At 43.6% G+C, this 288358-nt stretch overlaps 2 protein-coding genes across 2 annotated transcripts; both read right to left on the reverse strand.

Moving 5' to 3' along the window:
- Window positions 1–1672: 1672 nt before the first annotated feature.
- On the reverse strand, window positions 1673–231825 carry ARHGEF4 (Rho guanine nucleotide exchange factor 4). Its single transcript, XM_075861300.1, has 14 exons — window positions 231733–231825; window positions 107321–110659; window positions 104540–104842; window positions 92190–92325; window positions 50947–51077; window positions 19967–20146; window positions 16973–17164; window positions 16075–16254; window positions 15019–15251; window positions 14102–14231; window positions 13141–13272; window positions 10657–10900; window positions 4611–4688; window positions 1673–1927 (listed from the first exon to the last, which is right to left on the reverse strand). Exons 1-14 carry the CDS (start codon window positions 231769–231771, stop codon window positions 1770–1772), a joined length of 5475 nt encoding a protein of 1824 aa, XP_075717415.1. The 5' UTR covers window positions 231772–231825; the 3' UTR covers window positions 1673–1769.
- A 34902-nt stretch (window positions 231826–266727) lies between these two features.
- On the reverse strand, window positions 266728–268105 carry LOC142760769 (putative G-protein coupled receptor 148). Its single transcript, XM_075863950.1, has one exon. The coding sequence runs from the start codon at window positions 267803–267805 to the stop codon at window positions 266750–266752; it is 1056 nt and encodes a 351-aa protein (XP_075720065.1). The 5' UTR covers window positions 267806–268105; the 3' UTR covers window positions 266728–266749.
- Window positions 268106–288358: the final 20253 nt, after the last annotated feature.

Below are 288358 nucleotides of genomic sequence, written 5' to 3' on the forward strand. Positions count from 1 at the left end.
CTATTGGGGACTAGGGGTGAGGATCGGGCAGACATGAAATAGATGGACTACGCAGCCACATCGCGGCCCGTGGCACTAAGGACGGAGCTGATTATGTAGCCATATATGTAAGATCGGATGAAGCTACATAGTCCCTGACACCTCTCCGTCTCCTGCTTCACCCGTCGTCTCATTTATTTGTTATTGGTTTAAAACCCTGTTGAAAGCTTCTTTGGCTGGATTCACAAATGTGTTTTTATGCGTTTTTTGTGGAATTTTTAATGCCATTTTTTGCAGAGTTTTTTCATGAAGTTTTAAGTGTGGCCAGATGTTACATTGAAGTCTATAGTAAAATATCAAATGCACTACACACAACTGCATTTTGGTTTGTAGCGTTTTTGAGGCAATTTTCTGGTCAGTGGAGTTTTTCTCCATATGCGGCATGTTCTGGGTATGGCGTTTGTTTTTTTCAGGCATCTTCCCATAGGCTTCTCTATAGGACTTCAAAAACGCCAGAAAAAAGGCATGAACAAAATAACACCAAATTAAAAACTCCACTAAAAACACCTTGAAAAACGCTTGTTACATTTGAAAACTGCTAGCGTTTTTTTGATGCCGTTTAAAACCCAGAAAAAAATCAGTTTTTGAAGGAGGCCTTAAAGATATTTTACCACCATAGAAAGTAATAGCATATCACTAGGATATTCGGTGGAGGTTGGACTGTAAGGATCCACACCAATCCTCAGAATGAAGGGGCCCTTTACGGTTTCACCCCTGCAAAGCAGCAATGTCCACATTTGGATCCTAAGTTCTCAGGATAGACGAGTGCCAGACGCTGGACCCCAGCCACTCATAATGTTATGGCATATCCTAGCGATTGTAAGATGGTACTACCCCTTATAAGCCACTTAAAGGTGTTCTCTGGATTACTGTACATGCTCATGCTTTGGAGACTGCAGCTTCTTGGACAGCAATGTTTGTCAGTTTTTATTGTTTTTCTAAATAAAGTTTTTTGAAACAATCGTTAAATTCATATTCATAATGCGTCATGAAGTTTTGTTTCTTTACTATTAGGGTGCTTGCCATGAAATAATATTTGCAACAAGGGGAGTCATTTTCGTGGTTCCGCATATTCCCCATAAATTGATTGTTGTTCGACTGTAGAAACATTTTGAAGCATATCCCATAAATTTACCTACCAAAAGAACAGGATCACTGCCTCCATGGCCTAACGCGGTACCATCCAACTGTAACCGCAACAGTGACTCTGGTCCTCCTGACTGGATCTGTAGTTTACCTGGTCATGTCCAGCTATAGTCTATCAACATATAGAGAACATATAGGCCTCATCTACAGTAGTTCTCTTCAATATAGAATTATTTTCATCTTCAAACAAGGTTTAATATCCTGTTCGGTTCTATACATCTTAACTCACTGTCAACTACAGCGACTCCATTCTGAGTATTCAATATATAGATTCAGTGTAAGTTCATAAAATATTCATCTGGTAAACATTGTAAAAACAACAGCACAGTTCATTACATTATAGAACAAAAAAAAACAAAAAAACCGGAGTAAAACGACAACACTTCCCGGATGGTCAGAGGCAGCAACAAAGAACATGTAAAATATGTCCAATGCTTTCTAAAAAATAAATATGGAGTTATGTACCAGCTAGCGCCATGCCCTGTAGAAGGATAAAGTAGGAGTCCCAGGCACGGGCACTTTGTCAACTGTGGGTAAAGTGCTTTCTTTGTACAGGATGCAAGAGCAGATCACAAAAAGGTCCTTTATTTTCGGAAGGGAGTCAGACGGCTGATGTTCTGCCAGAAATTGGAGGGTTTGCGCTTGGGTTCAGCAAGCATGAAGACTTGTTGCTGTGGGAGGTTGGCAGGCAATGTGGGATGCTTCTGTCTCATCCAGAAATCATAGTATGTCCTATTAACGGCTGGAAAGTGAAATGAAAAAGGTTCTATGAGAAATGTCTAACAGTGTCTTATCGCATATTAATCAGCTCCACCGACTCACACCATCAATGCGGCCATCTTAAGCCATGAATAAGGACGGAGACACCGTCCGAAACGCGTAGGCTTCCTACCTTCTTCATCCATTCTATCCTTGCAGGATTATATCGAACATATGCCAAAGAAAACCCTTTTTTAACTAAGAATAATTAAAACTTGGAAAAAGTTTCCTTTTAACTATTTCTAGCGCTGGACCCAACCACACCTCTTTTTCAAAATAGTAATGCGGTAATCTATTGCATAATTCAATGTCTTGAGGAATGTCTGAATTTTACCAGGTATTTTTTTATATCCAACATTCTGTGCTGATTCATTTCTTATATCTTTATAAGGTGATCTATTTTTCTGATACAGAGCTCCAAACAACATGCATAGATAAACAGATAAATAATAAAATTCTATTAGCCACCACTAGGGGGATCTAAAAAGCTTACAGAATACTTTACTGCATTTACATGTAACTCAATAATAAAACAGTACGCAGTAAATTCTTTTAGGCTATGGAAACCTTTGCAATGAATTTATTTGTGTTTTTTTTTTTTTTATTCTTCATTTGCTTTCTAAATGCAAAGTTAAGCAACTTTCTAAATAGCCTTCATTAAAAATTTCCTACCATTTTGCTGCTGTAAAGTCTGTTAACTCCTTCACCTAGCTGGTTACCTGCAAATTTTGACATAAATCTGACAGAACACTGCTCCTGTTGGAGGACATCTGCTCTCTCCGATCTGTACTGTCACGGCCGTGGTCGCGGACTGTTGCCGTTCCTTACCTGGCGACGCCCACGACCATTGGCTTTCTGCCGGCGTCTCCCTCTTAGAAGACGCCAGCACTCCCGGTCCCGCTCTCACTGTTAAGGTGCGCTTGGCCCCGGCCTTATTGTGTCAGTGCACGCACATGTTTAAAGTTCCCTAATCAACCCCTGTCCATCCTGGACTATAAGAAGGGCTCCACCCTTCCACTCCCTGCCTGAGCGTTGTTGTAGTTTTCCCATGTCTGTATTGCAAATGGTCCGTTAATGTTTTCCTGCTCCCAGTGTTCCCTTGTCCTGCCTCCTATATCCTGTATCCCGTGTGGTGCCTTGTTCCTAAGCCTGTATAGTACCTGAGCCGTGCCTTGCCCCGCCTGATGGAATACTCCACGTCTGCTGTCGCCTGTCATCCAGGATACCATCCGCCACGTCTGGCACAACCCACCACCTCCAGCCCCATCTGTGCCAGAGCCCTTGCCGCCATCCGGACTATCCCAGGTACCCTTGTGCTACACTCCTACCATAGACTTTGTGCATAGACTGTGAGTTGTTCAGCTGCCTCTCCGTTACGGCGGAGCGGCCTAGTGGGTCCACATACCCCTAGATCATGACATGTACATGGCAGATCAGAGTGTGGAAAATCATCCGAGTTTTCAGGGAGGGCAGATCACTCAAGCTGAACTGTATCAGGGGGTATATAGGAAGGAAAACAGAGGGGGAATTACACTGTCAAACAGTCATTCTTCCATGTAGAGAATGTAGAGAGAAAGAAGGACAGGAATGAAGCTGTGCTGATACACGAAAGCTAGTGAAGGCAGCAGCATCCTGGACTCACAGATCTCACATCCACATCTCACATCCAGCATGTTCAGTATTACTGGGAGAGACACGCACACATGGGAAAAGTCTAAAACTAGGAGCAGGTTGGAAACTGGATATCAATGGCTCTGAAAATAAATGAAAGTATGAAGACTGCAGCCTAATACTTAGAGTTAGAGGTTTTTTTTTTAAACTCCAGATAACTACTAACATGTAACAATATTTTTTTCCATGTCAAAGGTGTCCATAACCTTCAAGCTTCCTCTAGTAATGGCTGCAAGCAGTCAGAATTGTACGATAATTTTGTGTTTTTGGGGAATGTCTGACCACAAACAGGAACAATAGGTTGAATTTTAACCTGTTCAATCCTTTGTTTGCCCCATAGATAAGTGGTGTCTGGTTGCTGGTTATCTCCCTGCTATACGAAAATAACATGCATTATATAGCCAGCTTAGCATATTTCTGGTTAGAATTAGGTTGAGACACTGGATTGTTACAGTGTGATTGTGCAGTGAAAGAAGCTGGGCTAGAATAATGAGAGGTGTATGACGCTGATTGGTCGCTGATTGGTCAGCGTCATACACTCCTCTGTACAACGCCCAGTTGGTAAAAAGTAAAAAACACGCCCAGTTGTCTATTAAGAAACTAATTAGCATAAATCTAAAATTGCTCATAACTTGCTAAAAAATTATCGTTTTTCAAAATAAAAACCACTGCTGTTATCTACATTACAGCGCCGATCAGATTATGTAGGAGATAGGGCACTTATAATCTCGTGACAGAGCCTATTTAATGACTAACAATGCAGTTCCTCTAGCCACCCAGTACTGGCCACCCAGCAGTAAAGGGGATTGGACCAACCAGGGTTGGACCCCTTTTTCCAAGCAGCCGCATACTCTGCCTCTATGGTATATACTCCCTTGATTTTACAATAACTGTTTGAGCTACATCTAAGCTACAGTAGATTTTGATCTTAGTATTTTTCCTTGTATGAGATCTTCAATATTTTATGATCTAACCATCTCTATGAAAGCACTTACCTTTTGGCTTTCCTGTGGGACGCGGTTTATTAGCATTCATCATTGCTTGTTTTCGTTGTATTTCACTGATACTGAAACCTAGAAACAGATGCAAGTTAACTTTGATAGTAGTATGGATCCGTGAGTCATATATAAAACTATAATTTAGTTATATGGGCTTAAGGCTAGACAGAAAAGAATATGTTGATTTTACCAATAACATTAACTATCCAACAAATACAACCTGTAACAGACAAAATCAAGACCTGAAATGTATACAATATGCAGTTATGGAAAGATTTCCACTAAAAGGTCAACAAAAAAAACACCAGTAAAGATATGTAACCCATTTCCTACATATCTTGGCACGTTTGCTTTTCAGAGGCACACCACACATAGTTATAACATTTTATAGCCATAGAATATTGCCTGCAGCTACTACTAGGGGGTGCTGAGTTCAATACAAGCTTTAAAAATCCGTATGCAGTTAGCTCCCTCTAGTGGTGGCTGCAGGCAGACAGAATTTTATCATGGAACTATATGTGAAAGGAAGTGGAGAATTTAGAACTCTGTCTCAAAAATACAGCTCTAACTCCTATAGAGGTAGGGCCCATTCTGAGTTTGGTTATGTGGCTCTATGATTTCTGTGTATGGCCCTGCTTTTAAACATGCTGGAAAAGATGAATGAGAAACCTTATGGGAGCTCAAATGGCAGATATTTCTTTGTCACTTTCGGAAAAAAATATAAAGGAAGAAGTCATATTGACTGGTCATTTTTTTTTTTTTTAAAGATAGAAATTCCCTACACAGAACAATATTTTGCTATACAGTATATTAAGGGATATTAAGCCCCCTAACTGAAGGTACTTTTGCCAGACATGGAGAGCTCCCTAACAAACTACAAGCTCTGTACAGTTTAGGAGAGACCTGTAGGTATTGATTCTTAACTCTACAGAGCTTTTAGTTTGTATCTTGATATTGGTCAGAGATTTGTTTTTCTAATACCAAGCTCAAAATCTCTTGTATAGACGGAATTAAAACATAACATTATGTCTGTCTGCAGCCACCACTAGGGGGAGCTAAGGAGCTTATAACAGGGGTCTCAAGCACGCGGCCCGCGGGCCACATGTGGCCCCTGGGGCTGTCATCTGTAGCCCGCGGGACACAAAGCCGCTAGTACAGACTCTTCTCCGGGACTCTGGAATTCCATGACATCGCTGTCCATATATGGACAGTGTGTCAGGGTCTTCCCCAGAGCGGAGCCCCAAGCAGAGCGCTAGTATAGGCTCTGCTCTGGGACTCTGGGGAAGCTTCTGACATCGCTCATCGACAGTGATGTCAGGGGCTTCCCCAGAGCAGGAGTCCCAGTGATGTCAGGAGCACAGCTGGAGTCCCAGGAAGAGCCTACTAGCTCTCTGCCCGGGACTCCAGCTCTGGGGTTGCCCCTGACATCCATGTCCATATATGGACAGTGATGTCAGGAACAGAGCTGGTATCCCAGGCAGAGTGCTAGAAGTGGCTCTGCTCCTGGGCTACCGCTCTGGGCAAGCTCCTGACATCACTATCCATATATGGACACTGATGTTAATGGCTTCCCCAGAGTTCCGGCACAGAGCCTATACTAGTGCTCTGCTATTCCGGGACTCCGGCTCTGGGGTTGCCCCTGATATCACATTCCGGTTCAGGAGGATCCCCTGATGTCACTGTGTATGGACAGTGACGTCAGGGGCACCAACAGTAAAGGAATCCCCAGCCAAAGCGTCGGCAACTCTCTGGCTGGGGATTCCACTCCTAGAGGGAGCCCCAATGGAGCTATCTACTTGGGGTGTGTGTGGCATTATCTGCAGAGGGCACTGTGGCAGCATCTGTGGAGGGCACTGTGGCAGCATCTGCAGAGGGCACTGTGGCAGCATCTACAGAGGGCAATGTGGCATCATCTACAGAGGGCACTGTGGCATTGTCTACAGAGGGCACTGTGACATTATCTTCAGAGGGCACTGTGGCACTCTCTAAAAAGGGGCTGCCCAATCTTGACATGTGTGTCAGCCAAACCCTGCTAACTGAGCCGGACTGCATTTAGCGACACTTAAACTGAAAAACTGGATTGTTGAAATAAGCACGTGGAGAAATATCTAAAATTTTAAACCTAGCGGTATTATTATAGTAATGTAGTATTATTATTATAGTAATATAGTGTTATAGTAGATCAAATAACGAATTGATTAACAATAATTTTGTATTGTATCAAATTTGAAAGTAATGCGGCCTGTCAACTTCCCATTTTTTCTATATGTGGCCCACTTACCCGGCCGAGTTTGAGACCCCTGCTGTATAACATTCTATTCAATAATAAGCCAGTATGCAGTAAATTCCCTCTAGTGGCAGCTGCGGGCAGCCAGAATGTTATGTTTTCAATCTACAGTGTGTCTATGCAGGGGATTTGAAGTTCTTTATAAGAAAAAAAGGAGCATTGCCCGCCATAAATATTAATACATTTTTCAGCACTGAATTTCGAACCTTAAAGTGAAAAAATGCTAAACGGTGGAAATTCACTTTACGTTCCAGTAGTGTTTCAGGTTTTTTAAAAATAAATGTTTTGGGGGAAACGGGGTATTCACAGCAAAGTTATCACTGATCTAGACCTATATCCCCAACTGTTAACACACACACACACACACACACACACACACACACACACACACACACACACACACACACACACACACAGGGCCTGTCCTAAGGGTGTGAGACCTGTGTGGCTGCATTGGGCACATCAGCCTTCCCGGCGCCTCTACACATTATCTCCCCATAAGAAGTAACTGTTTTTGTAAAGGATCTGCCAGGCACAGCTTCTGTGTCAACGCCCATAGGTAATCAGTCTGCACCTGCTTCTATGTCTGTGAGACTGACTCCATCTTCCACCACTCAGGATGGCAGGCTTAGGAGTGGGAGAGCCTATCACAGCCTGGCCAGACGGAGCTAGCTCCCGCCCTCTGTCTATTTATACCTGCCTTTCCTGTTCCTCCTTGCTTGTGATTCTTCTCATTTGGTTTCCTGGCCCTGCTGCAGCTTCTTGAACTATTTGTCCCTGCTTCATACTGACCCTGGCTTACTGACTACTCTCCTGCTCTGCGTTTGGTACCTCGTACACTCCTGGTTTGAATCGGCTTGTTCACTACTCTCCTGCTCTGCGTTTGGTACCTCGTACACTCCTGGTTTGACTCGGCTCGTTCACTACTCTTGTTGCTCACAGTGTTGCCGTGGGCAACTGCCCCATTTCCCTTAGCTTCTGTGTACCCTTGTCTGTTTGTCTGTCATGCACTTATTGAGCGTAGGGACCATCGCCCAGTTGTACCCCGTCGCCTAGGGCGGGTCGTTGCAAGTAGGCAGGGACTGAGTGGCGGGTAGATTAGGGCTCACTTGTCTGTTTCCCCACCCCCATCATTACAGTTTTAGTCAGATCAGCACAATATCCTCTCTACAGGAGCTATCGACAGCTCTTGTCAAGGGCTCACACAGCTACTGTCCTATGTAACATGTGAGAGGAAACCTGTCTCCTCTCTCTGGTTACACAGCACAGGAGCAGTGAGAGTCATTAGCACGGACAGCTCCAATTGCAAGTAGTACAGTATCATGCCTAGCTGACTAAGGCCCCATGCACACGACCGCAATTACGGACCCATTCACTTCTATTGTCCACGGACACTTTCCCGTATATTTACAGGAAGGTCTCCGTGCTGTAGAAAGCCGCCGTAAAATTTAGGACATGTCTTATCTTTTGCTTTTTACGGACCGTGCTCCCATACTTTTTATGGGAGCACGGGCCAAAAATGCGGATGGCTGTCCGCGGCCGTCCATGTCACAATCACGGGCAGTGATTACGGGCACGGCCTTGTGCATGAGGCCTAAGACAGTTACTTCCTATGGAGGGTGATACTGGAGAGGGGATGATACTGGGGGAAAATAACTGAAGAGGAAGGGAAATTATAATGGGCCGGTCAGAGAGATGATACTGGGGAAAGAGATAATACCGGAGGAGGCATAATACTAGGTGGATGTTAACTGGAGGAAAAGAAGAAATGATAGGGGCCTGGAATTATATCTGGGGGTAGAGGAAGGAGACATGATACCTTGGGGGAAAGATATACCTGCGGGAGGGGGAGAAGTGATACAAGGGGAATGGGAGAGGAAGGAGAGATGATACTTGCGGGAGGGGAACATTTTTATACCTGAGGTGGGGAGTGAGATGGTTAAAGGGGGGGGGGTGATGTTTTCATAGCTGCCAACATTTGAATTATTTTTCCAGGGGCACTTAGGGTGTGGCTTATCTGGTGGGTTTGGTTTATTTTGTGGGTGTGTCTAATGGGGCGTGGCTTTCTTCCCAGAATTTCTGCATACATATCAATAAAAATTTCAGCACTAGTTTGGCTGACAACTATGGTGGCCAGTATATCTCTCTGGTTATCTGGTTGTATACAGGCAGGTAGGGCTAGGCGATATGTGCTGACCAATACTGGTAGCAAAAAAAACAACTCTGTAGATAGTGCCCCATACTGCCACCAGTAGAAAGTGCCACACACTGCTCCCTGTAGATATTGCCACACAATGCTTCCTTTAGATAGTGCCACCCCCTCCTCTAGATACACACACACACACACACACACACACACACACACACACACACACACACACACACACACACCCTGTAGATAGTGCCACACACATCCTTGTAGATAGTGGCAAACACCCCCTTGTAGATAGTGCCAAACACCCCCATGTAGTGCCGCACTCTCCCCCTTTATATATAGTGCCACACACATTCCCATTTATAGATAGTGCCACACTCCCCCTTTTGTAGATAGTGCCACACACTTCCCCCTTTATAAATAGTTCCACATAATTCCCTCCTTTGTAGATAGTGCCACACTCTCCCCTTTATAGATAGTGCCACACTCCCCCCTTTATACATAGTGACACACACCTCGCTATGTAGATAGTGCCACACCGTCCCCCTATAGACAGTGCCCGGGTGCCCCCCAAACAAAACAAAAAAAAAACTTATACTCACCTAGCCCCATTCCCATGAAGAATGGAGCTCCATAGTCTCCTCAGTCCTGCAGTTTATGAGGCACCGAGACAGGATCCTTGCGTAGGCCTGCGCTATACAGTAAGGTCATTTCGCCGGAATGTACAGGGATCCTATCCCAGCGCATTATAGGCTGCATGCCTAACGTGGCCTGTAGCCTAGTGAATAGCAGAGCAGTGAGCAGGCTCCCTTCTCTGCCATAGTATTCAATTGTGTCTGCCTCCTGGGTACGCAGATACAATTGAAAACACCATTCGCCGGTTCAAGTTGTCAGGACACGGTCCAGGACAGTAATTTGCCGGGATTGTCTCTCTAAATACGGGAGAGTCCTGGCAAATTCAGGACTGTTGGCAACTATGTACCTGGGTGGAGAAGACCTGGGGAGGGCGTGTATATAATAGCTTAGATGGAGTGGGGTGAGGTGATGTTTTGGAAAGGGAGAATAATACTTCTGGGGTCGGAGATGATGGGGGGGTGACCCTGGGCAAAGGAGAGAAGAAGAGACAATTTGGAGGGGGAGATTATTATTAGATTATCCTCAAGAGGGAAAGAAACTATCTTTAGCGGATCCTGAGGGGGGAGAAAGGTTAGCGAGAAGTAGGGGACAGAGAGAAGAGATTATGAGTGCAGGATCAGACTACACAGTGTTTGCTTGTAGTCTATCATCATGGAGACACAAAGTTCTGTATAGTACATAAAAAATGTAGAAAATAGGAAGATTTTTTGCAAAGTTGCCTTATTTTTTCATTTTAGAAGCATTGAAACATTTTTTAAAAATTGGCTGTGAGTGTGAACATAGCCTTTACATTATTTTCCTTAAATGGTGGTTGTGCTGAATGTAGAGAGCGACAAAATGATCCTGCCCTGGGTGCCATCTAGGCAAAGGCCGGCCCTGCACTCACAAATACTATAAACACTTGCATGTAGTTATGTAAGGGCACATGGGGTATGTAAGCCCCTATTGCAGTCTTATATTATTACCTGTTTGTTCATCTTGCAGCACATGTTTTCTTTCTTCCTCAAATGCCTGCAACCAGCGCTGTTTCTGCTCCGGCTTCTTGGCCAGAAAAAGATGAACCTCCTCAGAATCTTTACTCTGCAGCTTGAAGGCATTCTTCACTGTAATGTTAAAGTCCTTGTCTTTGCCATCCTCTAAGTTAATAACTTCCATCTCATCCATGTTGATCTTGCCTTTGTAATATAACATGTCCCGTCGAAGAATATCCTGCGAATTGCAAAGGATTATGTTTCCGGAGCCCATAGTCATAACAGAATTCACATTTCTATATTATTATCTGGGCTTTAGTGACTACTGTGGTTTTCAGGGCCATGTGCTTTATTGAAACTTTAGAAACTTGCCTGTTTTGTGCCATAAATCCTTTTTTTTTACTTAAATGGGGAAGAGCAGTAACAGCAAAAACGAAACGTGTGGTTTTTAATGGGGAACAGTGGAAGTTAGTGAATTCTATTAGATACTACACATACTGTTTGTATAGGAACATAGTACAGGTTTCAGGTTTACTTTAATTTGGTAATTCTAATGTCTAATAATATAGTCAAATATTATAGTGGTAAACACAATACAGTAGTTAAAACCATAACAATAAAAAAATCATTCAGTTTTGCTGCTAACTTGCCTAACTTTTTATAAAGAGTGAGAATGGTGCGTTTCAGATTGTCATCATAGCTTGTGGCTTCCAAGGAGTCCACTTCTCCCCTGAGCTTTGGGGGCAGCATAAGAGGGCGATATAATGGGGACTACATATGAGAGCAGAATACTGAGTATGGGGAGGGGTTAATGGATAGCGTCTATTGTCAGGGATTTCAGGGGATCATGAGGATTAGGGTATATTCACAGGGCTATTTCAAACGTCCCGAAAAACGGCTGAAAAATCGGAAGCAGCACGCCTACAAACATCTGCCCATTGATTTCAATGCGAAATACGGCATTTTGTTCCTCGTTTTCCAAAAACGGCACGTAAAAAGACGCCTGCAAAAAAGAAGTGCAAAACAGCTCCAAAAACGGCCGTAAGAAACACCGCAAAAATCACCTGTTGCTAAAAAAAGTCTGAAAATCTCAGATGTTTTTTGCTAAGCGTGTGAACATACCCTAACTCTGTCTATCTTACCTCATGTGATGTTATTTATTAGCCCGTACACCACTCACTCAGGTTTCCGAGGAAAGCCGATCAGAAACGAAACAGCACAGCGGTCACCCGAGTGCTTCTGCTGCTTCATTTTAGCAATCGGTGGGGGTCTCAGTGCTCAGTCCCCCATAGATCAAATCTTCTGACATGTCACTATAACGTTTTTAAAGTGTAGCTAAACGTTTGATAAACTTCTGACATGTCATAGCGACATGTCAGAAGTTTTGATTGGTGGGGGTCCGAGCACTGAGATCCCCACCAATCTCTAGAATGAAGCAGCTGAAGTGATCGTGTGAGCGCTCAGCCGCTTCGTGTCTGTTCAGCTTTTTCCAGAAAGCCGATGTATCGGAGTACGGGCTCATGGGTTTCTATTGAGTCCGTACTCCGATACATTTATTTCCGGAAATAGCCGAACAGACACGAAGCGGCTGAGAGCTCACACAAGCACTTCAGCTGCTTTGTTGTAGAGATTGGTGGGGGTCTCAGTGCTCGGACCCCCACCAATCCAAACTTCTGACATGTCAGAAATTTGTCAAATGTTTAGCTACACTTTAAAGTTTAGTTACTCTTCAACTCTGTTTTGCGGTCTGCAGCATTTTAGACAAATCTATATTTTAATATGTGCATGGCTCGGGGAGAAGTGTCCACTGGGCGGCTCTATTTAGGCTTCTCCCCGCCTGGCTCAGCTTGATTGACAAGTCCCTCCTTGTGCACATAGAGGGACAGACCAGTCATTCAAGCAGAACCCGGTGGAGAAAAGCCAAATGGACGCTTCCCCGCGAGTCCAGCACTTAACAATGGACACAAGCCTGTGATGAAGATATGATTTTTCTAAAACTCTGCAGCACTTTAGAGTAACACATAATTATGTCGCTATTTAATGCTGTCCCCGGTTAGGCAGCATGAACGTTCTGACGGGCTCCCTTTAAGGCTTTCTTGGATGAAGTTTCAGTGTGTCAGTCCTCATCTATGGAATCTAATGATCCTAGAGGACGTCTTCTGGAGTATTGATGTTCCCTCATTTTATCATATATGTTCCCAAATTTGCATCACTTTGGGGCATGTTCATATAAAGTGATAAGAGGAGCCTTCATATATGTAGCATTAATGGCAGACTGCTATATGGATAATCTAAGAAAGAAACAATTTAATCCCATATAGACTTGCTTACATTTTATTATAGTTGTATAAAACAGCCAGTGGATATATACATAGCAACATTTTTACTGATCTTGGTTCAATCGTTGACTCTATAGCCGCCCTTATACTAATATAAAAGACAAAATATGGAGAGCAAAGAGGATAATGACTGAAATACCTTTTTACAATACACAATTTGATGATCGAAGAGAAACACGATCCTCTGTTGACCCTTTGACTGAAGCTGTGAGAATTTTGTTAATTCACCTGAATAGATAAGTTCTGAGCTTCGCATCAGGATATCTTCACCCTGTTAACAAATGTGTGAGAAAACCTATCAAATAATTTCAAATAAGATTCATAATAATATAATGAAATTCATTTAATCCAGCAATTGATAATCCAGAAAATCTGGCAGCCCACCACTTGTTTCCCGCGCAGAACTGTAATATAATGTGGTATTTCACAGAACAGAAGCAGAAGACTGGGCAGAGAGAACTAGATAATATATTATGTATTCCTGAAGGCTCTCCACCCTGACAAGGGAGATTTACCTACATAAACACATGGCAATTGATAATCCAGAATATTTGACAATCTGGCAGCTACAGAGTAGTAGACAGGTCTGTAATAGAAGTCACATTGAAATACTCCACAACTTGCAGGAATTGAAATACAGCCATAGCTATAGTTGGCCTTCCCCTACACCAATATATAGAGCAACGGCTACTTAAGCGATTGTCTCGGCCCTCTGTTCTGGAACGTGGAGCTCCATTTTAGGTCTGTGAAACGGTTGTGATAAGGGTTAGGGTATGTGCACACACACTAATTACGTCCGTAATTGACGGACGTATTTCGGCCGCAAGTACCGGACCGAACACAGTGCAGGGAGCCGGGCTCCTAGCATCATACTTATGTACGATGCTAGGAGTCCCTGCCTCTCCGTGGAACTACTGTCCCGTACTGAAAACATGATTACAGTACGGGACTGTTGTCCTGCAGCGAGGCAGGGACTCCTAGCATCGTACATAAGTATGATGCTAGGAGCCCGGCTCCCTGCACTGTGTTCGGTCCGGTACTTGCGGCCGAAATACGTAATTAGTAATTAGTGTGTGTGCACATACCCTTAGGGATCTTACCTCCCAGTCCTCTATGGCGCTCTGCCAGTGGGCTATCTTGTCAATGTTTTCCAGTCTTCTCTTTCGCTCGTTGATCAGTTTAGCGACATTTTTCATGGCGTTTAATGCCGCTTCAACATCTGCAAAATCCCTGCATGGCGAGAGGATGAGACTTGTTTAGATATATTTAGCTATATTACTGGGGACTGAACAGTTGTGCACATACATCAATGTTTTTTGAAAAACCAAATCTGCCTTCGTTTTTACGCAAAACATTGCAGTTCACATTCACAACTTCATTTGTACATTACAGTAAAGAGCAGCACTGTTTTTAGGAACTATTATTTTTCTACCTGTATCAAGCTCTAACTCTATCATTACTGTTGCATTTCCCCCTTTGACTTCAATGGGTAAATATGATGGGTAAATAATATAGTTATGGAATTTTTCATGGGGAATCTGAACCAATTCCACAACACAGTACAATGTAAGTGAAAGGGGGTTTAACAACCCAATTCATTCACATTATAAAAACCCTGCTGCAGATTCTAGACATGCTCTGAATTTTTATAATTCGCAGCATAGCCAAATTTTTGATCCACAAATGTAGTGGATTTTCACCATGGATTTCATTCACTGCAATGCAATAAGTAACAATCAACAACGAAATCTGCACCAAATTTCATTGCAGATTTTGGGACACATTTTTCGCAGCTTAATTTTTATGCGATGTGTGAACCCCGCCAAAGGTGCGTGCCTCATAAAGTGCCTCAGAGCTGTCTCTTGTAACAAGCAGGGCACATGGCATGGGTCAGTTGCAAATGATCAGGATGGGGTTTTAGAATGGGAATTTCCATTCATTGATCAAATAGAGAACAGAGCAATTTGAGGGAACCAGATTTGGGTCTATAAATGGCAACTAAGAACCTTGGTCCTACCTGTGCTGGGGGTTGGTATATTTCAGCAGCTCAGCAAGTTGCAGAGGATATTTGCAGATTTTCTGCACCGGTGTCAGTAAGAAACCATCTAGAGAGATGTCAATCATCTTCTGTACCAGGCGGCAAGTCTCAAAGAAGTAGCCGTACTTTTTGACCTTGCACAGTTTGGAGAGTTCTGTGCAGGCATTTGGGTGGTTGTTGCAATATTCTGAATAGATCTGAAAGTCATTTTGCTATTAAAGAGAAGGAGAAGAATAATCATAAGAGATGATCAATAAATAGTCTTTAAAATGTTGGGTATGGCAGTGTTATAGATGTATGTGACAGTTGGCGAAGAGGAAATGATAGCAATTTCATGCAGCCGTTCCCTGATAAAAGTCATGTTGTTCACAGCATTAGGCCCCATGCATATTTTTCATCCATCTGTAAATAATTTCCGTAAATACGGATCCGTAGTAATTTATAGTCATCCGTAAATAATCCGCATATACGAAAGGGTGTCCATAAATACAGTCTGTATTGCATCCGTATTTACGGATCCACTAAAAACAGGGAGGAATCTAGGGTAATCCCATTGCGTCGTATAGCAACGCTTTGGTAATTACGGATAGCTACGGATGCACATTCGTAGCCGTCCGTAATTACGGAAGCGCACATAGACTTCTATGGAGAGTCTGTGCCGTAATTATGGATAAAAAAAGGACATGTTCTATCATTTCTATGGCACGGACACCCATCCGTAAAAATACAGAAAGGTGTCCGTAGCCCCTAGAAATTAATGGCTCTGTAATTACCGTCCATAATTACGGATGAAAAATACGGTTGTGTGCATGGGGCCTTAGGCATTAGGTCTCATGTACATGGTCATATTATTGCCCCATACAAGTTCCATATTGTACGGACCCATAATATGGCAACTATAGAAGTCTGTGGACTTTACTGCACCTTTGTATGTCTTCATAATATGGTGGAAAATCTAGTGCCGTATGGAGGCCTCCTATGTGTATGACACTAAACCCAACAATAATAACAATATATGGGGACATTGATACTTACATATTGAAGGAAGCAGGAGCCGATCTCGCTCAGATGAGGAGCATCTTTGATGATTCTTTTTTCTAATGTTTTTAGGAATTTCTTCTGGAATTTGTAGATGTCCTCAATGTTTCCAAAAATCGTCCAAAGCTGTTCTTCCGTGAACATGTCTGCCCTTTTACGACACTGCTTGATGTAACCCTTAAGAGATATAAGAAATAAGTAAACAATAGTTTAGTAAGTGCAATAATTCCAGGAATTAGAGCAATCATCAAATTGTGGTTGATGACAGTTTTTATTATTAAAGTGTAATGAATAGACCTCTGAAAAGTAGGTAACATTTGTTATGCCCCTTTTAATATTGTGTATGCAGTTTGTGTTGTCTTACAGCCATTGCCATCTTTAAATGGGCATCTTAAGGTAATAGAGGTGGGTCCCCTGATTGGCAAGAGTGGAGTTCTGCTGGAAAGGGCTGCTCTTGCTCTGAAGGACCTTGTGCTTGTATTCAATATGATGCAGTTTAATGGAATCTTTTCACCTGCTAAATTGTATCTGAAATATATGACTAGAACTTCAGATTATATAGTTGTGAGAAAACAACTTTTCCGCCATACCAGGAAGATGCTTCAGTTCAAAATTAGCATAAGAGGAGCATTTTGGGTGAATTAATGTTCAGATTAGAGCTGGGGGGGGGGGGGGGGGCGCCATAATATTGGTGTCTATGGAAAATCCTTTCAACATTCTGTGGTGGAATATGGTATTGCAAGTGACAGTTCTGTAACCTGACCAAGGAATTATACTGATCATTCTTCAAATAATGGGAAAGTTTTTGTTTTCCCCACAAGTGCGTCCTTGTAGTATATTTTTACATCCAAAGTAGATTTCTCTAAAGATAATTAAATGAAATGTTCTCTGTTACCTCGCATATATCCTTCAAATGCTTGATGTAATCCTTCTCGGTGTTTAAGATTTCATTTATGACGTTGGTCCTCATTTGATCTTTGTTAGTTTGGCCAAAACCATGACGCCGCAAGAGATTCATGGCATCCTGGTCTTTGTCTCCTGGCCTACTGGTGTAGTCTTCTAAAGGCTCATCCTGGTTCACACGGAGCTGCACGGATACAAAAGTATGGTAGTAAATGCATTTCCAGCAAAAACGTGGGCAGCTTGTCATGAGTATTACTAAATTTACTATTAATATTATTATTATTATTAATAATAATAATATAATTATTATTAATATTATAATTAATAATAATATAATTATTATGATGCATTGCAATGTAGGGATGCAGACTGTGTTATCTAATATGTATTCCACTCAAGAATACAATGAACATCTAGTCACTAGATGGTGTCTTACACCAGAATTTGTTTCATTGCTTTAACATTGGATGCAGGGAGGAACGTCAGACTCATATCACTGCTAAAGTATGACAACCAATAAAGAACTGAAAAATATGACTGTGAAGTAGAGCATGGCTAATGCTAACCTTATCAACATCATGCTGACTATACATGACATTCATTTTTATTTTAGAGACGCTTTAAAATGAGTGATCCATAAACATAATGGTTAAAAATCTGGATCATGATCAGCGTTGGACTGGCCCGCCAGAGGACCATTGGTAGACACATATTCTGACATGATAAGTGGGTCCAGCCACAACAGAGTCCACAAGGCACTCTGCCCCATCTGAAGAAGACAATGAACCGGACGACTTGCTGCGCCAGTTTATTTATTTGCATCTTGATCATATAACTTTTGTGTACAATGATAACAGCAGAGTTTACAATAGAATTTAATGTGGACTTGCATTTGTTCTGTATAGCTGTAGAGTGGGCGTTCAGAATATTTTTTTTGGGTGGGATTAGGGTACCTCAGAAAGAGATTGACCATAATAATGCATGGGAGAACAATATGCGTGCCTCTTAATGCCCTTTTTTACTGGCCAATGATTGGGCATATGTACGTTCGTTTCTGATCATTGCCCTGTGTAAACAGGACAACGATCGCCAGATGTACATGCAAGCACTCATTCATCGGCTGATCGTATCGTTAATGAAGCAGAAAATATTATCGTTATCAGCAGCACATCTCCTCGTGTAAACAGGGAAATGTGCTGCCAACATGATGGAAATGTATGAGGACGAACGATCATAGTATTGATCGCAGATCTCCATACAGAATCAATCATTGCATCCTTGTGAAAGGAGCAAACAAGGGCCGATCAACGAGCAGTCTCGTTAATGGGCGCTGGTTTTCACAGCCCATATTGGCCCGTGTAAAAGGACCTTTACTCTCCCTTAGCCCATCAAAGAACAGCCTGCCCTTATGACTTTCTAATAATGCACCAATAAGTGTGAGCCATTGTCATTAGCTCAGTCCCGTACATGCAATTTAATAGACAGTACAAAGCTGCTTTTAAGGTGGCAGTGGAACCCCTACCTACTGGGCCCCTGTGCAGCTGCACTGGTTGCACTAATTGAATATCCGTCCCTGAGTTTTACCCAGTGTATACTAAGAAATTAATTGTAGGACTACTTTTACATAGAGATATAGGTATTAATTAAAGGACGGGTGTCCCGAAAAAATTTTTTTATATCAATTTGCTTTTAGTGTTTTATTAAAATACATTTTATTTATTTGTGTGTTTGTGTTTAACTTTTTTTTTCTAACTTTTACTTCCCTATGGGGGCTGCCATTTTTTTTCCATCTCTGTATGTGTCGATTACCAACACATACAGAGATGGAATACGGCACATACATCCCCATAGTGAATGCGAACGGGAGCCGTTCCATTCACTATAGTGTACGCTGTCTGTGTGGGAACGGCGCATTCGCCGCTCCCACACAGTCCAAATGGAAGTTCTTCGGCTGTGCGACATCCGGCGCCATTTTCTTGTGGACCGGAAGCCGCGGCCGGACAGTAAGAGACTACATCCGGTCGCGGCTTCCGGACATGTGTTCAGAAGCAAGGACTGGGAGCGGACGGACCGGAGGGAGCGGCGGCAGCGGCGGCGGCAGGAGCAGGTAAGTTATTTCTGTGTATGTACGTGTTTTAGTGTGTGATTACCACTGTATGTAAGCCTACTACACTGTGTATTCGCTCAAAAAATGGCGGCACACAGTATAGGAGGTTTGAACATGCAATCCCCTCCTTTCTCCTGGCACTAGCCAGGATAAAGCAGGGGGGATTGTTTGAGGCCGCTAGAGCCAGTGTGTCTTCTCAAATTTTGTAGCAGAAAGCAATGTGGTTGCTTTACCACATGCCAATGCTGCAATTTTGGGAATTGCTCCCTCTAGTGACCAGCACAGGGAAATGTTATAAATTAGAATCTAATTTATAATATTTCCTGACCTGTTGAAAAAATTTAAAAAATTAGAACAATGTCTAATCATGTATTTACTAACTGTTTAACTAAAAACAAATAAAAAATTTTTCTAGCGACACATTCCCTTTAAAAAGGTCATCTGGACCACCACTTTTCCCAGTATGTAGTAGTTCAGATAACTAGTAATAGCCTGAAAGAGTCAATCATGGATGAAATAATTGGAAACAACAAACTTCACCAAGCTCCATTTTCCTACTAGTCTGATGTTCAGATACTCAACCAGCTCATCCATTATTTTGTGTATGTATCCTTAGTTTTGAAGAAGTAGGCCGGTTGTACCCTACTTTTCTAAATATACTGGCCACAGTACTGAAAGACACTGGTATTACAGAACAAAACGTTCCCGAGTAGGGTAAGACAGGATGACTTGACTTTTGGTGTGTTGGTCACCACCTTCTGGATGTATTATACTGGGCTCTGGTGAATGTGATACATTGGTGGTGCAGAACAAAAAACTCAGGACACAGAACTTTATACAATTATGTGGTCATTCTTATAACTTCGACTTGATACTCACTCTTACAAAACTTGCTGGAAACCATCCTTCACTGTCCAAGATGCGTCCCCACCACCACTCTTTGTTGCTAGCATCCATTACTTCAATGACACTGCCAGCCTTGAAGCCCAGTTCTTGATCATCCATAGTGACATGGTCCCACAGAGCTTCAGCATACACCACACTGCCATCACTTATCAGCTGTGAAGAAATATATTCACCCATTTTTTTCATGTATAATGGACAAAGATTAGATATTACATAAAATTGATCAAAAAGTTATTTCAAAATGCACACATCTGGAAATGCAATCCCTAAACTGCAAAGATTCATTGCCAAATACGTGAAGGCCTCGTTCTGACGGGTGGTGTAGATGATGTGATACATGTAGAGTTACAGTATACTGTGTGAGCACATTACCCGAAATGTTGTTCAGCTATTAGGACCAATATTCCCTATATCTGAAAACATAATATGAGTCAGATATGTTATGCGAATAATAGGAATTTCTCCAATGCATGCATCTGTTTTTATTCCATGGATAACGGCATCAAATATGATTGTTCTACAATAAGGTAAAGATAGTCCAAGAGAAATCAGAACAAACACTGTGTACACCGATAAAATACTTGATAAATGACACCTATGAAGGTGACAGATTTTTTTTCCCATGAGCCATGAGCTGCTACAATGTAGAAACCATACTGAAATCAAATACAGGGAGCACAAAGCTTTTACATGGTAGAGATCATTTTTGACTTGAGTATGGTTTCCCTTGCCCACAGAAATGTGCTGTAAATAGCAAATTATGTCAAATATTGGTATATTTTTAACTGTGTCATATCATGTATTGTGGATGAATCTTATGTATTTTAATATATTAATTGCAGTGAACCATGTAAATCCTCTTCTTATAAAGAGCAGGTGTGTTATGTTACTCAGTCAATGGACCTGATGACTGATGTACCATCATGTACTTCCATGCTGCATGCCCGCTATTGTATTATGATGGATGGCATCTCAGCAAAGTTTATAATAGACGGTCACATGTGCAACCAGTTTTCATTTAAATGCTTTATTCACTAAACTTCCAAATACAAATCATAAAAAGTTACCATTAATGCATACCTCCAATTATTACTAACTTTTAGTATGTAATGGCGCTTACCAACAGAAGCCTGTTTACAATATATACCATTAGAGGTCCATGCCTTCATTCATTAATAATCTGCGCCACCGATGCTCAGCTCCAAACTGGTAAGAGATGTGCCCCATCTCCAACACTTCAATACCCACCAGAAACCCGTCTCTGAATGTGCAAAATAAACCTCCAAGTGAGCATGGGTAACTAGGAGATAAACCTGCCCACTCAGCCTTGCAGCCTTGTTCTAGGTGGTGCAGTAGGGGTATCTAGGGTGGATTATCGGGCCCTGTTCACACTGAGTTTTTTCCTGCTGATTTTGAAGCAGAAATCGCATCAGAATCAGTGCCAAAAAACGCCACAAATCTCCTCCCATTGATTTCAATAAGAGTTAGAGGTTAGAGTTAGAGGTGTTTTTTGTCTGCTCGCGGTAAAAAAAAAAAGCGAGCATGACATGACCTTTCTTGAGGCGTTTTTCGCCTCAAAAACCCAATTGAAATCAATGGGAGACGGAAAAAAACGCCGCTCGCGTTTTTTTCCTTTGCCTGTTGATGAAAGGTGTAAAGAAACGGCAAAAAAGAACATAAAAAAAACACGTGTGGTACAAAACTACTTAAAAAAAGCCAAAGCTGATTTTTACAGACAGAATTTTCTGCCTGCAAAAAAACGTAGTGTGAACTGACCCTTTACTGAATGGAGGCTAGTAAAGGCGCACATACTTTGCTGTTCCATGCTGATAGTTGGAGGAGAGCCCTTAAAGGGGTTTTCTCACCTTCACAAGTAATGGCATATCAATAGGAAATGCCATCACTTATTGATCAGTGGGGATATGTGACTGCTGGGACCCTCAGAATGAAGATTCAGAAGCGCTAGTTAACTCCTGCGACTCCTTTAAAGTTTTTATCTCCGGGCGCATGGATCCTCCTCTTCAACTTCAGGATCAGCAGGGATCCCAGAGGTCAGACCTCCACCAATCATAACGTTATGGCATATCTTAGACATATGCTATAACATTTTATGATGGGAATGCCCCTTTAATTAAAATTTTTGTTGGTGGATCCAGACAATTTTGATTGATAATCTCCGACAATCTAATATCTATGCAGCCTGACAGTCCCTTGTCTGGGCTACTGTTGAGAAAAACAAGGATGGATTTTTTTTATGCCCAATCCTTGCGTTTCCACCTGGAGTTAGTGGAACAAGAAGTACCTGGCAGCCTCTTGTCTTCTCCTTAAGGGTATGTTCACACGGCAGCGTCCATTACGGCTGAAATCACGGAGCTGTTTTCAGGAGAAAACAGCTCCTGAATTTCAGACGTAATGGCATGTTGCCTGCGTTTTTCGCTGCGTCCATTAGCAACGTAATTGGAGCTTTTTTTCTATGGTGCCAATGGAAAACGGCTCCAATTACGTCCCAAGAAGTGACAGGCACTTCTTTGATGCGGGCGTCTTTTTTACGCGCCATCTTTTGACAGCGGGGCGTAAAAAAAATGACCGTTGGCACAGAACATTGTAAAGCCCATTCAAATGAATGGGCAGATGTTTTCCGGCGCATTGGAGCCGTATTTTCGGACGTAATTCGAGGTTAAAACGCCCGAATTACGTTCGTAAATAGGGTGTGTGAACCCAGCCTAACCAACAACATTCTTATTCAGATGAGCAGAACGTGGATGGTAATTTGGAAATAGGACTGTATGTCTTTGGCAAATTTTACTTATATACTCACAGGATTAACATGGGGCCTGCCAACTGTTCCCAACCCTGTATGTCCCTATACAGTTGTATTGCATGAATCAGGGTTTTGACTCCAGTTCGGACTGGGGACTGTGCAAATTTGTAAATTTCCTCATTTTAATACAGGTCCACAAACAATAAAACATTTTCAGGCCCTGGTTCTAGACATTTTGGGCTTAAAGAAACACTCCAGCAATTTATTTATTTTTTTGCCTATACAGTGCAGCATAGGCTATTATTAAAGGATAATGTAGAGGCTCTTGTGTATGCCTTGGGTATATCTGTTTTAGTTGGTGTGCCATTTATGGCTTGTCTGTTATCTTGGTTCCATCTTCCCCTCTGATATTGTTCTCCTAATGCAGCCTACATTTCCCATCATGCCTCTGACATTGCAGAGGCAGAGGGGATGGAGTCTCATCACACTGCTTTGCTCTGAGTCGTATCTAAGTGCAGCAAGTGATAGAGTTGTTACATATAACTTCTGTACTCACACTGCAGAATCTCAGTGTATCCAATGTGATGCAGCTTCAGCCTATCTCCATGTCAGCTCTTGGAAGCAGTAGGCAGGGAGGGCATTGAGAAGCTTCATTTCATTGGATACTGAGGAGACTCTGCACATAGCACTCACAGACAGTATAGACAGTGAATGGGAGTGAGGGGAGTTTTATAACTTTGCAGCTAATTATTGTATGGACTCACCTATTATATCTCTGCACTCCTGCTCCCTTAGATAGGGCAGAAATGATCACTTTAGCAGCACTATATGCATGGGGTAAATACAGAGGATCGCGGAGGGTGGAGCTGGATGGGGAGGTGTAGTTCACAGAAAGTCAGCCACAAAGAATAAATGACCTCCTGCCTACACATGAGAGCATGGTCTTTTTTGGTGGTCAGACTGAGATCACATGACACAGCTGTCTATAATAAAATGGTTTAAAATGTATGGATGCAACTGAGCTGGGAAGAAACAAATGACACTGATAGAATATTGCTAGTGAGTCAGCATTATATGTGCTTCTTTAATGAATGCCTTGAGTCATATATTAAAACCTACTACCAGTTTTTAAAGAGACTCTGTCACCACATTATAAGTGCCCTATCTTGTACATAATGTGATTGGTGCTGTAATGTAGATTACAGCAATGTTTTTTATTTAGAAAAACGATCATTTTTGAGTTATGACCTATATTAGCTTTATGCTAATGAGTTTCTTAATGGACAACTGGGCGTGTTTTACTTTTTGAACAAGTGGGCGTTGTGGAGAGAAGTGTATGACGCTGACCAATCAGTGACCAATCAGCATCATACACATCTCTCCATTCAGCTCAGCATCGGTAACGTTCGTGTGTGATTTACAGCAAAGCAAGCGTAATCTCGTTTTAAATGACAGTTTACAATGTAATCTCGCGAAATTACGCTTGCCATGCTGTAAATCTCACACAAACGTTACTGAAGTGTCAGGATTCTGAATAGACATCCCGTCCTGGCTGGTAGTGATCTCTATTCATTGTCAGGACACTTGAGTAACGTTAATCTGTGTGTATGTGGCTGCACATAGTGTTCTAGTAAGATTACTATGTGCTGTGTAAATGAATGGGGAGAAGTGTATGACGCTGATTGGTCACGGATTGGTCAGCGTCATACACTTCTCTCCACTTCTCTCCACAACGCCCACTTGATTAAAAGTAAAACACGGCCAGTTGTCCATTAGGAAACTCATTAGCATAAAGCTAATATAGGTCATAACTCCGTAAAAATAAAAAACACTGCTGTAATCCACATTACTGCGCCGATCACATCATGTACAATATAGGGCACTTATAATGTGGTGACAGAGCCTGTTTAAATTAATACTGTGGGTTAAATATACAACCTGCTCATATTCTACTTGTTTAGTATGAAATATGCCTGAAAATTTACTAATATATAGGGACACAACTAATATATGGGGGCACGAAAGAGAACTACTATTCTTTAGGGGCAAAAATGGGACATTACTACTGTGTGGGAGCACATAGGGAGGTATTACTGTAGGGAGTAGAAAGATGGCACTAAAACTGAACCATAACTATTTTTTTAAAGGTCGCCTTTTTTTGGGGGTTGGTGCCCTGTATGGGACAGTATAGGTGGTATTGGTAGGGGCAGTTTATCAACATCACGTTTACCTCCAATTCCTCCAGGTACTGAAATACCCAAGCCTACAGATACCAGGTCTTCTGGAAATCACAACCTCCTCGTAATAGGTACATCAAGATTCACACATCGCAGAAACGACACTATCTGGATTAATTGGCCCATGACTTACATGTGAATGGTAAGTGATCCATGGCTACATCCTTCTGGCATTATGTTTCTGCCTTTATACTGCCACCGCTCGAGTTGCACCGCATAGGGGCCCACTAAGGTTCTGTCGCCCAAGGACCCACATAAAGCTGGAGCCGGCCCTGATAATGCTCCCCGTAGCTGCCCCCATACAGTATAATGCTCCCATAGCTGCCCCCCACACAGTATAATGCCCCCATACAGTATAATGCCACCCATACAATATAATGACCCCCATAGCTGCCCCACAGTTTAATGCCCCAATAGCTGCCCCACACAGTATAATGCCCACATAGCAGATCCCATACAGTATAATGCCCCCCATAGCTGCCCAACACAGTATAATGCCCCCATAAATGCCCCCATACAGTATAATGCCCCATAGCAGCCCAATACAGTATAATGCCCCCATAGCAGACCCTAGACAATATAATACCCCTCCTTAGCTGCCCCACACAGTATAATGCCCCTATAGCTGTCTCCCCACAGTGTAAGGCCCCCATAGCTGACACCATATCAGCCCCCAATACAGTATAATGCCCTCATACCTGTTGCCTCACAGTATAATGCCCCCATAGCTGCCCCACACAGTATAATGCCCCCATGGGAGACCCCATACAGTATAATGCACCTCATAGCTGCCCCACACAGTATAATGCCCCCATAAATGCCAAAATGCAGTATAATGCCCCCATAGCTGCCCCACACAGTATAATGCCCCCATAGCTGCCCCATACAGTATAATGCCACTCATAGCTGCCCCCACACAGTATAATGCCCACTATAGCTTTCCCACACAGTATAATGCCCCATAGCTGTCTCCCCACACTGTAATGCCCCCATAGCTGCCACCATATCAGCCCCCATACAGTATAATGCCCCCATACCTGTCGCCCCACAGTGTAATGCCCCCAAAGCTGCCCCACACAGAATAATGCCCCAATAGCAGACTCCATACAGTATAATGCTCCCCATAGCTGCCCAACACAGTATAATGCCCCCATAAATGCCCAAATACAGTATAATTCTCCCATAGCTGCCCCACACAGTATAATGCCCCCATAGCAGCCCCATACAGTATATTACTCCCATAGCTGCCGCCCACACAGTATAATGCCCCCATACAGTATAATGCCACCCATACAATATAATGACCCCCATAGCTGCCCCACAGTTTAATGCCCCAATAGCTGCCCCACACAGTATAATGCCCACATAGCAGATCCCATACAGTATAATGCCCCCCATAGCTGCCCAACACAGTATAATGCCCCCATAAATGCCCCCATACAGTATAATGCCCCATAGCAGCCCAAGACAGTATAATGCCCCCATAGCAGACCCTAGACAATATAATACCCCTCCTTAGCTGCCCCACACAGTATAATGCCCCTATAGCTGTCTCCCCACAGTGTAAGGCCCCCATAGCTGACACCATATCAGCCCCCAATACAGTATAATGCCCTCATACCTGTTGCCTCACAGTGTAATGCCCCCATAGCTGCCCCACACAGTATAATGCCCCCATGGGAGACCCCATACAGTATAATGCACCTCATAGCTGCCCCACACAGTATAATGCCCCCATAAATGCCAAAATGCAGTATAATGCCCCCATAGCTGCCCCACACAGTATAATGCCCCATAGCTGCCCCATACAGTATAATGCCACTCATAGCTGCCCCCCACACAGTATAATGCCCACTATAGCTTTCCCACACAGTATAATGCCCCATAGCTGTCTCCCCACACTGTAATGCCCCCATAGCTGCCACCATATCAGCCCCCATACAGTATAATGCCCCCATACCTGTCGCCCCACAGTGTAATGCCCCCAAAGCTGCCCCACACAGAATAATGCCCCAATAGCAGACTCCATACAGTATAATGCTCCCCATAGCTGCCCAACACAGTATAATGCCCCCATAAATGCCCAAATACAGTATAATTCTCCCATAGCTGCCCCACACAGTATAATGCCCCCATAGCAGCCCCATACAGTATAATACTCCCATAGCTGCCCCACACAGTATAATGCCCCATAGGAGCCCCATACAGTATAATGCCCCACATAGCTGTCCAACACAGTATAATGCACCTCATAGTTGCCATAATATCAGCCCCCCCTATATACAGTATAATGCCCCCATATGTGCATAATAGAAAAATAATACAATTACTTATCGATCCCCGTTAATCGCACCTGTCTGCGCCGAGCCGCTAATGGCTCACGGCACAGTGAATGCTGGAGGAAGGAGCCGTCAGCTCCTTGCTCCAGCATTAAAGGGAAGGTGTCATGATTTTTTTTTTATTATATTGCTTTTAATATAATGTAAACAAAAATTGTATTTAATTGTGTTGTCACTTTCTACTTTTTAATGTATTCATACTTTTACTTCTCTATGGCGGCTGCCGTTTTTTTTTTCATCACTGTATGTGTCAGCTACGTGAGCCGTTCATTGCTTCTGCTATCTGGCTCTGTACTAAGCAGACGCAGGTCAGAGTCACACAGCAGTGCAGCTGGTTTGTAGGGAGATAGCAGGCGCCATTATGAAGACCAGCTGCACTGCAGGTAAGGTGTGTATCTCTGTCTGTCCCTCTCTCTCTCTCACAGCCCCCCGCTCTCGTGACCCCTGACGGGCCCCCCACCCGAAGGGTCCCCCCCACCCAACGGGCCGCCCCCCCTGTCACTAGATGTATTCCTAGTGTGGATGGTGTGCTGAGCTAAGCTTGTCAGATGTAGTAGAGCTGAGTGTGTGTGTCTGTGTAGTACAGCTGAGTGTGTGTATGTATGTAGCAGTGCTGAGTGTGAGATGTATTGTCAGTGTGGACGGTGTGCGGACTGTGATCGGGTGAGGTATCCGTCAGCAGGAGGTCGGGGAGGACAATCAGCAGCAGATGGTTATTCCTATCACAGAGTGGTGTGACAGTCTCCTCTACTGCGGAGGAGACTGTCAGCAGGATTGTATGGTGATGCTGGAGGCGACTGTCAGCAGGACTGTATGGTGATGCTGGGGGAGACTGTCAGCAGTATTGTGCGGTGATGCTAGAGGAGACTGTCAGCAGGATTGTATGGTGACGCTGGAGGAGACTGTCAGCAGGATTGGGTGGTGATCATGGAGGAGACTGTCAGCAGAATTGTATGGTGATGCTGGAGGAAACGGTCAGCAGTATTGGGTGGTGATCCTGGAGGAGACTGTCAGCAGGATGGAGGGATAAAGACATTTAGCAGGAGAGGCATGTAAAATGCGCAAAAAAAAAAGTGTCAAATACACGCCGTGTGAACCTATCAACTGAAAGGTCACTTTCATCATTCTAAGGGTATGTATAAACGCAGTGTTTTCAGCAGTTTTTCGTGCCGTAAACGTCCCGAAAAAGGGCTGAAAAATCGGAAGAAGAACGCCTCAAAACATCTGCCCATTGGTTCCAATGGGAAATACGGCGTTCTGTTCTGACGGGGCGTTTTTTTACACGGCCATTTCCCAAAAATGGCACGTAAAAAGACGCCCGCCAAAAAGAAGTGCATATCACTTCTTGGGACGTTTTTGGAGCCGTTTTTCATTGACTCTATAGAAAAACAGCTCCAAAAACGGCCGTAAAAAATGGCGCCAAAAACGCGAGTTTGATTAAAAAATGGGGGGTGAGATTTCTTCCCACATTTACGGCAGCTGTGAGTCAGGTTGCTTTGCCTTATTCACCTTGCTGTAATTCTGGGAAGTGCTCCCTCTAGTGGCCAACATAGGAAAACATGTCAAATTATTATTTAATTTTTAATACTTTCCACCATGTGGAAGAAAAAAAAATACAGCAAAAAATGTAAAAAATATAATAGAAATAAGTAACTTACTTAAAAAAAAAAAAGGTTTAATTTGCGACACATTCCCTTTAAATTAAACTGATTCTGCATCCTGAGGACGCAAATACAGTTGGAACCGGGACCTCGGTGAGTGGTTCGCGACCCCCCGGAGGTCTTTACACAACCCCCCAGGGGGTCTCGACCCACAGTTTGTAATGTATTGTACGCCACTGACTATATATGTACCAGGAGATAAGTAATATTTCCCTCCTGCTCACACACCTCAGACCTGGCCTGTGTCTGTAAGGCAACTGACTGCAGCAAGATCCCACCCCCACTGCTCTGCCTGCAATGGGACACCAGAAACAATAAGCCCCATCCCCTTAGTGAAGCCCCGCCCCAGATTACTGCAAACTGAAATGAAAGAGATCTAAAGGAAATCAACACCCGTTTTCGCTGTAACATTTGTTCAAGACACGTTTGTGGGCATGTCTTTATGTTTATTTTTTTCTAAGCTTACTGGTCTTTGAAGACCTAAGGCTACGTTCACACGAGTGCATCAGATTCACGTGTGTGAAAAACGCGTGTGAAGCGAGTCTGTGTGTGTTGCGTTGGCATGTGTTATTCACGCACTCGCAAAGCACATTTTTTTTGTTGTTTATTATTTTCAATTGAGTTGATGCGCAAATCGCGCACCGCACACGGATGTGCATCCGCGTGCGGTGCCTGGTTTTCACGCACCCATTGACTTCAATGGGCGCGTAGGTGCGTGAATACGCACCAATATAGGACATGCAGTGAGTTTCACACTACGGACTCTCACTGCGTGAAAACTCCTGCGTGTGTGAACGGCCCCATTGAAATCAATGGGTCCGTGTGCTGCGCGTGATTTCCATATGCAGCACACGGACGTTATTCACATTCGACTGAATGAGCCCTTAGTGTTCAAATAAACTCTTGAGACAGAACAGATGTCACCCTGTAAGGATTTCCCTCAAGGATTTTCCAATATGATGCCACGGAAGTTCCTAAAAGTAAAATTTGTGCATTATTCAACTATTTCAGTTCCTGGGCTAGCCACAATTAGTGGAACCACTTACTTCATGCGTCTTATGTTACATTTTTTTCTTTCAGATGGACTGTGTATCCTCATTTATAGGAAGAGTAAAAAATATACAATGTTTGGAACCTAAAAGCCATAACCAATATGTGACCAGTAAAGATCAAAGGAAAACCATAACAGTGTAAGGAGGAGCGTAAATACAGTCAAATTCCTTGATCAGGGGACTGTAGAGTGCGTACACTCCTACCGGGGGGGGAAGTGGCTTCACCTACTCACCTTCCCCATTAATGGCCATACCTTTTCCCAAACCCCCTGTCCCTCTAATAAGACTCAGACACTTGGGTTGGATAAATTTGGCCACAGCAGCCATTTTATTTACAAACAAACATCAAGAACAACAATTTACAAATAATAATAACAATGGAAGGGGAGTCCTTGGAGCTACAAAAGTCTGTCACGAAACAGCCCACCTGCATAGTATTTTACTCCCAGCCGTCACCCTACTGGCTCAGGGGCACCGTTATACCTGCAGTTGGCTGACCTCAACCGCAACCACTCCCCGGGACACCACCCAGCGGGAGCCCAAATTGACCACTCCCCGGGACACCACCCAGCGGGAGCCCTAATTGACCACTCCTCGGGACACCACCCAGCAGGAGCCCAAATTGAGCAGACTACCAACCATAATAAATTGGGGAGGGACCATACCCCCTATGAATCCCCCCCCCCACAGTAATTTACCACCAACTCCAAGGACCCCCAATCCGCCATACAACTGCTGCGACATTGCAAAACTGTTCCACAGCATCCTCTGGTACCTGCGGAAAAACAAAAACAACGAGCAACAAAGCGAAATACCAAAATAGTCACACAGATGAACACATCATTTTGGGAGGGAGGGTGGGACAAGCTTCCCTGTGCTGTTACTAAAGATGGCGACGCCTTTCCCTCTCCTACCCTTAAGTAAACTGACCTCGCCCCCCTCACATCCGCCCCCTCCTAACCACACCCCTAACTCCTTAACTCCTTCCCTTCCTAACATCCCTGATCATGGTGGCCTCCCCCTATGGCATTCTGCCGGGTCCAGCCTGTACTTGATCAGGGGACTGTAGAGTGCGTACACTCCTACCGGGGGGGGAAGTGGCTTCACTTACTCACCTTCCCCATTAATGGCCATACCTTTTCCCAAACCCCCTGTCCCTCTAATAAGACTCAGACACTTGGGTTGGATAAATTTGGCCACAGCAGCCATTTTATTTACAAACAAACATCAAGAACAACAATTTACAAATAATAATAACAATGGAAGGGGAGTCCTTGGAGCTACAAAAGTCTGTCACGAAACAGCCCACCTGCATAGTATTTTACTCCCAGCCGTCACCCTACTGGCTCAGGGGCACCGTTATACCTGCAGTTGGCTGACCTCAACCGCAACCACTCCCCGGGACACCACCCAGCGGGAGCCCAAATTGACCACTCCCCGGGACACCACCCAGCGGGAGCCCTAATTGACCACTCCTCGGGACACCACCCAGCAGGAGCCCAAATTGAGCAGACTACCAACCATAATAAATTGGGGAGGGACCATACCCCCTATGAATCCCCCCCCCCACAGTAATTTACCACCAACTCCAAGGACCCCCAATCCGCCACACGAACATACTTAGACACCTTTAAGTATGCGAGCCCCCACCCAACGAGAGGGCCCTTTCGATACCTTCCTGCAGGCGCAGAGTCCACAGGTCGATCCCCACGGCCGTCAGGTGCACACCATCACCTAGCCAATAATTACCCTGGCCATCCTCGAAGTCATAATGACGCACGAAGACCCCCCCATTTCTCACCACGAAACCCGAAACTGCCCGATTAACCTTAACCCTGGCTTTATTCAACCGCTGCACCGATCTAGCATGCCGCCAAACCTTCCGCGGGACAATCTCTGACCACACCACCTTAATAGCCGGGAAAACGGACCATAACCTGAGTAGATCGTATTTTATATCCCTGATCAATTCCCGAAAAGGACGACTACCCAAATCGTTACCCCCGACATGTAACACCAAGACATCCGGGGCCCTGTCCATCAGCGCAAACCGATGCACGTCCGGCAACACCCGACTCCACAGCATCCCCCTACTCCCCAGCCACCGCACGACTACATCCTCCCGCCGAAAACCCAACTGCCGCCCGTCTGGACGAACATCCGCCCGCTCCGCCCCCCAATGAACGTAGGAATGCCCGACGATCCACACCAATCGGCCCGCGGGTCCTGAAAAATAAAACCACTGATTAACAAAACGAGTAAGGATGCAAGCGAAACATGGAGGAGGAGAGAAAAACGATGAGGGGAGCCGGAGGGAGTGTAGAGAAGGAGGGATTACGACTGGACTATCATATAAACTGAGGGCGCACATACAGCTGGAAGCGGCGGGAATCCCATCGACCTATCTGCTTTACCACTTCCTCACCCAACCCCCATGCCACCGCCTCCGTCGCTGCCCCAATCCGAAAAGAATGGGGGGAAAACAACGCCTCCTCCAGTCCCAACTTCCGCAGACACCTACGAAAAACCCACGTAAACTGATACCGGGACATAAAGGACCCATCCTCATGACACAACAACTGTCCCCTACGCACCGTTGAGACCTCTCTGAACCCCGCAAAGCAGGCGACCGGGCACATCCTGACCCCCTTGGCCACCCCCAACACCACTCTCTTACCCCGACCCCCTTGATCCGTCTTAGACCGCCGGATCCAGAATTCCACACTCCGATCCGTTACCAACACATCTTCCATTCTCAACCCCCCAGGTCTCCTTGTGCTGGGAGCCACCAGCTCCCCGACCCTCAGGGCCCCAAAAAATGCCCACGAGAATGCCAACCTATACAGGGTCACCTCGTAGCTGGAAAAACAAATGTCACACAACACCCCCCACAACTGTTCCAACAACATAAACGACACAGGGCGCCGCCGATCCGGCAACATCCTCCCTCTCCTGTACCCCCTCAGGGCCTGGCCAACCAAAAAACTTTTTGTAACATCCGTGTACCCCCGGACCTTAAAACCAAAAGCCAGGGCTGCCACAAAACGATTCACCTTGGACACTGACCAGCCCGCGATAGAGACTTGCCCCAGAAAAACTAACAACGCCACCACCCGATCCTCATCCGTCACTACACCCTCCAGAACTGCCAACCAACTCTCCCACTCCCGCCACGCCGAATCATAAGCAGCCCAAGTACCCTGCGCAAGCGAAGCCTGAATCAAACCTCCTGCGGCTCGTAACCCAGCCCCCACAACCATTCCGGGCAAGCGATCCCGTCCTCCTCCGCGTCCGGAGCCACCATCCTGAACCGCTCCCACTGCAAGCGAGAAAGAGAATCTGCGATGTCATTTTTGATCCCTGGCACATGAACCGCCACAACCCAAGCGTTCAAAGACAAGCAACGTAAAACAAGGTGCCTCAAAAGCCGGACGACCGGGGGGGATGACGCTGACACGTTGTTAATGGCCCCCACTACGCCCAAGTTGTCACAATGGAACCGTACCTTGCTGTCCCGAAACCTCTCACTCCAAATTTCCACCGCCACTACTATGGGAAACAGCTCTAGGAATGCCAGGTTCTTCACCAAACCCAACTCCGCCCATTCCTCAGGCCACCGCGCCGCGCACCACTGACCCTTGCAGTAAGCCCCAAATCCCACGCCCCCCGCAGCATCTGTAAACAGCTCCCAATCCACACTGTCAACCACCGGGGCCATGATCAAGGACCTCCCATTATAACGATGCAAAAACTCAAACCAAACTGCCAAATCTGCCCTCAGCGTCTGTGTCAGACGAATGAAATGATGAGGGGCTGTCACCCCAGCCGTCGCTCCCGACAGCCGCCTGCTGAAAATCCGGCCCATGGGCATAATCCTGCAAGCAAAGTTAAGCTTACCCAATAATGACTGTAAAGCACGTAACGTGATCTTACGCAAATGTCTAGCCCGGTCCACCTCCGCCCGTAACGCTACCAATTTATCTTCCGGGAGCCGACACTCCATCCTCAAAGAATCAATGGTGATTCCTAAAAAGACCAGACAGGAGCTAGGTCCCTCCGTTTTGTCCTGGGCCAAAGGCACACCGAACCTCTTTGCCACCCACTCTATCGTGTTCAACAACGTAGCACAAACCGAAGACCCGCCTGGACCAACACACAGGAAATCATCCAAGTAATGTATGACCGATGAGACCCCCGCAACCTCACAAACCACCCACTCCAGGAAAGAACTAAAAGCTTCAAAATAGGCACAGGAAATAGAACACCCCATAGGGAGGCAGCGATCCACAAAATAAGCCCCGTCCCAATAACATCCTAACAGCCGTATGCTGTCAGGATGCACAGGGAGGAGGCGAAAGGCCGACTCAATATCCGTTTTTGCCATTAATGCACCCACACCATAGCGGCGCACCCACGCAACTGCCGCATCAAACGACGTGTAAGCCACCGAGCAAAGTTCCGGAGAAATCCCATCATTAACCGATCGCCCCCTCGGGTAAGATAAATGATGTATGAGCCTAAACTTATTCGGCTCCTTCTTAGGCACCACCCCCAGTGGTGACACCACCAGCTCTGGTAAAGGGCAACTCTCAAACGGACCTGCCATGCGCCCCAACTCCACCTCCTTCCGCAACTTATCCCCTACTACCCCTGGATACTGCAACGCTGAACGCAAACTACGCAAGGTAAACGGCACCTTGTGAGCAGGGGCAGGGATCCGGAAACCAACCCGAAAACCATCCAACAACAAACTTGCCCTGGACCTATCAGGGTACCTATTTAGAAAGGGCTCCATGTCTTCCCACCTCACCGGTGTCCGGCCCTTGACTAGCGCCCCCGGCCCCTCGTCCTTTTCCCTTCCGAAAACATTTAACCGCTCCGTGAGAGATCCCCCCACAGGAGGAGCAGCTATGTTTGAACTTACAACCCGATCCGAACTTACACTGGCCCTCATTAAACTGCCAGCAGAACCCGGATTTTCCTCCTGCCCCCCCTGCTCCCCCCCCCGGAGGCAATGAGGGGCCGGCCACCCCGGCCCCACCCCCTTGAAAGGACTGGCCAAAACGCACTGGAGCCATGACCCGCAACCATAACCCTATGTCTTTGTTATCCCACCTAATGTCAGGTCTCACTGCCTTCCGCTGCCGGAACTGCTCATCATAGCGCAGCCACGTCTGCCCGCCGTAAACTCGATGAGCCTCTCCGATAGCATCCATATAACAGAAGAGGCCCGAACAATGTTCCGGCGTCTTCTGTCCAATGACGCTTGCCAAAATAGCAAAAGCCTGCAACCAATTAACAAAAGTTTGGGGAATCAATCGATACCGACGTTTTTCCTCCTTCTCCTTCTTGCTTTCCAACCACTTCCCTTTATCTAAATTGAACTTCTCCAACGGCAACAATGAAAAAATTTCCACATATTCATCCCTCCATATCTTTTCCCTTACTTCCGGTTTCAGATGCGCCCCCAATGGGCCCTCAAAACAAACATAGACCTCGCCCTTCGCCTTATCGTCCAACCGCACCTCATCCACTGCCACATCTATTTCTGTCTGCACCGACACTGCCACGCCCGATTCCCTAGACACTACCCCAGCTCCCCATAGCGTGCTATCCACCACTGCAGGCCCCGACGGCCCCACCCAAGCTGCAACCGGGGATGGAGAACCTATCGCCCCCCCTCCGCATCGCGCCAAAAGGTCACGCACACAACACAACAATTCCTGAATCTCACCCCCACCACCCGTACTTCCTGTAATCCCCCCGCTACACCCCGGCAATCCCGTAGGCAAAAGTGAACCCCCACCCCCTACCCCTGGGGACCGAAATACAGCAGGCAATGAAAAAGTAGGAGACAGCGACTCACCGGGCTGCGCAGGTGCTGTGTCCCCACCAGCCGGGGCGAAGGATCCATCCAGACGTCCCTCTTGGTCACCGAACTCACGGTCGTCCACTTCATCCTGCCCAGACGGGCCAGGACAAGCGCCGCATGCATGACATCCCCGACCTTCTGATGGAGCGCTCCGTAACTGCGCCGATGAACTGGGCCTCTCCGCCCGTCTGTTGGGGGGCTCGACCACCCTGCGGCCCGCAGGTAGCCGCCCTCCTGCCCGCCGTGTCACCACCGACCGTGGCACACGCCTGGAATTGGTTGCATCATCCTGGGTACAGGTGGGCCGCCCGACTGGAGCATCGCCAGCACGGCCCACCGCAAGTCCTGGGTCCCGTCGTCTGGAGGCAGAGGGAGGTCCCGGATGCATGGGCGCCTGCCCTACCACCTCCGCTGAGCCAGGCCGGCTTCCAGGATTCCTCTCAGACCAGGCCGTCCTGCTCACGGCAGCCGAGCGAGGGGCCCGGCCTGGAGGGTCCCTCGTGGGGCTCCTTACCCTGCGCCTGGCTCGTGGCATCACTTCCGGGCTCAACCTCTCCGGAGGCCTCGTGCGACGTGACCGCCGCCGGGGAGGAGAGGACGGCACCGCCTGCGCCCCAGATCCAAACACGGCCGCGTCCTCCGTACTCGCCCCTGAACCAGGGGGCTCCCCATCTTCCTCTCCTCGTCCGCTCACCGCCGAGCTCGGAGCCCCAGGCAGCGGGCCGGAAAGCCCCAGCCCCTCCGCTAGCCAGGCCATGCCTCGTTCTGCTACTGCTGCCCGGAGCTGGGTAAGTAGTGCATCCATTGTCAAATCCTGGACAAGCTTCCCTGTGCTGCTACAAGCTTCCCTGTGCTGTTACTAAAGATGGCGACGCCTTTCCCTCTCCTACCCTTAAGTAAACTGACCTCGCCCCCCTCACATCCGCCCCCTCCTAACCACACCCCTAACTCCTTAACTCCTTCCCTTCCTAACATCCCTGATCATGGTGGCCTCCCCCTATGGCATTCTGCCGGGTCCAGCCTGTACTTTACTTTGGCATCTTACATGCCAGACATTTTAATAGTCAGACACTTGTTCCTCAGAACCGCAGTTTCATCTGGAATCCCAAGAGATATCGAGATAAACAGAGAAAGTGATAGCAGCTTATTTTATGTTGACGTCCTAGACGTTTTATGATCTTACAAGTCAGTTTTATATACTTTTGTATACTTGTCTGCTATTTCAGAACATTTGATAGCCCGTTGCAGATCTATAGGCTCACGTACAGGTGGGTAAAAAGTGGAAAAATCTTTTATTATTTATTATTTTATTATTATTTATTATTTTATGTTGCAATTAAAATTTGTGTTGATGTCCTAAAGGTTCCATATCCTTACAAGTCAGTTTTATATACTTTTGTATACCTGTCTGTTAATCCAGAACGTCCGATAATCTGGTGAAAATCGAAATGCTTAGATGCAGGTGGATAAAAAGTGGAAAAGTCTTCCGCAGTGGGCACAAAAATGTTTGATTCAAGATTTCACCTGCATGGTAATACATCACTCTTAGGGTATGTTCACACGATAGCAGGCATTTACGGCTGAAATGACAGACTGTTTTCAGAAGAAAACAGCTGCGTCGTTTCAGCCGTAAATGCTCCTCCTCGTAATATACGAGGTGTCTGTGACGCTCGTATATCTTGAGCTGCTCTTCATTGAATTCAATGAAGAACGCCTCAAATTACGTTGCAAAGAAGTGCCCTGCACTTCTTTGCCGAGGCAGTAAATTTATGCGTCGTCGTTTGACAGCTGTCAAACGACGACGCGTAAATGACAGGTCGTCTGCACAGTACGTCGGCAAACCAATTCAAATGAATGGGCAGATGTTTGCCGACGTATTGTAACCCTATTTTCAGACGTAAAACGAGGCATAATACGCCTCGTTTACGTCTGAAAATAGGTCGTGTGAACCCAGCCTGAGGGTGCCCGTACACGTAGCGGCAGTTTGCCAATAGTGTGCCACTCGGCCAAGAACTGCGTGGCAAAACTGCATACGATTTTACAACGAATTGCAGCGGATTTGCAATGTATTTTTTGGCCACGCATCACACTACTGGCACAAAGCCAAATATTGAATGGTAAAACCATATTAATTTGTGGTAAACCGGTTTGGCCACGCAGCGCACTTCGGGTACAATTACGGGCACCCTGCTTGATAACTCCATGTTACTGAATTACCCTAAATATATTGCAGGTGTAAAACGGTCAGACATGCAGCATTTCTTTGACACCCTGTCATTATGTTATATACTAAATAGAGACCCTTATGTGGCCAATCCCTATGGATGCCGTTTCTTTATGTAGTTGAGCTGCGTGCTATTACAACTGTACCTCATCCACTGTACTGTATATAATATATGTGTCTGCAAATTATAGGATTATTTTTCTTTTGTATAATTAAAATTGACTTGGGAATTGAGTAACTGTTTTAGGTTGGTGGTATCATTTCCTGGATTCAAATGCTGCTTAGGCTTTATTCAGACGAACGGGAATTACGTCCGTGCAACGCGCGTGATTTTCACACGCGTCGCACGAACCTATATTAGTCTATGGGGCCGTGCGGACATGTGCGTGATTTTTACTCAGCGTGAGTCCGCTGAAAAAAAGTCACGACATGTCCGTTCTTTGGACGCTTTGCGCGAATCACGCACCCATTGAAGTCAATGGGTGCGTGAAAACCACACATGTCGCATGTCCGTTGTAACTGCGTGATTCGCGCAACAGCTGTCAAAAGGGTGAATGAAAACAGAAAAGCACCACGTGCTTTTCTGTTTACAAACATCCAAACGGAGTGTCATTATGATGACGGCTGCGCGAAAATCACGCAGCCGCGCATCATATGCTGATCATATGCGTCCGCAAAAACGCCACGCTCGTGTGAATCCAGCCTTAGACCTATTGCCGCAATGGGGGACGTGATCAGATCCTCTTTGTAGACAGTAAATGGTTATTATCAGCATTCACACTATATTGTAAATCCTAAAATATGAGCAGTTTATACCTTCTCACCATAGATATGAAGTAATGTTACGTTTCTGTTGTTTCTTCAGATCTGCTGATCCAAACTCCACCACAGTCTAATCCTCTCACCAGCACAATTATGTTCATTTACAGAGTGGGGGATGGGCGACTTCTTTCTCATTCCCTTCATTCTCTTACTAATCACTTTCTGAATAAACCATCTCCAGCTGTGCAGGAATCTATCTATCTATCTATCTATCTATCTATCTATCTATCTATCTATCTATCTATCTATCTATCTATCTATCTATCTATCTATCTATCTATCTATCTATCTATCTATCTATCTATCTATCTATCTATCTATCTATCTCATATCTATCTATCTCATATCTATCTCATATCTATCTATCTCATATCTATCTATCTCATATCTATCTATCTATCTATCTATCTATCTATCTATCTATCTATCTATCTATCTATCTATCTATCTCATATCTATCTATCTATCTATCTATCTATCTATCTATCTATCTATCTATCTATCTATCTATCTATCTATCTATCTATCTATCTATCTATCTATCTATCTATCTATCTCATATCTATCTATCTATCTATCTCATATCTATCTATCTATCTATCTATCTATCTATCTATCTATCTATCTATCTATCTATCTATCTATCTATCTATCTATCTATCTATCTATCTATCTATCTATCTATCTATCTATCTATCATCTATCGTATATTTTCCACTATACTATGTAACTATGGTATATTCAGCAACACAGCATCAGAGATAGTTAAAAATGCAATTTTTTCCGTTATTTTTCAGTGACAACATTTCATCAATATTTCGTCCAGTACATCCTTCACCAAGCTCATATTCAGCCCTTTCATTGCATATCATTTTGTTTTATAACTCTTTTATACCTCTGGAGTTTATGGATCAATAACATCATTGGGTCTGCAAGTTATTTAAATACCACATTCTGTCGTCTGATATCCATAAATTAGCAGCATCACCTGCGAGTAAAGAGTCATGTCTTTACCATGACTACCTACACCCACTTTTTCAAGGGAATCTGTGGTTATGTGATGGACATACAGGTGCACAGCTTGTTACAGTTACAGTATGTGTATCAGAGCTGTATCTTCATGGAAAGAATGATATCCTCTGGATGTGAACAATGAATATTCCTACTTAATAATAACAAGCATGGGTCTTAAAGAAAATGTGAGGAATTAATATAGAAAGTATATTCAAAATTGTAGCTATACAAAAATGTATTTGCTCAAACCGGACAACCCGTTTCAATTGCCCTTTATGTGCCAAAAAGACAGAAAAATTAAGCCCCGCCTCCCCAGCACAGATCACTTCCTCTTCATAAGGAGTTCATGCTGCAAGCATGTGTGTACTCTCAGCTCTGCTGATTGGCTAAAATTGCTCACAGAGGGGAGGGGCTTATATGACTGGCTATTTTCTAGGCCTGTGATCAGAACTTTATCAATATACATACAATTATTTTCCCTAATATAAGGGCCCCACAATGACATGTAACCCTCCGTGTATAACTGGCACTGAACCTTCCAACTTACATTACCATTTTACCTTACCAACCTTTAATTTCTCCTATATACTGTATAATATTAATTTAAAAAAAAATCTGTTTTAAAAAAGATATTTATTTTTGAAAGTGCATACCGAGATTTTTAGATACTTAAAACGCAGAAAATGAAAAGCAACAGAAAACAAGACAATTTGGCACAGGAATAACATACACATACTAGGCTAAACACTGGACTCCCACATGTTCTACACTCTTCTAATATCACAGAAATGTCTTCAGTGCTCCCCGGGGCCTCCATGTGATACACACAGCCCCAAATTTTGAAGGCAATTTTGGTATTAAAATGATGCTAGAAAAAAACATTTTAATACAAGATAATTTGAGGCATCATATGGTATGTATCAAATTTGGCTTGCTTTGTCTTTACCTCTGAGGGTTTTCAGGGTGAATTAATACTGACATTTCCATATCCAAATAACCAAAAATATGAGCTGCATGAATTCATACATCCATATATCTATATAATGAAATGTATGATAAAATGCCTCCTCTAGCATCAGTCTAAAAACAAATCTACCGGTATAAGCCTTGCTACAAAGAGCCCCAAATACTTGATTTATATCCTCTGAGAGCCTGACCTCTATGTGTTACCTGCCTAACACTGCAAGCATCATGTTCCCAGCCATATAAAACGCAGATATACGGCTTCTTGGCTATAATCCCATACTAGATTACGCTTAATATTACTCACAAGGTTTTCCTGACTGCATCATCACTTTCTTACCGAGTATATATATATATATATATATATATATATACATGGATGTACGTGATACAAAGTGCACAGAGTAGAAATACATATACAGGTATTTTTCTTTGATTTGCTACCCAGGGCGTTCCTTGGAATCCAGAGAAGGCGATTACAGAAGGAATGTGTTTCCCATAGTCATGTGTCACCATGCATTACTGAAACAGAACATAGCGGTGTATCACAGTCACAATACAAGAACAAGGAGAGGGTGACTGATAATAAGGGCTCTCATTGGGTTCCTGTCCTCCATATGCATGTAATACCTGAAGAGAATCTATGGCTGACGCTCCGTAACCCACCAGAACAATGTCCAAAGAAGCATTTTGTAATTAATCCAAGGCAAACATCTGGAAAAATTGGTTGCAAGTAGCAGATTATTTTCAAAACCCTCATAATAAGGTATATTAGCATGTCATTGTAAAAAAGGGATACCCAGCAGTTATGTAATGATGGTATTGGGACCATCTTGTGAATGGTAAGTCTTCAAGGCACAAGTGTTGGCTGTAATTATTTGGGACCAGAAACATCGTCAATGTGACCACGACAGGTTTCTAGGAGTCAGATAATGCCAAGCTGACCTCATGTTCCAGGAGAGATAATCCCAGGTCGCTGGTGATCTCACGAGAAGGCCAGCAGAAACATTAACACGACATTAATAAAGATGAGAAAGAGCAAGATCACAAAGACTACGACGCGCTGGGTTTCAGGGTTCATGTTGCAGCGAAGGATGCCGTGAAGTGTGTTCCATTTCTGCCTGGCTCGATCGGATCCTTTTGCCATGTCTTGGCCTGAGCTGAGCAAACGGTGCAGCTCTCAATGGTTGGCAGTCACAAACAAAAGGTCCGTGTTGCAGCTGTCAGCAGCAGGGCTCTATCTGCTGTGCATAGCGTTCAGAGAGGCTCGGTGCATGCCGCACAATGATTACCTTCCTGCAGGATTCAGCACGTAATCCCCGAGCTTTCCATCCATTAAAATCTATGATGCGGAAACGACAATGTGTTTTAATGGAAGCAGCATAGACGTTCCCGGTCTTAGCAGGCTGATGGAGGTATTTAATTCCCTATACCACGAAAGCCTTACATTCTGTAACAGCAGTCGTTGCTGAGTTATTGGCTTTTTCGTCAACCAATCGTCTCTTTGCAGACCACGGTCGCTAGGAAACGTAAAGTCGGGGGAAGGCAAGGAAGGTAGACATAGACATATTTAAAGCACCTCACAAATAGCTGTGATAGATTTTGGGAAGCATCTGTTTCAATTGAGAGTACAAGAAGGCATTACTACTAGAAGAGCGGGCACTGGGTATAGCAGCTTCAATGAGGCATTCACAATACAAAGGGATTAATATAATGGTCTCTGAACTTCTGAGGAAAATGTACAAAGCAGCTCAAGAAGTACCGAGCACAACAAGCCATAGTTCACACAAAGCAGCTTTAGATGCGTGTGTGTTTTTTCTCCAAAACCAGGAGCAGATACTAAGAAGAAGAAAAGTATAAAGCAATGGTGGTTGGGTAGCCTCATATGTGGCCCTCAACTCAATTAGTGGACTGTACATTACATTCAATGTCCTGCTTCCTCCAGTCTGCACTGGAAATATGGCTGCACTTGACTTAGTCACTCTCTATAGTCTATGGAAGAAATGGAAAAAGCTAAATGAGTGTGCTCAGGGGTCCCATTATATTATGGTCGGATTCCTAATAATCGAAGATTTATGGCAGAACCTATTTATATGCCATTAATATATACAGTAAAAAAAAACCTTTAGGAGTGTAGATTATGTCCTCAACAAAAAACATGTCAGCACTGGGTCATTACAAAATATACCTAATGGGGTCTGTGACACTGAATGATTCACAAGAGCGTTAAGGGAATGTGTTCACATGGGAGAATGGGGCACATAGTTTTTTTAAAGGTCAAAAAGTCTAAGGGCCTGTTCACATCAGCATTGACCATATATGGACAGTGATGTCGGGAGGAGAGAAGGAGTTCCAGGCAGTGCGCTAGAAATGGCTCTGCTCCGGTACTCCCACTCTGGGGAAGCCCCTAACATCACTGTCCATATACGGTTAGTGATGTCAGGGGGAACCCCAGAGCCAAAGTCCCGGGCAGAGCGCTACTAGCACTCTGCCTGGGACATAGCTCTGCTCCTGACAACACTGTCCATATATGGACAGTGATGTCAGGGGCTTCCCCAGAGATGGAGTTCCGAAGCAGAGGCGCTAGCGCTCTGCCTGGGACTCCTTCTCTCCTCCTGACATCACTGTCCATATATGGATATTGATGTCAGGGGTTTCCCCAGAGACGGATTCCCAGAGCCGCTAGCGCTCCGCCTGAGACTCCTTCTCTCCTCCCGACATCACTGTCCATATATAGACAGTGATGCCGTGAGGACGGCAGCGACAGCACCCGGTGGCCGAGTGGGCCCCCCCAAGGGTAGTGGACCCCGGCACTTGCCCGCGTTCGCCAGGTGCTGATGCCAGCCCAGGCCGCATTCTGCTACCCATTGATTTTAATGGGAGGTCAGAGGCGGAAACCGCTGCATGAAAGGATATGCCGCCCGGGAAACAAAATGCGTCTGCCTCCCTTTGAAATCAATGGGGGTGATTTTGGCAGTTTTTTGGCGCTGATTCTGCGTTCTGGTTTCGGCTTTAAAATTAGCACCAAAGAACTCTATGTGAACAGGGCCTAATAGAAATTAATAAGAGTTACAGAAACAGTGGAGCACAGTGAGCTTGGCTTTTTCCGTATTCCCGGCCACCTTTCCACTGATCCTATGCCAGGATGAGGTGGCCAGAAGCTGACTGACCATGCGGAGCAGGGTTGGAGGACACAGCTGGCACCCTCTGCGGATGGCTCAGGAACATCTCACATACATCTTTATACTCATTTACTGTCCCGCAGAGACAGTAATAATATGGGGGTTATTTGTGTAATGCTCTACAGGACAGTAATTTATGGGGGTTATGAATGAGTTGCTCCGCAGGACAGTAAAAAAATAGGGCATGTACGTAAGGTACTCTGCAGGACAAGAAAATACTACATGGCTGTTGGCTGTTGGGGGGGGGGGGGGGGAGAATGAATGAAATCCTAGGCAACATACTGTTTTATTCAGCAGCTATCATTGTGTCGGTGTCTCTGTGTGACTAATGTGGATCATTCTCTCAAGATGGTCGTTCCACAGGTGCGCGCTGTCTCTGCTCTACACTGCTTTCTCTCTCTCCTGGTTGCTGCTGCTGTCATCGCACACATTGTCCTAGCGCTGGCCAGCGTCAGGGCCTACATTGTGTGCTGGATCTAAAGCCGGCCATGCACATACTGTAAGGCGTCAATAGGATCATCTTTATGAACAATCACATCAGCAACAGTAGAGACTAAACTGGCCGATCAGGGTGTTAGTTTTTTTTATTTTTTTAAAATCGACTCCCTGGGGTTGGCGCAAAGTGGCAAGTGTTCGTCCAAATTCGGACATTTTTTTTAACCTGGCCATTCATATTTTCGGCAGACATATGCAGCTGTCAGCCGTTGCAAAAAAAATTTCAATGATGATCGTCTGAAATTGGCCAAAATCGGGCATTTCAGCCTTTTTTTTAAACTCGTGTATGGCCAGCTTAAGTGCAGTTGCACACGACCGACTGCCACTCAGGCTATTTTTTTTACGGCATCCGAATGGCACCCGATAGTTTTCACGTACCCATTCACCTTTCCACGGATCACTGCCGGGACCCAGCCAGCACACAACGGTCATGTGCATTAGGCGTAAGAGTGTGCCCCCCTGAGAGCCCAGGCTAGCGTCAGGACTTACATTGTGTTGAATGCCGGGCCAGGCAGTCTTACTGACAGCCCAGGCCCAGTAGCAGCTGCTACGGTAGTAGTTCCGCCAGTGGGCATTATAATTTACTGCATATTATAAAGGTTTTTGAAAAGTCTACATAACTTTAGTCTTTGAACTGTACAACATCAGAGGTTATGAAAAATCTTCAGAACTGTCTACAACAGGGCGTCTCAAACTACTGGGGCCTCACCAGTCAGACCACAGTGATACCTGATTATAAACAGATGTCTCACAGGGACAGGTAGCTGGTTGGGTACAAACCACATTGGTATGCAGTACCCCCACAGTGTCATGAAATAGCAAACTCACTGATAGCATAGCATATATATGAGAAAGAAAAGAGTCATGAGCTATATATAAAGTACAAAATACAATTTTATTAGATATAATTGACATAAATGATTTTAATAAAAAACATGGCGAGGTTTCTAAAAATAGATATGCCTGTGGGTCACATTTGGAGAGTATATACGACCATGGGTATATTTGTATAATAAACAATGAATGACACGAGAGCATGCAGGTATATATTGCTCAAATGCACCGTTAACAATTTAACCAGCACTGCTGATATTAAAGGGAAAAAGGACAACATAAAGTCTATGTCAAAGGTAAGTGTGCCATATGAGGAAATCCCTATTACTGGAACAAAGTGCCATTCAATCTAAAAAGTCCAAGGACTTGAGACCCCCTGAGGAAGCTGATACAGCGAAACGCGCGTTGGGGTGGCCTTTCACTGTCTGTGGATCACGATCTTACTTTCTTTCAACTATGGGTGAGTGTATACTTCCTAGCTCTATTCGGTGATTCCGGAGTAGTAGCCATGCATATGGTGTATACTTTGCACATTGAGTGCAGCTATTACTATAAGTCCTTGGACTTTTTAGATTGAATGGCACTTTGTTCCAGTAATAGGGATTTCCTCATATGGCACACTTACCTTTGACATAGACTTTATGTTGTCCTTTTTCCCTTTAATATCAGCAGTGCTGGTTAAATTGTTAACGGTGCATTTGAGCAATATATACCTGCATGCTCTCGTGTCATTCATTGTTTATTATACAAATATACCCATGGTCGTATATACTCTCCAAATGTGACCCACAGGCATATCTATTTTTAGAAACCTCGCCATGTTTTTTATTAAAATCATTTATGTCAATTATATCTAATAAAATTGTATTTTGTACTTTATATATAGCTCATGACTCTTTTCTTTCTCATATATATGCCACAGTGATACCTGAGTCTGAACATCTGTAGTCGAAGTCCATGCCAATACTAAAAATATAGCTTAATTTACCTTTCATTTATCTCCTGATCCCAGTATAACATTAAAATAAGCACAAAGGATTAAATTATGTTGCTAAACTAAAAATGCTGCAGCAAGAGAAAGGACTGGGCGGCTTATAATCAATTATGTGAAAACTGTCTTCTTAAAGCGGTTATGTGGGGGCCAAAAATTATTAGCAGTGTACTCACTGCAGTATGTGAGTACACTCTCTAATATACATTCCGGTACCCCATCGTGCTCATTATAAGATTTTAATAGATTTTTATAGCGCTGGCGGGGGACCAGAAGCCTTGTTGTACAGTCTTTCTTGATGATGACACGACTCTTCGTCATGTGACTGTCCCCGCTGTACTACTGCTACTGCTTGTACATTAAGTACAGTGGGGCAGGTCACATGACGAAGAGTTGTGTCATCATCAAGGAAGACTAGACTTCCGGTCCCCCGGAAGCGCTTTAAAAATCGATTAAAATTTCATAATCAATGCGATGGGGGACCGGAATGTATATTAGCGAGTATACTCACATACTGCAGTGAGTACACTACTAATATTTTTCGGTCCCCACATAACCCCTTTAACTGCACCACACCAACAACAAGGGGGGCCCAACTGAAAAATTGAGAAGCACTGGTCTACGCATTGGTGGAGTAATGACATGGTGAATGATATTACAACAGTACACAATTCTGACTTATATATTTGGAAATCACAGCTTTTTGTTTTTACAAAAATGGTTGTCACCAGATGACTGAAGAAGACACTTATGGCCTAATAGCAATTTTAGTGACAAAAGATTTGTATATATGTAACAAATTTCTGTTTCTGTCACTTGTGGTCTCAGTTTTTTTAAAATAATTTTCAAGATCTCTGCTTACATATAGCGACTAGTAACATTATTATTTAGAGCCAAAGGCTGACAACCTGTCCATATCTAGTACATCTCACAGCTAGGAGTTTGCTTCAATTGTATCCAGTATTCGGTCAGCTAAAAATATTAACAGTACAAATTTATATCTCCTGCCCTGATGGTTTGCTCAGAGGCAGCTATAGACAGTAGAGGGCCGCTGTGTAAGAAAAGTATGTGGGCCCCTTGCTCTTCTTGGCTCTCTAGCAAATCATTCATGGGCATGCCTATTTCTCAGTTGGATGGCAATCCACTGATATGTTTCAAGTGGCTTCAAGTTGGGGCTTCACTTTAAAGTAGACCTGGGTACCTATAGTGATTCATTATGTATTTTATCAGCCTGCTGAAAATAAATTAAAGGGGTATTCCGGTTACAACAACTTACCCCCTATCCATAGTGTAAGGGGTAACTTGCTGATCGGTGGGTGTCTGACAGCTCGGACCCCCACCGTTTACGAGAACAGGGAGCCCGAAGTTGCCCAAACGCCAAGTTTGAACCGAGCGGCAGGTCGCTCATGCGCACTGCCGCTACATTCATTCTCTATGAGAGCGCCGGAGATAGCCGAGTGTAATGTTTGGGTTTTTCCGGCGCTGCCATAGAGAATGAACGGAGCAGCAGTGCGTATGAGGGACCTGCCGCTCGGATCAAACTTTGGGTTCTCAAAAACGGTGGGGGTCCCACCGATCAGCAAGTTACCCCTTACCCTACGGATAAGGGTTAACTTGTTGTAACCGGAATACCCCTTTAATGTACTGCCTATATTATGAGGCCTGTCTATAGAGATCCCTGTATGTATTCTGTCTATTCAATTGCTTTATGGAAAAGACATAGGCAAGCAAACATTGATCTGATTCTAGGCCTGGTCCCTCAGATCTCAGTGCTCTGCCAAAAGCTATAAAGAAACCTTAATTGACAAATGATGAACATACAGTAAGATCCTTAAAGAGTCTGCCATAGCATCCATTCTCAATAACATCTCTTATACGTACGTGGAGTTCTTTCTATAAGCTATTGTATTTCTCATGTAAACTTAATTCTAGCTCTTTGATACTGCTCATAAATGTTCCATCTCCTAGCCATTCAATGATGGCTTGTCTCTAGAGACATAGAGACTCCAAATGTAACTTAATACATAGTATAAATGTGGAGAACTACACTGAATATTAAACTGCAGCGTAACATTGCCCCAAACCTTAATTTTCAGTCTTAATCTGTCCAACGATTATAAGTTAATAAGGGTTCATGCACATTGTAATATTGCGGACCTGTAATATGGTACCCATGGAATCTATAAAAGAAAAATTGTGGCATGCTGTATTACAAAGGTATAGGGAAGAGTACGCTGGCATACATTGGCACCATTTTCCGTCGCACTGACTGCCTATAGGTCTATAATGGGTACATCGATTCTGTGCTCAAGACTTCACCGTGTCAATGAAGCCTATCAGTCTAACTGGACTGACAAACTATGCCTCATGGTATTCTCTCCCCAAGGTTTCTGCATGGACCTTGAGAGTCTGTGACATTTTAGTGGGATACCACAATAGGCTGATTCCATTAGTGTTTTAAACCATAAATTGTGAACCTCTGTGCAGATCATTACATAAGTCGTGTTATGTCATTATCTCTGTATAAAATTGCATACGTCTGAACAATGTCATCAGCTTCTAATGAGGATATAGTATAGGTTTGCAGCTTTGAAACATGCAAATGTCTGAGTGGCCCTGTTTCATGTGTACATTGAAAGCATGCTATAAACTCATTGTCTAACTAAGAATAACAAAGCCTTAAATAGCGTATTCCCCCCTATAAATCACAAGTGTATGCAAAGATAATAAACTTCGTAATATATCTTGTTAAAGAATAATGGCTCTTTTCTCACATATCAAAAGGCTATACCTCCTATACCTGGCTATTGTACTTGTTCAGAAACTCTGCACTCACTGAAAAGTAGGTGAAGGAGTCAAAGGAGTCTCAAGCAGCCAGCAGAACTCACAGTTGCGTAAATTTCCTTTAGTTGCAATACGATTTTATTGAGCTTGGAGAAAATAAGTAGCCCAATCTACTACTAAAACGTACCCTAAACTCCCATGGTATGAAATTCCCTTAAAGAGGCTCTGTCACCACATTATAAGTGGCCTATCTTGTACATGATGTTATCGGCGCTGTAATGTAGATTACAGCAGTGTTTTTTATTTAGAAAAATGATCATTTTTGACGGAGTTATGACCTATATTAACTTTATGCTAATGACTTTCTCAATGGACAACTGGGCGTGTTTTTACTGTATGACCAAGTGGGCGTTGTGGAGAGAAGTGTATGACGCTGACCAATCAGTGACCAATCAGCGTCATACACTTCTCTCATTCATTTACACTGCACTAGCGATATAGCTATATCGCTATGTGCAGCCACATACACAAACACTAACATTACTGCAGTGTCCTGATAATGAATGAATAAAAAGTAGAGAAATACCACAGCACAGAACCGCCCAAGCGGTGCACGCCTCTTCAGAACCCGGTCCAAAGTCCACAATATCGGACAGAAAAACGGACAAGGATGCAGCACTTCCAAAACTAAGAAAACAGTTAATCACCCATGCAACGTTTCAATCCCTCAGGACCTTTCTCAAGCATGAGTGAATAGACATTACCTCCATCCAGGACGTCTTGTGTATTCAGAATCCTGACCACTTCTGCAGCGTCTGTGTGATTTACAGCATAGCAGGCGTAGTCTTGCGAGATTACGCTGTAAACTGTCATTCACAGCGAGATCTCGCTGTGCTGTAAAGCACAGAGACGCTACAGAAGTGGTCAGGATTCTGAATACACATCACGTCCTGGCTGGAGGTAATGTATATTCATTATCAGGACACTGCAATAATGTTAGTGTTTGTGTATGTGGCTGCACATAACAATATAGCTATATCACTATGTGCAGATTAAATGAATGGAGAGAAGTGTATGACGCTGATTGGTCACTGATTGGTCAGCGTCATACACTCCTCTGTACAACGCCCAGTTGATCAAAGAGTAAAACACGCCCAGTTGTCCATTGAGAATAGCATAAAGCTAATATAGGTCATAACTCCGTCAAAAATGATAGTTTTTCTAAATAAAAAACACTGCTGCAATCTATATTACAGCGCCGATTACATCATGTACAATATAGGCCACTTATACTGTGGTGACAGAGCCTCTTTAACAACTCAACTGCTTTTTGTAGTAATTTAGTTGAAGAGCTCAAAAAATACAGCCCATCTTGAGAGTTACAGACACTGATTGAACCATGAAACAAACACAGCTACGTCCTCAACCAAGATACCCAAGTAGGGCCGACGTGAGCACCAGGCAAACCTGAGCAGATGTCAGGGCCCACTGGTCTGGTGGAAACCATGGCAATCTGGGTGAAGATGCTCTATATTTGTTAAGCCAAGGGTGAAGTCAACTGGATTTAGAAGTCTTACTAGAGGATACTTTTAGTAATTCAGGCGCCCAGTCTAATAGACCAAGGTCATTATATGTGCATCTTCCCTTTAATGTAAGAGGGGATCAGAAAATTATATTTAATTCTTTAATAATTTCAGCAATATAGTAATAGATATGCGATACCTCATTTATCGCTAGCTGTTCTCCTCCTCCACCATAACGATGACTGGAAACATGCAAGTCATCATACAAGTCTTCATCACTCCCCATGTCATCCGTGAAAGATGGTCTGTCAAGTGAGCCATCTGTAATTACTGCAAAATACAGAAAAAAGAGAGATAATACCTAATTAGCTGACTGGATAATAACATGAGGACGGGTTACAATGAATATCCAGATTTAGAGATACTGTAAACAGATTATTGGGCAATCAGCAATTCTATAACATAATCCTATTACCAGAAACTCTCCCCTTTGCTTGAAAAGGGTTCTGATAATAAAATATCCAGTAGAATACAGAAAGTAAATGAACTGCCATAAAAGAGGCCGCTGATGGGCACATAACATAGAAAATAGCCACTAGAACATTAACAAATCAATGTATAAATAATGTGCAGTAACATTGTCCATACAGCAAAACCTGAATATGCTCATTGGCTTCAGGGACATCATTATGTGGACCACAAGGCATCTTTGACATACACAGTTTTTTAGAAACATTTTTGGTGGCATTTTTTTTATTTTGTCATATATGTAACATGTGTTTTTTCCTGCTCTATAGAGATGTATGTAGGAAAAATGCAAGGAAAAAAACACCCATAGCATGCCGTGTTTTGAAAAAAACACCATGGGTTAAGTTCTTATTGCACTATGGACTTTAATGTAACATCTGGCCTGCACAAAAAGAAAACGGAAAAAAACCAAACATGCCATAAAAAATGCCGGAAAAACCAGCCAAACCATGAAAATCAGCCAGAGGGTATGTTCCCACATGCAGGATACTGTGCGTAATTTCCACAATGGAATTTTGAGCGAAAAATTGTGTATTTACAGTAGCAGCAAAGTGGATGACATTTCTGCAAATTTCAGCCACACACTGAGAAAAAAAAAACGCAGAAAATTTGTGCGGCAATTGTTCTGCAGTGTGGCTTTCAAATGAGCAGAGATGCTGCGTGTTTGGGCCATAGACTTAAATGGGGAGCATAATTGGAGTTTTGCTGCAGTTTGTAAAGCGTTTACGCAACGGAAACGCTGTAAGAAACGCTGGAAATCCGCAGGAGCACAACAAAGTTTGCTACAATCACTGCTTCACACTAAATCAGCTGGTAAATCCGCTGTGGAAAATCTGCAAAGATTTTTGCCGCCACATTGCATTTGCGCAGAAATATGTGCAGCAAAAGAGCACTATTTGCCGAGGAATTCTGTGACTGATTTACCAGCGTTTTGTGAGATTCTGCTGCATAATTTCCATTACGAAAACTGTGTAGTAGTGTATCCTGCCTGAGAGAAGATACGCTAAGGCTAGCAGAAAAACAAAGCACTATCAAACACTGGATCACAAAGGAACCAACACTGTGTATAACCCGAATTGCACCTCAAAATGGAATACAATACGGTCGGATCCAGAAGTATTTGGGGAGTGACACAATGGATTTGTAACAAGCAAAGACGATGTGATGGAAGTGGAGACTCTCGGCTTAAATTCAAGGCGTTTAATACAAATATTACATTAACCGTTTGGGACAGTCATTTTTTACATAGTCTCTCCATTTTCACAGGCTAAACACTGAAACCACACTGCTACCAAAGCCTTCACTATGGTAAAGTTTGGTCTCTAGTTAGATAATTATAAGGTTTTCTCAATCAATCCTAAAATACTATGTTAGGGTCCCGTAACATAGCCCGATGTGGGCCGCGTAAACGAGCGCCGATCAACGAGACAGCTTGTTGATCGGCACTCGTTTGCTCCTTTCACAAGGAGCTATGTATGGAGACCAGCGCTCATTACTACAATCGCTCGTCCCCGTACATTTCTATCATGTCGGCAGCGCATCTCCCTGTTTACACGAGCAGATGTGCTGCCGACAACGATAATATTTCAGGCTGCATAAACGATACAATCAGTCGGTGATTAAGCGTTTGCTCGTTCATCGGCTGATCGTTGCCTTGTTTACACAGGACAATGATCAGGAACGAGCGTTCTGTGAACGCTCATTTGCCCGATAATTGGCCCGTGTAAAAGAGCCTTTATTAGCAAATACACCATTATACACTTCTTGGTGACTGTACATTATGTTTTAGCTTATTCAAGAAAGATGTTCAGTCATATGCGCCGATGGCGAAGTAAAAATACGGTCTTTTATCCCAATAGAATTTAATGAGAGCAATAAATAAGTACAAGAGCAAAAAACAAAAACAAGTAGCATTTATGAAATGTGACAGACAAGATTCAGCCTAGCGTACAATAGCAGATTATACACGATTGTCTTAACAGCGTTGTATCTGGGGAGATTGTCACCATGGTGACCGTCAATTGGTTTAATCCTCCAGCATCATATGTGTAAGGCAAATGCCCGTTATGTTTAGAACTGGCCAGATACATGTTTGTCTGGACGGATTTAACGCTGTTTCCCTTCCTTACGTCTCCATCTCTCCCTCGCCCCTTGCAGAAACAATACACAGGGATTATGTGTAAGTGGTTAGCAGGGGCGTGATACATGAATTGTCCTGAGCTTTAGGTTCCTTGAATCATTACACTTACAAAATGGTAATTAAAGCGCAGGAACAAAGCGCGGCTAAGCTGGAAGCTTCCTCTGAGGAGAATTGATTCTGAGAGAGTCCAATTTGTTCCAAATAAAGGCCTCCCCTGTGGTCAAATATCCTCTTCCCTGAACTAATTTCCTAAACTGTAGGTAGTAGACTGTAGAATGTGAATGACTGAGTATTGCATCCCACACACTAAAAGCAACAACTCCTGCAAACATAATGCAAGTTTCCTCTTAGTGGTTTCCTCAAAGGACAGGTAGATGTATATATGCTTTTTCCCTTCGCCAACTTGTTCCGCAGCGCTGTATAGAAATTGTGATTAGTTCATGTCAGTCCATGTGGTCAGTGATTCATGTCTCGGGATAACCCCTAGAAGAAGCCAGAATGCTGGCGAAACGCGCGTCGGGTGCTCTATCATTTTAATAATTTCCTTGGTGCAATACATGGCCTTAGCTGCCACATTCAGGCCAACTGATTGTGAATCTATCACTGTTTCTAATGCTTGGCTGAGAGCAGCCGGCTGTCAGCTTACAGCATGACCGTGCTGTTAGCGTAGTGCACTCTGCTGTCAAACACGAGCGGCTGGGTGTGGTATTCTATCCAGCCGCTACGGTTCAATGTGACTGCCGGTGTACTTGCCGTGCGGCTCCTCCAATACTGCCTACCCCGTTCACTTACGGGTCAGGGCTAGACGCTGAGTCCAAGTCCACTCACAGTGGAGTTGTACTCTTGCACGTTGTTTGTGCCACGTCTCTCTTGACAGCTGGGCGCGGGCACAGCAGGGTATAACGGCTGTTCTCCACGCTGCTGCTCTGCCACACAGAGGCGGCGGCGTGAGAGTGCAGCTGTCTGCTGACTGTTCAGACTATCCACGGCAGTCATGCACGGATGTGCGGCAGTACAATTGCCCTGATCCACTGCACGGTCACACTCTGCAGGTGTATCACTACTGGTTCTAATCATTCCAAGTCGTGCACAGATTCATGCATCTGTTACCTTACATTGTAAATAAAATTTATTTGAACACCATACAGCCCTTTGATACAACTTTATCACTACCTACGGTCTTCAGCAAATCACAGCAGTATAGTCTTGGCTGTGGTTAGGTGCTGTTGCTCTGGTGCACAGGGGATCCAGCGTAAGGGCGCAGTGTGCAGGCTCATGTTCAGACTTTGCCGCAGTGCAGCCGCTTGGTAGTGCCACAAGCTACCATTGCTCTTATTTCTGCACCTACGCAATTTGAGATCATATGTTTGCCACTTTGCAAGCATATTACCATATGTGGTCTTTGTTTGAACACTTTTGATACCATTCACAATTTATAACATCAATATTTACATGGCCTTAGGTATGTGAGTTTGGGGGTCACTCACACATACCTTTTGCACCAATGGACTTTTTAGTTTAATTCTCTTAATGTATATCAATAAAAGTTAAATATTAATTCAGATCACATACTTTTTCCCTCTTCCCTTCCCTCATACTTATAGCTATACTGGGTGGTGTACACCAATGTGATCTGTGACAATATTGTGTGATAGGTGGTTTCCACACATTGCCTCATGTCTCGGGATAATAATCTAACACACACTAGGGATCCAACATTGAATTGACCGAGAATCCATTGCAGAAATCCGAGGCTGACCCTCGGATTTCTGTTGTAGTTTTGCAGTGCAACCAGCTGCATTTCTGCATGCAGATTAGCCCCATTGAATGGCAATAATCTGCATGTGGCTCCCCCACAATGTTTTCGCAATAGAATATGCAGCAGAAGCGGCGTCGGGTAGTGACATGTCACTTCTTTTTTTTTAAACAAGGCAAATTGCAATTCCACCCCCTGAAAATTCTGCCCCGTGTGAAGAACGGGGTGGTTTCCTATTGAAGACAATAAAAAGCTTTTTACTATCTTTTTTACGCTGATTCCAACGCGGAAAACATGTTGAAAACAACGTGAAAACTTCACCCTGTAAACAGGGCCACCTTGCTCGTAATCCACAGCAATCGGCAATATAGCAGGTTGATCAGCGCTTGTTTAACTCCATTTACATAAAGCAATCATATGGTACTGTATGTGACCAGAACAATTGTTAGTGCAATTATTCCTGTACATAGAGTTTCATTATTGTCGTCAGCAAATCCCTGTTTACATGTAGGCGATGCACTGGCGACAACTGACGATTTTTATGTCCGCATAAAAGATGTGAATAGTCGATAAATGAGCGTTTGCTTGTTTGTCATGGATTTCTGGGCATGTTTACATGGAGAGATGATCGGGAACGAGCGTTCGAATGTGTCCTTGTACGCCCAATCATCAGCCCGTGTAAATAGGCCTTTGGGCCGATTTCAAACGAATGGTCAAAATAAAAGGGAAGGGAAAGAATGTAGGAGAAGCAATGTGGTGATATAAACTTAAACTTTACAGGGGTAAATGCATGATATTTAATGGGGGGTTTCCAAGTTCGTTGGTGCCTACAACGGACACAACATTATACAGACTTTGCTACATAAATTGTGTCATAAACTTTTACATGGGGTGGTTTTAGGGTTGTGATAGTATTCCTGTCATACTCCTGGTGATCTACAGTGGTTTAGTGGTTAGTATCCAATATCTTTGTTGGTCTAAGGGCTTATTCAGACGAACGTATAATACGTCCGTGCATACGTCTCGCACGGACCTATGTTAGTCAATGGGGCCGTTCAGACTGTCAGTGATTTTCACGCAGCGTATGTCCGCTGCGTAAAACTCACGACATAACCTATATTTGTGCGTTTTTCGCGCATCACAATCACGCGCAGCACACTGAAGCACTTCCGTGTGACGCGCGTGATTCGCACAACAGCAGTAAAAACTAGGAATGAAAACAGAAAAGCACGTGGTGCTTTTCTGTTTACAAACATACAAACAGAGTGTCATAATGATGGCGGCTGCGTGAAAATCATGCAGCCACGCATCATACGTTGCTGACACACGCCGCGTTTTTTGCACGTGCAAAATGCACACGCTTGTGTGAATCCGGCCTTAGATGAAGAAAAGCTATTGATCAGAGTTACCAACCTCATAATTTTAGATAACCTATAAAATTTCCTAGATAACCTATAAAAAAAAATCACAGACAGCTTATATATGGGCCCCATTAGCAATTTTTGTTTTTGTTCGACCTGCTCTTTCCTCCCGCTCCTGAGTGGAGTGGTTACCCTTACAAATCTATGGCTCTATGGCATAGGCTCGGTGTTAGTGGGCTTTTGGTCTTCCCACTCCCCTTGTACTCTTTATCTTCTTCTCTCCTCTTCTTATCTCTATCCTATGTTCTCGACTGCAGTCCTATGCGGTCACCTGTAAGGCCACTTGTTCATAAGTAGCCACGGTTTTCCAGGATTTGCTGTCCTGCTTTCTGCCTTGCCAAAAGATGAAGGGGGTGTAGCTTTGCCGAATGCCTGGATAAACTACATGGCAGCTCAGAGCCAACATTTTAAGGGATGGGAGGACAAAGAGAACTGGGGATCTAGTGTACGCTTATTGTCGTATGTGGGGGCAGGGCTTAATCCGCTGGAGGGGCTGGAAGCGCATACATACAAGAGAATAGCAAGTACTAAACCGACATTGCTCCTGATACATAAAGTATGGTGGCAGTGTAAACAGATTGTAAAGGATCTGCCAGACACAGCTTCTGTGTCGACGCCCGTGGTTAATCAGTCTGCACCTGCTCCTAAGTCTGATAGAGTGACTCAATTTGCTACCACTCAGGCTGGGAGGCTGAGGAGTGGGAGAGCCTATCACAGCCTGGCCAGACAGAGCTAGCTCCCACCCTCTGTCTATTTATACCTTCATTTCCTGTTCCTCTTTTGCCTGTGATTCTGCCTGTTTCCTGGCTCTGCTGCTACTGCTTGTACTATTGTCCTCTGCTTCATATTGACCCTGGCTTTACTGACTACTCTCTTGCTCTGCGTTTGGTACCTCGTACACTCCTGGTTTGACTCGGCTCGTTCACTACTCTTGTTGCTCACGGTGTTGCCGTGGGCAACTGCCCCATTTCCCTTAGCGTCTGTGTACCCTTGTCTGTTTGTCTGTCGTGCACATATTGAGCGTAGGGACCGTCGCCCAGTTGTACGCCGTCGCCTAGGACAGGCCGTGCAAGTAGGCAGGGACTGAGTGGCGGGTAGATTAGGGCTCACCTGTCTCTCTCCCTACCCCATCATTACACAGATCTTGAGCATAGGAATGTGTACTAAATATATTCCCATATGGCATAATCCGGTTCTGTGGGAATTGTATCAATTGGAGGGCATGCAAAAATGGGAAATGGCAGGGGTTGTGCGACTGAGTCACTTGTATGATGATACCGTACTACAGTCCTTCCAGCAGTTGGAAGACCAATTCCAACTGGAACACGGTATGTTCTACCAATATCTGCAGATACCCTGCAGGCACAGGCGGCTGTGGTGGACCTGACGGTTTGTGCGATGGGGGTCTTAGAATATGTGGTTAAGGCGAACACATCTAAAGCTCTGATCTTGATGGCTTATAAGAGCTTGTTATCCAAACACTTGGGAGATCCTATGGAGCTGGTGAGAGTGAAATGGGAGCGGGATATAGGCTCTTTGCCCAAAAGAGGAGTGGGAGGAGATCTTAGCGTCATCTTATCATCTTTCTCTCAGTATGGTGCAGAGGAGGTCGCAACTTTTCTTGATACATCGAGTTTACCGAACCCCTTGGGTGCTAAAACAGATGGGGCTCAGATCGGATTCTAAATGTCCTAGGTGTCCGGAGGGGAAGGTGGGCATTTATCATATGTTCTGGACATGTGGGGCCTTGCAGACCTTATGGGGGGAGATATTGGAGTTGATACAAAAAAGTTATAAGGTGTTGTTGTTGGGGTTTGTGGGAGAATTGTGGGGTGACAGGTTGGAATGCTTGGCAATTGCAAAAATTTTATATCAGACTAGAAAGTGCATCGCTAAACACTGGTTGGATGTGGAGCCTCCCGTGCAGAGGGAAATTGTGGGAATGCTAAATCATAATATTCTGATGGAGTATAAAATATTCTCGAAAAGGGGTAATGTGAAGAAATTTGATAAGAAGTGGGGAAGATGGTTGGCTTGCCCAGAGGTGTTGTCATCTGAACTGAGCAGAATACGGACGCAAGACTGGGGAGAAAACATTGGGTCCTGCTACTGGAACTTATAACAAGTGTAACTGTTAGGCTGGGTTCACACGACCAATTTTCAGACGTAAACGAGGCGTATTATGCCTCGTTTTACGCCTGAAAATACGGCTACAATACGTCGACAAACATCTGCCCATTCATTTGAATGGGTTTGCCGACGTACTGTGCCGACGACCTGTCATTTACGCGTCGTCGTTTGACAGCTGTCAAACGACGACGCGTAAATTGACTGCCTCGGCAAAGAAGTGCAGGACACTTCTTTGCAACGTAATTTAAGCCGTTCTTCATTGAAGTCAATGAAGAGCAGCTCAAGATTACGGGCGTCACAGACGCCTCGCATAATGCGAGGAGGAGCTTTTACGTGAAAACAGTCTGTCTTTTCAGACATAAAAGCCAGTTCTCGTGTGCACATACCCTTAGAGATGCTGATAGGGGGCTGTGCAGGGGTTGAGGGGGGGAGGCAATGTTGGGATTTTTCTGTAATGCAGGAAATGTTGTATTTGATTCTGATACAGTTGTTATCTGACTGTCAATGTCTTATTGTTCTTGTTAATAAACATTGGATTGATTTAAAAAAAAGAATGATTTGTAGGGTCTAGGAATTTTCTTTAATAATGTTATCACTACCTATAAAGAAATAAAAAAAAATCACAGACAGCTAATATGTTTTACGGACAAATCAGAAAAAATAATAAGTCATAAAGATGATAAGTGATATATGTCCATAGCCCAGAATACTGATATGAACACACTAGCTGCATGTACTGTAAAATGCTGATAATTGCAATTACAAAAATCTGTACAAACTGATGCAGCTTTAAAGCAAATCACGGACGCATCCGTTTTTTCATGGACACTGGAAAAAAGTCCTGTTTTTACAGACTGTCCAGGAATTTACGGATGGTTGGCAACCCTGGTATTGGTATACATTATACATGGTGGTTATGCGTTAATATTTAATATCCTTGGCAGTCTATAATTTTGGAGTGATAAACACTTAACCACTTATGGTAATTATATTATTATATAATATTATATTGTTTAGGATCGTGCTGTGGTAAGTGCTGGTCTCGGCCAGGAAAGTGCACCTATAATTTTTAGTAAGTAGTAAAATACAATAATGGCATAATATTGTTCTATACACTGTCTTAGTTTATACTCAGTAGAACATCTGTTTACATTTCTTACAAGTGCACAGCGTTATGCTTCATTCACATCTGCATCGGGACTCCGTTTATGGGTTCCGTCAGAGCTTTCCTTAAGGGGAACCTATGAACAGAATCCAAACTGAAACAAACGGAAACCATAGGTTTCCGTTTGCATCACCATTGATTCCAATGGTGGCGGATCCGATGCAAATGGTTTCAGTTTGTCACCGTTGTGTAAGGGTTCCGTCGTTTTGAAGGAATGAGTAGCGCAGTCGACTACGGTATTGATTCCGTCAAAACGAAGGAGCCCTTGCAACGGTGACAAACGGAAACCATTTGCACCGGTTCCATCACCTTTGAAATCATTGGTGAAGCAAACGAAAACCTATGTTTTCCATTTGTTTCAGTTTGGGTTCCATTCATGGGTTCCCCTGACGGAAAGCTCAGATGGAACCTATGAATAGAGTCCCGACGCAGATGTGAACGAAGCCTAATGTAGTCATATACTCAGACTGGTATAGGTGTGAGATTAGGTAAGTATAAATGTAGACAGTTCTTGAAAAGATTATCTCCTGGTATAGCCCTTTATATCGTAAATTTACAAGGGTATATTGCATTTTTTTTAACTGTGTGTTATAACGGTTTCTACCGCTCCCTTACTCTGATGATGCTATCTCTGCATTCGCTACAAATTTGCACCTCTGTCCCAGGAGGAAACCGGGTAATGTGGCGGAACCTGCATCGACATGGTTTTATCCTTGTATTTATCAGTCAGCAAACAGCCCAACCCCGAGCCAGCAACATCTGAGATAATAATGTCACCACTCATCTAGCCTCTCATAACGATAGGGAGCTTAGCAAAGGAGGTCACTCTCCCCACAGTTCCCGTTGCAGCATTTGTGAAGACAGACCATGCACAACATATGCCAGAGACACAGACGGAGTAGCCACACTTTGGCCGTGCACTCGTGGCAAATTTGACGCCAATTTCATAGGAAGCCAATTAACATATCAGTATGTTTTTAGGGTGTGGGAGTAAATGTAAAGACCTAGAGGAAATCTACATAAACATGGGGCGAACATACAAACTCCACGTGAATCCATTAATATAGTTATAATTTTAACCCCGAGGGTGATAACGTTTTGACCATGGGTATAGTAGTAAAATGGTGAAACATAAAGGCTCACCTGATGGGGTTGTGCTGGCTGGTCGGCACAACTCAACTTTTTCACATAACGGGTCTCAGGGGACCTCTGTACACTGTGGCATGTTGGCCTCTGGAGCTGACTCTGGGTGTCTGTTCCCTGGAGATCAGGATCCTCCCAGCGTCCAATGAATGAAAAAATGGAGTGAAGAAAGAAAAAAGCTCCTGTGTGGGGTGCACCCGTTGGTGGTGTGTGCTCAATTTACGATAATGGAGAGTAAGTTTCTTTTTTCTTATTTATTTCAAATTAACTTTAAAACATACTGTAACATCTATGGCCGCGGACCGTCGTTCTGACTTACCCTCTGTCGGCCGCGGCCATGGACGTGTGAGTTCTCTGTGGTATCTCTCTCCTGAGAGACGCCGTCACTCACTTCCTGGTTCAGAGAATGTATCCCGCAGGGCGCCCGTGCCCGGCCTTAAAGGACCAGTGTGCGTCCATTTGCAGAGAATCTGCAATTAGCCCAGAATGCTGCTGGACTATAAAAAGGGCTCTGCCCTCTTGAACATTGCCTGAGCGTTGTTGCGTTACCTAAAGTTTGTCTTGCAAATTGTCTCCTAGTGTTTTCCAGTTCCCAGTGTTACCCGTTCCTGCTGGTTGTACCCTGTATCCCATGCTACCGTGCCTCTGTGCCATCTAGAGTCGAAGTCGTGTTGTGTCTTCCGCTGCATCTACTGTGTCACACCCGCCGGGTGTCTGTCTGCTGCCGGAGCCTCATCTTAAGCCTGAATTATCGCTACTGTCTACATTGCCTCAGGTACCCTTTCTGGACTATAGACATTGTATTGTACCTGTTTGGCCAGCTGCCTTCCCGCTACGCCAGTGGGTCCACACCCCGCGCCGTTACACAAACACTAGTAAAAAGAAATGCTACGCGTTTCAACCGAGGACCTAGGTCTTCATCAGGCTGGAAAAAATAAGAAAAAAGAAACGTACTTTCCATTATCGTAAATTGAGCACACATCACCAACGGGAGCGCCCCACACAGGAGCTTTTTTTCTTTCCTCACTCCATTTTTTCATAGTTAGAATTTTACAATACCTGTGCAATACTGGGATTATGGACCACTGTACAGAACCGCACACTAGCACCAAATGTACAAAATGAGAGCATGTATTTATGAGAATTTGGTATAATAAGTTCTACATAATGTACAGCAGCACTTACTGACACCTGAAATATCATACAAATTAAGCCACAGCCGCGATTAAAAACTGTTGGACATGAAACATTTTTTAAACAAATGGCGGCTAGATGCTTTAAAAATACAGAGCACTTACACCACTTTCAACTCTTTATCTAAGCCAAAAATCTGTCTGTGACAGTTTTTATAATTGAAATGCACAAGAGAGTTTGATCAGCACATTCCAGCTAAATGGAAAAAAATGTGTATACAGGTGCAAGAACGTCTGTGACTGTAAAACAATACAGTGCACAAGAAAATGGCGACAGCAATCTGCGAGCACCAATGCCACCTTAACGCTATATATAAATAAATATGCATTGCTGCTGAATCTACTTAGCAATGCATATTTTTTTTATATATAGTGTTTAGGTGGCATTGGTGTTCGCAGATTGCTGTCGCCATTTTCTTGTGAATAGTTTTTATAATTGCGCCCAATAAAGTAGAACCTGAAAGGATACATCAGTTCCTTGATATGATACTTATGGTTTTGTTAGTTAAATTATAAGCTCCAGGTTTAACCAGAATCCAATAATGTTTAATAAAATAAGCGGTTGGGAGGATTCCTATAGACATATCCCCCTCTATCATGGAGACTTGAGAGCAGAACAATTCTGCAAGTACGAGTTTTGTGGCAGTTTGTCCATTTGCATAGTTTACAAATTGCAAATAATTAAAACACAGCATCCATGGTATTCCAGCTTGCTTTTCACCTCTATCGCCAATTAGAATGACAGTCTGGGACACAGAGCGACAAAGGAACAGAGGCAGCAACAGTGTTAGGGAAGGAGAGAATTTTGTGTATATACCAGGGAAGGAAATATGGGAAGAGAAATAGGTGCTTACAAGATGTACATACTGAAAATATGATCCTATAGAAGTCAATGTAGCTATTCAATTCTAATATCACTGTACTGACTTCCCAATTGAGGTCACTGGAGTCTGGAAAAGAGTTGCTGCAAATAATTTTAGTATCTATTATTTAACATTTGCTCAATATTACCTCCCTAGAGCAAGATGGAACTAATATGGGCACTAAATTTACTGTGAAATACATTATTTTAAATAGTGGTTCACCTCTTTGCAAAGCTGGCAGATTTGGCGGATATGACAAAGCATAATTTGAGTTACACTGCCCACTTGCTCTCAGGCAGTGCATCCCTAAACTGGCCATAGACATTAGACACCTGTCACCCGAATAACTATTCTGCCATCTGCTCTCCACCTGACTCCATAAATAACGTACCCTTATAGAGGGGATTGATTTGAATAGAGTGTGTGGAGATAAGTGACTGCCAAACAACCTGGGCGCCACTTGTCTGCAGCAGAAACAATTGAGTGGAGAGATATAGTCCAACCTGTGTGATACAGGTTTCCCCTAACTGCAGATGTTCCTGTGTTTTTACTGGATACAGTAATGTGTATCTCATCCTGCATACTGTACATAGCAAGTCCAGCCTTTCTCAGATCAATTATGTCATTCATTTCTTATTCAATTATCACCTTCAATGCCATTTGTCCTTAAATAAGCATCTAGCCCTTCTTTGAATGATGTCATGGTATCTGCCATTACTGCCTCTTGGGGTAGGGTATTCCTTAGTTTAACTACTATAACTGTATAGAACCCTTTCCTAAATTGATATCTTTATTATCTGTCCTCCACACCCCTAAGGTATCTTTTTTCCAAACTGAACAAATCTAATTTTTCCAGTTTCTTATTGTAAGAAGGACCACCCATCCCATTTAATAATCTAGTTGCATGCTTTTGAACCCTCTCCAGCTTTCCTATATCATTTTTAAAATGTTGAACCCAAAACTGAATGTCATAATCGAGATGTGGTCTTACAAGGGATTTATAGAGAGGCAATATTATATTTGGATCACGGACGCTTATGTCTTTTTTCTAAAATATAAATTTCTTGTACAGCTGCTGCTTGACATTGAGTGCTGCCGCACAGCAGCATAATAATGTTACTGATAATAATCATAAAGAGTACAGCTTGCAATTATTAGTTATTTTAAAGGTCCAACGTACGTGACATGAAACAATAAGAAAAAATACAATAAACATGAACTGTCTGAATGATAGACTGGTACAGCAGGAGAGAGGACCTTGCCCACGAGGGTTTACAATATACAAGAGAAGGGTGGAAGGAGACAGTATGTGAGGATAGAAGCTGTAGCGCGTAGTGGCAGTAGGGTTATTGCTTTTCTGGTTTTCAGGTTGCATTTGAAGGTTTGGGTGGTAGGAGAGAGTCTGTTGGGGTAAAGAGTATGGGGGAAGCACAGGAGAAATATTTGGGAGGATGATGTGAGGAGCAGATAAGAGGAGAGCAAAGCAGAAGGTCTTGAGAGGACTGGAGATTATATGTGGGGAGGTATCAGGAGATTAGGGCAGAGATGAATGGAGGGGACAGGTTCTGGACAGCCTTGTATGTCACTGTTAATATTTTCCACTAAATTCGCTGGGCAATGGGTAACCAGCAAAGGGACTGACGGAGGTGAAACGAGGGGAGAGGAAAATTGAGGGGAGAAGTACAGTATTATAACAGGGCAGCAGACTTGAGGGTATAAACATAAAAGTATAGACCAAGCAAGATGCATAATCCATAATAATGTCATTGTCACACCTCATCACATTATGGGAAGGAAGACTGCTCTGGGATATCTGGTCTAGTTAAATATGCTCATTATTCGTTTGGAACAGAAAGCAGCGCTGATGTCTTCCGGCTGTAGAAAATTTATCTTGCTGTAATGACGATATGAGAATTTGGCTCAAGTGTATGTGAATGAGTTCATACAAAGGCCACTAAATAAGACATATAGCATTTAGTGAGGAGAAATCACAATGCCCATTATGGTGCCTGTGAGAAAGAACAATACACAAGTGTCCTTCTTACCACCCTGGGAATGTGGGAGCCCCCTTTAGCTTTCATCATAAATTAACACTGGAGATTGTGTACTCCGGGACTCAGATTTCATCACAATATACAGCACGAAGGCCACATATTTTCTATCATTAAGTATTTCTGCCTCGCACAGACATCTACCCAGTGTACAAACTCTGATTAGGAGCCTTCAATCCTCACTGGCATCTACCGCCGTTGACCCAATAATGTCAAAACATGACGCGCAACAAGAAATCTTACATTAATACCTGGCAAACGCACTGGCATCATGAATAATACTCCAGGCTACAGCTTTCTGCTAGGAATCGAGATTAGAAACTCTTTTCTTTCTGTGTGAAGATAGAGTTTTTCTATTTCCATGCTATGATTAAGATGTCATGACAGCGGTTTCAACACAAAAGTGTGTACAAGGCCAAATGTAGCCAAACTAGACAAGTAGACACCTGGATGTGATTTACCTGTTGTATACAATCTCGAACCTTTAATATATAAAAAATGTCTCTGACTGCTGATCTAGGGGACACCGGCTATAGCGTGGGGGTTTATTTGTGCACCCAAGTCTGGTCTATGGATGTGGCGTACATGGAAAGATTCATATAGATGTAACCAGATATAAGACATAATCAACCAAACAATTAGATTAGGTCTTTAATAGTTTTAGGCCTCATGGCAAAGCTGATCCAAGGAGTCCATGCAGTTCTGTATTTGCCATACTTCTGCTTGGTGTCTCCGGACAGCCCCATATAAAGGAACAATTCGTCCATAATACAGCGTCTGATGGAACAAGCCATAAAAAAAAAAACATTGTGTGGCTCTGTATGAAATCAGAGGCACATGGAGGTACAATATGAGTCTATAAATTTCTAGTGCATTTTCACACATACAACACAGATCCCTAGTATGGCCATGAAGCCTCAGTAAGAACGATGTGGCAGTAACAAGTTCTCATTCATTTTCATTTAAAATGGAATGAAAATAGGAGAGGAATTATACATGTTGAGTGGATTTACTGAGATACAGGTTCATATAGATAATGCAGATGAATCAACCCTTCATTTTTCTTCAATTGCGTTAAGTTATACAATTTGTCATGAAAGCAATTTAATACAATCTCACACCATGCAGTAAAAAAAAAAGTATAAGTTAGGCTTCGTTCACATCTGCTTTGGGGTCCCGTTCTGACGTTCCGTCGGAGATTTCCGTCAGAACGGAACCCTGAGCAGACACAAACTGACACCGACGGAAACCAGAGGTTTCCGTTTCCATCACCATTGATTTCAATGGTGACGGATCCGGTGCGCATGGTTCCCGTTTGGGTCTGTTGTGCACTGGACCCGTCGTTTTGCCGGAAGCAATAGCATAGTCAACTACGCTATTGCTTCTCTATTGCTTCTGGCAAAACTACGAGTCTATGGGCGACAGATGGCCTACGGCATCCGTCAGAGACATCCATCACAGCCATCCAATAAATAAACGTATTTGTTAAACGGATGACCAACTGATGGCCATACATCGGCTATCTATCGCCCATAGACTCCCATGTTAAAAAATGTTTACGTTTAACAAACACTGTTTTTACTGGATGTGTACTTTTTTAACATGGGAGTCTATGGGCGATGGATCGCTGATGGATGGCATCCGTCAGAGTTATAAGTTTATTTTTTATGCTTGTTTAACATCTCGCGCTATACAACTTGGATTATGTCGAGAGAGAAAGTAAGGGAGGACACAGCTGTAGATCTGAGAATGAAATGTGCAGAAACAAATATTCTTGTCAGTCTGATAGTGAATGTGCCAGGAATGCTGGAGGATGAAACATGACAACATTGTAATATTCATTGTCAGGGCCTGAAACAACATTGTAATACTTTCCAAACAATTTCAGCTTTATGAAAGAATAAATGAAAGTTTTACTACCACATATGATCTCTGTCCATTAAAAAGTAAATCTTCTTATATTAAAGGGTCAGGAATAAATAAAATTCGGCACGCTCTGTATGATGTGCCAAGATGAGGGAATGGACAACTACATGGAACACGTTTTTAACTCCGATAACTAGTTGTCACTCTTCAAACCCATTGGTCTGAAAATATCACAGCAAAGAAGCCGCAACAAAGGCTGCTTTTGCATAACCCTGGTGTTTATTTTCGGTGATTTTTGTGCAAATTGCAGTAAAAAATTTGATTACGTCCTCTATATGTAGGACAGGGACTGGAGGTCGCTAGGTTCCTTTTTCTGTCTGTGTGTATATGGCATTTTATGGTTAAAAGGCTACTTATAAAATAGTCAGGGACCAAGAGGACAAGACCCTGAGGACCTTCACACTGAATCATTGGTATTATTTCTATCAAAAATCCCCACCCACCATTATATGTGGATTATAGTTTATGAAAGGACATTATATGTGCATTATAGTTTAGGTAAGATCCTTGGGGAAGGATCAATGTGTAATACGTACCCTGCCCTTTCCATAAAAATCTTGGACAGCAGAGCGCCATGGTAAAATAGGACTAGTTATTTCTCGCCGTCTTCTTCATCGGTTTGTTTGCTCAGCTAAATCCATTTTTGGAAACCTCTCCATTCACAAATGAAACCGTCCTGCTTACACACAGAAAATAAACTTCTTGCTTTGTCAGCTGGTTTTATGTCTTGGAGGACAGGCCTGTCACATATGTTCTCCACACAGCAGATCAAGGCACAACAATGGCGCTGTTCAGTTGTGACTGCCAGGAAGGACACAAAAGCTGCTTTTGTATTCTTCATACTCACACTTTTGCCTACAATTTGCATCAGGTTTATGGGAGCCAAAAGAGAAAGATGCTGTGTGTGAAATGTTGTGGGAGTGAGAGATCTGCATAAGTGTCATGCCCCTGCACAGTTTCGCTTATGGCGGACATATATACAGATACATACGCATATATTCTGCAAGAACTGACTCATTGACATCAGTGTTTGCCCCTCTGGTGCTTGAACTGTATGTCTCCATAACTCATAGAAAAAATTAGCTCTACCTAAAACACATACTTTTCCTGTCCCTTTATTATAATACCTATAATTAGAATATCTCAAATCTACAAGTAATTCAAGGGAACCTGTTACCCCTCCTGACATGTCTGTTTTAGTAAATACTTGTATTCACCATAAAATATCAATTCTGAAGCATCTTTTCTTGGAAATCTGCATTGAGCCGTTCCTCTCTTATTCCTCCTGAGAATGGTCATTATTCCTCTTGTCATTAGTGTAGGTCCCCACACAGTCTGTGAGCAATAATTGGTGGTTTGGCAAAAGCCCCATTGACAAGGGGAATGGTAACACCCAGTTTTCAGGAGGAATAACAGAAGAAAAGCACAACACAGAGTTTTAAGGAAAGATAATCCACAATTGTTGTTTCACTTGAAATTCAAGTACTTACTAAAACAGACGTTAGGAGAGCTGACCTGTCCCCTTTTATTTTTATCTTTGCCAATGTCAATGGGAGAAATATTTTTTTTTGTACAGCTCCTTTTTTTTATTAGGTTTAATTTATGAATGGAAAATCTTCACAATTTCTTGTATCATGGCTAAATGTAATCTTTTTATGAAAATATTGTCCCATTCCCACTAGCATAGGTCAATAGTAAGTTGTATAACTACAGTGTGTATATTTAGAGGATAACTCTGCTGTTAGTGATAAAGTAAATAGGGTCAGATGGGTAAACTGAGGCCTTGGCCCTACAGGTCCCTCCTCTCCAAATAGCAGGTAACAAAGACCAACCGTAACAGCGTATTAGGATCTGAAGCGGACAGTGGAGCGTGAAGTTGAGTTCCCACAGTGCAGATTTGCTCCAGATTTTGCATGCGTTTTTTTTAGCCAAAGCCAGAATTGGATCCAGGAGAGGAGACCGATAAGTCTTTTCTTTATATATGTATATATGTCTTCTGTTTAGGTTCCGTTCCTGGTTTTGGCTAAGAAAAAAATTGCATGCAAAATTTGCCGCAAATCTCCACTGTGGGAACAAAGCCTAAGGGCAAAGCCACACGTGGCGGAATTGCTCTTTAATTCCGTTGCGGACACTCCGCAGCGTTAATCCGCAGAGGAGCCGTTTCTCCATTGCCTTCCACTTCTTTTTAGTAGGCTTCGTTTAGACGAGGCTGAAAATTCCGCTGCGGAGCATAGGCTGCGGTGCGGAATTTGGTGTCCGCAACATACAATGGATGTTGCGGACCAGTGGCGGACTGGTTGCGGACTCATGGCGGAAGTTCTCCACTGACATCAATGGAGATTCTAAATTCCGCAATGAAGTCCGCAGCTGTCATGCACATGTTATGTGTGCTGCGGATGCGTCTTGCTTTTTTGACATGACATTTCTTCATTCTGGCTGGACCTATGTATTTCTAGGTCTACAGCCAGACTGAGGAAGTCAATGGGGCTCCCGTAATTACGGGAGCGTTGCTAGGCGACGTCAGTAAATAGTCACTGTCCAGGGTGCTGAAAGAGTTAAGCGATCGGCAGTAACTGTTTCTGCACCCTGGACAGTGACTACCGATCCCAATATACAGCAACCTGTAAAAAAAATAGAAGTTCATACTTACCGAGAACTCCCTGCTTCTGTCTCCAGTCCGGCTTCCCAGGATGACGTTTCAGTCTAAGTGACGGCTGCAGCCAATCACAGGCTGCAGCGGTCACATGGACTGCCGCGTCATCCAGGGAGGTCGGGCTGGATGCCGAAAGAGGGATGCGTCACCAAGACAACGGCTGGTAAGTATGAAATTCTTTTACTTTCACTAGGGAAAGTGCTGTCCCTTCTCTCTATCCTGCACTGATAGAGAGAAGGGAAGCACTTTTACCGCAGTCCGCAGCAGCTAGTCCGGATCAATTTACTGCACATTTTGGGCAGATCCGCCGCAGAATCTGCAACGCAGATTCTGTGCGGCATTGATGCGGACAGTTGCGGAGGAAATCCGCCACGTGTGGGCATGCCCTAACACTTTCTACTCGCAGTGATTCTGCTGAACAGTCGTCCTTGTCTGATCAATTAGATAAAAACTGAAAATGTTATCACTGCAAGGATATTGTATTGCTCTGTTCACATCTGCAATATGGCTCTCATTTATGACAGAAGCCATAGCGATGTGCCGATTCCCTCCTACATTGGGTCAGAACAGAGCCCAGTGAACCCCCTCTAAGGGGTTTTCCCACGAGGGACATTTATGACATATCCACAGGATATGTCATAAATGTCAGGAAGATGCGGGTCCCACTTCTGGGACCCGCACCTATCTCCAGAATGGGGTCCCTAAACCCTGTTCTACCACTTTTTGTTCTGGCTGATTTCCGACAATGAAGAAGAGAACAGTGTAGCTCGCTGACCTACGTTGTTTCTATAAGCCCCATAGAACTGAATGGTAATTACAGAAACAACGTAACTCACATGCTACGCTGTTTCCGTAACTGCCATTCACTACTATGGGAGTTACTGAAACAGCGTAGCTCAGCGAGCTACACTGTTCTCTTCTTCATGGTCGGAAATCAGCTGGAACACAAAGAGGTAGAACAGGGATTAGGGTACCCCATTATAGAGATACACTACCGTTCAAAAGTTTAGGATCACTTAGAAATTTCCTTATTTTTGCAAGAAAAGCACAGTTTTATTCAATGAAGATAACATTAAATTAATCAGAAATACACTCTATACATTGTTAATGTGGTAAATGACTATTATAGCTGCAAACGTCTGGGTTTTAATGCAATATCTACATAGGTGTATAGAGGCCCATTTCCAGCAACCATCACTCCAGTGTTCTAATGATACATTGTGTTTGCTAACTATGTTACAAGGCTAATGGATGATTAGAAAACACTTGAAAACCCTTGTGCAATTATGTTAGCACCGCTGTAAACAGTTTTTCTGTTTAGAGGAGCTATAAAACTTCCTTTGAGCTAGTTGAGAATCTGGAGCATTACATTTGTGGGTTCGATTAAACTCTCAAAATGGCTAGAAAAAGAGAGCTTTCATGTGAAACTCGACAGTCTATTCTTGTTCTTAGAAATGAAGGCTATTCCATGCGAGAAATTGCCAAGAAACTGAAGATTTCCTACAACGGTGTGTACTACTCCCTTCATAGGACAGCACAAACAGGCTCTAACCAGAGTAGAAAGACAAGTGGGAGGCCCCGCTGCACAACTGAGCAACAAGACAAGTACATTAGAGTCTCTAGTTTGAGAAATAGACGCCTCACAGGTCCTCAACTGGCAGCTTCATTAAATAGTACCCGCAAAACGCCAGTGTCGACGTCTATAGTGAAGAGGCGACTCCGGGATGCTGGCCTTCAGGGCAGAGTGGTAAAGAAAAAGTCATATCTGAGACTGGCTAATAAAAGGAAAAGATTAATATGGGCAAAAGCACACAGACATTGGACAGAGGAAGATTGGAAAAAAGTGTTATGGACAGACGAATCGAAGTTTGAGGTGTTTGGATCACACAGAAGAACATTTGTGAGATGCAGAACAACTGAAAAGATGCTGGAAGAGTGCCTGACGCCATCTGTCAAGCATGGTGGAGGTAATGTGATGGTCTGGGGTTGCTTTGGTGCTGGTAAAGTGGGAGATTTGTACAAGGTAAAAGGGATTTTGAATAAGGAAGGCTATCACTCCATTTTGCAACGCCATGCCATACCCTGTTGACAGCGCTTGATTGGAGCCAATTTCATCCTACAACAGGACAATGACCCAAAGCACACCTCCAAATTATGCAAGAACTATTTAGGGAAGAAGCAGGCAGCTGGTATTCTATCTGTAATGGAGTGGCCAGCGCAGTCACCAGATCTCAACCCCATAGAGCTGTTGTGGGAGCAGCTTGACCGTATGGTACGCAAGAAGTGCCCATCAAGCAAATCCAACTTGTGGGAGGGGCTTCTGGAAGCATGGGGTGAAATGTCTCCCGATTACCTCAGCAAATGAACAGCTAGAATGCCAAAGGTCTGCAATGCTGTAATTGCTGCAAATGGAGCATTCTTTGACAAAAGCAAAGTTTGAAGGAGAAAATTATTATTTCAAATAAAAATCATTATTTCTAACCTTGTCGATGTCTTGACTATATTTTCTAGTCATTTTGCAACTCATTTGATAAATATAAGTGTGAATTTTCCTGGAAAACACAAAATTGTCTGGATGACCCCAAACTTTTGAACAGTAGTGTAGGTGCGGGTCCTAGAGGTGGGACCCAGATCTATCTGACATTTATGACATATCCTGTGGATATCCTCAGAAAAAGCATGGTTGAATAGCAGCACAGGTCTCCCAAATGTCAATCAATATATTATGTCATTAGTCTTACATCCAGTTAAAAACGTTTCGACCCGTGACAAGTGGAGGGTCTTTCTTAAGCCTGAGGATCTGTCTAAAGGCATGGTCACACGTGGCGTATTTCAGCAGACGCTGTCCGCATCAATGCCGCACATAATCTGCGTTGCAGATTCCTTTGCGCCTGCGGATTCAGGTGAAGAGTACTTCCTGCTCTCTTTTAAAACATTCCATCTCAGTCTGGCTATAGAGCTCGGAACACATAGGTCCAGCCAGAATGATGAAATATCCTGTTCAGTAAAAGCAATCCGCAACGCAACACACATAATATCTGCGGATTTCATTGCGGAATTTTGCAACTCCGTTGAAGCCAATGGAGAAATTCCGCCACAAGTACGCATCAAGTCCGCAACAGCCAGTGTATGCTGCGGACACCAAATTCCACACCGCAGCCTATGGTCCGCAGCTGAGTTTTCTGCAACGTCTCCACGAAGATAACTAAAAAGGTGTGGAAACCAATGGACAAACTGTCTGCTGCGGATTTCCAGTGCGGACTGTCCGTAGCGGAATTCCACAGCAATTCTGCCACGTGTGAACATGCCCTTACAGTGTGAGTTTAAATAGGTAAGTATACAGCATCACATGGTGCAGGTAATCCAATCAAGACATCAGTACGTCATAGGGAAACTCAGACAGGTGTATAATTACATGCATAGCATTGTTGTCATATAAAAGTATGCATAGTGTATCACATTAAACATTTCACTAAATGACAATCAGTTAGGCTTTATTTACATGAGCGTGTTTCACGTCCGTGATACGCACGGACCTATGTAAGTCAATGGGGCCATTCAAACATTCCGTGTTTTTCATGCAGCGTCTGTCCGCTGCGTGAAACTCACTGCATGTCCTATACTTTAGCGTTTTTTGCGCATCACGCACCCATTGAAGTCAATGGGTGAGTGAAAATCACGCGCAGCACACGGACACACTTCCGTGTGCTGCGCGTGATTCGCGCAACAGTAGATAAAGAAATTAAGGGAAAAATAAAACCACCTCCTTCATTTCATTTTCTAAACCTCATAACCGCGTTTCATAAGGATGCCATATGCGCGAAAATCACGCAGCCACGCACCAAACACTGATGACACACGGAACTGCAACACGCAAAAAACGCAGCTTTTTTGCCCGCGCAATACGCACACGTTCGTGTAAATAAGGCCTAATACATATCACTAGAGAAAAAAGGAGAAAACAAAAAGGAGCAAAAAAGGCATAAAGCAAAAACACAAAGAGTGGATGAGCTCCCCACACTGCAGCAGTTCTCAGCGTTCAGCTGTCTGATTTTACAGCTAGACACCGCTCCTGATATCGGTATTTGTGCTGCTTCAAACACTTTATTTTTTGGATTATATCCTGTGGATATGTCATAAATGTCCCTCATGGGAAGACCCCTTTAACATATAATGGGGTCTGTCGCTGTTCCTTTGAGGAGTTTGTAATTATGATGATTTGAATAGCTCTATATGCTGCAAAAAGTGAAGGAAACCTCGATGGAACCATTAACCACATTCACACGTGGCGGAATTGCTGTGGAATTACGTTGCGGACAGTCCGCAGTGGAATTCTGCAGCAGTCGTTTTTTACATTTGTTTCTATACATTTTTAGGAAACTTAGTTCAGACGTTGCAGAAAATAACTGTGCGGAAATTAGGCTGCGGTGCAGAATTTCCCTCCGCAGAATGCACATTCCATTGCGGAGAAGAAGAGGAATTTCACTGCGTATTTCAGCCTTTGCAATGAAAAAACTGAACTCTGTGGCAAGTCCGCTGTGATATCTGCAACGTCTGAATTACCTGTCAAATATGCAAATGTTGGTACATTCGTTGCGTAATTGTCCCGAATCTGCACCAACATATGCAGCGGAAAAATTCCGCCACGTCTGAACATGGCCTTAGGGTATGTTCACACGGGCTATTTTTAGACGTTTTTCGGGCCGAAAACATCCCGAAAAACGGCAGAAAAATCGGAAAGCAGAACGCCTACAAACATCTGCCTATTGATTTCAATGAGAAATACAGCGTTCTGTTCCGACGGGGCATTTTTTTACGCCTCATTTTCAAAAAACGCCCCGTAAAAAGAAGTGCATATCACTTCTTGAGCCGTTTTTGGGGCCGTTTTTCATTGACTCAATAGAAAAACAGCTCCAAAAACGGCCGTAAAAAATGCAGTGAAAAACGCTAGTTTGATTAAAAAACGGCTGTAAATCAGGAGCTATTTTTCATTGAAAACAGCTCCGTATTTTCAAATGTTTTTTGTTAACCTTGTGAACATACCCTTAATCGTAAGAGTCAGATACAGGTGTGAACAGAGTTTAACAATCACTTGAGCCCAATGTTGGGATTAGTCAGTAGACACCATAGATTAGTGCTAAAGTTTACCACAGTGGATTACATTATCTTCAAACATTTTCCTACTGGACCACCATGCATAATAACCCCTGCTGCACCAGTAGACACAGGAATTACTGTATAACAGTTTACCCGGACCTTGAGAACAGATCCCCAGTGATCTTTTTTTTATGGGCTGTGAAACCCAACCTTGTGGCAATCCCAATGACAATTGACTATTCAACATGCTGATCAACCTGCAAAATTTATCCTTTAGCCTTTATATATTGTGTTCTAAATAAAAAATAACCAACTTTGCAAATAGTCTTAATTAAAACTCTCCTGCCATTTTATGTCAACAGCTCTTATGCAGATTTATGTGTCTAGATGGTTATAGACTTGAAACAAACCCTGTGAATTCTGATCTTGCAGTCATAATCCCTTTAGCCCTAATCTTCCCCCATACTTCTTGAAAACCTACTGGTTGTATGTTAGTCAGAAGAAGGGCACATAAGGAAGGGCGTATGACTGCAAGATCAGACTACACAGGGTTTTTTTTGTAGTCTGTTACCATGGAGAAACATAGCTGTGTATAGAAGCTGTAGACAGAAAACGTAAGGAGATTTGTGATCAATACTATTTGCACAGTTGCTTATTTTTTTTTACATTTTAGATGCTTTGCTGCATTAACTAAAAATAGGTTGCAAAGGTGGACCTTCCCTTTAATATATTTTTTACAGTATTTGTCTATTTACAGGTATTTATTTGAAGAAAAATAAAGTAGTTTTGTGAATTTGTTTTATCTGCTACAATTTTCCCAAGCAAATCAAAAAGTATTTATTATTCTCATCCAGTGGCATAGTATAGTATAGGAGATGAAACGACCTAAATACAAGGAGTGTATTATTTTAAAGTGCGCGAGGAAAGGAACGATAACGGATTCTGACATTGTAACGTAAGTCTGTAATGTTAAATCTATGTTGTGAGCTTGTTTTACTGAACATAGTGGAAATAAGGATATATAGTCATGAATTTTTTTCAATAGATAAAATATTTTTGCCTTTCCCATTTGTCTTATCCATGGAACAAGTGACATTACTGGGCCAAAAAAAAAATGTGTTCTCCAAAAATTCATTGTAAAGTGGCAAATACTATGGGGACAGTCCTCCAACCTTTCTCATTGGGATACAGAAGGAGCAGGCATGTTTCATTTAAACCTGTCCGATCCTTTATCCCCCCCCCAGATAAACAACGTCATAGGTGTCTAGCGGTTGCTTATTCCCTGTCACTACTTTAAGGGCATGTGCAGAATTCTGCAGATACTGTCCGCATCAATGCCGCACATAATCTGCGTTGCAGATTTAGTTGCGCCTTTGCCTAAAATGTGAAGTAAATTGCTGCGGATTAATCGTTGCGGATTCCGGTGCAGATCACACCCTGCGCTCTTTTAAAACATTCCATCTCAGTCTGGCTATAGATCTCGAAACACATAGGTCCAGCCAGAATGATGAAATATCCTGTTTGCGAAAGCAATCCGCAAGCAACACACATAACATCTGCGGATTTCATTGCGGAATTTTGCAACTCCATTGAAGTCAATGGAGAAATTAGGCCACAAGTACGCATCAAGTCCGCAACAGACAGTGTATGCTGCGGACACCAAATTCCGCACCGCACCCTATGGCCTGCAGCGGAGTTGTCCGCAACATCTGCACGAAGATAACTATAAAGGTGTGGAAACCAATGGACAGACTGTCTGCTGCGGATTTCCAGTGCGGACCGTCTGCAGTGGAATTCCACAGCAATTCCGCCACGTCTGAACGTGCCCTAATAATCCTATTCGCTCACCCAATCCACACATTCATGTTTATGGGACAGTTAGGAAACATAGATGTCAGCTGAGAGCTACTGAATGTGTATGGGCAGCTTTAGGGTACGTCACATGTTGCGGATGTCTGTGGAACAATTTTGCTATACATTGTAAACCCCCATGGATACAAACATGTGGATTCAATTGCAGATTCAATTAATTAGGGACTTCTGCAAAATGTAAGTGAAAAATTCTCTGTCACATGTATTGTGGTATCATTGGTGTGACAATGTGAACCAAATCCACAATATCTGCACCTGGGCTAAAGCTGACACACACATTAGAAAAATGGCAGCCAAACGTGCTGACTTTGGTGGGATCAGATGTTGATCTAATGTCAGGTCGATTGTCCAGCCATTGCAGAGAAAAGAAGAGTGGGGCATGTTTGATTTCGGGAGGTGTCTGGCAATGGCTTTTCTGCCTCTCTCCAATAAAAATAAAATATGCACGCTTCGCCAATTCAAATGTGCATGTTTACGGGGCAGATAGCTGTTGGCTAAGTGAGATAGCTATCTCATGAATATGACCGGCTTTAGAGTGATTTGCATTAACTAGAATCTGCCACTATCTTAATGTTTCTCAGCTCCTACGCCAGATTTTCTATTTCAATGTTATCAGGCTGCATTCCGACACCTCTTAACTGCCTGGTACTTGTGATGTCATCCAAAAAATATGTCCTGCTTCCAACTGCAACTTGTTTACCTGAACAAATTCCCTAGAAAAAACATCTTCATATTTTTCGCATTTTTTTTTGAAGGAAAATGTTGAGACAATTTTGCCACACATAAACAGGAATTATTGATATATGATTCACTGGAATCAAGGATGCCAAAGCAGCACTAAAATTTTATTCTAGTGTCAGAATCATATAATTGGCCACAAAAAACAGAACTATATTACTGGCATTGCACTTCTGGCTTACAATATTTAAGAGGCACCGGCACAATATTAGTTGCCAAATTAATGTATCTAACCTAATGCCCCAAGCAGACGGCAGGGTCGAGTGCACGGAGCCTACACGGAGGCTCCGTACTTTCAAGCCGTAGATATGCCATGTGCTGCCATATGTCGCTCTGTTATATAGTGCTACACTGTATTACAAACATACTCTCCCCTAGAGGCAATGCTCCTAAGGAACACCTCTGTAATTCATCATCAGATTAAAAATTGTACCATTTTTTTCTGTCCGATTTATATGGAATCAAACAGAAAAAAGCTCTGTATGCCTTCCTATGAAATGTGAGGTGTACGGAAGTAAAGCAGGCCCCCATAGTTTTTTATAGGTGCAGTAATACAGCTTCATACAGTACAACTCGGAGGTTGTACATAGCCGTAATATGGTAGGCCTAACATATTCCTTCTAAAAAAGTTTGACAGGGGACTTAGCAATCACCAAAGAGCTCAATAGCTCAAAAAGCTGAGAGCTGGTTGCTATGGGAAGCCCCACTAGAGACTGGTATAAGAGCCAATGCTGATTGGTGGGAGTATAAAGTACAACACAGAAATAAATTACTATACAAAAAAATAAAATATTATACAAAAAAATCTGTTTTACTTGATATAAAAGACAATTCTGGAATTTTATAAGTGATCAGAATAAGAAAAATAAAAACGACTTTATTTTGTGTCTTTGTACCTTTAACTTGATGCATGATCAAATACTAACAGCAAAATGAGGTGTCAAAACATTTCCATGACAACGTGTTATTTTCCAGATATAGCCATGTATTTTATTATATAGAACAACCTAAGACCCGTCTTCCCAGAAGAGCACCCACTTCTATGAGTCATTTCCATTATCTCTTCAGTCATTCTAATTTCAATCACATTAAACATACGGAAGAAAATATTCTGCTGAATTCAATTAAAACTGATGTCATCCACTAGCCACAAGAAAAGTTCTGGGGAGATCTATTTGTAGTCAGCATCCAGTATAAGTAGGCTAGGGGGAGTCACTAAATTATCGTTCTGAAATTCAGGTGTAAAACTAGAATATTTGGTCACGGTGGGTCTTCCACAAAGGCTACGAGTGCTCTATTACAACTGCCTTGTATGGGGTAACACCTAATTTACAGGACTCCCCTGCTGCTTTACCTATCTACCCCACACGTTATTCCGTGTCATGAGGACTAGTAAGAGAAAAACCGACCGATATCCCCATCCCTTATTTACTAATGCACCATCTGTGAAGAGGTGGAGGCTGGCACAGGTTCTATGATGAAACGTGGATTGGGCCAACGTGACCTGGGGCCAACACACTTGAGGAGCTCAGCAGTTGCAGCATATATACCCCTAAATCACAGGATGTTAAACTCTGGGGAAAGGGCAAAGGTGCTTGTAACATTCTCCCTGCCTCCACTCGCTAGGTCAGGCCACATGAAGAAGATGGTCTTCACAAGGAGCTGCCAAGACTAGTAAGGGAATCAGGGTAAGGGGAGCGACAGTACTTCAGAAAAAACTTTTGCCCGGAATATTTCATTAAGATAGCTGTGGGCAATCCTAAGGGTCCTTTTACACTAGCCAAGTTGGGCGTAAAAACGAACGCCAATCAACGAGACACTTGTTGATCGGTGGTTGTTTGCTTCTTTCACAAGGAGCAATGATCAGTACTACGATCGCTCGACCTTATACATTTCCATCATGTCGGCAGTGCATCTCCCTGTTTACATGGGGAGATGTGCTGCCAACATTGATAATATTTTGTGTTGCATAAACTATATGATCAGCTGATGATTGAGCGTTTGCTCGTTTATCAACTGATCGTTGCCTTGTTTACACAGGGCAATGATCGGGAACGAGAGTTCACATGAACGCTTGTTTGCCTGATCACAGGCCCGTGTAAAAGGGCCTTAAGGGTCCAATATGGGCAGTGTAAAGGAGCACCGATCAACGAGACAGCTCGTTGATCGGCGCGTGTTTGCTCTTTTCACAAGGAGCTATGTATGGGGACAAGCGCTCGTTACTCCGATTGGTCTTCCCCTATATATTTCTATCGTGTCGGCAGCACATATCCCTATTTGCACAGGGAGATGTGTTGCCAACAACGATAATATTTGATGGAGCAAGAATGATACAATTAGCAAGTGAACGAGTGTTTGCTCGTTCATCGGCTGATCGCTGCCCCGTTTTCTGTGAACGCTCGTTTGCCCGATAATTGGCCCGTGTAAAAGTCTATATCACAGAAATACAGAATGTTGACAACAGATCAAGACCAGACATTTTTTGGACAATCCTTATATACATGCATTATGTGGGCTATCTACTATATTACAGTAAATGTGTAAGTAAATGATGTGTTCAAACATTATTCCTGATCTTTTCATCTGCTTTGATCTCCAATTTTCTAGTTTAGTTTATTTGACTTAATGTGAATGTGCAAGTTTTCTCACCATGTCATCCTCAGGTCCAAAATTCTGTACTATATATTTATAACAGGCCATAGCTTCACTTTTTTTATACATATCTCCATATTCCCTGCTTTTATATACTGTATACAGATCTAAATGATAATACGCTGACTTCCTGCAGCCACCACTAGGGGGAGCTTATTTTGATTATAATGTATAACAGTATGCAGCTAGCTATTACGCTCCCTCTAGTGGTGACTGTAGGTAGCCAGAATGTTATGTTTTTAATTTATGTCTATGCAGGAAATTTTAGAGCTCTGTATCAGAAAAGTAGAGCTCTGACCGCTATAAAGATATATTAAAATATGAATGAACATAGAATTTTAAACTTGTTAAGATTGAAGAAACTAAATGTTGTTCAACATTGGGCATTCACTTTAAACCTAATTTTTGAAGCTCCATCTTTGTAGTGCAAACTAAAAGAAGAATCCTCAGCTCATGATCTACCTTTCTTCAACAAGATGTCCTCTCATTTTCTGCTAAAATATTTTCTTGCATAAGGGTATGTTCACACGATGAGAGGCATTTACGTGTGAAAAGACAGACTGTTAACAGCTGCCTCGTTTCACACATAAATGCTCCTCCTCGTAATTTACGAGGCGTCTGAGACGCTCTGAGACGCTCGTAAATCTTGAGCTGTGCTTCATTGAGTTCAATGAAGAACAGCTCAAATTACGTGGCAAAGAAGTGCCCTGCACTTCTTTGCCGAGGCAGTCCATTTACGCGTCATCGTTTGACAGCTGTCAAACGACGACACGTAAATTACAGGTTGTCTGCACAGTACGTCGGCAAACCCATTCAAATGAATGGGCAGATGTTTGCCGACGTATTGTAGCCCTATTTTCAGACGTAAAACGAGGCATAATATGCCTCGTTTACGTCTGAAAATAGGTCGTGTGAACCCAGCCTTACCATTAATCGCCTTACCATTAATCAGAATATTTCTCCTTTCCCTACAGTGTAATGACCTTTCCCATCCACACACTTCTCCTTTCATTCCTCTCCAGGTTCCAGGCTGTGCCCACACATCAATCCTTGATGTATTTATAATTCAAGATGACAAGATTTCCATATATTACTTTCTGTTGGCATTGCTATTCTTTAGCATGCATACATTTCAAGGAGAATTCTTCAACCGAAACAGCCTGGTGCCTGGTTGGTGGTTTCAAAACTGCCCTGTTTATGGCACCTCAGAGGGCAACTATGTTATCTAACAGTTTCAATCCTCAGAAAATGTCCTCTTAGGATCTGTATTACCAAACAAAATCTTGGTAGGCGAATCAGAGACAGACAAATCTTGGGAAAGGTGACAATGATTATTGGTAGTGCGTAGAACAATCTGCTGTATCTTCTTCAAGTGATATTTTGCAAAATTTTGAATGATTTCCCTATGTAAAAATGTATGTAACCATAGCAAATATTATCTTAATTCAATATTTTCATTACCCTAAATGAGAAATTTTCCGTTGTTTTTAGATCAGGTTTACACTGCAATTTGATGCAGTTTTAGATATGTCTTTTTTTTTCCAAAAAACTACAAAATAGACCATCTTCAAAATGCATATGTCACATAGAGAAGAATACAAGTGCAACCTCCTTTCTGCTCTTCTCCCCCTCTCCTGCCAGCTCACTAAGGGCACATTCAGACGTGGCGGAATTGCTGTGGAATTTCGCTGCAGACAGTCCGCAGTGGAATTCTCCAGCGGCCGTTTTTTACATTTGTTTCAATACATTTTTAGGCAAGTTAGTTCAGACGTTGCGGGAAAACTCCGCTGCGGACCATAGGCTGCGGTGCAGAATTTTCAGTCCGCAGCATGCACTGTCCGTGGCGGAGAAGAAGCGGAATTTCACTGTGGATTTCAGCCTTTGCAATGCAAAAACTGAAATCTGTGGCAAGTTCGCTGTCTTTTCTGCAACGTCTGAATTACCTGTCAAATATGCAAATGTTGGTGCAGATTCGTTGCGTAATTGCCCCAAATCTGCACCAACATTTGCAGCGGAAAAACTCAGCCACGTCTGAACGTGCCCTTATAGATCATGGGAGCCCCGTTCTTGCCCCCATTCTTGTGATTGGTGGGGTCTGACTGCTGGATATTTAATAAACATTTCTAATGGGAAAACTCCATTCACAACTGCAACGTTAGGAGCCCCCGTCGCAGATCCGGTCATAAATACCGGACAACACAGCATGCTGCACTATTTGTCCCGTAAAGCGACGGACACCATGACGGGATCCCATCGGAACCCATTAAAGCCAATGGGTTCCATCGGGCGCTGATGGCGTCCTTTATACAACACATCCACCGCTGACGATATTTTCGTTCTTCTGCTTCTGTGACGGAGCAGAGCAAGGAAACACCAAACTCAGATGTACATGAAACCTAATTTGTGCACTAAACGTGTTTCAAGTTTATAATATATATTATATTCAAATTTTATTACAACCTCAGTCCAGAAATTTCTTTCCATCTCTGCTATAGATGCTCTGAATATTTGTCCTACCACTTGTTATTAGTCAGATTATCTGATATATATGGGTGCGTCCATAGCCAGACCTGTTAAGCATAGGGTCTTGGATATCCTTCCTCTATAGTAGGGCAACCAACGTGTTCATTCTAGAACAGCCTCCCAGCACCCCTAGAACTAAAATGATACAAAATCTAAATTTCTCTGTGATGTGTAAATTCCTACTTCTAGCTCATGGGACAAATGGTTTTCCCAGTATCCCCCATGTCAGTTTTCATTTCCTAATTACATTTTCCTAAAGTGCACACCAGGCACTTGTTTGCGACGTAAGCCTCATGGCGGCGCTTGCCATTTTTAGCTAGCCCGTCTTCTCTGCTGCCCACCCTTATTTAAAGGAAATGTCTCCATGTTTAGTGAGAAGCTTCTCCTTTATGAAAGAACTTTTTTTTTTACACCTTAGATGCGGTTAGTAAAACTTAGGGTATGTTCACACGACAGCGTACGTAACGGCTGAAATTAAGGGGATGTTTTCAGGAGGAAACATCCCCGTAATTTCAGCCGTAACGGCATGTGCAGGCGCTTGAACGCCACATCCATTACGGACGTAATTGGCGCTGCTTTTCATTGGAGTCAATGAATAACAGCTCCAATTACGCCCCAAAAGTGACAGGTCACTTCTTTGACGCGGGCGTCCATTTACGCGCAGTCATTTGACAGCTGCGCGTAAATATACGCCTCGTGTGAACAGACAAATGTCAGCCCATTGCTTTCAATGGGCAGATGTTTGTCAACGCTATTGAGGCGCATTTTTCGGACGTAATTCGGGGCAAAAACGCCCGAATTACGTCCGTAATTAATGTGTGTGAACATACCCTTACTCAATGCTCATGTTATCAGAAATGTACATATAGCCAATATCTCTAACGTATGTAACATATAATTACCATTAAAGTCCGTTTATTTCTTATTATAGTATCATTCAACTGATTAAAAGTGGTTTATTAGAATTTCCTAAAAAAAACAATTCCTTCATATATTATTATTAGGGCATGCCCCCACGTGGCGGATTTCCTCCGCAACTGTCCGCATCAATGCCGCACAGAATCTGCGTTGCAGATTCTGCTGCGGATCTGCCCAAAATGTGCAGTAAATTGATGCGGACTAGCTGCTGCGGACTGCGGTAAAAGTGCTTCCCTTCTCCCTATCAGTGCAGGATAGAGAGAAGGGACAGCACTTTCCCTTGTGAAAGTCAAAGAAATTCATACTTACCGGCCGTTGTCTTGGTGACGCGTCCCTCCTTCGGCATCCAGCCCGACCTCCCTGGATGACGCGGCAGTCCATGTGACCGCTGCAGCCTGTTATTGGCCTGTGATTGGCTGCAGCCGTCACTTAGACTGAAACGTCATCCTGGGAGGCCGGACTGGAGACAGAAGCAGGGAGTTCTCGGTAAGTATGAACTTCAATTTTTTTTTACAGGTAGCTGTATATTGGGATCGGTAGTCACTGTCCCGGGTGCAGAAACAGTTACTGCCGATCGCTTAACTCTTTCAGCACCCTGGACAGTGACTATTTACTGACGTCTCCTAGCAACGCTCCCGTCATTACGGGAGCCCCATTGACTTCCTCAGTCTGGCTGTAGACCTAGAAATACATAGGTCCAGCCAGAATGAAGAAATGTCATGTTAAAAAAGCAAGACGGATCCGCAGCACACATAACATGTGCATGACAGCTGCGGACTTCATTGCGGAAATTAGAATCTCCATTGAAGTCAATGGAGAAATTCCGCCATGAGTCCGCAACCAGTCCGCCACTGCTCCGCAACAGACAGAGCATGCTGCGGACACCAAATTCCGCTCCGCAGCCTATGCTCCGCAGCGGAATTTTACGCATCGTCTAAACGAACACTGCTAAATTAAAGTGGAAGTCAATGGAGAAACGGCTCCGCTGCGGATTAACGCTGCGGAGTGTCCGCAGCGGAATTTAAGTGAAATTCCGCCACGTGTGAACCCAGCCTTAGAATTGTTTCGTTACATCACCAAAGAATTCCAAAAAGTCCCTGCAGGGTTGCTAGAAACTTCAAGTATCCTACGTTTGTAATGTGAACCGGGGAACAGACATAATGCTGCGTTTTTCTGCAGACTACAAACTGCTTAAGAATATCTCAGGACTATGGTGTGTAGTTGGAAATCCCCCGCGGCTCTGCTAATCTATAATTAGAATTGCCCTGCCATTTGGGTAATAACACAACATTGTGCGGTTGCTATGTAAGCGATTCTCTGTCTGCACTCGTTTTACATGTGAGACTGTTATAATGCACACACAAGGTAATGCAAGTAAAAATAAAGGTTTACAATGTATACTTACCTTGGGAACCTAAAGGGATAAATTGGGAAATTGCTTTAATAGCAATTCCTTGATATAATAATATTATCAGAATCACTCCCTTTAGTCATGGCCTGCCGTCTGGAGTCCACTAGATTGATGAAAGATGCACAGGGCAACCAGTGGGACACTGGAAATACTTTCTACCCTGCGCGTATTGTCGCATTGCACTTACTTCTCAGCTGAGATTCTTCTGAAAATAACTATACACTATATTATGGAATTGTTATTTTGTGCACAGAAACAATTGCGTAATCCAAATCACCTCAATACGGTGAGATCTGATTGGTGAAAAAAACGGAAAACTTGTAAATAAATGAATAAAGGGATGACATTTCTACTAGTTCTACATCTATTATTACGGTCCTTTTGCTAAAGGGAGCCGTTGTGATGATAATAAGTTAGGTAATTGTTATTTAAGCAACCACATAAGTGATGCCCTTTGCACGTGAGACGATATATGCACACAAAAGGTGATTTACATGGAAAAAAAAGGTGTTCTGTGAATACTCGCGTTTTAAATCTACACAAATACATTACAGAATTACTTAAATAGCAATTCCCTAATAGGCTGAGTTGACACGTCGCAGATTTGAGGCAGATTTTCAGCGCAGATTTTACACTTTGCAATGCAAAAGGGGGAGATCTGCGTCAAAACTGAAACAAAATCTGAGACAAATCCGCAACGTGTGAACTCAGCCATATAGTGCAATTCTTACAACCACTCCATTTAATTCTGGTCGATACCTGGAACTAATTGTAGCAAGTAGAACGCAATTGTTTTTCCAGAAAGATTGCCTTACATTTAGCAAGACAGTAGCCTGAGCTCCACGAATGATCTGCAAGTAGTAAACTCTTCTAAGGATGGGCACATCCATTCCCCGGCATCCCGTCGGTTCTGAGTGCTACATTCTACATCGTTCCATACCACCCTACCATAGCAAACATCACTATGCATTCACTTTCATACCAGTCACTTTCCTGCCACCTGTTCATATTATTTCCTACATACAGAAAAGAAGCCCTCATCCTGATCTAACCATTGTTACCGGTTTGATATGTACTATCCTGAAGACCACCATGTTGTCCATTCAGTACCCCAAGCTTTTATATTCCAGTCTATTCACTGCCCAACACAAGGGAAGCCCAGTCTAGATATAGAAGCAATTCTCCTTACCAGAAGCAGACTGCAGGCTTTCCAGGCTCCAGTATCTAGACAGCACCCCTCTCATGCCAGCACCACCACCCCAACCAATGCAGCTACTGCTGTCGGAATCCGAGCCAGAGGAAAGCCCAGAGCTCCCACAACTAGTGTGCGGGTTCATTGGATCACTTGTGCATGGCTGCTGAGTCCTCATCCGGATGGAGCCTCTTGTTGCTTCTTGCCGGCTCTTGTACCTGGCAGTGCTGGCTCAATGCTGAGCAGCCTGGCTATCCTTGTAGAATGCAACCTGACATCATAGGGGGCCTCTAGGGGGGCTCCAGAAATCACAAGCTCCATCCAACTCCCTCCTTATCCATGGCTCAGTGCCATAAGGGTCTCTAAGCAACTGCTACTAATATCAAGGACTTACAAGGTTTCTACGTTGAGAAATCCATGTGAATCGTCCTATTGTTTTAAGGGAATCCTCCCCGAGAAACCCTGCTAAGCCCAATACCGTTCCTGTGCTGCATCCCATTGATGTAACCAGAGGGATGTCATTGGATTTATCTTCCCATGTGATTCATTTATTAAATTTATACTCCGACCCAACTTACAAATCAATTACAGTCTAATTACTTTATGTTTATCGACTTCTATTCTACACATGAAGGCCTTGTTCACACTTTGCATTTTCATGCAGTTTTTGTATGCAGTTTTTTTGTCCAAAGCTGGAATAAAAGACAAAAAAACTAGCAATGTACAGTCCTTGTGTTGTATAGAACTGTAATAGGGCACCAATATATACCTATGGGGCCATACTGTACCTCCGTATGCCTCCAATTTCATATGGACTCACAGGTTTTGTCTGTTGGACTTTGAATACTTAAAAATTGTGGCATGCTCTATCAGTTGCTCTGTGAACCATATGGTGGTACACAGAGTCCCTGTGGCTCCGTAGCATGGCCCTGGTGTGTGCATGAGGCCTGAAGCTTTCAATTGTACTTACATCTCCCTTAGGGTATGTTCACACGCAGTGAGCAAAAACTTCTGAAAATACGGAGCTGTTTTCATGTGAAAACAGCTTCTGATTTTCAGACGTTTTTTTTAACAACTCACGTTTTTTACGGAGTCAATGAAAAACGCCTCCAAAAACTTCCCGAGAAGTGTCCTGCACTTCTTTTGACGAGCCGTATTTTGACAGCGACACGTAAAATAAAGGCTCGTGGGAACAGAACATCGTAACTCCCATTGAAAGCAATGGGCAGATGTTTGTAGGCGTATTAGGGGTGTTTTTTTCAGGCGTAATTCGAGGTGTAAAATGGCCGAATTACGTCTGAAAACAGTGCGTGTGAACATACCCTCAAGGCTCCTTTCCTGACTTGGGCTAAAAATCTGCATATAATTACAAAGAGTGAATACATCCCAATGGCCTCATTCTATGGCTATAGCACCAAAACAGTACACCAAAAAGTGCATTAAAAGAAAACAGTTTTAAGAAATATCCGCAGTACCCTGTTCACATATAGAAATTTTGGAGCAGGATCCAAATATAGTAGAAGTATGGCTCTATTCACACTAGCGTTATTCCCTTTCTGTCAGGGGTTCTGGTATTTTCGACAACAAGAACAGTGTAGTCTGCAGCTATATTCTTGCCTTCAAATATTCCACAACCCTGATGGGCCCAAATATAAGTCAATGGGATCAGTCAGGATTTTTTGGGATGCGTTCAACAACGGATCTGTCATGGCTATAATGGCTCTGTTATGAATGGAAGACAAAATAGTGTAAACAGAGAATATTTCGTTCCCCCCTTTTATTGTTCCATTGTTTAGGATTCCCTCTTAATTTTGGTTAAAAATAACAAAAAACAACTGAAATCAATAGAAAAAGGGGCAAAAAACAACAACATACTGTGATCCCTACATTCCCATTCACTAGCATTAAACATCTGGCCATAATAATAAAATTTAGCTGAGAAAAACTGTGGTGCCATTGCACATCTATCTATCTATCTATCTATCTATCTATCTATCTATCTATCTATCTATCTATCTATCTATCTATCTATCTATCTATCTATCTATCTATCTATCTATCAAAACAGTATGTATATATATATTTACACATATATATAGATATATATATACATACACATATATATATATATATATATATATTATATATTATTTTTTGTTATAACATGCTAAAATGAGAATTACAAGTGCTTGTCCTCCCTTGGTGTAGTGCGAATAGTGTCCTTGATGAGATCTCCTCCTACTTTGCAGTTTATCTTCTACATGTCAAAAGGCCTTGACGGAGATGAATGTCAGGGATGTGGTATGTAAAGTGCTTCTCCTTTAAAACAGCATTCTATTCTATTCTATTCTCACTTGCAAGCATTAAACAGAAGCAAGGCACTAATCTCCCCCACCCCCAATTACCATGTTATGCTCTGTGTTAGGGCTTGTCCACATGTAACGGAACAGCTGCAGAAAATTTCTGCAGCAATTCCGTTGAAAATAGCAGAATTTCCGCTGCAGTAAAAACGCACCATTTCATGCGTTTTTGACTGCAGAAAATGGTGCATATTTTGCGGCGTTTTTCTCAATGTTGAGAGATGGTGACATCTCCTTCGAAAAACGCAGCAATTCAGTCCACTTTCCAAAGCAGGAATTGATATGCTGGGGAATGAAAATTACGCACCGCAGGTCAATTTCTGCACGGAATATTTACGCAGCGTGTGGATGAGATTTGTTAAATCTCACCCACTTTGCTGCTACTGTATTCCGCTGCGTATTTTCCATCCGCAATTCCGGATGGAAAATACGCAGCAATTCCGCTACGTGTGGACGAGTCCTTACGCTATGAATTGGCTACATGTATTTGCAATCCTCTTAGAAGCAGCCTAGGCTGAATTTAAAATGTTAATATATGTAGTATTGGGAACTTAAAGGGGTTGCCCACCTTCTAACAACTGATGACCTATCCGCCGGATAGGTCATAAGTATGTTATCGGTGCGGGTCCGACATCCGGACATCGCACCGATAAGCCACTCCGTTGCCCTGCGGGCACCGGATGTTGTGGCACATACTGCGATGTATGAAGCCCGGAAGCAGTTGGCTCTGTACATAGTATAGCGGCCGTGCTGCAGAACTTCTCCTATTCACTTTGTGACCGGATGCTTCCGGCATGGACGTCCGGTGCACGGAGGCACCGGAACAGCTAATCTATATTTGAACTGCACTGTGTATTTCCCATTGAATTCAACAGGAGCTTTTTCTAGGTGTATTCTAAGTGTTTTTAGAGGCGTATTTTATGACGTATCACAAGGTGTATTACGCGCCGAAATATGTCTGCAATTTATCCATGTGAACATAGCCTTACACATGTAAATGTTTACAGATTCTTAGACCTGTAGATATGTGGGATAAAGCAGCAATTATGGGAGCAGACATTTTTCTGGACTTCTTGGTAGTAATCCCATTAAAGAATATTATAGTCAGCCTCTCCTCTGCCTGAAATAGTTTCTACCAGGGAATAGTAGATTTAATTCAGCAACACAGCAATGAGGATAAGGGCATGTTCACACGGAGCGTTTTCAGCTGTTTTTTGGGCAGTAAACGTCCCGAAAAACAGCAGAAAAATCGGAACCAGAACGCCTCCAAACATCTGCCCATTGATTTCAATGGGAAAAATGGCGTTCTGTTCCGACGGGCAATTTTTTTTGCGAGCGTTTTTCAAAACGGCCGCGTAAAAAAACGGCAGAGAAAAAGAAATGCAGGTCACTTGTTCAGCCGTTTTTGGAGCCGTTTTTCATAGATATATACACACACACACACACACACGCAGACACACACACACACACACACACACACACACACACACACACACACACACACACATATACACATATACAGTGAAGGAAATAAGTATTTGATCCCTTGCTGATTTTGTAAGTTTGCCCACTGTCAAAGACATGAACAGTCTAGAATTTTTAGGCTAGGTTAATTTTACCAGTGAGAGATAGATTATATAAAAAAAATAAAATAAATCACATAGTCAAAATTATATATATTTATTTGCATTGTGCACAGAGAAATAAGTATTTGATCCCCTACCAACCATTAAGAGTTCAGCCTCCTCCAGACCAGTTACACGCTCCAAATCAACTTGGTGCCTGCATTAAAGACAACTGTCTTACATGGTCACCTGTATAAAAGACTCCTGTCCACAGACTCAATCAGTCTGACTCTAACCTCTACAACATGGGCAAGACCAAAGAGCTTTCTAAGGATGTCAGGGACAAGATCATAGACCTGCACAAGGCTGGAATGGGCTACAAAACCATAAGTAAGACGCTGGGTGAGAAGGAGACAACAGTTGGTGCAATAGTAAGAAAATGGAAGACATACAAAATGAATGTCAATCGATCTGGGGCTCCATGCAAAATCTCACCTCGTGGGGTATCCTTGATCCTGAGGAAGGTGAGAGCTCAGCCGAAAACTACACGGGGGGAACTTGTTAATGATCTCAAGGCAGCTGGGACCACAGTCACCAAGAAAACCATTGGTAACACATTACGCCGTAATGGATTAAAATCCTGCAGTGCCCGCAAGATCCCCCTGCTCAAGAAGGCACATGTACAGGCCCATCTGAAGTTTGCAAATGAACATCTGGATGATTCTGAGAGTGATTGGGAGAAGGTGATGTGGTCAGATGAGACTAAAATTGAGCTCTTTGGCATTAACTCTACTCACCGTGTTTGGAGGAAGAGAAATGCTGCCTATGACCCAAAGAACACCGTCCCCACTGTCAAGCATGGAGGTGGAAACATTATGTTTTGGGGGTGTTTCTCTGCTAAGAGGGCACAGGACTACTTCACTGCATCAATGGGAGAATGGATGGAGCCATGTACCGTCAAATCCTGAGTGACAACCTCCTTCCCTCCACCAGGACATTAAAAATGGCTCGTGGCTGGGTCTTCCAGCACGACAAGGAACCGAAACATACAGCCAAGGCAACAAAGGAGTGGCTCAAAAAGAAGCACATTAAGGTCATGGAGTGGCCTAGCCAGTCTCCAGACCTTAATCCCATCGAAAACTTATGGAGGGAGCTGAAGATCCGAGTTGCCAATCGACAGCCTCGAAATCGTAATGATTTACAGATGATCTGCAAAGAGGAGTGGGCCAAAATTCCATCTAACATGTGTGCAAACCTCATCATCAACTACAAAAAACGTCTGACTGCTGTGCTTGCCAACAAGGGTTTTGCCACCAAGTATTAACTCTTGTTTGCCAAAGGGATCAAATACTTATTTCGCAGTGCACAATGCAAATAAATATATATAATTTTGACAATGTGATTTTCTTTTTTTTTTATATATATAATATATTTCTCACTGGTAAAATTAACCTAGCCTAAAAATTCTAGACTGTTCATGTCTTTGACAGTGGGCAAACTTACAAAATCAGCAAGGGATCAAATACTTATTTCCTTCACTGTATTTCAATGGGGCCGTTCACACGACTGTTGTTTCAATGGAGCGTGTGAAGGGCCTGCGAAAAAATAGGTCATATTCTATTTTTTTGCACTTCACGCATCCCTCCATAGACTCTAGTCTATGGGGGATGCGTGATAACGCGTCCTGCACGGGTGTACCTCGGACATGAAAAACTACAGTTTTTCATATCCGAGGTTGGCTACGTTCCTCTGAAGGTAGCCTTAGGATGCGGCATGCTTTTTCTATGTACAGTAAGCCACTCCCCAAGTACAGGGCACACCCACATAACGACAGCAAAAGTTCCCCTTTAACATCACCATGAGAGGGACTCCAGTATCTAGTGCCAACAGTCCTCAATAAACAATAGTTGTAGTACCTCAGATGAACCATGCCAACAGCTTAATAAAATCACCCCATAATATTGCACCCCTGTTTAAATAAGACTCTGATATACAGATACGGTTTTCTTTATCAGGATTCGGTACATACAATCCTTACAATACATACTGTACAACCTGACAAGACTTCCGTAGAATATGAGAGGTTCAGCGATGTCACGAATTTATAATGAACCTAATCCCTAATTAATAAATTATTGTACATACCTGGGAAGGTGACGCGCCTCACACAGCCCACGAGATCAAGCCTGGTTGGAGTGCTCTGGGAGAATGAGTGTATCTTCAATGGTCGAATGCGAAATATGCCATAAGGTGCAGCGGATCCACTCCTACTTATTCTTTCCTAAATAAAGTTAGAAGATGAAGTCATTGTTGTCAATGTTGATTGTTATGTCCATCAGGGTTGGATTTCTCCAGGACATTTAATGCTAATGTTGATAATAAAAAAAAAAATAGTGTGTAAGAAGTTAGTGAATTAGTCACAACAACCGTAAGATAAAGACATGGACAAAAAGTATTGAACTGGTTATTATATGGTTTATTGTTACAAAGGAAGGTGCCAAGTCCATGAAAACATATTATTAGTGTAGGTGACCTGCAGTAAGTTTGAAGAAATGTTGTGTATCAAGTACCATGACAAGAGGGCATCTTCTACATCTAGAGGAAATAAGGTTTCACCATCATCACAGGCGGGGATTCTTTACTGTAAGAGAAGTGACACTATGGAACTCTCCGCCACAGTATGTTGTGATGGTTGATTCATTGAGGAGTTTAAGGAGGGCCTGGATGCCTTTCTTGAGAAATATAATATTACAGGTTATTACTAGATTCTGGAGATGGGATGTTGATCCAGGGAATTATTCTGATTGCCATATTTGGAGTCAGGGAGGAATTTTTCCCCTAATTAGACAACTGGCATCAATTTTATGGGGGGTTTTCCCTTCCTCTGGATTAACACGGTAGGATTATAGGTTGGACTTGATTGACCTGTGTCTTTTTTTCAACCTTATTATCTACGTAACTAGAGCATAAGGGATGAGGAGGCCATAGATAATTGTCTGAATTTGACCAATAACAAGCAGAGTAATAATAGTCAATTTCCCACTAGGACAATTCAAATATAAAACAAGGACGATTTTTCACTATGATAGAAAAATGTTTCCATACAATTTTTCCTATCAAGGATATAGCTTTACATGCATATGATTTTTGAGATGGAAACACAGAATCAGGCATGTTGTAATCCAACAGTGGCGTAACTACCGCCGTAGCGGCTGCTACGGGGCCTGCGGCTTGAGGGGGCCCGTGTCGCCCGGCGGCACGGGCCCCCACCATGGCCGGAGGCTCTGCTAGCAGCCGCTATGGCTGCTACAGCGCGACGCCACTTAACACTACGGCAGAGCAGGGAGGTATCTCCACGCTCTGCTATTAAACAAAAGACATGTATCCCCTATCCACAGGACAGGGGATACATGTGTGATCGCTGGCATTGATAGGGAGAACGGGGGACTGAAAGTCCCCTGAAGTTCTCCATCACAAACCTCTGACTTCCGGGGTTTGTGTCGGCAGCTACGTAGAAATGAATGGAGTGCCGGTCGCGCTTGTGCGCATGCGTGACCAGCGCTCCTTTCATTTTTATTGAGCTGCGCACACGCCGGAAGTCAGAGGTTAGTCATGGAGAACCGTTCTACCTATCGCTGCCAGCGATCACACATGTATCCCCTATCCTGTGGATAGGGGATACATGTCTTTTGTAGGACACACTGTAGGTCACATTTTTTGGGGGGTTGGGGACGCTGTATGGCGTTCCCTACAGGGGGCTGTATGGCGTTCCCTACAGGGGGGGGCTGTATGATGTTCCCTACAGGGGGGGGCTGTATGGCGTTCCCTACAGGCGGGGGGCTGTATGGCGTTCCCTACAGGGGGGGCTGTATGACGTTCCCTCCAGGGGGGGCTGTATGGCATTCCCTAAAGGGGGAGCTGTATGGTGTTCCCTACAGGGAGGCTGTATGGCGTTCCCTACAGGGGGAGCTGTATGGTGTTCCCTACAGGGGGAGCTGTATGGCGTTCCCTACAGGGGGGGCTGTATGGCGTTCCCTACAGGGGGGAGCTGTATGGCATTCCCTACAAGGGGGGGCTGTATGACGTTCCCTACAGGGGGGAGCTGTATGGCGTTCCCTACAGGGGGGGCTGTATGGCGTTCCCTACAGGGGGGCTGTATGGCGTTCCCTACAGGTGGGAGCTGTATGGCGTTCCCTACAGGGGGGGGCTGTATGGCGTTCCCTACGGGGGGGCTGTATGGCGTTCCCTACAGGGGGGAGCTGTATGGCATTCCCTACAGGGGGGGGGCTGTATGGCGTTCCCTACAGGGGGGGCTGTATGACGTTCCCTACAGGGGGGAGCTGTATGGCGTTCCCTACAGGGGGCGGGGCTGTATGGCGTTCCCTACAGGGGGGGCTGTATGGCGTTCCCTACAGGGGAGGCTGTATGGCGTTCCCTACAGGGGGGGCTGTATGGCGTTCCCTACAGGGGGGGCTGTATGGCGTTCCCTACAGGGGGGGCTGTATGGCTTTCCCTACAGGGGGGGCTGTATGGCGTTCCCTACAGGGGGGCTGTATGGCGTTCCCTACAGGGGGTGGGGGCTGTATGGCATTCCCTACAGGGGGGGGCTGTATGGCGTTCCCTACAGGGGGGGGCTGTATGGCGTTCCCTACAGGAGGGCTGTATGGCGTTCCCTACAGGGGGGGCTGTATGGCGTTCCCTACAGGGGGGCTGTATGGCGTTCTCTACAGGGGGGTCTTTATGGCGTTGTCTACAGTGGGGGCTGTATGGCGTTCTCTACAGGGGGGTCTGTATGGCGTTCTCTACAGTGGGGGCTCTATGGCGTTCTCTACAGGGGGGTCTGTATGGCGTTGTCTACAGTGGGGGCTGTATGGCGTTCTCTACAGGGGGGTCTGTATGGCGTTCTCTACAGTGGGGGCTCTATGGCGTTCTCTACAGTGGGGGCTGTATGGCGTTCTCTACAGTGGGGGCTGTATGGCGTTCTCTACTGTGGGGGCTATATGGCGTTCTCTACAGTGGGGGCTGTATGGCGTTATCTACAGGGGGGCTGTATCGCATCATCTACAGGGGGGGCTGTATGGCGTTATCTACAGGGGGCTGTATGGCGTTATCTACAGGGGGCTGTTTGGTGTTATCTACAGGGGGCTGTATGGCGTTATCTACAGGGGGGCTGTATGGCGTTATCTACAGGGGGGGCTGTATGGCGTTATCTACGGGTGGGGGCTGTAAAAAAGGCACTATCTACAAGGGTGGGGTTGTGTTACACCCAGGGGAGGGGGGGCCCCAGTCAAAAGATTGCTATGGGGCCCAGTCTTTCCTAGTTACGCCCCTGCAATCCAACATGCCTTTGTAATGGCAGGAAGGAGGTGAAGGGAAAGTGAGCCCTAATCTACCCACCGCCCTGTCCCTGCCTACTTGCAACGACCCGCCCTAGGCGACGAGGTACAACTGGGCGGCGGTCCCTACGCTGTCTAAGTGCACGGGAGAACAAACAGGGAACACGCAAGGGAAGGGGCAGTAGCCACGGAACGCCACGAGGAAACGGGGCGGCGAACGAACAGTCAGGACCAGGACGAAGTGAGTACACCCGAGCGGGCACGGAGACAGAAGCAAGCCAGGGGCAAGCAAAGCAGGTCAAGCAGAACTGCAGCAAGGCAGAAGCAGGCTGGAGCAAGCAGCAGTGGGGCCAGGAATCCAAAAGAATTACAAGCACTGAGGGAGAGCACAGGGCAGGTAATAAAGGGCAGGGGTCGGAGCTAACTACGACAGACCAGGCCGCGATAGGCTCTCCCACTCCTGAGCCTGCCACCCTGGTTGGTGGGAGATGGTGTCAGTCGAACAGGTCTGGCCTCAGGTGTGGATTGATTAATCCCAGGAGTATAGCTAGATGAAGTACCTGGCAGATCCCTAACAGTACTCCCCCTTTTATGAGGGGCCACCGGACCCTTACTAAGGGGACCCGGTTTAGTGGGGAAGAGGAGGTGGAACCTCCTGATCAATACCCCAGCGTGAACATCACGGGCAGGTACCCAAGTCCTCTCCTCCGGCCCGTATCCTCTCCAATGGACCAGGTACTGGAGGGAGCCCTGGACCATCCTACTGTCCATAATCTTGGCCACCTCGAATTCCACCCCCTCAGGGGTGAGAACGGGAACAGGAGGTATCCTCGAGGGGGACCAGGACGGGGAGCAGCGTTTAAGGAGGGAGGCATGGAAGACGTCATGTATGCGAAAGGATGGGGGGAGCTCCAGACGGAAGGATACAGGGTTGAGGACTTCAATGATCTTATAAGGTCCAATAAATCGGGGAGCAAACTTCCTGGACGGGACCTTAAGGCGCAAGTTCCTGGACGACAACCAGACCAAATCCCCGACGACAAACCGGGGGTTAGCAGAACGTCTACTATCCGCCTGAATCTTTTGTGCACTCTGGGACGCCTCTAGGTTCTTCTGAACCTGGGCCCAGACAGTGCACAGTTCCCGATGAACCTCCTCTACCTCAGGATTATTGGAACAACCAGGGGAGACGGAGGAGAACCTTGGGTTAAACCCGAAATTACAGAAAAACGGGGAGACCCCTGACGAGTTACTGACCCGGTTATTCAGGGAAAATTCAGCAAGGGGAAGGAATGAGACCCAATCGAATTGACAGTCAGAGATGAAACACCTTAAATATTGTTCCAGGGATTGGTTGGTCCTTTCCGTTTGGCCATTAGTTTCGGGATGGAAGGCGGAGGAGAAGGACAGATCAATCTCCAACTTTTTACAAAAAGCTCTCCAAAATAAGGAAACAAATTGTACCCCTCTGTCAGAAACGATATTGACTGGGGCCCCATGGAGACGCAGGATGTGTTTCACAAACAAAGAAGCTAACGTCTTGGCGTTAGGTAGCTTCTTAAGGGGCACAAAGTGGCACATCTTGCTGAAGCGGTCGACTACCACCCACACCACCGACTTGCCCTGAGATGGAGGCAAATCGGTGATAAAATCCATGGAGATATGGGTCCAAGGTCTCTGGGGAATGGGCAAGGAACGTAGTAGGCCCGCAGGTCGGGACCTAGGGGTTTTGGACCTAGCGCAAACCTCACAAGCGGCGACGTAAGCCCTAACATCTTTAGGCAACCCAGGCCACCAATAGTTTCTGGTAATGAGGTGTTTGGTGCCCAAGATGCCAGGATGACCAGATAGAGCGGAGTCATGGTTTTCCCTGAGTACCCTCAGCCGGTATTGCAGGGGAACAAACAGTTTGTCCCCAGGGACGTTCCCGGGAGCTGCACCCTGATCAGCCGCGATATCAGAAGCTAAATCAGAATCCGTGGCAGAGACGATTATACCAGGGGGTAAAATACAAGCAGGATCCTTCTCGGAAGGAGGATTGGCCATGAAACTACGTGACAGAGCGTCAGCCTTAATATTCTTGGACCCAGCCCTATAGGTAACCAAGAAATTAAATCTGGTAAAGAATAGTGCCCACCGAGCTTGTCTAGGATTAAGCCTCCGGGCCGATTCTAGGAAAACCAGATTCTTGTGATCCGTAAGGACCGTTACCTGGTGTCTGGCCCCCTCCAGGAAGTGCCGCCACTCCTCAAAAGCCCATTTAATGGCTAGAAGTTCGCGGTTGCCAATATCATAGTTACTCTCCGTGGGCGAAAACTTCCTAGAGAAGTAAGCACAGGGGCGGAGATGGGTGAGGGAGCTGGTACCCTGGGACAAGACAGCCCCCACTCCCACCTCGGAAGCGTCAACCTCCACAATAAATGGCTCCTCTTGGTTGGGCTGAATCAGCACGGGGGCCGAGATAAAGCACTTCTTGAGAGTCTCAAAGGCCTGGACGGCCTCAGGGGGCCAATGGAGGACATCGGCACCCTTGCGGGTAAGGTCCGTAAGAGGCTTAGCGACGACCGAGAAGTTGGCAATAAATCTCCTGTAATAGTTGGCGAACCCTAAAAAACACTGTAACGCCTTAAGGGAGGCAGGTTGGACCCATTCCGCCACAGCTTGAACCTTGGCAGGGTCCATGCGGAATTCATGAGGAGTGAGGATTTGCCCTAAAAATGGTATCTCCTGTACCCCAAAGACACATTTTTCAGTCTTAGCAAACAGATTATTCTCCCGAAGGACCTGGAGCACCTTCCTGACATGCTCCACGTGGGAGGACCAGTCCTTGGAAAACACCAGTATGTCATCAAGGTACACAACAAGAAAATTACCCAGGTACTCTCTCAGGATTTCATTAATAAAATTCTGGAAGACAGCAGGGGCATTACACAACCCAAAGGGCATGACCAGGTATTCGAAATGACCCTCGGGTGTGTTGAACGCAGTTTTCCACTCATCCCCCTCTTTGATGCGGATAAGGTTATATGCCCCCCGTAGATCGAACTTAGAAAACCATTGGGCTCCCTGAACCTGATTAAAAAGATCCGGAATCAAAGGAAGTGGGTACTGGTTCCTTACGGTGACCTTATTCAGGTTACGATAATCAATGCACGGCCTAAGACCACCATCCTTCTTCCCCACGAAGAAGAAGCCAGCACCTACAGGAGAAGTCGAGGGGCGAATGAAACCCTTGGCCAGGCATTCTTGGATATACACCCTCATCGCTTCACGTTCAGGACATGAAAGATTAAATATCCTACCCTTAGGAAGCTTGGCACCAGGCACCAAATCGATAGCGCAATCGTAATCTCTATGGGGGGGCAACACCTCGGAGGCCTCCTTAGAAAACACATCGGCGAAGTCCTGAACAAACTCAGGAAGCATGTTTACCTCCTCCCGGGGAGAAATAGAGTTAACAGAAAGACATGACATAAGACATTCATTACCCCATTTGGTGAGATCCCCAGTATTCCAATCAAACGTGGGATTATGCAACTGCAACCAGGGAAGGCCTAAAACCAGATCAGACGATAATCCCTGCATCACCAGTACAGAGCACTGCTCCAAATGCATGGAGCCAACCAGGAGTTCAAAAACAGGAGTATGCTGAGTAAAATAACCATTAGCAAGGGGGGTTGAGTCGATTCCTACTACAGGGATAGGATAAGGTAAATCAATACAAGGCATCTTTAGAGACATAGCAAATTCCACAGACATGATATTAGCAGATGAGCCAGAATCCACGAAAGCACTGCCCGTGGCAGACCGGCCAGCAAACGAGACCTGAAAGGGAAGCAAAATTTTATTGCGTTTCACATTAACGGGAAATACCTGTGCGCCCAAGTGACCTCCCCGATGATCACTTAGGCGCGGAAGTTTTCCGGCTTCTTATTCTTGCGCCTGGGACAGGTGTTCAGTAGATGCTTGTCGTCCCCACAGTAGAAGCAGAGACCATTCATTCTGCGAAACTCCCTACGTTGTCGAGGGGACATGGAGGCCCCGAGTTGCATAGGTACCTCCGAGTCCTCCGTGGAGGGGCGAGGAGACGGGACCTCGGGGGGAATCGCAGAAAAGTCAGAGGGGAGCACACTGAAGCGTTCTAGCTGACGTTCCCTGAGACGTCGGTCAAGTCGTACTGCTAGGGCCATAACCTGGTCAAGGGAGTCAGGCGAGGGGTAGCTAACCAGCAGATCCTTCAGGGCGTCAGATAATCCTAACCTAAACTGGCACCTTAGGGCCGGATCGTTCCACTGAGAAGCTACGCACCACTTCCTAAAATCAGAACAGTATTCCTCAACCGGTCTCCTACCCTGACGTAAGGTCACCAGCTGACTCTCGGCTAAAGCAGTCCTGTCAGTCTCGTCGTAAATGAGTCCGAGGGCAGAGAAAAAACGATCAACAGAGGAAAGTTCAGGGGCGTCAGGCGCCAAGGAGAAGGCCCACTCTTGAGGCCCTTCCTGGAGTCGGGATATGATGATACCCACCCGCTGGTTCTCGGAACCTGAGGAGTGGGGCTTTAGGCGGAAATACAGTCTGCAACTCTCCCGGAAGGAGAGAAACGTCTTACGGTCCCCTGAAAACCGGTCAGGTAACCTGAGGTCGGGTTCTAGAGGTGAGGTGAGGGGTACTACTAAAGCAGCGTCACCCTGATTGACCCTTTGGGCCAGGGCCTGGACCTGTAGGGAGAGGCCCTGCATCTGCTGGGTCAGGGTCTCAAGGGGGTCCATGATAGCGTCAGCGTAGGAGAAATGGTAGACTAGGTAAGGGCTTGTAATTATGTAATGGCAGGAAGGAGGTGAAGGGAAAGTGAGCCCTAATCTACCCACCGCCCTGTCCCTGCCTACTTGCAACGACCCGCCCTAGGCGACGAGGTACAACTGGGCGGCGGTCCCTACGCTGTCTAAGTGCACGGGAGAACAAACAGGGAACACGCAAGGGAAGGGGCAGTAGCCACGGAACGCCACGAGGAAACGGGGCGGCGAACGAACAGTCAGGACCAGGACGAAGTGAGTACACCCGAGCGGGCACGGAGACAGAAGCAAGCCAGGGGCAAGCAAAGCAGGTCAAGCAGAACTGCAGCAAGGCAGAAGCAGGCTGGAGCAAGCAGCAGTGGGGCCAGGAATCCAAAAGAATTACAAGCACTGAGGGAGAGCACAGGGCAGGTAATAAAGGGCAGGGGTCGGAGCTAACTACGACAGACCAGGCCGCGATAGGCTCTCCCACTCCTGAGCCTGCCACCCTGGTTGGTGGGAGATGGTGTCAGTCGAACAGGTCTGGCCTCAGGTGTGGATTGATTAATCCCAGGAGTATAGCTAGATGAAGTACCTGGCAGATCCCTAACAGCCTTATCCTTTTTTTCTATGTCATCTGCCATCTGGGTAGAGTTGGATAGCCCCTATACACATTACACCGTCAGCTGATCCAGCTGAAATCAACGGGTTCGGCCAAGTTTGGTCTAATGTATTTGGGCACCTTTAGTTGAGATGTTTGGCTCCTTGAGCAGTTAAATAATCTAATCTTGTTGCCATGTTGGGAAATGACCAAAAAGGTAGTCCAACAGGGAATATTTTAGGGCTTACACCAATTTATTCAATCATGAGACATATGGTACATGCTGGGTTATCATATTGACTGTGATGACCAGCATAATGGTGGTATATGTCAATGCACCTCTCAACAATGGAAAACCAACCACACAAGCTGAGGTATCTGTACCAATGTTAGGCTCTTATTATTATTGTGCTATGACTGTTCATCAAAGGATCCAGATCACTTTGAGACAAGCTGGGTGAATATGGCCTAAAGATGACCACAGATCAACTGTACAGGCCCCTTCTTTCATCTCACGACTGCACCAACAGACCCCAGTGATTACTCGGCCCAAAGAGGAAGCTGTCAAATCTGATGTCATTTGGCTACGTATGTGTAGTCACACATGGTTCTGCATACAGCAGACTATTCCATTTATTTTTCAAAATCCACTGATGCTTTTATGTTCTGTCATTTATATAAGGACTTCTCACTGAAGAACTTCAATATTTCCTGATTAAAAAATAACGATGGATATGTTTGGAATATTTTTCTGCTACCATTGCAATGCATTGACCATGCTTATATGCATGTCTCCTATAAGACTGTTGCTGTAAAGTTCATCAAAGACATGAGATTTAAACCAGCCATTAAATATATGACCAATGGTTAGAATGAAGGGGATGTGGTGAACTAGTAAGCTCCGTGCGCTTTGTTTACCACTGTGACATTTCTCTACCTATGAGCCGAGCGACAACACTGCCAATAACATCGAATTGTAATGCTCCATCAAAGGGGTATAGAGCAATCCCCAACAACTAATAATATTTTCTGTATATATGTTTTATTGACATGTCAGAAGATGAAAATGAAGCTAAATGACCAAGCAATTTTTTACGTTTTTCCATCGTCGCATTCAAAGAGCTATAACTTTTATATTTTCCTGGTGAAATAGCTGTATAAGAACTTTTTTTTTTGCGGGACAATTTGTATTTTTTAATAGCACCATATTGGGGTACATATAATGTATTAACTTTTTTTGGGGGGGAATAGAAAATAAACTATTTTGCCATACTTTTTTGTGTCTTAAATTTACACTATTTACCATGTGGTATAAATAACATAATAACTTTATTCTGCGGGTCATTACGAATGCGGCCTTACCAAATTTATATATATTTTTTTGTTTTAATACTTTTTTTTCAAAATTATTTGTTTTTGTGTCGCCATAACAATTTATATTTCCACCGATGCAGCTGTATTAGGGCTTTTTTTTGTGCGGGATGACTTGTAGTTTTTATTGGTACCATTTTGGAGTACATACAACTTTATGATCACTTTTTTTTAATCACTTTTTTTCACTTTTTTTGAAGGCAGGATGAACAGAAAGCAATTCTGGCATTGTTTTTATTTCATTTTTTTTTTACATTCGCCATGGAGGTTAAATAAAGTAATAGTTTCTTAGTTGGGGGTAGTTACGGACGCGGCGATACCAAATATGTGTAACTTTTTTTTTTATTGTTTTTTCCATAATAAACCATTTTGTAAGGTGGAAAAGTGTGTTTTTCATTTTTTTTTTACTTGGGATTTTTATTTATTTATTATAAACTTTGTTAAACTTTTTCTTTAGTCTCACTAGGGGACTTTACTATGCGATCATTTGATCGCTTTTATAATAAACTGCAATAATTCTGTATTGCAGTGTGTTATTGCCTGTCAGTGTAAACTAACAGGCATTCACTAAAGGCAGACCTGGGGGCCTTTGTTAGGCATCCAAATAAAGACTGTTAGTGACCGCCGTGTAAATACCTATGGGCGGTCACTAACAGGTTGAGTGAAACATTAAAAGTAAGTTATTGCTGCTTATTACATAGGCACATATAACACATCGTTTTGTTAGTTTTAGTATGCTGGACTGATGGACTGTTGACAGCCTAACATTGACAGTCCGCTTATTTTATTTTCTCGGTAGTTTGTGAGGTCATAATGGATTACATTGGAAAGTTTCAGAACTCCATGTTATAAAACTCTTCAGCACTGTCCTAGAAGTTGCAGTTCTTCCTTGAGATTAGTTTGATTTCCTTAATATTATAACTATAGAAGAGTAAAATCCATCCTTGAGTTTGGCAAAGAGGCAAGCATGTTTAGAGAACGCGAGTATGATTGCCATGTTTCCCATGGGAATAGCCTACAAGCTGCATCTTTATGACTATCATAAAGCTGTATTCCACCACCACCTCCTTCACAAGCATGCATTCAAAGTTCATCTCTAAAATATGATGGAACTTGATGCACTGCTGCTAAAATGCAAAAAAAAGCTTAATTCAATACCCAAGAAAGATAAAAATTAAACAGTGAAATGCCATAAATGGCTTTTCACTGAAATACAAGACCGCAAAAATGAAAAGCTTAAAGCGGGTTCAGGAGTATTACACAGAGGTAAATGGCATGGACAGTTCTTAACCTTTGTGATGCATTTACCATGTCAGATTGGTCCCTGAGCTGACCTCCCAGGAATTATACTGCATTCATTTTAGAAAATATTGGAGAGCAGTTTGATGTGGGCGCTCTCTGGATGGCACTGCTTATTGGGGCACTCTGGCAATGTCTATCGGGGAACACTGACCCTGTTAATGGGTGAATGAGAACAGAATGTAAGGATGGAGCTTATGGGAAAATGTCTCCCTAACAGCTATTCTCTAACTTTGCCAACTTAGTGTCAACTAATATTCTCACCGCCATAGAGTAAAACTCTCCATACCAAGAGTAATTGCTCTGTGTACTGTGCCATATTCATTCAAGTGCAGTAAGAACATTAGAAAAATCTGTTTTTACAGTAATAGTAATTGTTATTATGATCCCTACTGGTAGTAATTACCAATATTAATCAATGATCATTACCATTTGCAGTAAATTACATTTGGGGAGCTGAACTCATGGTCGTATCAGCTGCTATGGAGCCCATAGGGGCGCACTTTCGTACAAGAATTATTATTTTTTGTGGTGAAGAATAAGTTTGTAGCTCTCTGCTATCCAGCACTACTATGTGGGTTCTCTGATATATGGCGCTCTTATCCATACCCACAATTATTGCTACTAATACTGCTGTTTCATTTTTTTGTCACTAGCTGGTAAGGGTCATCTAGTTTTGCCATGGGGCCCTATGTATTCTAGTGACACCCCTGTATCCAACCAAAGCAGCTAATCTGTGCCTACCTAAAATACCACTAACCAAGCCAGATTTACCAGTTGCCAAGCTGCTATCATTGAAGAGAAGCACAAATATTGTTTCTTTCTGGAAACGACACTTCAAACCAAAGCAAATTGTTTAATTGGGGAATGGGATTGTTATGTTTGGTGCTAATTAATTGTTATTCAGGTGTTTTTTCCTAATGAGAACTTATGGAGATTCATTTTTATTTTTGTTATGTTTGGTCCGGGACACGTGACTTATTCTATGTTATCTCCCACATCCTTAGCAAAGAACCATGTGAAATATTAGAATGGAAGCAAAGAGTGCGCATAAGACAGCAAGAGGAGAGCGCGAGAGAGAGAGAGAGAGAGCGAGAGGATGGATGTCATTCTTACTTGTGACTGACTGTTCATATGACTCTCTCCTTGAATTCTGCTTTCTCTCCTGTCTACTTGCATCTCCTGCTTTCTCTGATTTACCCATAGGTCATCACAGCTGAGGCTCCTGAAAAGCGATTTAGAATTTCTTTTCTCTGAGTCTTTGGCGTTTTCCAGTGAAGTCAGCACGGGCAGTGCGGAGGTTTTACTTGTGTCCGTGTCGGGAAATGTGAACACCAGAAACTCAGAGGTCTTCTTCTTCTGAAGGACTTTCTCCCTCTGCATCTTTATGGTTGTTGTTTGGTTTTGTAGTCTAGTATCCTGTTTTTATCAGTTTTAAGTAAAAGGTATTTAGGACAATACAGACCTGAAACTCCACGTATCCAAATAATTCAGTACTATATACCAATATGACATCGTTAATGTTTTTGTGGGAGCTTAAGAAAAATCTATAGTTGCACATAAAACAAGCAGACATTACTTATGACAACACATGGAGCAGAGGGAACCTCTTAAAGGGAACATGTCACCAGCATTTCACCTATTAACTCCTTAAGAACACGGCCAATTTTGGCCTTGAGGACAGAACAATTTTTTTATATTTCCCTCTTTGCATCCCGACGCTCATAACTTTTTTTTATTTTTTGTACGACGTGGTTGTATGAGACTTCGTTTTTTGCAGGACGAGTTGTACTTTATGTAGGTACCATTTTTTGGTATAAATACATTATCGTTTAATTTATATACATTTTTATTTTGGCGAAAATGCAGAAAAAAAGCAGTTCCGCTGCAGTTTTATTATTTTATTTTTTTACACCATACACCGATCATCATAAATAATGTTATACATTTGTCTTACAGGTTGTTACGGTTGTGGCGATACCAAATATGTCTATATTATTTCAAATTTTGGGACTTTCTGTGTATTTTTGTAACTATTTTTTTTATTTAACATAATTTTTTTTTTTAAATTAATTCAACTTTTTTTTTAATCTCATAGAGGGATTTTTCATTTTTATTTGTAATTTTTAACTAATGTACTGGCATATATCTATATACCAGTACATTAGCCTGTGCACTGATTGTACACAGGCAGTTGTTAGGGCAGACCTCAGTATGCCCTAACAACAAGAAATATGGTCAGAGAGCCCTGGGGTCCTGCAATGGACTCTGGGCTGTCTGGCCATGCAAGTTATGGGCTTTGATCGCGTAACAGGGATTTTCTGTGACGTGATCAAAGGGCAGTCCCCCCTTCTCTTATTTACTTTGAATGCCACAATCAGCTTTGATCGCTGCATTCAAGGGGTTAACGGCTGAGAAAAGAGGTTTCTCTTCTCTCCGTCGTTAGAGCGGGGCTGCGGCTGTGTATTACAGCCATTAACCCGCTCCTGACCGCGCGCGGACATGGCTGTCACACAGGACGAGAATACTCCTCCTAATGCGCAAAGTACCCGCTGCTCAGGACGAGTATTTCTCATTACTGCTTGTCATTCATGTATGTGAATTAAAATGGCAGCATAATGTTAGATAAAAGGGTTTTTTTTTTTTTACTGTGACTGGTATTGCAGCTCACTTGAATGGAGCTAAGCCGCCATACCGCACACAGCCTATGTTGAAAAGTGGTGCTGTTTCCGGGGGAAAAAATGTAGACCTTTTATTTTCTAATCTTGTATAACCCCCTTCATCTTCAGTTTTCACCTATTAATCAAAAAGAAATAAGCCTCAATGACATAAAAAAAGCATAAAAAGTACACTAAATGTAAGTATGCACCATCATGAATGTGACGCTTCAGGCTAGGGCCGGTGAGAGCTGAAAGGACAATGAACATGAAGACATTTTTTATCAGAATATTTTGCATTTTAACAACCACAGAAATAAATTCTGAGTCATCTGTACTCACAGATTGTACCCGAAATAATACAATATGTCATATAATAGGATGTGGATTCACAAGTGATTAACCAGCAGTGTGAATGCAATACCGCAAAGGCCTCAGATGTCTGCAGATTCTTAGAAACTCCTGCAACACTCTCCTTGGTGTCTTGCAATTGAAACTCTTGGCTTCTTATGCCATCTGCTGGCAGTTAAAGCACTGACCCTGCTAATGTAAGTGGCTTTAAAGGCTATGTCAATCTTTACACACTTTTTTTTTCATATAAAACAAGGTGTTTTAAAAATCTTTTATTGTTTATTTAATACAATTCCTTTTTACTTTTTGAGATACAGCTTCTATGTATCCTGGATATATAGAAGCTGTAGCTTGTGCTCAAACCTGAATTCATCAGATCAGCGGGACTGACGGCTTCATGGTATTTTAAAAAACTTTTTGATTGTTTTTTTATTATTTTTTCTGGATACATAGAAGCTGTATTTCAAATACTAAAACTTTTTTTTTTTTAAATAAAAAACAATTAAAAAGCTATTTAAAATACCATGATATATTGTTTTATTAAAAAAATAAAAATAGTGTGCAATGGTTTAGATGGCCTTTAAGAATAGTTCTCTACAAAGGGATCAACCGTTTCTAATATTAGAAATTCAACTCCGAAGCATGGATGATAAAATTACCTAGTGTTTTTAAATGGTTAGGACGGGACACATATTATTCGATCAATCCAAAATACACACTACCTAGCTCCTGAAATGTCGAATGTTATCAAGTGCTTGTATCATTTATTCAAGCTTATTCTTTCTGTTCATTCAGACATGTTTATCTAAAATAACTAAATGCATGGGCAGTATAATAATGTGTAATGATTGATTCCATACTGAATACATAAAATAAGGCATGTACTTACATCTTCCTTAAGTATGTCACTAGTTGAAGAAGCTGTGTATATGCTGGCTTGGGACTGGCTGCTGATCCCACTGTCCTCCTTGAGGACCTCGTTCTCTGAGGAATTTATTGTCCATGGTTTAAATATCATGGATGCCTCTGTTGAGTCCAAATACCCATCCAGTGGAGAAGAGTTTCCTAGAGACGTCATGGAGGTGGCACTGGCCCTGGAATTCTGAAGACTTTTACGTTGGTAGTTAGGCCATTGACTTTGTGGCTTAGGACTCATGGGTCGACAAGGCATTGAGTTAAGGTCAGAATTGGAGAATATGTTTGCATAGGAGGTGCTTGATGATTGTCTCATCATTGAAGGCTGCTCACTTGGATTACATAATGTGCAGATCATTGATTGATCAAATGAATTCCTTGCATTGGCAGTGGCGCAACACTTAAGAGAATTTCTTATTTCGACATCCTCAGCTGCAGGTTCTGGTGAAGTGGGCACCACATGGTTGTCATTAGTTTCCATGTAGCTACCATCTTTTATTTCTGCTGAAGAACTACTGAGTAAGTCTGGAACCGCTGACGAATAATTTTCGCTATTAATATCTATCTTTTCTTTCGATTCCTTCCTTGGTTTGTTTGGACTGATAACGTGTGTGGATAATGTTAATACACTTAGTCTTTTAAATGATTCTCTTTCCTTGTTCTTTCGTAATGCTCTCCATGACATTTGATGAGGTCTGATCTTTTTCCTTTCCTCTTTGGTGACAGTCTCCAAGTTTTGAGCTGTATTTTCTTTTTCTAAACTCTTAAAATCAAAAAGGCTTGAGAATGACTTATGGGCCCAAGATAACCTTTCTTTTAACCGTTTGCTTTCTGTGCTTTTATTACTGTTTTTCATATCATTACTGTCTAATTGAGGCTTGGGTAAATCTTGGTTGTTGGATGATTCAGTCAGCTCAGGCATCCTATCATTCGACACATTATTTCTTAATCTGCTAAAATTGTCTAGGTCAATCCTCCCTGGTCCTGAAGCTTTTCTCATACTCCTGTTGTAGAGGAAACTACTTTCAAAAAGGTCATCATCAGAGAGATCTGAAGAGTGCTCATCTTTACATAAATTGGCTATCTGTCTGCTGCTTATAACTGGTGGTTTAAGAGAGAGTGGATTCATGTTTTCTATATTATTTACTGTGTCTTCAGCTTTATCTTCTACATCTGTGTTACATTCAGACTGGGCTTGTTTAGTGCTTTCTGAAGGAATCTGTAATATCGGTGGTAATTCTGAGGATCTGTCACTTGAATCCAAATTTGTGCTTTCTTCCATCTCTGGGTTATGACTATTGACATCTTTACATTGTTCGCAGTCTTTATTTTTAGTGCAATTATTGCTGCTACAGTAGGCACTTTCATCATCCACATCCATTACACCCATCTCCATGCTTTTTGTCTTTCCTTCAGGGGCGGATTCTTGTATAACACCTAAGATGTCCTTCTTATCTTCTAGATTTTGGAAACTGTCATATTCTATGTCATCATCATCGGAGAAACTGAATGCTAGATGCTCTGAGCTATCTGAAGTTTCTTCACTCTCTTCATCATCCAGCATTTTGACAGAATTCGTCAAATCAATTCGTTCCACAGGAGATTCTTCGTCTAAATCACATACACTATCAGTCTCCATGTTTTTCATCTCTGAAACCAAACTATTCTTTTCTTCTTGAAATGTCCCTTTGGGATCAGGATCATCTAGTTCATTGCCCTGCATTTGAGGACTTTGTTTGCTTTGATTTTTTTCTTTAGCCATATAGTCAGTATTCATTTCATATGAGGCTTTCATATCTAGGTTAGCTTCAGTAGAGTTGTTCTCTTTGGTCCCATCACTACTATTTACGTTGACTACATCTTTATTGTTCAATGGATCTTCATCTAAATTGTCACCTAATAATTCCTGAATGAATACTTGACTGTTTTCAGGTGAATCGTGTGCTTGGATAAAACAAGGTTCTTCAAATTGTTCTTCTATAAAATGGACATCATTGGGCCTGTTCCTTGTTGCCTGTGCATCTGTTCGTTCTATGGATATTATAATAAGATTCGTTTTGTTAGAAGAATCATTGGCGGTATCTGACTCCTGATCTGAAGCCTCTTTGATGGTCATATGGTTCAGTGTGGTGTCATTGCCAACTACAGTGAAGTTGTCTGCCTCATCTAGGTTGTATTCTGGCACATTTGGCTTTATATATGGTTTTGCTGAATATTTGCTCTTATTTGCTTCTGTAGAGTTTAATATCACCAGAAATCTATTTTCTCTGTCTCTACATATGTCAGATTCTGAAGATCCACATCCTACCTTTGTTCTATCATCATCAATAGAAATATTGTGCTGGTTTGGGACTGGTTCATAGCCATTAAGCACTTGTATTGGTCCCCTGTGTTGATGAGAACCGTGGTCCCAATCTTCTTGATGAAGACTAGACTCATAAATTTCAGTTGGTTTATTTGATGGAGTCCTCATTAAATCTCCATTGGACTGATCTACACAGGCGGAAGATGTGTCCAGATTATGACTTTCTTTAGAGAACGGCTTTCTTGCTGTACTTACCTCTCCCTTATTTCCACCATACTGTTCTGCAGTTTTATTACTTTTAGAGATTTTTAAATGAATATTAGGCAAACTTTGGTGAGAGGCAACAAGAGTTGTGTCTGACCTTGTACAAGTCAGGCAACCTTCTGACTTGGAAATGACTTTGACTCTCCTTTTTGTACTTGTTTTTATTTCTGTGGAAACCACCAAACCTTTAGGCCTTTCTTCAATTACTGTCACATTATGTGTCAACCCATTGAAAGTTACATTATTATTCTCTGTATCGTCTCTTAAATTTACGTTAGGAGTAAAAATATCCTTCTTGTTTTTATCCACAGTATGTATTTTACTTAGCTCAGATGCAAGGTTTTTCTGAGGAGACTGGAGTCGTGTTTGTAAACAGGAAGAGGCCTCGGTCAGATCTTCTTGGCTGCATACGATTTCTTTTGAGAAGTGTGTGTTGTCTGTATAATTGGCGCCTTGGAGTTTAGTAAAATTTGAATACACAGATTCCTCCTTTTCTAACAAAATACAATCTGTCCTTCTGTTCAGTTCATCTGTTGCATCACTAGAAACAGAGTCAATGTCGGAGATGCTTTCAAAGACTTCACTTTTTAATTCAGTGGGACTTTCGCTGAAGTATGATCTAGTTTCAAAGTAATCTTCATCTTGGTCCTGACTGAAAGACCCAAACTCAAGCGTACACTGGTCAGCACTGATGTCTTCATTAAATTCTACTTTATTTTCAGTGTCTTCATTTAGTTCTGGGGTCTGTAACAATAAATAAATGTAAGATGTTAAGGAACAAAATATAATGTTTAATCTTATACGAAACAAGAAACATTTTATGTTATATTTAAAGTTTCCCCTCTCTTTCAAACTTTTAAATATGAGCAAAACGTAACATTTGCCATAAGTCTCAAATATCTTGCTCGACTTTTTCAATATAGTGCACCAATGGTCTGAATGGTCTGGCCAGTTATGAATTCATTTATCTATTTCAAACTGTACTCACTCTGTATACAACTTCTATATAACTCATTGGGGTCACATATATAGTAAATCCAGACTGCACTTACCACTTCCTCCATTTAGCGCCCTTTCTGCCACTGGGAAGGGGTGATGCGCTATCTGAATTCACTTTAAACCGATGTGTAGAGGTTCAGATAGCACCAGTTTAGGTAGGTGAACTAATAGTGGCCCAACCCAATCGTGAAACAGTAAGAAAGTACTCGGGCACTGGGGACTGTACTGAGGACTGTACTGGGGACTGTTGTGTGGTTCCATCGGCGCTATATATTAATGGTGGCTGACAGCTACTTGTGGCGCTGTACACAAGTAGCGGTCAGCCGCCATTAATATGTAGCGCAGACGGAACCACACAACAGTCCCCAGTATGACCCAGTGCCTGATGAAGGTCAGGTTGACCGAAAGGTCGCACTTAGCCATTGGCATGAATAAAGACAAAGAATATATCATCTCCAACTTTGGTGCCGAGTACTTCTTACTGAATTCACTTTAAAGACAGCTCCTGTTTAGCTCATTGTGTCATTATTGAGTGAATCTGGAATGCACCCAGTATCGGATTGGGGTTCCTTGGGCCAACCCTCTACCCATACAGGACATGTTCACATTCACTTCTCACTGCATTTTATACTTTGTTGTTATCAATTCATACACAGGACATGTCATCAATAAGGTCTAATAGGATATTTGTGAATCAACACACAAGGAATAGACCCTAGTGGAAAGCGATTTGCTCAAAAGTCTCCTCCAAATAGGGTTGTCTTCTGCTGGAAAATTTGGGGCCCATTATTGTGTCAGAACCTGGGCCCACCCGAGGATCCTCTGTTACTCTGGTGAGCCACTCTGACACTGATTGCAACCATTTAGAAGGTGACGGTGGTATTTCCGAATGTTATTCTGCAGCCGGGTTAGACCTCCAATGCTCCATATAGAAGAAACAAAGCATAGATGCATCATGTTCATCTCTTCTTGGTTTAATTTTAGAATCTGTATTGCCACCCACCACTACATACAGTCGACTAGCAATTCTGACAAATAGAACTTAGATTACTGTAGGGTGTTGTGGCATTAATATGAAATCTAAAATGCGTCCATGTCATTTGAAATTGGTGTAAGAGAAGATGAACAAGCTGATTTTTTTTTTGTTCATCAAGTCACATTGCTAGATTCTATGACTACTGTATTCCTAAACTTACAGAAGGCCAGCACAAGTTATCCAAAGGACATTATAAATTGTTGCCTATGCATCTCATGACTTAGCAGACAGTTTGATCTTGCGCACCTGCACTTTTACTTATGTGACGGCAATTATATATTTATATATATATTTTTTTATAGATATGATTGTTTCCAATAAGGTAATGTGTATAATAGAGGCAGACCATGCGGCTGCTATGGGCTCCTTGGAAAGAAGGGTCCCTGGTTGGACCCATCCCCATTGTTATAGAGTAGCAAAACCCTGTGCAGGACTCTCCTCTCCAGAGGAGCTGCATTGTTAGCAAACAAGGGGACTGGGAATTGGCCCAAGGGTCATAGAATAGGCATAAAGAGGGAAACAAACACTAGGGCTTTTGGTCCTGAGTGCCAAACTCAAGACTACTTTGATCTTTACTACGAGGCATCTTCTCTTCTATGAATGCCAACTTCTTTCTAACAAGATATAAACTGACAAGATGATAGGGATCATCCTCATGGAGCGTTCACTGATCAGTCCAATTATAATGTTATAATATTGTCACTGTTGAGACCTCAAACAGATAACAAATCATCTGGATTCAATTGCTGTCTAAAGAATGTGGCCACCATTGATCATGAGAGTGATTTTTTGTCATGACAGTGTTTATTTTTCAGGTTCTGCACAAATTAAACACAGAGAAAAAAAATGAATAGGCCAGTCATATATCAAATACCTAATGGATTCTAGGGTTGTATAACCACTTTTGGTTAAGTAATGGTCCTAATAGTACTTGAGAGTTTACAATCTAAACACATTCAGTAATCTGATGTAAGGATTAAGGGCTTCTCCACACGTAACAGAATTGCTGCAGAAAATTTCTGCAGCAATTCTGTTGAAAGTAGCAGACCATTCCGCTGCGGAAAAAACACACCATTTCCTGCATTTTTTTACTGTAGAAAATGGTGCGTATTTTGCAGCGTTTTTCTCAATGTTAGGAGATGGTGACATCACCTCAGAAAAACACAGCAATTCAGTCCACTTTCCGCAGCAGGAATAGACATGTTACGGTGTGAAAAATACGCACCGCAGGTTAATTTCGGATAGGAATTTTTACTCAGTGTGAGGATGAGATTTGTTAAATCTGTGTTCTGCTGCGTATTTTCCATTCACAATTTCGGATGGAAAATTCCGCTACATGTGGATAAGCCCTAATTGTTTTTTCCTCTTCTTACTAGTGTTCAGTCCATAACATCACAGAACTTAGAAGGTAAATTGTCTGAAGTGCGTAAATAGTTCAGCACTGCTCAGATATTTATGGTACAGTAGTGTTTTCTTAGTAAAAGAGTTATGATATTTACTCCCTAATATAAGACAAATCACCTGTACATAGAAGTCCGGTTGAGGTGTCCAGTTCTGTCAAGTTTTGTTTGTTATTTCTTTGTTTCTTTCTTCTTTTATACTACTGACGAGTGTAACCTAGGTGACATATTGGTTGTCACTCAGCGTTTGAAGATATAACTGAGGACTCAACCACCAAAATGTAATGTTAAAGGTTAACTAAATGTTCAACAAACTTCAGACATGTTATAGTGACATGTCAGAAATTTTGATTGGTGGGGGTCCGAGCACTGACACCCTCAGCAATCGCTAAAACGAAGCAACAGAAGCGCTCGTGTGGGCACTAAACTTCTTGGTTTCTGTTCGTCTTTTACCGGAAATCAATGTAGCGGTGTATGGACTCAATACAAAGTCTATGGGCGCGTACACCGCTACTTCGCCTTTCCGGAAAAAAACTAACAGAAACGAAGCGGCTGAGCAGTTCTGACGCTTCATTTTAGCGATTCGTGGGGGTCTCAGTGCTCGGACCCGCACCAATCAAAACTTCTGATATGTCCCTATGACACGTCAGAAGTTTGTTGAACGTTTATCTACACTTTAAAAAATTTTCTTTAGGGGGAGATGCTATTACGTTATATAAGTAGGCTTCATTATAGTCTAGGGTCAACTGATGATCAAGAATTTTTAAGGGCCTAAAAGAAATGAAAGTGCAAGCATGCAAACCTGCCTTAGAATGCTGTTAGTGGAAACATCTTTATTGAGGGTACCTGCTAACTCTATCTAGATGCTGCCCAGTCTTAAAGGGGTTTTCCCATCAGGGACATTTATGGCATATCCAGAGGATATGTAGGTCCCACCTCTGCGACCCGCACCAATCTCTAGAACGTGGTCCCTAAACCCCGTTCTACCTCTCAGTGTTCCGGATGACGTGTGTGATTCCGGACCATGAAGAAGAAAACAGTGTAGCATGCTGAGCTACGCTGTTCCGTAAGTCTCATAGTATTAAACAGCAGCTACGAAAAGAGCATGTTCTATGGGACTTACGGAAACAGCTATGCTGTTTTCTTCTTCATGGTCAGGAATCACATGCATCAGTCTCAGAGGTGGGACACGCATCTATCTGACATTTATGACATATCCTGTGGATATGTCATAAATTACCCTGATAGTAAAACCCCACCAAGTCACAGTGCCACTCTTTTTGAATAATACCAGTTGACATTTAGAGTTTTGTCAGGTAAGCTAAATAATTTAGCATTTCTAGTGTCATCTGTTTACACTGCTGTACAATGATGGTATGAATCAATAATTTTGCTGTTGTGTGAATACTCATGGTCTCTGTCAGGGATCACGATCCCTGACTTACCACGGCGCACCATCTGCCCAGCGGGACACTTGTCGGCTAGTTAAGGGACCGTGGCTTCACATTGCCTAGGCAACATCACAAATGCCTTCTCTGCACTATGCACGCTCAGTCACGGGATCGAGACCTGGCCATGGTGGATTACGTCACTGGTTGGAAATCTTAAAGAGGATCTGCTCCTGGAGTTCCTTGCTTGATTCTCAGCCTTGATGGTGAGTTTCCTGTTTTTTTTTTCACTGCTGTTCTCTGTGATTCCGTGTTTGACCTGGTTTTTATCTTGACTCCATTTGATCCAATAATCGATGTACGACCACTGGCCTGACTATGACCTTGCCTCCTGATACTGATTTCTGAACCTAATGTTGTCGCCTCTTACCAACCCGGATCTGTTTGACGATGAAACTGATTATACCCGCCATCTGCAACCCGACCGTCTTTTGGGGACTATCTTGGGAACGCAACCAAAGAATCTTACCAGCAAAGTCCATATCTCCTTGTGAGGGTTAAGGGAGAAGAACAGGGGATTCCTTAGACTCAGAACCCTGGCCAATTCAATAAAGGTCCCAGTCCTTCATTGTTCCTGTCTGCTGCCAACCTTCTTCTGTGCTGGAGTGCAACTCCTTGTCTGACAAATGTGCATAGTGTCCATGAAGTCTGTCCCCACTATGCTGTGCTGCTCTGCTTTACTGCTCCTAAAACGTCACCCAAGTTCTGACTATGCTAGCTATGGACTGGCATCCAGGTTGGCTATAGTTAAACACTATTTCTTACCTTACAGAACTATGACCTGGCCACAGCTCCACAGAGAATAATTGCAATAAATGAAATTAGTCACTTAATTATTCTAAGCCAAGCAGCGTTAAATTTTAATTTTATCACATCATCTCCAGTTTGTTGTGGTTAACTGAACATTTAGACTTATCCTAGGAGATTCTTCCGTGAGGAATCCTGGAGTCTTTGTCTGAACTTGTACCAGGAACATGCCAGTCAACATCTCATAAAATAACATCTTTCTTGTTAGGCTGCAGTTCTATATGCACTGTATACACGAATATAGGGTAACCTTACATCGAAAAAACATAGACAATGCGACAATCAATCTCTGATTTGTTCATTGACCTGAATGGAAACAGTGAATGTTGATGAAGTCACAACAGTTGCCGAACGCCCACGGGTTATGTTCTGTAGAGGCAGATAATGGCCTACATTAGCCTTTTTAGCCATCTAAAAATACTATATAAGGCACAATGAACAGGGATGTAGCTATATGGGGGGCAGAGTTAGCAGTAATACCATGGCCGTGAGGGGGTCCAAAGAGGTGACACGTGGTAGGTTGGGTGCCCTGTAACGTAGCAGATTTTGCATTGGGGTCCAGGAGCTTCAAGTTACGCCTCTCTCAATGAATATACTGTTTTGAGTCTAGCTGTTTAAATAGTTACAATTAATTACTTTCTTATCTTGAAATAATACTGTGGTAGTAATATTCTTTATTAATTGTACTTATTCTAAAAATGAAATATTTCTAATTTTTTACAACATCAGGAAACGTGGGGAAACATGGGGAAACATTTTCTGTTCATTGTTACTGCCTTCATATTATACAAAGGTCACATAGTATTGGAGTTAACACATGAATTCATATATGTATATAAGTGGAACACTTAGCATGAAACACAGTCCACAGCCCATTGTGACTCATAAAACCATTTATCACCTTGGTGTTACTAAACAAAGACAAACAGAATTATGATTTATTAACCCTACATTATGAAGATCAAATTACCTTAATTCTCTATTTTCTTTTATATTATTGCCATGATCCCAAATGTGCACTAACTCCTGGCAACCATTACAACCAAGGCTAAGGCCAATAATTGATTTGTTTGTAAATCTTACTAGTCATTTGTATATATTAAAAGGGTCCAATATGTTAGTGTAAATACAACTCCTATAACAGAGCATGTGTAATGAGATAACTTTATAGTATTGTGCTGCTATAATTCCTTCCATGAACAGTGGTTTTAGCTGCAGAGGGTGAGGGTCACTGTCAAACTGGGGTTGTCAGATTGGGGCCACTAGAGGAGATGATCCTGCAGGACACCCTCCATCTACACAGAACATGTACACATCCACATATATTTGCATTGTAATCTTTGTTGTTATCATTGCACACAGAGGACATATCATCAATAAAGTCTAATAGGTTATTTGTGACTCAACCAATTAGAAATATACACTAGTGGCAAGTGATGGGCTCCACAGTCACCTCTAAATCGGGTTGTCTTCTGCTGGATCACTGGGACCCATTATTGTGTCAGAGCAGGGGCCCACCAAGGGATCGCATGGTACCCGGGTGGGCCAGTCCAACTCTGTAATTTCTTTTTACCTGCCTCTTGTCTATGTTTCTTATTGTTATGTCAGGCTCCTACGGAAGCATATATGTAAACACAGAGCACCCCCCCCCCCATATTCGAACACCATGCAGCTGCTGCTCCTAAAATCAGCACTTAAGGACTAGTCTAGAACAGACTAAGTCAAGGGCTAAACAATGATGGTGGCCACAGGTCTTAGCACAGCTGAAGCCACATTGCATTGTTGTGGTACATGAAAGTGAATTGTCACTCATTCATTCAGTGCAACTTAATGCAGAGGGATGAAGAGTCACAGTGAACTTAATGATTATCTTAATAACATGACTGGAACAACCTAAATGAAGAAGCACCATTTTACACGCCAAGGTATAGACCGCTGTGTGGCCCCAGCTTTACTTGTGCCATTACGTAAACTTTATCTACATAGACATTTCGAGACTCTTTTTCGATACCTGATCAAATATAAGCAATTGAAAAGCCACAATATAATCACACTACAAAAACTATTACACATATCAGTTCTCAGACATCATGATAGAAAAGGATGCAGTGGTATTTACATTGCCTGGTGTGTGGCAAGCATCCAGGTTATCAAACAGGGGAAAATAATTACAGTCGTTCAAAGGTTAAGAAATAATTACACAAACTGAGAAGAAATATTGAATGTTGTACCTGAAAGTTCTGCGTTCCTTGGAGCAGCCAGAAGAGTCTTACTGTCTAAATGTACGGAGAAACCGGAGACAACTATTGTGCACGGCGCTGTACTCTGTCATTATGGAGACGTCTACAGTACCGGTTTGACAAGTTTTAAGCACAGTTATAACAGGCTGTTTAAATATTGCTAAAAAAAAAACCACTTGGCTCTTGTAACACCCTCGTTTTGGTATAAACGCATTCTAACTTATTATAAATAGTAAAATCACACTGTTGTGTCTCTGCATTGAGACATATACAAACTGTCCACAATTTACATCACATTTCCTACACCCTATAGACAAACAACTCCTGAGTATCACGTCGGTTTATTCATATTTATTGTGGGGTTTTCATTAGTTATTCCTCTGTATGTAAACACTAACATTCCTGCTGCATGGAATGACAATAACAGTGAAAGAACGGATACAAGTTCCAAAAATGCTGCATAAAGGAAACGTCTCGTAATATGTTCAGGAGTGTACACAAAGGACAAGCTGCTCCATAACAAAAAAGAAAATAGCATTGAACCATTCCGATTTAGAAAGGCCCAATTTGTGGCCTCCTATTAACACTACATAATAGGGTGGGTGGGGGGGGGGGGGGTTGAGGTCAACTCCTTTCTGCACCTCGACGTACAGATATGTTGCAGAGATAGCGCGGACAATCAGGCTGTTCCCGCGCCATTAGCAGCAAGTCGACATCCCGCTGCAATGGCCGATAATAGCTAACCAGTCCAGGTTGTTTAACCCGTTAGATGACAATAGCAACCGGGGCATGCACAGAGTTTAACAGAAGGAATGGGGGGGGGCTCCCTCTGTTTCCTCATTGGCAGACCCTCAACGTGATCGCCCCCAGGCCTGACATGTCTTTATGCCTATTAGGGTGTGCCAAACGCATGGCCTAATAGATTGCTAAGTATACCAAAGCTGTAATGACGGGGGTGGGGAGAGAGACAAGTGAGCCCTAATCTACCCGCCACTCAGTCCCTGCCTACTTGCAACGACCCGCCCTAGGCGACGGGGTACAACTGGGCGACGGTCCCTACGCTCAATAAGTGCACGACAGACAAACAGACAAGGGTACACAGAGCTAGGGGGAGAATGGGGCAGTTGCCCACTGCAACACCGTGAGCAACAAGAGAAGTGAACAAGCCGAGTCAAACCAGGAGAGTACGAGGTGCCAAACGCAGAGCAGAAGAGTAGTAAACAAGCCGAGTCAAACCAGGAGTGTACGAGGTACCAAACGCAGAGCAGGAGAGTAGTCAGCAAGCCGGGGTCAATAAGAAGCATGGACAATAGTACAAGAAGCTGCAGCAGGGCCAGGAAACCAAACGAGAAGAATCACAAGCAAAGGAGGAACAGGAAAGGCAGGTATAAATAGACAGAGGGCGGGAGCTAGCTCCGTCTGGCCAGGCTGTGATAGGTTCTCCCACTCCTAAGCCTGCCACCCTGAGTGGTGGAAGATGGAGTCAGTCTCACAGACATAGAAGCAGGTGCAGACTGATTATCTATGGGCGTTAACCCCGAAGCTGTGCCTGGCAGATCCTTTACAAAAGCATTAAAGAAGCGATCAAAAGATTGAATAAAATACAGTTTAACCCCTTAATACCAAAGGTATTTGAAACCTTAATGACCAAGCAGATTGTGGGTTAAATAATGTAATTATTTTATAGTTGGGGTCATTATGGATATACCAAATATGTGTAACTTTATTACTTTTTTTTTCATAATAAAGTATTTTGTAAGGTAAAAACGTGGGTTTATATTTTGTTTTTTTTACTTGGGATTTTTATTTATTTATTGTAAACTTTATTAAGATTTTTTAAACTTTTTTTTTCTGTCCCACTTGGGGACTTTACTTTATGATCATTTGATCAGTTTTATAATACACTGCAATACTTCTGTATTGCAGTGTATAATTGCCTGTTAGTGTAAAACTGACAGGCATTTGTTAGGCCTAGCAGGCATTCACAAAAGGCAGGATAAACCTGCAACCAAAAGGTCAATACTAGCACAAAAGATCATAATTTTTCATTAAAAAATCACTTTATTGGGGGATAGATACAAAACATTAAAAGATGAGTCACACAATGTAAAAAACATGGCGTCAGCCTATTCAGGACAAGATGTAATATAGTCATGCATGTCCATGCATAAATAGAAGTATACAGACATGTGGATATAGGAATGAGTAGGAGGCCGCTGACCATGCCTAGCACATAATATGTGGAAATTTACTGCTGTCGATGACAATGTATAATACTAATGATAATGACATGGAGGCAGAAAAGTGCACATGTGTGTAACAAGGGACAGGGCATTAGCAACAACCATCTGTTCCTGGGGCTGTGGGAGAGAGACTTGTTGGCAAGTGATCAGGGTGATTTGATGGATCGAGTCCTTTTGTGGGCTCGGTACATCGATTACATCCTGATCATTTGTAAGGGCACACCATCAAATTTGGATTTGTTCATGACCAATTTGAACACAAACAATCTCAATCTTAAGTTCACTTACAAATATGACAAGCAATGTATTGATTTTTTAGATGTTAACCTGACGAAGGATACACATGGCTTCTTACAAAGTGATGTGTATCGAATAAAGACATCTGTGTACTTATTACTGCACTCCTTCTCCTCTCATCCCTCACAGACCATTCAGGCTGATACAATTGGACAATTTTTGAGGATTAGGAGAATCTTTTCCTCTGATACACTCTTCAAGGAGCAGGCAAAGGACCTAAAGAACCGTTTCCGCAACCGTGGATACAGCATGAGGTCTATTAAGAAAGCATATCACAGGGCCAAACATACAGCTAGAGAAGATCTCCTATATCCGAAAAAAAGAACAGACACACAAACACAGGTGAGATTCATAACAAATTATCACTCTAGGTGGTCGCAAATTAGAGAAATTTTCAAACGTTACTGGCCGATACTCTTAACAGATCCCACACTAGAAAAATACATCACTAGATATCCCGGTATCACAGCCAGACATTCCAAAAATCGAAAGGATCACCTGGTGAGGAGCCACTATGACCCAATAAAGGCAAAATATCCTTTTGGTACAAAGGGCCCTAAATGGGGATGTAGCCCCTGTGGACACTGAATAGCATGTCCCAATTTAGAAAAAGCAACTACTTTCCTCAATGCAACATGTACGAAAACATTTACCATCACACATTCAATCACATGCACTACGAAAGTGGTTGTATACTATGCAACATGCCCGTGTCCCAAAATTTATGTTGGTCTTACATCTAGGGAACTGAAGGTATATGTAAGGGAACACGTATGTGATATCATGCGAGCGGTAGAGGAGGATGTCTTAGACGCCCTGAAACCAGTGGCTCGACACTTTAAGGTGCATCATTCTTGTGATCCATCAAAACTTAAGGTGAGAGGGATTGACCGTATTATGGTTGATATGAGGGGAGGGGCTATCACACAAAAATTGGCACAATGTGAAGCCCGATGGATATGGACTTTTGGGACAATGCATCCACTTGGCCTCAATGAGACTCTGAGTTTTGCTCCGTTTCTATAACCATTGACTCCTTGCGGGTCTATGTTTTTATTATCTTTTAACTTACTCATTTCTTCATATCGTTAACTACCCTCCCTTCTTCTTCAAATTGTGTTGATATAGGCATTTCCAGTAGACGTTTGATGGCTGGATGTATGAGAAGTGCGTGGGAATGTATATACTGAACAGAATGGACCAAGAATTACGCAACTTTTTAGTAATCTACAGATCCATGATTTGCGTGTACGATGTGTATTTAGATGCACATTTTATTATTAGTATTTTCGGAATTCTCTTTTTTATTATCTAACATAGGTTTGTGGGTTATTTCTCTTTCCCATGGATACTTTTCATTGATTGTGAAACTTATTATTATTATTTTCCAGTCACCATTATTTTTCTCTGTATTTTGTGTCACATTTCACTGTTCACATGAGTCTTTACTATTTACATCCTGGCTTACTAAACTTTTTGTGTTTATGTGTTCATGCATGCATGCATGCGCATGTATGGGCACATGTACACACATAATATGTTATCCTTCATCCTCCATATTTATATATGGCTTATATATATGTTTTCACATAATGTAATTAGTTTTCTTTTTTGCACAACACATCGGTCCTTTTTTCTTTGACCAACTTCCCCCTCCGCCCCTTCTCTTTTGTTTCACATCATTGTTCACTTATTCATTTTTAACAGTCTCCTTCTGAGTTTTGTCCTCAGTGGTATTATGTCTGTCCCTACACATAGATATACAAACGGTGGCGTAACTACCGCCGTAGCAGCCGTAGCAGCTTCTACGGGGCCCGCGGCATGAGGGGGCCCGTGTCGCCCGCCGGCACGGGCCCCTACCATGGCCGGAGGCTCCGCTAGCAGCCGCTATGGCTGCTACAGCGCGACGCCACTGAACACTACGGCAGAGCAGGGAGTTATCTCCCCGCTCTGCCATTAAACAAAAGACATGTATCCCCTATCCACAGGATAGGGGATACATGTGTGATCGCTGGCATTGATAGGGAGAACGGGGGACTGAAAGTCCCCTGAAGTTCTCCATCACAAACCTCGGACTTCCGGGGTCTGTGTCGGCAGCTCCGTAGAAATGAATGGAGCGCAGGTCGCGCTTGTGCGCATGCGTGACCAGCGCTCCTTTCATTTTTATTTAGCTGCGCAGACGCCGGAAGTCAGAGGTTAGTCATGGAGAACTTCAAGTGACTTTAAGTCCCCCGTTCTCCCTATCGCTGCCAGCGATCACACATGTATCCCCTATCCTGTGGATAGGGGATACATGTCTTTTGTAGGACACACTGCAGGTCGCATTTTTTTGGGGGGTTGGGGACGCTGTATGGCGTTCCCTACAGGGGGGCGGTATGACGTTCCCTGCAGGGGGGGCTGTATGGCGTTCCCTACAGGGGGGCTGTATGGTGTTCCCTACAGGGGGGGTTGTATGGCGTTCCCTACAGGGGGGCTGTATGGTGTTCCCTACAGGAGGGGGTTGTATGGAGTGCCGGTCGCGCCGGAAGTCAGAGGTTAGTCATGGAGAACCGTTCTCCCTATCGCTGCCAGCGATCACACATGTATCCCCTATCCTGTGGATAGGGGATACATGTCTTTTGTAGGACACACTGTAGGTCGCATTTTTTTGGGGGGTTGGGGACGCTGTATGGCGTTCCCTACAGGGGGGCGGTATGACGTTCCCTGCAGGGGGGGCTGTATGGCGTTCCCTACAGGGGGGCTGTATGGTGTTCCCTACAGGGGGGGGTTGTATGGCGTTCCCTACAGGGGGGGCTGTATGGCGTTCCCTACAGGGGGGGGCTGTATGGCGTTCCCTACAGTGGGGGCTGTATGGCGTTCTCTACAGTTGGGGCTGTATGGCGTTCTCTACAGTGGGGGCTGTATGGCGTTCTCTACAGTGGGGGCTGTATGGCGCCATACAGCCCCCTCTGTAGAGAACGCCATACAGTCCCCCCTGTAGATAACGCCATACAGTCCCCCCTGTAGATAACGCCATACAGCCCCCTCTGTAGATAGCACCATACAGTCCCCCCTGTAGATAACGCCATACAGCCCCCTCTGTAGATAGCGCCATACAGCCCCCCTGTAGATAACGCCATACAGCCCCCTCTGTAGATAGCGCCATACAGCCCCCCTGTAGATAGTGACCATACAGCCCCCTCTGTAGATAACGCCATACAGTCCCCCCTGTAGATAACACCATACAGCCCCCTCTGTAGATAGTGCCATACAGTCCCCCCTGTAGATAACGCCATACAGCCCCCTCTGTAGATAGCGCCATACAGCCCCCCTGTAGATAGCGCCATACAGCCCCCTCTGTAGATAACACCATACAGTCCCCCCTGTAGATAACGCCATACAGTCCCCCCTGTAGATAACGCCATACAGTCCCCCCTGTAGATAGCGCCATACAGCCCCCCTGTAGATAACGCCATACAGTCCACCTGTAGATAGCGCCATACAGCCCCCTCTGTAGATAGCGCCATACAGCCCCCTCTGTAGATAGTGCCATACAGCCCCCTCTGTAGATAACGCCATACAGCCCCCTCCGTAGATAGCGCCATACAGCCCCCTCTGTAGATAGCGCCATACAGCCCCCTCTGTAGATAGCACTAACTGAAAATCTATCCACTAACTACATCCCCAATTTTTAAGGGCATCTTGGGTATTCAAAACATTTTAAAACAAATAGCATTTTCCAATATACAACCTGTTTCGTTTTTATACTCCTGATCGCCTAACTGCTGCAGCAATATATATACATATATATATCTATATACACACATATATATATATGATCCAAACATGAGAATATAATAAGGTATAGTGCTGGTTCACTGCCCGATTGCTCAAGAACTAAAGAAGCAGTTCCGTGGTTAAGTTCTAGAATTACTGGGACTGCTCCTTTAGTTCTGAAACGATCGGGCAGCGTTTTCACGCTATACTGTATACTTTTCTCATGTTAGGATCACATTGGATGTCAGAACCCAGACACTTAAAAGCCGGCAATATGGAATAGGGAAAGGAGCTGCATACCCTTCTAACTACATACACGCGATCCATAGAGTTGGGCCATTCGATTGCACAACTCCACCAGATAAATTAAACCCTTGACACCCACTATCTATATTCTTCATTCCTACGGCTTTACCCTATGGTACGCTTCACTCCTTTTATCTTCTAGCAATACAGGGTGATTAAAAAAGGATGGTCCAAAATTATAGCCTCGGTATTCATAACCAAGAGAACATAACACAAATTTAAAAGACACACTATCTATCCAAGTTTTATCTATACGCTACAAATATTCAAAGGGATTTCCATTGGTGACACTGCAAATGTCTAGACGGTAGTCCAGACGCATGTCAGCATATCGTCGGATATGGACTCCACTGTTTCAGTAGTGCATTGTCTCAGGTCATTCAGATCCTGTGGCTGGGGGGGGACAGATACACTGAGTCCTTGATGTAGCCCCACAGAAAGAAGTCACAGGTTGTTAGCTCTAGCGATCGTGGAGGCCAGCAAATCGTTGTTTCCAGCACAGCAGATCCAACGTTCCGGTAGAGTTTTATTCAGGTATCGGAGAAAATCCAAATGGAAATGTGGAGGCGCACTATCCTGCTGATAGACTACGTTTGGTAGATGTTCCTCTATCTGTGGCATAAGCCATTCCTTTAACATGTCCAGGTAGGAGTGGCCAGTGACACTATACTCAGCAAAAAAGAAGGGACCGTAGACTTTGCCCCTGCTCATTGCACGGAACACATTTACTTTGGGTGAGTCTCTCATGTGCTCAATAAGGACACATGGTTTTTCTGAGCCCCAAATTCTAACGTTGTGGCGATTGACCATCCCACTGAGGTGTAAGGTAGCTGCATCTCTGTACACAAACCTGTCAGCGAATTCGCCCTCTTCCAATCAGCCCTGCAAGTAAATTCAAAATTCAGGGTGTTTCGGTTTGTCATCTGGTTTCAGCTCCTGAAGAAGATGTAATCTGTATTCCTTACAACGCAGACGTTTTCGTAAGATACGCCATACCGTGGTTTGTAGAACTTGTAGTTCCATACTAGTCAGTCTGGTCGACTTTCTAGGACTATGTTCGTACACGGCTCAAATCCTGTTCACTGTCTCTTCCGAAGTCTTTGGGTGGCCCAGACTTTTCCCATGACATAAACACCAATTGGTTTCGATTTGCTTTACCCAACGCGAAATGCAGTTTCTATGCTGAGCACATTTACCAAATTTATTCTAAAAGTTTCGCTGTACGTCACATCAGGCGCCATTCTTGCAAATTCCAACACGCAAAAAGCTTTTTTTTGCTTCGATGTCGCCATCTTATGTCACACTATGTAAGCACATTTTTAATTAAAAGCTGTGATTGGCTGCTATGGGCAACTTAGCCAGTTTTGCTTTGATTATTAGTCTCTGGACATTTACCACTGATGTTACTTTAACTACAGGCCTTTACTTTTGCACCATCCTTTTTGAATCACCTTGTATAAATATAACTGGACTGCCTGTCATTTGATCTGCACTCTTATAAATATGATCTTGATAGACAGGAAGTCAATGTAGAGAGGTCTTTTGATACTACCATGTCAATGCCAGGGCAAGCACAGTAATTGCATTATCGCATCACTGAGTTCATTGGAAAAAAACAGAACACTGAATAAAGCTGTGTATTAGCAAAAATCATTCATTTAGATTCTATTAATATACACTACCGTTCAAAAGTTTGGGGTCACCCAGACAATTTTGTGTTTTCCATGAAAACTCACACTTATATTTATCAAATGAGTTGCAAAATGACTAGAAAATATAGTCAAGACATTGACAAGGTTAGAAATAATGATTTTTATTTGAAATAATAATTTTCTCCTTCAAACTTTGCTTTCGTCAAAGAATGCTCCATTTGCAGCAATTACAGCATTGCAGACCTTTGGCATTCTAGCTGTTAATTTGCTGAGGTAATCGGGAGAAATTTCACCCCATGCTTCCAGAAGCCCCTCCCACAAGTTGGATTGGCTTGATGGGCACTTCTTGAGTACCATACGGTCAAGCTGCTCCCACAACAGCTCTATGGGGTTGAGATCTGGTGACTGCGCTGGCCACTCCATTACAGATAGAATACCAGCTGCCTGCTTCTTCCCTAAATAGTTCTTGCATAATTTGGAGGTGTGCTTTGGGTCATTGTCCTGTTGTAGGATGAAATTGGCTCCAATCAAGCGCTGTCCACAGGGTATGGCATGGCGTTGCAAAATGGAGTGATAGCCTTCCTTATTCAAAATCCCTTTTACCTTGTACAAATCACCCACTTTACCAGCACCAAAGCAACCCCAGACCATCACATTACCTGCACCATGCTTGACAGATGGCGTCAGGCACTCTTCCAGCATCTTTTCAGTTGTTCTGCGTCTCACAAATGTTCTTCTGTGTGATCCAAACACCTCAAACTTCGATTCGTCTGTCCATAACACATTTTTCCTATCTTCCTCTGTCCAATGTCTGTGTGCTTTTGCCCATATTAATCTTTTCCTTTTATTAGCCAGTCTCAGATATGGCTTTTTCTTTGCCACTCTGCCCTGAAAGCCAGCATCCCGGAGACGCCTCTTCACTGTAGACGTTGAAACTGGCATTTTGCGGGTACTATTTAATGAAGCTGCCAGTTGAGGCCTGTGAGGCGTCCATTTCTCAAACTAGAGACTCTAATGTACTTGTCTTGTTGCTCAGTTGTGCAGCGGGGCCTCCCAGTTCTCTTTCTACTCTGGTTAGAGCCTGTTTGTGCTGTCCTCTCAAGGGAGTAGTACACACCGTTGTAGGAAATATTCAGTTTCTTGGCAATTTCTCGCATGGAATAGCCTTCATTTCTAAGAACAAGAATAGACTGTCGAGTTTCACATGAAAGCTCTCTTTTTCTAGCCATTTTGAGAGTTTATTCGAACCCACAAATGTAATGCTCCAGATTCTCAACTAGCTCAAAGGAAGGTCAGTTTTATAGCTCCTCTAAACAGCAAAACTGTTTACAGCGGTACTAACATAATTGCACAAGGGTTTTCAAGTGTTTTATAATCAACCATTAGCCTTCTAACACAGTTAGCAAACACAATGTACCATTAGAAAACTGGAGCGATGGTTGCTGGAAATGGGCCTCTATACACCTATGTAGATATTGCATTAAAAACCAGACGTTTGCAGCTAGAATAGTCATTTAGCACATTAACAATGTATAGAGTGTATTTCTGATTAATTTAATGTTATCTTCATTGAAAAAAAACTGTGCTTTTATTTAAAAAATAAGGAAATTTCTAAGTGACCCTAAACTTTTGAACGGTAGTGTACATTTTCCTTAAAAAATCTGTCTGGTGACTGTCACCTTTTCTTAGTAATTATGACTGAAATTGCTCTTTAACCCCTTAACGACATGTCACGTGCTGGTAGGCGGCAGCCGTTAAGGGGAAGTATGGAGCGGGCTCATGGGCTGAGCTCGCTCCATACACTGCAGGTGACGGCTGTGTTACACAGCTGACAACTCACTGCAACGGGCAGAATCAAAGATCACTTTGATTACGCCCGTTTAACACCTTAAATGCAGCGGTAAATCGCGACCTCAGCATTTAAATTGTTCGAATCAGGGGGTGCCCCCTCAGACACGCCATCGTGCCCCCCCCACGGCACGATTGGCTGTTTACAGTGGTTGTTATGGCAGCCTTGGGACCTAAAAAAGGCCCCCAGGTCTGCCATCTTTGTACTCCTTTGAAGTCCTGCTTCCGGCAGGGCTTCAAAGGAGACCGTCAGAAACCTTAGCTCTCCAGAAAAAAGGAATAAAAAGTTATCAGAAAGTTGCATGTACCTCAACATGGTATCGGTGAAAACTACAGCTCGCCCCGCAAAATTTAAGCCCTCACACCTCTAAATTGATGGAAAAATAAAAGCGTTATGGCACTCAGAACATGGCGACACAAAACATTTTTTTTTTTTTAGCAAATAGTTTTATTTTTTTTAAAACTGGTAAAATCTAAAACAAAACATATAAATTTGGTATTTCCGTAATCGTATCAATCTGTAGATTAAGGTGAATATGTAGTTTTTACCGCCAGATGGATGCCGCAAAAACAAAACCCCCAAAAAAATTGTGTAATCGCTGTTTTTTGCCCATTTAACCCAACAAATATTTTTTTTTTTTAGATTCCCAGTAGATTATGCAGTACAAAAAAAGGGTGCCATGAAAAACTACAACTTGTCCCGCAAGAAACAAGACCTCATATGGCTATGTCAACAGAGAAATAGAAAAGTTATGGCTTTTGGAAGGCGGGGAAGAAAAAACTAAAATGAAAAACTGAAATTAGCCTGGTCTTTAAGGGGTTAAAAATTTCTGTGCTGTGAAAAATAAGATACATGAGTGCGCTAGACACAGGCATATTGTATAAAAATGCAGAAAATTGGAAATAATCTCTTAGCTAGAAGCACAGTGTTGGCAGTCATAGCTCAGGTTGCAAATAGTTACTGCAGATGGAAAGGACCAACTGCTTCAAATGTTTCAGACACCAGGCATGTATGGATGTATTGTATTTCTAAATGCCTTTACTTTTATGTTTTGCTCTCTATCTTTACTACTGTAACTGTAAAGAATATTTAAAGATAAGGCTGGGTTCATACGAGCATGTTACGTCCGTAATGGACGGAACGTATTTCGGCCGCAAGTCCCGAACCGAACACACTGCAGGGAGCCGGGCTCCTGGCATCATGTTTATGTACGACGCTAGGAGTCCCTGCCTCTCCGTGGAACTACTGTCCCGTACTGAAAACATGATTACAGTACGGGACAGTTGTCCTGCAGCGAGGCAGGGACTCCTAGCGTCGTACATAAGTATGATGCTAGGAGCCCGGCTCCCTGCAGTGTGTTCGGTCCGGGACTTGCGGCAGAAATATGTTTCGTCCATTACGGACGTAACATGCTCGTGTGAACCCAGCCTTAAAGTTTAATTGGTTGATAGGTTTAAAAATCACAGTGATAATTATAAAGATAATGGGAGGACTTTATAAAGACTGTCGTTTCAAACACCAGTCTTCATATAAAGATAGCTGAAATAAAATGAGACCAATTTATTAATAAATTAAGCGTATTTCCGGCTGTCCGTGTGCCAGAAAAGAAAATGTACCCCAGCTACGAACTTGCATAGATTTCTGCTATAATTACGCCAGTTTCTGGTTTATAGTGAATTATAAGGCTGCTGATGGCTTTGCTCACAAGTAGCAGAGGCGGCATAAAACAACAATATATATATAAGCTTTACATGCTTGCAAATAAACCGTTTGCTGGTCCCTGTTGCCAAGTATTCACAATATAAAAGTAATGGTAGTATCTCAGAGGTCACAGACACTTGTGATGTGACTCAGACATGGGGTTTCATGATTACAAACATAACAATGGCATTTTATTTACATAGTTGACCTATATATGGGAGGTCCTCTGATCCATTAGTCACAGTCATAATTGTAGGAAAGATTAATTTAAATATATGTAAAGTGGGCTATCATTAAAGAACATATTCTGTCCAACTAAAAAAACATTACTTGTAATTATACGTCCTTGAGTTGTCCTCTTCTGTCAAATAATTAAAGGCTTTGGACAGGATTAGAAAAACACGGCTACTTTTTCCCCGAAAACAATACCACACCTGTCCGTTGGCTGTGTGTAGTATTGCAGCTAATTTCCATTGATGTAAATTCAGTTAATCCGCACTAACAATAAAGCCGGATTCACACGAGCGTGTTTGGTCCGTGATATATGGGCCGTATGTCGGCTGCATTTCCCGGACCGAACACACTGTAGTGAGCCGGGCTCCGAGCATCATAGTTAGTCCCTGCCTCCCCGTGGAACTACTGTCCCGTACTGAAAACATGATTACAGTACGGGACAGTTTTCCCACAGCGAGGCAGTGATACCCAGAGACATAGATAACTCTGATGCTAGGAGCCTGGCTCCCTGCAACGTGTTCGGTCTGGGAAATGCAGCCGACATACGGACTGTATATCATGGACCAAACACGCTCGTGTGAATCCGGCCTAAGGCTGTGATCACATCTTCGCTAGCCATTCCTTTGTTCTGCTCCGTTTAGAGGAAGCGCCGGTTCCATTGCACCACGGACTCCACTGGGGGCCGACGGAGCCCATTGACTTTAATGGGTTCCGTCGGTTTCTGGTGGGGTGTCCGTGGTTTTACCGGAAATAATAGCGGAGCATGCTTGTTCCCGGTATAATCTGTGACAGAGGTCCCTAACGGAGCATCCAACGCAGATGTAATTTAGGCCTAATAGAGATCTAGATGGTCTCTCTATTGAGTCATGGATACAATGTCTTAGAGACATTCCAAAACTGTCACCTAGTTTGGCCTATCTGCAGTCACAACTGCTTATTGTACATGATCTCTATCTGACTCCTAAATTTCTAGTTAAAATGAACTGCAGAACAGCCAGTAGGTGTCCCAAATGCAGGATAGAGGAAGCAGACTGGATCCACCACCTATGGAAATGTCCAAAATTGTATAGCTTTTAGGTAGAAGTCATTGAGACTATTAATACAACTTTTGAATGTACCATAATCTATTTCCTGAAAGTACATTATGTATCCTGGGTGTTTCTGACTTTATAATATTATCACAAAAAGATTCAACTTTTATAAAAAAAAAATTAAGAGATGTTCTTGGGAAATTGGTAAGGTAAGGAGTGATTGTCTCCCTGCCAACAAGAAAATTCTATTTTAGCATAACAAAAATCTTTTTTTTTTTTTTGTATATCCTACACTGTGGCAAGAAGGGGGTGTAGTGGGTGGAAGACAATATTGGTCTATATATTTGTATGAGACATTCTGTATAAATTATTTGCATAAGATTGCCATATATTATTGTTATGTATTTTATTTGAGAATATAAGAAGTTGTTTATGAAAAAATAAAATAGCTGCAATACCACACACAACCTGAACAGGTGTGGCATTGTTTTTGATAGAAAGCAACCATGTTTTTTTAATCCTGGACAACTCTATTAAATAAGGACTCTATTCTGCCATTTCTTCTCAATAACTTTCTGGAAAAGCTGAATTACAATCAATATGACCACTATTACAGCTCCCATAGTGGTTGTCCTGAAGACAAATTAGCCTAGTAATGTAGCAATATTATAAATGGTGATGTATCCCTAGATACACTATATGGACAAAAGTATTAGGACGCTTACACATCAGACCTACAGGAGCTTTTATGACATCTCAATCTAAATTCATGGGCATTAACATAGGGTTGGTCCCCCATTTGCAGCTAAAACAACTTCCACTCTTCTGGGAAGGCTTTCTACAAGATTTTGGAGTGTGTCTTTGGAGTGTGTCTTGGAGTGTGGGAATTTTTGCCCATTCATCCAGAAGAGCATTTGTGAGGTCACCCACTCATGTGGGATGAGAGGTACTGGCTCGCAATCTCTGTTTTAGTTCATCCCAAAAGTGTTGGATGGGGTTGAGGTCAGGGCTTTGTGCGGGCTAGTCAAATTCTTCCACTCACCCAACCATGTCTTTATGAACCTTATGCACTGGGGCTCAGTCATGCTGGAACAAAAAAGGGCCTTCCCCACACTATTTCCACAAAGTTTGAAGCTACAATTGTCCAAGGTGTCTTGGTATGCTGAATCATTAAGATTTCCCTTCACTGGATCTGAGGGGCCTAGTCCAACCCCTGAAAAATAACCCCATAGCATTATCCCTCCTCCACCAAATTTTACAGTTGGCACAATGCAGTCAGGCAGGTAACGTTCTCCTGGCATTCACTGAACCCAGATTCGTCCATCAGACTGCCAGATGTTTCATCACTCCACAGAACACATTTCCACTGCTCCAAAGTCCAGTAGTGGCGTGCTTCACAACACTCCATCTGACCCTCGGCATTGTGCTTGGTGATGAAAGGCTTGCATGCATCTGCTCAGTTTATGAACCTACTTATAGGCCTCAATAAAGGAACACTAGAAATAATAGATGGTGAAATTGAGGCACTTCATGTCGTACTGAAAGATACAACTACACCAGATAATCTCGCACTGTTTAGCCAAGATCTGGACAAACAGTTCGAGACCTGGGAAAAGGAGATTCAGAGTATCAAAACCAAAAAACTTCTAAGAGATCAAAATGATGCATCTCAACACAGAGTGTACCGTTGGAGACGAAAAGAACGTCAGGGAAATTTAAGCAGATCATCATCCATATCCTCGACTTCACTTCAGAGTGAGAATGAAGCACAACAGTCCCTCACACTTAGCCAAAGACCAATTAGATCCAAACGTAAATTTGATTACAAAGATAGTGGCTATAATAAGAGAAGAGCCAATAGACCTGGCGAGCTTTTGGATCGGAACCCTAAGGTAATCAATTTGTCGGAACATATACTTTCTGTAACTGATATAAATGTGTTAAGCAGAGGTTTGACCTTCTCACCAACTGCACCATTTGATGCATTTACAGCAATAAAAGATCTGAACCTGTTTGCCAGAACATTAATGTTTAAGAGATGGCATTACAAGGAAGAGGATCAGATCTTTGAAACTATTGAGGAGAGGACTACATTAAGAGACTTAGAAATACTCATGGGTGAACAAGATGACATACAGGTAAGAGCCATTCCTGACTGTATAAAAAGAAAATCGGTCAAATTTCCACCCCTTTTCTTATGTCCAGCAATTGACACATTTGTAAAAACAGTGTCCAAAGAATTTGATAAGATACCGACAACGGTGGTTGACGATAATCTATCTAAAAACGAAAGAGAAAGTCTTCGTAAATTAAAAAATCTGAGAGATGTTATTTACAAACCCGCCGACAAGGGGGGAAATATTGTTGTGTGGCCGAGGTTAATGTACGAAAACGAAGCGAACCGCCAGTTAAGGGATAAAAAATGCTATAAAAAATTAACATTTAATCCTATTTCTTCATACAGTGAACAACTGGCTAAAATTCTGAAACAAGCGATGGACGACGGAGTCATGACTAAAAACTTATATGATGCACTGCTTGTCCCAATACCTGTAATAGCGACACTGTACCTATTACCAAAAGTCCATAAAAATATAAAGATCCCACCAGGAAGACCGATCATCTCTGGCCAAGGTAACTTTACAGAGAATATCTGTAAATTTATAGATTATCACCTTAAGCCATTAGTGGAATGTCTACCCTCCTATATTAGGGACTCATCAGATCTCCTACAAAAATTGGAATGCACCCATCTAGATGTCGATATGTGGTTAGTCACCTGCGACGTCGAATCGCTGTATACCAGCATTAGACACCACGATGGGATTAAAGCTACCAACTTTTTTCTGAGCATGAGTAATTTAGAGGAAGGGCTCATTGGACTGCTGTGTACATTGTTAGATTTCGTCTTAACACATAATGTGTTTACGTTTAATGAGTCATTCTACCTACAGCTCCAGGGAACGGCAATGGGGGCATCTTGTGCGCCCTCATATGCCAATCTTTTCCTGGGGCTGTGGGAGAGAAACTTATTCCTGTCAGATCACGGTACGTCAATGAACCGGGTCATTTTCTGGGCCCGCTTCATTGACGATATCTTCTTGATCTGGCAGGGAACTTTTGAGCAATTACAACAATTTATGGCAGAATTGAACCTGAACGATCAGAATATCAAACTCACATACAAATGTGATAAAAAACAAGTAGATTTTCTGGACATCAAAATCCAATGTGATGAAAATGGTGATGTCCAAACCGATCTATTCAGGAAAGAGACATCTGTGAATTCTCTTCTGCACGCTACCTCTGCACACCCGAAACAAACTATTGCCGCTATTCCTACAGGCCAATTTCTTAGACTAAAACGTACGTGCTCCAGGGAAGAAGATTTTAGAAAACAGGCCAAGGACTTAGAATACAGGTTTATGGATCGGGGCTATAGCAATCGATGCATTAGGAAAGGGAAAAAAAGAGCTCAAGAAACAGAGAGAAACAAACTCCTACAACCAGCGACTCGAGAAAATAAAATTAATGAGGTGAGATTTATTACCTCATATCATTCCCGGTGGGAAGAGATGAGGGAACATTTAAAGAGATATTGGCCAATTCTGAAAGCCGACCCTATACTCAATAAAATATTGCCCACTTTTCCGTCTGTAACTTACCGCCGTGCTAAAAATCTGAAAGACCATTTGGTCCGAAGTTTTTACACTCCAGTTCCACAGGGAAGGAAATTCTTTGGAACTAAAGGCCCCAAATGGGGGTGTTCCCCTTGCGGAGGGTGCATTTCATGCCCCAATATCGAACGCGCAGAAGAGTTCACTGACTCCGAAAAAAGTAAAACATTCAAAATTGTATGGCACATTACATGTGCTACACGCGGGGTAGTATACTATGCAGTGTGTCCATGTAACAAAGTGTACATAGGACTGACCACACGCGAATTTCGAATTAGAGTCCGTGAACACGTGCGTGATATTGAATCCGCAAAGGAGGTCCATGATTCTGACAAAATAGAAAAATTAAAAACGATTCCACGTCATTTTAAACAACATCACAACTGTAATTCCAGGTTGTTGAAAGTACGAGGAATAGATCATGTGGAACTAAACATAAGAGGTGGAGATTTGATGAAGAAATTATTAAGATTGGAAAGTAAATGGATCTGGACTTTGAAGACCATGCAGCCGAGAGGCCTAAACGAATCGCATGGGTATGCTTCGTTTCTCTGATCACTGTGTATGTGTTTGTGTGGCATTTTTTAATTAATTTTTGTAATGTAATAATATTTTTGTGATTTTAACATATATGTCCTTTTCCTTCCTAGTTTATCAGATATATACATGTATGAAATACCATCGATATTCAGTGACGTATCATTCCTACAGTGAAAGACAACAAATCATGCTCAAGCGATGTGCCATATTGATGTATATATTAATAGCCTATACACGATAGTATAAACAAAGAAATGAAATGCGCAATTTTTAACAAATATTTGTTATATCTTATGAATTCTTGCACTACTGCACTGTAGTCACTTATATATATATATTTTATCATATTTTATGTATTTATAATATTAGCACTAATTGCTTTATATATTTTATATATATATATATATATTTTTCTTCACTTGTTTATATGTTTATATGCTTTATGCACGTATAATTGTTTATCACCATATAATATATGTTTATTTCTACATTCACTCTGAATATAATATGTCATCATGTATTTCTTGTGCACGGATGTATGTACATGAAATATATGCATATATCTATTTAAGAATGATTTACAGTTTATTAAATAAATTTATTATATTCCATACACTTTATCTATTTATTGTAACACCTCACTATGTCACATTCAACACTAAATATGTGTATGTTTATATTTATTTATATATGCACTTCTTAACACAGTATACTTTGTATGAATATGGTTTTCACGTTTACTGATTACTGAATATCCCTTATATGTTATAATATAAAGTGATATTCTTTTAAATCCATTGCGCATTCCGTTGTAAATCATGTGGTGTATATCAAAACGACTTTTTTAGTGTTATAAAAATTATATACAAATTTATAAATTTAATATTTCTATAGATCGCTATGGGTATTGACATATTTACAAATATTGAACACTCATTTTTCACTGCATGGAGTGCAATCTTTCTCTACACGTAATTATATCGTACCTGGTGGAATTATCATTAACGTACCTCAATCTAGTGCGCATGCGCTGGCGTCCTTGGCAACTCACTATGAGTCGGCATCTGAATGTGCGCGGGATGAAGGGCGCCGTTGTGACATCATCACGCGGCGCACCCATCCCGCATCACATGATGCCCACACCATGTGATGTCTGTCTATTGACAAACGCGGTCATGACGCCACAGCTGATTGAGGCAAATGTATGGGAGAATACTTTCACCTGGCCAATCGATTTCTGATTGGTCGTTATCTTAGATTAATAGGAGGGTTATACTTGTAGATGCCACCCCCGGACGAAGGCGGAAGCCGAAACGCGTTGGGGCCGGCCGCCATTCTTGGAGTCTCAGCTACATGGGTTAGTACTCTGCTAGCACTTCGTTTTTTACCAATTGCTACTGGTTGTTGTCTGGGCTTCAATACGCACATGGGTATCATTCCAGCATTCAGACATGTATTAGTCGTTGTGGACACTACATGATGTGGTGTAATAGTCCTGTTTCAATTGCACTGTGCATAATTGTGAGTTACATCCCTTTCACCCACTCTGCAAGCAGTATTAACATATTACCTGTAGCTTGTATACCTCACCTCATGTCACTTGACATCTCTGTTTTGAGGTATATACTTATTCACATGATTATATTTTGACCTATATTTGACTCATGTGGTGGCCATGCTTTTATTTGTGATTCATTTTTAGAAATTCTTATTGTATTTATAGTGTAATATTGTTGAATAAAAAGATTGCATATATATATTTTTTGACTTAAAGACTCCTTGGTCCTTTCTTTGCTCGGTTTAATATATTTTGGGAGTACAGTCGCAAGTTATAAGGGAGTATACATATATATTGTGCCAGATGATGCAGCATGCATGCCCTGTATATAGGATTTATTGTATTTTTGTCTGTATTTATTACAGAATTGGGCATCGTAATCCCGATGGACTATAAAGCCAGAGAACGTGCCTGGCAGTCCAAAATTGAATCAGGATTTATTGTGTGTAGTATTGCAGCTAATTTCCATTGATGTAAATTCAGTTAATCCGCACTAACAATAAAGCCGGATTCACACGAGCGTGTTTGGTCCGTGATATATGGGCCGTATGTCGGCTGCATTTCCCGGACCGAACACACTGTAGTGAGCCGGGCTCCGAGCATCATAGTTAGTCCCTGCCTCCCCGTGGAACTACTGTCCCGTACTGAAAACATGATTACAGTACGGGACAGTTTTCCCACAGCGAGGCAGTGATACCCAGAGACATAGATAACTCTGATGCTAGGAGCCTGGCTCCCTGCAACGTGTTCGGTCTGGGAAATGCAGCCGACATACGGACTGTATATCACGGACCAAACACGCTCGTGTGAATCCGGCCTAAGGCTGTGATCACATCTTCGCTAGCCATTCCTTTGTTCTGCTCCGTTTAGAGGAAGCGCCGGTTCCATTGCACCACGGACTCCACTGGGGGCCGACGGAGCCCATTGACTTTAATGGGTTCCGTCGGTTTCTGGTGGGGTGTCCGTGGTTTTACCGGAAATAATAGCGGAGCATGCTTGTTCCCGGTATAATCTGTGACAGAGGTCCCTAACGGAGCATCCAACGCAGATGTAATTTAGGCCTAATAGAGATCTAGATGGTCTCTCTATTGAGTCATGGATACAATGTCTTAGAGACATTCCAAAACTGTCACCTAGTTTGGCCTATCTGCAGTCACAACTGCTTATTGTACATGATCTCTATCTGACTCCTAAATTTCTAGTTAAAATGAACTGCAGAACAGCCAGTAGGTGTCCCAAATGCAGGATAGAGGAAGCAGACTGGATCCACCACCTATGGAAATGTCCAAAATTGTATAGCTTTTAGGTAGAAGTCATTGAGACTATTAATACAACTTTTGAATGTACCATAATCTATTTCCTGAAAGTACATTATGTATCCTGGGTGTTTCTGACTTTATAATATTATCACAAAAAGATTCAACTTTTATAAAAAAAAAATTAAGAGATGTTCTTGGGAAATTGGTAAGGTAAGGAGTGATTGTCTCCCTGCCAACAAGAAAATTCTATTTTAGCATAACAAAAATCTTTTTTTTTTTTTGTATATCCTACACTGTGGCAAGAAGGGGATGTAGTGGGTGGAAGACAATATTGGTCTATATATTTGTATGAGACATTCTGTATAAATTATTTGCATAAGATTGCCATATATTATTGTTATGTATTTTATTTGAGAATATAAGAAGTTGTTTATGAAAAAATAAAATAGCTGCAATACCACACACAACCTGAACAGGTGTGGCATTGTTTTTGATAGAAAGCAACCATGTTTTTTTAATCCTGGACAACTCTATTAAATAAGGACTCTATTCTGCCATTTCTTCTCAATAACTTTCTGGAAAAGCTGAATTACAATCAATATGACCACTATTACAGCTCCCATAGTGGTTGTCCTGAAGACAAATTAGCCTAGTAATGTAGCAATATTATAAATGGTGATGTATCCCTAGATACACTATATGGACAAAAGTATTAGGACGCTTACACATCAGACCTACAGGAGCTTTTATGACATCTCAATCTAAATTCATGGGCATTAACATAGGGTTGGTCCCCCATTTGCAGCTAAAACAACTTCCACTCTTCTGGGAAGGCTTTCTACAAGATTTTGGAGTGTGTCTTTGGAGTGTGTCTTGGAGTGTGGGAATTTTTGCCCATTCATCCAGAAGAGCATTTGTGAGGTCACCCACTCATGTGGGATGAGAGGTACTGGCTCGCAATCTCTGTTTTAGTTCATCCCAAAAGTGTTGGATGGGGTTGAGGTCAGGGCTTTGTGCGGGCTAGTCAAATTCTTCCACTCACCCAACCATGTCTTTATGAACCTTATGCACTGGGGCTCAGTCATGCTGGAACAAAAAAGGGCCTTCCCCACACTATTTCCACAAAGTTTGAAGCTACAATTGTCCAAGGTGTCTTGGTATGCTGAATCATTAAGATTTCCCTTCACTGGATCTGAGGGGCCTAGTCCAACCCCTGAAAAATAACCCCATAGCATTATCCCTCCTCCACCAAATTTTACAGTTGGCACAATGCAGTCAGGCAGGTAACGTTCTCCTGGCATTCACTGAACCCAGATTCGTCCATCAGACTGCCAGATGTTTCATCACTCCACAGAACACATTTCCACTGCTCCAAAGTCCAGTAGTGGCGTGCTTCACAACACTCCATCTGACCCTCGGCATTGTGCTTGGTGATGAAAGGCTTGCATGCAGCTGCTCAGCCAATGGAAACCCATGCCATGATGCTCCCAGGGGACAGTTTTTGTGCTGATGTTAATGCCAAAAGAGGTTTGGAACTCTGCAGTTATTGAGTCAGCAGAGCGTTGGCGACTTTTATGCCCTATGTGCCTTAGCACTTGGTAACCCCACTCTGTTATTTTACGTGGTCTGACACTGAGTTGCTGTGGTTCCTAAAGGCTTCTACTTTGCAGTAATACCTCTCACAGTTGATTATGGAATATCTGGGAGGGAAGAAATTTCATGAACTGATTTGTTACAACGGTGACATCCTATTACATTACCATGTGGGAATTCTGTGAGCTCTTTAGAATGACCCATTTGTAAAGGCAGACTGCATGGTTAGGTGCTGGATTTTATACACTTGTGGCAATGGGACAGGTAGATTGAGGTTTGTTGATCTATAGCTTAAGTTAGATAGGGTTCTTAGATGTCAAGCAGACAAATGGTGGGCGGTGGGGAGGTTTACCTCTGGGATCTCCATGATCAATTGCTATATGTTGTGGATTCATTTTGTAAATGTTCATTTTCCCTGCAGGAAAATTAAGGGGGTTTTCCTATGAATAAAGATATTTCTCCGGTAGATCATGCACAAAAATTATTTTTTTTCAATGTGTTTTTTTTTTTTTTTTAAAAAGTTTCCTCTGTTTCTACAATTGCTGTTACATATTTGATTTGGCGCCCTATGGTGTTCTTTAGATTCCCTCTCAAAATGTCCACTTAATGAGTCTAGTGCCAGTGGTCACACATGCCAGAAGCTCAGTCCTGCTATTGCGTAGGCCGGTCAATAAGAATGAGTGCACCAGAAGAGGCTTATTCTCACCACAATTGGACACATTAGATGGGTGTTCTAAGAGGGAATCGAAAGAACATCAGGGGGCGAAATGACAAGTTTGAAACAGCAATATCTAGCTAGACACAGGAGCATTTTTTTAAATTATTGAGATTTAAAAATGTTTATGTATTGCATAATCCAACAGAGAAATGTAATATTTAATCATGAGACAAATCCTTTAAGTATTACAGGACACCCATACAAACCAATATGTGTCTATACTTGAGTCAATAGCTAATCTGAATGATCATTTATATGTTAAGAATGTTTTAAAATATCAGAAAACCTCTTTAATGGATAATTTCATGTATCTCTTCAATAAATCTTTAGAAACAGGTATTATTAGGAACTGACATTATAAGATGTGTCACATTGTGCCCTTGAGGGTTTTGATTTAACTCTGAGCTGACATATGAATTGCGCATTCTTCTATCCAAGCACCTGTAAGGTACAAATGTCACCGAGTGGAAAGTACAGAACAACTTCATATTACCAGAACCTTCAGAGCACCTGTAAAAGAGTGTCAGCAAGAGACCCGTGCTAATCTTGTAATGCCTCGGAGAAATGCAGGAACACCATAAGCCACATTTATAGAAATTGACACAGACAGTTGTCTAAAATAGATAATGGCGGATATATTGATGTGGCCACAATTTGTTTTTGATGTGTTCTGCTTGAGGTGACAGCTATCTGCTTGGGGAGCAGTTAAATTTGCTGCAAGCATAAACAGCAATGATAAAACTTTTGTGCAGGTTCAGACTGGCCCACAAGAGTACCAAAGTATTCTCCGATGGGCACTGGCTTTAACACAAAAATATCCCCTGAAGGTCTAGCAGAAGACAACCTTTTTTTAACCTGATTTAAATTACAGCTCTCGAGCTTACCTTGACTCCTGAATGTCCAACTCATCTACTTATGCAGGGATATGAGAAGAGAGGAATACAACATTGTATAATAGGCAGATTTACCTGACAATGACAATGGACCGGAATGGAGGCCATATTTGTTCTCCCAGTTTCCCCAGAATACTCATAAACCACCACCCAAAAACTGATGGTTACAAGGATTTTTTGTAATACTTTGAGAAGGAATTCACTATACTAAAAGATGTGTTATGGCCATAGCTGGTCTTAGGCCCCATGCACACAACCTTATTTTTCATCCGTAATTATGGACCCATTCATTTCTATGGGCTACGGACACCTTTCCGTATTTTTACAAATGGGTGTCCGTTCCGTAGAAATGATCCGTAAACTATAGAACATGTCCTATTCTTGTCCGGAATTACGGCACGGACTCCCCATAGAAGTCTATGGGAGCTTCGAGAATTAAGGACAGCTACGGATGTGCACCCGTAGCCGTCCATAATTACGGAAGCATTGCTAGGTGACGCTGGGTTTGCAGATGTTGCACAACATTTGTGGCTTTCTTCTTCTCTTTTCGAATCTGTATATACGGATGCACTACGTACCGTATTTGCGGTTACTGTATATTCGCAAATACGGTCAGTAGTTTATATGTATGTAGATTTCCGTATATATGCGGATAACTATGGATCCGTATTTATGGAAATTATTTATGGATGGATGAAGATACGGTAGTGGGCATGGGACCTAAGGCCTCATGCACACGGCCGTGCACGTAATCACGGTCTGCGATTAGGGCATGGCCGGCCGCTGATGGCCACGGACAGTCACCCGTATTTTCGGCCTGTGCACTCATATAAAGTATGGAATCACGGTCCGTAAAAAGCAAAAGAGAGGACATATTCTCTCTTTTGCGGAGGCTTTCTACGCCCGGACACCTTCCTGCAAATATACAGGAAGATGTCCGTGGTCAATAGAAACGAATGGGCCCGTAATTGCGAACAAAATCTAAGGTCGTGTGCATTGAGCCTAATTGTGTAGATTTCTATGTATAGTAGGTAAAACAGGAACCGGTAAACCCAAATCCTGTAATCTGAGAAGTGAAATGTAAGACTCTAGAGACAGAAAACACTTCTGATATGAACATCATCCTAACAATGCAGCAGTGCAGACACTTCAATGCTTTTACATGGCTGGTGGCTACATCATCCTGCAGTATATTTATTGTATGTGACAATAGTGCTGACAGATATTTCCTAATCTGTGTCCTCACCTGCTGCTTGAAAACACATCACAGGAGCAGAGAAACTAATGTTGATGAGACACTCAAGAGCTGAAGATGTACATCCGAAGCTTCATAGTGGATGGCGTCACTACATATTGAAGAGTCACAAATAAATATTGTAAAGGTCTATTGATTTGTTTTCTAGAATTAATAAAAAGGTGACCCCTATACAATAAAGCTGGTTATCAACTATGGCAATATGCAAAAGGTAATCACAAATGACAAACCGGCTAGCCAGAAAACTCGACATGGTTAAAAGTATGTGGAGAACCAAACACAAAGGGGCAGATTTACTAATGCGATCTAGCACAATGAAGTAATATGTAAAATTGCACCTATGACATATCATAGGTGCAAATTGTGCAGCTGCACAGGGGTCCAAGTAGATAAGAAGGCCCACTGCCACCTTAAAAGCAGTTTACTGTCTATTTGATTGCATGTAAGGGAGTGAGCTAAAAAATTTCATGGCTCACAATCAGGGCCGCCACCAGGGCAGTACCGCTGGTACTCTCGTCAGGGGCCTGGCCATAGAAAGAAAGAACAGGGGCCTGGTGCCGACACTGTCCGCCGCGTCTGCTGCCAAAAGTTAATTTGAAGAAAGGAACGGGCCTCATTATATTGCAGGGCCCGTTTCCTTTGCCTAACTAACGCTGGGCTCTTCTTCACAAGACTGACGCTGGGTAGCATCATGAAGTTATGTGCAACGTCATGACATTATATGCGCCCATAACACATATAACATCGTGACGCTACCCAGCATCAGTCTTGTGAAAAAGAGCCCAGCATTAGCTAGGAGGACGGTACGGGCCCTGCAATATAATGGGGCCTGTTCCTTTCTCCAAATTAACGTTGGGTGGTGGCGGAGGACAGTGCCGGCGGGCGGGCCCCTGTACTTTCTTTTTTTTGCCGGGCTTGTGAAGCAGAGCCCCGGCGACCTGGAAGAGGCGCCCAGGAAGAAGATGAGCTTCAAAGAGAAGAGAAGGCACCCAGAGATGTGGAAGTGGAGGAAAAACGACAATGGGAATGGTAAGTACATAGAGATTTTAATTGTTGGGGGGTTTTGTCTGGGGTGTAAATTAATTTAGTGGTCTAAATTGGGCTGTAATTTAAATTAGGTGTCTGGGGTCTTCAGGGTCATGTTTGAATTCTGAATTAATATAGACGTCCGGTCTGGGGTCTGAATTAATGTAGGGGTCTGATTGGGGGTGTAAATTAAGAAAGGGGTCTCATCAGGGATCTGAATTAATTTAGGGGTCTGGTAGGGGGTCTGAATTAATTTAGGGATCCGGTCGGGTGTCTAAATTAATTAAGGGGTTTCGTCGTGAGACTGAATTAATATGGAGACCTGATTGGGGGTGTGAATTAATTTAGGGGTCTAGTCAGGGGTATAAATTCATTTTGTATCTAGTGTCTATGCAGGTGACATGTGTGCAACGTGTGAGGAGAAGGTGAAGACTTTGTTCAGGTGTGCCGTGGCGGTGGAAGATCGAAGAGTCTGCAGGAGCCAGAAGCAGCAGCCCGCACTACAACTTGGTGAGTGACTCTGCTGTGTACAAGTAGCAGCTTTAGAGCAATGATTTTATTTATGTTGCCCCCCTGTCTTCCCCCTGCCCCTCCACAGAACTAGAGCCCCTGTCAGTACGCATATCCCCCCCTGGCCCAACTTCCGCCCCTGTCACTTTTTGCTCTCTTAGCCAACTGCCCCCGCCCCGCCCATAGAGCCCCTGCCCCTTGTTCCCTGACAGAGCCCCTGGCAACCTACTGTGTCCACCCTGCCTCTCCACAGAGCCACTGCCAGTTTGCGTTTCACCCAAGTCCCCCTCCCACCAATTCCGGGTTGCCATCTGACGCTTTAATTGTATGGGGTCCAGAAATTTAAATTACTGGTGGATTGGTAAAGCGATATAAGGGGTTGCTGTATGCTGGGCTATTAGAGAGCAAGTGCCCATATACTGTTCTTGCACAAGGGCTCTTGTCGGCCCCTGGCTACAATGTCTGCTTTGTCTTCAGTGGTGGTGGCCAAACAGAATCACGTCATATACTGCAGAGCAGCTTTGAATGTCCTGTAGAGTATGTCTGCTCCAGAACTTGCATTCCACAGAACAGGTTCTGGAGGAGGAATGGGGAACACCCTTGGTGAATAAGTGAAATGAAGCCTATGGAACTTGCAATTAAAATTATATGAATGACGAGCCAGTGCTTAGTCCGGACAAAATAATCAGAATCAGAACCTACACTGTGTGCACAATTATTAGCAAGTGAGTGTTTTGACCATATCATAATTTTTATGCATATTTTCTAACTCCCAGCTGTATCAACTTGACTACTTATAGGATAAAACATATCAGGTGATGTGTATTTGTGTAATGAGGGAGGGTGTGGCCTAAGGAGATCAAGACCCTATATCAAGGTGTGCAGAATTATTAGGCAGCCAGTTTTCCTCTGGCAAAATGGGCCAACAAAGAGATTTAACTGACTCAAAAGTCAAGAATTGTTAAAAGTCTTTTAGAAGGATGCAGCACTCTTGAAATAGCTAAGATATTGGGGCGTGATCGCAGAACCATCAAACGTTTTGTTGCAAATAGTCAACAGGGTCGCAAGAAACGTGTTGAAAAGAAACGCAAATTAACTGCCAAAGATTTGAGAAGAATCAAATGTGAAGCGACCAGGAACCCATTATCCTCCAGTGCTGTCATATTCCAAAACTACAACCTCCCTGGAGTGCCGAGAAGTACAAGATGTTCAGTGCTCAGAGACATGACCCAGGTAAGGAAGCCTGAAACCCGACCACCACTGAACAAGACACATAGATAAATGCAGATCAGCAGCACAGGATCCAAAAACTCAAGATGGGTGCAAGCCTCCTGTGTCACAGTCCAAAAATGACCCCTCAATTTGGACAAAAGAAAGTGAAGCAGCAAGACACATAAGTTGAAGCATCAAGACTGGGCCAAGAAATATCTGAAGACAGATTTTCCAAACGTTTAATGGACTGATGAGATGAGTGTAAGTCTTGGTGGACCAGATGAATGGGCCCATGGCTGGATCAGTAACGGGCACAGAGCTCCACTTCGACTCAGACGCCAGCAAGGTGGATGTGGGGTACTGCTATGGGCTGGTATTAAAGATGAGCTAGTTGTGTTGAAAATGGACTAAAAATCAACTCCCAAACCTACTGCCAGTTTTTAGAAGACACTTTCATCAAGCAGTGGTAAACGAAAATGTCTGCATCTTTCAAGGAAACCATGATTTTTATGCAGGACAATGCTCTATCATATACATTGAAGTACTGCACTGCATGGCTAGCCAGTAAAGGCCTTAAAGATGAAAGAATAATGACATGGCCCCTTCCTCACTTGACCTAAACCCTATTGAGAACTTGTGGGCCCTTCTTAAACGGCAGATTTATAGTGAAGGAAAACAGTACACCTCTCTGAACAGTGTCTGGGAGGCTGTGGTTGGTGCTGCACAAAAAGGTGACCGTCAACAGATTAAGAAACTGGCAGACTCCCTGGATGTTGGGCTTATGACTGTTATTGAAAAGAAGGGGGGGCTATATTGGTCATTGATGATTTTTTTTTTAAATGTTTATTTGTAAATTTTGAATTGTTTATTATTCTCACTGTAACCCCTTACCGCACCAGGACGCACTGGTACGTCCTATATTGCAGTGCTTTAAGGCATCGGGAAGTACCGGTGCGTCCTGGATAAAAACTGTCACTCTGTCAAAGGACAAGGTGACAGAACTGTGCCGTCAACTGTTTATGCCGCTGCAACGGCTAGGATCGGAGCTAGGCTCTTATCCGGCCGATTAACTCCTTAGATGCATCGATCAACGCGATCGCTGCATCGAAGTGTCTTCTAGCCTGTCGGCAACCAGCTAGGCTCCGATCCGGCCGATTAACCCCTTAGATGCAGCTATCGCTGCATCTAAGTTATTAGATTGCACCCTATGGTTGCTAATGACAACCATCAGCAAAAGTGGGTGTTCCGATGGTTGCTATGGCAACCGTAGACTGACAATCGCTTCCTAATACGAAAGCCTATTAGGCCCCGCCGGGAGGCGAAGCCTAATAGGCTTGCTATCAGTGAATAGCTGACAGCTCTAATACACTGCACTATGTAGGTAGTGCAGTGTATTAGAATAGCGATCAGGGCTTCATGCCTTCAAGTTCCCTAGTGGGACAAAAAAAAGTTAAAACAAGTTAATAAAAATGTTGTAACAAAGTAAAAAAAATAAGTTTCATGTTAAAAAACACTATAACAGCCTTTTTTGCTATAATAAGTCTTTTATTATAGGAAAAATAAAAAAACATTAAAAAAAGTACACATATGTGGTATCCCCGCGTACGTAACGACTCGAACAATAAAAATATCACACCATTTTACCCGCACGGTGAACATGTAAATTTTTTTTTATAAAAAAACTATTACAGAATCGCTGTTTCTTAGTCACTACCCCTCACAAAACAGAATAACAAAAGGGATATGAAAGTTGCATGTACCCCAAAATTATATCATTAAAAACTGCAGCCTGTCCCGCAAAAAACAAGCCCTCCCACAGCTTTTTTAACGGAAAAAGAAAAAAGTTATGGCTCTCAGAATATGGTGACACAAAAAATAAATTATTTGAAACAAAAGTGATTTTATCATGAAGACGCTGCAAAACATAAGAAAAACTATATACATATGGTATCGCAGTAATCATACCGACCCGCAGAATAAATAAAATTGTCATTCATAGCGCATGGCGAACGCCGTAAAGAAATAAAAATAAGAATTGCTGGTTTTTGGTCACCCTGCTTGCCAAAAAAATGAAATACAAAGTGATCAAAACACTGCATGTACCCCAAAATGGTACAATGAAATCTACAGATTATCCCGCAACAAATAAGCCCTCACACAGCTCCGGTGAAGAAAAAATAAAGAAGTTCTGGCTCTCAGAATATGGCGACGCAAAATGTGCAGAGTATCCAAAAGCGGATGACTGTGCGCATACCACCATCATGTACAGGCAAGAGTGGGTTTACCTTGACCACCTTAACCCCTTAAGGACGCAGCCTAGTTTTGGCCTTAAGGCTCAGAGCCCATTTTTCAAATCTGACATATTTCACTTTATGTGGTAATAACGTCGGAATGCTTAAACCTACCCAAGCGATTCTGAGATTGTTTTCTCGTGACACATTGGGCTTCATGTTCGTGGTAAAATTTGGTCGATATATTCAGTGTTTATTGGTGAAAAATTGCTAAATTTTGAGAAAATTTTGAAAAAATAGCATTTTTCAGAATTGAAATGCATCTGCTTGTAAAACAGACGGTTATACCACCCAAAATAGTTACTAGTTCACATTTCCCATAAGTCTACTTTAGATTGGCATTGTTTTGTGAACATTATTTTATTTTTCTTGGACGTTACAAGGCTTAGGAGGTTCACTGAAGTGACAACTGAGTAAAATATACCTTTTAATAGTAACTCGTTTTAAAAACAGGGGTAACACACCACTGTGAAGTAAGCCCCACCGTGAAAATTTAAAAACGTATTAAACAAGAAAACCTGAGTCATTATGATAAATATATCTCAGTGTTTGTAACAATATTTCACTGGAACCAGCATTTATCCTGGGCACAACAGTAGTACAATCCCCAAAAAGCACCAGTGTCCGTAAACAAACACCGGATCTCCTAGCGCTGGGTGTAACACAATGCTACTGTCCCCTATGCAGACATTCCATGTACAATGAACGACCCTACGCGTTTCAGATACTCATCCTCAGGGGTCCGTATCTTGGTCACTCTGGCCTCATCACCAGCGATAATAATATTCAACAGCAGATATTCTGCTGTGCGTCACGGGAAGATGCTCGTATCGATGTCAACGGCATACTTCATTGCAGGCGCTGGGTTACTATAAGCACCAAGACTCCACCCCTCGTATTTGGCGGCGCTACATGAACTGACCAATCACAGCACCCTCTCGATTCGTGACACCTGCCCATGTGACCCCCCACCGTCAGCTGACAGCCAGGGGTCATCATCGACCGCATCAAACCGAACGCGCAGGCGCAGTAGAAGCCAAGGACGTATCGCCCGGACTGCCAAGAAAGAGGAAGGTAAGAGCAAAACGATAATTTGTTTGTAAGTATGTCTTGCGGGACAGTTACCCACCGCAAGTGGACTACCTCAAAAAGCACCTCTCTAGTTTATAAACACATATTAGGTGGACAAAATTACGGAATCCCTCCCATTTAGAGTTTCTGACAAAAGATCTCTTTATATGTTGGCTGGCCAATATGGCCATATCAAACATAGTACACTATGCAGAATAAAACCACCCACCCAAAAGGCAACCCAGGGTGAATATTGGCCGCCTAAAGAGGAATGGTATTGCATATTAGATAAAACACGTATAATTAGTCTGCTCGTTTAAACCCGCTGGTTGTATGCATGCCAGTCTATGGATCCATTGGGCTTCTTTGCGTAGAATTAAATTGTCCCAGTCACCTCCTCTTTTTGGGGGTCTAATGAGTTCAATTGCTTGAAACTTTAAACATGCTGCATGGCCTTGGTGTTTAGCATGCACATGCTTAGATATTGGGGTGTCCCTAGCATGGATAATGTCTCCGACATGCTCCCTTATCCGGCGCCGAAATTGTCGTGCCGTTTTACCCACATAATTTAGGGGGCATGGGCATGTAATAAGGTAAACCACCCCCGCTGTTTTGCAATTGTTTTGTGAACATTATTTTATTTTTCTTGGACGTTACAAGGCTTAGAACATAAACAGCAATTTCTCATATTTTTAAGAAAATTTCAAAAGCCTTTTTTTTAAGGTACCTGTTCAGTTCTGAAGTGGCTTTGTGGGGCCTATGTATTAGAAACCCCAATAAAACACCCCATTTTAAAAACTAGACCCCTCAAAGTATTCAAAACAGCATTTAGAAAGTTTTTTAACCCTTCAGGCATTTCACAGGAATTAAAGCAAAGTGGAGGTGAAATTTGCAAATTTAATTTTTCTTGCTGAATTTCAATTTTATTCATTTTTTTTTCTGTAACACAGAAGGTTTTACCAGAGAAATACTACTAAATATGTATTGTCCAGATTCTGCAGTTTTTAGAAATGTCCCACATGTGGCCCTACTGCGCTCGTGGACTAAAACACAAGCCCTAGACGCAAAGAAGCACCTAGTGCATTTTGAGGCCTCTTTTTTATTAGAATATATTTTAGGCAGCATGCCAGGTTTGAAGAGGTGTTGAGGTGCCAAAACAGTAGTAATCCCCCAATAGTGACCCCATTTTGGAAACTACACCCCTCAAGGAATTCATTTATGGTTGTTGTTACCATTTTGACCGCACAGTTTTTTCACAGCACGTATTTGAATTGGGCTGTGAAATGAAAAAAATGGCATTTTTTCCAATAAAATTTAATTTGTGATCAAAATTTCTTATTTTCACAGAGAAAAAAATACCCCATTTTGTTGCCCAATTTGTCCTTAGTGTGGCAATACCCCATTTGTGGTGGTGAACTGCCGTTTGGGCCCATGGGAGGGCTCAGAAGGAAAGGAGCGCTATATGTTTGTTGGAGTCCAGATTTTGCTGGACTGGTTTTCAGGTGCCATGTCACATTTGCAGAGCCTCAGAGGTATCAAAGCAATGGAAACCCACCAAAAGTGACCCTATTTTGGAAACTACACCCCTCAAGGAATTCATTTATGGTTGTTGTTAGCATTTTGACCACACAGTTTTTTCACAGCACCTATTTCAATTGGGCTGTGACATTAAAAAAATGACATTTTTTCCAAAAAGATGTAATTTTTTATCAAAATTTCTTATTTTCACAGGGAACAAAATACTCAATTTTGTTGCCCAATTTCTCCTGAGTGCAGCGATACCCCATTTGTGGCAATAAACTGCCGTTTGGGCCCATGGGAGGGCTCAGAAGGAAAGGAGCGCTGTGTGTTCTTTGGAGTCCAGATTTTGCTGGATTGGTTTTCGGGTGCCATGTCGCATTTGCAGAGCCCCAGAGGTATCAAAGCAATAGAAACCAACCACAAATGACCCCATTTTGGAAACTACATCCCTCAAGGAATTAATTTAAGGGTGTTGTGACCATTTTGACCCCATAGTTTTTTCACAGAACTTATTTGAATTGGGCTGGGAATGAAAACAAAATTATTTTTTTCAAATAATATGTAGTTTTGGCTGAAAATTTCTTATTTTCACAAGAAACAAAATACCCCATTCTGTTGCGCAATTTGTTCTGAGTGCCGCAATACCCCATTTGTTGTGATAAACTGCCGTTTTGGGCCCATGGGAGGGCTCAGAAGGAAAGGACCACCATTTGGCCTACTGGGGATTTTCTAGTGCGAAGTCATGTATGCAGAAGCCCCTGATGTACCAGTACAGTTGAAACCCGCAAGAAGTGACCCCGTTTTAATAACTACACCCTTAAGGCATTCATCTAGAGGTGTAGTGAGCATTTTGACCAGAGACCTACACCCCATAAATTGTAATGTGGGTTCTCCCGGATATGGCAATACCCCACATGTGGCTGTAATCAGCTGCCTGGACACACAGCAGGGCTCAGAGGGGAAAGACGAGGGGGGATAAGCTGTGTGGAGTGCATCAGGGTAAGTAAAATTGGAGTAAATTATAAACCAAGGGATGTATGATAAATTTTAAAACTGACTTTCATACAGAGCTCTGGTTATTCGGGACACGTGTCACATTGATATATTGTGTCATCCCTTATAGCAGACTTTGCACCTCTTTTGACTTTTTCCCTTCTTGCCAGTTTGGGGAACTTCTCCTGGAAAGTGTTGCCGCCTTGGTACGATGCGTGTGGCCCCGCTTCCAGAAGTACTGGGTGCCCCCCCTTCTTGGTCCCTAAAGATTAGGTTCTTGATAATCACCTCTTGAAATTCCAGGAAAGTTCCCGTCTGGCCTGCAAATCGACGTAGCACGTACGCATTGTACAATGCCATCTGTATGATGTGCCCGGCCAGCTTCTTATACCACACCGCATGGCGCTGTAGGGCTTCAGGATTTGATCTTACAAGTCCATCCCTCCCATGTACCTATTGTAGTCCAGGAGCCTAAACCTGTAGGTATACCCGGATGCACTCTCGCAGCTTATACATCTTCACGCCATACCTTGCCCTCTTACTCGGCAGGTACTGGCGGAATTGAACCCGCCCTTTAAAATGTACCAGGGAATCATCAATAGAAATACACTTCTCGGGGGTGAATGCTTGGGAAAACCGGGCACTGGAACGGTCTAATAGGGGTCTCCGTTTATACAAACGGTCAAAACTGGGGTCATCTCGGTGTGGGCACGGCTCATTATCAGTATAATGTAAGAAGCGAAGTATTGCCTCATTTATGTATTTTTTTAGGTTCCAGTTCAGTTCTGAAGTTGCTTTGAGGGGCCCATATATTATAAACCCCTATCAAATACCCCATTTTAGAAACTAGACGCCTCAAAGTATTCACAACAGCATTTAGAAAGTTTATGAACCCTTTAGGTGTTTCACAGAAATTTAGAGCAAAGTAGAGGTGAAATTTACATTTTTTTTTTTTGTCAGAAAATCCTCTTTATACCATTTTTTTTATAACACAAAAGGATTTATCAGAGAAACGCAACTTAATACGTATTGCCCAGATTCTGCAGTTTTGAGAAATATCCCACATGTGGCCCTAGTGCGGTAATGGACTGAAGCACCGGCCTCCGAAGCAAAGGACGACCTAGTGGATTTTGAGGCCTCTTTTTTATTAGGCACCATGTCCGGTTTGAAGAGCTCTTGTGGTGCCAAAACATTGGGAACCCCCCAAAAGTGACCCCAATTTGGAAACTAGACCCCTTGAGGAATCCATTGTAGTTTTCTTGGGGTGCATGCGGCATTTTGATCAGTTTTTATTCTATTTTTAGGTGGCGTGGTGACTAATAAACAGCAATTCTACTATTGTTTTTTTATTCTATTTTTTTTACAGCGTTCCCCGTGCGCTATAAATGACATATTCACTTTATTCTGCGGGGCGATACGATTACGTCGATACCAGATGTTTATAGTTTTTTTTTATGTCTTATGGCGTTTGCACAATAAAATACGTTTTGTAAAAAATCATTCACTTTTTGTGTTACCTTATTCTAAGAGCCATAACGTTTTTATTTTTCAATCAATAAAGCCGTGCGAGGACTTATTTTTTGCGTAACGAACTGTAGTTTCAATCAGTACCATTTTTAGGTACATGCGACTTTTTGATCTCTTTTTATTCCATTTTTTGGAAGGTGAAGTGACCAAACAATTGTGATTGTGGTTCGGTTTATTATTATTTTCTTTTACGGCGTTCACCGTGCGGGATAAATAATGAAATAATTTTGTAGTTCAGGCCGTTACGGACGCGGCGATACCAATTATGTATAGTTTATTTGTTTATATATTTTTATTAATAATAAATGACTGATAAGGGAAAAAGGGGGATTTTTACTTTTAATACTTTTAAAACTTTTATTTTCTTATTTTTACACATCTTTTTTTAACTTTTTTTTTACTGTATTACTTTGTCCCACTAGGGTACTTGAGGGCAGGAGGCCCTGATCGCAATTCTAATACACTGCACTACATGCGTAGTGCAGTGTATTAGAACTGTCAGCTACTCACTGACAGCAAGCATAGTGGGTCCTGACGTTGTCAGGACCCACTAGGCTTCCGTCTATGGCATAGCCGGACGCCATTGTTTGGTGTCCAGTTGCCATAGTCACCATCGCCGGCCGCTATCGCGTAGCAGGCCGGCGATGGCAGCTTAACCCCTAAAAAGCAGCGATCTCTAGAGAACGCAGCTTTTAAGGGGTTAATCAGCGGGGACACAGCGATCGGTCCCCGCTGTAGGAGCTGTGACAGCTGCTGAACAAGACAGCAGCTGTCACAGCTCCTGTATGTGTCGGGAGTACGGCCGAAACGGCCGTTACTCCCGAGACGTACTATTAGGTCATGGAGCGCGAACGATACAGCTACCATGACCTAATAGTATGTCCAGGAGCGGGAAGGGGTTAAATAATTAGACCGACACAACTTAACTTTTAAACGTGGGTTGACACGAGGGTCGGCCACAGCTTTATTTATTATTTATTATTTCAATATTTTAAAATAAACTGTTAACCGCTGATACCCGTATGCCAGCCTGCCTAAGGCAGAGCATGTAGGTCACTTCTTTTAATAGCAAAAATACCGCCTGTTGTGACATGAGTTTACAAACAAACAAAGCCTCCAGACCACAAATGTACAGTCCCCATGACCAACTTGGAGACACTCAACAAAACGACCATTGCACGGAGTACAATCCACCCAAAACATACACAGTGCTGCAGAGACCACACGCAGTAATATTTTATTTCGTTACGTGTTTCCATTTGTTGTCTCATTTATTTCTTTATATATCTATTTTTTTTTGCCTTTTTTTTTTATTTTTTTTTATATATATATATTTTTTTATTATATATATATATTTTTTTATTTTTATCAAAATAGATTCAACATCACAAAATAGATCCAGCATCGCAAAATAGGGAGGGAGGGTGGGACAAGTCACGGCCAGAAGAGGAAGATGTCTGCCCGCACTCAGCTCATAAACCCGGAAAAGGGAGGGTGGGCCAGCCCGACCCACAAGACTGCCCCCAAACGCCCAGTGGGGCGGATGCCCTCCGTCCTTATATGGGCCTGCGCTCCTACTGCCTAACCTAGAAAGGCCCGCCCTGGCCACCAATGTCCCTCCTTTAACCCCTTCCGTGCCACACAGTCATGAGCCCAACGGCCAGTACGCCTGAGGGCTTCCAGAACATCTGCCACCATTTATCAGTGCGACACTGGCCACAGATCTATGAAATATTATTTATTTACCCCATTATTATACCCTCTTATTATGCCCTGATGTACTCCGTACATATTACATACACCCCCACATCATAAACTGAAATACCAGCAAAACCCCAAACAAAACTATTAGGGTATGGTCACACGTACACGTCCAATACGCCTGAATTTCAGACGTAATGGCAAGTGCAGGTGTTTTTCGCTGCTTCCACTACGGACGTAATTGGAGCTGTTCTTCTATGGAGTCAATGGAAAACGGCTCCAATTACGTCCTAAGAAGTAACATGCACTTCTTTGACGTGGGCGTCTTTTTTACGCGCCGTCTTTTGACAGCGCGCGTAAAAAAAATGACCGTCGGCACAGTACATCGTAAAAACCCATTCAAATGAATGGGCAGATGTTTGCCGGCGATTTGGAGCCATATTTTAGGACGTAATTCGAGGTTAAAACGCCCGAATTACGTCCGTAAAAAGGGTGTGTGAACCCAGCCTTACTAAGCAAAATCTGCGCTACAAAAGCCAAATGGCGCTCCCTCCCTTCTGAGCCCTGCGGCGTGCCCAAACAGCAGTTTACGTCCACATATATGGCATCGCCATACCCGGGAGAACACGCTTAACAGTTTGAGGTATTTGTCTTCAGTGGCACGAACTGGGCACAAAATATTGTGCACTAAAATAGCACATACCTGTGGAAATTTGCAATTTTCACTTTGCACCATCCACTGAGCATTCGTTTCTAATAGGAAAAAAAACCTGTGTGGTCAAACTCACTACACCCCTTAATAAAATACCTTCAGGGTTGCAGTTTCAAAAATGGGGGTCACTACTTGGGGGTTTGTTTTACTATTTGACCCCAGAGCCCTGCAATTGTGGGCTAATGCTGCGAAAATCACCAAAATAGGCCTCACATGCGCCTTTCACTCCTAAGCCCTGTCATATATCCAGGCAAATGATAAATGTCTTGAGGGGTGTATTTTACAAAATGGGGTCACTTCCCAGGGTTCTACACTCTACTCTGGTACCTAAGGGAGCTCTGCAAACGAGACTTGGTGCCCGTACACCAGTCCAGCAAAATCTGCGCTCTAAAAGCCAAATGGCGCTCCTTCCATTTTGAGCTCTGCCATGTGCCCAAACAGCAGTTTAGGGCCACACTTGGGGTATTTTTGTCCTCGGGAGAAATTGGGTAACTAATTATGTGTTGTTTTTTCTCCTATTACCCCTTGTGGAAGAAAAAAATTAAGTGCAAAACTACATATTTTTGGGAAAAAAAATAATTTTTCATTTTCACTGCCTCATTTTAATTCAATCTATGAAACACCTGTGGGATAAAAATGCTTAGTACACCCCTAGATGATTCCCTGAGGGGTAAAGTTTCCAAAATGGAGTCACTTGTCATGGGTTTCTACTGTACGGGTACCACAGGGGTTCTGCAAATGCGACATGGCGCCCAAAAAACAATCAACCAAAATCAACATGCCAAGTAGCACTCCTGCCATTCTGAGCCCTGCGGTGTATCCAAGCAACAGTTTATTACCACATATGGGGTATTGCCGTACTCGGGAGAAATTGCCTTACAATTGTTGGTGCGCTTTTTCTCCTTTATTGATTGTGAAAATGAAAAAAATGCAACATTTTAGTGGAAAAAATGTAGATTTTAATTTTCACTGCATAATTCCAATAATTCAGCAAAAAAACAGTGGGGTCAAAATGCTCACTATACCGATAGATAAATTCCACAAGGGGTGTAGTTTCCCAAATGGGGTCACTTTTGCTGGATTTACACTATTTTGGCCCCTCAGTGGCAAAGTAAATGTGACATGGGTCCGCAAACCATTCCAGCAAAACTTGAGCTCCAAAAGTCAAATGGTGCTCCGTCCTTTCTAACTCATATGGAGTATTGCTGTGCTCCAAAATCCAAATGGCCCTCGTTCCCTTCTGAGCCCTGCCGTGGGTCCAAACAGCAGTTTATTACCACATATGGGGTATTGCTGTAATTGGGAGACATTGCTTTACAAATGTTGGGGTGCTGTTTCTCCTTTATTCCTTGTAAAAACTAACACATTTTATGTTTTCATTTTCACAGACTAGTTCCAATAAATTTAGCAAAAAACCTGTGGGCTCAAAATGCTAACTATACCTCTTGAAAAAAATCCTTGAGGGGTGTAGTTTCCAAAATAGGGTCACTTTTGGGGGATTTCCACTGTTTTTGGCACCACAAGACCTCTTCAAACCTGACATGGTGCCTAAAATATATTCTAATAAAATAGAGGCCCCAAAATCCACAAGGTGCTCCTTTTCTTCTGAGGCCGGTGCTTCAGTTCATTAGCGCACTAGGGCCACATGTGGGATATTTCTAAAAACTGCAGAATCTGGGCAATAAGTATTGAGTTGTGTTTCTCTCGTAAAACCTTCTGTGTTACAGAAAAAACTGTATTACAAATGAATTTCGTAAAAAAAAATAAAATTGAAATTTGTAAATTTCACCTCTACTTTTCTTTATTTCCTGTGAAACGCCTAAAGGGTTAAAATAATTTCTGAATGCTGTTTTGATTACTTTGAGGAGTGCAGTTTTTAAAATGAGGTGATTTATGGGGACTTTCTAATATATAAGGCCCTCAAAGCCACTTCAGAACTGAACTGGTCCCTGAAAAAATAGCCTTTTGAAATTTTCTTGAAAATGCGAGAATTTGCAGCTAAAATTCTAAGCCTTGTAACGTCCTAGAAAAATAAAAGGATGTTCAAAAAACGATGCAAACATAAAGTAGACATATAGGAAATGTTAACTAGTAGATATTTTGTGTGGTATTATGATCTGTTTTACAAGCGGATACATAAAAATTTAGAAAATGCAGATTTTGCTAATTTTCTCTAAATTTTGGTGGTTTTTTTTACAAATAAATATTGAATTTAACGACCAAAATTTTTCAGTATCATAAAGTACAACATGTCACGAGAAAATAATTTCAGCATCGCTTAGATAGGCAAAAGAATTCTGGAGTTATTACCACATAAAGTAACACATGTCAGATTTGCAAAAATCGGCTGTGTCCACAAGGCCAAAACAGGCTGTGTCCTTAAGGGGTTAACAGATGAAAATAAACATGTGAGATGGGAAAATTTTCCCTTTTCATTTAGTTACATAATTCTGCGCACTAATAGTTGTCCAATAATTATGCACGCATAGATATTCTCCTAAGAAAGCCCAAACCTCACTTTTACTTTCTTAAATATCCAGGTTTGAGGTTTATTAACATTTTGAATTGACCGACAGCACTGTAGTTGTTCAATAATAAAATTAATCCTCAAAAATACAACTTGTCTAATAGTTGTGCACACAGTTAAGTTCTGTAGATTCCATCTAATAGGTAGATAAGATTTAGCAGTAGATATGAATTAGATAAATGTTGGATACATATTTCCTATTTCAGAGAGACACCACAATAATTGCAACGTAAACTTTGCTCTTATCATTACATACACAGAAATTAGGATATTTGTGAATCAACCTATAAGAAATAGATCCTAGTGACAAGTGACTGGCTCCAAATAGGGTCCACAGTGGCGGTCCAGTCTAGCCGTGTATGTCAACCATGCATTTTTTGGGCCCATACCATACCTCCGTGTGTCTAGTTCTCTCTGTGCACAATACATTGTACAAGGTTTTTTTTAAAAAGCGCCTGCTGAGATTATAAAGGGTCAGTTCACAGGTTGCGTAAATACTGCGGTTTTTCCGTAATGGAATATGTCGCGGAAAATCCGCAGCAAATAAAGTAGCAGCAAAGTGGATGAGATAAAACAAATCTCATCACATGCTGCGTAAATATTGAGTGGAAAAAACGCTCAGAAATGTACTTTTGTTTTGTTCCGCAGCATGTAGATTGTATTTGCGTAAACGCTGCTTATTTGCTGCGGGTTTTTCCCCATTGAATTCATTGGGAGGTAAAACCTGCAACAAACAACAGCTGTTGCGCCTTTTGCGGCAGGTTCGCAGTGATTCCGCCACAAAAAACGCAACTCAGAAAAAAATAAATCTACTACTTACAAAGGAGTCTGTGTTCCTAGCTCCAGGCCAGCTGCCTGGGATGAAGTTTCATCCCATGTGAACACTGCAGCCAATCACAGGCTGTAGCGGCGGTCACATGGGATGAAAAAAAATACCAGGAGGCCGCAGCATCTCTGTCATGAAGTGACAGACCACGGAAAGTTACGGAACGCTCTGCTGACTCAATAACTGCAGAGTTCCAAAACTCCTTTAGCATTAAAGTGGTTTTCCAGCCACTAAAATTTGTTCCAGCCACTAAAAATGTATGGCCCTTAGTTCCAGTTCTTTTTTTTTTTAATCGAAACTTTTTTTTTTATTATTACATTTTGTAAAGCATTACATGTATATATGTCATAGCATCACATATAACATTTAGTAGAAATACATATGATTTCTCTCTTCCCTCTCCCTCCCCCCAACTTATTCAAACACCTCCTCCCCCTATCCAACGCACAGTCCTCCTCTATATTTTTGTCTTTTCACTCCGCATTTCTGGTATAATTTCTTGCTCCACCGAATGATAATATCATGTTATCTTGTCTCACGTTTCCCAGCATAAATCTATACAGTGCTCTCGCTATCACCAATTCCATTGAAGCCAGCCCTGGGTGGTCTATCCATTTGCCCCACTGCTTCTCAAATTTACTTAGAGCCTTTTGTTTAATGTATACCCCTTTCTCCAGCAGTAGTGTGTTAATGGAGTGGGTTAATTCTGTTAAGGAAGGAGGAGTTTCTTGTAGCCAATATTTAGCAATTTGTTTTCTTGTATGGTAGAGGATTTTCGCTATTGCCATTTTCTTTATCTGTGTCCCTTCTAACTCCCCCAGACATCCCAATAGCACCACTCAGTGGCGTAGCTATAGGGGTCGCAGCCGTAGCAATTGCGACTGGGCCCTGAAGTCAGGGGGCCCACGGCCCCCCGCACCACATCAATAAAAAGTTACTATAGTAACTCGGGCCGCGGGCCCCTGTTACTATAGTAATTGACAGTACTTACCTTCCTGGTTCCGGGGCGCAGCAGAGGTCCTGAAGTCACAGTGCTGTGCGCAGCGCATGACGTCACAACGCTATGCGCCGCGCAAAACATTGTGATCCCGGATAGAGTCAGGACAGAACTTCCGCCGCGGCTGAAGAGGAGGGTAAGATTAACATCCCTGTCTGCAGAAGCTGATTGGCGGTATCCGACTCCCGGGAGCCGGCCAATCAGCTGTTTTGAAGGGGCCGCAGCACCCGTACGAGAACTGCTTCCCCTTCATTCCGGTCACTTGCTCACACTGAATCTGTATCGGCGATTCACAGTGTGAGCGAGTAAGAGAAATGAAGGGGAAGCAGCTGTCGTACGAGTACTGCGGCCCCTTCAAAACAGCTGATTGGCGGGTTCCGGGAGACGGACCCCGGCACATCAGCTATTGATGGCCTATCCTGAGGATAGGCCATCAATGTTTAGGGACTGGACAACCCCTTTAAGCCTACGATGTAGCAGGCTTAGAGGGCCCATGAGACAGGATCACAGATTGTGTGATGCTGTCTGCTGGGCCCTGTATCTAAGCCAATCACATGGTAGACTTAGATACATGGCCCATGTGTGATCCTGTCTGATGGGCCCTGTATATAAGCCTACCACACGGTAGGTTTAGATACAGGGCCCCAGCACACAGTAATCTTATACTGTATAAGATTACTGTCTGCTGGACCCTGTATCTAAGCCTACCTTGTGGTAGGCTTAGATACAGGGTCCTACAGACAGTATCACACATGGGCCCTGTATCTAAGCCTAACACATGTGTTACTAATCGTTTTTTGTGTTTTCTTACAGGTTTGGTCGTTGGACTACGTTGGATTCGAGGACTACTTCGATGACGGCAATTTTTATTACCAATAAAATGGTTAATGAGGGTTGTGTGGTTTTTTTTCTATTTCAATAAAATATTTTTTCTATTTCTTTGTGTTTTTTTTTAACTATATTACTACCACCTTAGTAATGGCCGCCGGCTGATTGACAGCATCCATTGCTAAGGCGGGGCTTAGTGTTAGCCGATGCAGAGGCTAACACTAACCCCCATTATTACCCTACCCACCACCACCAGGGGTGCTGGGAAGAGCCGGGTACGATCCAGTACCTGATCATCTGTAGTGATGGCTGTCCACAAGGGCGGCCGCAGGCTGGTATTATCAGGCAGGGATAGGCCAGAAACAGTGGTTTTTCCCACCCTGGTGATGCTAGGCTGCTGCTGCTTTATTGTATCTGGCTGGTTCTGAAAGATGGGGAAGACCCCACGTCATTTAAAAAAAATAAAATAATTGGAAAGAACGATGTGGGGTCCCCCCCAATTTTCATAACCAGCCAGATACAACACAGCAGCAGCAGCCTAGCATTACCAGGGTGGGGAGGGCCACTGTTTTTGGCCTTCCTCAGCCTAATACTACCACCCTGCGGCCGCCCCGTGGGCCTGACCGTCACTACAGATGGTCGGGTACTGGTTCGTACCCGGCTCTTCCCAGCATCACTGGTGGCGGTGGGTACCGGGGTAATAATGGGGGTTAGTGTTAGCCTCTGCACCTGCTAACATTAAGCCCCGCCTTAGTAATGGAGGTTGTTAATCAGCCAGCGGCCATTACTAAGGCGGCAATATTAAAGTTTAAAAAAATACAAGCACATAGAAAAAATATTTTATTGAAATAAAAAAACACAACCCCCATTAACCATTTTATTGAGAATAAAAAAACGCTGACATTGAAGTCCTCGTATCCGAAGTCCAACAACCGAACTTGTAAAAAAACACAAACACACAAAAATAATTAGTAACACATAAAGAAGCAAAATTATTATTCTTACCTTTACTGGGTCCAGCGCTGGAGCCGAAATGTCAACGAGCTGAGCCACTGTATCTAATCATATCATGTGTGATACTGTCTGCTGAGCTGTGTATCTAATCCCATCATGTGTGATACTGTCTGCTGAGCCACTGTATCTAATCATATCATGTGTGATACTGTCTGCTGGGCCCTATATCTAATCCTATCATGTGTGATACTGTCTGCTGAGCCAATGTATCTAATCCAATCATGTGTGACACTGTCTGCTGAGCTACTGTATCTAATCCCATCATGTGTGATACTGTCTGCTGGGCCCTATCTCTAATCCTATCATGTGTAATACTGACTGCTGAGCCACTGTATCTAATCCTATAATGTGTGATACTGTCTGCTGAGCGGTTTATCTAATCCCATGATGTGCGAAACTGTCTGCTGGGCCTTATATCTAATCCTATCATGTGTGTTACTGTCTGCCGAGCCGCTGTATCTAATCCTATCATGTGTGATACTGTCTGCTGGGCCTTATATCTAATCCTATCATGTGTGATACTGTCTGCTGAGCAGTGTATCTAATCCTATCATGTGTGATACTGTCTGCTGAGCTGTGTATCTAATCCCATCATGTGTGATACTGTCTGCTGGGCCTTATATCTAATCCTATCATGTGTGATACTGTCTGCTGAGCTGTGTATCTAATCCTATCATGTGTGATACTGTCTGCTGAGCAGTGTATCTAATCCTATCATGTGTGATAATGTCTGCTGAGCTGTGTATCTAATCCTATCATGTGTGATACTGTCTTCTGAGCTGTGTATCTAATCCCATCATGTGTGATACTGTCTGCTGGGCCTTATATCTAATCCTATCATGTGTGATACTGTCTGCTGAGCTGTGTATCTAATCCTATCATGTGTGATACTGTCTGCTGAGCTGTGTATCTAATCCTATCATGTGTGATACTGTCTGCTGGGCCACTGTATCTAATCCTATCATGTGTGATACTGTCTTCTGAGCCAATGTATCTAATCCTATCCATAGTTGTTAGGGTCGTAGTTCTATAGATATGCTGTCTCCTATACACACATACATTGTTTTTGGGCGGACACATATGTATTGGGGCTATTTCCCCTGACATTTTAAGTCCTTAGTGACGCCCCTGGCTGCTAGTGCTGCATTGTTGGGTCACTTAGGAGACCCAGCGACGCAGCTGAAAGCTACGAACCGTCGGCCATGAGAAGTTTGTGGGGGGGGGGGGCAATAAGAACTTTTCCATCGGGCCCATGAGCCCATAGCTATGCCCCTGGCACCATTCTTGATAATCCTGGAACCCTAACTCCATATACCTTCTCTATCAGAGCCATCACCTCTCTGCAGAACTCCCCCAGTTTATGACAGGTCCAGAACATGTGGCTTAGGTCTGCCACCTCTTCTTGGCACCTTGGACATTTTGCATCCCCTCGTAGGCCCATGCACCATAAAAGTTTAGACCCTGTGTAGCAAAAATAGTTGGGACTTCCTGTACATCACATTTAAGCATAAGACTCCAGGTGAAGCCAGGGCTTCCCCCCACTGTTCTGTATCTAGAGGTCCAATATACATTTCCCACTTTATCTTGACTACTTCCATCTGATCTCCCAATAACCCAGATAACATGTCTTGATACACTACAGTTAATACAATGGTGGAGAAGGAAACTATCAGCTCCCTGCTCCACTATCCACTCTGTGAACCACATTATGCAGGCTACAATCGCTTTGCCTGTGCCAAGCCACGGACTGTACAGACCAGAAAAGGCCTGCTGAATGTGCACAAATAATAAAGCTATATAGAACCAGTGACGTAACTACCGCCGCAGCAGTGATGCTCTATTTGTCATGGAAATGGGGCTAGGTGAGTATTACTTTTCTTACCTTAAAGGACGCTTTATCTGTATGGGCAGGCATTATAGAGGTACCATATTGTGTGTGTGCGCACTAAGGGGACATCACTACGGTGTGTGAGGTAGTTAGGGGGCATCACTACTGTGTGGGGGGCACTAAGGGAACATCACTACCGTGTGGGAGGCGCTGAGGTGGCATTACTGATGTTTTCTGCACAAAAAGGGGGCTCCATTAGAGTGTGGGGAACTAAGGGGGCACTGTCATGTGGCACTAACTGTTTGCCACTGTTATTTTTATGGGCACTATCAGTGTAGCAGTATTATTTAGGGTGTCGCTACCTGTGGCACTATTTTTTAATTCTGTACAGGGTGGGGATGTGCTAGTAAAGCAAAGAGCTAATGACATCTGGGCTGCAAACTCTGCAGAGACAAGTTGTTGTCAGGAATAGTTGTCATGGTGGTCTGGGTCAAGGTACAGAAAAAGTAGAGTGAATGACTCCAATCAGATAAGATGTCACCGGTGAGTCACTAGATGTTATTGTACTGTATTCACAGCATGAATATACTCTGCAAAGCGTCAGTGCAGTCCTGGTATGTGACCAATATATGGTCACTGCATGGTAATATTACTGGTTACATTGGTCATTGCAGTATTCTGTCATGGTGTGGACATATTTTTTAGTTCTTGTATAGTGGTATTAATTAGTGCTAAAAAAAAATCTTATCTGTTTGTTACGTTATTACTAAATATGTAAGGATAAGGGCACACTTGGCAGCCTATTTGTACTTTTATTTTTAATTTGACACGGCAGCAGAGTGTGTCCTTGCCTTAATTCCACATGAAGCTGGTAAATGTTCATGTTCGAAGAGGGGCAGATTCATAAGTTTGCTATGGGGCCCAGCTTTTTCTACTTGGATCCCTGTAGAGAACCCTAATAATACTAACATTGCAGTATATATGTAAATTACAATAACAGTGCTTATACAATATCCAATTAACAATACTCAGGTCCCAGGTTCCCAAGCCAAGTATCAGAAATTTGTAGGTGCTGGTAATCTGCAGAAGGGTGGTGGAGGCCCCTGAAAGGTGCAAGCCCTAGGACATTTACCCCCTTTGCCATCTGTAGGGTACAACAATAGAAAAACACAACAAATAAGGGCCCTGATACAAAACGGTACATGGGCTTTTTGTATGTAAAATGGGAAATAAATTGTTTTAAACACATTAAAAAAAAAAGTGTACAAGTATGTGAATTGTATGTATGTGTATATATATATATATATATATATATATATGTATATATATATATATATATATATATATATGTATATATATATATATATATATATATATATATATATATACACACATACGTAGTGACTTCCTCTCACCTATAACAGCAGAGCATGATTGTGTTGACAGAATTGCTGTGCTTTCCGTGCATAGAATAAAAATATATAAAATAACCAGACTATTGTAAATGTATAAAAATATGCAAAATATTTCAAGTGTATTAAGAGCAAAATAAACACAGTTGTATGAAAAAGAGCAAGGGCTGGGAGTCTTCAGACTGAGAAGGTTTAGGTATGTGGATTTAATCCCGCGTTTAGACCTACAACTGAGAGCCATTCTTTAGCAAATAGATTACGTGAAGCAGAAAATAAATATGTAAGCTGAGCAGGAAAAATGTAAAACAGCATAGAGCGTACTATGTGACCTTTTCTTGCAGGAGACATGAGAGTCAGAGAGAGTGTCTCTAGGAGGCAATGTTCACCGAAAACATTAACCGCATATTGTTTATACACCTAAGAAATGCATATTTTCCAGCACAGAAAACATGTTTTACATCTTAAATAATTCACTGTAAACAGGCCAGTCATCTACTGAGGTGCCATTAAATGTAGCTTTCAGGATATGTTCAAACGGGGGCCTTATTTTTTTACCGTTGCCCCTATTATCCATTCCTTGGACTCTAATAATGGTTCCCAGCTCCATAGTTCTTTATGCCAGTGGAAAAGCATGCCCAGTTGTGTGCGACCTGTGCACTCAGACAAGGCGCTTTATCTGTCCATGCTGTAGGAGGCACCACCAATGTCCTGGCACTTAGGGGCCATGCACACGACCGTATTTTCATCTATCCCAAAATACTTTCTGTAAATACGGATCCGTAGTCATCCGTATTTTATCTGTATATACGGAAGGGTGTATTGCATCTGTATTTGATCTGTATATACTATACGGATCCATAAAAAAAGAAGGGAGGCTGCAAATGATGTCACCAACATGTTGCATAGTAACACTTCCGTAAATACGGATGGTTTACGGATGCACATCCGTAGCCGCCCGTATTTACAGAAGCTCCCATAGAGTTCTATGGGCATGTCCGTGCCGTAATTACGACCAACAAAAGGGACATGTTCTATAATTTTTTGAGCACGGACACCTTTCCGTAAATAAAAAGAAAGGTGTCCGTAGCCAATAGAACTGTATGGGGCCGTAATTGCGTGTTGTAATTACGGGTGAAAAATACGGTCGTGTACATGGGGCCTTAAGGCTTGTGCCAGGACATTATGTAGCACTGATTTTATTTATGGAGCTGTTATTTGTTCACTGTGTGTTGGTATTATTTTAGTATATTGTGTTGGTATTATTGTGGTCTATACTTAGGCATTGTGTGGCACTGCTACTTAGCACAGTAAATTATTTTTGCAGTGTATGGTGGTGGAGGCACTGTATAAAATAGTTACTTGGACAACTGTATTAATGTTATTTAGTCGACTTATGATACTATTATTTGAGCACCATCCTGTATGACGCTAACAGTTATGCACTGTACATCATATGGTGGTGCCCACATAAGGTATTGCACAGGGTACAATCCAGCGTAAGGCCGGACCTAGTCTTACCCATTAGGATGAGGGTGAGCCTCATAATACGCTCATAGCAACCACAAGAATGAACTTTGTAGTAACTGGAGCCTTGTTGATGGTGGCCTGTTGTTACAGCATATGGTTTAACACAAAAGGGAGGACCTGGTATATACTATTCTAGGAGAAGGACGGTATGGCCCTCTGGGCAGTTTCTTACTCACTTTTTTTCAACTAGGTTTGTGATATCTGTAGAGAAGGCCTTACCAATTCAACCTGGCATTGGGAAAGGGTGATGGGAGAAACTTTACCTAGCCACTTTCCCCATAAGATATATATATATATATATATATATATATGTATGTATATATATTGTATATCCTTTATGTAAGCAATATAAAAGTTAGTAAATGTTACAATTAAATTGTAGGTTAGACATTCTTGTTTTTAGCTTTGTGTTACAGTTATTATACATATGAACTGATCATAATCTCTTTTTAATTTACCAGCTTTGTTACATAAATTATTTTCTCAAAAGTAAAGTATGCCAAACCTATACCGCTGGAAAAAAACGGTGTATACAAAAGTTAGTGCTATGCACACATTACCTTCATAACTCATATACGTGCAACATACTGTCTTGTACAATCATGTAGAAGTGTCGTATCTCTGCTAAACAAGGCTTGTGTGACAGCTAATTATTGTCTCTTTATTGACATGCTGTTTTTGGCATGTGTCACATTCAAGTGTTTACCACGGTCTGTGATTTCTCTTTTACGGTGTAACAATTAGTTATGTTTCTCTAGAAATAAGAAAAAACAGGTCCCTCCAGTTGTTACCTAACAAATGTCCATCTATGCTGTCTATTATGAGCTGATTCATGCTAAGAGGTCATGTGTCGCTAATCCTCAAAATAATAGCCAAGGATTCCTGAAGTCTGAGTAATAACGCATAAAGGGATCTCCTTGTACCTTAAGGCCCTTTTACACTGGCCGATAAGCGGCCGGTGCAGCGAGCGCTGATCAACGAGACATCGTTGATCGGCGGCGCTCGTTTGCTCTTGTCACATGGAGCTATGGATGGGGACGAGCGGTCGTTACTCTGATTGCTCGTCCCCACACATTATTATCATGTCGGTAGCACTTCTCCCTGTTTACTCAGTGAGATGTGCTGCCGACAACGATAATATTTAACTTTTTAAAAACGATACGACCAGCAGGTGATCGAGTGTTTGCTCGTTCATCTGCTGATCGCTGCCCTGTTTACACAGTGCAATTATCGGTAACGAGAGTTCTATGAACGCTCGTCTGCCCGATAATCGCCCAGTGTAAAACTCCCTTGTCTCCATAGAAGTCCTCTAAAAAACAGTGCTTATAGCTAAGAGGTATTTTACTATCTGTATTACCTTTGTTTCCACAGTTTTAAGAAACTAGGCTGTACCTGCCTCCTAAGTGCTGTCATCATGGCAGGCATTAGCACCTGACAAAGCTGAATAAATGACAGGGCTACCTGCACATGTTGGGAGTCACTGTGAGCCCCTTCCATAGCTGACAATGGAGCAGATTGCTTTCAGATCCTGTAAAGGTTTTGCCAGACACAGGTTCTGTGTCGACGCCCGGGGTTAATCAGCCTTCATCAGCTCCAAGGTCTGCCAGAGTGACACAATCTGTTACCACTCAGGCTTCCTGTGATTGTCTGGTTTCCTGGCTCTGCTATTCTTGCTATTTACCTGATTGACCACTTTACTTATTGACCCTGGCTTGCCTGACTATTCTCCTGCTCTGATTTTGCTACTACGTACTCTCCTGGTTTGATTCGGCTCGTTCACCACTGCCTGTTGCTCACGGTGTTGCCGTGGTCAACTGCCCCTACTTCCCCCTTTTGCTTCTGTGTGCCCTTGTCTTGTGTTGTCTGTCTTGCACTTACTGAGCGTAGGGACCGTCGCCCAGTTGTACGCCGTCACTTAGGATGGGCCGTGCAAGTAGGCAGGGACTGAGTTGCAGGTAGATTAGGGCTCACCTGTCTGTCTCCCTACCCCAATTCATTACAGATCCACAGTGGCTAGCTCAAATAGCCGACAGAATGCCATGTCTGTCCTTTTATAGCTGCTCAGCAAACTGTGATGGTGTCACCCTGCAGTGCCTGCGTGGTGATGGAATCCGTCCAACCCACGGTGTGGTGACATCTTAAGTCCAAGGCAGCCCCAGTTAGCCTGCACAGGCTGACAGAAATGTAGTTACACAGGTTTTAAGGTGAATCAGTGGGTGGGTCTTAGAGTATGCGGTAGTGTCGCCCAAGTGCCCATATAAACCTGGAGCCAGCCTAAGCAGAATAATTGGCCCTAAATAACATGGTGTCTTTGACCAAATATTACAAACATGTTATTTTATTGTGGTGGAATAGATGAGCATCTGCCAGACGGCTCTTTATCTCATGTGGAAGCATATATCTGCTTGCGTCTTATGTCACAGTCCTTGAGCCCCACAGATGCAGTCTAGAAGTAGACTCCATTGAAATTTGTGTTTTGCTGCCATAAATCTGTCTACGGGAAGCATTACAAATCAGAACTGCAGGACCCCTCTCAGCTCTACTTTATTAATTGCCTATTCACTGTTTTGGTGCCATTCAATACCATTCTTACATTCCCATAGTGTAAAGTACCTTATTATAGCAGGATACCCCAATTTATACAATTGTTGTATTTTCTTATGACTGAAAAGTATATTCCACGTCCAGACTGCCTGTGATGTATGTGTCAATATGTCTCCTTGGAAATGTATTGGGGTAGTTAGACACGGGTAATGCTATTTAATTCCCTTAATCAAATCACAAATGAAGCAGGGATTTGCCAAGGGGTCATTACTTTTCACTATATGTCTATTGAGGAGATGAAATGTAAATGACAAGTGATGTAATGGTGCTGATCTACCCGATAAAAGTGCTATTCACAATCTAGAAAGTTTCTTTGACCAATTCACAGCCATTAAAATTTAGGGTTTCCAGGGTGATGTGGAATAGTAACTAGAGCAATGCTATGTTAGTATTTAAGTGAGCCAAACTGTATCTGAAGATTTTATTGATTGTCTTCTGAGACTCAAATGTGACAGCCATAAAACACAAAGAGAAATGGCTTAGATTCTTATGGGCGGCTTGGTTTTATGGGATCAGCTACAATCGCGGAATAACAATACATTCAATAGCAACTTGTGATTCCAACAAATTTACATAAGAGTATAAAACAATTCCACAATAGGCAAAGCCACACTCATTGCCCATCACAATAAAATTAGTTATTATATAGCAATATATATGAAAAATATTTTATTTTCTATAAATGTCTAATGTAACTCAATGGCATGTGCCATGATGCTTAACTAGTAGGGATGAGCGAATTTTCATTAATTAGTTTCAAGTCCGTTTCAGTCTAATCGGCTGTCTGATTCAAATCGGTCCGAATATATTAATTACAAATTTAAAGTGCCCCGATTGCCTCAAAAAGTCGTGTATGACACTGAGGCAGGGTATGACACTGAGGTCTTCGAGGACTGTATCTAACCCCAATCGAGCTCTTTAACCCCTTCACGACTAACATATAGCTAAATACGTTACAACTGCTGATGCCCCATGCAGTTGCCATGTGTTTAAACGTTGACAGCCTTGAAAGGGTTTAATGAAGCAGCACTGCACTCTCATGTCTGCTGGGGCTTTAAGAGCTCCGGACTACACCCCCACTGTAGATCGCGCCACACACAACCCCCTGTAGATAGCGGAAAACTCCCTGCAGATAGCGCTAGCTAAGCTCCCTCTACGAGCAGAATCCTTGGCCAGCTATCTGGCCGGGGATTCCCCTCCTAGAGGGAGCCCCCGAAGTCTCTCCATCCCCACTGTAAATAGTGCCCCCCCCTGTAGATAGCAACCCCCCCTGTTGATAGCGCCATCTAAACTCCCACTAGGAGCGGAATCCCTGATGTCAGATCACCCTGTGCCGGGGATTCTGCTTCTAGAGAGAGCCCCTGACGTCACTGTCCACCCTCAGGGGCTCTCTCTAGGAGCGGAATCCCCGGCTGACACTCTGATCGGGGATTCCGCTACTGGAGAAGCCCCTGGCATCACTATCCATATATGGACAGTGACGTCAGGGGCTACTCCTAGAGCGGAATCCCCGGCCACTGCGCTGCCGATGCTGAGGCAGGGGATTCCGCTTTTAGAGATTAGCCCCTAACGTCACTGTCCAGTGGTGCTGTTTACAGGAAGGGTGTGCCAATCACAGGGGGGGGGGTGCTGATACATACAGGGGGAGTGGCACTATCTAGAGGGAAAGTGGCGCTATCTTCAGGGGTGGCTCTATCTGCAGGGGGGATGGTGCTATCTTTAGGGGGTTGGGGCTATCTGCAGGTGGGATGGTGCTATCTACAGGGGGTGGCGCTAACTGCAGTGGGTGGCGCTATCTGCAGGGGTTGACGCTATCTACCGGGGGTGTTGTGCTGTCTACAGGGGGTGCTATATACAGGGGGTGTGGCACTATTTACATGGGTACTGTGGCATTATATAGGCACTACCTACAGGGGACACTGTGGCGCTATCTACATGAGCACTGTGTGTGGCACTATGTGGGCACTATCTACAGTGGGAACTGTGGCACTATGTGGAAATGTGTCACTATTTAGAGTGGGCAATATTTATGTGGGCACTGGCACTATCTACAGTGGACAATGTGATACTATCTACAGTGGTATTGCGATACTATCTACATGGGCACTGTGGTGTTGCGACAAAAAAACCCCCTAACGAATAAAATTCATCCATTTTTTTAATGTCCATGAAAAATGGATGGCAAAAAACGGTCAGACGACACATTGAGGCAAAACAGTCATGAAAAACTTAGTTGATCCACTGTTAACTGCCCTTTTTTTCACGTTGTGTGAATATAGCCTTATAGCCCTCTTCACTCTCCGCTCCAGGGTGACAGTATATATATATATATATATATATATATATATATGTATATAATATATACATAGATATATATAGCTATATATATACACATACATATGATATATATATATGGCTGTAATGACGGGGTAGGGAGACAGACAGGTGAGCCCTAATCTACCCGCCACTCAGTCCTTGCCTACTTGCACGACCCGTCCTAAGTGACGGCGTACAACTGGGCGACGGTCTCTACGCTCAGTAAGTGCATGACAGACAAAAGACAAGGGTACACAGAAGCTAAGGGAAATGGGGCAGTTGCCCACGGCAACACCGTGAGCAACAAGAGTAGTGAACGAGCCGAGTCAAACCAGGAGTGTACAAGGTACCAAACGCAGAGCAGGAGCGTAGTCAGTAAATCCAGGGTCAAAATGAAGCAGAGGTCAATAGTAATGGCTGGAACAGCAGAGCCAGAAAACAAGATAGAATCACAGGCAAAGACAAGCAGGAAATGAAGGTATAAATAGACCGAGGCCGGGAGCTAGAACCGTCTGGTCAGGCTGTGATAGGTTCTCCCACTCCTCAGCCTACCAGCCTGAGTGGTAGCAGATCGAGTCACTCTATCAGACCTAGGAGCAGATGCAGACTGATTTATTAACCACAGGCGTCGACACAGAAGATGTGTCAGGCAAATCCTTTACAATGGCTATGGGTAATTGGATGGTAGCCGGTGGTAACAAACAGCATGTTTAAAAACACACTAAACTGTCATATTTTTTATGCTTTTTAAAATGTAAAAAACAGTCCTAAAATTATCCCTTTTTGTGGGTAGATGTCTGCCGGTGTTTATATACACATGGTTGTATCGGAAGAAGCAATGGCTTTCTAACAAGCGGTCCAAAAATTTGCCCTTTTTGGGGAATAGCAACAGGTTTGATGGCGTATTTTGTATCATTTAGTTGGAATGTGCTGTTCAATTTTTGTTGTGTTTATGGTATCCATATATGTGGGGTTAGTGACTGCCTCCACTTGTTGTTCTTGCACTCCTCCCACTCTGCCCTGGGTGATTTTAATCAGTTCAATGCTGGATCCTACCATCCCCAGGTATATATGTAGGCTTAGTCCCAGTTCTGGGTGTATGTGCAGCGTAGTTTCCCACCTTACAGAGGTCGCCTTGTCGTGGCAGGTGGGCTAATACTTTTTGATCAAAATGTGCACTAAGAACCTCCCTATTTGTAGGTAGATTTAGCTTTAGTGCATATCTATTTATATTTAGTGGTTTAGGTGGCATTAGTGTCGCAGGGTGCTGTCGCCATTTTTTTTATATCTGCTGTATATCTGCAGTCATAGATGTTCTTGCACCTGCGTATTTTGTATCATTTAGTTGGAATGTGCTGTTCAATTTTTGTTGTGTTTATGGTATCCATATATGTGGGGTTAGTGACTGCGTCCACTTGTTGTTCTTGCACTCCTCCCACTCTGCCCTGGGTGATTTTAATCAGTTCAATGCTGGATCCTACCATCCCCAGGTATATATGTAGGCTTAGTCCCAGTTCTGGGTGTATGTGCAGCGTAGGTTCCCACCTTACAGAGGTCGCCTTGTCGTGGCAGGTGGGCTAACACTTTTTGATCAAAAAAGTTTTTTTTTATATCTGCTGTATATCTATCTATCTATCTATCTATCTATCTATCTATCTATCTATCTATATATATATATATATATATATATATATATATATATATATATATATATACTGTATATATATATATATATATATATATATTTGGATATATATATATATATATATATGTATATATACATATATTATCCACTTCCACCACCACAACTACATCTGCCAGTGACAGTGTGCCTGATCGTCCTGGAAGTGAAGAAGCAATGGCTTTTCACTTTATATATTTGAGAAAAAATGTGTCACTTGGACAGATGTAAATTGGAGCTGTATAACTGCTTGTGGCAGAATAATATGCCAATTTTTGGTGGCCCTAATAAATATATGCAAAACAATGAGTGACATCTGTATCAAAAGACAGCTGCACGCTATCAGCACAAGGATTAATATCGAATACCCAAAAGTTTCGGATTCGCAAAAAAAAGGAAACCTTCGGGCAATTCATCGCTAATTCAATTTGTGTAGAATCGATTCGGTCATCTCTATATAACTGCTACTTTCAGGGTATGTTCACACACACTATTTAGGGACGTAATTTGGGCGTTTTAGCCCCGAATTACGTCCGAAAATGCGCCTCAATAGCGTGGGCAGACATCTGCCCATTCATTTGAATGGGTCTTACGATGTTCTGTTCAGACAGTCATTTTTTTTACGCCCCGCTGTCAATAGGCGGGGCATAAAAAAGACGACAGCGCCAAAAAAGTGTCCTGTCACTTCTTGGGACGTAATTGGAGCCGTTATTCATTGAATCCAATGAAAAACAGTGCCAATTACGTCCGTAATGGACGCGGCGTTCAAGCGCCTGCACATGCCGTTACGGCTGAAATGACGGGGCTGTTTTCTCCTGAAAACAGCCCCGTAATTTCGGCCGTTACGGACGCTGTAGTGTGAACATACCCTCAGTGTCATTAAACATTAATTCCTCTAAATGAAGTATCACATGAAAATCTTTGATACTCATCATGAAGTAGATGAGATTGCTCTGCTGCTCTGCTGGGTTTTCCAGTCATTAGGCCTAATTCATTAATATTGTGTATAAGGAGACCTTAGCAACCAATCACAGTGCAGCTTTTATTTTTCCAGAACAGTTTCAGTAATGAAAGCAGAGCTCTGATTTGTTGTTAGGCTGGATTCACACGAGCATGTTTGGTCCGTAATTATGTACGACGATAGGAGTCCCTGACACGCTGCGGGACAACTGTCCCGTACTGTAATCATGTTTTCAGTACGGGACAGTAGTTCCACGGAGAGGCAGAGACTCTTAGCGTCATACATAACTATGATGCTAGGGGCCCGGCTCCCTGCAGTGTGTTCGGTCCGGGACTTACGGCCGAAATACGTTCCGTCCTTTACGGACCGAACATGCTTGTGTGAATCCAGCCTTATGAGCAATAAGGCCGGTTTTTCTGTTAGACCATTTTGAAGAAATGAGGCCTAATACCCTTTAAATACAGCTGTAATCTTTACATTTTCAGTTCTCTTAGCTAACACTAAATTTTTTTCTAGAATAAGGCAAGGCATTTGCGCTCCGACATGCAATTATTATTTTTTATTTTTTGTAAAGATTACATTTTTGCTTTTTTTATACAGTATATCAAAACATAACATATTAGAAAAATAAACAAGAACGTGACAGCCACAATAAGGGTATCTTCATACAGGGCGGTGGATATGCTGCGTAAGTACATAGCGTATCTGTCCTAAAATCCCCAGGAAATTCTGTCTGAAAAAACGCACCAAGTTGTGGTGCAGATTTTTGGGCAGAATCTCCGCTGCGGAAAACAGTGCTTGAAAAAATAAAATAAAACCAATACCCCCTTTCGCTCCCGAGTGTTGTCATAGCGGAGCATCCCTCTGTTCTCTGTGCAGTCTGGCCTCCGATGATACAGCCCATGTGACCGCTGCAGCCTGTGATTGGCTGCTGCAGTCACATGGGATTAATCATCATCCCAGGAGGCCAGACTACACAAACAACATAGGAATGCGTCGCTATGAGAATCGTCGGGGTAAGTATTGACTATTTTATACATTTTTTTATTTTATTTTTTTAAAAAGGTTTTTTTTTTCTTTGATTTAGTTTTTTTGTGGCTGAATCGCAGCTTTTCCGCTGCAAAAATCGCAGCATTTGCTATTTGTTATGAGGAAAACCCATAACAGCGATTCCGCAGCATAAATTGGGATCCTGCAGGTCAATTTATGAACGGTTTCTCTTATGATTTTTTTCCGCAGCGTGTGAATGAGATATATTCAATTCTCCTCCACTCTGATGCTGCTGTAAAACGCTGCAGATTTTCCACAATGTATTCTGTTGCGGAAAATCCGCAGCTAATCCGTCCTGTGTGAACATACCCTAAAAGTGACAACCCTCACATCAAAACGAAAGAATCGCAGGCATATTCACAACATTTATACAGTACAAACGCATACTCATACCCAATACCACCTCCCTTTATTTACCCTTATTAAGCAGTACATTGTCTGCCCTGTCATCATATAATGCTTTAATCTTATCAAATTTCACAGCACAATTCCTATTCATATAAAGTATTTTTTTATAAAAGGGAACAAATGAATAAAATAATTCTATCCAATGGACCAGAGAGGATGTATCAGGTGATTTATAGGCAAACACCATGTCATTTTTAGGTCCAAAATTCTGTGCTGCCTAATGTCTTATTATACTGTTATAGTAATCAGAGCTCAGTTTTTCTGATACAGAGCTCCAAATCCCCTGCAATGCCATAGATTAAAAAAAATAGCAATCTAGCTGCCTGCAGTCACCACTAGAGGGAGCTTAGGAGCTTACTGCATGCTGGTTTATTATTGAATTCAATGTAGAACAGAATGCAGTTAGCTCCTATGCTCCCTCTAGTGGTTGCTGCAGGACATAAATCTATCTATATAGGGAATTTGGAGCTTTGTATAAGACATAGCTCCAACAGCTATAAAGATATATTAAGAAATTAATAAGCAAAGAATGTTGGACTTGTTCAGATAAAAAAAAAATACATGAAAGGAAATTCACTTTCAGCTAGTCATAGACCTAGCAATTAACATTTGTGATTATACAATTATTAATGATAATTGTCACGTGTATAATAATGAAAATGTTCGGTTCTGACAAGGAGCAATCTGCTTAATTGGTTGGAACATTTATCATGCTTCGTGCTTCAATTTTTTTTTTAAAGCAGTAGCACTTGAATTTTTCAATAAGATGCAGTCATCTATGCATTTCTCAAGGGCACCCGATGTCCCTGTGTGAACCCAGCCTAATACATTATAGTGCAACATGACATATTAGTAAATGCCTAGAATATCAGCATACAACTTTAGCATCAACATGCGCTGATACAGCATGGATTATTATCTTTAGTCCATGACCAATCCATTGACACAAAAGGCATATAGGGCCATAAACGGCGTGTGTGAATATTACGACAAATAAGACCGACGTAAAGAGGGCAGTCATGAGTACAACTGCTTAGGTTTGGTATACAAATATAATGGAGAACCGGCTCTCTCCCACAAACAGTGTTATTACTCTGCATATTTATAGTCTGCACAACTCCCTTTATAAATCATGGAAATCAGGGACCCAGCCCAATAGAGCTTTACAGATGAATAGCAGAATCAAACTAATCCTTGAGTCCTTTTTGGAGAGCAGATGCATAAAACAATTTTATTTATGAGAATATGAATATGACATTGAGACTATAACATGGTAAGAATAAGGGTATGTTCACACGGCGGGGGTCCGTAACGGCTGAAATTACGGGGATGTTTCAGCCTGTAAACATCCCCGTAAATTCAGCCGTACCGGCATGTGCAGGCGCTTGAACGCCGCGTCAATTACGGCCGTAATTAGCGCTGCTATTCATTGGAGTCAATGAATAGCGGCTCCAAATACGGCCAAAGAAGTGACAGGTCACTTCTTCTACGCGGGCGTCTATTTACGCGCCGTCATTTGACAGCGGCGCGTAAATATACGCCTCGTATGAACAGACAAACGTCTGCCCATTGCTTTCAATGGGCAGATGTTTGTCAGCGCTATTGAGGCGCTATTTTCGGGCGTAATTCGGGGGCAAAAACGCCCGATTTACGTCCGTAAATAGGCCGTGTGAACATACCCTAAGGGTATGTGCACACGTAGTGACCAAAAACGTCTGAAAATCCAGAGCTGTTTTCAAGGGAAAACAGACCCTGCTTTTCAGACGTTTTTTGACCAACTCGCATTTTTCGCTGCGTTTTTTGCGCCGTTTTCGCGGCGTTTTTTACGTCCGTTTTGGGAGCTGTTCTCATTGGAGTCTATGAGAAAACAGCTCCAAAAACGTCCAAAGAAGTGTCCTGCATATAATGTATATAAGTTTCCTGCACTTCTTTTGACGAGGCTGTATTTTTACGCGTCGTCGTTTGACAGCTGTCAAAAGACGACGCGTAAATAACAGGTCGTCTGCACAGTACGTCGGCAAACCCATTCAAATGAATGGGCAGATGTTTGCCGACGTATTGTAGCCCTATTTTCAGACGTAAAACGAGGCATAATACGCCTCGTTTACGTCTGAAAATAGGTCGTGTGAACCCAGCCTAACCGGCTGAGTAATGCTGTTTTGTCTATTGAGTTAAATTTATGATATTCTTAATCCTTGTTCACATGGGGTGTATGTGACGCGTTTCACGCGCCAAAAACGCATGCTTTACGCTTCCCGTTGACATCAAGCGCATTGTGGTGCATACAACACGTCTTTTTACGCGCGTGTGTTTAAAAAAAGACTTGTGTAAAAAAAGAAGCATCAGGTAAATTCCTGGCAGGTAAAATGCGCCGAAAACACACCTTATTCCTCTAGTCAGGCCGGATTCACATGAGCATGTTCGGTCCGTGATATACGGACTGTATGTCAGCAGTATTTCCCAGACCGAACACACTTCAGGGAGCCGGGCTCCTAGAATCATAGTTATCTATGACGCTAGGAGTCCCTGACTTGCTGCGGGAAATCTGTCCCGTACTGTAATCATGTTTTCAGTACGGGACAGTTTTCCCACAGCGAGGCAGGGACTCTTAGCGTCATAGATAACTATGACGCTAGGAGCCCGGCTCCCTGAAGTGTGTTCTGTCCGGGAAATACCGCCGACATACGCTCCGCATATCACGGACCGAACATGCTTGTGTGAATCCGGCCTCAATGGGAGCCCTAATTACGTGCCCAAAAAACGCGCCGAAAATGCGTCAAAAGCGCCCGTACTTTAAAAAGCGCTTTGCAAAAACGCTAGCGTTTTTGACGTGTTTACACGTCGTTTTTCTTTTTAGTGCCGTGTGAATAAGGCCTTTGATTTTTTTCTACCTACACAGGTATTTACATTTACTTCAGTATAAATTCCTTGGCCACTACTGAGGCTTACAAATCATTCTCTACTATAATATAGTATGTAGAAGGAGGAAATTAGCAGAAGATATTTCAAAACGGGATTGGCCATAGAGGTTGCAGTTTTCTTTTGTATAAGTTGTGTTGAAATTGTGACTCAATCCATGGGGTAAAGCCAGGGGCATAGCTATAGGGGGAAAAGAGGTAGCAGTTGCACCCAGGCCCTGAAGCCTGAGGGGGCCCAAAAGCCCCTCAGCCGCAATAATAATACACCAGTATTATAAAGGATATATCATAGCTCCCAAGTATTGCAAAAAGGGGCAATTGTTTTCCCTTTAAGCCATGCCTCTAGCCCAACCCAATTCCCGCCCACACACACACCTGGTTCAACACACACTGTATCATGCTCCCATAGTGCCTTGCCACAGTGTAATGCCCCCATAGAAACCCCCACACAGTATAATGCCCCTTTAGCAGCCCCCCCGCAGTATAATGCCCCATAGCTGCTTCCACGCAGTATAATGCCAAATAGCTACCCCCATAGTATAATCCCCCATAGTGCCTCCCACACAGTATAATGCCCCCATAAATGCCCCTATACAGCATATTGCCCACACAAATTTCTCCATACAGTATAATGCCCCATAGCTTCCCCCATACAGCATAATGCCCCCATACAATATAATGCCCCGTAGCTGCCCCCATACAGTATAAAGCTTACACAGATGCCCCCATACAGTATAATACCCCATAGCTGCCCCATGCAGTATATACCCACACAAATACCCCATACAGTATAATACCCATACAGATGCCCCCTTACAGTATAATACAGTATAATGCCCACACAGATGTCCCCATACAGTATAATGCCCCATAGATTATGATGCCCCCAATGCTGCCCCCATACAGTATAATATCCCCTTAGCTGCCCCATACAGTATAATGCCCCATAGCTGCCTCCATACAGTATAATGCCCCCTTAGCTGCCCTCATATAGTATAATGCCCCCTTAGCTGCCCCTAGTGCCAGTGCCCACATATAAAGTGCCAGTGCCCTATATACAGGGGGTAGCGCTATCTACAGGGGGGGCGTGCTATCTTCAAAGGGGATGTGGCACTATTTACATGGGCACTGTAGCACTGTATGGACACTATCTACATGGGACACTGTGGTGCTATCTACATGGGCACTGTGTGTCCCTATCTACATTGGCACTGTGGCACTATCTACGTGGGACCATGAGGTCAGAATTTCTCTCTAGGACAGTGACATCAGGGGTTCTCTCTAGGAGCGGAACCCCCAGGGGTTCCCTCTAGGAGTCGTCAATGCTCTGGACAGGGATTCTGCTCCAGGAGTAGCCCCTGACAGCACTATCCATATATGGACCGTGACGTCGGGGGTTCCCTCTAGGAGAGGAATCCCTGGCCAGAGCGTAAGCTACGCTCTGGTAGGTGATTCCGCTCCAGGAGTAGCCCCTGATGTCACTGTCCATATATGGATAGTGACGTCAGGGGTTCCCTCTAGGAGCGGAATCGCCGGCCAGAGCGTCGGCAACACTCTGGCAGGGGATTGCGCTCCGGAAGTAGCCCCTGACGTCACTATCCATATATGGATAGTGACACCAGGGGCTTCTCCAGGAGCGGAAACCCAGGCCAGAGCATTGGCAACGCTTTTGCCAGGGATTTAGCTCCTGGAGAAGCCCATGGCGTCACTGTCCATATATGGATAATAAAGTCAAGGGCTTCCCCGGGCTCAGTGCTTAAAGTATCGCAGTGCACAGGGAGTCCTCGCTGAGTGGAGGAGCTCCCTTCGCTCTGTACTAATGATGTAGCAGGGAGCTGATGGTACCTTGCTTCAGTATTGGATTCAACTGTATCTGCGACCTGAGGACGCAGATACAGTTGACACCAGGACATACCACCCACCGCCCGGAACCTGGGACTGTCCCGGTAAATCCGGGATGGTTGGGAGGTATGAATATATGGTAAGTGGGGGCCCTGTTTTAGATTTTGCTTTGGGGCCCAGGAGTTTCAAGTTACGCCTCTGGGTAAAACCCATACTTAACACTTTAGGGTGTATTCACACGTTGTGTTCATATTGCGTTTCTCGTGCAAATTTTTTGCTCAACCATGGCAAATGAAAACAGTTATGACTGCAATGTGAATACTCCCTCATAACAATAGGCACACATGCATGCTGTGTATTTATGATTAACTAGCTAATTCTTACAGAAAATAACAAATCAGTTAAAGTTTTATTTTATATTGTGTCTTATGTTATACATTATTGAACCCCACATTGTCATCTATTTGCCTCCGCATGCACACATCACATGTACGGTGTACTTGTAGAAGGGCGCCGCAGGGTGGGTTTCTAGTTGACCGGAAACCCTTGTGTGACCAGGGTCGGATTATAATTGGAGCTCCAGATCCAGGCCCCGCTATCTCTCTGACTCAATTGTATCCACGTTATTAAGATTCAAAGCTCTGGCGAGGCAAGTTCCCTTCCCCACCATTTGGCGCTTTTTTTGTAATGCAAGAGGTGCGATGACGTCATAGCGCTGCCTGTGTCGTTCCGCTTGAGCAGGCCTGGTCAAAAGGGGACGGCGTGTGAATGGGGGCAGGGGACTGCTTGTTTTGACATGAGGCACTATCTACAGGGGGCACTATGGCACTATCTACATGGGCACTGTGACACTATCTACAGAAGGCGCTGTGGCATTATCTACTAAGAGTCGTATATGGCACTATCTGCAGGATGACTGTGTGACACTATCTATAGGGGCCAGTATGTGGCACTATCTACATGGGCACTGTGGCACTATGTACATGGGCACTGTGGCACTATCTACAGTGGGCACTATCTATTGGGGTCACCCTCTATAATCTATCTATGCTGGTTTTTACACTACAAGTAGTGATCAGCACATATTTACTAACCTAGCCCTTTATATTAGAGCTTGTAAATTATTGGGCTAGGATGGTGTATACGTGCAGACCAATACTCGTAGCATAAAAACCAGAGGGTAGTGGGAGTGCAGGGAAAGTACCTTGGTTTAAAAATCCTGCATTTGCCCCTGCTACACCCCCACATTTTATTACTTTGAGGTAATAATGATATCACTATGCTTCAACATTATATCTTCACAGTTTATTCATAATGACATCACTGTAACCTCACCAGGACTGACCTTACATTGAATGATGCCCTCTGTGGCACCAAATCTATGTAATACTCTCTAAGACTGTACAAATAACTGTAACATACAGTGCCTAATTATAAACAATAAACATTATGGTGCCAAAATAACAGTGCCAAAAGGTTGGTCATAGAAAACTTCCATACGGTTAACTAATTACCAGTGCTATACAGTGCTGCCACCAACATAAATTGAAAAAATATATACTATATAGTGTCTGAATAGCAGTGCCACATAATGTAAATACCACCATACAGTGCTCAAATTATACCAACATACATACCAACATTACCTACATAAAGTTTTCAAATAACAGTGCTATACAATTCATAGTGGTCGCCAGCCTCAGGTGCCAGGCAGTCTTTGGCACCCCCCATCAACAGGGGAAGATAGTGCCGAACCACACATGCTGTCATCAATAAAATTTTGCATTATGTCAACACCCAGTGTACTAAATTGTACAATACTGCATTATAAGTATGTAGCCAGTACCAACTAATTTTGGATCATTGTGGCATTTCACTCCATTTGCCTCCAGGGGGATTGTCTTTTGCTAGATCTTTGCGGCCCATTATTGTGTCAGAGCCTGGTCCCACAGAAGGATCCTCTGCTACTCTGGTGGTTCAGTCAACCCTGGTCTGTAGTCAGTGGCCCATTGGCTGACTACAGACTGCCACAAAAGGCATCCATTATTGTAGAGCACCTCATTTTGAGAGTCTACTTTTTAGTTTAATGCCTGAGTGAGTATCATTTGCACTCTACACAACCAAACTCATCAAGATTACTACATGAATGCTTAAGAGCCTTGGAGGCATCTTTACCTTTAGTCTTTATAAATCCCTGCTTGAACCTGTCCTTATAGTACATCTTAAAGTATATCTAATTAAGTTATAAAATGCAAAATCACACAAATAAAGTTAAATATGTTTTATGGATGTAAATTACATTTATTGACTTCTATTGGGAAATACAGCACCAATATTGACAACATTAGACCACGTTCTGATTGCGAATGTGAAATACAGTACCAATATGGACAGCAAATATTCTGATGTGAATAAGACCTAATGCAGAATTGAGGGCTACTTAAGGCTCTGTTCAAACTGGCATCGTAGATTCCATTTATAATGGAAGCCTTGATGCTGTGACAGATCCTTTGTATCTGTCGATCCCAACGGTGACTGACGAATCCCATTGACTAGAGATGAGCGAACCGGGACAACCGAACCCGGTTTCGGTCCGAACTTCAGGAAAAGTTCGGTTCGCAGCGAATCCGAACTTTACCGGGTTCGGCCGAACCCTCTTTGACCGAACCCGGCTACATTTTGGCGCCTGCCACATGTTACATCTAAAATGTAGGATTACAGAAGATCACCTGACATCAGGCTACCCCATAATGCCTTGCAAACGGCTCTCCCAGCAAATCGGGAGGCAGCATAGGGGCGGGCTCAAGCCTGCAATAAAAGTCTATGCACGGAGCTCAGCGGCCATTTTACAGACAGGAGCTGTAGGGATAGCATCTCTGTGCAGTAAGGTAAAGCTTTAGGAATCTAATAGGCAGGAATTCAGAAATCGAAGGTGCTCATCCACTACTCACTACTCAGCCAGTGTGTGAATACGCTTTTATAAGGGGCTCATCCCCATTGCATCAAACTTGCAATACAGGCAGCCTTTGTAGTAGTGGTAGTAGTAGTACTACAAGGCCCAGCATTCCCTGAGTGCACTGCAGCGAGGCTGATTGAAATTCTCATTCATTGCCATTTGCCAACCCAGTGTCCGTGTGTGAATACGCTTTTAAAAGGGGCTCATCCCTGGAATAACAATCCAACTTGCCATACAGGCAGCCTAGAAGTACTACAACGCCCAGCATTCCCTGAGTGCACTGCAGCGAGGCTGATTGAAATTCTCATTCATTGCCATTTGCCAAGCCAGTGTCCGTGTGTGAATACGCTTTTAGAAGGGGCTCATCCCCATTGCATCCAACTTGCAATACAGGCAGCCTTTGTAGTAGTGGTAGTAGTAGTACTACAAGGCCCAGCATTCCCTGAGTGCACTGCAGCGAGGCTGATTGAAATTCTCATTCATTGCCATTTGCCAAGCCAGTGTCCGTGTGTGAATACGCTTTTAAAAGGGGCTCATCCCTGGCCGTTATTAACAGGAGTAACAATCCAACTTGCCATACAGGCAGCCTAGAAGTACTACAGGGCCCAGCATTCCCTGAGTGCACTGCCGCGAGGCTGATTGAAATTCTCATTCATTGCCATTTGCCAAGCCAGTGTCCGTGTGTGAATACGCTTTTAAAAGGGGCTCATCCCTGGCCGTTATTAACAGGATAACAATCCAACTTGCCATACAGGCAGCCTAGTAGTACTACAAGGCCCAGCATTCCCTGAGTGCACTGCAGCGAGGCTGATTGAAATTCTCATTCATTGCCATTTGCCAAGCCAGTGTCCGTGTCACGTGTGTGAATACGCTTTTAAAAGGGGCTCATCCCTGGCCGTTATTAACAGGAATAACAATCCAACTTGCCATACAGGCAGCCTAGTAGTACTACAAGGCCCAGCATTCCCTGAGTGCACTGCAGCGAGGCTGATTGAAATTCTCATTCATTGCCATTTGCCAAGCCAGTGTCCGTGTGTGAATACGCTTTTAAAAGGGGCTCATCCCTGGCCGTTATTAACAGGATAACAATCCAACTTGCCATACAGGCAGCCTAGTAGTACTACAAGGCCCAGCATTCCCTGAGTGCACTGCAGCGAGGCTGATTGAAATTCTCATTCATTGCCATTTGCCAAGCCAGTGTCCGTGTGTGAATACGCTTTTAAAAGGGGCTCATCCCTGGCCGTTATTAACAGGATAACAATCCAACTTGCCATACAGGCAGCCTAGTAGTACTACAAGGCCCAGCATTCCCTGAGTGCACTGCAGCGAGGCTGATTGAAATTCTCATTCATTGCCATTTGCCAAGCCAGTGTCCGTGTCACGTGTGTGAATGCGCTTTTAAAAGGGGCTCATCCCTGGCCGTTATTAACAGGAATAACAATCCAACTTGCCATACAGGCAGCCTAGTAGTACTACAAGGCCCAGCATTCCCTGAGTGCACTGCAGCGAGGCTGATTGAAATTCTCATTCATTGCCATTTGCCAAGCCAGTGTCCGTGTGTGAATACGCTTTTAAAAGGGGCTCATCCCTGGCCGTTATTAACAGGAATAACAATCCAACTTGCCATACAGGCAGCCTAGTAGTACTACAAGGCCCAGCATTCCCTGAGTGCACTGCAGCGAGGCTGATTGAAATTCTCATTCATTGCCATTTGCCAAGCCAGTGTCCGTGTGTGAATACGCTTTTAAAAGGGGCTCTGAAATGTCTGGGAAAAAAAAGGTTGTGAAAGGACGGGGTAGAGGAAGAAACACCCATGCCATGTCCTCTTCCAGTCCAAATGTTGGATCTGTTGGTGCCAGACCCAGTAGCAGCATTTGTGGCACAAGACATGTGCCAAGTTCCACTAGTAGCAGCTGCCATGTGCCTGCTCGTAGTAGTATCAGCAAGCCAGACTTGTCCATCTCCTCCGGTGGGCGGGTTACTTTAGACAATACGGCCATTGTGGACTGGTTGGCTGGCTCGCGGTCATCTCAGCAGGAAGACTCTGACGATCTGGCTTCAAGCCAGGTTTCGTTGGATTCCAGATCCTCTACAGTTCCTTGGCACGGTGACAGTAGTAATATAGGTATTTCTAGCGTTTCCATTCCATCATCTATGTCTTCGCTCCCCCTTCCTAGCGGGAAGCCAACTTTCCTGAGAGTCCTAAGAGACATCTCCTCGGGTGCGAAGGAAGATACTGAACAACATAGTGATGATGATGATTTGTTTTCCGCGAGTCAGCCAACGGAGTGTGTTGCGGCGGTGGTGGAGGTGGAAGCGGTGACCGAGACGCATAGCTGCGGTAGTGGGGGTGTTGGTGGTGGTAGCCGTGGTGGCAGACGCAGTAGTGAGGGGGGGCATGGAGCCCGCCATGATGTCACATCACATTCACAACACAGTGACAGAAGTGGCGGGGATGATGAGGAAGGCTATGATGATGATGTTGTTTTAGACAGGACGTGGGAACCAGGTGACGAGGTGATGACGGCGTCAGAGGAGGAGGGTAGTAGTGGCGGCACTGGATGTGATAAACAGCCAAGCCGAGGTAGGGGCAGAAGTCAATCTGCAAAACGTTGCAGCGGTAGGGTCAGCTCAGGAGCCGGTGACGGCGACACAGATGCTGGTGTAGGCTCCCGAAAAAAGCCTGCCAGACAAGGGGCAAGCTCGGGTGGTTGTGGTGGTGGTGGTGGTGGACGTGGTACTACCTCTTTACGGTACTCTGCCGTGTGGCAATTTTTCTGTACCTTCCCGGAGGAGGAAAACATGGCACAGTGCCGTATCTGCAAGCAGAAAGTAAGGCGTGGGCAGGGCAGCAATGTAGGAACTACTGCTCTACGTAAACACATGGAACGGCATCACAAGGCCATGTGGGACAATCAACATGCCCCACCATCATGTACATCTAATGAAGACCCCTCTTCCGCTGCTGCTGCTGCTGCTGCTCCGAGTCCCTGTCATCTAAGTAGTAGCCAGGCCTTATCCACCATGTCGTTGTCATCATCATCATCACTGTCATCTAGTGCTCCTCCTATGTCCGATCAGTTATCCATTACGGAATCGTTGTCCAATAAGCAACAATATATACCCAGTCATCCACTTGTCGTGCGGCTTAATTCACACCTGGCTAAGTTGTTGGTGGTGCAGTCGCTGCCGTACCACCTGGTCGACTCCGCCGGCTTCAAGCAATTGATGGCGTGCGCTCAGCCTAGGTGGCGAATACCTAGCCGACATTACTTCTCCAAAACAGCTGTCCCTGCCTTGCACAAGCATGTGGAGGAAAAGGTGTCCAAGTCCTTGCAATTATCCGTGTGCAGCAGGGTACATGCCTCCGTCGACACGTGGAGCAGCAACTATGGGCAGGGACAGTACATGTCTTTCACGGCCCACTGGGTCAATATTTTGCAGTCCGATGCACCACCGCTGCAATGCCAGGCATTACCACCTCCACGATTGTATGTTTCTAGTTCAACTCCGGACACCAGGCGCCTACCATCCTTCTCCTCCTACTCCTCCTCCTCCTCCTTGCCTTCCTCCTTGGAGGTCTTCCCGTCCCCGACAGGACACAGCGTATCTTCCACTCCTCCTCCCTCCTCTTTTCATAGGTGCAAGGTGAAGCGCCACAACGCTGTCTTACACCTGCTGAGCCTGGGCGAGAAAAGCCACACAGGGCAGGAGCTGCTGCTGTGCATCAAGGAGGAAATCGCACGCTGGCTGTCTCCTCTGAAACTCACACTGGGCAATGTTGTCTCTGATAACGGGAAGAACGTTGTGGCTGCACTGCGTCTAGGTCACCTGACACACGCTCCTTGCATGGCACATGTGATCAATCTGGTCATAACACGCTTCTTAAAGTCATATGTTGGTTTGAAGGGTGTGCTGGCCATGTCCAGAAGAGGCTGGACGCAGCTGCAGGCTTGAGGGAAGCCGACATGACCGTCCTGGTAGGGAAAGGGTTAATGTTAAGAGGTGAGGGAAAGGTGAAGGAGCTGAAGGAGGGACGGGGAGGAGCTAGGGGGGACGGGGGGGCCGTTACTGCGCTTCCCGCTGTTTCTCGGCATTGAGCCGGAAGCAGCGGGAGGAGTAATACACAAGAAGCAAAGCTCCCCGTTGCCCGGCTTTTTAGTATGGCAGAGGCCCTGATTTTAGAGCGGCTGCGTGCCGCTGCTGTGCACCACGGTCCCGGATGGCTGGAGGAGACCGTGGCTGCATTAACGCGGATCCCGGACGCCGTTTCGCCACGTCGGGCACGGCGTTCGGGGTCTGTTGTAAGGGACAGGCTCCCCTCCCCCGGCCCCCCTACGAGCATGGCTATGGCGGCGGGGGGGGAGTCGGCAACAACCGCTCCTGCGCTGGGCAGGCAGAGAGCGGTAGCAGGGGTGACGGCGATGCAGGCTGTGTCGACCCGTCCCTCTCGGCGGTCCCGACCTCCAGAGCGCCTGAGTCCGGAGGTAGTCCCGCGGACACGGCGTCGCAGAGGGAGCCCGATCCCGGACGCTGCAGGCCAGGCAGCTGGGAGGACCGCCCCTTCCCAGGCCCTGCGTCCTGGCAGGAATCCCAGGCCGCGACGGGGTAAGCAGGGAGTCGCAGGCCGGGCTCCCTGTCACCCCTCCCCCATCAGATGGAAGATGTCGAGAGCAAGGTACGGCCGCCCCGCATGGTGATGTTCCGGCCAGGGGGCAGGCTTCGTCAGGATCGTCTAGACGGACGAATAGATCTGCAGCGACGTCGAGGCAACAGGTCCGGTCGGAAGTCTGGGTCCCGGCGGTCGGGCGGCAGGTTGCCGGCCCATCGGTCAGCGCGTCCTCATCCCCTTTCCGAAGAGGTCGTTGGGAGGGACAGTCGTCGGCGAGAGAAGAACTGGAGGAAGGTGAACTGGACGTCTATCGTCGAGGTCAGGATGGTCCGGCTGACGGGAACACAGCGCCTGTGCAGCCCGGTGAGTGTATAACTCCATTATTGTCTTATCCAGCGATTTTTATGTCGGGTGTCGGCGGGGGGGCTGCTAGCATAGCATCGGGGGCCGGTAGTGGCGCGGGCGGACGCGACGGAGCGGGTTTGGCAGATTTAGTGGGTTGCTTACGGGAGCTGGTGGGGCGCCTGGATAGGGCCGCGGCGCCGGTAGTAACGGAAGTGTCCCCTGCGGTAGTTTGGGAAGGCCCCAGGGAAGTGGGATCGTTGCAGGCGCGTCCTGTGGTGGCGGTTAGAGAGGCGGTCGCGGTGTCGGTGCAGACTGAGGCACAGAAGGACGGCGATCGAGTGCGCATGGACGATCGTGCTCGGGGGGAGGTGTATGTTTGTTTTGAGGGTCCGTTGGGGGCGCATTTAAAGCAGGAGGTGCGTGATCGGATCTGGAAAGATGAATATGTTGAAATTTTTTCTCTCTTGCCGCTGGCTAAATTCAATTTGGATAAGAGCAAGCGGGATGAGAGTAAAAAGGACGAGGAGGAACGGCGGCGGTATAGGCTTATCCCGCAGACGTTCGTTAATTGGTCGCAGGCGTTCGCCATATTGGCTAGTGTGATAGGGGAAAAGGCGCCGGAAAATTGTTCGGCGTTATTTTGTTATTTTGATGCTATTGGGGAGGCTCATAGGGCGTATGGGGGTCAGGCGTGGCTGCGATATGATGAGCAATTCCGTCAGCGGAAGGCGGTTCGGCCGGCGATTCGGTGGGACCAGAAGGATATTGCTCTCTGGTTACGGGTTACGGCTCCGGTTAGGCAGCCCTTTCCCGGGAGCGGTGGCCAGGGAGGCCAGACTAGTCAGAGTGGACCAAGCGGCGGGGGAAAGGCGGGGTTTTGCTGGCAATTCAATGAAGGCCAGTGCAAGTTCGGGGCCACGTGCAAGTTCAAGCACGTGTGCTCCGAGTGTAATGGGGCATCACACGGGGCGGCAAAATGTCTGCGGAAAAAGAGGTCCGGGAACCAGCACGGGGCTGGTCAAGGGGGTGTCGCCGGTGAGGGTGGAAAAGATGGCCCCTTATCTAAATGAGTATCCGGATAGGGCGGCAGCTAAGTTGCTTTATGAAGGGTTTAGTGTTGGTTTTGTTATTCCTCCGCCTCCTTATGAGGTTCCGGTTACGCGGAGAAATTTAAAATCGGCTTACTTGCATGCGGAAGTCGTGTCGGAAAAGTTGTTAAAAGAAGTTTCGTTGGGGCGCATGTCGGGGCCATTTGTGGAGTCGCCGGTGAAAGATTTAGTTGTGTCCCCTTTGGGTATTGTCCCTAAACGCGAGCCCGGAAAGTTTCGTTTGATTCAACATTTATCGTATCCCAAAGGTTCGTCGGTAAATGACGGGATTGATCACGAGTTGTGTTCCGTAGTTTATACCTCGTTCGATAAGGCGGTGGGTTTAGTGCGGGCTGCGGGTCCGGGGGCGCTGCTAGCAAAAACCGACATCGAGGCGGCGTTCAGGTTGTTGCCGGTGCATCCAGAAAGCCAACGGCTGTTGGGTTGTTTTTGGAATGGGGCCTTTTACGTGGATCGGTGCCTTCCGATGGGGTGTTCTCTTTCTTGTGCATACTTCGAGGCGTTTAGTAGCTTCGTGGAGTGGGTAACGAGGGGAGTATCCGGGGTCGATTCGTTGATCCATTACTTAGATGATTTTTTGTGCGTTGGCCCGTGGGGTTCGCCGGTTTGCGGTAACTTGCTTCATGCCCTGCAGAAGGTGGCGAGGGATTTTGGGATCCCTTTGGCGCCGGAAAAAACGGAGGGCCCGGTAGCGACGATTTGTTTCTTGGGAATCGAAATTGACTCGGTGGCAATGGAGTGTCGGCTCCCGGCGGATAAGTTGGGTGCTTTGAGGCTGGAGGTGCGACGGGCTTGTAGAAGGAAGAAAATGTCGCTGAGGGAGCTTCAGTCGCTGCTGGGGAAGTTGAATTTCGCCTGCCGGATTATGCCGATGGGGAGGGTGTTTGGTAGAAGGTTGGCGGCGGCAACGGCGGGAGTGCGGGCGCCGCATCATTTTGTGAGGCTCAAGGAGGAGCACCGAGCTGATCTTCAGGTTTGGGATGACTTCTTGGGCCAGTACAATGGTCGCTCGCTATGGATGGCCCCAGCGCAGGATACGAGTGATCTGAATATTTTCACGGATGCGGCTGGGGCGGGTGGCTTTGGAGCTTACGGGGGAGGTCCGTGGTGCGCAGGTCAATGGCCGGCTAGCTGGGTGTCCAGTGGATTGACGCGGAATCTGGCCCTGCTCGAGCTGTTTCCCATCGTGGTGGCGGCTACCATTTGGGGGGACAGGCTCAGGGATAAGAAGGTCCGTTTTTACTGCGACAACATGGGGGTGGTGCTTGCCATTAATAACATCACGGCGTCCTCTCCTCCGGTAGTTCAATTGTTGCGACATTTAGTGTTGGTGTGTTTGTCGCTGAACGCGTGGGTGGTGGCGGTGCATGTCCCGGGTGTACGGAATTGTGTTGCTGATGCTCTTTCTCGCTCGCAGTGGGACCGGTTTCGGCAATTGGCCCCGGGAGCGGAACGTCTCGGTTTGGCGTGTCCGGATCATCTATGGGATCTGGTATCGGTCCCGTAGAGCAGCTGTTACAAAGGTCTTTGGCGCGCACGACGTGGAGGGCTTATGCTGCTTGTTGGAGGCAGTGGGAGGAGTGGGTAAGAGAGTTGGGTGATGTTAATACGGATAGAGACAGGTTGGTGGCACTTTTGTATTGGTTAGGGGATGCCTGGGAGGGGGGGTTTTCAGTAGCGAAGGTGAACCGGTTTATATCCGCGGTGGCGTTTGGGCTTAAGTTGCGGGGCTTGCGGGATGTATCGAAGGAATTTCTGGTATCGCAGGCTTTGAAGGGGTTGCGCAGAGGTAGGGTGGAGGCGGATAGTAGAAGGCCGGTGTCGTTTGCTTTGCTGGGTTTGTTGGGCGGTTCATTGGCATCGGTATGTCGTTCTTCAGATGAAATGGATTTGTTTCGGTTGGCTTTCTCGTTGGCGTTCTTCGGAGCATTTAGAATAGGTGAGTTGGTGTCGCCAAGTACTAAACAGGCAGGGGGGCTGAGATCTGGGGAGGTGAGCCTTTTTGCAGATCGGTTGGAGGTATGGTTGCGTAGATCAAAAACTGACCAATTAGGGAAGGGAAAACTGATAGTTTTGTTCGCTCTCCCGGGGTCGGTCATGTGCCCAGTAGAGTGCATGCGGGGTTTTACAAAAAACAGGGGGTCTCCAGATTTGCCTTTGTTACGTCATGTGGACGGGTCGTTCTTGTCCAGGTTTCAGTTTGGAGCTGTTTTTAAAAAATGTTTGACGGCGGTTGGGGTTGCGGCAGGCTCATATTCATCTCATTCCTTCCGGATTGGCGCAGCAACGGAAGCAGGGCGCTGGGGGTTGGATGATGAGGGGGTGAGGCGTATTGGTCGTTGGGAGTCAAAAAGGTTTAAGTCCTATGTCCGCCCCCATATGTTGTAATTTTGTTGTTTATGCTTGCAAATGTTATATGGTGGTGCCTAACTGTGTTTTCCGTTTCAGATTCGCCTCCTTGTCTGGTGTGGTTGATGGGTCATTCGTACGTGCACTGGGGGGCTTTGAGGGCGGACGTCCGCCCGGATGGTCGCCAGTTGCGCATTCCGCGACAGGATGCGGTTGTGCATTGGCTGGGTTTTAGAGGTATGTCGTGGAACAGGGTGTTGGCGGAAGTCCAGACATATGTGCGGCTTGATAGGGTTCCGGAGGTTATAGTGTTGCACGTGGGTGGGAATGACTTAGGAGTCCGCCCTTTTCGTGAGTTGGTGCGGGATATCAAACATGATTTGTTGTGTTTGTGGGTATCTTATCCCAAGTTGGTGGTAGTGTGGTCGGACATAGTCCCAAGGAAGCATTGGCGGTTAGCTAGATCGGTGGAGAGAGTCAATAAAGCTCGGATAAAAGTTAACCGGGCGGTGTCCCGTTTTGTGGCAAAGAACGGGGGCATTTGCGTGAGGCATAGGGATTTGGAGTCAGGATTGGGGAATTTCTGGAGGAGTGACGGGGTTCATCTGACCGAGGTTGGCATTGATATTTGGAGCTTGGCTATAGCAGAAGGCATAGAAAGGGCGGTGGTGGTGTGGAGGAACTCACAGGCTTAAGGTGGTCAAGGCCTGTTTCGCGGTGGCGGGGGGAGTCCTTGAGGCCAGTCAGTACAAAATGGTGGGGGGGTCGCATCGGGGGTATGCGTCCCCCAAAAAAGGTACATGGTTGAAGACTTCATCGGGTGTTATCCCTTTGAAGTGGTCTTCTGGTAGAAGGTATGTCACTTGAAGGCTTCATCGGGTGTTATCCCTTTGAAGTGGACTTCTAGTGGTCGGTATATCACTTGAGGGCTTCAACGGGTGTTATCCCCTTGAAGTGGACTTCTAGTGGTTGGAGCCATCTGCAGAGGTGAACGGTGCTTCCGAGCTGGTTTACGGCTGGAGGTAATTAGTGGTTTGCAGATGGCTAATTCGGTGTGTTCTTGAAAGGAACATCTGAAGGGGCTTCAAGGACTTCCTCTGCTCGGGTTAATGTTAACGTTTAATTGTTATTTATGATTCTGACCCATGTTGGGTCATGTGAATTATTAGGAGGAATTCTCTGGTGGATTCCTAACTAGTTATCCGAATGTTTCGGATTTAAATTGTTTTTATAAAACTGTGAAATTAATAAACGGCTGCTGTGGCCATTTCACATCCAACCTCGGTGTCATGTGTCGTTACTAAATGGGGGTGGGGGATAGTATGGTTTAAGGTTAACACACGACTCTACCTAGGCAGGTCAAGAAGAGGCTGGACGCAGCTGCAGGCTTGAGGGAAGCCGACATGACCGTCCTGGTAGGGAAAGGGTTAATGTTAAGAGGTGAGGGAAAGGTGAAGGAGCTGAAGGAGGGACGGGGAGGAGCTAGGGGGGACGGGGGGGCCGTTACTGCGCTTCCCGCTGTTTCTCGGCATTGAGCCGGAAGCAGCGGGAGGAGTAATACACAAGAAGCAAAGCTCCCACCCTCCCACCCTTGTTTTGTTACTCCTTAGGTCTTCTGTACGTCCGTATATGAGCGTTGTGTTTTATTTTGTGTGTTTATTTAACATGTTTTTCTTTTTTCCGGAGTAGGTTCTGTTGTCATGGCAGCTGGCGGGGGGAGTCCTTGAGGCCAGTCAGTACAAAATGGTGGGGGGGTCGCATCGGGGGTATGCGTCCCCCAAAAAAGGTACATGGTTGAAGACTTCATCGGGTGTTATCCCTTTGAAGTGGTCTTCTGGTAGAAGGTATGTCACTTGAAGGCTTCATCGGGTGTTATCCCTTTGAAGTGGACTTCTAGTGGTCGGTATATCACTTGAGGGCTTCAACGGGTGTTATCCCCTTGAAGTGGACTTCTAGTGGTTGGAGCCATCTGCAGAGGTGAACGGTGCTTCCGAGCTGGTTTACGGCTGGAGGTAATTAGTGGTTTGCAGATGGCTAATTCGGTGTGTTCTTGAAAGGAACATCTGAAGGGGCTTCAAGGACTTCCTCTGCTCGGGTTAATGTTAACGTTTAATTGTTATTTATGATTCTGACCCATGTTGGGTCATGTGAATTATTAGGAGGAATTCTCTGGTGGATTCCTAACTAGTTATCCGAATGTTTCGGATTTAAATTGTTTTTATAAAACTGTGAAATTAATAAACGGCTGCTGTGGCCATTTCACATCCAACCTCGGTGTCATGTGTCGTTACTAAATGGGGGTGGGGGATAGTATGGTTTAAGGTTAACACACGACTCTACCTAGGCAGGTCAAGGAGGGTTTGCGTTCGCTTTAGACGTTCGTATGCATTTAAGCACGCCCTCCTGGACTTGCAGCGTCAAAACAATCTCCCAGAACACAGCCTGATTTGCGACGTTCCAACACGATGGAATTCCACCCTGCACATGTTGGACCGTCTGTACGAACAGCGGAAAGCCGTGAATGATTTCCTGATGCAGCAGACGGGCAGCGTTTGGAGCCAGTGTAATTTCGAGCTCAGGCACTGGCAGCTGGTTAGAGACGCATGTCGCGTTTTGAGGCCCTTTGAAGAGGCCACACGATTTGTGAGCCGTGACGCTAGCGGAATGAACGATGTTATGCCGCTGATATTCATTATGGAGCAAACGCTCACAGCGATGATTCAGCAAAGGATGGAGGAAGGATCACATCTGGCTATGGATGTTGAGGAGGAGGAGGAGGAGGAGGATGAGGAAACAGGACCTGAAGAGGAGCTGGATTTGGAGATGGAATCACAGGAAGGGATAGGGGACGAGGCAGCCGCACAACATGACAGTGATGGTGGTGATGACGAGTCTGACGACGACCTTGATGATGGACAACCATGGCAGTATGGGGCGGAGATGGAACCAACCGGGCCCTCTGAAACGCTGGCCAGGATGGCGAGCTGTATGCTTCGTTACTTGCGCGCTGACTGTCGTATTGTTAGCATGAAGCAAAGAGATGACTACTGGATAGCCACACTTTTAGACCCTCGGTATAAAGCCAGAATGGGGGAGTTTTTTGAGCCTTCCGAGAGGGAGGCAAAATTGCCTTATTATAGAGAGAAGCTATGCAGCCAGCTTGTCATGGCTTTCAAACGGCAGACACCTGCTGCAAGCATGTCTGACCGGGGGGCCACTCTCCGCTCCCCACTGTCTCATCGTTCCACCGCCTCTGGCAGAGCTACCTCTGCAATAGGCGGCAGCCGTGGCAGCAGCGGCAGCAGCAGCAGCAGCCAATTCAGTTTGGAAAATATGATGACAACATTTTTACATCCAATACCCCGACCTGACACACATCGTAGCACTAGTCACCAAAGGGATGTTCACCATCTCCAGGTGCAGCACCTAAACAACCAGGTTCACTCGTACTTGGACTGTGCCCTTTCTCCGTCAGAAATGCTGATCCCAGACCCCATGGACTTCTGGGTCAGCAGATTGGATCATTGGCAAGAACTGGCCCAGTTTGCCATGGGTGTACTGTCTTGTCCACCCTCCAGTGTAGCGTCAGAGAGGGTATTCAGCGCAGCAGGGGGCTTCGTCACCCCTAAGCGAACAAGATTGTCCGCCAACAGCTTGGAAAATCTCACGTTTCTGAAAATGAATCAAGCGTGGATCGGTGAGGATTTTAAAACCCCTGTGCCTGATGCCACTGATTAGATCTGACATTGCTGCTGCTGCTGCCGCTGCCGCCTGCTACTGCCGCCTGCTACTATGGGATTCTGTCCTGTCCACTCTTTTTTTAATGTGCCGCTGTTGGTGCTGCAGCTGCTACTACTTCTACCACCAATCCACCCCAGTGCCGTCTGCTACAAGCAGGCCTGCCCCACCAGAGGGCTTTGTCCTGTGACTCTCCAGTCTCTTTTTTTAATGTGCTGCTACTACTGCTACTACTGTCTGCTTGCACCCTTGCTGTCTGTGTTGGCTAGTACCTCTACTACCACCAATACACCTACACTGCCATCTGCTACAAGCAGGCCTGAGGCCTGCCCCACTACAGGGCTTTGTCCTCCTGTGACTGTCCAGTCTCTTTTTTTTAATGTGCTGCTACTACTGCTACTACTGCTTGCACCCTTGCTGTCTGTGTTGGCTAGTACCTCTACTACCACCAATACACCTACACTGCCATCTGCTACAAGCAGGCCTGAGGCCTGCCCCACTACAGGGCTTTGTCCTCCTGTGACTGTCCAGTCTCTTTTTTTTAATGTGCTGCTACTACTGCTACTACTGCTTGCACCCTTGCTGTCTGTGTTGGCTACCTCGACTACTACCACCAATACACCTCCACTGCCGCCCGTCTGCTACAAGGGCTTTGTCCTCCTGTGACTGTCCAGTCTCTTTTTCTAATGTGCTACTACTACTACTACTACTACCACCCTTGCTGTCTGTGTTGGCTACCTCTACTACCACCAATACACCTCCACTGCCGCCCGTCTGCTACAAGCAGGCCTACCCCACCACAGGGCTTTGTCCTGTGACTGTCGTCCAGTCTCTTTTTTTAATGTGCTGCTGCTACTACCAGTCTACCACCCTTGCTGTCTGTGTTGGCTAGTCTACCTCTACTACCACCAATACACCTCCACTGCCGCCCGTCTGCTACAAGCAGGCCTGAGGCCTGCCCCACCACAGGGCTTTGTCCTCCTGTGACTGTCCAGTCTCTTTTTTTAATGTGCTGCTACTACTGCTACTACTGCTTGCACCCTTGCTTTCTGTGTTGGCTACCTCGACTACTACCACCAATACACCTCCACTGCCGCCCGTCTGCTACAAGCAGGCCTGAGGCCTGCCCCACCACAGGGCTTTGTCCTCCTGTGACTGTCCAGTCTCTTTTTTTAATGTGCTGCTACTACTGCTACTACTGCTTGCACCCTTGCTGTCTGTGTTGGCTACCTCGACTACTACCACCAATACACCTCCACTGCCGCCCGTCTGCTACAAGCAGGCCTGAGGCCTGCCCCACCACAGGGCTTTGTCCTCCTCTGACTGTCCAGTCTCTTTTTTTAATGTGCTGCTACTACTGCTACTACTGCTTGCACCCTTGCTGTCTGTGTTGGCTACCTCGACTACTACCACCAATACACCTCCACTGCCGCCCGTCTGCTACAAGCAGGCCTGAGGCCTGCCCCACCACAGGGCTTTGTCCTCCTCTGACTGTCCAGTCTCTTTTTTTAATGTGCTGCTACTACTGCTTTCACCCTTGCTGTCTGTGTTGGCTACCTCGACTACTACCACCAATACACCTCCACTGCCGCCCGTCTGCTACAAGCAGGCCTGCCCCACCACAGGGCTTTGTCCTGTGACTGTCGTCCAGTGTCTTTTAATGTGCTGCTACTACTCACCCTTGCCAATAAAAAGGGTCAATTTTTGGAGGGCTTGTGAAAAGCCATTGCTTGTTGCTTTTACATCCATGTATGGAAGAACCCCGGCAGGCATCTGCCAATAAAAAGGGTCAATTTTTGGAGGGCTTGTGAAAAGCCATTGCTTTTTGCTTTAATGCTTTTACATCCATGTATGGAAGAACCCCGGCAGGCATCTGCCAATAAAAAGGGTCAATTTTTGGAGGGCTTGTGAAAAGCCATTGCTTGTTGCTTTTACATCCATGTATGGAAGAACCCCGGCAGGCATCTGCCAATAAAAAGGGTCAATTTTTGGAGGGCTTGTCAAAAGCCATTGCTTGTTGCTTTAATGCTTTTACATCCATGTATGGAAGAACCCCGGCAGGCATCTGCCAATAAAAAGGGTCAATTTTTGGAGGGCTTGTGAAAAGCCATTGCTTGTTGCTTTTACATCCATGTATGGAAGAACCCCGGCAGGCATCTGCCAATAAAAAGGGTCAATTTTTGGAGGGCTTGTGAAAAGCCATTGCTTGTTGCTTTAATGCTTTTACATCCATGTATGGAAGAACCCCGGCAGGCATCTGCCAATAAAAAGGGTCAATTTTTGGAGGGCTTGTCAAAAGCCATTGCTTCTTCTTTTACCACCTTATATGTATGAACCCTGGCAGGCATCAGCCGCCTAAAATGGTTAATTTTTGTACCTTTTTTAACAATGCATTAAGCATACAACATGCACAAGTGCAGTGGTTTCTGTTAGTTATCTCCGTGTCCCATCCGTTTTCCTAGAGCCATACATGTTGGCGTAACTTTGACACCAACTTTGCATTAAAGACAGCTCAAAAGTACTTGGATACACTCATGGGTGACCTAAGAGTGTTATACAGGGCTTCTAGGGCTTTAAAACAGTGTTATACACGATTTTTAGGGGCTTCTTGTATTACAGGTTCGGTCAGAACTAGTTCGGTCCGAATCGAACTTTTGCACGAAATTCGGCGAACTTGCCGAACCGAACTTTTCATAAGTTCGCTCATCTCTACCATTGACTTATAATTTGGTCCATAGGGGCTCCCTCAAGATTCCCAATGAAACTCCTGATAGAAAGCCATGGCGCAAGTAGAAACATAACCTATGACCTCCGAAAAATATTTAGCAAACATAGCTACAGGTGAAGGTTTATGGGTAAAGCCCTGTCTCATGTTTGATCTATGGTTTGTTAACTCCTGACACCTCAGTGCTAATCGTGCACACTTCAAAGTGATACCTACTAAGTCGCTGTAAATAAAGATTATGTTGTCTTCTGTAGTAAGAGCTCCTAAAGCCATTCATTATAACACATCAAGTCATTTTTCACTAAGTAGCTTTCTCTTTGCCCATAAATACCTACAGCCGCGTTCGGTTGGAGAAGTTAAGTGGATGTGACGGTTTTCACCTGTAAAGGCTCATTGCTGTTAATGGGACTTACCGCCAGTCCATAGCGGTAAAGCAGATTATCTGCTCCTATGAAACAAGACCGTCTTTCGTCTTCATTAGTGCTTCGATTTTTTGAGCTCTTGAAATCCATTCGAAATAGCGACCTTTGTAAAGATATTTGAGACTATAGTGGGCACCAAACCCAATTAAACATTTAAAAGTGACGTACACACAACACAAATGTTGTCTTTTATGTCTGCATGCAAGAAATAATCGTGATGTAGAGGAGAAGAGGACATTTCCGCAGTAGACAATAGTAACATAGCAACAAAGCAAAGCTGCCCCAGTGTGAGAGGATTTACAAGGACAGGCTCAGCCTTCATGTAGGGCTTTATGATTAACCAGAAAAGCTGCTCATTCAAAATAATAAACAAAAAGCTCTGTATAGCCAAAAGGAAAAATATAAGATCAAATTCTGCAATTTTCCAAAGGCGAATTCACTCCTTCATCTTCAGAAATCTCTAGATCAAAACACAGCTGCCACAGTTCTGTATGGGTTTTATTTAATAGCATGTGAACCTCAGCTGAGGCAATTCAATATATCTTTGATTATCTCTTGTCTAAGAATCTAAGTTTTAAAATAAAATAATATCTTTTCATTCCTGCTAAGAATTCAAGCAATTAATTTTGGAAGTGCTCAATAGATTTAAAGGGTTGTTCCCAACTTAGACATTTATGGCATGTCCACAGGATATGCCATAAATGTCTGATAGATGCGGGTCCCAGCCCTAGTACCCGCATCTATACCAAGAATGGGGGTCACCTGACCACCGTTTTAGCTGGCAAGGACTAGTGGAGAGAGAGCAAGCGCTGCTCAGCTGTTTCTGTAACTCCCATATAGTAGAATGGAGAGAGCTGCACGGCCCTCTCTGCTCTAGTCCCGGCCTGGAATCTGCGGCCACCACACCAGGTGCAGCAAGGGGTTCTCGTAATAGGTAGATATGCCATAAATGTCTAAGATGGGAATACCCCTTTTATGGTATATGGTGAATATTTTCAGACACGTTTAGACATGGTGAAACCCACAGTAAATCTGCAGCAAATTCCACATGCCTAAGGGTGAATTTGTATGAGTTGTTTTTGTCATGTGTTTTGTCAAGATTTTTATAACAATATACCTTTATAGTCGTGGCAGATATGTAGTTCCACATGTGAACACACAAAGTGTTATAATCTAGTATAATGGCAGGTCTGCCATGACCTATTATGTAGTCCATAGTTAATACTAGAGCTCATTCAGTTCAGATACAGTACAGCTGATTTTAAAAGGGGGTACTTCACTTAGTTAAATGTGGAGCGACTGGCATTAGGGTCAGCAATAGCATTAAAGTCATGTACATGGTAATGTGTTCTATATAGTATGGCCGCTATAGGACACACTGGAGTAGCTGGTAATAGGATATTCTTATGGTATAGACGTACAATGCCGTCAAATGCTGATATGTCGTAGTCTTTGTGGTTTGTATCTTTGTACGAGACATTTTACAATGGAGTCTGTTCAAATTGAATGTGCAAAAGATTTCAGTATTATCTATACAGTAACGTCAGATACTTTGAGTCTTGCTTGCGTTTCATGACAATGACTTGGCTGCTAAAATGTATAAAAATGTCAGATTATATGTTTTGAACCTGGTCTGTGTAATAAAATAAGGCTGTACTATGTTCTATGTTAGGGCGTTATGGCTAACAAATGGGCTCTACAATGAAAGATTATCATTTTTTATTATATGAGCTACATGAAAACTTTGAAATCATTAATGAACACTTTCAATCACTAATGTATACAAATAATGATCTGGGACACCTGACACACCGGAAGGAACTGCTGCATATATTAAAAAATACAAGTGTGCACTTGTGTATTTATTCCATGGAAAAAAGAATAGAACATTATCATTGTTGTCAGCAATGACTGGGTCACTTTTCCAACAACACAATGAAGTGTAACTCCACCTTTGAATATTAGTTTATGTTTAGATCCAATATTCTGTGCTGATTCATTTTAGAATATATCTTTGTGGTGTTCAGAGTTTTGTTTCTCTTTTCCCATGCTTCCATTCACAGAGGCATAGAGTTAAATAATAAAATTCTGGCTGCTTGCAGCCATCACTAGGGGGAGTTTGCTGCCATATGCTGATTTATAAAGCTCCTTTTGAACTCATTCATAAATCTGTATGTAGTGAGCTCCTAAGCTCCCCCTAGTGGTAGCTGCAGTGGATTTAAACCTCTAACAGAAGCTATAATAGAAAATTGGGACGCTAACCTCTAAATATAAACAAAACCTTTCAAAAGGACTAACCCTGATCTAGCCCATATAATTCTGTAACAGATTTAATTTTTTCTTAGGCTCTGTTTACATAATGTTTGAGCCCTACATTTGGCGTATACGCCTGGATAAGATCTCGAAGTTTACGCCAATCGTATCCATAGGCCATCATTTATCCGACTCATAACAAAAGATCTTCCTTTTGACTTCTGTCAGACGCCTCACAGGTCCTCAACTGGCAGCTTCATTAAATAGTACCCACAAAACGCCAGTGTCAACATCTACAGTGAAGAGGCGACTCCGGGATGCTGGCCTTCAGGGCAGAGTGGCAAAGAAAAAGCCATATCTGAGATTGGCTAATAAAAGGAAAATATTAATATGGGCAAAAGCACACAGACATTGGACAGAGGAAGATTGGAAAAAAGTGTTATGGACAGACGAATCGAAGTTTGAGGTGTTTGGATCACACAGAAGAACATTTGTGAGACACAGAACAACTGAAAAGATGCTGGAAGAGTGCCTGACGCCATCTGTCAAGCATGGTGGAGGTAATGTGATGGTCTGGGGTTGCTTTGATGCTGGTAAAGTGGGAGATTTGTACAAGGTAAGGCCTCATTTACACGAGCGTGTGCGTTTTGCGCACGCAAAAAAACGCTGCGTTTTGCGTGCGCAAAAGGCAATTGACAGCTCCGTGTGTCATCCGTGTATGATGCGCGGCTGCGTGATTTTCGCGCAGCCGCCATCATAGAGATGAGGTAGTCGACGCCCGTCACTGTCCAAGGTGCTGAAAGAGCTAACTGATCGGCAGTAACTCTTTCAGCACCCTCGACAGTGAATGCCGATCACAATCTACACCAACCTGTGAATAAAAAAAGACGTTCACACTTACCATGAACTGCCTGCTTCCTCCAGTCCGGTCTCCCGGCCGTTGCCTTGGTGACGCGTCCCTCTCTTGTCATCCGGCCCCACCTCCCAGGATGACGCGGCAGGCCATGAGACCGCTGCAGCCTGTGATTGGCTGCAGCCTGTGCTTGGCCTGTGATTGGCTGCAGCTGTCACTTGGCCTGAATTGTCATCCCGGGAGGTCGGACTGGAGGAAGAAGCCGGGAGTTATCGGTAAGTCAGAACTTCTTTTTTTTTTTACACGTATATGTATATTGTGATCGAAAGTCACTGTCCATGGTGCTGAAACAGTTTAAGTCTTTCAGCACCGTGGGCAGTGACTGTCTCCTGACGTCGCGTACCCGAACATTTTTTGCCGGGTTCGGTTAAAACGAGTTCGGCCGAACCCGGTGAAGTTCGGTGCGCTCATCTCTAATTTGACACTCCGTTTGGATGTTTGTAACCAGAAAAGCACGTGGTGCTTTTCTGTTTACATTCATCCTTTTGACAGCTCTTGCGTGATTTTCGTGCATGCAACGCAGGACCGTCAGTGTGGCATGCGTTGTTTTCACGCACCCATTGAAGTCAATGGGTGCGTGTTGCGTGAAAAACGCAAGAATATAGAACATGTCGTGAGTTTTACGCAACGCACTCACGCTGCGCAAAATTCACGCATCGTCTAAACAGCCCCATAGACTATTATAGGTGCGTACGACACGCGTGAAAAGCACGCGCGTCGCACGCGCGTATAATACGCTCGTGTAAATGAGGCCTAAAAGGGATTTTGAATAAGGAAGGCTATCACTCCATTTTGCAACGCCATGCCATACCCTGTGGACAGCGCTTGATTGGAGCCAATTTCATCCTACAACAGGACAATGACCCAAAGCACACCTCCAAATTATGCAAGAACTATTTAGGGAAGAAGCAGGCAGCTGGTATTCTATCTGTAATGGAGTGGCCAGCGCAGTCACCAGATCTCAACCCCATAGAACTGTTGTGGGAGCAGCTTGACCGTATGGTACCCAAGAAGTGCCCATCAAGCCAATCCAACTTGTGGGAGGGGCTTCTGGAAGCATGGGGTGACATTTCTCCCGATTACCTCAGCAAATTAACAGCTAGAATGCCAAAGTTCTGCAATGCTGTAATTGCTGCAAATGGAGCATTCTTTGACGAGAGCAAAGTTTGAAGGAAAAAATTATTATTTCAAATAAAAATCATTATTTCTAACCTTGTCAATGTCTTGACCATATTTTCTAGTCATTTTGCAACTCATTTGATAAATATAAGTGTGAGTTTTCATGGAAAACACAAAATTGTCTGGGTGATCCCAAACTTATGAACGGTAGTGTATGTTATAGAGGGCTGTCCGCTCAGTGACATACAGTTTCCTTGCAATATTACAATCTAATACTAATCTCGATCCACATCAATGTTCACATATTAAAGGGGTTGTCCACTTTAGAGAAACAATTTTCATATACCCTATCAGGAAATTATATTTAAATAGAGGGGTCCTCTGTTCAGTGTGGAGAGCGGTGACAAAGATTGTCTCTTGCTCTGGAGGACCTGTCCTGTCCTGCATTACACAGATAACCCATTGGTTTGAATGAGAACTGTGTAATGCTTAGTTTCCCCTGTGGTGGCACTGCAGGAAAATTGAACACTTACTGCAAGGTTTCCTCACATATTCCAACTTATTGCTGGGGGTCCCAGCAGAGGGACACTTTCTTATCAGCTTATTGTCGAGGGACCCTTCTAACAAGTGGACAACCCCTTTAACTGACTTCTATAGAAGACGTTCGGGTGTGGATGTTGATTTAGACCCACGTAGTGTCCCTATGATCGAACCAGCTGTTGTTCTATGTGCAAGCATGGCTGAGATAATAGTTCTAGACCTAAATACATGGAGGGGTGGGAGAGATGCAGGAGATGCTGAGATTACCCATTCTCGCAGCCCTGAAGCACAGGAACAAGGGCATGACTACTGTTGGACAGCTAAGGGGTTGGTAGGAGTTCTTTAATGGTGGAAGCACTGGTGCAGTTCCAGTTTGTGCATTCAATTTAATCTAGTACAGGTAGGACTGTGAGCTGCCATTTAGAGAAGCCAGACTACAGACTGCTGTAAAATGCCTGTTTCTGTTGACGTGTTCTTATTGGAAGATTCATGCGCTAAAAGTAGCAATTATGATAATAACTATATATTGGTAGAGCGATTTATTCTATACTGAATATATTATTTAAAATGGCTTCAATTAATCTCAGATCATTCTGTATCTGTTAGGTCTCCAAGATCATCCTGCCATTTAGATCTAATTGTTAGAAGCCATTTTGGAGACAATGTAAATGTTATATACAATTTCTATAGAATTTGACTTTACTTAAGTGTGTGAAAATATTCACATACAGGATCTATTTAGTTAACTGTAAACAATGGGCATACAAAAAATAACCTCCAGCTGTGCGCACATTGGGATATAGTTAATGTGAGAATGGCTCAACATGCACAACCATTAGACACCAAAATAGTTGGTTATTTTGCTTTGTCCAGGCTGTTTCCTGGCAACAGACACAGAAGAAAACAGGTAACTACTCTGGAGTGTGTAGACTAGTGTGGTCACCTATTAGACTGTGTTCACATTTGCATCGTGCTTTCGGCAAGTTCTGTTGTGGCGATTTGAAGAGAAAAGTACTATGGAATAATATCTATGTGACTCTGTATGAAATTGAAGGTGTATTGAGGCACACTTTGACCCATACATCCAGTGGCGAATCATGATTAGGGAGGTTCGGGCGGCCACCCGGGGCCCCAGTCCCCTATGTGACATATGCAGTGGCGTAACTACCGCTGTAGCAGCCGTAGCGGCTGCTACGGGGCCCGCGGCATGAGGGGGCCCGTGCTGCCCGCCGGCACGGGCCCCCACCATGGCCGGAGGCTCCGCTAGCAGCCGCTATGGCTGCTACAGCGCGACGCTACTGAACACTACGGCAGAGCAGGGAGGTATCTCCCCGCTCTGCCATTAAACAAAAGACATGTATCTCCTATCCACAGGATAGGCGATACATGTGTGATCGCTGGCATTGATAGGGAGAACAGGGGACCCTGAAGTTCTCCATCACAAACCTCAGACTTCCGGGGTCTGTGTCGGCAGCTCCGTAGAAATGAATGCAGCGCCGGTCGCACTTGTGCGCATGCGTGACCAGCGCTCCTTTCATTTTTATTGAGCTGCGCAGACTCCGGAAGTCAGAGGTTAGTCATGGAGAACATTGGGGGACTTTCGGTCCCCCGTTCTCCCTATCGCTGCCAGCGATCACACATGTATCCCCTATCCTGTGGATAGTGGATACATGTCTTTTGTAGGACACACTATAGGTCGGATTTTTTTTTGGGGGTTGGGGCTGCATGGCGTTACCTACAGGGGGGGCTGTATGGCGTTACCTACAGGGGGGCTGTATGGCATTACCAACAGGGGGGGCTGTATAGCGTTACCTACAGGGGGGCTGTATAGCGTTACCTACAGGGGGGACTGTATGGCGTTACCTACAGGGGGGCTGTATGGCGTTACCTACAGGGGGGGCTGTATGGCGTTATCTACAGTGGGGGCTGTATGGCGTTATCTACAGGGGGGCAGTATGGCGTTATCTACAGAGCGGGCTGTATGGCGTTCTCTACAGGGGGGCTGTATGGCGTTCTCTACAGGGGGGGCTGTATGACGTTCTCTACAGGGGGGGCTGTATGGCATTCTCCACAGGGGGGCTGTATGGCGTTCTCCACAGGGGGGCTGTATGGCGTTCTCTACAGTTGGGGCTGTATGGCGTTATCTACAAGGGGGGTTGTATGGCGTTATCTACAGGGGGGCTGTATGGCGTTATCTACAGAGGGGGCTGTACGGCGTTATCTACAGGGGGGCTGTATGGAGTTCTCTACAGGGGGGCTCTATGCCGTTATCTACAGGGGGCTGTATGGCGTTCTCTACAGTGGGGGCTGTATGGCATTCTCTACAGGGGGGCTCTATGCCGTTATCTACAGGGGGGCTGTATGGCGTTCTCTACAGTGGGGGCTGTATGGCGTTATCTACAGGGGGGCTGTATGGCGTTATCTACAGAGGGGGCTGTATGGCGTTATCTACAGGGGGGCTGTATGGAGTTCTCTACAGGGGGGCTCTATGCCGTTATCTACAGGGGGCTGTATGGCGTTCTCTACAGTGGGGGCTGTATGGCGTTCTCTACAGAGGAGGCTGTATGGCGTTATCTACAGGGGGATGTATGGCGCTATCTACAGGGGGATGTATGGCGCTATCTACAAAGGGGGCTGTATGGCGTTATCTACAGGGGGGCTGTATGGCGTTATCTACAGAGGGGGGCTGTATGGCGTTATCTACAGGGGGGGCTGTATGGCGTTATCTCCAGGGGGGCTGTATAGTGTTATCTACAGGGGGGATGTATGGCGTTATCTACAGGGGGGGGGCTGTATTGCATTATCTACAGGGGGGCTGTATAAAAGGCACTATCTACAAGGGGGGGTTGTGTGACACCCAGGGGAGGGGGGCCCCAGTCAAAAGTTTGCTATGGGGCCCAGTCTTTCCTAGTTACGCCCCTGGACATATGTGACACTATATAAAAGGGGGGAAGCGCTATGTGGCACTATATACAAGGGGGGGAGCACTGTGTAGCACTATATACAAGGGGGGAGCGCTGTGTGGCACTATATACAAGGGGGGAAGTGCAATGTAGCACTATATACAAGGGGGAAGCGCTGTGTGGCACTATATACAAAAAGGGAAAGCACTGTGTGGCACTATATACAAGGGGGAGCGCTGTGTGGCACTATATACAAGGGGGAGCGCTGTGTGGTGCTATATTTAGGGGAGCTGTGTGGCCCTGTCTACAGGGGGATGCGTGTGATGCTATCTACAGGGGATCTGTGTGGCGCTATCTACAGGGGGTCTGTGCGGCGCTGTCTATAGGGGCTGTGTGTGATGCTATTTACAGTGGGTGTGTGTGGCGCTATCTACAGGGGGTTTTGTGTGGTGCTATCTACCTGGGGGGTGTGGCGCTATCTATAGGGGGCTGTGTGTGGCGCTATCTACAGGGGGGGTGGGGCGCTATCTACATGGGGGTGTTGCACTATCTACAGGGGGCACTGTGTATGTAATGCTTTACAGTATTTGACTCAAATATATTCAGGTGCAGAGTTTGGTACGATTTCATTCAGGGGAGAAGTTCATGGTGCTATTATATTTAGGGACATAGTGTGTGGCACCATGATAATTTTATCTTCGTTTATAGGTGTCAAAATGTTGGAAAAGTGAAGAGCCGAAGACGTCTGAGTGGCAAATTCTGCGGAAAGGGGTCATGGCCGGGAGAAGTCGTCATGAAGTCTGGACCGGATGGAGAGAAAAAAGAGGAAAAAAAACTACTAGAATCTGAAAAGTTGTCACCTGTGAGTCACTAGATTCATAGAGCATCTGTCACCTCTCCTGACATGTTTATTATAGGAAAATCTTGTATTTCACAAAAAGTATTTGTGCAGTCCAGGACTGATAGTCAAATTGGTGTTGCCATTCCCCTTGTCAGGAGGATGTGTCCCTGCACAGTTTGATACTGTCAGCGATGGTTTGAGACTGTCATTATGAAAAGACACAGCCCTGTGACAAGGGGAATCGTAACACCCATTCGTTAATGCTTGCACAAAAAGGTAGTGTTAACAATAGTTATGGCGCAGCCAGGCAGTGGTGGAGAAGGGGGGGCCCAAGTTTGGGTAACAGCCCAGGCCCTTATGGTCTACTTAATCCGCCACTGCACACACCTCTACTCCAAGGTTGTGCATGAGTCCATAAACTACCAAACTGGGCACTTAAGTTGATTTTTCAGAGAGCATTCCCCAGCAGTAGCCACGCAGATGCAAGTCCTGAGTGGGGGACCTCTCTCTATGATGTCCATATGCGCTGATAGGGCATATGAACAGGTGTCGTTATAACCTCGTCATTATTAGGCTATGTTCACACAGGGCAGATATGCGGCTTAAAAGTACCCGCAGGTAATTCGGACCCAAAAAATTGTGGTGCAGTTTTTCGGGTGGAAGGTCAGCTGCGGAAAACAGCGGTAAAAAAAAACCTTATACATACCCCGGACCATATTCATTGTGACGCGTCCCTCCCTGCAGTCCAGTCTCCTGGGATGATGCTGCAGCCCATGTGACCGCTGCAGCCTGTGATTGGCTGCAGCAGTCACAAGGGAAGAAACGTCATCCCAGGAGGCCAGCCTGGACAGAGAAGCATAGAGAACGGGTAAAAATAAATGATTATTTATTCTGATTTGCAATTTTTGCGGCGGAATCGCAGCTTTTACACCACAAAAATGGCAACGTCTGCTATGTGTTGCAGGTTTTACCTCCCATTGAACTAAATGGGGAAAACCCGCGACAGAAAAGCAGCGATTCTGAAGAATAAATGAACATGCTGCGGATTTTAAAAAAAACGCACCGCAGGTCAATTTATGAATATTTTTTTCTGCAGATTTTATGCAGCGTGTGGATGAGATTTGTTCAAATCTCATCCGCTGTCTTGCTATTGTATGTTGTGGAAAATTTGCAGTGTTTACGCTACGTATGAACATACCCTAAGGTTCCCAACAATCTATACAGCATGCACACTAATTCTGTTCTATATTTGTTGCGATTATTCGTAGGAAGATCTTAACTACATTGTATTACATTCATGTGGGCAGCGGAAATCCTTATTGGCAAGAGTTACATTTCTCCTATTTAATTATATACTGTATTATCATTGCCAAATAGTTTGCAGCACCCAATGGGTGTCGTCTAATAAATGATAGGTTTCAGAGCAACACAAGATTAGTCTTCACATAGTCATAGAGGCGTATATTCTATTCAAATGAGAAATCTTCATCTCTTCATTGCACATAAACAGTAGATCCTAAACCAGTGGATATTTCCATTGTCACACACTACCGAGGATAATGTTTACTTATCTGTCTGGTGAAAGGGGAAAAACTATTTTTGTAAGAAGACTCGGTAGATTCCAAATAAATAGTTTTTCTACTGTCCTCTGGTGGGATCTACTCCACAGTATAGTACAGTTTTTGATACATTTTTTTTTTACCCAAAGTTGAGCGGGGATAATAAGGATATTTTCACATGTGGTATTTTTGAGTGGTTTCTGCTGCAGAATTTTGCCACTTGTTTTTTTGTGTTTTTATGTTAAAATGACCGGAAAAAAAAAATAGTAGAAAAAAGTGAGTGACATTCTCCAGCAGATTCTGTATTCACTGAAGTGTTCTTCCCTGTAAGCATTTCTTGTAGGGGAGAATACTTCCATACATTCTGCACCCGACAGTGCAGTGGGTGTTTTTTAAAAAAAATAAAAAAACATTAATTGGTGTTTCTTTAGGTATTTTTGCAGTTATATTGTAAACTCTATGGAGAAAAATGCCTGACAAAACACCATAGTGCATTTAAAAAAAAAAAAAAAACCCCCCCAAAAAAAAACACGCCATGGATCCCAAAAATGCTAGTAAAACGGTGAGAACCAAAATGCTGTGTATGGATATTCTCAGAACTTCTTATAGACTCCCAGAAAACATCTTGATCCTTCAAAATAAAAAAGCTGAAAAACAGTGTGTGTATGTGTATGTGCGTGTGCACGGTAAAAACAACAACTTAACTTTATTCTGCTAGTCAATACAATTACAGCGATACCAAATTTATATAGGTTTTTTCAATGTTTTACTCCTTTTACAAAGAAAAAACTATTTGTTAGGAAATATATATTTTTTCCATATTCCGAAAGCCATAACGTTTTTATTTTTCTGTTGATTGAGCGATGTGAGGGCTTATTTTTTGCGATACGAGCTGTGGTTTTTATTGGTATCATTTTTTTCTACAACTTTTTGATAACTTTTTTTCACCGCTAAGTTGACCAAAAAATAGCGATTCTGGCGTTTTATATATTTTCTTTCTAGTGTTTCTTTTTTGTATTCACCGTGTGTGTTAAATAATGCCATATAGTAATAGTTCTGACTTTTACGGACGCAGCAATACGAATTTTGTTTATTTTTTTTATTTTTTACATTACTCCAGAAGAAAAATCGGAAAAGGTTTTTTTTAACTTACATTTTTCACTACTAAAAACTAACTTTTTTTTAGTCCCCCTAGGGGACTTGAACCAGCGATCGTTAGATTGCTTGTACAATACACTGCAATACTAATGTATTGCAGTGTATAGTCATTATTACAGACTTCTGTTACGCCCTCCCACAGGCAGGGCTTGACAGAGGCAGAGTGAAGGCATACCGGGGGCCTTCATTAGGCCCTTGGGCTACCATGACAACCATCGGCACCCCCCGATCGTGTCGTGTGGGGGAGCCGAGCTGTTGGAGGAGGATGCCCCCTCATTATAACGCCTCAGATGCTGCTGCGATTGACCCCAGAATTTGAGGGGTTAAACGGCCAGGAACAGTACGATCGCTGTTCCTGGTCATTAGTGCCAGGTGTTAGCTGTAATACACAGAGCCTGCCCCCTGCACCATGACATGCACTTTCGTCATGGTGCGTGTAGAGTAAACACTGCAGATTTTCCACAATGGATTTCGTTGCAGAAAATCTGCAGCCTGTTACAGTATCAGCAGAGCAGATGAGATTTGAACAAATCTCGTCCACACGCTGCATAAAAAATCAGCTGAAAATACCTTCATAAATTGACCTGCGGTGCGGTTTTTACATCCGCAGCATGTCTACCAAACCGGTTGTTAAAATTACATCTAGTTCGGGGAATTGGGGTCAATCGGGACCCAGAACCTAAGGACATGGATACAATTGATCAGTCTAGTGCTGGCAAGGCACGGGAACTATCAGTTCCCTGCCCCACAATTCGGCGCTTTACCAATGATATAGATGGCGCAATGATACTATAGGGGGCACTATCTACAGAGTGATGAGAAATACAGGCAGATGCCACCAGTGCATACTCAGTGAATACTATTAAAGAGATCCCTAAGGGCAAATTTTTGCGCCTCAGACGCAATTGTTCTACTTTCCAACTATTTAAAATCAGGGCAGCAGAATTATTAAAATCAGGGCAGCAAGGAATTATTCTAAAAGAAGCATCAAAAAGGCATATAACTGGGCTTTGAGAACGGAACGTGAGACCTTGTTAACCCCAAAGGTGAAAGTCCATAAGGGACAAGAACAACCACGATTTATTACGGACTTCCATGAAAACTGGGACGAAATGAATAACATTCTGAATCGCCATTGGAAGATTCTGCTCAGTGACTGAGTCCTCAAGAATATACTTGGAGATAGAGCATCCCTAGGATATAGGAAGGGTAGAACCATTTCGAATGTCTTGGTACGAAGCAATTTTTCACGAGATAACAGTACCAATTCAACTATGAATCCTGGCTTTTATCCCTGCAAAATGTGCAGAGCCTGCAGAATTTTGATAGAGAAAAGACAGTTCGTAGATGCTTATGGAATTAACCATCGCATCAAAGACCATATTAGATGCTCCACACCTGGTGTGGTATATTGTCTTGAGTGTCCCTACTGTGGCCTCAAGTATATTGGCAAAATAGTGGGGGAACTACAAGTTCGTATAAGGGAACACATTAAAGAGGCTCTGTCACCAGATTCTCAAACCCCTATCTCCTATTGCATGTGATCGGCGCTGCAATGTAGATAACAGTAACGTTTGTGTTTTTTTTAAAACGTTCATTTTTGGCCAAGTTATGAGCTATTTTATATATATGCAAATGCGGTTTGAAATGGACAACTGGGCGTTTTTTTTTCGTTATGTCCAACTGGGCGTGTATTGTGTTTTTAACTGGAAGTGTCCTGATAATGAATACACATGATCATCCAGCCTGGACGTCATGTGTATTCAGAATCCTGACACTTCTGAATCTTTTCTTTGAGATTTCTAGCAAGGGAAACAAAATCTCGCGAGATTACGGAGGTAAACGAGATTTCGTTTCCCTTGCTGCAAATCTCACAGAAAAGATTCAGAAGTGTCAGAATTCTGAATACACATGACGTCCAGGCTGGATGATCATGTGTATTCATTATCAGGACACTTCTGAATCTTTCTGTGAGATTTGCAGCATGGGAAACGATATCTCGTTTACCTCCGTAATCTCGTGAGATTTAGTTTCCCTTGCTAGAAATCTCAAAGAAAAGATTCAGAAGTGTCAGGATTCTGAATACACATGACGTCCAGGCTGGATGATCATGTGTATTCATTATCAGGACACTTGATTAACGTTAATCTCTGTTTATGTGGCTGCAGATCGCTGCAGTGTAAATCAATGGAGATGAGTGTATGATGCTGACTGGTCACTGATTGGTCAGCGTCATACACGTAAACGCGCCCAGTTAAAAACACAATACACGCCCAGTTGGACATAACGAAAAAAAAAACGCCCAGTTGTCCATTTCAAACCTCATTTGCATATATATAAAATAGCTCATAACTTGGCCAAAAATGAACGTTTTAAAAAAAACAAAAAACATTACTGTTATTTACATTGCAGCGCCGATCACATGCAATAGAAGATAGGGGTTTGAGAATCTGGTGACAGAGCCTCTTTAACTCTATCATAAATTACGACAAAAATCAAAGTGACGGTCAGTTAAAAAACAAACCATTTTGCCCGACTCAAATAGGTATGACATTTCAAAGTCAAGCATAATTTAAACTGGACTATTTTTAAAGGCTGGGCTCTGTGCCAAATACGCCTGGGCATCAGAAGGGGAGATTTAGATTTGCCACTTCTCAAAAAAGAGAGTGAGTGGATCTTTAACTTGAATACAGTCAATCCATTTGGACTCAATGAAAACTTTGGGTTTGGCTGTTTCCTCTAACATTGGATATAGGGATTTGTATGCTTTTGTTACTTTGATCCCACTGTGCAATTTCTCTATCCCTTGTCTTTCCCAATACATCCCTAATGATATTGAAAAGTTCCCAATAAATGTATTAAAAATGCCACTATTGATCCTTGATCTAACCATGGTACTCTACAATCAAATATTTCTCCATTTAATTCAGTAATTTATCACTCTGACGTGAACTATGTATGAATTTGTATTCCAGGCCTATGATTGGGTGGTCTGGCTGTCAATCAGTTCTAACCCTGTTTATAGGGCAGTGTAATGGTGGTCCCCCACCCCTAGAAGAAGCCAGAATGCTGGCGAAACGCGCGTCGGGTGCTCAGTACTTTTAACAATCCAAGGTGCAATAATATGGCCTTTAGCTATACAGTACAGTACCAGTCTGTACGTAGCTAATCTTATCCCACAATCGGACAAGCTGTCAGCTGTCCCATGAGTGCACTAGCGAAGTTTTGAAACGTAACCCCGCTGTGCTTCACTCAGCAGCTAGGCGGGACTCAGCGCTTACCTGCAATACTGACTGTGGAACGATATTCTAGGTCCATACCACTGAACGGTCTCGCCTGTACTGCTGCCCCACCAATCTGTGGGGGCGCCGCTGCAGTCGCTCACCTGTCAGTGGGGTCTCGGCCGGCTAACTCTTGCGAGAATATCTCGCTCCTTCTTCGGACAGTGCTAACCGCACTGCCGCCCCACGAATCAAGGCACAGGGTCAGTGCAGGGTTCTTGCACCTTCCGGACTACAGTTCACCACCCAGACGACTGTCTTGCATCGCTGCCTCAACTATCCCTGCTGAGGCACCGCTGCAACATACAATCAGTCCCGGTGCATCATAATCCAGGCCAATAGTATCCACCACATTGCTGCTCCGTCACCAGGGAGCACCGCTGTGGGAGATCAATTGGCTGGAGTCCATTCACACTGTGCTGCTTGCAAACCGCATGGCAGCACATATTCTAATTGTGGCACTTTACAGTGACATAACTTTGTTATACTGTTGAACTGGCCTCAGGGTATGTGAGTTTGGGGGTCACTTACACATACCCTATTGCACCATTGGTATTTTAACACAATTGCTTATTTTAAAACATACTAATTAAAGTTACATATTAACTAGATCACACATTTTCCTCTTTCCCTTCCCTCCAACTACATATAATTACTCAGGTCGTGTACACCAATGTGGTCTATCCTTCACATACTTCATGTGTGATAGGTGGTCTCTCACATATTACCGAAATACAGGAAGATACTTATCCATCATTCAATACCATCAGGGAGGCGTCTAATTTGGCTCCAAATTTATTCTGCAGCAGGACAACGACCCTAAACATACAGCCAATGTCATTAAAACCTATCTTCAGCGTAAGGAAGTACAAGGAGCCCTGGAAGTGATGATATGCCCCCACAGAGCCCTGATCTCAACATCATCGAGTCTGTCTTGGATTACATAAAGAAGCAGAAGGATTTGAGAAAGCCTACATCCACAGAAGATCTGTGGTTAGTACTCCAAGAGTTCCTTGTGAAAGTGTTCCTAGAAGAATTGATGTTGTTTTGAAGGCAAAGTGTGGTCACACCAAATATTGATTTGATTTAGATTTCTCTTCTGTTCATTGACTTTGTATTTTGTCAATTGATAAAAAAAACCACTATTAATACTTCTATTTTTGAAAGCATTCTTATTTTGCATCATATTACCACAACTGCCCAAAACTTTAGCATAGTACTGTATAAATTATATATATATATATATATATATATATATATATATATATATATATATATATATATATATATACTCGAGCTGTTGCACTGTTAAAGTTTCCGTGCTGCTTTTACTTCAGTAAAGAACGGGTTAATCACATCAACTGTCAGGGTGAGCGGTGCTGTGCCCAATCCCAGGGGAAGGGCCTGGTTCCAGTGGGCCGCTTTAACTGGATGACCTGGAGACCTGAAACGTGGCCTAGTTAGTGCAGTGCTGGAATGAAGTCGGCTGGATGGTTCTCAGTAGGAGGGGCAGTGGATTGGAGCCTTTTAGAGACAGAGCCCTAGAGTGAATGAAAATAGACCTGGTTGTGGTCTAAGGTACCGTAGTGAGATTGCCTATTGGATGAGTTTAATACAGAACACTTGAGAGTAAAGGAACTGCAGGCTACAGTGGGAGAGGAGGGTTGGAGCAGAGCCAGAGAAGGTACATTTTTGGGGGGTATAGTCTGAATTAATTTTAGCCAGAAGTGGATTAAAAATGAAGGGAAGGTATAACAAAAAGACTGATGCATCTGTTTTCTTTTGTTCCTACTTCTGTCTTTAGCTCATAAACCTGCACTAAACACTGCATTAAATCTGCATGTGCGATCCTGGCGTTAAAAGATTGGTTTAAAAAGATAAATCATTGTTTTATCTGATTTTAAACAACTTTTAAATTGATTTTTTATTACAATTTTTTTTTTTACTTTTTAAGATACAGCTTCTATTTGTCCTATATGCATAGGAGCTGTATTATTCCGTCAAAGCTGATTCCGTCCAGGCACACAGGATCCAGCTAATAACTATAGCATCTAAGGTGGTAACTTAGCTGTGATCATTTTATGAATAAGAAGATAGAAGTTACAGGTATGCTGGCGGAAGAGGGCTTACAAGCTCTTTCTGCACAGGGACCCTCAGTTATCTGTGTCCACCAAGCAGAACTGTGAATTCAGCTCTGGATTGCAATACTTGCTGTACGTCATGGTCAGTAGTTTAAAGTATTTATAAAGAGTGCCAGGTATTATGTAGATTGTGTCTATATATAAATTCTAAGATTGAAAGGAGTAATTGCACTTTAAATTCCCCTACAAAGCACTAGAAAATCTTGTTTTTAGTGATATTCAAAAGCTGACAATTTATACATATTAAATGCGATTAACCCCTCACTTGTGGGCTGCAACAGTATACTCGGCATGTTGATTATCCATAAATTAAACAAAGCTTCATGTATTGATCACATCTAAGGTCAGATACCCGCAAGACCAGCTTTCTGCCGAGCCGTCAGTACTGCAGACTTTTGGTTACCCAACAGTAGCTGTAAAATGGCGCGTGACCTTAATATTTCCCTAGTAGGGAAAATTGCAAGATTTCCTACATGTAACCTGCAGTTTTACCACCACTTACCCATGGCCATAATTCACTATGTAGCCTTAGTTTTAGTGTATATTAAAAGGATTCTTATAAAGACCGGTATATTTCTTCTACACTATATGATTTTGCATCGTTACTAAAAAAGAGAAATTGTTATTAAATTGCATTTTTTAAGTACCCAGCAAATTTACGGCAGAGAAAGGAAAATCACAACCCATTATGGCCAATTCTGGTATACAGGGAAAAAGCCAGCCCTCACCTCAAAAACACAATTCCATTGATCAAACAGATCTATCCTATTCCAGATTTATCATGAGGTATGGCCCTCTAATAATATTGTGATAGGCATGGTTATCAGAAAAATCCAGGTATCAGTAGACTATGGTGTGGTGCCCAGGAGATCACTAGGTCCTGGCATTCTTTTTTCTAAAACAAATCGCAGTGATGATGTCACTGGAATTTCCTGTTGTATCGGACTGCCATAAAAGCACTCAGGATAAATATATCTAGTAGTTATCTCACCTTCTCATTGTTTAAAAAGTTTTTTCTCGTGTTTTTTTTTTTTACTATTTATTTTAATAAATGATATAACTCTTACATCATAGGCAAGGAACACATTTTCCTCATATGATGTATCATGGCACACAGGTTTTAAAAGGCCTCGTCCCAGATAAGATATAGGCCATTGTGTGTAAATTAAAAATATGTAACCTATAAGTGTTTTTTTTTTTTTATAATGTATTTTATTGCTTTATTTTTCATACAAAAATAGGAACATCAAAGATATTATTCATATACAGAGTGCAGAGAATACTAGTAAATTATAAAGATATGTTACATTGTGCAACAATAATGCTGTCACAGTCATCCCCACATGTGTATGTTAAGCCAGATGCAAACCCCCCTCACCTCCCAACCCTGTGGAATCGAGGGACAATGCAAAAAATAATAAAAAAAATAGTAGTAAATAAATAACAATTTTACAAAACACATGGTCAATAACTTAACAACGCCCCATACTTAACACTTGACAGCGACCACAACCACAGTTTTTTTGGACTTCTATATTGAAATACTCTTCTCTCTTTGAATATCATGCTATTAAAAATATTTTATAAGTGGATGAGGTTATAGGCTTAAAGGCTTTGAAGTATTTTTTTTAATATAAAACTTTGTAGAAATGTGATTTTATGTAACTTTTAAATAGATTTTTAAACTTTTTGAGATAAAGCCTCTATGTATCCTTTATACATAGATGCTGTATCTTGCCATTTAAAGCCGAATCTGTCAGGTCTGCAGGACTGACGATTCCGCAGAAATCTGGTCCTGACTTGCAGGATCCAGCTGTTATTGATCACATCTAAGGTCAGAGACACGCACGACCAGCTTTTTGCCGAGCCGTCAGTCCTGCAGAATTTTGGTTACATGACAGTAGCTGTAAAATGGCGTCTGACTTTAATGTTTCCCTATAGGGAAAATCGTAAGATTTGCTACATGTAACCTGCAGTTTTACAACCACTTACCCATGGCCAGAATTCACTATGTATCCCTAGGCTTTATGTATATTAAAAGGATTCTTATAAAAACTGGTATATTTCTTCTGACTAAAATCTAAAAGTAAAAATGTAACACTATAAACACTATAATATACACAATACTCAATATACTATTAGGTTCTGTTCATATCTGCAATATGGTTCCCATTTATAACGACGCACTGCCTGATCTGTGGTACGATGGATACCATTGGTGCCCCATGGACCCCATTGACTTATAATAGAGCGCATCAGGGTCATGGGGTCTGCTGTGTTAATGGGAAAAATAGCCCTGCATGCAGCGCGATTCTTTCTTTCAAATCTGATAGAATTTTCGATAGAGGCTCCACTGCACATATAATACATGACATTTTCTATAATAAATAATAGCATATATAAGAAATAGACAGATAATTCCATAGTTAAGTAAATCATTTATAAAAAATAATAAAAAAGGTAAATACGTGAACTGCAAAAAGAGCCGCATCATAAATTCCCTAAAGACCTCAACAGTAGAGTTTTACAGAAACTCTATAAATCTCTGTGAGTCTATAGAATAACCAACCAGTTGTTAAGTAGTTGATATACTATATAAGCTACTGTCTTCTGCTGTCAGTCGCACACGCATTTTAGCTTGGCCTCGTGAATATGTTTTGCTTCGTATCTGAGTGCAAGGCTAAAGCAAAGTGTTGATAAGTCTCTGAAACAGACTAAACATGGGTACGGAATGCAGCTATTTCACAGGAAATATGAACACAATGATTATAATGGAGGCAATAAAAGTTACATTACCATATTCCTCTGCGGAAAAATAGGAGGGTCAACAGAAATGTCCTTAATTGACAAATAAAATCACGTTGCGTCCTATGGAGTGTACGGCATTTCTTATGACTAAACCAAAATCTAATGACATAAAACAGTTTTATTTCTGTATAGTTACTTTCAGGACTCCACCTTCACTGAGGGAGTAAATGAAACACGACTGGGTGGATGGTTTTGGGAGACACCTTTTGCAGAGCTGGTTTGCCAAGTCCTTACAAATACTCTATTAGCATTTACTAATGAAGAAATCTGTGTATGAAATGAAATAATCAAACAGAAGACTGACAAAGGTGGAGAGGGAGGCGACCGGAATATAGGAGACAATCACGTTGTTACAAAGAATAAAGATTACTCATATGAAGTATGAGAAATACAACATGACTAAGTATGTCATAAAAACAAATGGATGGATAGAAAGTATTAAATCAATAAGAACACTCTCACTACATGGAAAGGAACGTGTGAAAATAAGATGTGGTACAAATGTGGAGATAAAAGTAATGGAGCAACAGTAAAAAGTTAGAGTATTGTAGAGATGAGGATGCATCCCATGAAATTGTTGTAATGCTAATATATACAGTAGTTAATGCAGAACCAAAGCAGACCACAAATGAGTACAAATGGTAACTGCAAAGTTAAGTGACTTGTACTAAATAGGTAGGTGGCGCAGCGGTAGCAGTCACACCAGGGCCCTGCAGCTTGAGGGGGCCATATAAGATGACACCTGTTATGGAATCACCAGTTGAGCAATTCCCAGTGTGTAAATTTATGGAATTGCTAGGTGAGCGATTCCCCAAAGGCCGCTGGGGACTGTCAGGAATGAGCGTGCAAATAAACCCACAACCCCAAATCCGTCACAACTCTGATCAACAGAGTATAAGGCTACTGTATGGTTTTCGCTAGAGCCCAGCACAAGGCAGGTTGGACTTTGCAGCATAGAACCCAGGTTCTTTTAACAGAGTTCGGTGTTGGATAAGAGGTTCAATGCAGGCAATACAAGAGTAGATAACAAGACTGGCTGTGGGTAAACAGAAAGTCCAAATCACAAATCTAGTGGATATCAAGGATTGCAGAGATGAAAACCAGCTGGGAGCAGAAAGTCAAAATCAGTAAGCAAAGGGTAATCCAGAGACCAGCCAAGGTTCAGTTCCAAAAATGCAAATAGTCAAAAATGCAAATAGTCAATGGACACTATACAGGGTATAGTCAGTAGCTTGATCAAACACATGGAGACAAGGAAAATCACAAGCAAAGAAAACAAAACCAACCCAGATTTAAGTACTCCACCTTTCAATCTGATAGGAAGAAAGACAGAGAAGAGGAATAGGCTCAACAACTAAAATCAGAACCACCCAGAAGCTAGACTAGTAGTCATGGTAATTTTAAAGGGACGGACATTTCTTAACAACACCAGTATTATAAATGATATATGGTAAGTTGGGGCCCTGTTATATATTTTGCATTGGGGCCCAGGAGCTTCAAGTTACACCTTTGGTCCATACTATTAGTTTTGTAGCCCAGACTATCCTCCTAATATTCTATGACACCAATTTCCCATTAAAAGCCATAGGCTAGGTATACATCATGTTTCAGAAATGTATTCTCCTGGACATCCTTTTTGATCAAAGGAAGGATCAGATAGGAGCACAAGGGAGAGCGTAAACATTCCTCAAAGGGGTCGTCTGGTTTCAGCAAAGTATTGTTATTTTATGTACAATTAAAAGTTATACAATTTTCCAATATACTTTCTGTCTTAATTCCTCAGGGTTTTCAGGATCTCTGCTTGTTGTTATTCAGTAGAAACATCCATTGTTTACTTCCAGTGGATAAAATTCTGTCTATGGTCTTGTGATGGACACACATCTGCATGGCTCATTATAGTATATGTATCAGAGCTGTGTCTTCTAATGCTCCCAGCACCTGTGACTGGAGAGCCACTAAGTAAGAGCAGTTCCCACTCTGGAGGACCCTGCCAATCCATGTATTAATTAATTAATTAATTAATTAATTGATGTAAGTCTTTGACATCTGTGAAAAAAATGGCAGCGGTTGGGGGAAACCCATGTGAACACGAGGATAACATTCAAACTTCATGCAGACACTGCCTGCTCATATCTGAGCCAAATGGGAATTTAGATTATGAAATAGGTGGAGACAGGAGATTTCCGTTCCCTATCTAGTGATAGAAGGTGACATTTCTTTGTGACGAAATGGATGCAGGAATAAGCAAAATGTGCAATAAGTGAGTCAGAAATTAAGGAGAGATTAGACAGAACTTGACTAAAGGTGAGAACTATGGAGTAGGTCTTCTGCACTAACCATTATGTGAAAATATATGTGTTGGTGGACTTATTCATACTGATGGGACATTTTTGGAATGCCATTGGGATATTAGAGCATATGATAAGGCAGGGTTCTCAAACACGTGGCCCGCGGGCCGCATGTGGCCCCTGGGGCTGTCATCTGCGGCCCGCAGGCCACAGAGCCGCTAGTACAGACTGCTCCGGGACACTGGAATTCCCTGACATCGCTGTCCACATATGGACAGCGATGTCTGGGGCTTCCCCATCGCCGGAGTCCTGGAAAACTGGATTGTTGAAATAAGCATGTGGAGAAATATCTCAAAATTTTAAACCTAGCGGTATTATTATTATAGTAATGTAGTATTATTCTTCTTCTTCTTATTATTATTATAATTATTATTATTATAGTAATATAGTGTTATAGAAGATCACATAACTAATTGATTAACAATAATTTTGTATCGTATCACATTTGAAAGTAATGCGGCCCGTCAACTTCCCATTTTTTCTATATGTGGCCCACTTACCCGGCCGAGTTTGAGACTCCTGTGATAAGGGATGCAGGTGATACAGTACAAACAGCTGTCAATATGGTATCTAGTTTAGTCATTCCTCAATTTCCTGAGTGCGCCATCTCATATAGATAATACATTACTGTAATTCATTTTAAAAAAAAACACGGTACAAGGATTTGTCTCATACATCTACACACTAACACAGTAACATGGTTTGTAAGGCAGAAAAAAATACATATGTCCATCAAGTTCAGCCTACTATACTGCAACGTTGATTCAGAGTAACATAAAAACGTCCATGAGGCAGAAGCCAATTTTCCTCACCTTAGGGAAAAAATTCCTTTACGACTCCAAGTCTGAGAATCAGAACAAATCCCTGGATCAACAATCCATCTCCAGAAATCTAGTAAACATAACTTGTAATATCATTACACTCAAGAAAGACATCCAGGCCTCCTTTGAACTCTTTCAGTGAATTTACCATAACAGCGTCCTCTGGCAGAGAGTCCCATAGTATCACTGCTCTTACAGTAAAGAATCTACTTCTATTCAATGTAGAAACCTGAGCTGAGTAGATTGATATTCATTTAGTGGGAAAAGATTCAGTAGAACTTGTACTTTATTGCTGCCTGCAGATGTGACTACATTTTAAACATGACCGGTTCCCTTTAAGAGGGTTCCCTCACGTCCACAATCGCTTTCCATGTACCCTATTAGGACATATAGATGTCATAGACTGGGAACCCGTTGGGAACTCATCTCTATGCGCTGGTGAAGAGAGAGACTAACAATTTCAGACGCAATTTCCCCCAGGGATAACAGTTGATGACCATGGATTTCTGAAGCTGGATTCGTTGCAATAAACTAATCTCTGGCTTTAGTTGTAAAGGTAGAAGTTTTCATGAGACATGTTGATTGCTGACCCATTTTGCTGTCAACATAATGTGTAAGATTACAGGAGTTGTGTTCTATGGGTTGTTGACGGGGCAGTATATTAATTTAATTATTTTTGACAGTCCATTAACACAATTAATGGAAGTGATAGTATCGTGACAGGTAATGTGGTATGTGTGATGGCATAAACACGGTTAATAGAGTTTGGCTGTTTAACCCTTTCCTGACTTTTGTCATATGAATACATCATGGAAAGCTTGTGCTTCCCGCATTTTGCCGTATCCATACGACAAATGGTGGACATCGGCTCAGAAGCTGAGTCTGTGCCACCATCCCCGGCTGTCAGCTATATCTTACAGCTGACACCCTGGGGTAATGGCATGGACCGAAGTTAGCTCCGACCCCCGCCATTAACTCCTTAAATGAAGCAGTCAAAAGCGATTGCTGCATTTAAGCGGTTTGCAGCTCATCGGCACCCCAGCAATGAAATTGCCGGGGTGCCAATGGTTGCAATGGCAACCGGAGGCCTAATACTGGCCTCCTGGTCTGCCTGGTACAGAAGCCTTCCAGGCCCCACCCGGAGGCGGGGCCTAAAAGACATCCGTAGCCACCTGCAAGATGGCGCCGGCTCAGAAGCTGAGCCGGAGTCATCAGCACTGGATGTCAGCTGTATGTTACAGCTGACATCCACCTGTAACGGCAGGAACCGGAGCTAGAACCGATTCCTGCCATTAACCCCTTAGATGCAGCGATCGAAAGCGGTCGCAGCGCTGCCGACAGCTGCTATGGCAACAGGAGGCCTAACAGTGGCCTTCTCCTCTGCCATTACGGAAGCCAATTAGGCCCGCCCAGAGGAAAATTCTAATAGGCTTGCTGTCAGTGAATGACTGACACATGGACCTTCAAGTCCCCTAGTGGGGCTAAAAAAAAAGTGTAAAGCCCTGTGGGGTGAAAATGCTTACTACACCCCTTAATAAATGCCTTGAGGGTGTAGTTTCCAAAATGGGGTCACTTCTCAGGGGTTTCTTTTCTTATTTCACATCAAAGGCTATGCAATTGTGAACCAATACTTTGTAAATCGCCAAATTAGGCCTCAATTTTGCATGGTATTCTTTCACTCCTGAGCCCTGTCGAACGTCCAGGCAAAAGAATAGGGCCACATGTAGGGTGTTTCTAAAACCGGGAAACAAAGCATAATAATAAGAGAGCTGTCTCGTTATAGTGGCACAAGCTGGGCACCACATATTCGCATATCTATGGAAAAAAATCCCATTATCACTCTGCAACATCGAGTGCACACTAATTTCTACAAAACACCTGCAGGGTTAACATGCTCACTACATCACTAAGAGAATACCTTGAGGGGTGTAGTTTCCAAAATACGGTCAATTCTGGGGGGTTTCCACTGTTTTGGTTCCACAGCAGCTCTGCAAATGCGACATAGCGCCCACAAACCAATCCAGCATAATTTGCTCTCCAAAAGACAAATGGCACTCCTTCCATTCTGAGCCCTACTGTGTGCCCAAACAGCAGTTTATGACCACATATGGGGTATTTCCGTACTCCAGAGAAGTTGCTTCACAAATGTTGGGGTTCTTTTTTTCTTTTATTTGTTGAGAAAATGAAAAATTTTGCGCTAAAGCTATGTCTTATTGAAGAAAAAGTTTCATGACAAATTCTAATAAAATCCATGAAACACCTGTGGGGTCAAAATGCTCGCTACACCTCTAGATGAATTCCTTGTGGGGTGTAGTTTCCAAAAATTGTGACCTTTTTGGGGTGTTTCCTTTGTTTTGGCATCGCAAGACCTCTTCAAACCTGAGATGGTGCCTAAAATATATTCTAATAAAAAGAAGGCCCCAAAATCCTCTAGGTGCCCCTTTGCTTCTGAGGCCTGTGTTTCGGTCCATTAGCACACTAGGGCCACATATGGGATATTTCTCAAATCTGCAGAACCTGGGCAATAAATATTGAGTTGTGTTTCTCTGGTAAAACCTTCTATGTTACAGAAAATAATTAAATATTAAATTCTGCAAAAAAAAATTAATTTGTAAATTTCACCTCCACTTTGCTTTAATTCTTGTGAAACACCTTAAGGGTTAAGAAACTTTCTAAATGCTGTTTTGAATACTTTGAGGGGTGCAGTTTTTAAAATGGGGCAACTTATGGGGGTTTGTATTGTATAGGCCCCTCAAAGCCACTTCACAACTGAACTGGTACCTGTAAAAATAGCCTTTGGAAATTTTCTTAAAAATGTGAGAAATTTCTGCTAAAGTTCTAAGCCTTGTAACGTCCTAGAAAAATAAAAGGACGTTCAAAAAAGATGCCAATCTAAAGTAGACATATGGGAAATGTGAAATAGTAACTATTTTGTGTGGTATTAGTATCAGTCTTACAAGCAGATACATTTAAATTTAGAAAAATGCTCATTTTTTTAAAAAAATTCTGTTTTTCACAATTAAATACTGAATGTATCGACCACATTTTACCACTAACTTCAAGTCCAAGGTTTCACAAGAAAACAATCTCAGAATCGCTTGGCTAGGTAAAAGCGAAAAATAAGGTTCTGTCAGGAAGGTCAAAAGTGGCTGCAGCGGGAAGAGGTTAAACTTTATTTATTTTAATATATCCTAATTGAGACGCTACAAAGAATAACTAAAGCTCAAAGAAAGTGATCTGTACAGTCTCATCCATCCTTGAACAGCTCTGTGCAGTGCTATGTTATCAAGAATGCTGGATAATTAACTTTTAAATCTGTCATTTAATCCAAAATGTTTATGTATAGGGATTTATTTATTGCAGGAATCAGCTGTGATTCAGATAGAACTGTCAACATCATCGAAAGAAAAATTATTCATTTCCAGTCACAAAGCTCCTGTTGTGTGGGTTTTTTTGGTTTTCTTACTTTACGTACACTGTAACTAGTGCAACAATAAATGGATGGACAGTAGTTTCAGATGTTCTGCACAAAGGAGCAAAGTCTAAATTTTTATCCACAAGGAATGACATTCCTGCACCTGAATGGGCACTCTCAGCCTCGAGAGTCCATAGTAGCTGTTATGTCTTCTACAGCTGTAGTTACGCCAAGGCCTGGTAGCATGAGCATCACTACCATTTCTGCTTCTGCACTACGCAGTAGAAGATAATGTAGTGCTAGGTGTCGTGCTGGAGTAGTGTGTATACATTTAGAGCATTTTTTCTGCACGTGTGGGAGCTGTAGGAAGGGGGTGTCCTTACAGTATAATTTTTTGCAATATTGGTTTATGGGGCAGGACACCTGATACTATTTGCAACCATCACATTTATGGGATTGCCATTACATCATACCAGGGCCAGTTAAAAGGTAGATGTTTACATGTAGTTATACCTCCAGTCATATATGCAATTAGATGTTTCACCATGATTGTTAGTATCCTTCCCATGATCTAAAAACATCTGAGTTATTTCCTATTAAAAGCAGAGGACTGGATGGACCCTTCTAAAGCCTGACTTTTATTAGTTCTAAAACCCCTCCCCTACACCAAGCCTGTGAATGTTCATGTGCCCGCTCTTAAAATAACCCTCCCCAAGAGAGCCCATGTTTCATTTTTTCTATTTAACTTGAACAATAAGCAGTCCCTGGCCTCCAACAAAATCTCCTTCTTTGATACATGCTCATGCTTCAGTAGCCATAAGGCTTTTCCTCTTTCTCCAAAAAAACGTAGTAACCTGTTTTTCTACATTAGGTACATAAAGCGCAACAATTATCATTGTAAAAAGATACATTATTCAATACTCATAGTCTTTATTTTTTCAGTAGCAAAAAATACACGAAATCCATAACGTTATATAAATGTGAATCAATGGCAGAGAAATATCAGAAAAGGTGGGGGGCAAACACATCTATGTCACCAAAAGATCAGACCAAGTGGTAACAATTACATAAAATACATATACAAGTAAGAAAGGGTTAAAGTAACAAAACTTTGATCACTATGGCCTAATGTCACGCCCGTGGTGTATGTGGATGCACTAGGCCGCTCCGCCATATTGGAGTAGCAGCTGGCCAAGGCTAAACAACAGTCAATAACAGTCTCTGGGGTAAGAGTACCTGGGAAGATCATCAGGCTGATACTCGGAGTAGCAGGCTTGTGGTGTAGCAGACACTTGGAACAGATGATGCTTGGGGTGGCAGATGACACTGGATGTGGCAGATGACACTGGACAACTCTAACACTAGCTTACAGCTCAGGAATAAACACAGTTACGGGATACAGGAAGCAGAATACGGGAACACTGGGAGCAGGATAACAACTAAGGGACCATTTGCTTAGACTAACATGGGAATACATGGGAACAATGCTCAGGCAAGGAGTGGAGGGGCAGAGCACTTTTTATAGTCCAGTATGATCTAGGGATTGGATGGGGAACTTTTTACACGCGCTGGCCCTTTAAGGCCGAGGACGTGTGCGTGCGCATCCTAGCAGACAGTGCAGAGCAGTATGGCCATGTGTACTGGTGTCTCCGGGGAGGGAGACACCGACAGGAAGTCAGAGGTCTGTGATCACGGCTGCCGGAGATGAGAGATGGCGGCGGTTTGCGACGGCGGCCAAAACACCCAATACCTATAATGCAAAAAATAACAAACCTGACTACAAGTCCAGTATACAGGGAACATCTCCACCTCCAGGTGCAAATAAAGTGAATCGCAAGAAATGATAACACAAGAAGAGGTAATGTCTCACTATTAATAAAGTGCATGTAAATGGTTAAGAAACGGATGAAACTTAAACTATCCAGATCTCCCCAGGACTGGAGAATAGTACTGTATAGAAAAGGAGGAGTGCAATAGTAATTATTTGAGACTGATAATGCCACCTAGTGGATTAAACCATCCAACCAAGCAGAGTAATCAAATTTACTGTGTAGTTCCATTGTTGAACTGCTCTAAAGAATATATTAGGAAATTATATAAATTTAGCACTAGCACCATACAGTAACAATCAGCTCAATCTCTGTAGTTCGTTGACAGAATACAGGCTACTTCAGTTGGCAGACCATATTCTGGTGACTGGACTCACATGAAGCGCCTCTGCCATTTCCAAGGGTGTAGCTAAAGTGGGTACCAAGATAGCAGTTGCACCCAGGCCCTGGTTTCTGAGAGGGCTCAGTGGTCTCTCTGCCTCATAAGAAAACACTCGTATTATGAATGGCCCATGGTAGATGGGGTACCCTGTTGCAAATTTTGCATTGGGCATAGGAGCTTCAAGTTATACATCGGGCCATTATTTTTTTTTTAGAGTGCTCCTGCAGCTAAACAGAGCATTTCCAATAATAATGTTACAAGGGGGTAAGTATTAATTAATTGCCTACTTGTATTTCCGGTGGTGTAAGGACCAGGCTAATTGTCTGATCTGGGGGGCCGATAATGGACGGGCCCTGCCATTCCAAGAAATCTCACAGGACCCATATACTATACCCATACACTATAAACTGTTCAGTTAGGACAACCACAATTAAATTATGGAAGAAATGTATATACATTTGTCATTGTAAGAACATTGACATCACAGTATTTTGCCATCTTTCTTTCTGAAGCCTGGATGACTCTGCTTCTTTTAATTTATACATTCAAGTTGGCTTTAGATGACAGTGGACCTCACCAATTTCTCTAGGGTCGAGCAACAAGCCTGAGTGTCCCAAGATAACTACCACCTGGGAAAGAAAGAGTCGAATAAGTTGTATATTAGCCCTTAATGTCCTTTTGCCCACAGTAGATAAGTGTACCCAAAGGTGTCTGGCAGTTGCTTACCCCCCTCCCCCTATTAAAACAACATGCTCATTTGACTGAGCTGTGCAGCGTCCATGGCCGCGGACCGTAGGGTTTACTCACCCCCGGCGGCCGCAGCCATGGATCTGTGAGCTCTGGCTCACATTTCCATCCTAGGAGACGCCAGCACTCACTTCCGCTCTGGCCCGCTGTGTCCCGTAGGGTGCGCGCACATGCTCGTAGCCGGCCTTAAAGGGCCAGCGTGCACAAATGAAATCATCATCAACTGCCCATGATTCCCTGGACTATAAAAAGGGCCCTGCCCTTCTGATCCTTGTCTGAGTGTTGTTAGTGTTCCCATGTCAGTCTGGCAAATGGTCCCTTAGTGTTATCCTGTTCCTGTTGTTACCCGTGCTCTGAATCCTGTATCCCGTGCTGTGTCCTTGTTCCAGAGCCTGTTAGTGTTGGAGTCGCGTCCCTCAGCACCTGCTGTCGTCTGCCACGTCCAGTGCCATCTACCACGTCCATTGTCGTCTGCCACGTCCAGTGCCATCTGCCACATCCAGTGTCATCTGCCGCGTCCAGTGTGATCCGCCACATCTGGCGTAACCTGCTGCAGCCATCTCCATCCGAGCCCAAGCCTCAGCCACTGTCTGGACTATTCAGGTACCCTAGTGCGGGACTTTGTATTGCTGGGGTACTCTGTTGTTTGGCCAGCTGCCTCCCCACTACGGCGTTGCCCACAGACCGTGACAAGCTGTACATGCATCTTTATGTGGGAGTCAGGGTGATAGATGTTGTACTACAGCTATCACATCTGTGTGCTCAGCTTAAAGTTGGCCATACACATGAGATAGCTGTAAGCCAAAAATTTATTGGGCCGCAAGCTATTTCTGACAACTCCACCATAAACATGCACGCTCGACTGCTTATTTCAATGGTTGAGAGGGGAATAAGACACCTCAGGCAGTGGCTTATCTCCCGCAAAGGCAGTGACTTATCTCCCGCAAAAGCAAAAGATCAAGGCATGTTTAAATCCAACATGCCCAATCCCTTTTTCCCTCTCCATCTGACATCGGTGGACAGTCCGCAGGACTTATACACAAGTTTGTTGACTGATTCTGTCTATACCTGTGGGTTCTGCTGACTTTTCTCTAATGTATATGGCCAGCTTTAGTCTCTGACCTCTGTACACTTTCATGTTCTTCCTCTCATTATAAAAATATTCAAACAATGGACAGGTCACTGCTTCGCTTCGATCCTCCGAAACACAGTATCTAACATAGTGAAAAAGCTGATTGGCTACAGTTTGCTGGATCCTCACACCTTTCAGCAGAACATAGGAAAAATAACAACAAATATGTTCTCAAATTTAAAGGAAATCTCTAGCCAAAAATGGATGCACTATGTTATGCCGAGTGCATGGCTCAAGGGGGTGGTACATGACACAGGGATTCTCTACTAAGTTCTTTGAATAAATGTGGCGATAGACATTCTAAGACATTTGCTGACAATCTAATGTCTATGGGGCTTAGCAGACCCTCAAACAAGAACTGCCAGGCAGGGGAAACAAGGATATGATGGGATGGTGTCAAAGATGTCAAGTGAAAATTGTTGGGGCCAATAATTATCTGATAGTCTGGCCGGTTTCACACAACTGGATCCCTTGTGGTACTACATTACCAAACTTACAGTATATCACCGTAAAAAACTCTATAGTGATCTAAGTTTAGTTTTGCAGAATTGTGGGGTCCGGGAACTCGGAGTAGGGTCGTACCCTAAAAGGTGACCATATTATAGCCACGTAAAATCAGCCTTAGCTTTTGTCTGTGGCCAGCTTACAGTAAATTGAAGACATTTTCACTGGGATCTTGAGGAACACTGCTGTGTAGGCACAATTTATTTACATCTCCTCCATGTAGACAAGATATGAGAATAGACCCTGAAGGACATATCCCACAACACTTTTTAAACATGTTCACAGTATCCATTAAATAGCCATGCACATAGTTTATATAACTTTACTGCTCATGCGATAAGCATATGTAGAAATACTGTACATGGATGAAGAAATAAAATAAAGAAGAAAGCTGGGAGCTGTAGTTCTATCTTAAACACCGAATCTCATGTCACCTAATGTTCAGTAAACTGAGACATTACAGCCGCTCAGAACCTTATCATTAGACTTACTGGAGACGTGATATGACTTCTTTGTTTACACAGCCTTGACTGGTATTTTGTTGTGTTTTACTACTTTTGCTCATAAATAGAATTAAACGTGTACACATTGTTATTATACATCATCTCCAACTACGCTTTAAAGGCCGGTCCTGGATCACTGGCGATCATTTCTGAATCACACAGCGTTTACTGTTCATTATTCAGCTAATTACACAAGTAACTTCAGTGACCTAACATATAAACAGTCATTTTATATTATGAGAGGAACATCACCAATGATGCTCAGTACAAATGTCAAATATTTTTTAAAAAGACAATAAAAGAAAATATTTCACGGTTTTAGAGGTTTTGATGACTAAAAAAAAATAATATATATTTTGTGCATGGGGGCCCTCCGTGTGCTACCGTATCGTTCTCCGTATGACACCATATTATGGGGATATTCTCCCCTAGAAGCAATGATTGAGTATGCTGCATAGAGGCCTCCTTATGAAATTAAAGGCACACAGAAGTACAATAGGGCCCCAAAATTCGATGGGCACTGTATTAGGCCTTTTTCACACAGCAGTATTTTTGTCAGTACTTTGCATCAGTATTTGGAAAACCAGGAGTGGAAGCTACACAGAAAAAGTATAAAGGAAAGATTTGCACCTCTTCCATGTCTAGGACCCTCTCCTGGTTTTGACTTACTAAGGGCTGGTCCACATGTACCAAAATTGTTGCGTATTTTTAGTTCGGAATTGCGAAAATACCCAGCAGAATACAGTAGCAGCAAAGTGGGTGACATTCAACAAATCTCATCCACATGCTGCATAAATATTCCGAGCAGCAATTGACCTGTGTTGCGTATTTTGTCACATCACAACATGCCAAATCCTGCTGCGGAAAGTGGACTTAATTGCAGCGTTTTTCACAGGAGATATCACCATCTCCCAACATTGCCAAAAACGCAGCAAAACACACACCATTTTCTGCAGTCAGAAATACAGGAAATGGTGCGTTTTTGCCGCCGCGGAAAGTCTGCTACTTTCAACAGAATTTCTGCAGAAATTTTCTGAAGCAACTCCGTTACGCGTGGGCAAGCCCTAACACTGATACAAAACACTGACCAAAATACTGCCGTGTGAAATAGACCTTACAGTATAAATATGCTTACATGTATGAGGACTAATAGCATGATTATTGTTAACAAAATTGGCCTCAGTTCTTGTGTGTATGACTCATAGGGGATATATATTTATAAGCCTCACTGGGGACAAGGACCGATGCGAGTCTCCAACCTGTGGCTCCTTAGCTATGGCAAAACTACAACTCCCAGCATGCAATAACATCTAAGTTGGAGACCACTGGCTTACCCTGTGCAGTATGTTAATATCGAATACGTTAGTGCTAGCATAATAGCTAATAAATACATAAAATAATAAAAAAAAGTATATCAAGAGGATGCATAAGTGAAAGGACACATTATTTTGCAAGAAAGCCTACATGTAACAGATGTCAATTTACATGGAAACAAAGCTAAAACTCCTAGATATAAAATAAGATGCCTTTGCTAGTACACCTTATATGACTGGCCATGGCATCAAACAGCTTCCGTATGGGTAGCAAGACTACAGAAAATCCCAATTTTTTATTTTGTAAAAAGTACCAACAAGGTCATTCAGTGGACACTTCTGTTATCGTACAATTGGATCCTGGGTTTGAACTTGGCAAATCTCTGAATGGAGTTAGTACGTTCTCTTTTTACTTGTATGGTTTCACTCTGGTTTACTCCCATGCTCCAAGTATATGCTGATAAGTCAATTGTCTTCCTATGAGATTGCTCCTGGTTTATGTATATGGGATATAGGGAAATTAGATTGTGAGCTCCACTTAGTAGAGTGAGCTGATATGTTTAGTATATGGAAATGTTGGGACTCTTCTTGCATTGTATGGAGTCTTACATATTGTATAGAGTCTTAGATATTTGTATCTATAGAAATAAATGTGACATCTCTCCCGGTAATAATACAAAGCTATATTACAGTAATACTGTTCCATACACTCTGTAGCTCCATGCCTCTGCCAACAATCCATCCCACATATCCACCTCCCTTTCTTTAATGCTAGGTGCAGTAAAATATCAAACTATATTTGGATCTAAGCTTAAATTAAACCTGCAAATTGCAGCTCTTCTACTCCTCCCTGGAAATAAATGATAGCATGTGATGGTGTGTGATAGTGGTAGCGCCAGAGGCAATGTGGTATCCCGCACATGTTATATACACAGTACTGAACTATAGAGACATCACAAAAATCGATAGGATTTCTATTACAACTGAATCTACCAACAAAAAAAAGACAAAAAACAACAACTTTGTAAATATATAATAGACAATTTCTAATAAACACAAGGTATAGAAATAAGGATCTTATATGGCGCAGATTCAACTTTTCCAGCACAAAAAACAAAGCCATAGAGAGTAGATTAAACCAATTATTAAGCATTAGTCCCAGGAAAAGATTTTTCTGCATTCCACCAGACAGAGCCTTGACATTCACTTGCTAGGAAGAAACATTCTTTACATAGTTAGAAGTGGATAGGGCTTACCTTGAAGAAGCTCCGAAGAAAGTACATTACGCTGAACATTTCTGAAACTTTATAAAATTGTCCCACACTCCAGATTCCAGGATGCAATTATTCTCGTCCCCCCGCTGGGTCTTAGGTGGCATGCATTCTTGCTGCTATTTTGGACAGTCTTAGCACCAGCGAAGACTGTAAGCTACGCCAGAAGCTTATGCTAAGGAGCTGAATAACAATTAGGGTTTAACTGTGCACTGCTCAACTGTACGACAGTACAAACAGGTTTGTTCACAGTCTACAGGCCAGTGAAATGTCTACTAGGCATGCTCCAAGATGTACCATTGTCTACACTGAATAAAGTGAGAGTGCTTGGCAAGTTCACTGGCAACTATTGAGGCTAGACTGAAATTTGCATCTTCTTTCTCACTCCCATCATGAATTGTGCTACTTGGAAACAAAAACTATGGGAAGATGACATCATTTACAGACTGAATAAGAATCACTCGTACTCATTGATAATAATGAATACATCCGTAACGGAGTAAATAAATTGATCCATGATTTATTGTCTGTTGCTGGTGGCAGTATAAAAGTTGGGCAACGACCATTGTACAAAATAATTTTCATGCATACTTTTTATTTTATTTTTTTCCCTATTTTACGCATTACAATGTCTTTGATGGTTCAAAGCCGAATACATCCATTCAGCCATAGCAGATGATGTCATTGTGGGCCATTATAATTCGTTTTCATGAGGAATCTGTTTTACATTACTATACTTCAAAAAGACTTGTGAGGTGAATTGAGGTAAATACTGTATTACAAAAAAAAAAGATAAAAAAGACATGGATCACACACATCCTTTTTCTGTGATATATTGCTGCTAAGCAAAAAGTTTCAACAATTCTTAGTAACAATTTTGATCAAACGGTACTGTATAAGCTAGCTTGCAATTTCACATTAAGTTGTAAGTCCCTGTTCTACTGTAGGGTGCAAGACTTCACTGTGATCAATTACAGAGCAACACAGCACCCACAGGCAGAGCAGCCCAGCAGCAGCTTAACAGCAGTCTGGTTCCCAAATTATGCCCCCTTGGTCCTGGGCTACCAGCTCCCACAGGCACAGTGTAGGTGACCACCGGACAGAACTTCAATCATGTGCTCTTAGAAGCACATGTAGAGAGCCGGGTACATGCACAGTCATCTTCCTATTCATTCGCCATCCGGAAGCGGTGGCCACCGCACCAGATGACCCTCGTTCTCAACATAGTTGCTGATCTCAGAGGTGGGACCCACATTTACTAGACATTTATGGAATATCCTGTAAATATGCAATAAATGTCTGTATGTCTGTATGTGGCAAGAATAACCCTTTAACACCTTAATGCCCTATGACGTACTATTACATCATGAGAGTTGGCCTGTTAACATGAAATTCCGTACTATTATAGCATCACGTTCATAAGCTCCTGTGTCTACAAACACAGTTTTAAAGCAGTGATAGCTTAACCCTATCTACTGCTGCAAGGCCCAGACTGGAGCTAGCCTATGATCTGGCCGATTAACTCCTTAGATTCAGCATTCAAAAGCGAGCACTGCATCTATGGGGTTACTAGCACATCGACACCATGCGATGCAATCGCGGGGTTAACGATGACTGCTTTGGCAACCAATGGCCTAAGCCTCCTATCTACCAAGTTCTCCTGTTTGTCAATTACAGAGGCCTGTTAGGACCAACCCGGAGGCAGGTCTAAAAGGCCTCGGATCGCAAAAAGTAGATAGCGTGGGCTCAGAAGCTGAGCCTGCACCATCAGCCGCAGGTGTCAGCTGTATATTGCAGCTGACACCCTGTTGTAACGGCAGGGAATGGAGCAAGCTCCGCTCCCTGCCATTAACCTCTTAGATGCCGTAATCAAAACAATTGCGGCATCTTAGTGGTTTGTAAACAATCGTCATCGCCACGATGCGATCGCAGGAGATTCCCGATGGTTGCTATGGCAACGGGAGGCCTAACAATGGCCTCCTGGTCTGCCACCTAAGGAAGACCATTAGTTCCCGCCCAGAGACAGAGCCTAATAGGCTTGCTGTCAGTGAATGACTGACTGCTCTAATGCATTGCACTACGTGGGTAGTGCAATGCAAAAGAATAAAGATCAGGGATTCAGACCTTCAAGTCCCCTAGTGGGAGAAAAAAAAAAGTTTATAAAAATGTTGTACATTTGAATAAAAATTTAATTTATAACTAAAACAAAAACTGCCTTTTTTTCCTATAAATCTTTTATTATAGGAAATAAATGAAACCATTAAAAAAAGTACACATATTTGGTATCACCGTGTTCGTAACGACCCAAACTATAAAACTGCAATGTTATTCTTCCCACATGTGAACACTGCAAAAACAAAACAAAAAGACATGAATCACTAAAAAAGTCGCATGTACCCCAAAATAGTACAAATATAAACTACAATCCATCCCGCAGAAAATAAAAAAGTTATCTCTTAGAATATGGTGACTAGAGATGAGCGAACCGGGACAACCGAACCCGGTTTCGGTCCGAACATCGGGAAAAGTTCGGTTCGCAGCGAATCCGAACTTCACCGGGTTCGGCCGAACCCGTTTTGACAGAACCCGGCTACATTTTGGCGCCTGCCACATGTTAGATGTAAAATGGAGGATTTCACAATATCACCTGACACCAGGCTACCCCATAATGCTTTGCAAACGGCTCTCCCAGCCAATCTGGAGGCAGCATAGGGGCGGGCTCAAGCCTGAAATAAAAGTTTTAGAGACAGGATCTGTAGGGATAGGATCTCTGTGCAGTAAGGGAAAGCTTTAGGAATCTAAAAGCCAGGAATCCAGCAATCGAAGGGGCTCATCCACTACTCACTACTCAGCCAGTGTGTGAATATGCTTTTATAAGGGGCTCATCGCCGTTGCATCCAACTTGCAATACAAGCAGCCTTTGTAGTACTACAACGCCCAGCATTCCCTGAGTCAGTGCACAGTGGCTGATAGAAATTCTCATTCATTGCTATTTGCCAAGCCAGTGTGTGAATACGCTTTTAGAAGGGGCTCATCCCCGGGCCGTTGCATCCAACTTGCAATACAGGCAGCCTTTGTAGTACTACAACACCCAGGGCCAGCATTCCCTGAGTCAGTGCACAGTGGCTGATATAAATTCTCATTCGTTGCCATTTGTCAAGCCAGTGTGTGAATACGCTTTTATGAGGGGCTCATCCCTGGGCCGTTGCATCCAACTTGCAATACAGGCAGCCTTTGTAGTACTACAACGCCCAGCATTCCCTGAGTCAGTGCACAGTGGCTGATAGAAATTCTCATTCATTGCCATTTGCCAAGCCAGTGTGTGAATACGCTTTTAGAAGGGGCTCATCCCCGGGCCGTTGCATCCAACTTGGAATACAGGCAGCCTTTGTAGTACTACAACGCCCAGCATTCCCTGAGTCAGTGCACAGTAGCTGATAGAAATTCTCTTTCATTGCCATTTGCCAAGCCAGTGTGTGAATGCGCTTTTATAAGGGGCTCATCCCCGTTGCATCTAACTTGCAATCCAGGCAGCCTTTGTAGTACTACAACGCCCAGCATTCCCTGAGTCAGTGCACAGTGGCTGATAGAAATTCTCATTCATTGCTATTTGCCAAGCCAGTGTGTGAATACGCTTTTAGAAGGGGCTCATCCCCGGGCCGTTGCATCCAACTTGCAATACAGGCAGCCTTTGTAGTACTACAACGCCCAGGGCCAGCATTCCCTGAGTCAGTGCACAGTGGCTGATATAAATTCTCATTCGTTGCCATTTGCCAAGCCAGTGTGTGAATACGCTTTTATGAGGGGCTCATCCCCGGGCCGTTGCATCCAACTTGCAATACAGGCAGCCTTTGTAGTACTACAACGCCCAGCATTCCCTGAGTCAGTGCACAGTGGCTGATAGAAATTCTCATTCATTGCCATTTGCCAAGCCAGTGTGTGAATACGCTTTTAGAAGGGGCTCATCCCCGGGCCGTTGCATCCAACTTGGAATACAGGCAGCCTTTGTAGTACTACAACGCCCAGCATTCCCTGAGTCAGTGCACAGTAGCTGATAGAAATTCTCTTTCATTGCCATTTGCCAAGCCAGTGTGTGAATGCGCTTTTATAAGGGGCTCATCCCCGTTGCATCTAACTTGCAATCCAGGCAGCCTTTGTAGTACTATAACGCCCAGCATTCCCTGAGTCAATGCACAGTGGCTGATAGAAATTCTCATTCATTGCCATTTGCCAAGCCAGTGTGTGAATACGCTTTTATAAGGGGCTCATCCCCGGGCCGTTGCATCCAACTTGCAATACAGGCAGCCTTTGTAGTACTACAACGCCCAGCATTCCCTGAGTCAGTGCACAGTGGCTGATAGAAATACTCATTCATTGCCATTTGCCAAGCCAGTGTGTGAATACGCTTTTAGAAGGTGCTCATTCCCGGGCCATTGCATCCAACTTGCAATACAGGCAGCCTTTGTAGTACTACAATGCCCAGCATTCCCTGAGTCAGTGCACAGTGGCTGATAGAAATTCTCATTCAGTGCCATTTGCCAAGCCAGTGTGTGAATACGCTTTTTGAAGGGGCTCATCCCCGTTGCATCCAACTTGCAGTACAGGCAGCCTTTGTAGTACTACAACGCCCAGGGCCAGCATTCCCTGAGTCAGTGCACAGTGGCTGATAGAAATTCGCATTCATTGCCATTTGCCAAGCCAGTGTGTGAATACGCTTTTAGAAGGGGCTCATCCCCGGGCCGTTGCATCCGACTTGCAATACAGGCAGCCTTTGTAGTACTACAACGCCCAGCATTCCCTGAGTCAGTGCACAGTGGCTGATAGAAATTCTCATTCATTGCCATTTGCCAAGTCAGTGTGTGAATACGCTTTTAGAAGGGGCTCATTCCCGGGCCATTGCATCCAACTTGCAATACAGGCAGCCTTTGTAGTACTACAATGCCCAGCATTCCCTGAGTCAGTGCACAGTGGCTGATAGAAATTCTCATTCAGTGCCATTTGCCAAGCCAGTGTGTGAATACGCTTTTAGAAGGGGCTCATCCCCGTTGCATCCAACTTGCAGTACAGGCAGCCTTTGTAGTACTACAACGCCCAGCATTCCCTGAGTCAGTGCACAGTGGCTGATAGAAATTCTCATTCATTGCCATTTGCCAAGCCAGTGTGTGAATACGCTTTTATAAGGGGCTCATCCCCGGGCCGTTGCATCCAACTTGCAATACAGGCAGCCTTTGTAGTACTACAACGCACAGGGCCAGCATTCCCTGAGTCAGTGCACAGTGGCTGATAGAAATTCTCATTCATTGCCATTTGCCAAGCCAGTGTGTGAATACGCTTTTATAAGGGGTTCATCCCCGGGGTTTTGATTCAACTTGCTGCACTCCAGCAGTGAAATGTCTGGTAAAAAAAAGGTTGTGAAAGGACGGGGTAGAGGAAAAAACACCCATGCCATGTCCTCTTCCAGTCCAAATGTTGGATCTGTTGGTGCCAGACCCAGTACCAGCATTTGTGGCACAAGACATGTGCCCAGTTCCACTAGTAGCAGCAGCCATGTGCCTGCTGGTAGTAGTAGCAGTATCAGCAAGCCAGACTTGTCCATCTCCTCCGGTGAGCGGGTTACTTTAGACAATACGGCCATTGTGGACTGGTTGGCTGGCTCGTGGTCAACTCAGCAGGAAGACTCTGACGATCTGGCTTCAAGCCAGGTTTCGTTGGATTCCAGATCCTCTACAGTTCCTTGGCACAGTGACAGTAGTAATATGGGTATTTCTAACGTTTCCATTCCATCATCTATGTCTTCACTCCCCCTTCCTAGCGGGAAGCCATCTTTCCTGAGAGACCTAAGAGACATCTCCTCGGGTGCGAAGGAAGATATTACTGAACAACATAGTGATGATGATTTGTTTTCCGCGAGTCAGCCAACGGAGTGTGTTGCGGCAGTGGTGGAGGTGGAAGCGGTGTCTGAGACGCATAGCTGTGGTAGTGGGGGTGTTGGTGGTAGCCGTGGTGGCCGATGCAGTAATGAGGGGGGGCATGGGGCCCGCCATGATGTCACATCACATTCACAACACAGTGACAGAAGTGGCGGGGATGATGAGGAGGGCTATGATGATGTTGTTTTAGACAGGACGTGGGAACCAGGTGACGAGGTGATGACGGCGTCAGAGGAGGAGGGTAGTAGTGGCGGCACTGGCAGTGATAAACAGCCAAGCCGATGTAGGGGCAGAAGTCAATCTGCAAAACTTTGCAGCGGTAGGGTCAGCTCAGGAGCCGGTGACGGCGACACTGCTGCTACTGGTGTAGGCTCCCGAAAAAAGCCTGCCAGACAAGGGGCAAGCTCGGGTGGTGGTGGTGGTGGACGTGGTACTACCTCTTTACGGTACTCTGCCGTGTGCCAATTTTTCTGTACCTTCCCAGAGGACGAAAACATGGCACAGTGCCGTATCTGCAAGCAGAAAGTAAGGCGTGGGCAGGGCAGCAATGTAGGAACTACCGCTCTACGTAAACACATGCAGCGGCATCACAAGGCCATGTGGGACAATCGACATGCCCCACCATCATGTACATCTAATGAAGACCCCTCTGCCGCTGCTGCTCCTGCTGCTGCTCCGAGTCCCTGTCATCTAAATAGTGGCCAGGCCTTATCCACCATCTCGTTGTCATCATCATCACTGTCATCTAGTGCTCCTCCTACGTCCCGTCAGTTATCCATTATGGAATCGTTGTCCAATAAGCAACAATATATACCCAGTCATCCACTTGTCGTGCGGCTTAATTCACACCTGGCTAAGTTGCTGGTGGTGCAGTCGCTGCCGTACCACCTGGTCGACTCCGCCGGCTTCAAGCAATTGATGGCGTGCGCTCAGCCTAGGTGGCGAATACCTAGCCGCCATTACTTCTCCAAAACAGCTGTCCCTGCCTTGCACAAGCACGTGGAGGAAAAGGTGTGCCAGTCCTTGCAATTATCCGTGTGCAGCAGGGTACATGCCACCGTCAACACGGGGAGCAGCAACTATGGGAAGGGACAGTACATGTCTTTCATGGCCCACTGGGTCAATATTTTGCAGTCCGATGCACCACCGCAGCAATGCCAGGCATTACCACCTCCACGCTTGTATCTTTCTGGTTCAACTCCGGACACCAGGCGCCTACCATCCTCCTCCTCCTCCTCCTCCTCCTTGCCCTCCTCAATGGAGGTCTTCCCGTCCCCGACAGGACACAGCGTATCTTCCACTCCTCCTCCCTCCTCTTTTCATAGGTGCAAGGTGAAGCGCCACAACGCTGTCTTACACCTGCTGAGCCTGGGCGAGGAAAGACACACAGGGCAGGAGCTGCTGCTGTGCATCAGGGAGGAAATCGCACGCTGGCTGTTTCCTCTGAAACTCACACTGGGCAATGTTGTCTCTGATAACGGGAAGAACGTTGTGGCTGCACTGCGTATAAGTCACCTGACACACGCTCCTTGCATGGCATATGTGATCAATCTGGTCATAACACGCTTCTTAAAGTCATATGTTGGTTTGAAGGGTGTGCTGGCCATGTCCAGGAGGGTTTGCGTTCACTTTAGACGTTCGTATGCATTTAAGCACGCCCTCCTGGACTTGCAGCGTCAAAACAATCTCCCAGAACACAGCCTGATTTGCGACGTTCCAACACGTTGGAATTCCATCCTGCACATGTGGGACCGTCTGTACGAACAGCGGAAAGCCGTGAATGATTTCCTGATGCAGCAGACGGGCAGCGTTTGGAGCCAGTTTAATTTCGAGCTAAGGCACTGACAGCTGGTTAGAGACGCATGTCGCGTTTTGAGGCCCTTTGAAGAGGCCACACGATTTGTGAGCCGTGACGCTAGCGGAATGAATGATGTTATGCCGCTGATATTCATTATGGAGCAAACGCTCACAGCAATGATTCAGCAAAGGATGGAGGAAGGATCACATCTGGCTATGGATGTTGAGGAGGAGGAGGAGGATGAGGATGAGGAAACAGGACCTGAAGAGGAGCTGTATTTGGAGATGGAATCACAGGAAGGGATAGGGGACGAGGCAGCTGCACAACATGACAGTGATGATGATCATGACGAGTCTGACGACGACCTTGATGATGGACAACCATGGCAGTATGGGGCGGAGATGGAACCAACCGGGCCCTCTGAAACGCTGGCCAGGATAGCGAGCTGTATGCTTCGTTACTTGCGCGCTAACTGTCGTATTGTTAGCATGAAGCAAAGAGATGAGTACTGGATAGCCACACTTTTAGACCCTCGGTATAAAGCCAGAATGGGGGAGTTTTTTGCGCCGTCCGAGAGGGAGGAAAAATTGGCTTATTATCGAGAGAAGCTATGCAGCCAGATTGTCACGGCTTTCAAACGGTAAACACCTGCTGCAAGCATGTCTGACCGGGGGGCCACTCTCCGCTCCCCACTGTCTCATCGTTCCACCACCACCTCTGGCAGAGCTACCTCTGCAATAGGCTGCACCAGCAGCCAATTCAGTTTGGAAAATATGATGACAATGTGGTGGCCCGTGGGTGGCGGGGGATGCAGGAACCCAAACTGGTGGATACTGGGCTCTCTGTCTTGTGTCACGGTGGTATTTTGCCTTGCAGGCCTTCCCACCTCCCAGGGACACACACACACAGTGATGAGGGGGCTGCACAAGATGATGATGATGACTGTTGTTTCCCCCGGGGCACTCCCTTGGTGGCTGACTCCTGTCTGGTGTTATTTGGGGTGCCCTTGGTGTAGAGTGCAAATAGAAGACAGGAGACGGTGGTGGCAGTTAATCAGGAGAGCTTGCATGCACACTTTTACTTTTCAAGATGGAGATTGTACAATACAAATATGTCATCCAAATTCAGCTCAATCAGTGTAGCCCAATGCTAAATGCAGGAGTGCTATTATCTCTCTACTCACAGTCTCTCTTTCTGGACTCTTCTGGCTCCTTGAGCTGTTATTCCAATAAATCTCTTTAGGCCTGTCTTTCTCTGTAATCCGAAAATGGCTGAACTCAGGAGCACCTTCACTGTGCTTCCTGCTGCATCCACTCCTAGCTCACCACTGCCCTCACTCACTCTAACCACTCCCTAATTAACTCCTCCCAGCTTCTGTTACATTATAGAAAACCACTCCGCATAGGCTGAAACACAATGTCATAACATTTCTGGACCTGTAGATGGCAGCATAACACAACACATGAAGACAAACATAGTTTTCATAGTAGTGCTCCTGTGGGACACTACAACAACATTTTTACATCCAATACCCCGACCTGACACACATGGTAGTCACCAAAGGGATGTTCACCATCACCAGCACCTAAACAACCAGGTTCACTCGTACCTGGACTGTGCCCTTTCTCCATCTGAAATCCTGATCCCAGACCCCATGGACTTCTGGGTCAGCAGATTGGATCAAGAACTGGCCCAGTTTGCCATGCGTGTACTGTCTTGTCCACCCTCCAGTGTAGCGTCAGAGAGGGTATTCAGCGCGGCAGGGGGCTTCGTCACCCCTAAGCGAACAAGATTGCCCGCCAACAGCTTGGAAAATCTCACCGTTCTAAAAATGAATCAAGCGTGGATCGGTGAGGATTTTAAAACCCCTGTGCCTGATGCCACTGATTAGATCTGACATTGCTGCTGCCGCTGCCGCCTGCTAATGCCGCCTGCTACTACGGGATTCTGTCCTGTCCACTCTTTTTTTAATGTGCTGCTACTACTTCTACCACCAATCCACCCCCAGTGCCGTCTGCTACAAGCAGGCCTGCCCCACCACAGGGCTTTGTCCTGTGACTGTCCAGTCTGTTAATGTGCTGCTACTACTACTACCACCGCCCTTGCTGTCCGTTGGCTACCTCTACTACTACCAATACACCTCCACTGCCGTCTGCTACAAGCAGGCCTGCCCCACCACAGGGCTTTGTCTGTGACTGTCCAGTCTGTTTTAATGTGCTGCTACTACTACTACCACCACCCTTGCTGTCCGTTGGCTACCTCTACTACCACCAATACACCTCCACTGCCGTCTTCTACAAGCAGGCCTGAGGCCTGCCCCACCACAGGGCTTTGTCCTGTGACTGTCCAGTCTGTTAATGTGCTGCTGCTACTACTACTACCACCACTCTTGCTGTCCGTTGGCTACCTCTACTACCACCAATACACCTCCACTACCATCTGCTACAAGCAGGCCTGCCCCACCACAGGGCTTTGTCCTGTGACTGTCCAGTCTGTTAATGTGCTGCTACTACTACCACCACCACTCTTGCTGTCCGTTGGCTACCTCTACTACCACTAATACACCTCCACTGCCGTCTGCTACAAGCAGGCCTGCCCCACCACAGGGCTTTGTCCTGTGACTGTCCAGTCTGTTAATGTTGTGCTACTACTACTACCACCACTCTTGCTGTCCGTTGGCTACCTCTACTACCACCAATACACCTCCACTGCCGTCTGCTAAAAGCAGGCCTGCCCCACCACAGGGCTTTGTCTCTGACTGTCCAGTCTGTTTTAATGTTCTGCTACTACTACTACCACCACCCTTGCTGTCCGTTGGCTACCTCTACTACCACCAATACACCTCCACTGCCGTCTTATACAAGCAGGCCTGAGGCCTGCCCCACCACAGGGCTTTTTCCTGTGACTGTCCAGTCTGTTAATGTGCTGCTGCTACTACTACTACCACCACTCTTGCTGTCCGTTGGCTACCTCTACTACCACCAATACACCTCCACTGCCATCTGCTACAAGCAGGCCTGCCCCACCACAGGGCTTTGTCCTGTGACTGTCCAGTCTGTTAATGTGCTGCTACTACTACCACCACCACTCTTGCTGTCCGTTGGCTACCTCTACTACCACCAATACACCTCCACTGCCGTCTGCTACAAGCAGGGCTGCCCCACCACAGGGCTTTGTCCTGTGACTGTCCAGTCTGTTAATGTGCTGCTACTACTACTACCACCACTCTTGCTGTCCGTTGGCTACCTCTACAACCACCAATACACCTTCACTGCCGTCTGCTACAAGCAGGCCTGCCCCACCACAGGGCTTTGTCCTGTGACTGTCCAGTCTGTTAATGTGCTGCTACTACTACTACCACCACTCTTGCTGTCCGTTGGCTACCTCTACTACCACCAATACACCTCCACTGCCGTCTGCTACAAGCAGGCCTGCCCCACCACAGGGCTTTGTCCTGTGGCTGTCCAGTCTGTTAATGTGCTGCTGCTACTACTACCACCACCACCCTTGCTGTCCGTTGGCTACCTCTACTACCACCAATACACCTCCAGTGCCGTCTGCTACAAGCAGGCCTGAGGCCTGCCCCACCACAGGGCTTTGTCAGTGACTGTCCAGTCTGTTAATGTGCTGCTACTACTACTACTAACACCCTTGCTGTCCGTTGGCTACCTCTACTACCACCAATACACCTCCACTGCCGCCTGCTACAAGCAGGCCTGCCCCACCACAGGGCTTTGTCCTGTGACTGTCCAGTCTGTTAATGTGCTGCTACTACTACTACCACCGCCCTTGCTGTCCGTTGGCTACCTCTACTACCACCAATACACCTCCACTGCCGTCTGCTACAAGCAGGCCTGCCCCACCACAGGGCTTTGTCTGTGACTGTCCAGTCTGTTTTAATGTGCTGCTACTACTACTACCACCTCCCTTGCTGTCCGTTGGCTACCTCTACTACCACCAATACACCTCCACTGACGTCTTCTACAAGCAGGCCTGAGGCCTGCCCCACCACAGGGCTTTGTCCTGTGACTGTCCAGTCTGTTAATGTGCTGCTGCTACTACTACTACCACCACTCTTGCTGTCCGTTGGCTACCTCTACTACCACCAATACACCTCCACTGCCATCTGCTACAAGCAGGCCTGCCCCACCACAGGGCTTTGTCCTGTGACTGTCCAGTCTGTTAATGTGCTGCTACTACTACTACCACCACCACTCTTGCTGTCCGTTGGCTACCTCTACTACCACTAATACACCTCCACTGCCGTCTGCTACAAGCAGGCCTGCCCCACCACAGGGCTTTGTCCTGTGACTGTCCAGTCTGTTAATGTGCTGCTACTACTACTACCACCACTCTTGCTGTCCATTGGCTACCTCTACTACCACCAATACACCTCCACTGCCGTCTGCTACAAGCAGGCCTGCCCCAGCACGGGGCTTTGTCCTGTGACTGTCCAGTCTGTTAATGTGCTGTTACTACTACTACCACCACTCTTGCTGTCCGTTGGCTACCTCTACAACCACCAATACACCTCCACTGCCGTCTGCTACAAGCAGGCCTGCCCCACCACAGGGCTTTGTCCTGTGACTGTCCTGTCTGTTAATGTGCTGCTACTACTACCACCACCACTCTTGCTGTCCGTTGGCTACCTCTACTACCACCAATACACCTCCACTGTCGTCTGCTACAAGCAGGCCTGCCCCACCACAGGGCTTTGTCTGTGACTGTCCAGTCTCTTTTAATGTGCTGCTGCTACTACTACTACCACCACCCTTGCTGTCCGTTGGCTACCTCTACTACCACCAATACACCTCCACTGCCGTCTGCTACAAGCAGGCCTGCCCCACCACAGGGCTTTGTCTTGTGACTGTCCAGTCTGTTAATGTGCTGCTGCTGCTACTACTACCACCACCACCCTTGCTGTCCGTTGGCTACCTCTACTACCACCAATTCACCTCCAGTGCCGTCTGCTACAAGCAGGCCTGAGGCCTGCCCCACCACAGGGCTTTGTCAGTGACTGTCCAGTCTGTTAATGTGCTGCTACTACTACTACTAACACCACCCGTGCTGTCCGTTGCCTACCTCTACTACCACCAATACACCTCCACTGCCGTCTGCTACAAGCAGGCCTGAGGCCAGCCCCACCACAGGGCTTTGTCCTGTGACTGTCCAGTCTGTTTTAATGTGCTGCTACTACTACTACCACCACCCTTGCTGTCCGTTGGCTACCTCTACTACCACCAATACACCTCCACTGCTGTCTGCTACAAGCAGGCCTGCCCCACCACAGGGCTTTGTCCTGTGACTGTCCAGTCTGTTAATGTGCTGCTACTACTACCAACACCACTCTTCCTGTCCGTTGGCTACCTCTACTACCACCAATACACCTCCACTGCCGTCTGCTACAAGCAGGCCTGCCCCACCACAGGGCTTTGTCTGTGACTGTCCAGTCTGTTTTAATGTGCTGCTACTACTACTACCACCACCCTTGCTGTCCGTTGGCTACCTCTACTACCACCAATACACCTCCACTGCCGTCTGCTACAAGCAGGCCTGCCCCACCACAGGGCTTTGTCTGTGACTGTCCAGTCTCTTTTAATGTGCTGCTACTACTACTACTACCACCACCCGTGCTGTCCGTTGGCTACCTCTACTACCACCAATACACCTCCACTGCCGTCTGCTACAAGCAGGCCTGGAGGGCTTGTGAAAAGCCATTGCTTGTTGCTTTTACATCAATGTATGGATGAACCCCGGCAGGCATCTGCCAATAAAAAGGGTACATTTTTGGAGGGCTTGTGAAAAGCCATTGCTTGTTGCTTTTACATCCATGTATGGATGAACCCCGGCAGGCATCTGCCACCATAAAGGGTAAATTTTTTGAGCGCTTGTCAAAAGCCATTGCTTCTTCTTTTACCACCTTATATGTATGAATTCTGACAGGCATCTGCCGCCAAAAATGGTTAATTTTTGTACCTTTTTTAACAATGCATTAAGCATACAACATGCACAAGTGCAGTGGTTTCTGTTAGTTATCACCGTGTCCCATCCGTTTTCCTATAGCCATACATGTTGGCGTAACTTTGACACTAACTTTGCCTTAAAGAGGCTCTGTCACCAGATTTTGCAAGCCCTATCTGCTATTGCAGCAGATAGGCGCTGCAATGTAGATTACAGTAACGTTTTTATTTTTAAAAAATGAGCATTTTTGGCCAAGTTATGACCATTTTCGTATTTATGCAAATGAGGCTTGCAAAAGTACAACTGGGCGTGTTGAAAAGTAAAAGTACAACTGGGCGTGTATTATGTGCGTACATCGGGGCGTGTTTACTACTTTTACTAGCTGGGCGTTCTGATGAGAAGTATCATCCACTTCTCTTCACAACGCCCAGCTTCTGGCAGTGCAGATCTGTGACGTCACTCACAGGTCCTGCATCGTGTCGGCACCAGAGGCTACAGATGATTCTGCAGCAGCATCGGCGTTTGCAGGTAAGTCCATGTAGCTACTTACCTGCAAATGCTGATGCTGCTGCAGAATCATCTGTAGCCTCTGGTGCCGACACGATGCAGGACCTGTGAGTGACGTCACAGATCTGCACTGCCAGAAGCTGGGCGTTGTGAAGAGAAGTGGATGATACTTCTCATCAGAAAGCCCAGCTAGTAAAAGTAGTAAACACGCCCCGATGTACGCACATAATACACGCCCAGTTGTACTTTTACTTTTCAACACGCCCAGTTGTACTTTTGCAAGCCTCATTTGCATAAATACGAAAATGGTCATAACTTGGCCAAAAATGCTCGTTTTTTAAAAATAAAAATGTTACTGTAATCTACATTGCAGCGCCGATCTGCTGCAATAGCAGATAGGGCTTGCAAAATCTGGTGACAGAGCCTCTTTAAAGGCAGCTCAAAAGTACTTGGATACACTTATGGGTGACCTAAGAGTGTTATACAGGGCTTCTAGGGCTTTTAAACAGTGTTATATACGATTTTTAGGGGCTTTCTTGAATTAGAGGTTCGGTCAGAACTAGTTCGGTCCGAATCGAACTTTTTAATGAAATTCGGCGAACCAGCCGCACCGAACTTTTCATAAGTTCGCTCATCTCTAATGGTGACACAAATAATAAATTATTTTTTTTTAAAAAGTGTATTTATTGTGCAAACGCTGCAAAAAAACAACAAAAAACTATACACATATCGTATTGACGTCATCGTATTGACCCACAGATTAAAGTAAAATTGTCATTTATAGAATTATTTAAAAAGAATAGAAAACATTGTCAGTATTGCAGGTTTTTGGTCATTTTGCTTGCCAAAAAATGGAATAAAAAGTGATCAAAGACTCACATGTACCCCAAAATGTCACCAATGCTACATATTGTCGTACAAAAAATAAGCCCACACACAGCTCCGTTGGAGAAAAAATAAAAAGTTCAGTCTCTCAGAATATGGCGATGCAAAATGTGCAGATCGTACCAAAAGCGGATAAGATTGAGCACCATTTATCAGTGCGACACTGGCCACGCATCTGTTGATTATTATTTATTTACCGCATTATTATACCCTCTTATTATGCCCTGATGTACTCTGCACAGCTTACATATACCCTGACGTACTCCGCACAGATTACATATACCCTGATGTACTCCACACCGCTTACATATACCCTGATGTACTCCACACAGCTTACATATACCCTGATGTACTCCACACAGTTTACATACGCCCCCACAATATAAACCGAAATACCAGTAAAACCCCAAACAGAATTACTACCAAGTAAAATCTGAGCTCCAAAAGCCAAATGGTGCTCCCTCCATTCTAAACCCTACAGCGCACCCAAACAGCAGTTTACCTCCACATATATGTCATCGCCCTACCCGGGAGAACATGCTTAACAGTTTATGAGATATTTGTCTTCAGTGGCACAAACTGGGCACAGCATATTGTGCACTTAAAAGGCACATTAGTGGAAAAATTGCAATTTTCCAATTTTCACCTTGCACCATCTGCTGCACATTCACTTCTAATGAAAAAACACCTGTGGGAGCAAAATGCTCACTGCACCCCTTAAAATACCTTTACAAAATAAGGGTCACGTCTAAGGCGTTTGTTTTACTATTTGACCTCAGAGCTCTGCAATTGTGGGTCAATGCTGTGAAAATCACTAAAATAGACCTAAAATACGCATGGTGCTCTTCACTTCTGAGTCCGGTCGTATGTCCAGGCAAATGATAAATGCCATGATGGGTGTAGTTTCCAAAATGGAGTCACTTCTCGGGGCTTCCACTATACTCTGGTACCTCACGGGTTTTGCAAATATGAGATGGCACCCAAAAACCAATCGAGCAAAATCTTCATGCCAAATAGCGCTCCTGCTTTTCTGAGCCCTGCCGTGTATCCAAACAGCAGTTTATGGCCCCATATGGGGTATTTCCGTACTCGGTAGAAATTTCTTTACAAATGTTGATGTGCTTTTTCAACTTTTAGTGGAAAAAATGTTGATATTAATTTTATACGGCCTAATTCCATTAAATTCAGCAAAAAAACTGTGGGCTCTAAATGCTCACTATACCCCTAGATAGATTCATTAATGGGTTTAGTTTCCCAAATGGGGTCACTTTTGGCGCGCTTCTACTATTTTGGCCCAGCAGGGGCTTTACAAATGCGACATGGCGCCCGAAAACCATTCCAGCTAAATTTGAGCTCCAAGAGTGTCCTTTTTTGCCTTTATGCCTTGTGAAAATGGAAAATTTCTACGTTTAATTGGAAAAAATGTAGATTTCTATTTTCATGGCCTCATTCCACAAAAATTCTGAAAAAAACCTGTGGGGTTAAAATGCTCACTATACCCCTTTGTAAATTATTTGAGGGATGTAGTTTGCCAAATGGTGTTTCCACTGTTTTGGCCCCACAAGACCTCTTCAAACCTGACGTGGTGCCTAAAATATATTCTAATAAAAAGGAGGTCCCAAAATCCTCTAGGTGCTCCTTTGCTTCTGAGGCCTGTTTTTTAGACCATTAGCACACGAGGGCCACATGTGGGATATTTCTAAAAACTGTAGAATCAATAAATATTGAGTTCCATTTCCAAAAATGTATTAAAACAGATTTTCTGCAAAAAAATAAATAATGACATTTGTAAATGTCACCTCTACTTTGCTCTAATACCTGTGAAACGCATAGTAGGAGGTATATTATAGCTTATAGCACGATTCAACTGCCGCAGAACCTTTTTTTGAATCATGGATTTTCAGCAATGAAGGTGTGTATTACAGTGCAAGTCCCTTCCATATAAAGCCAACCAGTACAGTACCAACTACACAAAAATGCTTACCTATTCTGGGAAAAAAAGGCCAAAAAAAAATAATGTATAATGTGCTTTTTTCATTTATTAGCTTTAGAAATACAGTTTATTAGTATTAGTAATTATGTTATCAAGTATTAGAGACCTGGAACATGAATATTACACTAATGGGTTATTCCCATCTTTTAAAGTGATGGCATACCCCTAGGATATACCATCCTTATGATCAGTGAGGGACCAACCCCTGGGAACCCCAGGTTCCTGAGAAGTAAGGGGCCACAGTGCAGATTAAACACCATGTACCCTTCTGGAGAGAATTAGGTCTACAAGACCAATATATGTGGCACACGTTTCCTGTAGTTGCTGCAATGTTCTGAAGACGCATGGCATATGATGGTAGCAACTACTTTACAGACCTGGAGTTTTTCCAAAATTTCTGCAAAGCAAATAGATTTTGTGTGCAAGTCTATGTTGGACAGTCCTCATTCATAAGTGAAAACATTATGAGCCCTTATATCATTAATAAATCAAGAAGAGGGTCTAAGAGGGTCTGACAGATGTATTCTGCTTATGGACTCCATCATTACACTATTGTTCAAATTTACAAAAGTGTTTATGCCACTTATTGCCATAAAATGCAATTTTTTAAGGTTGTGGCAAATTTGCGGAATTTTTTATGAATTTTCTGCTGACTCATCAAATATAGAGAAAAAGTGGGCATGGTGTCCCAAGAGACGTAGCTTAGGCCAAATTTGTTATAAATGGCCCAAACTTAAAGAGAAAATCTGCTGCTCATAGCATTTTTTCTTTTGCCTGTGAGAGAGTTCAAAATGGGCCAAATTTATTAGGAGCTGTGTTCCTTTTAATAAATTAGGCACAAACCTCACCAAATACCCTCTCCGGTGGGACTAGTGTAAAATACACCATTATTTGTAAATATGGGCCAATTGAATATAGCCTGTGGCTGAATTTCTGTTTGGTGACTGTACTCCGGGCGAAAATGCAGCTGATTCCAAAGCTCCTATTCAGAGACTGTCACTGTCATGACTTTAAGGACAGAAGATTAACACCCGGCTCAACCATGACCCCACCTTTCCCATTTAAAATAAGACTCGACTACCGTTATTATGAAAGGCCATAGCAGCCATATTTATTAAAACAAATATTCTCATAAATAACTTCAAGAAATTTTTCAAAACATCATAGAACATTTTACCCTATTCTATCTTCTCCAGTTTATGGGGAAAAACGATCCTTAGAGGCAGTCTCCATTTTGACCCCCACTTTCCAAGTGAGGTAAAAACTCCTTACCCATAGCCGTCCAAACCTGGCCTAAGGGCACCGAGTACAGCTTATCCAAATTTTCCTGGGGGCTCCTTCCCCCTAGGAACTTCATCCGTTGTATTTCACCATAAATTCAGATGCATGGCCCATTTTCGTGCACCAGACCATAACATTTTTGCCTCCAAGGACCCCTTCTCCCTGATCCTAAGTAAAACTTCTATGACAAACAAAAACCCCCATACCACTGGGTGGGTGGGCAGGAACTTCTCTCTGCTGGCGCCAACTGAGGTACCATCCCCTTAACTCCTCCTTCTATAACCCCCACCCAGGCCATGCACATACCCCCACCTAGTGACCTAAAATAATATTGCATACCCAATACCAATTATCCCTAACTAAGCTAATTAATGATCCTGCTTACTTCTCCCCCAGTCAAGGCACATTCTGCTACGGTTTCACCCCGCTCCATTAGTGTATGTTCACACGCTGAACAAAAAACGTCTGAAAACACGGAGCTGATTTCAGAGAAAACAGCCTCTGATTTACAGGCGTTTTTGAAGCTGAAAATGAAATTTGGAGCTTCTTTTTAGGCTTCTTTTCAGGCGTTTTTTGAGGCGTTTTTGGAGCTGTTTTCAATAGAGTCAATGAAAAACGGCTCCAATTACGTCCCAAGAAGTGTCCTGCACTTCTTTTGACGAGGCTGTATTTTTACGTGCCGTCTTTTGACAGCGACGCGTAAATGGCAGGTCGTCGGCACAGTACATCGTAAAGCCCATTGAAAGTAATGGACAGATGTTTGACGACATATTGGAGCTGTGTTTTCAGACGTAATTCGAGGCGTAAAATGCCTCCATTACATCTGAAAGTAGGTCGTGTGAAGCCAGCCTTACTCTTCTATCATTTGGTGTCTGACCAGTACCACTTGTCCACATATCATCTTAACACCTTCTCGACATTTGACGTATCCATACGCCCAGAGGCGTAGCTAGGTTCTCCAGCACCCGGGGCAAAGATTCAGTTTGGCGCCCCCCCCCACCTCTTTCCCGACATCTCCTTCCCCCTTGCCGTGTTTGTTTTCTCTACCAATCAATGACGTGTCATTTCTTTTCCACATTTCTTTTTATGTAACTCGAGCATAAAAACATTTGTAAATTTTACAAGCAATATAGTTCTATACACAACACCAGAACCAAGCTCAGTACATATATACAGCACCAGAACCAAGCTCAGTACATAAATACAACACCAGAATAAATACAGCTCAATTTAGTGCAACCCCTGCCGTATAAGTATGTACGGCGTAAAACTATAGCTCCCAGCATGGCCCAAACAATGGCAAGGATATGCTGGGAGATGCTGTTTCACAAAAAAGAAATCATATCATAATCATACCACCCATCATCTCACTGCAGATCAGTGACTACAGTGCTAATTAGAGGCAGAATAAACATTTACATTAAGTGACTCACCGGTGACGTCTCAGATTCTAGTTCTTTTTCTCCATCCGGTCCAGACCTCTATGATGACTTCTCCCGGTCAGAGACCATTTCTGCAGTTTGCCGCTCAGATGTCTTCAGCTTTTCACTTTTCCAACATTTCTACACCTATAAATAAAGATAAAGTTCTCATTATACCACACACTACGCCCCTAAATATAATAGCGTACCATACACCATACACTGTGTCCCACAGACACACAAACACCATGCCCCCTGTAGATAGTGCCCCTATATAGCCCACCCCTGTATATAGTGTCCCACAAATAGCTCCCCCTATAGTGCTCCACAGATAGCCCACCCATGTATATAGCCCCCTGTAGATATAGCCCATCCCTGTATATAGTGCTCCACATATAGTCAACCCTGTATATAGTGCTTCACATATAGTCCACCCCTGTATATAGTGCTCCACAGATAGCCTACCCCTGTATATAGCCCCCTGTAGATATAGCCCACCCCTGTATATAGTGCTCCATAGATAGCCCACCCCTGTATATAGCCCCCCTGTAGATATAGCCCACCCCTGTATATGGTGCTCCATAGATAGCCCAGCCCAGTATATAGCCCCCCTGTAGATAGAGCCCCCCCATAGATAAAGCCCCCCTGTAGATAAAGCCCCCCCCATAGATAAAGCCCCCCTGTAGATAAAACCCCCCTGTAGATAAAGCCACCCACGTAGATAAAGCCCCCCCTTGTAGATAAAGCCCCCCCATAGATAAAGCCACACACTTTTTTATTACAATAAAATAACAAACTATTCAAACTTACCTTAATCCCGCTCCCACACCGGCCGGCAGCAATGGAGACCTGCTCTCTTCTGCGTAGATCTCCTGGGGTTGAACGAAGCGTCTATGAAAGGCGCTGATTGGCTGGGCAGAATGCCTTTCAACGACGGAAGCGTGATACCGATTCACTTGTAGAAAAACGCTGAATGGCCGGGCACGGAACGTACCCGGCCATTCATTGCTTCTAATTGTACCTGTGTCCTATAGACGCAGGTACAATTATAGTGCAGGAGGGGGTGGGGCTGGCGCCCCCCTCTCCTCTAAGTTGTGTCCGGGGCACACCTGCCCCCCCCTATCTACGCCCCTGCATAAGCCAAAGTCGGGTAGGGGAAGTATGGAACTGGCTCAATAGCGACCGCAGCATTTAAATAGTTAGAAAGAGGGGGGCGAGCTCCTCTAACAGCTCATCAGCTCTAACAGCTCATCGCGCCCCCGCAACGCAATCACGGGGGGGCGTTGGCTGCTATGGCTGCCTGGGGGCCTAATGAAGGCCCCCAGGTCCGCCATCTTTGTGCACCTATTAAGCACTGCCTCCGGCAGGGCTTAATAGTTCCCTGTCAGAATCACAATATACTGCAATACTTTAGTATTGCAGTATATCGTGCAAGCGATCTAACGATCGCTGGTTGAAGTCCCCTAGGGCAGTCAAGAGGAAGTTGCAGGCAAAATATGGCGGTCTGTTTAAGGGTAGATGTTAAAACTCATTTGTTTGGCCAACCTAGGGATAATGATAAGGTTATGGGGTGATAATGGAGAGCAGCTAAAAATCAGCAGCTCTTGCTCTGGCGGACTCAGGCCTGACATGTATTACATACAGTATTATCATATTATTATGATCAGGCAACGTCAACTGCCCACCTCAAAATCAGCTGTTTGCTGGGGCTATGGGTCAGCTCCCATAATAAAAATATTGTCTGTAATGTGACAACCCCTTTAACAAATGTGCATAAGGTATCCCAGTAGGCAAACTGCGATAGATGCGTTCATATAATTTTAGTAGTAGCAGCAGGTAACATCAAAATAAACTGTTTGTGCAAATATTTCACGCTGTGTAGTTCTGTAATTTGGGTCATGTTGCTTGGGAATGAAAGTTCATCCCATGACCAAAATTTAAAAAAAACTCACAAATATGTATGTTACAAGTTAAGGAATCTTACAGAATTGTATATAAGACATGTGCAGCATAATTGTCCAGAACAGTCACAGCTAAAGGACATTGATCTCAGGATATGATTATTTTTATAAACAACAGTGACCTCTCGTCTGACTAAGAGGTGCAGAGGATTCCATCAAACAGTTTAGCATAAATTATCCACTTTCATGTTCTAGCCTGTTCTGTTTAAATCTGTCATAGCACTGTGATGGTGTGTAGGTGATGCGGGTGCATTGGTGGCTTACACTTATTTATTGCAGAATAACACTCACTGTCATCAGACTTTTTTCACCTAATTTTTATCTTGATGAAGACTATGTGTATGTATGTATATATATATATATATATATATATATATATATATATATATACATATATATATATATATATATTTACACACCACATATATATATATATATATATATATATATATATATATATATATATATATGTCAAAAAGAAAGAGAGCAAAGCAGCACTCAAAAATAATTGGGTTTATTTATCCAACATCCACTACAAAGTTTCACCTTCTCTATGAAGCCATTTTCAAGCCATTTTCAAGCAATGTGTGTTCATGAGTATATATAGAGGGCAAAGCCCAGACAATCAGTGTTACAAATCAATACATAATAATAAAACAATATCCAGTTATACAAACATCATAAGATATTTAGTGACCAGTGAAATGAATAGCGCATGCCCACTGGTAACTCACCGATTGGGTCAGAATAAGCATGTGACCAATGGTCACCAGGACAACATATTCTGACCAATCGGTGAGTTACCTGTGGGCATGCACTGTCCGACAATTAGAACGCCGATATCTAGAAACGTGTGTTACATATGAGTCCTATCATTGTTTCTTCTTTGTAGATTGGTGAGTGACAGCTGTTTTGTTTTTAATAAATTGCACTGTGTATGTTCAATTAACAGTAAACACTGAATTATATATGTTATTTATGCTGCATCGACTATATAATTATTGCATCAGGTTATAACTCGTATTTACACCATGGATATTCGTTTCACTGGTGACTAAATATCTTATGATGTTTGTATAACTGGATATTATTTTATTATTATGTATTGATTTGTAACACTGATTGTCTGGGCTTTGCTCTCTATAATGTATATACTCATGTATTCTAAAACACTCATTGCTTGAAAATGCCTTCATAGAGAACGTGAAACGTTGTAGTGGATGTTGGATAAATAAACCCAATTATTTTTGAGTGCTGCTTCGCTCTCTTTCTTTTTGACGTGTATCATACAAGGAGAGGTCACTCCTTTGTTTTAAACATAGCACCATAGCACCAACAGTACCAGGCGTGAAACCACAGTGCTGCTCCAATCTTCTGCTTTTTCTGTATATATATATATATATATATATATATATATATATATATATATATATATATATACATAAATATATATATATATATATATATATATATATATATATGTATATATTACATAAGAGACTGGAAGGTTTGATCAACACATTCCAGCAAAATGAAACTAAGTGTTTATACAGGTACGAGTGCTCCTGTGACTGCAAAACAATACAGTACACAAGAAAATGGCAACAGCACTCTGCGAGCACCAATGTCACCTAAACACTATAAATAAATAAATATGCATTGCTGCTGAATCTACTTACAATAGTGAGGTTATTAGCGCACGTTCATGTGTATTTTATATATATATATATATATATATATATATATATATATATATATATATATATATATATATATACAGTTATGTCCAGAATTATTTGGACAGTGACACAATCTCCATGATTTGGGCTCCGCATGCCACCACATTGGATTTGAAATGAAACAACTGAGATGCAATTAAAGTGTAGACTTGTAGGTTTAATTCAAGGGTTTGAACAAAAATATCCTGTGAAACATTTAGGAATTGCAACCATTTTTCTGCACAGTCTCTTCATTTCAGGGGCTCAAAAGTAATTGGACAAATTAACATTGCCATAAATAAACAGTTTTTTTTAATACTTTGTAGAGAATCCTTTGCAGGCAATGACTGCCTGAAGTCTGGAACCCATGGACATCACCAAACGCTGGGCTTCCTCCTTCGTAATGCTTTGCCAGGCCTTTACTGCAGCTGTCTTCAGTTGTTGCTTGTTTGACAGTTTTTCTGCCTTAAAGAGGATCTGTCACCAGATTCTGCCTGACCTGTCCACAGAGTTTAAGGCAGCACAGAGTATTTCAGGAGCCGCGTTCTGCTCCCGTAGGTAAACGGGGTAGCAGCACTGCGAAGACCGCACGGAGAATTCACCGGTGGTCAGAATAGAACGTAGCAGCTAGATGAGGGGAACACACCCAGCTGCTAAGTGAGACACAGCAGGGCGCGCTTCCAACACAACCGTGCTGTTAGCTATACAGCTGACGGCTGTCAGCCGTGCAGTAGGATCTTGTGCGGGGTGGTGACTTGCCAATCATGTGAAGGTGTTATTGAGGACAGGAATGGAGGAGAGGTAACAGACTGAGAGCTACGTAATAGTAAGAGCAGAGTTCACAGCAGCACAGAATATTTCAGGAGAGGAGCGTGCAGATGTTGAGGAGTGTATGATGCTGACTGGTCACGGATTGGTCAGCGTCATACACATAAACACGCCCAGTTAAAAACACAATTACACGCCCAGTTGGACATAACAAAAAAAAAACGCCCAGTTGTCCATTTCAAAGCTCATTTGCATAAATATAAAATAGCTCATAACTTGGCCAAAAATGAACGTTTAAAAAAAAAACAAAAAAAAACCTTGCTGTTATCTACATTGCAGCGCCGATCACATGCAATAGGAGATAGGGGTTTGAGAATCTGGTGACAGAGCCTCTTTAAGTTTTGTATTAAGCAACTCGATCGGGTTGAGATCTGGTGATTGACTTGGCCATTGCCACTTCTTTGCCTTAGAAAACTCCTGGGTTGCTTTCGCAGTATGTTTTGGGTCATTGTCCATCTGTACTGTGAGGCGACGTCCAATCAACCTTGCTGCATTTGGTTGAATCTGAGCAGAAAGTAAATCCCTGAACACTTCAGAATTCATCCGGCTGCTTCTGTCTTCAGTCACATCATCAATAAACACTGGTGACCCAGTGCCTTTGCCAGCCATGCATGCCCATGCCATCACACTGCCTCCACCATGTTTTACAGAGGATGTGTTGTGCTTTGGATCGTGAGCCGTTCCAAGCCTTCTCTATACTTTCTTCCGCCTATCTTTCTGGTACAGGTGGATCTTAGTTTCATGCTGGTTCCAGAACTGGGCGGCTTCTTTACATGTTGTTTGGCAAAGTCTAATCTGGCCTTTCTATTTTTGAGGCTGATTAATGGTTTGCACCCTGTTGTGAACCCTTTGTATTTGCTCTCATGAAGTCTTCTCTTTATGGTAGACTTAGATACTGATACACCTACTTCCAGGAGAATGCTCTTCACTTGGGTAGATGTTGTGAAGGGGTTTTTCTTCACCATGGAAGGACTCTGCGATCATCCACCACTGTTGTCTTCCGTGGACGTCCAGGCCTTTTGGAGTTCATGAGATCACCAGTGCGCTCTTTTTTTCCAAGAATGTACCAAACTGTTGATTTGGCCACTCCTAACATTTGTGCTATCTCTCTGATGGATTTCGTCATTTTCAGCCTAACGATGGTCTGTTTCATTTGTATTGAGAGTTTCTTTGACCTCATGTTGTGGGTTCACAGCAACAACTTCCATGTAAATCAATTTGCAAATGCAAATGCCACACCTAGAATCAACTCCAGGCCTTTTACCTGCTTAATTGATGATAGATTAACGAGGGAATAGCCCATGCAGCCCACTAAATAGTTTTTGAGATAATTGTCCAATTACCTTTGGTCCTTTGAAAAAGAGGCAGCTAAATATTAAAGAGCAGTAATTCCTAAACCCTTCCTCAAATTATGATGTGAATACCCTCAAATTAAAGCTGAGAGTCTGCACTTTAAATCCATATTGATTATATAACTGTATATTCAATATGTTTTGGTAAACAGCTAAAATGCCAAAACTTGTGTCACTATCCAAATAATTCTGGACCTAACTGTATGGATAGTGACATCAGTGGCTACTGATTGAGTGGAATCCCAGTTGCCGATGATCTGGCCGGGGATTCCGATCCTAGAGGAAACCCCTGAGGTCACTGTCCATATATGGACAGTGACGTCACGGGCTCCTCCTGGAGCGGAATCCTCGGCCAGAGTCGGCAACAGAGATTCTGCTGAAGGAGTAGCCACTGACGTCACTGTCTATATACTGTATGGACAGTGACATCCGGGCTTCCCTCTAGGAGCGGAATCCCTCGCCTACGCTCTGGCTTGGGATTCCACTCCTAGTGGGAGTCCCAATGGCGCTATCTGCAGGGAGTGGCACTATCTTCAACGGGTGTGTGGCACTATAAACATGGACACTGGGGTGCTATATAGGGGCACTATCTACAAGGGCACTGTCAATTTATATGTGGGCACTGGCACTAGGGGAAGCTTTGGGGGCATCATACTATTTAAGGGAAGCTAGAGGGGCATTATACTGTATTGGGGCAGCTATGGGGGTATTATGCTGTATAGGGGCATTATACTGTATGGTGGCATTATACTGTATGGGGCAGCTATTGGGGCATTATACTGCTTGGGGGGCATCTGTCTGGGCATTATACTGTATGGGAGAATCTGTGTTGGCTTTATACTGTATGGTGGTAGCTAGAGGGTATTATACTGTGTGGGGACAGCTATTTGGCATTATACTCTGTGTGAGGCACTATGGGAGCACGATACTGTGTGGGCTGAACCGGGTGTGTATGGACTGGGAAAAAAATTGCTCCGACGTGCTACGTACAATATATAAAACTACTTCTTCCGCTGCACTTCCTATAGCTATGCCCCGGGAGAAAGTATAATTACTTTATGTGAAATACTGTACAAATTAATTAAAACTGAGATGTATCTTTATAGTTTAAAGGTAATCTTCTGTAAACGTCCCAATTGACTCCAGTGCAGACTCCCGATGAATAGTGTCTGCAAGTATTGTGCTTGGTAGTGAGTGCCCGGGCATCTGCCTTGAAATATTTTATTTTTTGCTTTCAGAGGATGACGGTGCTCAACACCCAGGATCCTGTAAAGATAAAGCGGTGTAACCCAGAACTGGTATTAATGTACACCATTCTGTCATAACATTAAAACCACTGACAGGTGAAGTGAATAACATTGCTTATCTTGTTACAATGGCGTCTGTCACGGGGTGTGAAAAAATAGGCAGCGAGTGAACAGTCAGTTCTTAAAGTTGATGTGTTGAAAGCATGAAAATGGTTAAAGATCTGGGCGACTTTGACAAGGCCAAATTGTGATTACTAGATGACTTGGTCAGAGCATCTCCAAAACGGTGGGTCTTGTGGGGTGCTCCCGGTATGCAGTGTTTAGTACTTATCAAAAGTGGTCCAAGGAGGGCCAACAGTGAACCTAGCCCGTCTGATCCGATTCCACAGAAGAGCTATTGTAAATTACTGCAAAAGTTAATGATGGCCATAATAGAAAGGTGTCAGAACACACAGAGCATCGCAGCATGCTGTGTTTGAGGCAGCACAGCCGCAGACCGGTCAGAGTGCCCATGCTGACCACAGTCTACCGCTGAAAGCACCTACAATGGGCACATGAGCATCAGAACTGGACCATGAAGCAAAGGAAGAAAGTGGCCTGCTCTGATAAATCACATTATCTTTTACATCATATGGACGGTCGGGTGCATGTGCATCACTTACCGGTAGAAGAGATGACACCAGGATGCACTATGGGAAGAAGACGGTGGAGGCAATGTGATGGACAGTGTTCTTTCAGAGGCCTTGGGGAGTCCTTTACTCGATGAGTCAGAGATGTTTTGGCGGCACGAGGGGGAACTACACACTATTTGACAGGGTGACAGAACTGTGCCGTCAACTGTTTATGACAGTTGACCGGCACAGTAAGATGGCAGGGGACCATTCACAGCGGTCTCCTGCCGGCGATCGCTGTGATTGGTCAGTCAAAGCAGACTGACCAATCACAGCTCCATGACATGTGTATGTGATGGCGCTGGCTCAGAAGCTGAGCCAGCGCTATTACCGCCGGGAATCAGCTGTCCGACGCCCCTCTGCAACGGCCAGGACCGGAGCTAGGCTCCAATCTGGCAGATTAACCCCTTCGATGCATCGATCAATGTGATCGATGCATCGAAGTGTCTTGTAGCCTGTCGGCAACCACGATGGTTGCCGCGGGCGCAGGTGTCAGCTGTTTGTCACAGCTGACATCGTGCCCTAACGGCCAGGACCGGAGCAAGGCTCCAATCCGGCCGATTAACACCTTAGATGCAGCTATCGCTGCATCTAAGTGATTAGATCGTACCCTATGGTTGCTAATGACAACCATCGGCACCCGCGGGTGTTCCGATGGTTGCTATGGCAACCATAGCCTAACAATCGCTTCCTAGTACGGAAGCCTATTAGGCCCCGCCGGGAGGCGAAGCCTAATAGGCTTGCTGTCAGTGAATAGCTGACAGCTGTAATACACTGCACTATGTAGGTAGTGCAGTGTATTAGAATAGCGATCAGGGCTTCATGCCTTCAAGTTCCCTAGTGGGACAAAAAAAAAGTTAAAACAAGTTAATAAAAATGTTGTAAAAATGTAAAAAAAAATAAGTTTCATGTTAAAAAACGCTATAACAGCTTTTTTTCCTATAATAAGTCTTTTATTATAGGAAAAACCAAAAAACATAAAAAAAGTACACATATGTGCTATCCCCGCGTCCGTAACGACCCAAACTATAAAAATATCACGCTATTTTACCCGTACGGTGAACACCGTAAAAAAATTTAATAAAAAACTATTCCAGAATCGCTGTTTGTTAGTCGCTACCCCTCGCAAAACAGAATAAAAAAAGGGATCTAAAAGTTGCATGTACCCCAAAATTGTACCATTAAAAAACGCAGCCCGTCCTGCAAAAAACAAGCTCTCCCACCGCTTTTTTGATGGAAAAATAAAAAAGTTATGGCTCTCAGAATCTGGTGACACCAAACATAAATTATTTGAAACAAAAGTGATTTTATCGTGCAGACGCTGCAAAGCATAAGAAAAACTATATACATCTGGTATCGCCGTAATCGTACCGACCTGCAGAATAACGTAAAATTGTCATTCATAGCGCATGGCGAACGCAGTAAAAAAATAAATGATAAAAAACATCAGAATTGCAGGTTTTTGGTCACCTTGCTTGCCAAAAAAATGAAATACAAAGTGATCAAAAAATCGCATGTACCCCAAAATGGTACCAATGAAATCTACAGATTGTGCCGCAACAAATAAGCCCTCACACGGCTCCGGTGGAGAAAAAATAAAGACGTTTTGGCTCTCAGAATATGGCGATGCAAAATGTGCAAAGTGTCCAAAAGCGGATAAGATCGGGCGCCATTTATCAGTGTGACACTGGCCACACATCTGTGGATAATTATTTATTTACCCCAATATTATACTCTCTTATTATACCCCTGATGTTCTCCGCACAGCTTACATATGCCCCCACATCATAACTGAAATACCAGCAAAACCCCAAACAAAACAACTAGCGAGCAAAATCCACGCTCCAAAAGCCAAATGGTGCGCCCTGCAGCGTGCCCAAGCAGCAGTGTACGTCCACATATATGGCATCGCCATACCCGGGAGAACCCGCTTAACAGTTTGAGGTATTTGTCTTCAGTGGCACGAACTGGGCACAAAATATTGTGCACTAAAATGGCACATACCTGTGGAAATTTGCAATTTTCACTTTGCACCATCCACTGAGCATTCATTTCTAATAGAAAAAAAAAACCTGTGTGGTCAAAATGCCTTGAGGGGTGCAGTTTCCAAAATGGGGGTCACTACTTGGGGGTTTGTTTTACTATTTGACCCCAGAGTCCTGCCGTTGTGGGCTAATGCTGCGAAAATCACCAAAATAGGTCTCACATGCGCCTTTCACTCCTAAGCCCTGTCATATGTCCAGGCAAATGATAAATGCCTTGAGGGGTGTAGTTTACAAAATGGGGTCACTTCTCATGGTTTTACACTCTACTCTGGTACCTAAGAACGCTCTGCAAATGCGACATGGCGCCCCTACACCAGTCCAGCAAAATCTGTGCTCTAAAAGCCACATGGCACTCCTTCCATTTTGAGCTCTGCCATGTGCCCAAACAGCAGATTAGGGCCACACATTGGGTATTGCCGTACTCGGAAGAAATTGGGTAACAAATTATGTGTTCGTTTTTTCTGCTATTACCCCTTGTGGGAAAAAAAATTGGGTGCAAAACTACATATTTTTGGGAAAAAAAATAATTTTTCATTTTCACTGCCTCATTCTAATACAATCTATGAAACACCTGTGTGATCACAATGCTCAGTACACCCCTAGATGATTACCCTGAGAGGTAAAGTTTCCAAAATGGAGTCACTTCTCAGGGGTTTCTACTGTACGGGTACCTCAGGGGCTCTGCAAATGCGACATGGCGCCCAAAAAACAATCAACCAAAATCTACATGCCAAGTAGCACTCCTGCCATTCTGAGCCCTGCGGTGTGTACAAACAGTAGTTTATTACCACATATGGGGTATTGCCGTACTCGGGAGAAATTGCTTTACAATTGTTGGGGCGCTTTTTCTCCTTTATTCCTTGTGAAAATGAAAACAATTCAATTTTTAGTGGAAAGAATGTAGATTTTCCTTTTCACTGCATAATCCCAATAATTCAGCAAAAAACTGTGGGGTCAAAATGCTCACTATACCGCTAGATAAATTCCACAAGGGGTATAGTTTCCCAAATGGGGTCACTTTTGCCGGGTTTGCACTATTTTGCCCCCTCAGTGGCTTTGCAAATGTCACATGGGGCCGCAAACCATTCCAGCAAAACTTGAGCTCCAAAAGTCAAATGGCGCTCCGTCCTTTCTAACTTCCGCCAAGTGTCCAAACAGCAGTTTATTACCACATATGGGGTATTGCTGTGCTCAGAAGAGTTTGCTTTACAAATATTGGAGTGCTTTTTTACTTTTATTTGTTGTAAAAATGAAAAAATCTGAGCTAAAACTACATTTTATTAGAAAAAAATTTAGATTTTCAATTTCACGGCATAATTCCCATAAATTCAGCAAAACCCGTGTAGGGTCAAAATGCACACTATACCCCTAGAAAAATTCCATGAGGGGTGTAGTTTCCAAAATGGGGTCACTTTTGGGGAGTTTCCACTGTTATGGTACCTCCAGGGCTTTGCAAACACCGAAAACCATTCCAGCAAAATCTGCGCTCCAAAATCCAAACGGCCCTCGTTCCCTTCTGAGCCCTGCCGTGGGTCCAAACAGCAGTTTATTACCACATATGGGGTATTGCCGTAATCGGGAGACATTGCTTTACAAATGTTAGGGGGCTTTTTCTCCTTTATTCCTTGTAAAATCTAAAACATCATATGTTTTTTCAGAAAAAAAGTAGATTTTCATTTTCACAGACCAGTTCCAATAAATTTAGCAAAAAACCTGTGGGCTAAAAATGCTAACTATACTTCTTAAAAAAATTCCTTGAGGGGTGTAGTTTCCAAAATGGGGTCACTTTTGGGGAGTTTCCACTGTTATGGTCCCTCCAGGGCTTTGCAAACACGACATGGCACCGAAAACCATTCCAGCAAAATCTGCGCTCCAAAATCCAAATGGCCCTCGTTCCCTTCTGAGCCCTGCCGTGGGTCCAAACAGCAGTTTATTACCACATATGGGGTATTGCCGTAATCGGGAGACATTGCTTTACAAATGTTGGGGTGCTTTTTCTCCTTTATTCCTTGTAAAATCTAAAACATCGTATGTTTTTTCAGAAAAAAAGTAGATTTTCATTTTCACAGACCAGTTCCAATAAATGTAGCAAAAACCCTGTGGGCTAAAAATGCTAACTATACCTCTTAAAAAAATTCCTTGAGGGGTGTAGTTTCCAAAATGGGGTCACTTTTGGGGGGTTTCCACTGTTTTGGCACCACAAGACCTCTTCAAACCTGACATGGTGCCTAAAATATATTCTAATAAAATAGAGGCCCCAAAATCCACAAGGTGCTCCTTTGCTTCTGAGGCCTGTATTTCAGTAAATTAGCGCACTAGAGCCACATGTGAGATATTTCTAAAAACTGCAGAATCTGGGCAATAAATATTGAGTTGCGTTTCTCTGGTAAAACCTTCTGTGTTACAGAAAAAACTGTATTACAAATGAATTTTGTAAAAAAAAATATAAATTTGTAAATTTCACCTCTACTTTGCTTTATTTCCTGTGAAATGCCTAAAGGGTTAAAATAATTTCTGAATGTGGTTTTGAATACTTTGAGGGGTGCAGTTTTTAAAATGGGGTGTTTTATAGGGGGTTTCTAATATATAAGGCCCTCAAAGCCACTTCAGAACTGAACTGGTCCCTGAAAAAATAGCCTTTTTAAATTTTCTTGAGAATGCGAGAAATTGCAGCTAAAGTTCTAAGCCTTGTGAGGTCATAGAAAAATAAAAGCACGTTCAAAAAACGATGCAAACATAAAGTAGACATATGGGGGATGTTAACTAGTAACTATTTTGTGTGGTATTACGATCTGTTTTACAAGCAGATGCATTACAATTTAGAAAAATGCAGATTTTTGCAAATTTTCTCTAAATTTTGGTGTTTTTTACAAATAAATATTGAATTTAATGACTACATTTTTTCAGTATCATAAAGTACAACATGTCACGAGAAAACAATCTCAGAATCGCTTGTATAGGCAAAAGCATTCTGGAGTTATTACCACATAAAGTGACACATGTCAGATTTGCAAAAATCGGCTGTGTCCACAAGGCCAAAATAGGCTGTGTCCTTAAGGGGTTAATGTTTGCTTCTATATTGTGTATATTGATATACACTACTAGCACTGTCTGGCGTTCACAAGGGGAAGGTGGGTGCCAGTCCACAGTTGATAGTAAGGTAAGTTACATTTATTTTTTCCTATGGGATGTCACAATTAGTTCAGCTTTTATGAGTGAGCAATAGAATAACAAAAATATTTGCTCAGCACATATGCTGCTATATGGGAACCTGAAGGGGATCCAGCTGCCTCTGCTGCCCCCAGGTGGAAAACCACAGTGAATGTGATACATACAGTATACTATTATACACTGTGAAGAAAATAATCAGCGGTTATATACAGTATTTGTGTATTGTCTAACATACCAAAATAGTTAAAAAAATATATATTATTGAAAATATAAAAAATGGTTCTGATTGGAATGAAAATCAACACAGTTGAATATTTGCTCCTCGTGGTGAAAAAAGGCTGCACCTTAACTAAGATTATCAGAGGCACTATATGTACCACTATACAGCTCCTCGAATATGATTTTGGGTGGCTGTGACTGATTCTGATATTGATTGAACTAGACAGGGCATTCTCAGAGGCGGAACTAGATCATGAATGTTGTCTATCCCCATGCTGCTCTAATCCACTGACTACAAGTTGTATAGATCTAGGCCGTTTCAAACAGTCCCACCAAATGTACTTGCCGATCATGGTGTGAACGTAGCCTTAGAAGGAACATTGAATGTCATATCAGGATAGCATATCAGGATAGATGATTCTATGTAGTTATTTAAGTCAAGCGCTGGTGTTACTAATTACATAACAAATATGTCTAACTTCTACTTGTGGGTGTGGTAACACATGACATGGCTTTTATGTGAAAAAATAAGTGCATGCTGCGCCCATTAAATATTATGAGTGGGTGTGATACAGCACAGATGTTTGAAGAATTAAAAAAAGAAAATCTATAGATAAAACACAACACTTTTCAAACTTCAAATATACACGCAAATAAATACGGGCTACAAAGCGCCAGGTTGGGGCTAAAAAGCAGCTCAAGCACTTAAGCCACACCAGCCCCAGAACATAACTAAGGCATTTCGAAGTCTCCATCGGCAGTTTTGTCATATTTGATAGGAAGAATAGTACAGTATGCAGCAATATTACAGTAAAATTCTTTGAATCTGGAATCAAAAGGACCGTGGACCAGAGGAAAATGATAACAAAAAAATCTGCTACTATCACTGTGTTCAAATTTCCTGTTTGGTTTTATCTTCTAAATCAGATTTTGAGAAATTTTACATTATATTGCAGTTTTGTTCTGAAAACTAGTGCAGGACTATGAAACTACCTGGATTATTAACCCCTTCCCGACATTTGGGAACAAGTGCTTGACCTCCTGGAGGTAAACAATCAATATTTAATTTCATTAATTTACTGCAAGCAGAGATTGTGAAAATGGTGAGGATTTAAAAACACAAATTCTATTAGTAAAGTTGCATACATTTTTATTATATACAATGTAGTTCTTTACTGCCATATACATGGTTGCACATATTGATTATTCATTTATCTCTGCCTCCAACACTAACTTCACATCGTATCTAAGTTACATGGTAATATATAACCAATCCAATACAAAGAAGAAAATATGTATCTGTACTTTTACTGTATTGATGTAAACATGAGAGCAAGGCATGGAAAGCATTTACATTTGGATCTATTGTGCTTGACATGGTCGATTCTTGACAAAAATTCATATTACTAATATACTTTATCTAAAAATGTTTGTTTCCTCAATTTGTTTTGCTCTATCAGACCAACATACATATATTATTTTTTTTTTTTTTTATATTCTATACTACAATTATCTCCTTAGGATAATGTGATCAAAAGGAGACAAAAATTTGTTCGGTATCTTTTTTTTACTTCTACTACCTTGAAGCTTTAGCAAAAACTCAGACCAAAAGTGTTCTTGAAACAACATTAAACAAGAAGATATTTGTCTGAATTCAATTATCTTCACAAAAAGTTACTCTGCCGATGATTATATTTGCTAAAGAGCAACATCCCTGACACATCAGGCAACACACAGATGATCATGTTGGTTTTGGTCCTTCAGAACTAAAATCATGAATCTCCATAGGTTGCATATTTACTAACACACCTGATAATGATCGGATTTGGTAATCCAGGGGGGTCCTCAGGTCGTATGGGTCTCACATGTTGAGATATTATTCCAGCTCTTGTATATTATTTGTAATATTGTGGTAAAAATGCAAACATGTATCATTGACCATATTTGTAGAGATGGGTTTCAGAAAACTTCTGCCACCATCTTTCCCAACGTTAATCCATAAAACCTACTAGTTTTACCAATCTGATATAACAGGTGCAACATGTCTGTGTTTTCTTAATAATAAAAATATTCTTAGTGACTTATATATTTCTCTGTATCGAAGCCCATACAAAAAAGGTGATGCAGCTTTTGGCAGGACAATTAATACATTGCAGATTGTCAGTGTTATCCATAATCCTGTTCTTAAACCAATTACCTTACCCATATAAAGCAATGATTCTGACAACAACAGGAGAAGTGGACTCAAATAAAAAAACAATATGGTGTGATGCAATAAAAAAGTTACACTGGCTCTTGAAGATAAACTTTTCCATATTCCTGTTTCTCTTGTTTTATAGTATAAAACTAGATAACAGCAGAAAATTAAAGAAAAACATAATAGAAAAACAATAACAGATAGGATATAGAACAGCTTAAGTGCATCATCTCCATGTAACGCCATGAGTAGGATCACTGGTAGGGAACATAGTTCAAGGGGGCATGGTCCAGGATTTTGGGTAAAATACAAGGCTAAAAAGACAACTGCAGGGAAAAAAAAGGATGAGAACCAAAGCAGCAATAACAATTTCTTAGTTTTTCGTGCAGGAAGTAATGACATATAGTGAAGAGGCCATAGAACTGCCAAATAGGTATCCACCACCATTGAGGCTGTGGTGAGGACTCCTCCCCAGTAGGTAACAGCCAACAAGAAGAGAAATAGAATACAAATATTCTTTGGGATCTTCCAGCTCATTGTATTGCATGTTGCAATGACAGTATATAGTATGAGGTATATCAAGTCGTAGAGCACTATATTTCCCAGCAGTAAAAACCTTGTTTCCTGACGCATGCTGATGTTGGAGTAAATGGAGAATATTATAAAAGGAGTAAAGAAAAGTGCTGTCACACAGCAAAAGACTGTTGAAATAAGAAACAAGTGCATTTCCCAGTAAGATGGATAAATGATCCACTCCCGTATCATATAATGCGAAGGCTTGGCTATTTCAAAGGTGTCATTGACGTAGGCCTCTCTTTGCAGCATGATCGAGGCATTAACTAATTTCGGCAGGCTGCATTCTGAAGTGTTCATGGTTCTTTTCTTCAGAGCGAAGTGAATTATCCTCCTGGGCTAAATTCTGCACAAAAGTCTCATCCCTGAGTTTCTTCTTTGATCCAACAAACACTGCTGGATATGAGGTAAATTTTCCAAGTCAGTTTCATTATCAGATTTTCTTTTCTTTAAATAATGTCCTAAAAGGACATGGTGGCTTCCAGGGCTATGAGCCGAGACAGCTCTTAGTTGTGTGTCTCGAGCATTACTTTGTTGTCCGCGCTCTTAAAATTGAGTCTACAGCCTCTCGATTATAATAACAAAGAAACAGATGGTATGGCTCCCTGATAACACAGATATGTCCAATAAAACAGGACATTCCATGTGCACTAGGCCACCAAACCCATTATATCATACCTCTTAACTGTAGCAGAAAGCAGCGTATATCGACTACATTCAATACAATCAATAATACATTTAGCATATTTTCTTCTAAGGCATAACTGTTCCATGGACTATAATAGATTTTGCCAAGCAGTACAAGGTACATGATGTTTGTACTCAGGCCTGATATCATGGCGTCTCTAAAAGAACACTTAATTGCTTTATACTGTATATATTTATGTGAGCAAACCCATAGTAAAGGAACATACTATATTGAACTAAACATATGGTATGAAAAAATATTTACTTAAAACCCGTGTGAAACAGTATCCAAATCAGCTGAATGTAGTTTGTTTAAAGAGGAGTCCAATTTGGAATGTTAAAGGATAATTCAATTTTTAAAAATCTTCTGACGTCATAGTGACGTCAGAAGTTTTGGTCGATGAGGATCTGAGCACTGAGACCCCCACCGATCAATTAAATGAAGGAGCAGAAGCATTCGGGTGAGTGCTGAGCCGCTTTATTTTTGATCGGCTCTTCTCGGAAAGCCGAGCAATTGGTGTACTTTCTATTGAGCCTGTACACCAATTGGTCGGCTTTCCGAGAAAAAGCGATCAGAAACGCAGCGCCTCAGCGCTCACCCGAGCGCTTCTGTTGCTTCTTTTTTAGCAATCGGTGGGGGTTTCAGTGCTTGGACCCCCACCGGTCAAAACTTCTGACATGTCACTATGACATGTCAGAAGTTTTCTGAAATTTTAATTATCCTTTAAGAATATTAATATTTTCATTATTATAGCTATTATCCTATAGAAGTGTGTGACCACCAGAAGGAAGAAAATTATCTCTAGAGTGCCATTTTCCTTCAGATATAATGACATAAATCAGCAATAAAATATAAGTAACCTAGTCCCATTTCATTTTTATGCCTGAAATAAAGTGCATTCATTTGACGAGTAATGTGCCAGGACCCGATTCATCAAAACATTTTTTTTTTAGCATTTCCAGTAAGGAATCCTTCATCAGGCCGAATCATAGAAAAAACTTTTTCTGGATTTTACAGGTTCCATAATTACGGATGAAAATTTCAGTCGTGTGCATGGGGCCTTAGATGATTTAAAACAACTGTTTAATTGGTTTTTATTAAAAGTATTTTTTACTTTTTGAGATACAGCTTCTTTGTATCCAGGGTATATAGAATCTGTATCTAGAAAAGCAATTTTTAAAAAAAATATAAAATCATATGCAACAAAGGTCAGCAATTTTATACAGTTGACACCAGACTGCAACGGCCTGAATCGAAACTCCAATCCCGGCCGTTTAACCTTTTAGATGCTGCTGTCATTGACTGCTACATCTGAGAAGTTAGACAGAGAGAGGGGACTCCCTCTGTCCCCTGCTGGCCTCCACTGATTGTTTGCCATGGCCTAGTGAAGGCTTCAAGGTCTGCCCTCTGTATCTGAACATTAAAGGATTATTACCAGTTTAGACATTTATGGCATATCCACATAGATAGATAGATGTCTGATCCCAGCTCTGGGACCCGCACTTATATCGGGAAGGGGGTCACTAGATCCCCCATTTAGTCTGGCAAGACAGCTGTTGGCTGCCGATTCCAGACATAGTCTTTGTGGAGAGGTATCTAGGCTGTTTCCGTAACTCCCATAAAACAGTATGGAGAGAGCATACGTGGTCCCCTCTCCACTTAGTCCTTACCTGAAATTGGAAGACAACGGCCGCCTCACCAGTCAAAAAGGGGGGTTGGGTGGCCCTGTTCTCGATATATGTGCGGGTCCCAGAGCTGTGGATTAGTCCCAATTTAGACATTTATGGCATATCCTGTGGATATGATATAAATGTCTAAATTGGGAATAACACTTTATGTCCTGCCAGAGGCAAGGCTTAATAGGAGACCTCTGAAAAATGTAATACACTGCAATACAGAAGTACTTTATTGCAGGGTATTGTATAAGCGATCCAGCGATCCCATGGTAAAGTCACCTAGGGTGACTAAAAAAAAAGTATAACATTGTTTAATAAAATGTAAAGAAATATATAAAAGTAAATAATTGAATATAAGTTAAAAAAAACTTTTCTCCTTTTTCCACTAAAATTGCAGTCAAAGAATAAACATAATTAATATCATCGCAAAACCTAAAAGTCAGAACTATTAAAATATCACACTATTTAACCTGTATAGTGACCAGTAGGGAAAAAATACAAGAATTGCTGTTTTACTGTTACCCAGCTTCCCCAAAAATTTACCCCAAAATGGTACCAATAAAAACTACAACTTGCCCTGCAAAAACCCCAGACCAGACCCCAGACCAGACCTCTAAATAAATTCAGACCACAGAGCAGACCTCTAGATCAGATCACAGATCATCCCCTAAATAAATTTAGACCCCTAATATTTATTCAGTACCCTTTAAATAATGAGACCCTAGACAGACCCCCCTTATATACTTACCTCTCATTGTTTCCAGCTCCTCTTCAGCTCTGGGCCCCACCACACACAGGGTTGCAGGCAGCACCTGGATATTGTGTGCGCCACCCCACACTATGACATGGCACTGGAGCTGAAGAGGAAAGAGGTGAGTTTTACTGGCCATATCGATTAAATTAATGCTATATATCATGGACGAATTTAAAAAACAAAACGGTTCCCTTTGTCCTTCCCTTGTATCAAATCTGATATCAAATTCACCCGTCATATCAAATAATATATATGTCAAATTTTTGCATTCGATTTTGAAAGAATGTAGTACAAGAAAATCTCATTAGTTAAAATTATATGTTAATATCTAAGGGCCATTTCCTACTGATTGTTATGAGGCACCAACCTGCTGAAATATACAAATAGACGGCAGTATATAAAAAAGGGTCAGAACAATGCTATGAAATGTCCTAGGCATCGTATTAATTCTATACTATTCCATTTACAAATTCCCATTGCAAATTTTCACTGTTTGCAAAAAAAAGATTGGCAAAAAAAGAAAATTATTGTATAGGCTTTATATCTATTAAGCTAAGCATATTATGCCAGCTAATAGAATTCACATTGTAAAGTCAGGAATAATATGTGTCCTCGATAGCCTCTCTTTTAGAAAGTCTCAAGGACTATGTGTACGGTACAGAACCTTCCAGGCTATTGCCTAAGATAATCTCATGGAACCCACCAATCTACTGGACGGTTTCTGGAACACAAATAATAACAAGAACCATATAGAATGATGTGAGATTTATAGTCATTGTACTTAGAAGATCATATTGTTCTTTTACTCTTCATCTCAATCGTCACATATAGCTCACATCCATTTAACATACTTAATGTTTGCACATCACTGCCTAAATCCAATTTCAATTCCCTGTAATGGCAAAGAAAACACATTTACAGTATCAATGCTGATAAGAGTCTGCAGGTCTTTTGCATGGCAGCTTCTTCCACTTAGCAAGTCATTCTAATAAAAATTGAGATAAACAAAATCTATATTTAATGTGGTGGTTGGATACGTAAACATTTAGCAAACAAATCGATACAAGTGTCAACCTTTCTTGCTTGTTAGGCTGGGTTCACACGACCACATTAACGTCCGTAATGGACGGACGTATTTCGGGCGGAAGTCCCGGACCGAACTCAGTGCAGGGAGCCGGGCTCCTAGCATCATAGTTATGTACGACGCTAGGAGTCCCTGCCTCTCCGTGTAACTACTGTCCCATACTGAAAACATGATTACAATACGGGACAGTTGTCCTGCAGAGAGGCAGGGACTCCTAGCGTCGTACATAACTATGATGCTAGGAGCCCGGCTCCCTGCACTGAGTTCGGTCCGGGACTTCCGGCCGAAATACATCCGTCCATTACGGACGTTAATGTGGTCGTGTGAACCCAGCCTCAGACTAAACACATTTTTACAAATAAAGTGTATATTAATTTACAATGTGCTTATACCGCAACGTGCCTCTACTCACTCTATGGATACATTAAACAAATAATGTTGTTTGTTTTTTTTTACAACAAATGCACACTGCAGTCACATTAAAGCTGGAAAAACCCTCTTGAAAATGTCACTTTTTTATTGTATATTTTGAATTTACATTACATGTAATTATAGCTATTGCATAACACAAATGCCATAAATGGACACTAACATTTCAAACAACTTATGCTAATCTAATAGTATACCTGATATAAATCAACTTCGTAATTTACTTACTGTTAAAATTTAGTTTTATGAATGCAAATTCTGTGCGTAGTTACAGCCACTAGGTGTCTCCCTTCCTGTAGTCTGCAGTCCACACACTGTTGTGAAGCAAAATCCATCTCTATTTACAGAGCAGAGGACTGCAGGAAGTAAGGGGGTATCTCTTCATTGCCTGCCAATTGAAGTCTATTAGAGAGAAAGAGACACAGAAACACTTCCAATAAAGGGCTAAGGAAAGGGGGGGGGCAGGAGCAGAGTGAGAAAGGCACCGACAAAAATGCTGCTTCCTGGTAAGTGTTACAACTCACCCCAGTTCTGGATTCTCAGCTTCACTGCTCATTACTGCTGTATAATCTCCATAATGCTGAGCAGCTATATATATATATATATATATATATATATATATATATATATATATATATATATATATATATATATATATACATATATATATATACATATATATATATATATATATATGTGTGTGTGCGTGATAGATGGAGATAGGAGAGCAGGATTCTCCTCTTATCTGTGTGCAGGTTATGGGAGATATGATAGCAGTTAGGCTCCACCACTAGCACCACTAGAATGAGTTGTAGTTTTTACAGGAACCATTTTGAGGTACATATAGTCATCTTCAGGACGTGACTGTATGCCCATTTGCGTTAAGCTGTCCTTAACATGGACGTACAGTCACATCCTTTTGCAGGAAGGGGTTAAAGGAACTTTTGATATGAAATTGGTGAAATTCTCCAACGGTGCCCTTGTAATCTGCACTCCTTTTTAGGCTCAAGGTCGGCTCGTAGATGTTCTATGTGAGCCCGTCATCAGCCTAAGAAGGAGCGCCTATCACAGCCAAAGGTGCAGAGCGCTCAGCCGGGCTCTTCTGCACCTTCGTTTCAACAACAGTGTTAGTCTCAGCACCCAGACCCCCATCGATCGAAGCTTCAGATATGTCTCTATGAAGTATAAAAAGTTTTTTGAAAGTACAGTTACTCTTTAAAAGCATAAAGGTTATGTTTAATATACCATGTTTAGGGGACAGAGCCTGACCACAGAACGAGATGGCTGCATAACTCTTTGCTCCTCACGAACTGGCCCGGACCTTAAGCTATACAGAGGCACAGAGCAATGAAAATGGTCAAAATAGGGAAGGACAGAGGTAGAGAACTTTCTACTACCCCAGGTTTACAAAAGCAGCAAGCGGACTTAGGTAAATTTCTTGAGAAGAAAGGCTTGCAAAATGCCATTGGCGCTAGCAAGAGGACGCTGTCTGATATGGAGGATTCAAACGCCGACAGCATCTGCGGGGCGGTGGCGCCTTCTTCGGGTACAGACTGGCCAGATTAATAAGTCCTTTCTGAAGAAGACACTTCAACAAGCTGTAACCCCTTTGATGAAGGAATAAACGGGCTTCAGGTCAGATTTTAAACTTATGGGTCACAGGCTTGAAAGCCTGGAATCAATTGTATCTGACACTGTGAACTACTCTGACTCAGTGGGACATAAATTACAAGTCCAAGAAGTGCAAATAAATAAAGTGTTTACCCTCATCGAGGATATTGAAAATAGGAGCCGTAGAAAAAATATTCGGCTCAAGGGTTTACCAGAATCCTATGCTAATGAATCCTTGCCTTCTATAGCGCACCAATGCTATAGATCTGCGAAAGTGGTGGTTGAATGAATCCATAGAGCTTGCGGCCCAAACCCAGACCCAATGATACTCCGAGGAACATAATTTGTGGGCTATTAAGCTATGTTGACACTGCAGCTATTTTGATAGCAATAGAGATCAGACAAATCTCAGTTTAGAAGAATCCAACATTCAATTATACCAAGATATTGCAGCTTCTACATTGGCCAAACGACATATAATGCGTCCCATACTGACGGAACTACGAGACCTCAAATTACCCTACACTTGGCTGTTTCCTTTCGGTCTTGCTATACTCAAAAAGGGAAGACATATATTGATCCACACCCCAAATGATCTGGAGGATGTGTGGGAACGTCTGGGAATACAACCAATAGACATACCATCCTGGTTGCCTGCTCAAACAGTCATTGCTCTGCAAGATCTACCCAAAATAGAATTGTACACAGTTTACTCTAAGAACAACGGGACTGTGGGTAGGAAACCACACTCAAAACCGATAGGAGATGTCACCACTTGAACCGCTAAGCTGTTTGTGTACCTTTTAGAGTACCTATGAAAATAAGACTTGTTCACCTTCTCTGCTCATGTTGTATGCATCGTTAATAGCTTCTGCCATTGTTTGTTTTGTCACACTGGAGGAGAGAAGTCTCTCCAGTTTACATTGCAAGATGCGTCTGGGTGTGAGTACATTTCCATAACTTGGTGAGTTCTTTTGCCCTAAGGAGATACTGAACTGCGGCCATAAGTGTCCAGTTCACACTCTTGCACCCGAATGCATCACCTCTGGCTCTGCAGCCAATTTCATCTGCCAAGACCTTGTGGATCTTCTTAAATTGCCTACTGTTTTGCTGGAGAGACCGTTAATCATTGCCTCAGTAGATGGACTGCCTTTGCCTGACCCAGTATTGTCTGTGACCAAGCCATTAAGACTTCAAGTAGGAGCTCTTCATTCTGAGCTCATCTCCCTGTATGTCCTGTCCAAGGCAGTCAACCCCATGCTGCTGGGTTTGCCTTGGCTCGGTCTACACGCCCCAGTCCTGTATTGGAACTCTGGAGAGGTTCTCCAGTGGGGTCTCAAGTGTCTCGACCGCTGTCTGGTGCATGTCTATCTGTCCCAGTCTTCTCCGCATCAGTCATTGGCAGGGTTGCCCCCTTGTTACCCTCAGTTTGCTGATGTCTTCAACAAAAAGGAAGCAGAGACATTGACACCACATCGAGCATACGATTGTCCTATCGATCTGGTTCCTGATTCGTCCCCTCCCCACGGTAGAGTATACCCTCTCTCCTTGCCAGAGACCCAGTCTATGTCTGCCTACATTAAGGAGAATCTAGAGCGGGGCTTCATACAAAAGTCTTCATCCCCGGCTGGAGCCGGGTTTTTCTTTGTCAAAAAGAAGGATGGATCCCTTCGACCCTGCATTGACTACCGAGGCCTCAACCAGATCATGGTGAAGAACAGGTACCCATTGCCGCTGATTTCGTAACTCTTTGATGGCATACGGAGGGGCAAAATTTTTTTCCAAGCTAGACCTGCGGGGGGCTTACAATCTAATCCGGATCCGTCAGGGTGACAAGTGGAAGACTGCATTTAACACACGTGATGGACACTACGAATATTTGGTCATGCCCGTCGGTCTGTGTAACGCCCCCGCAGTATTTAAAGAATTTGTCAATGACATTTTTCGTGATCTCCTTTATGTTTGTGGTGTGGTGTATCTCGATATCTTGATTTTTTTCCCCAGATCTTGTGACTCATCAGGGCCATGTCCGCCAGGTGTTGCTTCGATTAAGGGAGAATCATCTTTACGCCAAGTTGGAGAAGTGCGTGTTCCAAGAGAAGTCTCTACCCTTCCTGGGCTATATCATCTCTGATCAGGGTCTCAATATGGACCCTGAGAAGGTCAAGGCTGTTCTGGAGTGGCCACGTCCCCAAGTCTTAAGGGCCATACAACGCTTCCTGGGATTCGCCAACTTCTACAGATTGTTCATTCCCAACTTCTCTTCTTTAACAACTCCCATCTCCACCCTCACTAAAAAAGGTATGAATGCCAAGGTATGGACTCCAGAGGTGGAAGTCGCATTTAAAACCTTAAAAAAGGCCTTCACGTCAGCCTCTATTCTTCATCATCCTGATGTATCCCTACAGTTTTCCTTAGAGGTGGACCCCTCCTCTGTTGGTGCTGATGTACTTTTGTTCCAGAGAGGTTCGAAAGGCAAGACGGTGGTATGTGGTTAGTACTCCAAACTATTTTCTCCCGCAGAGCGCAACTACTCGATTGGGGACCGGGAGTTACTGGCCATCAAGCTGGCCCTACAGGAGTGGCGACACCTACTGGAAGGCGCAGCTCATCATATCCTGGTCTTCAGGGACCACAAGAACTTGACCTACCTACAGACAGCTCAAGGACTGAACCCTCGTCAAGCCAGGTGGTCATTGTTTTTTTGCACGGTTCCGGTTCGAACTCCACTAACGACCTGCCGACAAGAATGTGAGGGCTGATGCCTTGTCTAGGTCATTTGAGACAGAGGACACTGTGTAGTCCCCAAAGAATATTATTGATCCTTCCTGCATCTACTCTGTTAACCCTCTGCAGGTTAGAGACATTCCTCCGGGAAGAACTTTTGTACGTCTGGCTAACTGAGGAAGAATCCTTTGCTGGGGTCACAGTTCCAAGACGCTGGTGCCCGTAAGACCCGAGACCTAATTGCCCGTCAGTTCTGGTGGCCGACGCTGCCCAAAGACGTCATGGACTTTGTCTCCTCCTGTATGGTGTGTGCAGCAAACAAAATTGCCCACTCCAGACCAGCCGGTCTTCTCCAACTACTGCCTGTGCCCCATGCCCCCTGGCGGCATATTGCAATGGACTTTGTCACAGACCTTCCTCTCCCTGCAGGATGCAGTGTGATCTGGGTGGTGGTGGATCGATTCTCTAAAATGGCTCATTTTGTTCCCCTGACTGGCCTGCCTTCTGCTGCTTGACTGGCTGACCTCTTCATGCAACACATCTTCCGTCTGCACGGCTTGCCCCTGCATATTGTCTCGGATCGAGGGGTCCAGTTCACCTCAAAGTTCTGGAGAGCACTCTGCGGCCTACTCGGTGTAAAATTGGACTTCTCCTCAGCTTACCATCCTCAGTCCAATGGACAAGTCGAAAGGGCTAACCAAATTATGGAGTACTATCTGCGGCACTTTGTCTCCAGACGACATGATTACTGGGTGCAGCTGCTCCCGTGGGCGGAGTTCTCTTATAATAACCAGTGAGTCCACCACCTCCAGTCCGTTGTCATAGTCTACGGCCAACATCCTAAAATACCCCTGCCCGTGTAAAGGTTCTGCCAGACACAGCTTCTGTGTCGACGCCCGTGGTTAATCAGTCTGCACCTGCTCCTAGGTCTGATAGAGTGACTCGATCTGCTACCACTCAGGATGGTAGACTCAGGAGTGGGAGAACCTATCACAGCCTGGCCAAACGGTTCTAGCTCCCGCCCTCGGTTTATTTATACCTTCATTTCCTGCTTGTCCTCTGCCTGTGATTCTTTCCTTTTTCCTGGCCCGGCTCTACTATGTCCCAGGTGCCTGCAGTCGACTCTACCTTCAGGGACTTTCTGCAGATATGGCAGCAGACACGATCTTCTATTCTGCTGGCGGTGGACTGCATGAAGAGAAAGGCAGACACTAGAAGACGAGAATCTCCCCAGTTTCTTCCAGGTACTAAGGTCTGGCTGTCTTCCAGGAATATCCGGCTGAGGGTGCCATCTTGCAAGTTTGCCCCCAGGTTCCTTGGACCCTTCGAGATTCTGCTACAGATCAATCCTGTGTCGTAGAAGCTTCGACTGCCTCCTACCCTCAAGATCCCTAACTCCTTCCATGTCTCCTTGCTGAAACCCGTGGTCCTGAACCACTACTCTAGACCTAGTTCCGCAGTGGCTCCTGGCGGTTCATCCGAAACTTTCGAAGTGAGGGAGATCCTGGCCACCAAGAAAGTGGGAGGAAGAACGTTTTGTTTGGTGGATTAGAGGGGATTTGGTCCAGGGTTTGAGGTCTTGTGAGCCAGAGGAGAACATCGATGCCCCTGTCCTCGTGAAGAAATTTCTTTCCTGCTCTGGTCCCAGGAGGAGGGGGCATAAGAGGGGGGATACTGTAAGGTCTATGGCCTGGGGCCGTCCTTCAGACTTACCCTCTGATGGCCCCGGCCATGGACATCTGTCAGCGGCGTCAGCTCCCTCCAGGGAGATGCCGGCACTCACTTCCGGGTCCTGCACGGCCTTAAAGGGCCAGTACGCGTCCATCAATAATTAGCCCAAATGGCTGCTGGTCTATAATAAGGGGCTCTGCCCACTTGTTCCTCGCCTGATCGTTGTTGTTTACCTAAGTTTGTCTTGCAAATGGTCTCCCAGTGTTTCCTACTTCCCAGTGTTACCCGTTCCTGCCGCCTTTACCCTGTATCCCGTGCTATCATACCTGCTGATAAAGTCAAGTCGTCGCTTCCGCTGCATCCACGGTGCCACCATCTGTGAAAGTCAAGTCATGTTTCCGCTACTGTCTACATTGCCTCAGGTACCCGTTCTGAACTATAGACATTGTTTTGTACCTTGTTGGCCAGCTGCTACCCCGCTACGCGGTACGGCCCAGTGGGTCCACACCCCGCGCCTCGACACCAGCTCTGCTATCTACTAGCGCCACTGTGGCTCCCTGAAGGAGCAGATTCCCCGTGTGGCCGGGGATTCCTCTCCTTGATGGAGCGCTTGATGTCTCTGTCCATATATGGACAATGACATACGGGGCAACTTCTGGAGTGGAATCTCCGCCCATAGCATTGCCGACGCATGACCAGGAATTCTACTCCAGGAGAAGACCTTGACGTCACTATCCATAAATGAACAGAAACGTCAAGGGTTTCTCTTGGAGTAGAATCCCCGGCGCTGTGATTGGGGTCTCCACTGCAGGAGAAGCCCCTGACGTTACTGTCCATAAATGGACAGAGATGTCAGGGGCTTCTCCTGCAGTGGAATCACCGGTCACAGCGTCGCCAACTCTGTGGACGGTGATTCCGCTTCAGGAGTTGCCCCGGATGTCACTGTCCATATATGAACAGTGACATCAAGCGCTCTGTCCAGGAGTGGAATCCCCAGCCACAGGGGGGATTCCACTCCTTCAGGGAGCTACAGTGGCGCTATCTACAGGAAAGGGGATGATCTCTACAAGGGGGCTTTGTGGCAGTACCTACAAGTGGGCTGTGTGGCACTACCTACAAGGGGGCTGTGTGTGGTAATATTTACAGGGGGTTGTGTGAGACTATCTACAGGGGGCATCTGCGAGTAGCGGGCTGATGGTCATTTTAGTGAGAATGGAGGGCTGATGGTCATTTTACTGTGAGTGGGGGGCTGATGGTCTTCAAGTGGTTTCCACTTCTGACCTCCAATTGAAATTAATAGGAGGCAGAAAATACCTGCAGTGCTCGGTTCTTGCTTTTTTGCCTGCGTCTTTTGCATTAGCTTCAACGGCTTAAAAAATTAAAAAAAAAACAAACGTCAAATAACGCTGTCAATTCAAAATCTGCCTCAAAACTCCTGAAAAAATTTTGAGCCAGATTTTTTCTGCCTTACAAAAAAAACGCTGTGTGAACAAGAGTGTAGTGCTTTGTTTTAGCCATTTTCTGTCTTTCTCAAAACTATTTTTGGTAGGGGTGCCTCGAATCCGAAAAGGTTGGGAAACTCTGTACTAGGCTACAGGAATATGCCATCCTAGGCAAGGATCCCGTCGTGGAGCAGCTCAGTTCGTCATGGGAACGGGGTCTAGGTGAGTAAAAAATTTTTTGGGGGGGGGGCTGTATGGCACTGCCTACAAGGGGGAGGTGGGGGCTCTATGGAATGCTCTATATGGGGGAGGTGGGGGGCTGTATGGCACAATCTACATTGGGGAGGTGGGGGCTGTATGGCACTGTCTACAAGGAGGAGGTGGGGGATTATGGCACTGTCTACAAGGAGAAGGTGAGAGATTATGGCACTGTCTACAGGGAGGCTGTATGGCACAATCTACGGGGGGCACTATCTACAAGGGGGGGGGCGGTGTGTGGCAGCCAGGGGAGGGGGGCATCATACTGTGTGGAGGCCACTAAGCGGACACTATACTGTGTATGGGGCACTACAGGGTGCTCACCCGATGCCAGGGAGGTTGAGGAGTGGAACTCAAGGTGAGATGAATTGCTACGAGGCGAACTGTCGCTGTGAGCCACTGGTTTGCTACAGGTTTTGCACGAGAGCTTGTATCACACCGCCATCTCAGTCAGCGGCAACCTCCGCCCCCCTCAGGAGGACAGACTTTTTATCTGGTAGACTGGAAAAGGGTTTGGTCCTGAGGAGACGTCTTGGGAGCCAGAAGAGAACATCAATGCCCCAGGTCTCATCAAGAAGTTCCTCTTACGCTCTGGACCTAAAAAGAGGGGGCGTACCGTTGTGCACGTGGTCACTGACCTGCAGCCGCGACCACAGGACACTGAGAGCTTGCCGGCGTCTCCCTCCTCAGAGACGCCAGCACACGCAGCTGCACTGTTCCTCTGGCTCCACTAGGGTGCGCACGCTCGTCCCCGGCCATAAAGAGCCAGCGCACACATGTGAAATGTTCCCCACCCAATCCCTTTTCACCCTGGACTATAAAAAGGGCTCTGCCCTTCCTCTCCTTGCCTGAGCTTTGTTGTGTCTACCGATGTTCGTTAGCAAATTTTCCTTAGTTGTATCCTGTTCCCAGTGTTCCTGTATAATGTTTCCTGTATCCCGTACCAGTTATTGTGTTTTTTCCTGAGTGAAGTCTGGTGTTGGAGTCGAGTTCATCCTCTGTGCCACATGTTTTCTGCCACGCCAAACATCTTATGTCACGCCAAGTGTCATCTGTCACGCCAAGCGTCATCTGTCACGCCAAGTGTCATCTGTGCTGAAGTGTGTGCTACGACATTCGTGTCAGGACTGCTATACAGGTACTCTACTTCTAAAGACTTACATTGACTGTGTTTTGGCCAGCTGCTACTCTGCTACGGTTCCATTGCGATAATATGGGAGTGGTGATGGCAATTGATAACATGTTGGTCTCATCTCCCCCAGTGGTCGATTTACTGAGACATTTGGTGTTAGCCTGTTTGTCTTTGTCTTTGTTGTCCTTGTTGGTGGTAGTGGTTCATGTCTCGGGAGTTGATAACTATATTGCTGATGCTCTCTCGCTCACATTGGGATTTCTTCCGGTGGCTGGCTCCAGAAGCATAAGAATTTGGTCCGGAATGCCCTTGCCATCTGTGGGATCAGGTGTCCAAGTGGCAGGTGAGCTGATTTGGCGGTCCATAGCAGTTACAACCTGGGAGTTTTACTTGGCAAATTGGCAAACTTGGAAATCATGGTAAGGTCATTGGGTGATGTGCAGATGAAGGAAGACAGGTCGGTGGCTTTGTTGTTTTGATAGGTCATGCGGCAGACATGGGCTGGTCGGTTTTGAAGGTGAATTGTTTGGTGGTAGCTCTCTCCTTCAGCTTTAAATTGTCGGGAGTGCGGGATGTCACAAAGTATTTTCTGGTCGGGTAGGCCCTGCAAAGTTTTACAATGATTATAGTAAACATGCTGCTCTGTTTAATGTACAGGTTATGGTCAAGGAGGACACAGCACCATGGAGACCCTTTAGCAGTGTAAAAAAGTTGCTTTTTTACTTTTAGAGTATGTTCACACGCAGAGTTAAAAACGTCTCAAAATACAGAGCTGTTTTCAAGGGAAAACAGCCCCTTATCTTCAGACGTTTTTTGAGCAACTCTCATATTTCGCGGCGTTGTCACATCGTTTTTTACGTCCGTTTTTGGAGCTGTTTTCAATAGATTCTATGAGAAAACGGCTCCAAAAACATCCCAAGAAGTGTCCTGCACTTCTTTTGACGAGCCGTCATTTTACGCGCCGTATATTTTGACAGCGACTCGTAAAATGACAGCTCATCTGCACAGAACATCGTAAGACCCATTGCAAGCAATGGGCAGATGTTTGCCAAAGTATTGGAGCCGTCTTTTCAGTCGTAAATCGAGGCGTAAAACGCCTCCATTACGCCTGAAAATTGGTCGTGTGCACATACCCTTACTGTTAAGTGGGTTTTCCAGGACCAATTAACTAATTCCCAGTTAACTAAACATCTAAAATCAATGCAGTTTGTAATATACTTGCGTTTCCATAGTTGTTCCTAATGCCGTATCTCGGTCACGTGATGCGTCACCCACAGTCATTCCGAACTTCCACCGCTGCCCCATACATGAGAGCTATAACTTCCTCCAGTGTACGGGCACGTCATTCCTGATGTCACTGTACACTGGGGGAAGGGGTTACCGGATACCCTGCTTCTTCCGTCTCTGAGCATGCATGGTTGATACACAAACAGTGTTCACCACGCATGCTCCATCCTCTGCTCTCACAGCGTCTGTGTAGCTTGTCCTCCCCCCAGCCTTTGCTGAATTCCCATTGCCGCTTGGCATCGTGGAATTTGTAGGCTAGAGAGTATAGGAAACAGGCGAGTAGTGGTAGTATGTAAACTGGGGTTAAAATAATAAGTTCCACGGTAGATAAATTATTTATTTTACTCAACTGGCTCCGTTCCTACATTTGATTGCAACATAGAGAACATGGATCAACTGACCAATAAATATACTGTTTTACTTATAGTTGATAGATATTTTCTTTGACAATATTTTACTGGCATTGTAAAATTTTGTAGCAACACAGAAATGGCTGATTTAGATCAATTACAATAGTTTTCTTAACTGCAGTCACAATCATCACAGTGAGGAGAGCGATGGCTGACGGTGTTATCTCCCAATGTACCTTTCATATAATTCACTCTTAGATTTATTCTTTCCTGCGGAATATGGTATAACCTCAGTCTATTCCAGTGCGTTTATAGCATCTGATGGTTTACCTCACAGGTATCTGCACCTTTCTGGGTAATTAGAGAAATCAGCAGATATGTCTTGTCTCTCTTTAGTATTGACAGCTCTTTTCTGAACACACTTATTCTCTCTTATTCCTCTCTAGTATATACAGGGTGGGCCATTTATATGGATACACCTAAATAAAATGGGAATGGTTGGTGATATTAACTTCCTGTTTGTGGCTCATTAGTATATGGGAGGGGGGAAACTTTTCAAGCTGGGTGTTGACCATGGTGGCCATTTTGAAGTCGGCCATTTTGTATCCAACTTTAGTTTTTTCAATGGGAAGAGGGTCATGAGACACATCAAACTTATCGAGAATTTCACAAGAAAAACAATGGTGTGCTTGGTTTTAACGTTACTTTATTCTTTCATGAGTTATTTACATGCTTCTCTTTGTTTACAGCCATTGACATGTCGCAGAGGTTAACACGTGAGGAGTGGATAGAAATTGTGTTGATGTCTGGTGAACGCAGTACCCGGGTCATTGCAGCAGATTTCAATGCAAGATACCCTACGAGACCACCCATCTCCCATGCTACAGTTTGCAAACTGCTTGCCAAGTTTCGTGAAACTGGTTCAGTGTTGGATTTGCCCAAATGTGGACGCATGAAAACTGTTACTAATGAAGAAACATCAGTGGCTGTCCTAGCTTCATTCAGCAAGAGCCCACAGCGTAGAACTCGCCGCATGTCACTGGAGAGTGGCATCAGTCGAACATCCCTTCGGCGGATATTAGCTACTCACAAATGGCGCCCTTATTTACTCCAGCTGTTTCAGCATCTCAACGAGGATGACTCAGATCAGCGCACTGAATTTGCAGAATGGGCAAAACAAAAATTGGAACAGGACCCTCAGTTTACACAGAACATTTTGTTCAGTGATGAGGCAAACTTTTATGTGAATGGTGAAGTTAACAAACAAAACCACCGCTATTGGTCTGACACTAACCCACATTGGATAGATCCCTCCAAGACTGTTGGAACACAAAAATTGATGGTATGGTGTGGTATATGGGGTACAAAGATAGTGGGGCCATTCTTCATCAATCGAAACCTCAAGGCCACGGGATATCTGAAATTGCTACATGAAGATGTGTTTCCCTCTTTATGCACTGAAGCTGGCACGTTCCCTGAGTTTTTCCAGCAAGATGGTGCACCACCACATTATAGGTGTCAGGTCCGAGCATTCCTAGATGAACAGTTTCCTGGAAAGTGGATTGGTCGTCGTGGGCCAGTTGAATGGCCCCCTAGGTCTCCCGATCTGACCCCTTTAGACTTTTATCTTTGGGGTCATCTGAAGGCAATTGTCTATGCTGTGAATATACGAGATGTGCAGCAACTGAAACTACGGATACTGGAAGCCTGTGCTAGCATTTCTTCTGCGGTGTTGCTATCAGTGTATGAAGAGTGGGAGAAGAGGGTTGCATTGACAATCCAACACAATGGGCAGCACTTTGAACACATTTTATAAGTGGTCAGAAACTTGTAAATAACTCATGAAAGAATAAAGTAACGTTAAAACCAAGCACACCATTGTTTTTCTTGTGAAATTCTCGATAAGTTTGATGTGTCAAATGACCCTCTTCCCATTGAAAAAACTAAAGTTGGATACAAAATGGCCAACTTCAAAATGGCCGCCATGGTCAACACCCAACTTGAAAAGTTCCCCCCTCCCATATACTAATGTGCCACAAACAGGAAGTTAATATCAGCAACCATTCCCATTTTATTTAGGTGTATCCATATAAATGGCCCACCCTGTACATCTCCCTTCTCTCTCTTGTATTAGGCTTCTTCTCTTGTTATGTTCTCAGATTTTTAACCCAGAATCGTACGGCTTCTCTCTCCTTCTCTAACTGCCTCAGACCAGACTCTCTTCCCGCCTCTCACTCCCTCCGCCTCCTCAGTGATGTCATTAAGCTCCGCCCTCCACTTCCTGACTGCATCCACAAAACAAGCGCTGCATCAGAGCATTTGTAAAGAGGAAGAGCTGAATCAACTCTCCCCCTTCACCGCTACACACCCGCCGGACCTATCCCACATACTAGTCTCATCCTACAACCCCTAATATATACCAGCTATTTGGTAATAAATGCCGCATAGCAACATGAGAACATAGTTCTCTGACAGTGCATCTAAACTACTACTTTCCTTTACCTTATACCAGTGATCAATCTTCCCATACATCAGGTAAGTCAATAAAGATTGTTTGCCCTCTATAATTATGTGGCTCAGTACTTCTTAAATTTACACTTGTATACACATGTCAACTAAAGTTAACTTAACCCCTTAGTGACCAGCCTATATCACAAATTAGACTTCTTTCTATTAAAAAAAGAAAGAAGAACGAAGTCTGATTTGTGATATATATTGACACTGACCACTTGAACCCAGAAAGACTGAACGCTCGTGGAAAATAATTATTTCTGTCTTTATGATTGCTATTAAATAAATATATTTTTTCTTAGTTTTTGTTTTTTCGTGTACTCTATAGGGTTGCTCTGACTTAGCACAACTTCAATACGTTTTTAATATTTATATACATTCTGAACAAGTTTAAATGGTAGTTGGGATGATTTTGGATCCCTTGGCCCGTTGAATTAGGGATGTGTGTTCTGTATGTAGGATTCCTTGTTTTCTATGACACTGGTTTTGCTCTTACAATTTGGGGTCCCGGAATGATCTTCACCTTAGACCAGTTTGTTGATTATAGATCAGCACACCGGTTGAGTGGGTATTGAGACTTGAGCTTCCCCGCATCTCTATATGTGGGGTATCTTTTTGTCTCTAGGGACACAATATCTTAATTATAGCTGTGACCTTTGGAATCTAATATGGATTTTAATCCTCACATATGCTCTGATGACAGAGCGGAATACACTATCCCTGATTCGTATGTAACCCTTATATGATTAAATTCACGTAGTTGGTATATGGTGGCAGTTTGCCCTGAATTAAAATGGTGACACACAGCGCATTTACCTGTAAGCGATTGCGCGGCTGGAACGGCCTCTTTAGCTGCTGTGTTTATACGGGACACCATGATGTTGTGTTTTGCCATAGCAACCATAGAACACGAGGATGGCCTTACCCAATAGACAGCTAGTATGTGGGCATGCGCAAATGGGCGTATGAAACGCCGAGATTCAAGTAATCAGTGCATGAGTCATTCAGTCCAGAAGGTTTCGATTAACTTAGCGTGGTGAGTGTCAGCTGTTTTTAAGTTTTATTATTTATCACTATTTACACCCAATTTACGGAATACACGTGTTTACATGTACAGGGTGGAGATAAAAATGTTTACATTTTTAACACTGAATGTCCTATTTGGACTCCTAAATCACATAACCTTTGTTCACTGAACTCTGTTCTCTGTATTTATACCTGTGTGTTACTGCCACTGTTTTCTTGAAAATGCTTCCATTGAGGAAGTGAAACGTCTCATTTGTTGGGTGAATAAACTTCCCGTTTTTTCTTTAACCCCTTAACGCTCAGCGACGTAATATTCCGTCACGCTGACCATGCCGTTCGCGCTCAGCGACGGAATATTACGTCGCGGGAGTAACGGCCATTTCGGTCGTCTTCCCGACACATGCAGGAGCTGTGACAGCTGCTGTCTCGTGCAGCTGCCGCAGCTCCTACAGCTGGGACCGATCGCTGTGTCCCCGCTGATTAACCCCTTAAAAGCCGCGTTCAATACCGAACGCGGCTTTTTAGGGGTTAAGCTACAATCGCTGGCCTGCTACACGATAGCGGCCGGCGATGGTGACTATGGCAACCGGACACCTAACAATGGCGTCCGGCTATGGCATCGACGGAAGCCTAGTGGGTCCTGACAAAGTCAGGACCCACTATGCTTGCTGTCAGTGAGTAGCTGACAGCTCTAATACACTGCACTACGCATGTAGTGCAGTGTATTAGAATAGCGATCAGGGCCTCCTGCCCTCAAGTCCCCTAGTGGGACAAAGTAAGAAAGTAAAAAAAAGATGTGTAAAAATAAGAAAATAAAAGTTTTAAAAGTCATAAAAGTATAAATCCCCCTTTTTCCCTTATCAGTCCTTTATTATTAATAAAAATGTATAAAAAAACAAATAAACTATACATAATTGGTATCGCCACGTCCGTAACGGCCTGAACTACAAAATTATTTTGTTATTTATCCTGCGCGGTGAACGCCGTAAAAGAAAATAATAATAAACCGTACCAGAATCACAATTGTTTGGTCACTTCACCTGCCAAAAAATTGAATAAAAAGAGATCAAAAAGTCGCATGTACCTAAAAATGGTCCTGATCGTAACTACAGTTCGTTACGCAAAAACTAAGTCCTCGCACGGATTTATTGATGGAATTAGTCACCACGCCACTTAAAAACGAATAAAGACGGATCAAAATGTCGCATGCATGCCATGAAAACTACAATTAATTCCTCAAGGTGTCTAGTTTCCAAAATGGGGTCACTTTTTGGGGGTTTCCACTGTTTTGGCACCACAAGACCTCTTCAAACCGGACATGGTGCCTAATGAAAAGGAGGCCTCAAAATCCACTAGGTGCTCCTTTGCTTCTGAGGCCGGTGCTTCAGTCCATTACCAAACTAGGGCCACATGTGGGATATTTCTCAAAACTGCAGAATCTGGGCAATAAATATTGAGTTGCGTTTCTCTGGTTAAACCTTTTGTGTTATAAAAAAAATTGAACAAAAAGGATTTTCTGACAAAATATAAATAAATGTAAATTTCACCTCTACTTTGCTCTAAATTCCCGTGAAACACCTAAAGGGTTCATAAACTTTCTAAATACTGTTGTGAATACTTTTAGTTTCTAAAATGGGGTGTTTCATAGGGGTGTCTAATATATGGGCCCCTCAAAGCAATTTCAGAACTGAACTGGAACCTAAAAAAATATAAAAATGAGGCAATACTTCACTTCTTACATTATACTGATAATGAGCTGTGCCCACCCCGAGATGACCGCAGTTTTGACCGTTTGTATAAATGGAGACCCCTATTAGACCGTTTCATTGCCCGGTTTTCCCAAGCATACACCCCCGAGAATTGTATTTCTATTGATGAGTCCTTGGTAAATTTTAAAGGGAGGCTTCAATTCTGCCAGTACCTGCCGGGTAAGAGGGCAAGGTATGGCGTGAAGATGTATAAGCTGTGCGAGAGTGCATCAGGGTATACCTACAAATTTTAGGATATATGAAGGGAAGGACAGCAGTATTCAGTCCCCAGAATGCCCCCCCCCCCTTACTGGGAGTTAATGCAAACATTTTTGGGATTTGGTGCACGCACTGCTGGATCAGGGTCACCACCTCTACCTGGATTATTTTTAGACCAGCGTCCCACTCTTCAACTGCCTCGCTTCCAGAAGTACTGCGGCATGCGGCACTGCTAGAAAA

The sequence above is a fragment of the Rhinoderma darwinii genome, chromosome 4 (genome assembly GCF_050947455.1).
Source record: "Rhinoderma darwinii isolate aRhiDar2 chromosome 4, aRhiDar2.hap1, whole genome shotgun sequence".
In the NCBI taxonomy this organism is placed as follows: domain Eukaryota; kingdom Metazoa; phylum Chordata; class Amphibia; order Anura; family Rhinodermatidae; genus Rhinoderma; species Rhinoderma darwinii.

Excerpts from the sequence above, each read along its gene's own strand:
- LOC142760769 (XM_075863950.1), bottom strand. The coding sequence starts at position 267,805 with ATGAACACTTCAGAATGCAGCCTGCCGAAATTAGTTAATGCCTCGATC.
- ARHGEF4 (XM_075861300.1), bottom strand. The coding sequence starts at position 231,771 with ATGTTCAGCGTAATGTACTTTCTTCGGAGCTTCTTCAAG. Across the intron at positions 16,255-16,972 it reads ATTTGAAGGATATATGCGAG|GGTTACATCAAGCAGTGTCG; the intron begins GTAACAGAGAAC and ends ATATCTCTTAAG. Across the intron at positions 10,901-13,140 it reads AAATTGTGTATTGTAAAAAG|GATATTCTTCGACGGGACAT; the intron begins GTATTTCAGTCA and ends TGCAATTCGCAG.